This window comes from Dermochelys coriacea, chromosome 5 (genome assembly GCF_009764565.3).
Source record: "Dermochelys coriacea isolate rDerCor1 chromosome 5, rDerCor1.pri.v4, whole genome shotgun sequence".
Classification (NCBI taxonomy): Eukaryota; Metazoa; Chordata; order Testudines; family Dermochelyidae; genus Dermochelys; species Dermochelys coriacea.
In genome coordinates, this window is record NC_050072.1 from 41,430,501 (window position 1) to 41,715,930 (window position 285,430).

Consider the following 285,430-nt stretch of genomic DNA (forward strand, 5'->3'; position numbering starts at 1 on the left):
AACGGATGGTTTAGCAGCTACCACAGATGAACTACTATCTGTAACTGCTTCTCCAATAGTGTTGGACCCTGTCCTAAAACACAGTTCCCGGGAGCAGTGTCTCTGCCAAGGCTTCTCTAGAGACATTCATCTATAGATAGCATAAAGGTAATTGGCTGATTTGTCTCTCTCACACAATGGATTTATATCAGCATAACTCCAATTACTTCAATGTACTTAGTCCTCAATTATACCAGAGTAATAAAAGTCAAGGCCAATGGGTATTGCAGAGCTCAAAGGCAATTTCCACAAGTGTCCCAGTAGCAGAACAGGACTAATAGGCCACAGGCTGCAAATACACAGCCCCTAATGGAACTCTTACAGCCTCTTTAAACCCTCTTCCTAATACAAGTGGCCTGATTTCTGATTTCATACTGATATAAATCCAGAGTAATTCTATTAGAAGTACATTGGTGTAAAGCTGGTATAAATTACATCAGGACCAGGCCCATAATACCCAGCATGCAACTCTCTCCCATCAGTGAGCCAGAAACAGCCCATGCCCTAAGGCTGTGCTGCCACTGCTTCCCTTGAGCAAAGAAGCTGGTTTTATACAGTCCTTGGAGCAATATCAATAACAAGTGTTTCTCATGGAAACTTGTTGGTCCCAATGACAACTTAATTTGTGCATCTTGTTTTCAAAGGAAAACTGACAGGCGCAGAGAGCTGCCAGCTATTTGGAATCTATGATAATAATAATGAAGGGGTGGAGGAGGGTTTGCAAACACCTCATCTTATGTCATCTTATTTTTTGTTGTTAAAGTTTAGAAATAAGGTGGTTGGCACAAACATACAACCTAGATGGAACAGCTATAAGGTGGGTGCATAACTGGTTGGAAAATTGTTCCCAGAGAGTAGTTATCAGTGGGTCACAGTCATGATGGAGGGGCATATGAAGTGGGGTCCTGCAGGGTTCAGTTCTGGGTCTGGTTCTGTTCAATGTCTTCATCAATGACTTAGATAATGGCATAGAGAGTACACTTATAAAATTTGCGGACGATACCAAGCTGGGAGGGGTTGCAAGTGCTTTGGAGGATAGGATTAAAATTCAAAATGATCTGGACAAACTGGAGAAATGGTCTGAAGTAAATAGGATGAAATTCAATAAGGACAAATGCAAATTACTCCACTTAGGAAGGAACAATCAGTTGCACACATACAAAATGGGAAATGACTACCTAGGAAAGGGTACTGCAGAAAGTGAACTGGGGGTCTGTAGCAGGGCAGTCACCCTGCTCCAGTTCTGAAAGGGTTAAAAGCCAGACCTTGGAGAGGGCTGGGACTGAGAGCCAATCAGGAAGAGGTGGGAGGCAGCCAATCAGAGCTGGCCAAGCCAGTATAAAAGAAGGCAGACTAGACGGGGTAATCAGTCTCTCTCCAGCCTTGGAGAGAGAGAGGGGCAGGGGCAGGGGCAGGGGCAGGGGCAGGGGCAGGGGCAGGGGCAGGGGCAGGGGCAGGGGCAGGGGCAGGGGCAGGGGCAGGGGCAGGGGCAGGGGCAAAGAGGTATTGGGGCCCTGGGGATGCAGCCAGAGGAGGAAGAGGCAACAGGTCCAGTCCCCTGGCTAATGATGAGTGGCCACTTCACACTGCAGTTTGCCCTTGAGGGAAAGAGCTAGATGAAGATTGGCAGTGGGTCACTGAGGCAAGGTGGGTTTAGGGGATTAGGATTCTCCGGAGATGGGAGGACCCTGAGTCTGAGGGCACTGCTACAGGGCAGTACCCGTGAGAAGGGGCCCCATGGGCCGGTGAGGTATGCAGGGCCTGAAGTACAGTGGTGGAGATTGACTAGGAAGCAGGTACTGGTAGGGAGACACTGGCCAACAGGAGACACTGCGAGACTGGGATGAGCTAATTCCTGAGGTAACCAACAGGAAGTGCCACAGTGTTACAAGGTCATAGTGGATCACAAGCTAAATATGAGTTAACAGTGTAACGCTGTTGCAAAAAAGGCAAACATAATTCTGGAATGTATTGGCAGGAGTATTGTAAGCAAGACATGAGAAGTAGTTCTTCCTCTCTACTCCGTACTGATTAGGCCTCAGCTGGAGTATTGTGTCCAGTTCTGGGTGCCACATTACAGGAAAGATGTGGACAAAATGGAGAAAGTCCAGAGAAGAGCAACAAAAATTATTAAAGGTCTAGAACAATGGGTCTCAAAGCCGGTCCTCCACTTTTTCAGGGAAAGCCCCTGGCTGGCCAGACCAGCTTGTTTACCTGCCGCATCCACAGGTTCAGCTGATCGCGGCTCCCACTGGCCACGGTTCGCCGCTCCAGGCCAATGGGGGCTGCAGGAAGGGCGGCCAGCACGTCCCTTGGCCCATGCCACTTCCCGCAGCCTCCATTCGCCTGGAGCGGCGAACCGCAGCCGATGGAAGCCGCGATCGGCCAAACCTGCGGACGTGGCAGGTAAACAAATCGGTCCGGCTTTCTCTGAACAAGCGGTGGAGTGGCTTTGAGAACCACTGGTCTAGAAAACATGACCTATGAGGGAAGACTGAAAAAATTGGGTTTCTTTAGTCTGGAAAAGAGAAGACTGAGAGGGGACATGATAACAGTTTTCAAGTAAATAAAAGGTTGTTACAAGGAGGAGGAAGAAAATTGTTCTTCATAACCTCTGAGGACAGGACAAGAAGCAATGGGCTTAAATTGCAGCAAGGGAAGTTTAGGTTGGACATTAGGAAAAACTTTCTAACTGTCAGAGCGGTTAAGCACTGGAATAAATTGCCTCGGGAGGTGGTGGAATCTGCATCATTGGGGATTTTTAAGAGCAGGTTGGATAAACACCAGTCAGGGATGGTCTAGATAATACTTAGTCCTGCCTTGAGTGCGGGGTGCTGGACTAGATGACATCTCGAGGGTCCTTCCAGTTCTATGATTCTCTGACTCTGTTTGCATGCCCAATTCTGAGATTTTTGTATGTGTGAGAATTTGGACGTCAGACAATTATTCATGCACAATTGTACTTGCATCTTTACAAGCTACTGTTTGAAAAGTTGACCCAAACAGTCTGGAAGGAGAAAAACAAGTGGAGCAAGAAACACAGAAGCTTAAAATAAGCGTGGAGACATAAAAAATAACTCTTGCCGCCTAGAATAGGAAGCTGTGGGTGAAATCCTAGCCTCCTGAAATCAATGGGAAAACTTCCTCTTGACTTCAGTGAGGCCAGGATTTCACCCAGGATGTTTTACCAAAAATCCTAATTTGTCCCAGATATCTGTTTAAACTACTGACTCTGTACAGTGGCCAGCAGCTTGTCTAGTCAGGGCTGAAGATGACTACTGTAACTTGGATCAGTCTACATACTTACAATATACCTTTTCTGTTGCAAAGAGATACAAAAAAATTGAGCTGCTGGGATCACTTAGGCAGCCACCAGGAAGAAAAGTTTTTCTTTTTTTAAATGAAAAAAAAGCACTAAATTTATTATGATTGGCAAACAGGAGCTGCCAATCTGATATTTTTAGAAACAATAGTAAGAAAAAGACTTTAGCTGCCCGGATCCCATTGAGAAACCAACTAAAATCTGACATGGGGGGGCAAAGAAACAGGAACTGTAGGGGGCAATTATGGATCCGGCAAGTATTGTCCGGCTGTTTTCAACACCTTTTGTAAAGAGATTACGGCCCAAATTCAGCAAGGCACTTGAGCCCTTCCCTAACTTTGAGCATGTGAATAGAACTAGTGACGTCATTGCTTGCACGCTTCAGGTGAGGCACACGTTCAAGTATCTTGCTGAATGGAGGGCCAAAACAGCAAGTATTTTAGTTCATCATTGTTACTGAATGCAGTATCACACTTGCGTAGAATGTAGGCCCCTAGTCTGTAGTCCTTACTCATTTTGATGGGAGTTTTGCTTGGGTGAGGAGGCTGAATAGGGCCCTTAAATCTTAAAACCGAGTCAATACACTTAGGATTCTTTACTGCACACATATTAGAATTGGTTGAAAAATGAAAAGCCATTTTTGCAAAAATGTTTGACATTTTGAAAATCCAGGAAATTTTGTTGGGATTTAAAAAAAATTGAAGTAGTCTAGTTTATAAATTGAAAAATGACATTCTCCAAAAGACTTATTTGCAAAATCTGGAAAACAAAATGCCGCCCACCATCTCCATTCTTTAACCTAATAGTGTTTTACTGGTAATTTGCTTAGGAAAAATAAAACTCTTAGCCAGACTGTGGTCCACCACTCGTGCTGCACAAAGGAGAGTACAGAAGTTCACTATCGGGGCAATTGGAGTCTCCCCTTCCATAGGAGAATCCAGGGGTGGCATAAGGGCCATTTATTTGGCTCTACCCCACTTTCTTTTGGCCCCACCAATGTAGGGGGTGGGTGTTAGGAGTCAAAGAAGGTGTGGCCAGAGACTGCAGTGCTCCAGTAATCCTGAACTGGTGGAAGAGCCTCTGTTACAAGAGTGTCTGTAACTGTACATACGTAAATAATTAATAGTTCAAATGCTGATAGGCGGCACTCAAGAGCATGTACTATATTTCCTAGATTTCATAGGACCAAAAACATATTGTTGTACAATGTAAATAGCTTCCTCTTTTCAACTATTTCCATGAAGCCTTTAGCAGTCCCTACAGGACATTCCATCTCAAACTAGAATGCCCCTGAGGCTGAACCAGTTCCCAACTGCTCTAAGGTCTGGGGGAGGCAGAAAGGTGGTGGAAAGTCCTAAATGCTGCTCCAGCTACCCTTTCTGTCACTTGGCAGGGCTCAGACACACCTGGAAATGTTGTACAGTCTGTGAAATTGTGGTGGCTTCCTCCTCTCTACCACAAGTTTGGTGAATCTGAGCCAAGGAAGGTATTTGTGCAAGACGTTGTGAGAGCTGCCATGAAAACCACACATTGTCCCAGTTTGAATCCTTCTGGTGATACTAAACATTTGGAAACAACAGTGGAGGTCCAGAAGAATTCTACTTGGAAAACATTTAAAAGTTAACCTACCCCTCAGCCTATTGAGTATGGATGTAAATTAGTCATTCAGATACAGGAGTAACAAGGACGGCTTTCACACTGGAAAAGAAACAAGTGTTCAGTGCCTGGATCAAACAACAAGCCCAGTGATCTGGCTGACTCAAGCTGATAAAACTCAGAGCTGAGTTGCGAAATGGCCAATATTCCTCATGTCGTCTTGTGACTAGTACTTGGAAAAGCTGGGAAAACCAATATAACCAGAAACCTTAGTAATGTAACAAAAAAGGGGGTCAGGAGGACCCTGTCACTAAATAACAAACAGTTAAAGAAAGTGTTAATACCGTGACCATTTGATGTTAAATGTTTCTTAGTTGGAGTTACAAAGAAGTGCAATAAAAAACATTGACTGGAATTTATATAATCCAACAATAATGAAACTGGTAATTTTAAAGAGTAATCTTTCCATTAAAAAGGAAAAGACAGGGATTAATGTAAATGGGTTATAGTACTCACATGGAACATGCATAAGTATGGAAGCCTGGAGGTAAAAAGCAGGAGAATCCATGGCTAATTATCTGGTTCTCAAAATAAATGCTAATGCATCTTCAAAGATGATGATGATTAAGACATTCATGATGAAATTACATCAAGGGAAAACTGTTCCAGTCTATACTCAGTAATCCTGTCCCCTAAGCCCTGCAGGCACAGAGGCACAGGCAGTGGAACTGGTGCAGTTTTGCTGGGTGGAGGGACCAGGATGCAGGAAACCCAGATGGTGCTATGCTTTGCAGGGCCTTCATCTCTCAAACAGTAGGTGGGTTGTGGTGTAAGGCCAGAGTGGGGATGGAAGTTTGTCTGATGGACCTTTAACGATGTGGATACATTGTGCAACCCGCTGTGCGAGTGAGAGGTTCACAGCTGCTGGGGGGGGTGCTGCAGCCATGACAATCTTTTTGTCGGTGCTACACAGTTGACTTCAATGGAAACAGAGTTAGGCCATGGCTGTGTTCTTTTGAAAATCTCATCTCAGTGTTAAGAAAGTACTCACTGGGGAAATGTGAACTTTAGATATTAAATTATTATTCCCACTGTTATTTACAGTGTGAAAAGATTGGTAATATCCAATGGCACCGTGCAATTCTGCAACTGCAAACCTACAAAATAAGGACCAAGAAAGGAGGCCCAAGATCTAGTCACAATTGCACACTTATGTTTTCCTGTGCAATTGCCACATACACACACACAGCTAGCTGATGCCTAAATGGACAATTACACTTGCAATTGACCAGCTTGTCTGCTCACTAGCAGTAACTGCATGGACAAACATGGGTGTATAAACTTGTGTCTCCTTTGTCATGGACTTCAGGCCTTTTTTATCTTGACAATTTGTCCAAAGCAACTCAGCATCTGAAGTTCTCTCTGCTAGAATTAGTGAAGGCCCCATGAATGATTATGATGTTGGACTAGAACTATCATATTCATTGCACTGTTCTATAGCCCCCTGTCAAACTGCTCACAAAGTAGTATCCCCAAGGCATTTATGAATTTACATTAAGAAACATGTTTTATTCAGTTTACTAACTGATAATCTGCAGAAAATGACCTAAATGGAACCTGGCTTGTCATTGACTAGCCTTTTAAACAGTGGTGACTTTAGGCATAGGTTCTAGTCATCCCCCACACTTCCTCATTGCCTGTCCTCATGCCTGTGGCAGAACATCGGTATTATTACTGGCCAGTTGGAAGACATCTTTCACTCCTCCAACCTGAAAGTATAATCTGTTTCTGCCTGCAGAGAGGCACTATGCAATGCTGGGTGGTTCTTGCTCAGCCCTTATGCTACAGACCCAGGCAAGAAGAATTAGGGGCAATGAAGGGGATCTGGAAAAGTGGGAAATGGACAAAAAAACCAGGAAGGAGTCCCTCAGGGTAATGGGGAATCTTGGAAATGTTTGCCTGGTTCTGAGTTTCATCACAAAAATTTTGGGCAGAGCATCTGCAGATTCCCCGGTAACATGCTGCCAAGAGCATATTGGAGGGAGGGTTGCTTTATCTTTCATCTTAACACATAGGATTGACTTTCCATTGGTTATAGGGCTTGGGGGATTTTTATGTTTTGCTTCAACACCTAGAGGGGATTTTTTCCCAAATGACAAAAAAGGAAGTTGATTGAATTTGCTTGACAGTGACACCGAACTTGGCTACAGATTAGAAGCCTTTGGCAGCTTCACTGAAATTAGCAACGTTCACAACATAAAAAAATGTTTGGTAGATGGATATGACAAGACCTCCCCCGTCCCTGTACATATTTGTTGAAGTAGTTTCAATTTGGTTAGTGAAAGAGCATGTTGAGAAGTAGAGAGAAGAGACTTTTTTCATAGAATCGTAGTGTCAGGCCAGATGGGCCCATTGGATCATCCAGTCTGAATTCCTATATCTCACAAACCATTACCCTTTGCCCAGTCCGCATGCATGGAGTCTGTGATGGGGTGTTTATCCCCACTTGCCCTGGAAGGGTTAATGCAGACTGAGAAAGGCGCTAAGTTACCCAACAAGCTGCAGCTGAGGGGAATCAGGTAGCTCAATAATCCCCTGATTGAATGAGAAAGCCCAGATGAGGAGGAACAAGCTGGGTTGGATTTACAAAGGCAGGAAATTAGTAGCAGAAAGGCTGCTGCTGGGAAAATTGACAGTCATGCCCTGGGAGGAGAGTTTGGGGACTGCAGAGATGTGTAGCCTGCAGTTACTTCCTAGGAAGAGGGAGCAGTGAAGCTGGCAAACCCAAAGAGAGAGGGAGTGCCAGATGGTAAGGAAAAGGCTCCAGGAAAGACAGTAAGGTCCAGGAGGGAACAGACCTTGACTTCTGGTGAGAGGGTCCCTGAGCCAGAATCTGGATTAGGTGGTGGGCCTGGGTTCCCCTGCTAGCTCCTGAGGAAGTAGTGTTCTGAGGCAGTGAGTGAAAAGATTGCCTGGGACTGTGGAAGAAACCCTTTGGGACTGCGGAAGGGGAAAACATGAAGAGTGACCTGGCTGGAAGGCTGATTCACAAAGAGGTAGCTCCTGGAGTGAGAGAGAGGCTGCAGTAAGAGAGAAGGATGGAGAAATGGTGTGCAACTGTGGGATGGGTTGTTGACCTTCTGAAGCTAATCCCCAGAATGGCCAGAAGGAGGCACCATCCTAGCAGTGAGTAAAGCACCCTATCACAAAGCCCAGTAACTAGTGTTTTTGACTAAAGCATAATTTATGCCTAGCTAAAGCATCTCTTCTGTAAAAGCACGCAGTCTTGATCTGAAGACTTCAAGAGATACAGGATTCACTACTTCCCTTGGTAGTTTGTTCCAATGGTTAATCACCCTCACTGTTATAAATTTGTCCTTAATTTCTAAACTGACTTTGTCTGGTTTCAACTTCCAGCCATTGCTTCTAATTTATGGGAAATAGAATCTTCTTTATAATTTTCTTCCTTCCAGTGTATGTTCTGGATTTTTAGCTTTAGAATATTTCAAAGGACATAGTCAATGTATTTTAATAACTTCACACCAATATTTTCTCCCTATTTGAATATCTCTTTGGAAGTTTGCAATACATTTCCTCACTATTCTCTCCTCTTCTCTGCCCTTTTATCAGTCATGCACACTGGTTTGTTTTAGGGCTTCTTACAAGCACTGAACTGCTTCCACTGATTTCATTGTTTAGAGTAAAAAGCGGACAATTATTCATTTTTGAAAATAAAAACATTAAAAATGACTCCACTTTTGCAAGGAAGAAAAGGCATATCCCATTTTAAACCTTGACAAAATCCCTTTCAGCTTGTGATGCTATAGTTGCATGAAAATGAATTCCATGTAACTGCATGTTACAGATACATATTTAACCCAAACAACCACAAAACCCTTCACTTTTAAAAAGTATTTTGGCCGTGCTCAATATTAAATTGAGATCACTTTGCAAAGCGATGACTTTGGAATCAGATAGCGGGTATTATTTGCGCTAAGCAACACCAGAGCTGGTGTACAAGGGGTAAAACCAAGGAATGGGTTGACCTAGTACTCAGTGGCGTGTTATAATTCAGCAGTCTCTCCTTGGAGTCTGTTTTTGAAGTTTTTTTTATTGAAGAATTGCCACTTTTAGGTCTGTAATCGAGTGACCAGAGAGATTGAAGTGTTCTCTGACTGGTTTTTGAATATTATAATTCTTGACGTCTGATTTGTGTCCATTTATTCTTTTATGTAGAGACTGTCCAGTTTGACCAATGTACATGGCAGAGGGGCATTGCTGGCACATGATGGCATATATCACATTGGTAGATTTGCAGGTGAACTAGCCTCTAATATTGTGGCTGATGTGATTAGGCCCTATGATGGTGTCCCCTGAATCGATATGTGGACAGAGTTGGCAACGGGCTTTGTTGCAAGGATAGGTTCCTGGGTTAGTGGTTCTGGTGTGTGGTTGCTGGTGAGTATTTGCTTCAGGCTGGGGGGATGTCTGTAAGCAAGGACTGACTCCCAAGATCTGTGAGAGTGATGGGTTGTCCTTCAGGATAGGTTGTAGATCCTTGATGATGCGTTGGAGAGGTTTTAGTTGGGGGCTGAAGGTGATGGTTAGTGGCGTTCTGTTGTTTTCTTTGTTGGGCCTGTCCTGTAGTAGGTAACTTATGGGTACTCTTCTGGTTCTGTCCATCTGTTTCTTCACTTCATGCATCCGATGAAGTGAGCTGTAGGTCATGAAAGCTTACGCTCTAATAAATTATTAGTCTCTAAGGTGCCACAAGTACTCCTTTTCTTTTTACGGATACAGACTAACATGGCCGCTACTCTGAAACCATGCATTGATGAGTCATTCTTGTGCTAGGCTCCAGCCAATCCACAAACCAGGAGCTGGTCTGGTGATTATCAGGGCATGCCTATAAACTTTACAGGAGAAAGAGCCACTCAGTCTGCCCAACATCACTTCATGGCTTGGAACTCTTCCCTGCCTGACAATGGTGACAGACTCCACAGGCCTGTTCCGACTCTAGCCTGGTTCCCAGCCCTGCCCTGGCTCCCAGCCCCATTCTTGCTCTGTTCCAAACCTGCTCTTGACTCCTGATTCTGGATTTGACTTTTGGCTCTGGTTCCTGGCCTGGCTGCCACCGCACCAATCACTAGACCACTAGGTCTGACCCTCCATGTCTGTTTCTTTTAAACTTTATTTTTATATAAAATATAAACACATAATGAAACAAAACCTATAAATCCATGCACAGATGGAAATAGCATATAAATAGCAAATTTCATTTTTTTTTTAAAAACCCTGAGGCGGGACTTCAATCAAAGTGACTGAATAGATAAATGAGAACATAACCTATGAGTATTGGACTAATCTATACTAAATTGCAAAAAGTATCAATAGTTCCACGTGTGACCAGCCACCATCCTTTTTCCCCGGAGTGTCTATTCGGCAGTGATTTTTTTCATTAATATAGCAGTGTACAGCTCACTAAGCCAATCTGGGTATGAGGGAAGAATTGCAGATTCCCAATTTCTCAGAATAACTATTGTAATGGTCAGAAGAATTATTGCCATCTTAATGTTAACTGGCAATACCAACTCATGCAGCACCCCTGAAATACACACGCTTGGAGAAGCAAAAAAACAAGAAACACTCTGTTTTTTACAGCATTGACTATGCATATTTGAGAGCACATGGATTGTTTGACAGATATAGAGGATGTGTGAAAGATTGGCATGTCGCTGTTTTGGAAACACAGTGAATGTTCGAAATGCAATCTAGCCTTAAAAGTTTTGGAGTCCAGTAATCATAGAATCATAGAATCATAGAATATCAGGGTTGGAAGGGACCCCAGAAGGTCATCTAGTCCAACCCCCTGCTCAAAGCAGGACCAAGTCCCAGTTAAATCATCCCAGCCAGGGCTTTGTCAAGCCTGACCTTAAAAACCTCTAAGGAAGGAGATTCTACCACCTCCCTAGGTAACGCATTCCAGTGTTTCACCACCCTCTTAGTGAAAAAGTTTTTCCTAATATCCAATCTAAACCTCCCCCATTGCAACTTGAGACCATTACTCCTCGTTCTGTCATCTGCTACCATTGAGAACAGTCTAGAGCCATCCTCTTTGAAACCCCCTTTCAGGTAGTTGAAAGCAGCTATCAAATCCCCCCTCATTCTTCTCTTCTGCAGACTAAACAATCCCAGCTCCCTCAGCCTCTCCTCATAAGTCATGTGCTCTAGACCCCTAATCATTTTCGTTGCCCTTCGTTGTACTCTTTCCAATTTATCCACATCCTTCCTGTAGTGTGGGGCCCAAAACTGGACACAGTACTCCAGATGAGGCCTCACCAGTGTCGAATAGAGGGGAACGATCACGTCCCTCGATCTGCTCGCTATGCCCCTACTTATACATCCCAAAATGCCATTGGCCTTCTTGGCAACAAGGGCACACTGCTGACTCATATCCAGCTTCTCGTCCACTGTCACCCCTAGGTCCTTTTCCGCAGAACTGCTGCCGAGCCATTCGGTCCCTAGTCTGTAGCGGTGCATTGGATTCTTCCATCCTAAGTGCAGGACCCTGCACTTATCCTTATTGAACCTCATTAGATTTCTTTTGGCCCAATCCTCCAATTTGTCTAGGTCCTTCTGTATCCTATCCCTCCCCTCCAGCGTATCTACCACTCCTCCCAGTTTAGTATCATCCGCAAATTTGCTGAGAGTGCAATCCACACCATCCTCCAGATCATTTATGAAGATATTGAACAAAACGGGCCCCAGGACCGACCCCTGGGGCACTCCACTTGACACCGGCTGCCAACTAGACATGGAGCCATTGATCACTACCCGTTGAGCCCGACAATCTAGCCAGCTTTCTACCCACCTTATAGTGCATTCATCCAGCCCATACTTCCTTAACTTGCTGACAAGAATGCTGTGGGAGACCGTGTCAAAAGCTTTGCTAAAGTCAAGAAACAATACATCCACTGCTTTCCCTTCATCCACAGAACAAGTAATCTCATCATAAAAGGCGATTAGATTAGTCAGGCATGACCTTCCCTTGGTGAATCCATGCTGACTGTTCCTGATCACTTTCCTCTCCTCTAAGTGCTTCAGGATTGATTCTTTGAGGACCTGCTCCATGATTTTTCCAGGGACTGAGGTGAGGCTGACTGGCCTGTAGTTCCCAGGATCCTCCTTCTTCCCTTTTTTAAAGATGGGCACTACATTAGCCTTTTTCCAGTCATCCGGGACTTCCCCCGTTCGCCACGAGTTTTCAAAGATAATGGCCAAGGGCTCTGCAATCACAGCCGCCAATTCCTTCAGCACTCTCGGATGCAATTCGTCCGGCCCCATGGACTTGTGCACGTCCAGCTTTTCTAAATAGTCCCTAACCACCTCTATCTCTACAGAGGGCTGGCCATCTCTTCCCCATTTTGTGTTGCCCAGCACAGCAGTCTGGGAGCTGTTTAAGAACTGGAAATACCTGTTTAAGAACTGGAAATTTCTTTCACGTTAAGCCAGATGTCCTCCCAGCTTTCTGTTGTGATAGTAAGGAAAAGTTATTTTCCCCATTTTGCTTTGAGACTGAGATTGAGGGGGTAATACAGAGCATTAAACCACCTGCAAGTAATTCCTACAAAGTGACTCTTGTTTCCATATTTCTTAACATGTTCCTCTAGAGGTGAAAGAGTTGCAACAGACCAGTTGTCCCCTATCCTTGCATGAATCCTTGAGCATAGCTGCTTAAAGAAGGAACTGTGAGGCAATGGTAGCTAATATTTGTTACACTGGCCTCCTTCGATTACAGGTATATCATCTGGTATTATAGCTTTAATTTTTAATTCTTTTTTCTATTCAAATTGTCTTATGGAGTTGTCCTTGATCGTGAGGCATGGGTTATCCTATAGTGGTGCAAGAAGTAAATTTGTAGAATTGGATGCTGTAATCATTTTAACATGTTGCAGGATGCCCCATGTAGATGCAACAATTGGCTTTTTTCCTTAAGGTTGTGGATAGCCTCTTAAACTTATCGGTTACTGATAATTGCATGTCCGCAATTCCAACAATTGTGAGATTGCACTCAGCTGAATAAGATGATCTCCTTTTGATCCTATCTTCTTGCATCCAAATAATTTACTGACACATTTTCATACAGTGAGGTCCGAAGTCTGTGCGGCTTTCTATGTATGCATTTGTAGGGCTACTTCTCTGTGCATAGGTGAGATATTTACAGGCACAAACGATAGTCAAGCACCTAAATGTCCGTTTGCCACTGTAAATGCAGTACAGGCCCAAGCACAAACAAGCAGGCAAATGCATACTCGAAACGTCATGTTCTTTAGTTCTCACTTTGTCCATAATGTCCGTCCGTTATGTTTAGACAAATGGCCGTTACCTCACTTCTTTCATCTTTTTCTTTAAATGCTGTATGTTTCTATTCCTTTAATTAATTTTATGTATCTGAAACCATCAGTGAATAATACCTTGGCCTTGTAATGCTTTGCAAAGAGATTGAGTGTTGACGGTGGGGTCATCTCACAAGTTCTGTAGTAGAAGGAATTCTTTCCTCCACCCCCGCAAAAAGGAGTGGGGTCAGCTTGTATCCATTAGTCTGTCTCTAGACCCACAGAGAGCCCTCTGCAGGCCTAGTGGCCCACATGTTGGGAGCGAACAGAAGAGGTAGGAACAGGGGATCATTCCCATCTCCAGCAGTCAGCTGGGATTCTGGGCAAAAAAGGAATATAACCCCAGTCTGTTATATTTTGTGGGCCCCCTCTCTATACTGTGAAGTTCAGCTGAATAATAATAGCAAAACTAGGGTGCTGTGATGCGTGGTTTGTCAGGCTGGTATTATTCCTTGCATTTGTGTAACGTGGTCTAAAATCTTAGACTGCTTGTCTGCTTTACCCTCTAAGACCATCTGCCCTTTCTTTATGCTATATAAATCCTACAGAATTAACACAGTGATGCAATATGAAACTACTGTTCTAGTTGGTGCCCAGATACCACAATGATGGGTAGACTAGAAATATATAGATACGGTGTTGTAATCTATCCCTGTTGCATACATAATTCTATAATATAATGTACAAACACGTACTATATGGGCTTTATTGCCCACCACACTGTACTTAGTATATTCATTTACACTTGTACAGAGTGGGTGCTAAAATGATTCTAGATCAGAGTAGTAGCATTTTATGTCCACTCTGTTTAGGAGTAAACCAGCACATTGTGGAAAATCAAGAATCCAGGCCTATATTTTTTCTTTCTTCCTTACCTTCTGGAGTTTTGTAAAAAGTGAGAATTTTCTTCTTTATTGTATTTCAATACCTCTTAAATATGTCTGTAAATCATATCCACCTCAAGGCTGTCAGTCATGCTTGTTATGGAAGATGAAGCACTTACGGGTTGCAAGAGATGTCTTTTGAGACATCACTCTTTCAGAATTGCTACCCCAGTATTTCCTAACTGTAAAAATATCTCACCCTCAAGACCACACTTGCAGATGGTTCACACAACTTTATCAGAGCCTGTCACACAGATTTATTAAGTTATTCCTCTTATGATAGTCTCTGTAATGGAAATAACTTTCAGTAATGAATTGCTTTCATCAGAACCATCAACACTGCATGAAGTTGTTTAAAATAAAATCTAGTTAAGATTGTACAGCAGGCTCCAAAATATTCAGTTTCAACTGAGTGCCCTTGGAGCGAGTATTGTAATATACTGTATATGGAGAAGACGACATCAAAGATCCTGATCAGATTTTACAGTAAACAAAAATAAAAATGAGTTACCAGGCTAATGTCTGTCAAACAGATGAACGCTTACACTTCTCCATGATTTTATATCCCTACACATTACAAAAGAAACGAAATTTCAGTTCTAATCCAGAACAACTACCAAAATCTAGCATAACTGTAATTTGTGGGATAGCAGAAGGAATGAAGGGCCACCATATTCTCTAAAAATCCAACAACCTTTCATAGCACCAGGGCCACACCGCTCACCAAAAGGACTTTTGGTTTCAATTCTGTGCTTCCCCCCAGCCTCTCTCAAACCACAGCCACCAGCAGTCCAGCTACTGAGGGAGGGGAAGCCCATTATATTGTTCCCCCACCACCTGCCCAAGAAACATTCAATCCTGACCACAGTGCACTGTCTGCCCACAAGAGAGGCAGTAGTTAGTTCTATGGTAGGTAGGCCACTTAGGGTACATCTACACTGCAGCTGGGAGCCCATCCTCCCAGCCTGGCTAGACAGACACACACTAGCATGCTAAAAATAGCAGTGTGGACATTTTGACACTGGCAGAGGCTTGGGCTAGCCACCTGAGCTCAAGCCCACCCTGCCCCCAGAGTCTGAGCTCAGGCAGCTAGCCCAAGCCTCCGCTGGTGCTGCAACATCCACACTGCTCACTAGCATGATTCCCCACTACCCCAGGTCTGTCAACCCAGACACAGGGTAGTTCTACCTTTAAAATCCAAGCAACATGGGTGTGTCTTGGGTGGCCAGCAGATCCTTTGGAGTCATCCTGAGGGCTGTGAATTGCTCACTGGGTGTACATTTACCTCACATTGGATTCCTTGAAGCCCTGCTCCATTAACCATTCAGACACAGCTGGTGCCTTACAGAATCCTATTGGCGTTGCAGTGAACTGCGACAAGCCCCCTCCCCCCCCCCCCCCGTGGTAAAGGCAGTTTGCGCACAGAGTGACTCTTCTACCTCAGCTTACCAGCACCGACTCTGGAGACTCAGCCAAGTGAACCACTGGGAGCTACTCATGCCTCCAGCCTACTGTCAGTGCATGGGATTGGGTGCGAATCTTTGTGGGTCACATCATTCAAGTGTCGGTGAATGACACTGAGCCATGTCATGCCATCCTTCTTGCCTGGCAGTACCCTGGGGGATGCCCAGGGACTGCAGGATGGTTCAGTAACTCCTGAAATTGCCATCCAACAAATCTTCTGTTTGGCTTCCTCTCTGTGGAGCAGACGCATGTGACATGGGACTTGCTTAATACGCTAGGTATTACCTGTGCTGATCTCACATTTAACCAGGCTAGGTTGCCCCAAATCATCTGGCTGCTGGGAGAATGCCTCTCAACTCCACAACAACTACTATAAAATCATTCTTTGACCTTGTCAGCTGAGTTACTGCATGCTGATGCATCTCCAATGAGCCTGCCAGAACCCACGTGCCCTTGTTTTGAAATGGGAATCCACTATCAGCAGACAGACATCCCTTCTGACCATTCATCACCAAAATATAAGCAGGTTCTGCAACAGCATGAAACAGCTAATAAGTTAATTTTTATTTGTTTGTTTTTTGTGTTTTAACACAAGCAAAGACTTGCCAAGCAAGGGATTGGGCAGAAACAAGCAAAACTATCAATGTAAAATAAATGGAAGGAAATATTTCCCTAAAGCAGTGAGAGAGTACAGAGAAAATGCAGCATAAAGCACTGAAACTTAGGCAATTAAGCAGAGACAAACTAGAGAACAAAAATTCACTGAGAAGATTTCCCAAGAAATAATGATAGAGGGCTTTTTTCTTTGCAAGCAATTCCCATCAGTGGCTATTAAGAGCTTCCTACTCAAAATAAGTCTCATTTAGAATCCTAGCAATGAAAAGATAGTTGACGTGTTTTCATACATGAACTAGTTTCCATAATTTCTGTATTTTATTCCCTTTAGCTCACAGCTGAGTAAACTTTCATCAGCATAGCATTTTCCTAGTAGAGTAATAGAACTGGTCTAATACATTTTCTTTTGTCAGTTGAAACTCACTTATGAAGTATATGGCTGGATCTCTTTTCCTTCTGTTTTATCCAACCTGACCCTCTCCTGCACTGGTGAATAGCACAGAATCATAAATTTATAAGGTCCATACGGCAGAACTCCCCATTGATTTCAATCTCCTAGACCACTACAAGCTCTGAAAACACATTTCACAGAGGGGAAAGGATCACCTGTTTGTCAACTCGGAGCTGGTCGCCCTACTCAATTACAATTCAGTCAATTATCTCATACCCCTTAAATTACTTGGCCATCATCTTGCTCTTATTTGCCCTTAGAAGCATATTTTTTTGACACAGCTGTGTGTGAAGAGAGATTTCTCTATACCTGAGATCTAGGTACTGAGGCAGTTACTTATTCCATACTCTGCTTCCTTAAAATTGGAGTGCACATTTTAGTCAAATGCAGGGACAACAACTGTCCCAGATCACAGCCAGATACCATTTCAGCTTGGCTTAAAGAAAAGGGACAAATCCTGTCCCTGGTATTCCTGTGCCATAAAGCCTGGCTCCCACAGATTATTTTATCTTGTAACAAAATGTAATTTTTCAAGCTTCAGACATATGTCATGACTCATTCTTGATCCCATGAGGAGCCCAAAGTTGCAAGGAACCCTCTGGGAAAGTCCTATGTGATGTAATAAGGAAGAAAACATATAAATTACTCTCTTGCATTTCATAGAGAATGGTGTCCTTTCTAAAGGGCTTTTAAAAACAATTCTATAGAATTCTGTAGAAGGAATTTATTCTCAAATTCTACAGGGTGGTTTAAAGAAAAAAAGTCCTATGGAAAGATTATATTTTCCCCTTTATGGGACTTTTCCATATAAAACAGTTCTGGGGAAAAGAATAGAATCTGACAGTAGAGTACACTGAATTGTGAAGGATTTTTTTTTAATCTGAAGCAGATGGAGTTCATAGGTAGCTAAGGCAGTGGTCCCCAAACTTTTTCCATCTTGTAGCCCTCTTTCCCCCATAATGTAACCTGTCCACACCTGTGGTCGGGAGCCATGGGACCTGGATGGGAGCTGGGGGTGGGGCCAGAGCAGAGCTGGAGCCAGAGGGGGAGTTGGGTGGCGCTCCCTCTCTGCCCCCCCAAGGGGGCTGGCCCAGACCCTGCTGAGCCCCTCTGAATGTTCCTCTGCATCCCTCTAGGGAGGCACATCCCACAATTTGGGGACCACTGAGCTAAGGCATTTAATACTCAAAAAATTATCGGAAAGTTTAGTCTTATCTATAAAGTTGGGAAATCTAAGAATTCTGTCATCACAGGATTTCACTAAGTTTTCCATAGCCTCAGGCTTACTGTGTACTAAATTCAACATGAGTTCTCAAGTTGGGGGTTTTGAACAGGTCCCCAGAGGTGGCAATCATCCCCCTTTTCTTGATAGCTAGATGAGCGAGAAGATGGGTCCCAAAACCTTTTTTCTGTTGTACTGGGGGAGTCCCAGGACACAAGGACAAAAAACATTATTTTTGGTTGCTGATTCTGTTTGCTGTTCAAGATTTCTCATTTTAGGAGAAACCAAATCTAGTCTTAACCCAAAGGACCTACTTTGCAGTGATTGAATCCAGAAAAATTATTTTCCAGGGAAACTTTTGACAGCAGCTATATGTATGTATGTATGTGTATATATATATATATATATATATATATGTATGTATGTGTATATGTGTGTGTGTGTGTGTGTGTGTGTGTATATAATCTGCCTAGAACTTCAAAACTCCTGTCTAACTTGCCTAGGGGATTGTAGCCTATAGAACTATGAGAGAGACTGGTGCTGACATGGGGCAGGACTATGACACTACCTCCTCCCCATGCTTCTCTATCCCCTTTTTGTTGACATGCACTCCAAAGGGCAGGGAAGCCCTTGTGCAGTTGCTCAAAGGGTCTCTGGTGCACCCCATCACCCTTGTGCAGATTCTCACAATGGCTGCTCACAATCTGGTCCTCAGCTTTTCTTGCATCCATTTGAGAATCGGAACCCATTCTGGTCAACTACACAAAAGATTGTTTGCATGTTGAATTGAGTTGAGACATCCATGTTGTGTCATTTTCTATAACAGGAGCTGTCAACGCCGGAGGCTGGACAGCCAAAGGAAAACAATTCCTTTTATGGTACATATTGCATAAATCTCTCGCCCTTTATCACATTATATTATACTGTGTATTGATTGTATAATTTATAACATAGGGAGACATGATTTATGCACTGTGCATCATACAAAGTTCTTGACTGGTCACCTCACTGTCTAGCCTAGGGCCTCCCTAGCATTATGTTGAATGATGAGAACACATGTGACATGGATGATTTCATCCACTCAGATGCACTGCAATAGACTGCAGAGATGATTAAAGATTACAGTGGTAGTTGCATATATTGTATGCTTCTCAAACAGGCCCCACTGTGTGAAGACAAGCTGAGGCATTCATTACTCTCCAGCAATCTTTTCTTTCCCCCCCCCCCACAACATTGTGCAATCCATTGTAAAGCACCAGCAGCTTGTGGAAATGCTTGGGATTCTGTGGGTCTCCTATTCACTTTCAAATGGGCTATTTACATAGAAGATTCCACTATGACCAACTAACTATCCCATGAACTCCTGCTGCTTTTCAAAGAATTACATTAGTTTAATGTCTGTCTGGTGCTATTCTGACATGCTATGGCATGGCATGTTACACACTACCACTACTGACCTTGCATGAACTATGTAAAAATAATAAGAAAAATGAAGAGAGAATTTTCAAAACAACTTTCATTGTGAAGCAAATTTTTGAAATTTCTCCAAAACTACATTGTTGGAAACAATACTTTTATTTAATTTCAAAGCAATTGTTTTCCATGGGAAATTTTGTCAAAATTTATACGATTTCAGGACAAAAATTGGCTTCTTCAGAATGGTGTTTTCCGAAGGAAAACTGTTCTTATGAAAACTTTCTGAACAGCTCTTACTGTAAATTCAAACCCTACCCTTGGGAGCAATCTGAGAACGATCTGCAGGCAAGTTGTTACTATCTACCTATTTAAGAGGGTTTTTTTAATTTTTGGGAAATGTGCCCTCCTAATTTGTACAACTAAATTAAGAGGGGCTCTCACTCTTTTCGAAAAGATAATTTATACATGCTCTGTGTAGATATTTGAGAATGCTAGCTGAGCATGTTGTTTTCCACCTGTAGGGGGTATTATTACAGCACACAGCCACCATTGATTAGTCAATTAGCAATGATTAACTAGAGGGAAGTTGAAAGACAGGATAATGTAATCATATTTCCAGTGTGCTGAGGATCAAGGAATTCCTGATCTGCAGCCCCTAGCGTGAGCTTATAGCGTTATCAGATTCTCATAACTTTTATGGTGTAGAGCTAGGAAATATGGGAGATTGGAGCAGTGAGGGTGAATGTGGGGACATGTGGGAGCAATGCTGGGGGGGATTGCGAGAGTTCAAGGAAGGGAGGGGATTAGAGGGTGAAATAGATGAGGTGGTTCAGCTGTAGAAAGGGGAGGGAGGATTAGGAGAAGCGGATAAATGGGGATGGGTTGTAGGGGAGAGGTCGAGGGGCTCAGGCCATGGGGAGAGGATTAGGAGAGTAGTGGGACACTGGGTGTGGGGCCGTGGGAGAGGGAGGTGATTGGTTCAGGGGTTCCTGTCAACTCCACATTTTCTCCTCCCATGTGTATGCTGGAAACTGATGGGGCCCTGTCCCTCTGAGCCTCTCTCCCTGCTCTTCCATGTGAGTTGGTGCCCGAGAAAGCCCTGCCCCTCTAGGGGTGGGGTCTGAGCCCCACTTCCTAATCTCTTGTGTGAATACAGCTGGAGTGCATGAGGAGAATTCCAGTGGCTATTGCCAGCTCTACGGGGCAGAATTAAGGTTATGTTAGCATGTACCTTAACTCTGTAATTCCTGGTTCTCATAGGTTTAAGTTTAGCTGAACTGAACATTCACAAAATACCAACAGGCAACCTTAACTCTGCTCTTAAGGTGTTTTTTTGGTGGGGGGGGACTGGTGAAGAGAGTATATATTGTCAAATCTGCCACTTAAAAAGGTTTATATCCTTACTATTACATCAATGTTTAAGTACTCATAAAGCCAACGTTTATTTAGCTAATTAACATATGTATACTAGATGCACTATTATTCTGTCGCTAGCTTGCTGTTTTGTTCTACTTTTGTCATTTCAGCAGAGGAATTGCAGTATACTGTAGTACTGGGGTTCTCTTCTGGAAAAAAAAATGTCCCAGGTGTCCACAATCATGTTAAAGTATCTCAGTGGGATTTCTCTCTCTAGCTAGGTATTGATGCTGTGCTCATCACTTTAATATGTCAGCATCAATGTTTTCATTACATATCCACAAAATGGAGAATGGATTTTAAGGGGGTAAAAATATTGTAGGGAGCATTACTGGATGTTTGCCCATCTCATAGAAGTTTACATTGTGGGATGGGGGTGGGAGGAGAAACTGCATAGATATCAGAATGGTAAGTAATTCTGTAATGCACATGAGTACCAAATTTACAGAAGTCACCTGGTGGTCGTTGCATGTCTTGCAGTGTAACAAATCTTGGGGAAACCACAAGCTGAAGTTACTCAAACACGTACACAAAATTAATCTCTTTTCTGTCCATTTAGATTGAAGTATAGCTGTGGGGGATGGGGAAAATGTTGGTCATATGGAAGGGATAATTTATTTGGTCTTTAGGAAAAAGATGCATGAAATTCATGACTGGGGGACCTGTACTCCTGGGACTAGTGAGGTGATGTCTGCCTTAGCAAAGCATTAAAGGAAACCTGTATCAATTCAGAATCTCATAGCATTTTCTTCAGATAAAGATACAAGCAAACAGACCCAAGATTACTAATCTTGATACAGGTAAACATTTGACCTCTGTGCAATTTAACAGTTAATATTTGTATAGTAAAGTATGATCCAGTGGTTAATGCACAGGACTGGGAGTCAGGAGATTCTATTTCTGGCTGTGCCATAGACTTCCTATGCAACCATGGGCAAGTCACTTAATCTCTCTGTGCCTTTAATTCTCTATTTGAAAACTGAAGATAGGTAATTATCTCACATAAGTGTTGAGAGACTTAATTCATTAAGGTTTTAGAAAGTGCTTTGACATTCTCAGATGAAACTTACTATGAACCTATCATTAACAATTATAATTGTCATTATTGTAAATACACCGATATCCTTCTAGTGCCTTTGGTAAGGAAGCTCATGACAAGCCTGAACAGACTTTAAGAAATCATTATATGCAGACTTGATTGGATTCCTCTGAATCTTGGAGGTTTATATTTCTCACTTCTTGATCATAGAGAAATCTGAAAATTGAAGGCATTTGTATTGCTTATTAATGTTTCAGAGTAGCAGCCGTGTTAGTCTGTATTCGCAAAAAGAAAAGGAGTACTTGTGGCACCTTAGAGACTAACAAATTTATTAGAGCATAAGCTTTCGTGAGTGAGCTGTAGCTCACGAAAGCTTATGCTCTAATAAATTTGTTAGTCTCTAAGATGCCACAAGTACTCCTTTTCTTATTAATGTTGTCACTTTTAAAACTTGTCCCTAATTATTAATGAATTAAATCTTAGAGCTATTGTGTTGCCATGGTACCTGATTTTCAATATTTCTTTTTATGTCTGTCTCGTACTCTTTAGTCGTAAAGTCAAATTAATTTTCTTTCCTAGTATCCGTTAGAACCCCTGTATCCCTATAATCAAAAACGAGTACAGAGATAGCAAATTACCGTATTATGGAGATATTGCTATAATTGTAGAACTATAGGCAGACAGACTGCTACAAGAGGCTGCATTAAGTTTGCTTAAGATATGTTGGGTTTACATCTATTTGAGAATCTTGAAAATATGAATCCTTTAGAAGGCTCTAAATTAGGTGATTTGTGTCGTTTTACCAAAGGAGGTACGCTGGTGTCTTTGCTAGCTAGTACTGTGGTGGGGCATGTTTAGACCAGGATAAAAGATGTTGGGAGAGGTGGAGTTTAGAATGTGTTGGCTAACACTTTCACCAACAATTTTTAAAACCCTGGTGTACACAGGGCAAGTTGTATTTTAACGTGTATTTGCTAGTTAAGGGGACCCATGGGGAATCCGAGGGTTCATCTTGACCAGCTAATACATGTTTAAAATACAACTTGTGCTATCTACATTAGGTTTTCAAAATGTATTAACTAACATGTCTTTTTAAAACACCTTTTATCCTATTTTAGACATACCTGAGCTTCTGTAGGGATATGAAAATAATCTAAAGGCCTGCACTGACAAGAATATTGAAGAAAGTCCCTTTATATGACTGCTTGCTGCAGGTGTTTCACATGAATTGTGCAAAACTCAACTGATAAACTGTAACTGTCAAGAAAATCTGTGACTGATGTCAGCTGGCAGAATCTGATAGGACAATATCAATTTTAAACATAGCCATGTGGTGTTCGGATAGCAGATTGCAAAACAAGATCAACTTTCTGTGGGAAATATTTGACACAAGTGTCAGTCCAAACAGCACTGATCAAATTGTCTTTCCAAAATTCACATTGGCTCTACCATGCTTTCCAGCCTCCCGTGCAAAACCACAGTGAACCTTTAGTATAATTAGGAAAATGATGTAGCTCAGATTTAAGTCTTTGATCATAAAGAACCTGGATGGTTGGGTAGCAAGTTATGGATGTCAAGACTTTGAATCTTAGCTGATATACTATATGCAGTGAAGAAGGCAATTCTTATTTATAAATAGAAATTGGCCAGACTTGTTTGAGTTGGCAAGATGACTATTTATTAACAATAAGCCTGTGACGCTTTGAGGGCCCACCCAGCCCAGTAAGGGGTTCTGTCACCATCTTCCCTGTAAACCTGGGTGCTCCTGTGCTGTGCAGCTTTGGCTCCAAGCCCTGACACCGGCAGCCTGCTTGTACCTCAATGGCCTCACTCTGGTTTGCACCAGCCTGGTTACTCATAAGAATGGCCATACTGGGTCAGACCAAAGGTCCATCCAGCGCAGTACCCTGTCTACTGACAGTGGCCAATGCCAGGTGCCCCAGCGGGAGTGAACCTAACAGATAATGATCAAGTGATCTCTCTTCTGCCATCCATCTCCACCCTCTGACAAATGAAGGCTAAGGACACCATTCCTTACCCATCCTGGCTAATAGCCATTAATGGACTTAACCGCCATGAATTTATCCCGTTCTCTTTTAAACCCTGTTATAGTCCTAGCCTTCACAGCCTCCTTAGGCAAGGAGTTCCACAGGTTAACTGTGTGCTGTGTAAAGAAGAACTTCCGTTTATTTGTTTTAAACCTGCTACCCATTCATTTCATTTGATGGCCCCTAGTTCTTATATTATGGGAACAAGTAAATAACTTTTTCCTTATTCACTTTCTCCACACCACTCATGATTTTATATACTTCTATCATATCCTCCCTTAGTCTCCTCTTTTCCAAGCTGAAAAGTCCTAGCCTCTTTAATCTCTCCTAATATGGAACCTGTTCCAAACCCTTAATCATTTCCCCTTTTCTGAACCTTTTCTGATGCCAGTATATCTTTTTTTGAGATGAGGGGACCAGATCTATATGCAGTATTCAAGATATGGGCATACCATGGATTTATATAAGGGCAATAAAATATTCTCCGTCTTATTCTCTATCCCTTTTTTTAATGATACCTAACATCCCGTTTGCTTTTTTGACTGCCGCTGCACACTGCACTACTCCTTGAGGGTGACCCCAACAGCCCTTCCAGTCCCAAGTCTCCCCCAAACAGTCTCCTCTGCAGTGTCCAGTCCCTCTCACTGGACTCTAACAGAAGTTATCAAGTTTACTGCCTCCAAAGGGAAAGCACACACCAGCCTGTTAGTTTGGCTTGAGGATTTTACCCTTCAGTTTGAAGCAGAGGGCTGAGAAGGTTTTGTAGTAAAACAAGATTAAGTTTATTAACAAAGAACAGATTTAAGTGATAAGTGAGAATAGAAGACAGAAAAGGTTACAAATAAAACAAACTTGCTTTCTAGTGAATAAAACTTTATTCTAGCAATTTACAACCTTTGCCAAAGCAATTTCCTTACTTGCATCCAGTTTTCAGCATCCCTATTCTGCCATCTTTCATAGGCTTGAAGGGTGCTGCATCCTATCATCTCCTCAGTGATGAATACCCCAAAGTCGGTTAGCAGTTCCTTATGTCCCCACAGTTCATCTTTGTTTTCAAAGTCAGCCAGCCCTTCTCCTGTTCTTCCCTTCCTGATTGATTTCCCATCCTCCTGCTGATTTGATATAAATGTGGATTCCATTGTTTGGATTCCACAATGCTTAATTTACACTGGAGACAAGTAGATGGCTACCTTCCCTCCTGCCCGTGAGAGAACCTGTTTTCACCCTTTGTTTAATCACAGACTTTAAAGCATAATATTGAGGAATATCCATAATTCCTTGTGTGTTAATACCCATACATTTCACAATATCATTGATCATCCATGTGTCACCTGCTTAAATAAGACACTTTTTTACAGTAAAGTAATATTGTATAATCTCAGTTGATTCACTTGCATATTCTTTAGGGTTCAGACTCTCTGTTCTCCTGCTGGATGTCTGGATCCTGAAATGCATCCGATGAACTGAGCTGTAGCTCACGAAAGCTTATGCTCAAATAAATTTGTTAGTCTCTAAGGTGCCACAAGTACTCCTTTTCATTTTGCGAATACAGACTAAAACGGCTGCTTCTCTGGATCCTGACTGCCAAAGACTATATTAAGTCCATAGTCTTGTCCCAAAGTCACACTACTTGTAGGGCTGATAGTTCAGTATTCCTTAGTCCACCTCAGATCGAGGAACAGCCCACTTTTTATAGCTTCCAGCTAGAGTGCCCTTCTCTTAAGACTGATATTCCTGGCAGGTACTGAAGTACAGGGCTAACTTCCACTTGTGTCTGCAAGAAATCATAGATCCCTTCCTGCCTTCAACCAATAATGGTGGTGGGTTTTTTCCACCATCCCCATCATTTACATTTTTTGCATGACAATAGTATCCTGTTTCAGAATAGCAGCCGTGTTAGTCTGTATTCGCAAAAAGAAAAGGAGTACTTGTGGCACCTTAGAGACTAACAAATTTATTAGAGCATAAGCTTTCGTGAGCTACAGCTCAATAGTATCCTGATGCAGAAGTTCGGTATGGAGACTACGGCTATCTCCTCCCACATATATATTGTTCCACTTTGCGTTGAGAGATATGATTCTCCAGCATCAGAATTGGGTTCATAGGCAATTGAATAAATCCTTTGGTATTTGTGAGAGAGGTGTATCCCCAAAAACTAAAAACACAGTGAAATATATACATATTTTTACACAACATTCATTACATTTAAATTTAAGAACACAAATCCTCCTATGAAATGTTTACTCATCTGAAAATAAAATAGTTTATAATGAAGGAATAACTATAAACAAATCGCTATGAAAGAAACAAGTGAATATGGAAAGAATACTTTCAACTTGTTGTTTGTTTGTTTTTAAATTCTTTATTTTGGTCTTTGTACTTCTAATTGGCTTTTTGAGTCATCTAATATAACTGACATCCTAGGGCACAAGTGATACAACTTTTCATTTTCTTAACATCAGTTCTTTTTTTTTTTTCTCACTACTTCTTCTCAGATTAGTGTTCTGAAACAAAATTAAAAACATGATGGAAAGGCAATCATGAGGCTGGCAGAAAGGAAGAGACAACACAGACACAGGCCTTGCCTATATACAAAAGTTGCATTCATTTAACTAAATCAATTAAAATTGACAGAATTAAACTGGTGCAAACACAATATAGGTGCACTTAAACCTGGTCAACCCATGTGTATATTTGTTTAGCTTACATAGGTAATTTACTGACTCAAGATAAACTGAGCTAAACTAGTTGAAGTGAACTTACATTAGGATTTTAACATGGTTTAAGTAAATTAATTTTAAACTGTTTCAACTTTCATGTACGGACAAGGCTACGCACACTCAAGCCACAGACAAAAGCTTAATGTAGGCGAATGCTAAAGATTGCAGTGTTAAAATTACACTTATTTTAACATGCACAATGGAGCAAACCCTGCCCTTGCCTTTGTCAGTGTGGAAAGTCTTCTGGTGGTGGAACTGGTGATCTGCTCTGCATGAGTGGGTAAAGTCAGCAGAGGCTGTGCATGCATTTGTGTCCACACAAACCTTTAGCTTCAGGCTCTCTTCCCTAAGTTTACTGGCCCCAAATTCCACTTTAACATTATATGCATTCCCTAATGGCTTCCCTCTTGGGACCTTGCTGCATGCCCATTCAAGAGAAGCGCCCAGTGACAGGACTAGCAGTAGGGTATGGAAGAGGTAGCACAGCAAAGGAGGTTCTTGCATTGGCTGCATCCACCCAATGAGTGTTCAAGTGGCAGCTACAACCAACCACAAGACTGATCACTAACTGCACAGTGACAGGATAAGCCTGTGTCTCTTGCTTTGCAGCCAAAGCTCCTAGTTGTCCAGGGCCTGCTCAAAGTCATATAGGGTGTACTTCTAGGCCCCCGGTGTATTGTATTGAGAGAATGTAAACCTAAAGCAACAAAAGATCATGGGCAACTAGGCTACAATGTGCAATGCAGTGGGACAATCTGACAACTGCTGTTCCACTTGCAGTTGCCAGTGCTTCAGCCTGAGCTCTGGCTAATCCATGGAGTGGGAAATCTTGAGACCTAGGACCTAATATAGCTGTCTGTGCCGCCTCTGGAGGTGGAGCCAGAGTTCTTATGGCCCTGGCCCCTTCCTTTCTTTTCTCACTCCATGTGTGTGAGTGAGAGAGAGAGAGAGTGTGTGCAGAATTTAACCCAGTGATTGGAGTCTATTTTAACTCCAGAGAAGTTGTATAAACTGAAAGGAAATTGTCTAGTACGTAAGGCTAACAGACTCTTGAAAACATCGTTAAGAAAACTCAGCTGAATCCAAAAGAGAAATGCACTGGCCAAGTAAAAATGGAAAGACAGAGCATTGATTTGAGTGATAGAACAAAAAAGCATATCCTTTCAAAACATCAAGTGGAACAGGCTGATAGATTTAAATGGGAAAAAATATTGTGTAAAAACTACTTGAATGGATGACATGACAATCCAATATTTCACCATTGCCTAGACATTTTAGTAGAGAAGACCTGCAATGTTTTTTTTTGTACACTCCCACTTAGTCAAGGAAACACCTGAGGTTAATATTCATCATTGTTTCTAATACCAAGCTAAAGACCTTCACAGTTGCCCTCTTCAATACTTTCCCTCATTTTGAGAGCTCAGCCATGTGGCAGCGTGCCCTGAGCTCACTTGGGGAAAAATGTCTCTTCCCCTAGCTTTTGTTTTTCATTACTGCTAGCGCAGCAGGGCCCAAACTCCCAATGCCAAAACATCAGCTTGGGAAAAGAGGAGACCTTTTGCCATTTAAATGTAAAAATGATACCCCATGAATTTATGGAGCTCAGTACCTGCAAGGAGATTGTGGCCATGAGTGCACTGCCCAGACCTTCTCAGGCACACCTCTAGTTTAGCCAAGCTTTATTCAGCACAATACCAATTTCTGGCCCCTCAGTACTCATTCAGTCAGCATTGGACCAGTCTCCCAGTAAAGCTCATTGCTGCCTGATATCTGCTTTAACCTATCCAGACTGCCAAGAGCCCTCTGGGCTGCTGGCAGCTAGTAATCACAGTCACACCCACAGTCCACCTTCTTTTCAGCAGGGAGGCTGGAGGGGTGTAGTGTAGTAGTCACTATGGCAGCTGAAAATGACCTGGTGATATCCTCCACAGGCTGGATCCTTCCTCTTTAGGGCAGTTTCACACCAGGATGCCAGAACAAACCTATCCTAATTGACTGTCAAATCTGTTCCTTTGCCATTAATTATTGTCTTAATGTGAGTAAGGGAGTACAGCACCCAACGTTTCTGACATGTACAATGCACATTATTAGGTAGTGCAGAGATTACAATAGTGTTAGCGCTAAATTCTGCCCTCATATACATGTCTTACTCTATTGAAGTCTGAGAGAATTTGACATTCAGTGATGCACCAGAGGGGTCTCCTATTCACACAGCAGAGCTAGTTCAGCTATAGAGGAGAGACCAGGCCTCAGTTCAGCCTTGTGCATCATCAGGGGGCTGTATGAACAGAGTCTTTATTGTGCATAGAAAGAAAAGGCCACGGTTTGCCTTTCAGATCCCAGATGAGTATGAAATGTTGGTAGTTACAAGGCAAAAATGCTTTTTTTTTTTTTTTAATGCTGAGCAGATTTTATATGGAAGTCCATTGAGAGCATACTTATGACAATATTTTATAACCACTTATCTTAGTAAAAGCTGACTTTTATAGACTTCATGAAAATAAGCACATGGAACACTAGCAACAAAATTAACTATGGACATTTCCAACTGCTCCAGGCTTTTTGTATAGAAATGTAAATGTAAGAAAAGCAGAGCAGAGGAAAAGAATGTACAACTCTAACCATTTACTTGAATTAGACTCTTAATAGATGGTAATGAAAGTGTGCAAACTGGCTAATGCATAAAATTGCTGTAGCCCAGAGGTTTAGTTAAGCTATAACCTGGTTACCTTGGGACATCAGTAAAATCTCAGATCAGATTTCTTTTAGGGATTTGTTAGTCAAAGTTCAAGGAAGTAGTTGGAAAGAAAAACAAAAAAACAAAACAAAGGATTTAACTGTGGACTGACTTTGCTTTACTTTCTTGTGAACTGCAATTTTTACGCTATAATTATAGGAAAAGGGGGAGTGCTGAATTGTACAGAGTTGCCCATCTGCTTACGTCCATGAAAACAGGTCATATTTGTTTGTATTCCCGTAGCGCATAGGAGCCCTAGCCATGGACCAGGAATCCAAAAGTAGCTTCTAAACAAACACAACTATCATACTACTAGTAATCTGGGGGTGAAAAAAAAGAAAAAAAAAGTTGCAGGCGAGGGCTTTTCCTGGGTGTTCATATTTACAACACAAAAACAAACTACATCCATTTATTCAGAAAGATAATAGAGAAATCCTGCAGCATAGGATTCAAACTAGTCTTCACAAATATGGAGCCCTAGCTCCTGAACAGTTATTTCTCTAGCTTTCTCCTAAATGCTACAAGGGGAGCTGGAGTTAATGCCTTTCTCTGGAGCCTGGGTAGCACCAGTACACCAGAAACATGCTGTATTTTATAGTAATTAAGGGATTTGGGATTAAACTTGTAATTAAAAAGAACAGTTTAGAAAGCAATTAAGATGAATATTGATTTTTGCACCATATTTCTCCAGGATCATAAATATGTAACTGATTGTACAAGCAATTATTGTCCATTAGTAAAATGTAATTTTGATTAACTGAATTTTGCATATTAATGGTATAGTTAGAATAATTACATACAATTATTCTGATACTAAGTGATAGGGGAAAAAAACTACGCAAGTCAGAGCCCAGAATAGAGCTGGGGAAACTAATTAAATTAGAAGGCCAAGAGGCAATGAGGTAGGGTATAGATGACCCAGTTTTTTTGCAACCAAGAATCATATCTATGGCTTGCAAGGCCAAGTAAAATATGTGCACCAGATGCAAGCAGCTCAAAACTCTGGGTGCCCAAGTGGAGTGTCGCAAGTGTGATTGCAGTCAGGGAAGATACACAGTTGTAAAGTGAGGGGATCTGTGGGTATCTTAGAGGAACTCATGGACAGAACTGGCTGCCATTGTTCCTCAGATGAGTGAACCAGAAACTTATTTTATTTAAACAATCGACAAAAATCTTATTGGTTCTTCAAAAGATTTTGTGCAATCTTAAATATAGCAGTTTAGCTAAGGGCCAAATCCTGCTTCCCTTGCTCCTGGAAAGTCTCACTGAAGTCATTTGGACTGTTCGACTGAGCAAATGTGTAAATTTTTTTACACCCATAATTGCTTAGCAGTTAGGTCAAATGATTGTTTCAAATGGAAAGAAACAACATGTGAGAAATACAGTGCCTGAGGTTTTGAGATCAAAATGCAGTGTAAGTAAATGAATATAGAAGATAAACCTGAATGTTTTTAATTATTGAACTATTTTTTTCAATTAGAAACATAAGAGAAATGTATTGATACACTAGAACATTTATAGCTCAATGCCATAAATTGGCAAATCATTGATAATGTTTGTTTATTCTGTGAATGAAGATAGTTTAGTCTCCTGATTTTGTTTCTGGTGTTCTGCCAATTATATTTTGTTTTTCACTGGCCAGTTAAATTCTGTAATATCTCCCTATCTGTTTTATGCCTTCTTTGCCAGAAACTTTGCAGCGAGAGAAGGAATGTTTTCAAAATAGGAATCATAGCAACCCTATGAGCTAACCTTTATAAATAATCTCCTAAACCAATTGAGACAGAAGAAAGATGTTCTAGCTCAAATTGACTGTGGCTGTAAGTAATGAAAAAAAATAAAATTTCATTTTTTATGTCTGTAACTTTATTATTTCAACGGCTCTTCAAAGGATCTGTCAGACAAGTAAACTAGTTCCAGATCAAGAGTGTAATAAAAAACAACCACCCAGGTCTATTATTAAGTAACATGTTATCCCTGGCATATTTTTGTCTGTATCTTTATAGCTCAGCCTGTGCACTGGCTGCAAAGCAAGGCCTTAATCTGACCACTTGACTCCTCCTGTCTGGTGTACCATTTAATTGCAGAGTTATTGGTACATAAAATGCAGTCCTATTACAGCAACTTTGGAAAATATTGCTGTACCTATAGATCTGTATCATTGCCAGTATTGACGCATTAGGAGTGCACAAGACATAGGAGTTTGCTCAACTGGAGATTTTATTGGTTTAAAAGAACAAAAAAAGCTTGGTGGGGGTGGGAGGAAGGTTTGTTGAATTTTACAAATCATTTGCCAAATTCTGTTTCCACCAAAGTCAATGTAGCAAAATTGCCATTCAGTGGCAGCAGAAGCATTAGCATGCATTGAAAATATCTACCGAGCAAATTTGCTAACATTTTATCACAATTTTATCACAATGTCCAATATATAACAATTAACATTCATAATTGCATGCCCCTCCCTACCACCTTTGTCTCTTTTCTGTGTTTGGATTGCAAGCTCTTAGGATGGGGACTCTGACATTTAATACCTACGCCTTTGTAGCACAGTTGCCACTTTCACATGGTAAATTGGTAAATAAGCATCCCAACTTTCACAATAAGCCAAAAATTAAGCTAATCCCATTTCAAAACAAGATAATCTCTAAGAACCCCCACACTCTTTTGTGACTAGATTTCCCCCAGCATGCAGTCTGGGACTGTGGTGGGCCGACTGTGCACAACTGACTCTCTCCCTCTCTCTCTCCTCCTTGCCCCCGCTTGCCGGGAACTGATCTCCTCCCTCCCCCCCACGCAAAAAAAGGCGACAAGCTGAAAACTAGCCAACAAGCAACTCCCAAGCCAATTAAGCCAAAAACAAGCCCAATTTTTGCGTTGTTTTTTTTTTCATGGGTTTGGCATGTCTGCTTTATAGTTAGGACGTTTATTGACGCATCACATCTGTCTGAGCTACATAATATATTTTATATGAAGGGGAGAAGCTGTGGAAATTACCCTTATACTCCAGCTATATGTGGTCTCTTCCATTACTCAAAGGGCTTCCTTCTGCAGCCCATACTCAGGGAAACCTCTGAAATGCATAGGAGTTGTGAGTCAGAAGGCTGCTGGCCTTAAATGTTCATTCAGTTTCCACCCAGAGTCAATCTATTTCTTTCTCTTTCTGAGGTTTGCATTATAGTTTACTGACTACATTGCACGCTATTTACTCAGTATTCTTCTGGTATTTGTGCAGCATTCTCCTCTGTACAAGGGGCCTGAAGAAAGCATAGTCTGATTCAGAAAGGATAAGTAACACAAAGTCTTGCCCAGATAGAATCCCTCTGGGGTGTTTTTTTTTGATTGTTTGTTTTTTTAAACCTCTACTATATTTCTCTTCAGGATTTACTTTTACCTCGTGTTAACAACTCTTAGCTTGATAGCAAGGGAGGACATTCAAAACGTGTTTTTTGAAGCCTTTGATAAAATTTGAAATGACATAAATTTGAACAGTCAGACTTCTTAACACTTAAAGAGAGGAGAAAAATACCTTTTAGATCTTTAAGATGCAGGATAAATCTTTAGCTTCTCTAGCCTGCAGGTTCATCATATTGCTCCTTTTTTCTCTGGCTCCCAGAACATAGACTGGTGTGGCAATCAAAGAAAATCTTGTTCCATCCATGTCTGAAGGTTTTTGCTTCAACCCAGCTCCATTGATTTTTCACCTGCAGCTGGTAGCAGCACGTGACAACTACAATACATTTTCCAGTGATGTAGGCAGATGTGAATATGGTCTATAGGAAAGCCTTAGCAGTTTGAGATACAGAATAGGACACCCAAATGTTCCTCTGTCACTGCTGCATGTGCCATCTAGGACTTGAAGCATAACTAGAGGGATTGGATTGGATTTAAAGAGGGAGTTCCACTTCTGCTAGTGATGGGAGCCTTGCTGGAAGGATGATCAGGTTGAATAACACTTGACTAGGAGTACTTGTGGCATCTTAGAGACTAACAAATTTATTTGAGCATAAGCTTTCGTGAGCTACAGTTCACTCACGAAAGCTTATGCTCAAATAAATGTTAGTCTCTAAGATGCCACAAGCACTCCTTTTTTATTTTTGCGAATATAGACTAACACGGCTGCCCTGCAAGGGACTTGACTGTTCATTTCAGACATATATGGAATATTTTTAATTTAGACTAATGTGATTAACAATTTAATATCTTTAATTTTCCTTCCTTATCTTAAAGTGTTTCCCTGACACCCTTTGTATTTAATCAAGCAGAATATTGTCTCTGAGTTAATCATAGTCTTCTGATTACATCATTGTATTACCAAGTGTTTTTTCAATTAAAGCTAAATTAACTTCTCTCTGGGTGAATTTAAACCAGAGTAAGTGTATTGTTACAGCTGGCAGCCTTTTGACAGAAGTGGTGCAAAATGCCATGGTCCACAGCATCCACAGAAGGCATCCGATTTTGATTGCACACAGTGCAATATGACTTGCACTTGGTTCGAGTCTTGAAAGGCCTGTGGATTTCTGTGCCTATCTTATAATGTCCAACCCAGCTCCCTGCAGTAAGTGTGTGATATGTATGCTATTTAGCATGCACTTGCATTTTTAACTTCATCTGTCTGCCTGGTTTGAACAGTCCTCTCCTGCACATACATTTTAAGAGACAGGGGCCTCCTCACTATTCCAGGTACCATGACTGAGAGTTGGCAGCTTCCTCCATAGCTTGGATCCTATGGTTTTTTTTTTTATAGTGAGCACCACCGCTTTTGGGTGGTGAAGATCAAGAACTTCCTACCTCAGTTACTTTTGGGACATCCCAACAGGTGTTTGTGGGGGGACCAAGGTCAACCGTATGTGATCTCAGCTGCTTTCAGGTAGCCTATTACTGGATCTTCATGGAAACACGTGACAAAGAATGTGCTCTCAGCTGTCATCACTTATGGGTGGCCTTACAGGAGCATGATAGGATTGCAGAGGGAGGGCCAATTGAACCACTGCTACTGCTCTGCCATAACTTGCTGCCTACACTCTACCTGGTGATTAGCCTTGTTGAGCACAGGGGCAATCCAATCAGTGAAGCAAATATTTGTGCACCATATGTGTGACTACTTTGTGTGGGGACATATAGTGTATTACAGGCATGATGGGGGTTCAAACAATAATTAGCATGCATCTTTGATTGGGGTGTCACTCTCAGCTTTGAACCTGGGACCCCTAATGCTCTACTCACAAATCTCTACTTCTTGAGCTAACAGAGCAAGTCTTTTTAAAAAGGACAATATCGGATGACAATAGCTATCCTCTGAATTGGCCGCAGAGGAGGACACAGACACATTGTCTGATGTGTAACATGCTTGCCCTGTCCAAGGAGGTTAGTCTCAAGCTTTTGAAGTCCACAGCAGATCAAATCCCTGTATGTGCTGCTAATTGTAATGGAGTGCACCCACCCCATCCTCACCTCCACTCCCACCTCCACCCCAGGTCAGTTGTCAGCAGGAATTGAATCAGGAATATCTAGTTTGTTTCTGATGCAAGGAGTTTCCCTAGAAAAAGAAGAAAATGGGTAAATCCTTTGCTGGTGTAAAGTGACTTAGATATATCAACTTCAGTGGGGGCTCTGCCGATGTATACCATGTGAGGATTTGGCCCAATGAATTTAGTTTTGAGACAGATGTGGATTCACAGGCACACTGGAGGGGTCTGCTCTAGGCTTTTGGTATGTCTACGCTTACCAAGTTTTTGCACTGTAAGTTTCACCGGTGATAGGGAACCAATGAAAGAAAAGCTCTGGTTTGTGTACTCACTCAATTCCTCCAGCGTCAGAGAGTGTTTACACTACCAGCATTTCTATCGCGGATAAGAGCAGCGCTGTAGGGCAGCTATCTCACAGTGCAGCTCTCTCGATAGGTCTTGTGGGAAGAGGCGGGTGAGCAGAAGGCACTCTGGGTCTACCCCATGCTGCCCTGCTTCATGTCCCAGCAGCCCCATTACTTCGTGGTTTCTTCCTGGCTTTTTTTTTTTTAAACCTCCTGCTGTCTGGCTGCTTTCCCAGCCACAGCTACAAACAAAGGGAACGGAAGCTTCAAACTTCCCGGGGCTTACAGGGTGAGGGGCAGACATCCATGTGTCAGAGCAGTCGAGATGCTGGCCAGAGTGGTCGTTTTTGGAACGTGGGATATCCTCTGGAGGCCAAAGGGTGTTTACACTGCTAGAACGTGTCTTCACTTTCACAGCAGTGCAAAAAGAACAGCGGTAAGAGCTGTATGCCTCTCATGAAGGTGGTTTTCTTTTTGCGGTGAAACTTCTAAATTTCATTTTAAAAAGTCATTGGCAAGTGTAGATGCTCCCACGGTTTTAGTGCAGAAAGGATTTTTTGTGCTTTAAATGGTAAATGTAGACATACCCTTTTGTTGTTCAAAACATTCTGCTTTGTCACTGGTTCAGCTGTATTGGGGTGGACAAAGCACATAAGGCATCTGGCCAAGTATGCATATAACATACATTGTTTATGAGACACACAAGATGGGTGAGGTAATATCCTTTATTGAACCAACATCTTTTAGTGAGAGAGACAAGCTTCTGAACAACACACAACTCTTCTCCTGGGACCGACACAGCTACAACTACACAGCATACATTGTAACTGAGACCTTTGGGGGGAAAAATGATTAATTTGGTACATTCATGAATCATGCCAAGAAACCTATTCCTTCTGCTGTGGTGCAGATAGGCTTGTCAATAACTTTCTGTTGTAGAAGTTTATGGATCAGGGCTGATAAAATTAGAATGGCAGCAAATGACTGGGTTTACAAAGTTTTCTCAGCATGTTAAAAGATCATGACCAGCAGGTTCACTGAGGTCACAAAGAGATGATCGGTTATCTCACAGGGGTGCAGTGTTCCATGTCCCATAGATGAACAAAAGAGAACCCCAGTGAGATACAGGGAAAGGCAATTAGCCTGGAAAGATGGTTTCTTCAAAGGCAGAGCATGATGGCCTCAGCCTATTCTCCTTTTTTGCTTCCCAACTTGGAGTCAGATTCTGCCACCCTTAGGCTATGTTTACACTGGATCTGGAAGATGCCACTTTAAACTCAAAAAGACATACTTGCACTCGTTTTGATTGCACTAGCAGCTAAAATGCCAGTGTCATTGTGGAAGTGAGCGTGGTGGGACGGGCTACTCTCGGTACGTACTAGCCACTCCAACTGCTCGCAGCTACACTTATGTTTTTACTGCACTTGCTCGATCAGCGCTAATGTGGGTATACTCAAGCTGCAAATTAAACCTTCCAGCTCCAATGTACACATACCCAGTGTTGCACTGAATGGTAGCTTACAATGCAATCAGCAGTATAGAAATCAATAAAAGTATCTATGGAACAAGGTGCTACTCAAGGTGAATAGGGAGAGCAGAATTTGGCCCTTAAATATTATTCAGCTTAACATTACTAGTAACAATATGACTTTTCATTTAATATCCTCTGTCGGTTTTTGTTTTGTTTTTAAAGCTAGTCATGTGATATTCAGATAAACAGAATCTCTCCCTCTATTATTTATTCTTGGTATCGTGGTAGCACATAGGAACTCCAGTCATGTACCATGACCCCATAGTGCTAGCGACTGTACAAATACAGAAATAACTGAGAATAATTCAAACTAGTTTCTGTTCAATTTCCCTTTTCGACTACTGATTGAAGACTTGGTTTTCTTTCTTCTGAACTGATCAAAGGGAGCATCTTTATATGCAGATATTCCTGTTGAGAGAATCCATTTGTTACAAAATTAGTGCTTGTGTTTTAAAACAAATATGAGTAGATTTAATACATTGGTTGATCATGTAGAGTGTGCAATATCAGGGGAGTTGACAAAACAATGGCCCTTTTGGGTCATCTCACATTATTTAATAATACATAATAAACAATAGCCCTGGAATGGAGGGAATAGTTATGGCTGCCTCTCTGTTAGTACTAAAGTATTATGGCAGAGAATTCTCAGTCTTCACTGTCTCTCTTCAGAGAGAGAGCTAAGTAAAGATCTTGCTCTTCATTGTTGAAAGTCAGTAGGACAAAAGCTGCTCTCAGTAGTCATCACATTGGGAGGGCAATGGACCTGTTGGCTGTATTTCTCCACCAGAGCAGAAAGACTACAAGGTAATGAATTAATGATGGCTCATTTGATATCACCACCTCTGCCCTCACATAAAAATATTAAAGTGATGAACAATGATGGTGTCACTGTTTTAGTGTTCCCATTTACAGTAATTCAAGGATCAAACACAGTCTTTACCAGACTGACAAACACCTCCGAATTTTTTAAGTCAGACATTTGTAAAGAAGGTACTGAAACAAAACCCCAAACCTGAACAACCCCAGACTGTAGGGAAGTTTAGATCTGATTACAAACTGAAGTTGTCTATAAAAGTCTGTGTTAACGTCTTATAGGAAATTGACAAGATATGCAGCAAGGATCAACAGCAATGAGAAATTCCCATTGACTACAATGGAGATTTTTGTTTTCCCCCTGTAGTCTATCCATTTGTCCAACAGTGCAAGTATTGTTGTACACTGCTGCTGAAGAAGCATAAAAATGAAAAACCTCTTAAGAGGAAGAGCCACTTAGCCAGGTGGACAGATTATTTTTGCATGCCCAATTTCCTTTTTCTAGAGCTGCAGCTCATGAAAGCTTATGTTCAAATAAATTTATTAGTCTCTAAGGTGCCACAAGTCCTCCTTTTTCTTTTTGCAAATACAGACTAACATGGCTGCTACTCTAAAACCTTTTTCTAGAGTATCTTCTGGTTTCACCTGTGCACGAGAGTTCTCATAAAAGGTAAACTGAAACAAATGAGCTTCCCAATTGAAATCGTCAGCGTTCGTTAGGATTTAAACGAACAAAATATTGTCCCAAACAAAACAAAAACAGTGAACATACCCCAAAAGACCCCTTCAGCTTAATAGTCCACATTAACTCACGATCAGTGGGAACAGTATTATCAGCTAGTCTGTGTCATGGAAATTACAAGCTGTTACAGATTTATGATCGTCTGCATTTTTTGTATCTTTAACGTTTTCTCCAGTACTGTATCTAAACTTTTTTTTCAGAGGTGCTGAGCCCCAACAGCATTTATTGGCTTAAAGTAAAGTTCTGGATGCTCAGCCCTTCTGAAAATCAGGCCTTAAGTTGCTAACCTCTACTTGTGAAAATATTGTTTAGATGTGAAACCTGTGTGTCTTCTAATTGAATGGGACTGTGATAGGACATAAGCCCCACAATGGCAAATAAATGGGGAGTCTGAGAGACCAGTTAGCCCATTCTGTGACACCTGGAGGGGAGATTTCTAATTAAGGCTTAGATCCAACTGGGGAGAACCAGACTGGGTGGTTCTTATAAAGGAAAGGACTTCAGGCCCAGTGGGAGAGAACTGAAAGAGGACAGCTGTGGTAGCGATGTTATACCTTGGGGCTGGTCCAGAAGAGATACTACTATACTATAGGGTGCAGCTCACTTGTCTACCGCTGGGGACTCCTGGCCCTGCCACACACAGATTGCAGGCATCAGAAAGAAGAAGGGTAGAGGATGAGGAAATGCAAACTTTTTAGGTGCTGACTCAGATTTCCCCCACTGAGGCAAAGAACAGGGATTCCTCCACATGCTCCCTGGAGCCCCTGAGGTGCATAAAGAAGGGATAGAAATTAAAATTCAACCAGAACATCCCAAGCAAGACAGTATAGATTTCTGTGCACCTGCTCCCCCAGTCTTCCCTTCTACCTCTGCCCCTGATTCTCCAGCCCTCAAAGTAGGGCTTAAACTGGATGTAAGTGGTGCAGAAGAGGTGTGCTGGCCTTCTGTTCAGTGGTGAATTTCAGCCATGCTTTGGGGAAATGTCCTCACAGATTATAATGCTTTTGTAATGGCTCTTGAGTGTTCTGTCAGCTATTTGTAGGATATCATACACCAGGACCAAACTCTAAATCACCTAAGAATACAGTAGAGCATTTCAGATATGCAACTACAAATGAGTAGAGCTGGTAATTATCAGCACAAACTCATAGTATTGCTGTACAGTGGGAAAAATCCTTTTCAGTCTGAACTAACAGGGTAGGTAAACTGACTGTTAATTGTCAAGTAAGTGAAAATGTAGCTTATAAATCCAGTAACCGATGGTAAGTTCATGATAGTCCTGTGGGTTTTTTTAATAGGATTTATTACCAGAGATGCTTCTATCGATTAGCCTTCTGTCAATAATCGCAGCAGATCTTTATTTGAATGTATATAGAGAGGAACTGGGTTTGATGCCCTGCATGCAAATCAGCTCACTGCTGGTTTGGAATATATGACCCTATGTACTTATCCTTAATGCACAGATAGTATTGGACCAAAAGTTGCAATGGTATGAAAATAATACTCATGGAAATGATCTAGCTATCTATTAAGATGTTCATATCTTGCCCATCACAGTGAAGACTTTGCATTTCTATGGAAAGGGTTAAAAGCTGTTACAGGCCTTCCAATACATTAAGTGTTGGATTAATAGCCAACAGTTTAAGCCCCCTTGGGATGGATTGGCAGATATGAAACTTATTATAGTTGCCATTCCACCTTTTTTCTGTCCATTTCTCTCCCACTTCTCCCATCAGCCAGCCAACTAACAGATTAGAGAGACACAAGTGAAAAATAACACTTGCCATAAACATACTCTATTCTGCCAAATAGAGTGCAGTCAAGGCTGCTTTTAATTTCTGGGGAGGAGGAACTTCTCACCACGGTTTGGGACTAGGCTGCAGTCCCTTCCTAACATGGCATCAATTAAGCATCAAAATCAGGACCATAGAAAAGGAGAGTAGGAGGAGTTTTTGTTTTCCTTCTCAAATGAGCAACAATCTGCACCTTAACAGGTTTTGGGACTGAGAGCTCCATTTCTCCTAAAGAAGACTTAAAGCCAGGTAATGTCTGACTTTAAGTGCTGCTGCTGTACTAAATTTTGGAAAGACCTGCAGAACACACAACTTTTCTTCATGCACTAACCTATTTCATGCAGCTAGGTGCTTGTGCAGTTGCTGGAAAAGAGCAGAGCCTATTCTGGGTATCAGAGTAGCAGCTGTTAGTCTGTATCCGCAAAAAGAACAGGAGGACTTGTGGCACCTTACAGATGAACAAATTTACTAGAGCATAAGCTTTCGTGGGCTACAGCCCACTTCATCAGATGCGTAGAATGGAACATATAGTAAGAAGATTATATATACACATACAGATAAGTTGGAAGTTGCCATACAAACTGTGAGAGGCTAATTAGTTAAGATGAGCTATTATCAGCAAGAGAAAAAAAACTTTTGTAGTGATAATCAAGGTGGCCCATTTTAGACAGTTGACAAGAAGGTGTGAGGATACTTAACTTAAGGAAATAGATTCAATATGTGTAATGACCCAGCCACTCCTAGTCTCTATTCAAACCTAAGTTAATGGTATCTAGTTTGCATATTAATTCAAGCTCAGCAGTTTCTCGTTGGAGTCTGTTTTTGAAGCTTTTCTGTTGCAAAATTGCCACCCTTAAATTTTATTGAGGGGCCACAGAGGTTGACGTCTTCTCCTACCGTTTTTGGAATGTTATGATTCCTGATGTCAGATTTGTATCCATTTATTCTTTTGCATAGAGACTGTCCAGTTTGGCCAATATACATGGCAGAGGGGCATTGCTGGCACATGGATGGCATATATCAAATTGGTAGATGTGCAGGTGAATGAGCCCCTGATGGTGTGGCTAATGTGATTAGGTCCTATGATGGTGTCACCTGAATAAATATGTGGATAGAGTTGGCACCAGGGTTTGTTGCAAGGATAGGTTCCTAAATTGCTACATGCCACAAGGAGCCACAACAGTAGTTCCCTTAACCCACTCAACAATAATGTTAATCTTCCCAGCTATACTCTTAGGACAGATTCTTCTGCTGGGCTATCTCGGGGCCTCTCCATCTGCCCCTCCATCCCCACGAACATGATACAGTTCTGTGGTGATCTAGAATCCTACTTTCGACATCTCTGACTCAACACACCTCTGAACAACATACTAACCCACAGAATCCTTCCTACCAACACTACAAAAAGAAGGATTCTGTGTGGACTCCTCTTGAAGGTCAAAACAACAGACTGGACTTCTACATAGAGTGCTTCCATCGACATGCACAGGCTGAAATTGTGGAAAAGCAGCATCACTTGCCCCATAACTTCAGCCATGATGAACACAGCGCCATCAACAGCCTCAGGAACAACTCAGACATCATGATCAGAAAGGCTGACAAAGGAGGTGCTGTTGTCATCATGAATAAGTTGGAATATGAGCAAGAGGCTGCTAGGCAGCTCTCCAACACCCCTTTCTACAAGCCATTACCCTCTGATCCCACTGAGAGTTACCAAAAGAAACTAGTTTCAGAGTAGCAGCCGTGTTAGTCCGTATTCGCAAAAAGAAAAGGAGTACTTGTGGCACCTTAGAGACTAACAAATTTATTAGAGCATAAGCTTTCGTGAGCTACAAGGTGCCACAAGTACTCCTTTTCTTTTTGCAAAAGAAACTACACCTTCTTCTCAAGAAACTCCTTGAAAGAGCACAGCAACAGATCTGTGCAGACACATGCCCAGAACCCCAACCAGGGGTATTCTATCTGCTTCCCAATATCCATAAACCTGGGAATCCTGGACGCCCCATCATCTCAGGCATTGGCACCCTGACAGCAGGATTGTCTGGCTATGTAGACTCCCTCCTCAGGCCCTACGTTACCAGCACTCCCAGCTATCTTCGAGACACCACTGACTTCCTGAGGAAACTACAATCCATCTGTGATCTTCCAGAAAACACCCTCCTGGCCACTATGGATGTAGAAGCCCTCTACACCAACATTTCACACAAAGATGGACTACAAGCCATCAGGAACAGTATCCCCGATAATGTCATGGCAAACCTGGTGGCTGAACTTTGTGACTTTGTCTTCACTCACAACTATTTCACATTTGGGGACAATATATACCTTCAAGTTAGCAGCACTGCTATGGGTACCCGCATGGCCCCACAGTATGCTAACATTTTTATGGCTGACTTAGAACAACGCTTCCTTAGCTCTTGTCTCCTAATGCTCCTACTCTACTTGCGCTACATTGATGATATCTTCATCATCTGGACCCATGGAAAGGAAGCTCTTGAGAAATTCCACTATGATTTCAACAATTTCCATCCCACCATCAACCTCAGCCTAGACCAATCCACACAAGCGATCCATTTCCTGGACACTACTGTGCTAATAAGTGATGGTCACATAAACACCACCCTATACTGTAAACCTACTGACCGCTATACTTACCTACATGCCTCCAGATTCCATCCAGGGCACACCACACGATCCATTATCTCTGTCTGAGGGGTTGGAGCAAATGTGGTTGTATCGTAGAGCTTGCCTGTAGACAAACACCTACAAGATCTCTATCAAGCATTCTTAAAATTACAATACGCACCTGCTGAAGTGAAGATACTGATTGACAGAGCCAGAAGAGTACCCAGAAGCCACCTACTACAGGACAGGCCCAACAAAGAAAGTAACAAAAACCACTAGCTGTCACCTTCAGCCCCCAACTATAACCTCTCCAACGCATCATCAAAGATTTACAACCTATCTTGAAAAATGATCCCTCATTCTCACAGATCTTGGGAGACAGGCCAGTCCTCGCTTACAGACAGCCCCCCAACCTGAAGCAAATACTCACCAGCAACCACACAACAAAAACACGAACCCAGGAACCTATCCTTGCAACAAACCCCGGTACCAACTCTGTCCACATATTTATTCAGGTGACACCATCATAGGACCTAATCACATTAACCACGCCATCAGGAGCTCGTTCACCTGCACATCTATCAATGTGATATATGCCATCCATGTGCCAGCAATGCCCCTCTGCCATGTACATTGGCCAAATTGGACAGTCTCTATGCAAAAGAATAAATGGACACAAATCTGACATCAGAAATCATAACATTCAAACACTGGTAGGAGAACACTTCAATGTCTCTGGCCACTCAGTAAAAGATTTAAGGATGGCAATTTTGCAACAGAAAAGCTTCAAAAACAGACTCCAACGAGAAACTGCTGAGTTTGAATTAATATGCAAACTAGATACTATTAACTTAGGTTTGAATAGAGACTAGGAGTGGCTGGGTCATTGCACATATTGAATCTATTTCCTTAAGTTAAGTATCCTCACACCTTCTTGTCAACTGTCTAAAATGGGCCACCTTGATTGTCACTATAAAAGTTTTTTTTCTCCTGCTAATAGCTCATCTTAACTAATTAGCCTCTCACAGTTTGTATGGCACCTTCCAATTTAGGTGTGTGTGTGTGTGTGTGTGTGTGCGTGTGTGTATGTATGTATATAAAGCTCTTCTTACTATATGTTGCATTCTATGCATCCAATGAAGTGGGCTGTAGCCCACGAAAGCTTATGCTCTAATAAATTTGTTAGTTTGTAAGGTGCCACAAGTACTCCTGTTCTTTTTGTTCTGGGTGTGTTTGGTCTTTGAGTAGGTTCCTAAGACTGGGAAGGGGGTTCTTTTGATCTCCCAGTGCCTAGTGTTCACGTGTGTACTTGCTTGTTCATACAGGGGCTGGCCACCATCTGAATAAACAGTCATGGGATGTGGTGAGAGCCATGTTAATCCTGGCGTTAGTAGTGAGGAGTGGAAGGTGGAGCTGGCCTGCTGAATAGTAGTTCAGAGGGAGAAAAAATAAGTCTTTTAAAGACTAACACAGTATTTTAACAAAATACCTGAAGGAAACAAGTGTGTTCTTCATTATTGGTGTTTCATATTGTACCTCTATCGATTACTTTAAAAAAAAAAGTCTGAGACTACTGGACAGCCATGGATGCTTACAAATCAGAGAAAGCTTTTGTTGTGTTCATTTCTCTGTTGAATTAAACAATAAGTCGTGGGGAGAGACACTTGATAGACTATTACTGACTGACCAAAGCCATATATTCTTTACACACAGAAACAGATATAGCCAGTAAAAACCAATAAATTCTCTCTTCTAGGGGAGGTAAGAGACATTTATTACATTTGGTATTTAAAAGAGCTAATGTCTCCGTCTGTCTCTCTCTCTCTCCCCCATCAGGAAACACAAAAGGCAAGATTATTTACTGGCCAACAGGGCTGCTACTCACACTGAGATGATTAACAACCAAGCAGGGAGAGGGAAGTGAGGTTGTAAATGTGGCAACAGTGGAGTCATACAAGGTGGATCAAAAGAGAAAAACCATGAAATAGAAAGTACTTGGTGTGCCAGTAGCATTATCATACTAAGTACTCGGTAGTCCCCAAAAACTCAGTCAGCAGCACCAAGATGTATAAGGTTTGTTCTTTTTATCTTATGAAATTTCAATAAAGATAGTTTTATAAATTTTACAATTACAGAGGTGGAAGTACTCTTGCTTAGGGGAGACTTGCTATGGTGAAGCTTGAGAAACCCTGTATTAGCTTGTGGAACAGTGCAGTGGTAAAAGGATTTTTATCAAAATAATTAAAATGCCAATGCAGGAGCTACTCAATATATTTACCTTCAGCTCTAAATGCATTTTTTCCATGTTGAAGTTTTCAGAGGGAAACCAGTCTAATGTGTTTTTATGGATTTATTAAAAGGATATGACACTAAGCAAATATCTCATGAACCAATCTACTTATAATTTCTCTAATCCAATATAATGCAATGATCAAATTAGGGTTGTAATTGAAATTAAATCAATAGATCAATGGTTCAATTTATCTGGCTGACCAATTACTACAATGAGTAATGACATCAATTTATTAGGTTAATACAAGAATTACTTCAATGCTTCACATGAAAGGTAAGAGAGAATGCCTTTATTTTAGTCTAATCAATTGGGCTAAGAGTCTGCAAAAAGTAGTTGCCGACTCTCCCCTTTGTTTTAAGGAAGATTTATAGCTTACCTCTTTGGTGTTCCATCTAAGGCTATGTCTACACTGCACACCTTATAACGGCGCAGCTATGCCACTACAGCCGCACCATTGTAAAGTATGCAGTGTAGCCGCTCTTTGTCAGCAGGAGAGAGCTCTCCTGACAAAATAAAATGACCCCCCAATGAGAGGTGGTAGCTTTGGCAGTGGAAAAATCTCCCGCTGATGAAAAACCACCCCGGTGCTTTTCATCATTAAAACTTTTGTCATTCTGGGGGGTGGGTTTTTTTTTCACGCCCCTGAGTGACAAAAGTTTTAACCACGAAAGTGCAGTGTAGATGTAGCCTTAGGAACTAGTCTTGGTCAAGCAGTCTCCATTGTCTATGTGCTCTCTCTGAGAAGCCTTCTGAGATGGCCAGTGGGAGAGTGGATTCCCTTTTTAACGGACCATTAGCACACCTGGTTATTCTGTTGTACCTGAAAGGCTGGTTGTGGGTGTTCCCAACTTCACAACATATTTCAATCTCTCTCTCTCACATTCACACTCACACCGCAAAACTGAATAACTCCACATATGATGATTGCATATACAATCCAATAGGATATTAATGTTTAACAGATTAGACTTTTTTAAAATGATACCTCACAAGGCATAGTTTGTGTTAATAATATATAAAAATATAGAGAGTGGTAAATATGGGTATTCTAGGGTGCTGCTTTGAAGTAGAGAGAGTCACAAAGTTATTAACTGTCTTTACCTTGCAGGTAAACAATAGGTGCACCCCAGTCCTAGAGTGCCTTTTTAAGCATTTCCCTGTGATATCCAGACCCTGACACTGGCTACTCTCAGAAATCCCAGCTCCTCTGCCCCAAAGGAGTAGGGTACCCCAGTTTTACTTTAAATCACTGCTCCTGTACAATGCACAACACCAGAGGCAGATTTACAGTGAAACACAGGGTGCCCTGGCATGGGGACCCCCAATGACATGGGGCCACAGGGCTGGGCAGCTGAGGGGGCAGAAGCTTGGTCCTGCTGGCTCCTGGGGCTCCTGCTACAGGCTCAGCAGCCGAGCTTCCCTGCTTCCCCGCCTCCTCCCCTGACCGTGCCACATTCCCTCCCCTCCTTCCTCCCTGTGCTGCCCCTGCCACAGAACAGCTGTTTGCCAGTGCTCCGTGTGCTACAGGGGGGAGGAGCAGAGCTGCAGTGCACTCCGGGGAGGAGGCAGAGAAGAGCAGGGGTGGGGCCTTGGGGAAGGTGGTGGAATCAGGGTGGAGCAAAGTTGGGGCCCCGCTCTCCCCCTACACATACCCACCCCCCACAGGCATGAGCCACTCAGGGCAGGGGGCTGGGAGCACCCCCATGACCACAGCCCCCTGCCCTAACTCCTGCAACCCTGCCACAAACACCCTGCCCACCCTGACTCCTGCAGCCCCCCCCTCGCACCAAATGGAAGCTCCTGCACCCCCTCCCACACACATTCCCACCTGCACCCCTTGCACCAAATAGGAGCTGCCCCAGGTAAGCGCTCCACACCCCAATCTCCTGCCCCTAACTCCCTCCCAGATCCTGCACCTCCAGCCCTGATTCCTGCACCCCCCCCACACACATACACACATCCCCACCTGTACCCCTCGCACCAAACGGGAGCTGCCCCAGCTAAGCACTCCACACCTCAACCCCCTGTCCCAGCCCTGAGACTACTCCCACACCCTAACTCCTGGCCATGAGCAGAGGGTCCAAAAACCTCCAATTGCCAGAAGCTGGGATTGGACGACAAGGCATGGATCACTTGATTGCCCTGTTCTGTTGATTCCATCTGAAACATCTGACATTGGCTATTGGAAGACAGGATACTGGGCTAGATGGACTGCTGGTCTGACCCAACATGGCGATTCTTGTGTTTAATCCCCAGGAACTGGTTTTGCTCTGAATGCAGTATCAAAAAATTAGAGAAACTACATTTGGAAAGGCCTACTTGGTCATCCAAAAACTATATTCCCTGCCAGTGCTGGATTTTTATATTTTGTACAGAATTTGTACATTTTGTGCTGAACAGAGACACATTGCACTGGCTTGTCACATGGATCTCTGTTAACTTTAGTGTTCTGATGATAATTCTAATGACAAAAATACATTCCCTTTGTGTGCTACCATTGCTGTTTGATCTTGATTTTCTATTTTGTAGGGGGCAAGTTCAAACTCCTTTATCTTTGTAAATGTTTATTTCTTGTCAATCAAAGACATCTTTTTTTATAAGCACATAAATAATTGAATACTTTTTTGTTTGATTTTTAAGGTGCATTTGTTATCTTTCACCCTCTGTTAGACATATTGAATTCTAGAGACCAGTGAGAGTAGTTTCTTAGGATTCTTCTGTGTATCAAATAAGTTGTAATTAATGATTTAATTCAAATCTTTATATATGTGGAGAATGTTATCAAAGAAAATATCAAGGTAAAAATACCCTTTGCCTTTAAACCACCCTGACAGGTACTTTTACCAACAGGTACTGCCACCACACGAACAATGGGGTGTGAAATACAAAGTGCACCAAAGAGTTGCACTGTAACTGCCCCAGGTGGACACTACTGGCGCAAGCTAAAAGCTACCTGGTTTGTGTCAACCTCGTCCTCTTTCAAACAGGACTGAATTAATGTGAACAAAGTACCTAGGTGAATAGAGAAGAGTTGCAGCATGCTCTGAAGATCACCGTAGTTAGGCTTCCTTAGACAAGGGATTGGTGGGGAAACTATTTCTGGACTCAACGGCCATCTGTTGAGAATGCCTTGTGCCCAGTGCCCTGTTGTACAAATCAGCAGCCTGTCCGCTCCTGTTCCCCAACTCTAAACCATTGCATAAGAGGATGGAGATGCACCTACCTCCCTGTAGCAATATAGTCGTATCAAACCATCTATATTTCACATAGAAAAAGTCATTACCCCATTTTATAGTTGGGAAAATGTAGGCAAAGAGAAGTTAAGGTCTATGTTTTGAAACAAGTTTGCTAATTTTGGATGCCCAAATTGAGACATCAAGGAGTCTGATGTTTTTATAAGCACATAAATAATTGAATACTTTTTTGTTTGATTTTTAAGGTGCATTTGTTATCTTTCACCCTCTGTTAGACATATTGAATTCTAGAGACCAGTGAGAGTAGTTTCTTAAGATTCTTCTGTGTATCAAATAAGTTGTAATTAATGATGTTTTTGAGAATGGCTGAGCACCTAAGACATCCATTTGAAAAAAACAGAAGTTGTGAATTCTCAAATCTCTAAAGCTGACTCTAAAGGCTAGACACACAAAAGTACTTAGGTGCCCAGCTGCTGCTTTAGGTGCATAAATTCCAGAATTAGGCAGCACTGGTATTCACAAAACCCCCACTCAGATGCCACCAAATGCTGTAGGCACATAAACTTGCTATGTGCCTAAATTTTTTTTTTTTTTTGCCAAGGCCTCAGTGCCCATGTTTCTACCTCTGAGCAGGTCTACTACTGCCTCACTCTAGGTGTCCAGATACTAAGCCCCAGTGTGATGCACAAACTGGGGATAAGATAGTCATTCCCCTGCCTAACTCATCGGTGGACACCAAGTAAGTATGTGCAGAGCAAGCTCCCACAAAAGGGAGCAGCAGGCCCCCTCATAATTTTTCGCCCAGTGGCTAGGGTACTCACCTGGAATGTGGGAGATCAACAGTTCAAATCCCCCTCCTGCCTCTCTGTCTGAAAGGGGAGAAAGAATTTGAACAGGGAATCTACTACCTGTCAGGTGAGTGCCCCAGCCATTGGGCTATGCGATATTCTGATGTTGGGCTCCTTCAGCCTCTCTCGTAAAAGTTGTTCCACTGTGGATAAATAATTGGAGCAAAGGCACTGGATCGTGGATCTCCTACATTTTGGGTAATTACCAGGCAATAGCATTCTTCTCCTTCTTGTGTGAGCTTTCACTTTTCAGTGTGTGAGCTTTCACTTTTTGTCTAGTCCAATGACTCTTTATGTATTTATCCATATTGGAACAGCTTCAACTGGAGATTGAGGGACTAAAAGGGAGAATGAGGGGCTAAAAATCATGAGAGATCTCTTCCCCTCTCCCCCAGTGTTGCAGTGCCCAAGTTCCTTTGTGAATCTAGCCCTGTCTCAAATCAGGCACCTAAATCAGTGAGTATTCCTGAAAATGTATCTGTAAATTATTTAGGACTCAGTGTGATCTTGTGGCTACCTGTAAAAATGGAAGTCAAGAGGCCTGTGTCCAAATCCTGGTTCTGACAGTGACTTTAGGTGTGACATTGGGCATTTCTGTAAACTTCTCTTAGCTTCAGTTCCCCCATTTGTAAAACAGAAGAAAATATTTACCTCTTTGACACTGGCAATTTGAGGCCCAGTGAGAGAAAGTACTTTGCTCTGATATAGGAATACTAGAGCAATGGCTGAAGAGAGAAGATGGGGGGCGGGGGGTGGGAAAAGAGCTCCGGCCTCTCTGCTTATTCACCTAACACAAAGCTTTTGGGGCAACTCCATCTTTTCCTCCAATTTTTCAAAACTCCTAGGTTCCAACTTTCACACACAAGTAGCTTTTCAACTTTTTTGTATATTTCACTAAAAACCTGAAATGTCATGGGTGAAAAATCAAAAGTGCAATAAAGCATCAAAAAAATTTCATTAGTTTTTTTTTGTTGGTTGGTTTGCCATTTTCACCTGGGTATACTCTTCTGGTATATTTCAAATTATAATGTGTATAGATAATAATTCAAACAATCCTTTATTATTTTTATTCTATACTTTAGTGCTGCATATATAAGCTGAATCTCCCCAACAGATAAAGGATTTGCTTTCTGAGACCTCCAGATCACTCCATAATTTTCTTCTATCTCTTGTGCTTGATTCCAAACAGGGGAGGCAATGGATCACAAAATTTTAGCAATCTACAAATTAATATATTCTCTGAATCATTAATGAGAAATACTGAATAGTACTGTTTATACTACTGATTTTATTGAACCCTATTTCTTTACCTTTCTCCAGTTTGATATACTTTGACCAGTTATTCTTAGTTCATGAAAACCAAGTCAACTGAGCTTGTATCTAAACTGTAGAAGCAAGAGAACATGTTTATGATTTCCCAATTTTCATGTAGATTTTTTAACGAACTTCTGAAAATATGGGAGGAGAGATACCTAGCTGGTGACTGGTAAAAAGCAATCCAAGTTTTAGGCATAGTCAAGGCTTAAGCTGAGGTTCAGGCCCATCTTTACTTTGTCTGAACCAGTTCACCTCTGTCTACCTACTCTTTTTCCTGTTTTTAGTAGAAACTGAAGGAAAGCAGTTATTGAATACTTCACCAACATGAGTGTCCACCACTTTTTGTTTCCACTCATTATTTAACAATTATTTCTTCCTCATAGACACATCCTAAGAGCAGAACCATCATGTTCATCATTGATCCCTACATTTTGCATACAAGTTCAAAGCTTAAACTGATAAAGATTAAAATTACTTAAGCAAAAGCTACTGGGTTGCATGTTCTATCCTGCAGATTAATGACAGGTTGTGAGATGTTGATGGCCCATGGAGAAGTTGAGGGTCATTAACCCTACCCTCTCTATTAATTTCCAGGCAATGTACTTCATGGAAGTCCATTAAAAGTATTAAGAACAAAAGTTCTACACTATCATTTTTGGTGGGCTTTATATTGTTGCTTGCTTACAACATATTGAGCGTTATGGGATGCCTAGTTTTCTGGGCACTATTACAGAATTAATTGTGCACTGCATCAGTCAATCTGCTTGTATGAGTTGTTTGCTGTTTGTTCATAATTTTTTTTTCCAAAACAAGTCATAAAATTAATGTTAACCAATAAATCTTTCTGCACAAAAATATATCATTTCAATCTTCACTCTAATGAACCGACTTGAAAAATTATATATTCCAGTAAGAAAATAAATTGCCCTATTGAAGGCTTAATATCATTCATCAATATTTGATTTGTAGCAACCATCAATAATAAATGTCAGCACAGTCCAGTGATTTAAAATAATTCCTCAGTAATGTCTTATATTTTTACTCAAATAATCATTATTTCCGCATCCTTAGACTCTTTAAACTTCTTTTCTAAGATGAGAAGAATCCCAACCAATGCAAGAAACTGCTTTTCCTCTATATAGTTTTGGGACCTGGTTGTCTTTGACACCCAACCCCAATGCATCATCATCATTGCTTTGTCAGTAGAGGTGCTATTGATTACAGTCTGTTGGTGTGTGTTCTCCTGGGCTTGAGTCAGGGCATTTTTAATGGAGGGTGACTGACAGTGGAACTCATTCCCTCTGCTGGTCTGTTAGCGCCTACGGCGTTTTGCAGTGTGATTGAAAAGTTCATATTTTCAGCCAAGCCTTTGCCAGATGGGTCTAAACTAATGTCTACACATAAACAATAGCGGCACAGCTGCAGCGCTCAGTGCAGACACTACCTATGCCGGTTGAGGGATTCTCCCATTGACATAGGGAATCCACCTCCCCAAGAGGTGGTAGCTATGTTGATGGGCAAATTCTCTTGTTGATCTAGCGCTGTCTACACTAGGGGTTAGGTCAGCAGAGCTATATCTCTCAGGGGTATGGATTTTTCACAGCCTTGAGACACGTAGCTATGCTGATTTAAGTTCCCAGCGTAGACTAGCCCTTAGGCAATGTCTTCTGATCTCTCATCTGCTTGGTGTCTGATTATGTAAAGCAAAGTTAGTACTGACAGCCATTATGTTTGCCTTATGTAAGATACTCCTGGATGCACTGTGGGCCTCAACGTGTTTCCGCTGAATTCAAGTAAGGAAAGGGAAAGAAGATAATAGAAAGAAAGAGATTTAATAGAGAAGGGAGAAGTTTGACAAAGGGCAAAGAAGCAAAAATAAAACAGAGCAAAACACTAAATTGGAAAGGGAGAAAATATGGAACATAAATAAGAAATTAGGAGTGTATAAAAATGGAAGAGAATATCAGAAAGGAAAATAGGACCTTGAAGATACAGGAGATATAAGGAAAGTCTTTGAGGGGGACAAAGAAATTTAGAAAAATGTTAAACAGAGAAAAATTACTGAGGTAAAACAGATGCTAGAGAGGATGGAGGTAAAGATGCACCAAAATATACTGTTAAAATTAAAAAAAATGAAAGAAGGACAAAAAACCCAATGGAAACAGAGCCAAATTCTTTACTTATCTTCGTCTGTGCAATCCTATGGAATGCTATGGATTTATCTAGGTGCAACTGAAAGCAGAATTTGTCCTTCTGAGTTTATTTTATAAATACATTTTATTTATTTATTTTATTTTTATCACAAAATGTTGTCAAAACACACATTGGCTTTTACATACTAGAACATGAGGACATGATCTCACTAGCCCCTCCTCCTCCACCATCAAGTGAGGGGTTGTTGAGGGCACATGGGGACAGGAGTTCAGTCTTCCTTCACTTTAAGTCCGAATAATCAATCTAACTATTTCTATCTATTTAGGTTCTTTTAACGATTTTAAGGCTGATTCCCAAGAGTCCTGGAGGGACAGAATTTTTGATAGTAGGCCTTTACCTCTGGAATTAAGAACTGCAAGAAATTCATTTAGGCCTGAACCTACCTACATTGAGGTAAGTTACTTTCTCCAGGCGTTTAAATAAATCCTCATTTTCCTCATCGTATTGTTTAAAAGGTCTTCCTTTTCATTGTCCTTTTTAAAGTGCTTTAGGAAGTCGTCAGATGTTAATTTTTATATGTAGGAAATGTTTTAAACTTAGTCTAAGCCATATATGGTGTCCCCAGATACTGCCTGGCTTAGTGCTGTATAAAAGCTTGCGATAAATTATTTTTGATTGTAAAGTACAAACAATTCCTACCATTTACCCTCTGATCAGGGCAAGTAAGAAGAATCAAGCATCTTTATCATGGGGTATCTCTGTGGAAATATAGATGTGTTGTGTTACTCAGGGTTCAAATACATGAAGATTCAATTGCTTCACTTTTTCCTCATTAATTACAACATTTAAAATCTGGTGTAGCATGCTAATTTATAACAAAATAGGTAAGTAACATGTGCCTCCCTAGAAAGAATAACAAAGTTAACGCAGAAATCAATAAACCGTTATTTCCTAGAATGTCAGTGATGTTAATAGTTCAATTAAAAGGAAAAAGATTTCCAATGCTTCTTAAAGCAACCTATTGGGACACAGCCAGGGATCTTGGAATTCTGCAGCAAAGAGGAGGAATACTGTGGCCGATTTTTGGTGCAATGATAATGAGAAACCCGAAGATCAACTGTTCGCTGAAGAATGGCAGCTCACCTGAAACAAGTGAGTGCCTACTAATTTATTATTATTATTTATTGTTTGTCTTCTGGTAGCACCCACAAACCCCGTCATGGACCAGGACCCCACTGTACCCCAAAGAGCTTACAATCTAACTAAATTATAGTGGACAAGAGGGTCATGCACACTATCATTAAGACCAAGTGCCAGGGTTCCCTACATTACAAACCCTTTTACACAACCTTAGTTGCATGCACACAGCATACTGAAATTCCTCTTCTATGCACAGTAAAATGTAAATATCACATCATTATAAATTGTCACACTCCTTGTCCTCACTTTAACCCAATCCCACCATGTCTCCCTTTACTTCTGAATGCATAAGGTCACATGTAGATTGTCTTTGTCCGTAAAATGCCATGTACACTTAGGCCCCAATCCTGCAATTTACAATGCTCAGAGTCCCCTTGTCTCCTGCCCATTGTAAATTTCAGGATCAGGACCTTTAGGCACTCTATAAATGAATACATACTAAGATACCTAATGTATTGTATTTTCTTAAAGCATGTTCTTGTATGCATTGCTTAAATCTATCCAGATTTTTCCCTCTATCCCAATTTACACTGCAAACTTTCATATATTTGAAATCCTCACATAGCATTAATCAAATGAAGTGAGCTGTAGCTCACGAAAGCTTATGCTCTAATAAATTTGTTAGTCTCTAAGGTGCCACAAGTACTCCTTTTTCTTTAATCTAAATCAGTGTTTGTCGTCTTAATATAAATCAAGTTAGTCTATCCCTTGGCGTATTCAATAAAGTGGCACAAATACAGCCCAGATTTTTCTCCAATCTTACTCTAGTTCAAACTAGTATCTGCTCCTAGGTTATGTATTGACATGTAAGATTACGATCTCATAGACTTCAAGGTTGGAAAGGACAATCGTGATCTCAATAAAGAATCAATTTAACACTTTAACATAATTAGCTTTCTGTTTACATAATGTCCTTTTCCTGTCTGGCGTTTAGAACAGATACAGAAGATAAACATAATTAAAACTAGCTTTTATACAAGTTTTCGAACAAGCATTCCAAGTGTTTTACAAAAGGGCAAAATCACAGAACCGAGTTGGCCAACTGAAAAGCTTTAGAAAATGAACATCTTCATTACAAGTCTACTTATAAAACAAAAGGTAGTCCAGTGCCATTGAGCAGGGAACTCAAAAATCTTAGTCTAAAAGGTTTAGGCTCTGATAAACTGAAGGTCATATTTAAGAACCATGGAGATGATCAAATATTATGGTCATGGAAGCCATCTAGACAGAGATTGGTAATAGATACATAACTAAGGAGAACAAATCATTCATTGTAGATCTCACTGCGGAACACATTTTAGATGAATATATCACAAAAAGATTACTTTGTATATCTGTGAGATGAAGTCAGAGGCATCATACTATGATTATTCATGGTATACTTGCCATTATTAGACATGAGTGTGGGAGGTTCTTTTGAATGTAAGAGGATATTTGAACACAGCATCATCTTAGAAAAACGAAGCACCAACACGCACTTGTGTTTCTTTTGATATACTGTAAAATTACAAATTCTAAGCTCTTCACAATATTGATAGGATTATGATACTGGAATTCTAGTTTCAGAGCTATAGACTGGAGATAACTGGTTCAACCTCCAAATGATAAATGTTAACATTGTCACTATTTGAAAATCTTTTATTTCCTCAGTTGAAAGCAAGGTGTGATTGGAGATGTCATGCTTTGAGCGTAAAATGAACAAGAGTGCCATCATCAGACATTCCTAATTATTTATTTGATTATTGAAACTGAAAGCATGTACTTAAACATGCTGATTTTAGAGTAACTGCTAAATATCTAAATGACTTTTACTTGCAAATTGATTATTGTTACACATTGAGGGTTATTTAGTTTTATAAAGTACAGTGCCCTTGAACATACTGTACACCATAGAGAGGGAATTCAGAAATATGCTAACGGAGTCCATTGAAAGAATGGGAAACTAATATAATATGCACCTGAGAGTACTCACTAGAAATCCCTGCAAAATAATTATTCATGCAGAAAATTCTTGACCTGCAGTGTGTTCATTTAAATTTTCATTGAGATAAGTACATATATCCATCTTCAAACATCATCTCCTGACTTCTGAATTGTTTGAAAATAATGCAGTTTTTCAAGATGTGCATAGCTGCATTTCTTGTAAACATCCTAACTGGCTAAGATGATTTGTCCTTTTTGTTTTCTAAACAAAACATGTAAAAGGAGAAATTGTGCCTAAACCTGTGTGTTTTTTAAAACAGAAAATAGACTGAATAGTTTTCTTTGTCAGTCAAATGACTTTTTCATTCTCTCTACTTCTTTTTCTATTTATTTGACATTTTGTCAGATACAGGATCAAATTCTTTAGACATATGTATAAACACTGATTAAAAAGTAAATTGATTTAATGATTCTATAAACTCAAAGCAATTTCCAGTTTCACAGGCATCATTCATTTAATTTACATGCATCTCAGCTTAGAAGCAACTGAAACTGATATGACCTGCTCTCCAAGGCTGTTTCTATAATGGAGAAGACGATAGTGGTAAAACCATCGGAATTTACTGGAGTCTTGTATAAATTAAAGCTCCCATAACTAGGAATTTTTGAGCAGAGCTGGTCAGAAAACTTGGGGGTGGGTGGTTAGTGAAAAATCTTCATTCCCATATTTGTCAAAATTTCATTTTTATTAGGAATTTTCCAACATGGTTACAACTAAGTAACAACTGGCAGTCCACAGATGCTTGTGTCTCTTATTGATCAAGAAACTCAATCTATAAAATTTAATGAGGCTCCCCTTTACCAAAGATGATATTACCCTTTAATCCTCTCATTGCAACAAACATATTTAGGTTCTTACAAACAGATGTTTCACAGGAGACAACCTGGACAATTAGATCCAACCATCTTTTAGAATAATCTCTGAGAAAGTTATTCCCTTGCCATCTGCTAATATAACTTCTTCCTTTCTGTTGTCTGCTGTTATCCTTTCCAGTCTTATCTCTAGGGTACCACATGAGGCAGGAGCTCCTCTAGCTCCTGTGTGGGAGAGAGATAGCAAAGCTAGATTTCCCACATAATTCCTGCAGACCCAGCACATAGTCCTAGCAGTCCACCCCCAATTTTGGGGGTACCACCTGGGGCGGGAGCCCTAATCTTAAGGGGGAAAAGAGGGCCAGGCCAGGTCAAGCTCCCCCTAATCACTGTCTGGACTGAAGCCATAGCAGTTGTGGCCCATTTAACATGGGATTACAGCCTTCCCCAGGTGCTAGTGAATTTAGTAGTTCAAATGAAAAATTAGTAGCAAAGTGCTGAAAGTTCAGGGTTCAAACCGTGCTGATGACGCATGATAGAGGTTTGTTACAGTTCTAAATGATATGATTTGTACAACTTTCTTTTTTTTTTAAAAAAAAAGGAAAGGAACCTAGTAAATTACATACAAAAAAATCCTGCATTTAAAAAAACACATTATTTTTGTTGTAAAGACAAGTACTCAAAAGGTAGGAAATGCCAGATTCATAGTTGACCATGCAGCCTTACTTCAGTCCCTGCATGCAGCTACATTATAATACAGTGTTTTAATTCCATGATCCTGTCCTATTTTTGTCCAGTGGACCACTGCTTCATTCAGTGCACAGGTGGACCACAAGGGGGCAGAATAAGGTTACACAGGCAACCATAATTCTGACATTTCCTAACTTTCAAGAGCTTGACTTTACAATCTAAATGTTTTTAACAGTGTTTTTGTATGTCACACAAATAAATTTTATTTTATATATATATATATATATATATATATAATTGCATTCCTTTAAAATGCCTTAAAGAACATTTACTCAATATAGGCAGAGTGCACTCTCATTTGTCTAATGGGATTATCCCAAGGTCTGAGTGTTCTGAAGTCTACCATCTTTTGGAAAGATCCCTACTTCTTGCTGGAGAGTGCATATTGCACTGCTACCTCTGCTCCACAGATCTCTCAATTAGGTCGTACATGGCCTCCATCACCATAGTATCTGAGCACCTCACAATCTTTAATGTATTTATCCTCACAACGTCCCTGTGAGGTAGGGAAGTATTATCCCTGTCCTACAGATGGAGAACTAAAGTACACAGAGACAGATTACACAGGAAGTCTTTGGTGGATAAGGGAATTGGACCTGTGTCTCCTGACTTTCTTGTGAATGCCTTACATGCTGGACCATCCCTCTTTACATGAATCTCTGCCATACACAGCATCTTTTGCAGGGGTTGAGCTCTGGGGTAGAAATGATCCTATTCAGATGGCTCTTTCCACTTTCACGCAGAGTGGGAGATACCCATACACAGGTGGTCTGTTGCCTACATCCAGGTGAAATGATCATGCCCTGGATTACTTACTTCTACATGCTCTTACGCTATAGGACAGAGTGATATACATCAATGATGCAGACACTTGCATGGAGGTTGAGATAGAAGTGGAAGGCAAACCTGCTGAAAGTCTCTAGGAAAGGATAAAAGGGGTAAAAAAATAAGCATGATGTCATGGTAGGTGTTTACTACAGACCACCTAACCAGGAAGAAGAGGTGGATGAGGCTTTTTATAAAATCAACAAAATCATCCAAAACACAGGACTTGGTGGTGATGGGAGAGTTCAACTGTCCAGACGTAACACAGCAGGACACAGATTATCCAAGAGGTTCTTAGTATGCATTGGGGATAAATTTTTATTACAGAAGGTGATAAAGTGACTAGGGGAGAGGCTATTCTGAGAGATATATCCTTGATGAACCTACTATAAATGGGGTGCGCAACTGACTGGAAGACAATACTTAGAGTAATTATCAATGGCTCACAATAGAGCTGAAAGGGCATATCAAATGGGGTCCTGCAGGGATCTGTCTTGGGTCTGGTTCTATTCAATATCTTCATAAATCATTTGTATAATGGCATAGAGAGTGTATACTTATAATGTTTGCAGATGATATCCAGTTAGGAAGGGTTGCAGGAGCTTTGGAGGACAGGATTAGAATTCAAAATGATGTTGACAAACTGGAGAAATGGTCTAAAGTAAATAGGATGGAATTCAATAAGGACAAATGCAAAGTACTACACTTTGGAAGGAATAATCAGTTGCACAAATACAAAATGGGAAATGATTGCCTATGAAGGAGTACAGCAGAAAAAGATCTTGGGGGTGTAGTGGATCACAAACTAAGTATGTGTCAACAATGTAATACTGTTGCAAAAAAAGGAAGCCTCATTCTGGAGAACATCATAACAAGAGAATTGTAAACAAGACAGAAGAACAGGTTTCAGAGTAGCAGCCATGTTAGTATGTATTTGCAAAAAGAAAAGGAGTACTTGTGGCACCTTAGAGACTAACAAATTTATTTGAGCATAAGCTTTCATGAGCTACAGCTCACTTCATCGGATGCATTTGGTGGAAAATACAGAGGGGAGATTGATATACACACACAGAGAACATGAAACAATGGGTTTATCATACACACTGTAAGGAGAGTGATCACTTAAGATAAGCCATCACGAGCAGCAAGGGGGGGAAAGGAGGAAAACCTTTCATGGTGACAAGCAAGGTAGGCTATTTCCAGCAGTTAACAAGAATATCTGAGGAACAGTGGGGGGCGGGGTGGGGGGGAGAAATAACATGGGGAAATAGTTTTACTTTGTGTAATGACTCATCCATTCCCAGTCTCTATTCAAGCCTAAATTAATTGTATCCAGTTTGCAAAGTAATTCCAATTCAGCACACAGTTTGCTTCTCTACAAAAGAAAAAGGACACTAAGCTATCTAAACTACTACATGCCACAAGGGGCCACATCAGTGGTTCCCGTAACCCACCCAGCAATATTGTTAATCTATCCAACTATACTCTTAGCCCAGCAGAAGAATCTGTCCTATCTCGGGGCCTCTCCTTTTGCCCCTCCACCCCCACGAACATGATACAGTTCTGTGGTGACCTAGAATCCTATTTTCGACGTCTCCGACTCAAGGAATATTTCCAACACACCTCTGACCAACATATTAACCCACAGAGACCTTCCTACCAACACTACAAAAAGAAGGATTCTGGGTGGACTCCTCCTGAAGATCGAAACAGCAGACTGGACTTCTACATAGAGTGTTTCCGCCGACGTGTATGAGCTGAAATTGTGGAAAAGCAGCATCACTTGCCCCATAACCTCAGCCGTGCAGAACACAGCGCCATCCACAGCCTCAGAAACAACTCTGACATCATAATCAAAAAGGCTGACAAAGGAGGTGCTGTCGTCATCATGAATAGGTCGGAGTATGAACAAGAGGCTACTAGGCAGCTCTCCAACACCACTTTCTACAAGCCATTATCCTCTAATCCCACTGAGAGTTACCAAAAGAAACTACAGCATTTGCTCAAGAAACTCCCTGAAAAAGCACAAGAACAAATCTGCACAGACACACCCCTAGAACCCCGACCTGGGGTATTCTCTCTGCTACCCAAGATCCATAAACCTGGAAATCCTGGACGCCCCATCATCTCAGGCATTGGCACCCTGACAGCAGCATTGTCTAGCTATGTAGACTCCCTCCTCAGGCCCTACGTTACCAGCACTCCCAGCTATCTTCAAGACACCACTGACTTCCTGAGGAAACTACAATCCATCTGTGATCTTCCTAAAAACACCATCCTAGCCACTATGGATGTAGAAGCCCCCTATACCAACATTCCACACAAAGATGGACTACAAGCCATCAGGAACAGTATCCCCGATAATGTCACAGCTAACCTGGTGTCTGAACTTTGTGACTTTGTCCTCACCCATAACTATTTCACATTTGGGGACAATATATACCTTCAAATCAGCGGCACTGCAATGGGTACCCGCATGGCCCCACAGTATGCTAACATTTTTATGGCTGACTTAGTACAACGCTTCCTTAGCTCTTGTCTCCTAATGCCCCTACTCTACTTGCGCTACATTGATGACATCTTCATCATCTGGACCCATGGAAAAGAAGCCCTTGAGGAATTCCACCATGATTTCAACAATTTCCATCCCACCATCAACCTCAGCCTGGACCAGTCCACACAAGAGATCCACTTCCTGGACACTACGGTGCTAATAAGCGATGGTCACATAAACACCATCCTATATTGGAAACCTACTGACCGCTATTCCTACCTACATGCCTCTAGCTTTCATCCAGATCATACCACACGATCCATTGTCTACAGCCAAGCTCTACGATATAACCGCATTTGCTCCAACCCCTCAGACAGAGACAAACACCTACAAGATCTCTATCATGCATTCCTACAACTACAATATCCACCTGCTGAAGTGAAGAAACAGATTGACAGAGCCAGAAGAGTACCCAGAAGTCACCTACTACAGGACAGGCCCAACAAAGAAAATAACAGAACGCCACTAGCCATCACCTTCAGCCCCCAACTAAAACCTCTCCAACGCATCATCAAGGATCTACAACCTATCCTGAAGGACGACCCATCACTCTCACAGATCTTGGGAGATAGGCCAGTCCTTGCTTACAGACAGCCCCCCAATCTGAAGCAAATACTCACCAGCAACCACACACCACACAACAGAACCACTAACCCAGGAACCTATCCTTGCAACAAAGCCCGTTGCCAACTCTGTCCACATATCTATTCAGGGGACACCATCATAGGGCCTAATCACATCAGCCACACTATCAGAGGCTCGTTCACCTCCGCATCTACCAATGTGATATATGTCATCATGTGCCAGCAATGCCCCTCTGCCATGTACATAGGTCAAACTGGACAGTCTCTACGTAAAAGAATGAATGAACACAAATCAGACGTCAAGAATTATAACATTCAAAAACCAGTTGGAGAACACTTCAATCTCTCTGGTCACTCGATTACAGACCTGAGGGTGGCTATTCTTCAACAAAAAAACTTCAAAAGAGACTCCAATGAGAGACTGCTGAATTGGAATTAATTTGCAAACTGGATACAATTAACTTGGGCTTGAATAGAGACTGGGAATGGATGAGTCATTACACAAAGTAAAACTATTTCCCCATGTTATTTCTCCCCCCCCCCCCACCCCACCCCCCACTGTTCCTCAGATATTCTTGTTAACTGCTGGAAATAGCCTACCTTGCTTGTCACCATGAAAGGTTTTCCTCCTTTTCCCCCCACGCTGCTGGTGATGGCTTATCTTATGTGATCACTCTCCTTACAGTGTGTATGATAAACCCATTGTTTCATGTTCTCTGTGTGTATATATCAATCTCCCCTCTGTATTTTCCACCAAATGCATCCGATGAAGTGAGCTGTAGCTCACGAAAGCTTATACTCAAATTTCTTAGTCTCTAAGGTGCCACAAGTACTCCTTTTCTTTTTGCAAAGACAGAAGAAGTAATTCTTCCATTCTGCTCAGCACTGATAAGGCCTGAACTAGAGTGTTGTGTCCAGCTCTGGGCATCACACTTCAAGAAAGATGCAGACAAATTGAAGAAAGTCCAGAGAAGAGCAATAAAAATGATTAAAGATCTAGATAACATCACCTCTTAGGAAAGATTGTAAAAAATTGGGTTTGTATAGTCTGGAAAAGAGAAGACTGAGAGGGGACATAACAGTCTTCAAGGATGTAAAAGGTTGTTATAAAGAAGAAGGTGACAAATTATTCTCCTTAACCACTGAGGACAGGACAAGAAGTTAAATTCCAGTAAGAGAGATTTAGGTTAGATATTGGGGAAAACTTCCTAAATGTAAGGGTAATTAAGCATTGGAACAAATTATCTAGGGAGGTTGTGGGTGAAATTTCCATCACTGGTGGTTTTGAAGAACACATTAGATTAAACACCTGTCACAGATGGTCTGGCTAATACATAGTTTTATCTCCATGCAGGGGACTGGACTAGATGATTATGGTCCCTCACAGTCTTACATTTCTATGATTCTGTATATAAACTGGATGCAGAAGTTCTGAAAGTACATGTACTTAGCGGGGAACTACAACTATGGCTAAAATAAATGTATGTATTTTCAATATTAAAGACTCAATAATAGTATGTCAGAGGAGGCAGACAGATCCCCCTTTCCTTGAGCATTAAAGTAGTGCAGCCAGGCAAAAATCTTAATCCTAACAAGTTTTGCATTCCTTAGGGAGTAAGAAATATTTAGTAACACACAGAAAAAATAATTACTAGCTATCACCAATTTTCTCTACTGTGCCTCTCTGTAGAGGCAAAAACCAGAGTATGATAACTTTGCACAGTGAAAGCTGTTTTATCTGCATGTTGGGGGAATGGGAGTGCCAGCAAGTGAAAAATGCCAGTTAACTAAGAGGGAGGGAGTTTGGGTGCTGGAGAGGGCTCGGGGTTGCTTCACGGGAGGGGTCTCAGGGTGGCAGATCTGGGGGCACTCACCTCAGGTGGCTCCCTCCAAGCGGCGACCTGTCCTGGCTCCTTCTAGGTGGAGGTATGGCAGGTGGCTCTGCATGTTGGCCCTGCCCTGAGCGCTGGCTCTGCAGCTCCCATTGGCTGGGAAACACAGCCCATGGGAGCTACAGGGGTGGCGCCTGTGGGTGGAGGCAACGCGTGGAGGCACCTGCTGTGCCTCTACTTAGGAGCAGCTGGGACAGGTCGCCACTTATGGGGCACCGCGTAAGGTGAGCACTCCCAGATCTGGCACCCTGAGCCCGCTCCCACGAACCAACCGCCTGCTGGCCCTGTGCCAACCAGACTATAAACCGGACTTTCCATGATGATCAGAAATGCCAGTGTATCGAGCTTTCCGATTGGTTAAAAGAAAATGGGTTAACTTCAAATCATCTAATTAATTAGCAAGTTGATTAAATCATCCAAATAAATCAACCAACACTTTCTTATAAACTCTATGTAGTAATATGCGAAGGCAACAATCTTGTTAGTTAAGAGTCCCAAAAGTAATAGGGTATTACCAATTTAAAAGCACGTTGATATATTTAGGATCCAGCCAAATAGCTGACACAGTTAAGATCAAATCACTCGCAGGTTAAGCTAATTTTGAGATTACAGCTGTGATGCCAATTAAGGCAGCATGTCCAAATAATTGGTGGTTAGAGAATAGCCAATCTCTCCTCCCACAACATAGAGTTCAGTGAAACAGTCCAATACAATTCAAGGTGACACAACTTGTTACAATAATGTGCAAATGAAAAATGTAGGTGAAAATAACATTAAACATACCCATAAAATATATATGTGATCTTTTAGAGAGCAAAGTTGTTTAACTTAGAACTGCTTTAGGTATTTGAAGACTATTTTATAGGTGCCTTTCTAACATAAATCCTGTAGATTCGAGAAACATTCTCTCTCTCTCTCTCTCTCAGCCATCTGCTGGAGTTAAGAACAAATGCAAGAATGCTGGTGTGTATTATTTGCAGCGGTAGGAAGGACCAGCACTGCTGCATATCTACCTACTGGTTTGGCCCCACGGTCCCTTCAGTGAATTGTGATGAAGGGCCTGCTGGAACAAAACTGAGTGAGGGACATTGTAACCCCTACGTGCAGAGGAGGAATGCAGCACCACTCATTTAATTTTGGCCCCATGACCATCAGGACAGATGTGCTTTGGAGGCAAGCCTGAGTGAGCATACTAGACAGTGGGGTGGCAGGGGCCAGTGCTGCTGCTTTTCACTACTGCCATAAAGCTGACTCCTGCCCAGGAACCTGCCTGGCCTTGCCCCACTTCCAGTAGCCCGGGTCCTCTCTTATGGGTGGGGAATGACACTGCATTTGGGCAGGCTGGACTGGAAGGTGGAGGCTGAGCATGCCCTGGACTTGAGGCGCTGGGGCCAGTGACTGCAAGCAGGGATGGCTCTATTGGGATTGATGGTGGGTCTCATTGGAAAAATCCGGGGGGTATCCCTTGTTGATCATGCTTCCATGGCTACCCTACTATTTTTTGCACACTAGTTTGATGAGAGCTAGCATGAGTACTGTATTTCTCCTCGAGTTTAGAATCACATTCCCAGCTCAACCTTAGACATACCCAGAGGGACATCCCTCTTTTACAGACAGATGCTTAAATCTTCCCCTTTATATTTTGCTATTCAGCAGCTCAACTTTGAACAAAACTTTCTCACATACACACACAATCTGGGAGAAAGGCCTGCAATTTTCAGGTTGACCTGATTGTGCATGGAAATGAAATGAAGGCAAATGTTTTGTTAAATAAGCTGAAGACTATCCCTTTTCTGTACAGAAAAGGCTCCAGAATTGCATAGTAATATAATGACCCTACCAAATTAGATTTAGATCTAACTCCAAATATCTGTAAAGCATGATCTCCCATGGAAGGGGAGGAAATTACGTTTTGCTACAATTCACTTTGTAACCAAAATGTTCCTAAACTGATGAGTCAAAAGTGAAAATTAGGTGTATGCTTTTCAAAAGATAGTGAAATGCACACAGATTATCATTGCCACACAGTAAAATATAATATTTATTAACACAGAACATAATTCCTATCTCTCAAGACTAACTGCAATAAGTAACCACTCAACAATAGTTAAAGTGCTTAGATATTGTGAGGAGGCCCTAGAAGTTCCTACCTAATAATAAGAGAATAAGCAAGCATCATTGCCTATTATTATTAAATTTAGTTGGGGTTGGACTAGATAACTTCCTGAGGTCTCTTCCAACCCTAATCGTCTATGATTCTGTGATACCTAGCTCTATGTGGAAAAGAGTAATCAGAAAGATTTAGGCTCGAATTTTCAAAGGGGCCTACATGAGACAGGCACCCAACTTGATCCGAGCCTTATAAATTTAAACCAGTTTAGTTAAACAAGTGCAAACCCCTGTGTGAACACACTAGGATTTCAGGTTTCAGAGTAGCAGGCATGTTAGTCTGTATTCGCAAAAAGAAAAGGAGTACTTGTGGCACCTTAGAGACTAACAAATTTATTTGAGCATAAGCTTTCGTGAGCTAACTAACTAGGATTTCAGTTGGAGAGAGGTGTATTTTGGTTTAGGTTAAATTGATTCGGAATAGATTTAGGCTACACCTAGAGCTAGTTGAAATTTTATTGATGATACTGTTTTCCTGCAGAAAATGCTGACTGTTCAGAATCAAAACATTCCCTGGGATGTGTTAATTATGTTGAAACTTTTGACGGAAACCAGCCTGGATGGCTTCCTGCCTATCTGCCTGGTTTTCCTGCCAGTTCACACAGCACCCCCAGCTACTCTGCAGCTTGCTCGGAAGGCTGTGGGGAGCCCAGACTTCCAGGTTCCCCACCTCCCAGAGTGTCCAGCTCCATAGTTAGTGGGATCCTTGGCTCCACAGCTGTTAGGATCCCAGGGCTCCCCAAACTGCCCTCTTGGCAGACTGCTAGGCTCTCTGAGTGGCCAGCTTTCCCAGCTGGGAAAGCAAATAGTGCATGCATATGCACCCACCATGCAAGTAGCCAGCAAACCAAAAATGTCTGTTTCAGTTATCCCCAATTCAGAACGAAAATCTGTTCAAAATCTTGAATATTTTGTGGAACAGAAAACCCCCCTTTCTGCACAGCTCTAGCTAAACCAAAATAAGCTACTCTGAAACCAAAATAAGAATGTCCACACAGGGGTTTAACTAAATGAGTGCATGCTGTGTGTGTAGACAAGGCCTAGGATACTGTGTGCCTTAGAACAGCACATTGGCTCCCCACAAGATCAAATTTCTGGTGACCTAGTGATCAGACTCATTGAATAAAGTTCACCACCTGGTCTGAATCATTCATTGCAATTAACACCCTTTCCAATGTATTGGCCAAGATTTTGACCAAATCTTATATTTTTATTCTGCTTTGAACAGTGATATGGCATAACTAAACTAGCGTTATGGGAGATTGTTTTCCTTTTCTGTAAATCAAACGGTGACGCTGTTGACCACTTTTAAACAAGGAACTAACTTAAACTCTCCTTTACTAATGTTAAAGATTACTGTTTCCCCCCGGGAACCAAGCATGCTGGGCCACCCACAGTACACTCCTATAGCATCCACCAGCAGCAAATTCTTCCCACCCTGCCCCCGCCCTCTCTCTTTCAAAGCCCTGCACAACTTCACCTCAAGCCTATATCTCAGATCTTTATTTCTTAGCATGTCCTTCCTCACTCCTTCTGCTCCCTCTCTGATGCAAGTCACACAGCCCCCTTCATTTCTTTCTCCCATTGCCATCTGCATGGCTCTTCCCCCAGGGTCATCAAATCCCAGTATTCCATGTATGGCCCCACCCTTTCCTTATTCCTTCTACAATGCCTACAACCACTAACCTATTAATTGTTGCAAGGAAAGGAGAGGGAGATATGAAAACAAAGAAACACACAGACAACTACAAAACAATTAGCAAAATAATAAAATTTCCAAATGCCCTCCACTCCCATTCATCCAGTATCTCACTGGAGTGGGCCCTAAACTAATTACAGAACAGTTGTAGCCTGGTCTTTAATTAACTCCTCCTTTTTCTATTTGAGTTCTTGTTTCTCTCTCCTCTTTAAAGAAACTAGTGAGACCCTCTCCTTAAGTGCCTGTTAACCCACAACAGTTCAGCTCTCATATACTTCTTTTGTATACTGCTTCTTTCAGTTTTACTTTTTAATATATTGTACATTATTTAAAATTATTCCAAAATAATCCTCTCCAGCTTCTATGGACAATGACTATTCAATCATGTCAGAGCCAAAACATCTTTGTTATTTTTGTGAGCAACCAATGTGCTTTACGGAGCAACGCAGAAGCAATTAGCACAGCATCCCAACAGTAATCATCACTCTAGACTCATAAAGGACCCGGATGCTCCCTCTTTTCGGAAATAAAAGAGACAGCTTTTGTGAAAAGGGAGTAATAGCTCGTTGACTAATATGCAACGAAATGGAAAAAATGGTTCATTTCAGAGCTCGCTCATTTTCAAAGAGGTTGCCGTGCTGTTTAATTTCTGTGACATTTGAGTTCACAAACTCAATAATACTGTGATGTCTTTCCTCTAAGCTGCAATAGCTGAAAGCAAGACTATTCTGGTAGATCTACGCTGTGGTGGTGCTCAATATTTAAAGCACAGTAGCGTCCAAAGGCTCTAATCAGGTTTGGGGCCCCATGTCCTAGGAACTAAACAAATACATACAAAACAATGGTCTCTGCCCTAAGAAGCTTCCAGTCTACATAGTTATGTTGTTACCAGAAATCTTGTCAGAATCACAAGGTAGCAGATAGCACTGTCAGTTTTTATCTGTGATTTAAACAATGGTCTTCACACATTGCAGCAGCAGAAATTTCCCCAAAAGTTCAGGAAAGTAAGAACTCAGAAAACTGACATTGTGTACTGTTGTGTAAACTGTGGCTTGTTCCCAGCTGGGAGTATTAACTGTCCAATGTGAGTAAATGTGACCAAAGGCTATCTTGACCTGTCAACACATTATATAAAATTGTTTATAAAAATGAGCACAGGTTATAGTTAAAGAAATTATTTGGAAACAAAAATGAGAGAAATTGTCTAAAAGGTGAAAGTAAGGCAGCCTCTTCCTTCGGCACAGAACCATCACCATGAATGAGGCTGCCAAAGGGCTCTACTCTCATATGAGGAAGGAGCCCTGAGCCTCAGCCCTGCTCCTTCAGCGTTCGCCACCACTTGCTGGTCAGGAGGCCACTTTATAACTCTAACTCAGTCATGATGAAATGGTAAGTGCTATCTCTCTTCTCTCCACCTCTCTTCCAAAGCAGGAAAGGGTGACAGGGCCATCATGACAAGACAGATGACTTATTTGAAAGAAGTGGATGTCTGATGCCACTGATATTTCCTCCTGCTGGACTCAACCCTACCTGTTATTGTTGTCATTGCTGTTACAATTTCCATTGCTGGTATGCCACTCAGCTTCCAGCACACCCATCACTACTGCAAGCGCACACACTGCTCCAACTCTGCCCATTGCCAGGACTCAGCCAGGTTACAGCTCCAAAAGGTATTCAACAGATTTGCCTTTCGCATGGCATCTGGCAAGCCATACAACTGTTCCTCCACTTGGACCGTTCCTTGGCACCATCTACATAATCACCCATTATTCTGTTTAAATTGTGAGGAACTGTCCAAGGAAACAGAAAGGCAGTCATAAGAAACCAGATTTCAGACATCCAATTCCTCTACAATATACAGGACAACTACCTAGGCATGGGTCAGAAGCATACTGCACAAAGTGACATGGATTAAAGTTGATGCTGATCAACACAAGGTCTGCCATTAACAAACACTATACAACCTCATTAGCGATGAAGCACTCAATATAGCCTGCATTACCAAGACTGGGAGGGATGATATCACAAGCCCTGTGCTAGCCCATGTTGTCCCCCCAGGATACTAAGTATATCACACACCCAGATAGGACAAGAAAGTAGGCAACACTGCATGAATCTTGTTTGTAATAATCAAATCCAACTTCATTTGCACTAGAGCCAAAGCTAACACAGATCTTATGCACATCACAGACTAAAGGATTCATAAAAGAGCTCACTGATACTTTGTCAGCAATGGTGGTAAAATACACCAGACTCTTTGTCCTGCAAGATTTCAACAGGCATACTGACTAGGATACAGATGCATATGACCCAAAATTCATGTCCCCCCTTGCCTTGCTAGAACTTTCACAGGGTTTGTCTGGTCCAACCCAGGCAGCTGGTCATACCCTGGACTTGATCTTTGTCCTAAATGTCAAGATCAAGGACATCCGAATCCAGCCACTCTCTTGGACAGACCATCTCCTCATTAAGGTAGTGCTCAGAGACCTTTCACCTCCAGGCATAAGATCAATTCTCCTGATTCAACCACGAAGGCTAATCCATGAAAGCTAATAGATTTCGACAATTTCCAAAGCCTGAGAAAAAAAAAACAGCACTGAACCCACAGGATGAGGAGTCAAGGACCTGGTGAATCATTATTATTGTACTCTACCCTTGACCCATAGACACATTGGCCCCCAAACTGTTCCTCCCTTCCCACTACCCATACAGATCTCCTTGGTTTTCTGACACCTGTGCTGGATGAAAAGAAGAGGGGTGGAAACTTGAGCACCAATGGGCGAATTCCTCAAATCCTGTGAGGAGGCTGTATTATAGGTCAAGAAAACCTTCCTATCAACCTCCATTGATGCTGCCAAATCCCTCCCAAGGAGCCATCCAGGATGATTGACAATTTAATCAATCCTGAGTGCCTATAACCTGCATTCAAATTGGGCACCAAGCACTGTGAAGAACCATCATCCTACTTCACTGAAAAGATCATGCACATTAGATTTGGGAAGGTTTCTCGGACGGCATGGATGTGTTCCACCTATATTCATCAAACAACTGCATTCCCAGAGTTGAGTACATTCAATCCTCAAGAAGTTCTGGACACCCTAAAAGAGTCTTGACCAAGACTTGTAAATCTGACCCATGCCCTTCATTTTTTGTGAAAGAAAATCATGAACAACTAATGCAATTCCTGACTGAAATAGGAAATGCATCTTTCAAAAAAAGAACCTTCCCCTTCTCCTGCAAAGATGCAATAGTCTGACCAATTCTGAAGAAACCTATCCTGGGTACATCAATTCTAGCCATCTACCTCCCTGTGTCAAATCTTCAATTCCTGAGCAAGCTTATAGAAAAGTTGGCCAAAGGCCACATACAAACTCATCTAATTGATGCTAACATTCTAGACCCAGCATAATTTGAATTCAGGCTAGGACATGGAATTTAAACTGTTTTAGTGGCATTGATGGATGATCTCCTGTTGTCCTTTAATAGAGAACAGACATCCATTCTCATCTTTCTGGACCTCTGCAGTGTTCAACATGGTTGACCATGAGACACTTCTGTCTTACCTGAGAGAGGGGGCAGAAGTCCAGGGTAATACACTAAAATGGTTTGAGTTCTTCCAGAAGGGATGCACCCAATGAGTAGTGATAGAAAACTGCATCTCCACCACTAGACCCCGCACTTGTGGAGTCCCACAAGGATCAATTCTCTCTCTCTCTTCAGTCCTATTCAGCATCTACATCCAACCACGAGGTGAATTGGTCAGATGACATGGATTCAAATGTCAGCAATATGCAGATTACACAGTTCTACCTATCCTTCACTACACCACTACAAACAAGATATCCCAGTGCTCGGATGTGGTCAGCTCACAGATGAAGCTGAACCGGAGTAAGAGAAAGGTGATACTTGTGGGCAGAGAAGAGCACACTGAAGAGTTTGCAGCCACAGTACAATCTCCTTTTGGTTGAAGGCACACACCTATGATTGGTCAGTTTAGGATTCCTTTGATTCCTCACTGACACTAAGCTCTCATGTAGCAGCATCCATGAGTAATGCTTTCTACCAACTCAAGCTGGCTAGAAGACCCAATTCCTGTTGGAAGGTGACCTGGCCTCAGTTATTCATGTCTTTGACACTTCTCAGCAAGACTACAGCAATGTGATATAGCTGGGCCTGAAGCCTTTAGAATTTAGCAAACTCCAACTACAGAACTACTGCAGGAAGTCTTCTCAGCAACACTGGCTATGGCAAGCACAGAAGACCTGTCCTCTGCTCTCTACGCTAGCTTCCCATAGAATTTTGAATCAAGTTTAAGGTCTCAATCTTTATCTTCAATATGATCCGTGGGCTGGGCCTAGGATATCTAAAAGACTGTCTAAATCTCCTGGATGAAGATCATGGCCCAATGCAACTCTCTACAGTAAGGGTGAAGCTCATCTGTTCAGGAGACAGAACTTTCTTGGGTGTCAGGCCAAAATTGTGGAATGAATTCCTCCAGGAACTAAAGACCCTCACAAACCTAATACCACCTCCAAATGCAAGGCTCATGTCTTTGACCTTGCCACCTTTTCATAAATACACAGCAATGTGAATTTTGAGACATCACAACCACAAACAAAAAATTCCCCCACCAAACCATACCAAAACAAGACAGTCTACTGCACACACTTCTCCCCTTGGAGAGAGGATATTAAACAAATACATGACAGATGTTTAATCATGTTGCTTAACGCACTACTGGAAATCACTCAGCTACTACAGTGATGAGTGTGGTGGTATAAGAACCTATATAGGATAGAATGTACTCTTGATGGGTTTGAAGTGGAAGACCTGGGATTAGGAGTTTCAAAAGCTCCTGGTAAAGTCACAGAACTGTTATAACAGGCCAAAATGTTATTGAGATGTAGGGAAGTTCCCATATATGGATGTTTGTTTTGGTTGTCTAATTTCAATGAGACAAAGTTGTCCCCACTTATTGAACAGTTTTTTTTTCTCCAGATAGCACTTGGCAACTTGGTTGAGAATGAGGAGAGAAAGAAGAAAAGTGTGACTTTGTAACACCAAGCTTCACCATCATGGTCCTCACTTGCTGAGACCCTAGGCTTTGCCATCTCACCATGTTCCTGATCCTGAGAAATGTCCAGACCACTCTAGGTGAGAAGGGAGCCAGCTGATAGCACCTTCTCCATTGAGTCAAATGAACCTTGAGCGACACCTGGGATGTGAACCTGAAGTTGCTCCTTGTGGATGTCTGGCCATCACTTCAAGCTCAACATGGCTAAAACAAAGCTCTTAAACTTTCCTCTGCCCAAGTCCTCCCTGCTATCTCTTTCCTCAGTCACTGAGGACAACATTACCCTCCTGCCTGTCACTTACCTCGATAATATGGGTATCACTTTCTACTCAGACCTTTCTGTAAGACTTCACATCCAGACTAAATCTTGCCAATTTTGTTTGCATAACATCTCTAAAATATAGCCTTTCCTATACATCCGCATAGCTAAAGCTCTTGCCCAGGCTTTCATCATCTTACCTCTCAGTTACTAGAAAATCTTTTCGCTGGCCTTGACAGATCAGTCTTGCCCCATTGATATCCATTCAGAATGCTGCTGCAAAGATCATTTTCCCAGCCAGTCACTTTGACCCTGTCACCCCTCGTCTGACTTCCCCTACATCCTATTGCATCAGACATAAGCTACTTATATTCATTTTTAAGGCTCTTCACAGCCTATCCCCATCATACCTATCATCGATCATTCACTATCAGGATAGCAGTTCCTGCCTCCAATCGACCCATTTTGCCAGCCTCCATCTCTCACTTGCAATTTTTCAAACAAGCACCTTTGTGCTTTCTCCCAGGCTGTCTCTCATTTTCCTCTTCCAAATCCCTTGTTAAAACTCCCCTGTGCTGTGATGCCTATAAAAAAAAACCTCAGAAATGGTTAGGCTGCTGGTGTGCTGAGATGAATGCCTATCATGCTGACAAATACTCTTTCCTTGTACTCCCCCATTGGTCTGTCTGTCCATCTATTGGTTGTCTCTTGGCTTATACTTAGTCCCTGCCGCAAAGAGCTTACAATCTATCTTTTTATTCTGTTTGTACAGCACCTAACATAATGGGGTCCTGGTATATAATTAGTGCTCCTAGATGCTACAATAGTACAAATAGTATACAATAATCATATTATTTTCTCTCTCATAAGCCTCTTTCTTCTGATGCCTCTCTCCAATCTTTGGCTCCTGGCTGATAAAAGCTTGGCTTAGCCAATCTGGACTAATTCTCCTGCTATGACCAGAAAAGCAAACTAAAAAAATGTCTTAATCACCTGCTTGAGTTTGCCAGGTTCCAGCTTGACTACCGCAGTTGTGCATAGGATTCTGTAGCAGTGTGAGATTGTGAAAATGAATAATAATCTTTTTTGACCTGAGTGACTTGCCAAATTCAGATTCTTGTATTTTTTTCTAGTTTGAAGGAGAGATGATGGAATCTGGTACCTTTGATGCAATCTTGTTTGTTTACAAAGAATGTACAAAGTCTTGTTTTCCTGAGGACAGCTGGAACCAAAATAAAGGGAGATTGTTTCTTTGCTTACTGCCCCAACACACACGCTTACACAAACAATGTCCAGCCAATGTCCTCTGCCTACATGGTTCAAATTCCTGGGTGGTCTCATATATGCCATTTTTTTAGGTGGCAGCTTAATTCTCTCACACAGCTATCTTAAGTGAAGGGTAGCTGCCATACCCACCAGCCTCAAGGATGCTTCACTGAACCCACAACAATACAATTAGTACACTATCTCCTGTTTTACTTATTTAGGCCATGTCTACACTAGTGAGCTTTCAGCAACGCAACTGTAGTGATGCAACTGTGCCGCTGTAAGATCACTCGTGTAGCTGCTCTTTGCCAATGAGAGAGAGAGCTCTCCTGTTGACATAATAAAACCACTTCTATGAGCAGCAGTAGCTACATCAGCGGGAGAAGCTGTCCCACCAACATAGTGCTGTCCATACCTGCACTTCTGTCAGTGTAATTTATGTTGCTCAGGGGTGTGTTTTTTCACACCCCTGGGTGACATAAGTTATACTGACAAAAGTGGTAGTGTAGATGTGGCTTTAGATTTCAAATTCCTCACGAAGAGGGGGGGAGGCAGTTTGCCATTGGGAAAAGCACAAGCTAGATATTTCTTGCTAAAATGATGAGTAGTGAAATAGTTAAATGTTGAGATTTAAAGTGTTTTTAGCTTACAGAGTTGGTAACCTATTGTGATGAATGGGGATAGCTCACACCACTGAACTATAGTTTCAGTGTTTGTGAGATTACAGGAAAATAACAATGCAACAATTTTTCATGTTCATGTTTTCAAGATTTTCTCCACAATCAGAAGGGCCAGGAACATTTTAAAAAACCAGAAGCTTAGCTTCAGGATCAGTCTTCTACAGGGAGGGGATGATTCCATGGCAATTTTACAACTCTAGAATATATTGGCCTCTTTTTATAACTCATTAACCAGCCATAGAATATCTATGGGAGTTTGCAACATCAGAAAGTAGATGCATACTCTCCTCCACTGGAGGAGTCTGTGAGTATTCAGCACCACCCCAAAATGTTAGTGGAATTTTCCAAGGATGAGGGATGTAGCAAGGGCAGCTGATAAACATGCTGGTTGACTGGATCTGCATGACAATCCATCAGTGAGGCTCCTAGTCCCTAGGGAGTCATACAGCCACAATCTCCAAGGGAGGGCAGTGTAGTGATGGAAACCACCTGTTCTTCCTTGGGATGAAGCCCATCTGGAGTGCAAGAAGTAAGACTGGCAGAAGGAGTTGGAAACTGGGTGGTCTTTAGAAATTGGAACTTTCTGGCCTCAGGTCCTATTCTACCTTCTCTTCCTTGCATCAGGGAAAAATGATAGGTCACTATATATTAAAATATTTACTAACAGACCACTCTGTCCTAAAATGGGAAACGGATGACTTCATCTTTAAAAGAGGATTTTTTTACCTAAACCCCTGAGTGGGAGGTGACTTTATCTTATAGCACTGTAAAAATATGCCATGTTTGATCATTAACAAGTTTTTAAAGACAAAAAAATGGAAGTAGCATGCAAAATATCTGTACAGACACTGAATGTATAGTCCAGGATGAATGCAAACTCAGGGAGATTAAAATAATTGAGACAGGGATGGAGTAAGGACTTCTATAAACTCAGGTTCATGATTTAGGACTTAAGCCATAAATATTTTTTGAACAATAGATGATAACAGCTGTTAGGATATAGATATTCAGGCTTGTCTGTAAAGGCCTATACTCTAAGAATTTAGGTGTATTCTTATCACTTGGCTAGTTATAGAGGTATAAAAGAAAGAATCAAAATCACAGTCTGCCGTGTAAGAGCCTTCTTTTACTGTGACAGTCTGAGGCCCTGTTCTTAGCCTAAGGCCTTTGGCTAAGCAGCAGAGGCAGCCATAAGGTGGAAAGTGAATGGTCACATCCTCACTTTCCAAACTAGTCACATTGAAATAACAGGTTTCAGAGTAGCAGCCGTGTTAGTCTGTATTCGCAAAAAGAAAAGGAGTACTTGTGGCACCTTAGAGACTAACAAATTTATTTGAGCATAAGCTTTCGTGAGCTACAGCTCACTTCATCGGATGCATTTGGTGGAAAATACAGAGGAGACATTTATATACACACATAGAGAACATGAAACAATGGGTTTTATCATACACACTGTAAGGAGAGTGATCACTTAAGATGAGCCATCACCAGCAGCGGGTGGGCGGGGGGAGGAGGAAAACCTTTCATGGTGACAAGCAAGGTAGGCTATTTCCAGCAGTTAACAAGAACATCTGAGGAACAGTGGGGGGTGGGGTGGGGAGGAGAAATAACATGGGGAAATAGTTTTACTTTGTGTAATGACTCATCCATTCCCAGTCTCTATTCAAGCCTAAGTTAATTGTATCCAGTTTGCAAATTAATTCCAATTCAGCAGTCTCTCGTTGGAGTCTGTTTTTGAACTTTTTTTGTTGAAGGATAGCCACCCTCAGGTCTGTAATCGAGTGACCGGAGAGATTGAAGTGTTCTCCAACTGGTTTTTGAATGTTATAATTCTTGACGTCTGATTTGTGTCCATTCATTCTTTTACGTAGAGACTGTCCAGTTTGACCAATGTACATGGCAGAGGGGCATTGCTGGCACATGATGGCATATATCACATTGGTAGATGCGGAGGTGAACGAGCCTCTGATAGTGTGGCTGATGTGATTAGGCCCTATGATGGTGTCCCCTGAATAGATATGTGGACAGAGTTGGCAACGGGCTTTGTTGCAAGGATAGGTTCCTGGGTTAGTGGTTCTGTTGTGTGGTGTGTGGTTGCTGGTGAGTATTTGCTTCAGATTGGGGGGCTGTCTGTAAGCAAGGACTGGCCTATCTCCCAAGATCTGTGAGAGTGATGGGTCGTCCTTTAGGATAGGTTGTAGATCCTTGATGATGCGTTGGAGAGGTTTTAGTTGGGGTCTGAAGGTGATGGCTAGTGGCGTTCTGTTATTTTTTTTTGTTGGGCCTGTCCTGAAGTAGGTGACTTCTGGGTACTCTTCTGGCTCTGTCAATCTGTTTCTTCACTTCAGCACGTGGGTATTGTAGTTGTAGGAATGCATGATAGAGATCTTGTAGGTGTTTGTCTCTGTCTGAGGGGTTGGAGCAAATGCGGTTATATCATAGAGCTTGGCTGTAGACAATGTAGACTGTAGACAGATTGACAGAGCCAGAAGAGTACCCAGAAGTCGCCTACTACCACCCCACCCCCCACTGTTCCTCAGATGTTCTTGTTAACTGCTGGAAATAGCCTACTTTGATTGTCACCATGAAAGGTTTTCCTCCTTCCCCCCCCCCCGCCCGCTGCTGGTGATGGCTCATCTTAAGTGATCACTCTCCTTACAGTGTGTATGATAAAACCCATTGTTTCATGTTCTCTGTGTGTGTATATAAATCTCCCCTCTGTATTTTCCACCAAATGCATCCGATGAAGTGAGCTGTAGCTCACGAAAGCTTATGCTCAAATAAATTTGTTAGTCTCTAAGGTGCCACAAGTACTCCTTTTCTTTTTACATTGAAATAAGGTGCTACTGGGCTGTTAAGAATACAATCCTGTCCTGATAATGCCATTGCCTCCAGCAAAAGGGAAGTGCCTAGAATATGTAAAAGGAAACTTAGTTTGCTAGCATCCTGTCTGGCAAGAACTCACTTATCAATAGCTGGGATGTAAAATCCTCATTTCTGTGTTTGTTCTATCACTGTAGTCCCTATTTCCCTATTGTTTGTCTGTATAAACTCTGTCTGGTTCTGTGATTTTCTGTCTGCTGTATAATTAATTTTGCTGGGTGTAAACTAATTAAGATGGTGGGATATAATTGGTTACATAATCATGTTACACTATGTTAGGATTGGTTTGTTAAATTTCAGGAAAATGATTGGTTAAGGTATAGCTAAGCAGAACTCAAGTTTTACTATATAGTCTGCAGTCAATCAAGAAGTCAGTGTGGGTGGGGGAAATGGGAACAGGGAAATTGGAATCGGAATCATGTTTAGCTAAGGGCAGGAATGGGAACAGGGACACAGGTGGGGCTCTATGGTGTCAGAGCTGGGAAGGGGGACACTAAGGAAGGAAACTGGAATCATGCTTGCTGGAAGTTCACCACGATAAACATCGAATTGTTTGCACCTTTGGACTTTGGGTATTGTTGCTCTCTGTTCATGCGAGAAGGACCAGGGAAGTAAGTGGGTGAAGGAATAAGCCCCCTAACATCTTGGTGCCAGTGACTTGAATGCATCGCATCGGATAGGTGAGTGACAGCCTGCAAGTTCCCCTCCACAACAGTCCATGCAGCTGCTTGGAGGGGGTATAGCGAACTCTTGTGATGGTAGTTGCGGGTTCTGGCAAGCCAGGGTAAAGGATTTTTTTGGATAAATGGATAAGGAAGAACCAGGGCCCGTACCAGGTGCAGGGGTCAATCTGGGATGAGATTAAAAAGGAAATGGAGGAAGTGTTAGGGGACCCAGAGACATGGGGAGTGGCTGAGGAGCCCACCCTCCTTTGGTATATGGGTAGTGGAAGAAGATCCTTGCCCATGGGGATTGAATGCCTTCCAGGAAAAGGAGGCACTTCGGTCTACTTGTGAGAGGTTTGAAGTAAGGACAGCATTATGGGAAGCTGCCAGTAATCTTTCAAGTTTGGTGCTGCTTCAGCAAGGGCTGCTGAAGGGTTGTAAATTAGTTAGGGGTAGTTAAAGATGATTTGGCACAATAGGGTTTAAAGTCAAAAGCAGAGTTAACAGACTACCTTTAGAGATGAGCTAGGACTTGGTCCTGTGGGAGTAGAGAGAAAGAAGGGGAAGAAAAAAAAAAAGTTTCAAAATGCAAAATGGTAGAGTTTGCAGGAGCAGGTAACAACCCCCACTCTTCTCCCAGAGCCAGAATGAGAACCTGGGGATAAGGGTTCCCAACTGTTTCAACCCAGGGAACCTACTCTTGGCTCAGAGCTAGCTATGTCCTTTTCTTCTTTTTCTCAGTTTACTTAATTGGCTGCTGGTAGCCTATACTTTAAATTGACCTGACAGGCTTAATTGGTTTCTTTCCACCTCTCCCCCTGCCTTTCCACACTTGTGTTTTTCTGATGTTTTAATGGAGGGTACTTTGGATACTTATGTGAAATGTTTTTGGTTATTTTGGACAAAGTATGATGGAGGTCTGCTGTATTCCACTGGAATTTTTGGAATAAAAGATCCATGGGCATCCGTGGAGACAAATGTTTTACTGCCTCTTTGAACAGTCTCAAGGTAAAGACCGCTCAGGTTAAATCAGCTGTGTGGCAATAATTGTACTTGGTGGTTAAGTTGTTACAGACAAATTGCAATACCTTAAAGAAATAAATGCAGGAGTAAGTGATTTAAAGAAGTGATTGAAAAGTTACAAATAGCATTTGCAAAAATTGATAATACAGGATTTGCAGGAAAGTAAACATTTGGGAGTTGTGGTGAAATGGTAAAAGGTAACAGTTGTGGTGTTACAAGAAGGAAGTTTTTGTTTAATGATCAAACCCAGTTATATAAATGTAACTGTATGTGCAACTCTGTGCAGTCACATTGGATGGAAGCTTGGTAATTAAATCCAAGGGGGTCAGGTCGAGTGGCTACTACCACCACTAGGCTTCTGTCCCCAGAAGCCTTTACAGCTATTCTGAAGGAAAATGGGCCCTTTTCCTACAGAAATGGTCTATAAGGGACTGCTGCAGCAGCAGGCAGAGAGAGAATCTGATCAAAATTATTTGACTATTGGTAATAGAACTTAACTTGGCTGCCCCTGGTTGTGTCTAGTTGTACAAGATGGGAGTGTAATCGGGTACAGTTGTGTAAAAGAGTAATCACAGTGCAAGGGATGTTAGGCAAAAGAGAATTGTGTGTGTGTGTGTGTGTGTGTGTGTGTGTGTGTACAGTGCTAAAATCTGAAGCTGTGTCTCAGCTATTACCTGAAAATAAAATTAAATTAATTGAAATTAAGTGATCACTCTCCTTACAGTGTGTATGAAACACCCATTGTTTCATGTTCTTCTCTGTGTATATAAATCTCCCCACTGTATTTTTCACTGAATGCATCCGATGAAGTGAGCTGTAGCTCTCGAAAGCTTATGCTCAAATAAATTTGTTAGTCTCTAAGGTGTCACAAGTACTCCTTTTCTTTTACAGACTAACACGGCTGCTACTTTGATACAGTAAGAGAAGGCTCTTACACCGGCAGACCGTGATTTTGATTCTTTCTTTTATACCTCTATAACTAGCCAAGTGATAAGAATACACCTACATTCTTAGAGTATAGGCCTTTACAGACAGGCCTGAATATCTATATCCTAACAACAGCAAGTTTGGGTGCAAGATAAAGGCAAATTTGGTATACATTGAGTTGATGTAGACCGAGGAAAGAAATACAGGCACTAGGAATATACTACTGATCACTTTGCCAGGATGGTGACAGTGATTGTGAAATGCCCAGGGAGCTTAGAGAGACTACAAAAAAATAGTTGAAATCCCCCATTATTATTGAATTTTCTATCTCGTATTGAATGGGAACATGAACCTGAGGATGAGAGGCAGAGATAAAATTTCTAGACACTGTTATTGACTGATTTTTGGAGCAGCTAGTCCAGGAACCCACCAGGGGAGAGGCAGTTCTTGATTTAGTCCTAAGTGCCCCTACAGGATCTGGTCCAAGAGGCAAATGTAGCTGAAGTGCTTAGTAACAGAGATCATAATGAAATTAAATGTAACGTCATTGTAGGGGGGAAAATGCCAAAGAAACCTACCACAGTAGTATTTAATTTCAAAAGGGGGAACTACACAAAAATGAGGCTAGTTAAACAGAAATTGGAAAGGAAGAGTTACAAGAGTGAAATGCCTATAAGTTGCATGGAACTTTTTAAAAACACCGTAATAGAGGTTCACACTAATATATATTATATATAAAAAAACACCCCAAATTAAAAAAACAGTAAGAGGACCAAAAAATGCCACCATAGTTAAACAACAGAGTAAAAGAGGTGGTTAAAAACAAAATTTCATATTTTAAAAATTGAAAGCATGAGCAGTGAGAGAAGCCACACTTTGGGGAGGCTAGCCCCCAGCTCCACCCCTACTGCTCACGCCTCCCCCACCTGGAGGAGCTCCAAGTGTGTGTCCCCTGTCTCCGTCCCCCGCTGGAGGAGCCTGAGGCTGGCCAGAGGCCCAAGCTGCCCCGCCCCCGGCCAGAGGTGCCCTGAGCCAGCAACGCTATGCCTCCCCAGACCCCAAGCTGCTGTGGGGAAAAGCATCTTGGACTCTTCTCAGAAGAAGCTTTTGTTATGTCCCAGGCAGGTTTCAGGGCAGCTGAGGAGGCGGTATTTGCTATGCAGCTTCCTGGGTTCATCAGTAATCTCTCTGGAGTCCAGGGAGATAACTGATGAGCCCAGGAAGCTGAATAGCACATACCGCCTCCTCAGTCACCCCAGAACCTGCATGGGGCATAATAAAACAAAAACTTCCCCTGTCAAACCCTGCAACCAGGAGTCAGGCAGCGGCTGCAGTGCTCTGGAGGCAGAGTCTCCCCTGGCCTATTATTGGCCTCCACCACCCATGATTGGAAGTCAAATCCTACTGAGGAAAATAGAAAGGAGCATAAACTCTGGAAAGTCGAGTGTAAAAGGGCAGACAGAGATGATTGGGGTATGGAACAGCTTCCATACAAGGAGAAATTAAAAAGACTGCAACTGTTCAGTTTAGAAAAGAGATGACTCGACTGAGGGTGGCATAGAGGTCTATAAAATCATGAATGATATGGAGAAAGTGAATAATGAAATGTTATTTATCCCTTAACCTGAAAACCAAAGGTCACCCAATGAAATTATTAGGCAGCAGGTTTAAAGCGAACATAAGGAAGTACTTCTTTACACACTGCACAGTCAACCTATGGAAGTTATTGCCAGGGCACGTTGTGAAGGCCAAAAGCATAACTGGATTCAAAAGAATTAGATAAGTTAATGAGGATAGGGCCATCAATGGCTACTAGCCAAGTTGGTCAGGGATGTAACCCCATTGTCTCGGTGTCCCTAAATCTGTGACTGCCACAAAGCAGGACTGGATGACAGGAGATGGATCACTTGCTAATTGTCCTGTTCTGTTCATGCCCTCTGAAGCGTCTGGCATTGGACACTGTGAGAAGACAGGATACTGGGGTAGCTGAATCATTGATCTGACCAGTAGAGCCATTCTTACGTTATATTCTAAATGGATGTGAGACTTGGACAAGCTGAATGAGGAAGACTTGTTTAAAAAGCCTGATGTGAAAATTTAAATGTCCCATTGAAACAGCAGTATTTTTGCTGTAAGTTTATTGTGAATTATTGAGATATTTGGTGTTATACTTAAAACCCCAGCTCCTGGAATCCTGTGATTACATGAGACTCCACTTTCATTAAAAAAGTATCTAGCTCTAGTGGTTTTGGAGAAAAGCTTGGAAACATGACTCTGGTGCACCCTGATGGCTCAAAGACTTGAAGGTAAATAAAATGAACCTAGAAGTTATTACTATTACAAATCTCATGTGTTTTACGCCCATCATTTTTTTTTTTTTTTTTTGGAGCCTGCCTCATGATTGGCAACACAGCTCAGAGCCAGTTTCTAATAGGGGATGTTCATATGGGATGATTCCTACAAAAAACCTGACTGATGGCTAAACTGTTGTTGTGCTGTGATTCCTGCCTGTCACTGATGATGTCTCTTTGTTTTCTTGTACACCCCTCTGCGTTTAGCCATCTGTTGTCTCCTGTGATGAGTAGGGATTGTCTGTTTGTACAGCGCCTAGCCCAATGGGGTCTGGTCCCTGACAGGGGCTCCAGGATACCAGCACTAGAGTGTCTTCATCTGCTCCTCCATCCAAACGGCCATTAAACATGCAGCGGCCCCCAGGGAAAGGATCTAGACCCCAGCCCTAGAACCCATGCCCGCTTCGGCTGAGCGAAGGCGCGTCTTGCGCTGCCCTGTTGTCTCCCCCTCACTCCACGAGGCGCGGGGGGGGGTCACACACTGGAGCCCCCGCCCTCCCCGCTGCAGCAGCCGCTTCCCTCGGCCCCGGCCCCGGCCTGCCCCCATCCCACGTGGGTTGGGGAGCTCCCCGCCGCGCAGCGGTCGCCCCCCGCCCCCGGCCAGGACTCCGACCGGCACGGAGCGCTTTTCGCTGCTGTTTGTCTCCCGTCTCTTCCCGTCGGCAGCTGTTTCGCCTGCCCGGGATCTCCGCCAGTACTCGGCCCCGCGCCTGCTCGAGCGGCCGGACCGACGGACCCCGCCCGGCGAGCAGCGAGCGGTAAGCGGGGGCGCTGCTAACTCCGCCTGGCCTGCTGGCCCCGAGCCGGGGACGCAGCCGCCCGCCGAGTGGGGCTGGGGGGCGGGCCGCTCATGGGGGACGTGCGTTGGGTCCGGGTCCGGGTCCGGCTGCGGCGCTCCGTGGGGTGGGGCGGGGCGGGTTTGGCTGCCAAACCGGCGGAGTTTGCCGAGGCCGCTGCTGCCGCTGGGTCGCCTCCTCCGGCGCCGCCCCCGGGGAGACGAGCCACAGGTTGCTTGTGAAAAGGACAGGAGGACTTGGGGCACCTTAGAGACTAACACATGTATTTGAGCATAAGCTTGCCTGAGCTACAGCCCACTTCATCGGATGCATTCAGTGGAAAATACAGTGGGGAGATTTATATACACAGAGAAGGACATGAAACAATGGGTTTTGCTTGTGTGGTTGGGGAGGGAAAACCCGCCTGTGGCTCCTCTCCCCTTACCCCCCCCCCAGTCTGGTCACCCTACCACCGGGACTGTGCCTGCAGGGAGCTGGTTGGCGTTCCTGATCTCAACGCTTTGTGCAATGAAGAAATGGCTCAGCTGTCAGTGGATCCCCGAGGCCAGTGTGAGCGACCCCCGGGATCCCTCGCCAGCGCTGCTGGTATCAGCAGGTTTGGCGAGCTCTATGGATTTCAGGTTCCCTTTTGACAAAATGCAATTCAAATGTTTTGTGCCTTCCTGCTGCCTAGAAGAAGGGTGGTGAAGACCAGTAAGTTGGGGCTTGTCTAGCGCTACAGCTGCACCACTGCAGTGCTTAAGGACAGGTCTATATTTGCCATTTAAAGCGGAGAAAGTACCTGTTTTGCACAAAAACTGTGGGAGCATCTACACTTGCCAATGACTTTTTGCAGTGAAACTCAGAAGTTTCACCACAAAAAGAAAACCACCTTGTATACCCAAGAGGTGTACAGCTCTTACTGGTGATGCTTTTGCGGTGATGTGCAAGTGAAGACACATTCTTCCTGTTTACACAGCTTTTAGCCTCTGCAGGATATCCCACGGTGCCTAGGTCTCTGCAGGATATCCCACGGTGCCTAGGTGACCACTCTGGCGAGCAGCTCTGCTGCTCTGCACCAGGTAAATAGACATCCGCCCCTCCCCTTGTAAAGCCCCCAAAATTTTGAAACTTCCTGTTGTCTTGGCTAGTGCTCACTTATCATCTGGCCAGGTGACAATGCCTGCTCCAGGGAGCAAAGGATCCCCTCCTTGGAGCAATGCTGAGCTACTGGAGCTGATCAGTGTTTGGGGAGAGGAGGCTGTGGATTTCTCAATTCCACCTATGTAATAGTATTATAATATTTTCAGAGATGTCTTCACTGAGCTGTCCACAATGCTTACATCTCGTTTCAGAGAAATTAAACTAATTCAGAATGCACTCTGGTGTATATTAGTTAACATTATGCTTTCCAATTTGAATTATTTTGCACTTGTCTATGTTGAATTTTATCTTCCATTGTATTGCCCAATTACCTAGTCTTTTCTGGTCCTTCTGAAGGTCCTCGTGGTCACTCCAAGTCTTGACTAACCTAAAAAATGTTACTGGCAAATGTTGTCTCCTTGCTATTCACTCCACCTTCTAGGTTGCTAGTTACCTACGTTGAACAATAGTGCGAACACTGATTCTTGGGGTACCTTACTACTAACCTCCCTGCATATAGGGGTGGCTTGAACTTCAGGTTCCACTCATATTCTGGCTATGATTAGCCTTTTAAGTTCACAGTGCTCTTCAGCTAAAGGTTTCTGAATATATGAGACAATGATTTAAATGTGAAGTTCTCCATCCTGTTGTTGTTTTTAGTCAGTTATTATAGTACAGCACTGTACAATTAAAATTGCTGTGGTACTGCTATGGAAGTACTTAACAAAGGAGCAGTCCCTTTAAACACTACTCATTTTAGTATAGACTCGTTGCAAAAGAACAAAGTAATTTATTGTTAAGACTGTATCTGTTTTTCCCCTTATCATCCACTTCAGTAAGAATTCATATTCTGCTTCTGCAAAATACAAACCCCACAGACACATTTGTGCCAAGTCTAGCACTAATGAAGAAGAGGTCATTATGGGAGATTATATGCAGGCATTTACTTAAAAAAACAAAACAAAACAAAAACAACAACACCTTTTGTTACACAGATCTTTATTTGCAACAAATTGGGCTATAGATTGTCTGTTTCCTCCACAATGAGAACTGAAGAAAAGCACAGGTGTGCAGAACTTCAATATACCTTCAGGAATTTTCTCATTAAAAACAGCTGCTAGGGCAAAATAATACTGCAAACTGCTGTAATTTGTTCCTCCAAGTTATTTATTTCCATTTTTTAAATTATGGTTTGACATAGCTGTACACTAAAGGCATTGCCAGACAGAAAAAGTAGAAAGAAATGAGACAGTTACTGTAAAATACTTGCATGACAGGTTTCAGAGTAGCAGCCGTGTTAGTCTGTATTCGCAAAAAGAAAAGGAGTACTTGTGGCACCTTAGAGACTAACAAATTTATTTGAGCATAAGCTTTTGTGAGCTACAGTTAACTAAAATGTCTTTGCAGATGGACATTAGGCAGATAAGAAAAAATTGTTTTGAAAATGCTCACATTGTGAAGCAACAAAACAAGTGATCGTCTATTTAGCAAAATAAATGATTGAGTGCCTGCCAGATGTTGTTGTTATACGATGGAGTCTTTTAATGGTATGAAAAATGAAATGGAGCATAATGTAATATATAGATAAACAGGCCTTGTTTGAATACAGGTTAATGTTAAGGACTAGAGCTTTTTGGAAACTTCTGAAATACAAATTTGAGCTAGTCAAAGAAACTCAAAACTGTATACAAAGAAATACCCCTTGTAGTCCTTATAAATTTGTTGTACTCTTGAGATCCTCGCTGGTGCGTTGTTGGACTAAATACATAATTATAAATGTATATTATAAAATAGACAGACTATCATCAGTCAAATAGATCAAAACTAATTTTGTAATGCATACTTTGGAATTACATTTTCACAATGTATTTAAGATGTGTTCAAAATTATATTTGCAGCAGCACTCCCTGAGTGGTGGTATTCATTACATTTCAAAACCTGAGTTTGAATTGAATACTTTCTTGAGAGAGACATTTAACACTTGTATACCCTTTGACTGCTGCTTTCAAATATGTCATATGCTGATGGGCTACTAAAATAACTGTGTTGACAGTAACTGTGTAAGCAAAAGTCAAGATACAGGGATGTTCTGTGTGGTTCAAAGCATTTGCATTTTTCAGATTCTTGCCATGTGCAAGACAAGGTCTTGAATGTAAATATTCTGTTTTTGCTTAAATGCATCTACCATGATATTTCATTCAACTAATATTGATCTGAAGCTCCTACTTACTACTAATACTAGTCTATTAGTTTGTTTAGAAATAAAAGAATACTGGAGTTTTAACATAAGTTCATACTTTACCTGTGAATTGAAAGCTGCAGAAAAATATGAAAAGCACTTAAGCGATCTGTCTTATTTCAGTGTCTGAGCATGGGTTGTTTTTTTTAATAGTCTGGTTGTATGATATAATCATAGTTACCATTTAAGTAAACAGAAGATTGTTGTAATTAAAGCTTTGGTAAGAGAGTAGAAGCCTAGTTTACTGTGGAGGAAAAAGCAAAATGAAGAGCAAGTACTTTCTGCTGAAACAAGTACTCAGTTTTTGACATAAATATGTGGATCATTTCAACACTTCTCCTTTAATCAGATGATCTTTCTTCAGAAACCAAGCAGATAGATGACATGCAGCCTAGGCTATTGCTTGTTAGAGAAATGCAAAGGAAGGCAATAGGCTGTTCAAACAGTTTGTTAGGTATCTCCAAGTTTGTATTATTAGTGAAAAGTCAATAGAAATAAGCGTGAAATTGTTGACTCCGTTGCAAATTGATCTTGCAGAAACATGCAAATTGATCTTGCAGAAACACACAGAATCTTTCTGTGATCTTTTGCCAATGATTTTAAATGCCGATTTTAATTACAGTGTAATCTTTCAATGCTTAGAGTAGGGATGGCCAGAGCGCCATGATCCAAGGGACCCTTTAAACATAAATTTTAGGTTTAATTTTCAAGTAGCTGGCCCAGGCCCCTGCTTTTTTGATTTCCTTGGAACAGGAGATTGATTTCTGGGAGGACAGGGGAAAGGGAGAGTTTTATGAGATCCCTGACAGAAAGATTGAAAGAGAAATTGGGATCCGGAAGATTCTTAGGTAAGACCAAAGAAAATTATGGACTACAGTGGTGAGCAAAGACAGAACATCAACTGTCATCTCTTTCTGTTTGGTGGTGTCTTAATTTAAGTCTTTGTCTTGCAAGTGGGCTGACCCTTGGGCCGGGGTGATGTCCCTTTTGACTGTAGTGGTAGACATCCTCTCACATAGAGTAACTTGCAAGATCAGAGCTTTAGATAGTAAACTCAATAAGGAAGGGACCTTGTCTTTTTGGTATTCTAAAAAACCGTGCAGATATATGGTGCTATATAACTGTTTACTCCTGGGGGAAAGCTGCGATACTGCACAATGCAGAATCTTGCAGAAATTAACGTGCATGCTGAATTTCCTTTCCCGCACAGAAATGGGCTGCGGTGCTGCTGGCCCCCACTCGGGGCCTCTGGACCCAGCAGAGCCCACCTCGTATATAGAAGACACTGCCAGGGGGAGGGGGAAGGAGCTAAAGGCAGCTGCAGTTCCCCACATGCCCTGAGGGAAGGAGACAGCGGCATACAGGAAACGCCACACAAGCCTGGGACCAAGCATCAGTCTGTTTCTTCCTCTGGGCTCTGAGGGATAGGGGGGTGGTTGTCTGGGCTGGGGAACCCTGCAGCTGGGCTCTGGCAGGTAGGGGGTTTGCGTGTATTGGCTGGGGGAGAGTCCCATAGCCAGGTTCTGGGAGGGCGGGATTGTGGATTCTCCCCTCCCCCCCGACTGAGCTCTGAGGGCGGGAGGAGGGAAAGATACAGGAACTGGGCTGTCCTAGAGGTGTCTTTAACTCTCTTCTCCGGGGAGAATTTTTGTGAGTGTCTGTATTGTTACAGACATAATTGCTGACAGATATTTTGAAATAAATTACCGAAATAATTGAAACTGGTGTGATTTTTGTAGTGTTATTTTGACAAATGAAATTTGCAGAATTTTTAAATATTGTGCTCAGAATTTTTATGTTTTTGGTGCAGCATTCCCCCAGCAGTAATTAACAAACTGGATGAAGAGTACTATATAAAATCAAATTAGTAGTAGTATTTGTTGCTAGTGTGATTAGGGACTGCTCATGTGACTAAGAATCGCAGGCTGACGCCCTCTGTAATTTGAACAGATTACAGGTGCTTAAACAAATTATACATTTTTATTATCTTTATAGCACTAACAGATAAACAGTTGAAGAACCAGAAGTTAAAATGAATAGCCTAGAAGGTGACATGCTTTGTTGCTGGAAGTGTAGAAAATACATAGCAAATTCTGATTGCCTCATAAAATGTAATGGAAAACAACTATCTGAAGTAAGTATAGCTTCTTTATTTTTCCATTGCCATTGATTTAGTATCTACATATAAAAAGATTCCAGGAATGTCGTTGTGTGTCACTCTGCAGTCAAAATGTCTGTACAGTCAGTGTGAAGCGATGAAAACAGCAACAAGCATGGTTCAGGATTCTTTCTGTTCAGAATATCACCAGGTTGAATCATCACTGGGTTTTGTTGTCTGTTACCATCCAGATTTTACGTTCTTAGCCATTTTGATTTAACAAATTACTCCTGTGTAATGTACAGCTACAGTAAGGCATGTATCTGTGCCATGCCATGAGTCTTGGACCAATGCGATGTCAGAGGCAGCTTAATCACCACCCTTACTCTGCAGCTAATTTGGATACATCAGTTTCATTGGTAATATGAGGGAGACTGCACAGATGGTAGACTACTTGACCCAGCTGCCACCTGCATAAATCAACACAACTCTCCCAGAGCATAACGCCCCCCCCAAGACACAACAACCCAACCCAAACACAACAACACACGCACTAACCCCAAATACACATAGCCCCTCACCAGAGCACACACCCCTCATTTGCGACCTACAGAAATCAATACAATTATCTGTCAACCTGGGCTGGGACGCTCGCTCCTGCAGGTGGTGTAGACATACCTTTTGTAGCTCTGCCCATTTCCTCCACATTTAACTCTTGGCTAGCTTAGGCTGCTCTCCGTTCAGTTTTCTGGCTTCTGAGAATCCCTTTCTAAGGATATGTCTACACTTGCAGAGTTTTTGCACTGTAAGTTTTACCAGTGATAGGGAACCGGTGAATGTAAAGTGCTGGTTTGTGTATTTACAGGGATGGGGTGGATGTCTCTTTACTTTGCATCAGAGCTGCTGGCCAGAATGGTCACCTAGGCACTCTGGGATATCCTCCAGAGGCTAAAAGCTCTGTAAACAGGAAGAACGTGTCTTCACTTGCACATCACCACAAATGCATCACCGGTAAGAGCTGTACGCCTCTTGTGGAGGTGGTTTTTTCTTTTTGCAGTGAAACTTCTGAGTTTCACCGCAAGAAGTCACTGGCAAATATAGACACTCCCATGGTTTTTGCGCAAAAAGGGACTTTTTCCACTTTAAATGGCAAGTGTAGACATGCCCTTAGGCTCCTAACTCTCCCCATATATTGCATGGGGGGTCTGGGCATCTAACTTGGGACTGTGAATTGTATTGGGCAGCAGGAAAACTAGGAGTTAGGTGTTGCAATACATAAGTTCCCTTTATGACTCTAGGCCTTAGTTATTAGCTTTGTTCTGTAGCATGATGAGGGTTGATATGCCTTATTCCAGGGATCGGCAACCTTTCACACGCGGCCCACCAGGATAAGTCCCCTGGAGGGCCGGGACAGTTTACTTATCTGCTGCATCTGCAGGTTTGGCCGATCGCAGCTTCCATTGCCCGCGGTTTGCTGCTCCAGGCCAAGGGGGGCTGTGGGAAGCAGCGGCCAGCACATCCCTCGCCCCGTACCACTTCCCGCAGCCCCATTGACCTGGAGCGGCGAACTTACCTTGGGGAAGTTTTAACCTAAGCTGGTAAAAATAAGTTTAGGGGATTTTTCATGCAGGTCCCCACATCTGTACCCTAGAATTCAGAGTGGGGAAGGAACCTTGACATGAAAACCCCCCTAAGCTTATTTTTACCAGCTTAGGTTAAAACTTCCCCAAGGTACAAACTATTTTACCTTTTGCCCTTGGACTTTATTGCTGCCATCACCAAGCGTCTAACAAATATATAACAGGGAAAGAGCCCACTTGGAAACATCTTTCTCCCCCAAATCCTCCCAAACCCTACACCCCCTTTCCTGGGGAAGGCTTGATAAAAATCCTCACCAATTTGCATAGGTGAACACAGACCCAAACCCTTGGATCTTAAGAACAATGAAAAAGCACTCAGGTTTTTAAAAGAAGAATTTTAATTGAAGAAAAAGTAAAAGGATCACCTCTGTAAAATCAGGATGGTAAATACCTTACAGGATAATCAGATTCAAAACATAGAGAATCCCTCTAGGTAAAACCTTAAGTTACAAAAAGACACAAAAACAGGAATATACATTCCATTCAGCACAACTTATTTTATCAGCCATTTAAACAAAACAGAATCTAACACAGATCTAACTAGATTGCTTATTAGCCCTTTACAGGAGTTCTGACCTACATTCCTGCTCTGGTCCTGGCAAAAGCAACACACAGACAGAGGGAACCTTTGTTTCTCCCCCACCCCCTCCAGCTTTGAAAGTATCTGATCTCCTCATTGGTCATTTTGGTCAGGTGCCAGCGAGGTTATCATAGCTTCTTAACCCTTTACAGGTGAAAGGGCTTTTCCTCTGGCCAGGAGGGATTTAAAGGTGTTTACCCTTCCCTTTATATTTATGACAGTGCGTTTCATACGGACATACACTTTTAGTAAAGTTAAATTATATATGCCAGATACTTCTATGTTTCAGATTGACTGCTGCTATTTACTTTAAAAAGGTGAGGCATAGGAGATGTGATTAAAAAAATATCGTAACTCACCAGAGCTGATGTCTCTTACAACAGAGTGGCCTACACATTTAAAATACTATTTTTTTTTAATTCACAACAGCTTAATTAAAAATAATCATACAGAAAACAATGAATGAGCACCTCCTGCTGCTTTACAACAGCAGTTAATTATCAAGCTGTCTTTCCCAAGATATTCACCATTCCGCTGACATCTTTTATGATGATGAATCAAAGAGAAAAGTAAACAAAATACACTATATTGATTTTCTGATGCACCAGAAACACTCCAAAATGCCAGGCCTTCCAGTGGAGAAGGATGTAATGATTAGGGATTGAAATTAATGTTCATTCTTTTAAGAGAATAATATAAACAGTATAGCATTAAATATTGCTTTATAGCCAGTCAGTGATCAGTGATTTTATACAGTTACAAACTCACAAATGCATATTGATTTCCATAACTACACAATTTAAAGCCCTAGAGCCTATAGGCTATTGTTCTCAGAACTCATCATTCATATGTCCATAAAAATATGGCTGTCTCAATATATTGATTTTTTTTTTCCCAACATTATTTTTATCTCAATTGGTAGGCCCAAGTTCTGGCCTGAGGCATATCTGCAAAATGGAGCCCAAAGACTTCTGCAGCCACAGAATCAAATGTGAATGCTGAGAATGGGTAGGGTTGCTAAGTGTCCAGTTTTGACCGGAACGCCCAGTCGAAAAGGGACCCTAGCAGCTCTGGTCAGCAGAGGTGACTAGGCCATTAAAAGTCCGGTCGGTGGCGCAGCGGGGCTAAGGCAGGCTCTCTGCCAGCCATGGCTCCATGCGGCTCCCGGAAGCTGCAGCATGTCCCCACTCTGGCTCCTTTGCGTAGGGGCAGCCAGGGAGCTCTGCACGCTGCCCCTGCCACAAGCGCCAGCTTCATAGCTTGCATTGGCCAGGAACCACGGCCAATTGGAGCTGCAGGGGCGGTGCCTGCGGACAGGACAGCGTGCAAAGCCGCCTGGCCGTGCCTTTGTGTAGGAGCCGGAAGGGGGACATGGGACATACTACTGCTTCCGGGAGCTGCTTGAGGTAAGCGCTGCCTGGAGCCTGCACTCACTATCCCTGACTATGTCTCAACCCCCTCCCCAGCCCTGATCCCCTCCCACCCTCCAAACCCCTCGATTCCAGCCCGGAGCACCCTCCTACACCCAAAACCTCTCATCCTCAGCCCCACTCCAAAGTATGCACCTGCAGCTGGAGCTCTCCTACCCCCTTGCACTCCAACCCGCTGCCCCAGCTCCGAGCCCCCTCCCACACCCTGAACCCCTCATTTATGCCCCACCCCAGAACCCACACCTTGAGCCCAGAGCCCCCTCCCATACTCCGAATCCCTCGGCTCCTTCCCCAGCACAGAGCCCCTCCTGCACCCCAAACCGCTCATCCCTGGCCCCACCCTGGAGCCCTCACCCCCTTCCGCATACCAACCCACTTCCTCAGCCCAGAGTCCCCTCCAACACCCTGAGCTTCTCATTTCTGACCCCACCCTGGAGCCTGCACCCCTAGCCGGAGCCCTCACCCCGTCCTGCACTCACCCTGCTGAATCAGCCCGGTGAAAATGAGCAAGTGAGTGAGGGTGGGGAAATTGAGCAACGGCGGGGAAATGGAGTGAGTGGAGGGCGGGGCCTCGGGGGGGAGACGGGACAGGAGCGGGACAAGGGTGTTCGGTTTTGTGCAAGTAGAAAGTTGGCAACTCTAAGAAGGGTGAAACCCTCTAAAGGCAGTTAAGTAGCCCCAATAGCAGCCACTCCATACCATGTTCTCTCCTAGGATGGAGTCACAGATTCTGTGTCCACAGTTAAGATACGACAATCAAGGTGATGAGGAATGATGTCATGAGAGACGGGGCTCTCCTGGCTTCCCAGTGTATGAGGCTGGAAATCCTCACCAGTTGACTCACAAATGGGGAAAGTAACCAGGCCTCCACATCCCAAATGTTTCTGGCAAAGTTGATATCCAGTAAGTGAACATGGAGCTATTGGGCCAAGAACTTACCAACTATGGCCATGGGTCCTGGTGGTAGTGGGAAGGCTGAGAACCTGATTTTTCATTCATGATAATGCCACTTTACACACATCTAATCATGTGAAGGGGCCCTAATGTGTGTGTGAATATCGTGTGCTCCCTCTTTAAGGTTTCTTGGCATGGCCAGAGCTGTGTAAAGTGGACTTAGTGTAAATGAAATTCACCCTGACCGTGTTGTTACAGATGTTGGGGGGAAGGGTGGCTTTGGTTGTTGTTTGTTTCTGTTTGATGGCTTTCAAACAAAAGGGGATCCCTCTGATTTAGGATTAGATTAAAATGGATTGTTGGAAGGACTTTAATATAGAAACTTGTCAGAAGAGGGTACACGATTTTTTCAAAAGAAATAGTTTAAAACTACTGTAGCACTAAAGGGATTATTAAGTACAAAACAGCAGTTAGAATCCCTTTTTTTTTTGCTGTAGGATTTTTAATAGCTTTTGAAGCATGCTTAGTTATTGGGTTAGAAATGTAGTATGTGAATTAAACCTGTTCACTGTTTTACAGGAAGATTAGATAAGAATATATTATTTCCTCAACAAATCCATTTAACTCTCATTGAGGAGAATGGATGTTATGATAGGTGGTTACATTAAGAATTTATTCTGCCCTATACTTTATCATTGGGACTACACAAGAACGGCCATACTGGGTCAGACCAAAGGTCCATCAAGCCCAGTATCCTGTCTACCGACAGTGACCAATGCCAGGTGCCCCAGAGGGAGTGAACCTAACGGGGAATGATCAAGTGATCTCTTTCCATGCCATCCATCTCCACCCTTTGACAAACAGAAGCTAGGGACACCATTTCTTAACCGTCCTGGCTAATAGCCATTAATGGACTTAACCTTCATGAATTTATCCAGTTCTCTTTTAAACCCTGTTATAGTCCTAGCCTTCACAACCTCCTCAGGCACGGAGGTTCCACTGGAGTTCCACAGGTTCCACACTTCAATTTATGATAAATGATATGTTCCAAGTTTTCCCAATTAGAAAATCTCTTTCACAGTGCATTAATTACTGCATTTCAGAATGCCACTTTTGTTATTTCTCATGTTCTGAAGACATTTTTGTGTTGCCTTTGTATATTCTGTGTTCTTTAATTCTTTCGTTAAATTATTTTTAAAGTCCTTCCTAATGATTTGGTGAGGATCTATGATCCCTAAAGAGTATAAAGAAATGCACTATATCTAAAATTCCCAAACTACTTTTGTGTGTGTGTATGCATATATAAGTAAAATATAGTGTGGGCTGCAAGACAGATGGCCATATTTTTAAAGGTATGATGCAGATAAGCACCTAGTAGGATTTTCAAAAGTACGTGGGCACCTAACTAATTTCAGTGGGAGATAGATGCTTTTGAAAATCTCAGTAGGTGCTTATCTGCATAATTGGGCAGATCTGACCTGAGGTCTTAGTGGCAACTCTTATTTGGTGAGAACACCTTAAGTAAATTGGCTTTGTTTAGAGAAGGGGTTTCCAACCTTTTTATGCCCAAGATCACTTTTTGAATTGAAGAACAACCCAGGATCTACCCTGCCCCTTCCCTAAAGCCCCACTCCAATCCTCCCTCCATCACTTGTTCTGCCCCACACTCACTCACTTTCACCAGGCTGTGGGAGGGGGTGCAGGCTCTGGGCTGGAGCCGATGGGTTCGCAGTGTGGGAGGGGGCTCTGGGCTGAGCCTGGGGCAGGGTATCGGGGTGCAGGAGGGGTGCGGGGTGTGGGCTCTGGGAGGGAGTTTGGGTGCAGGAGGGGGCTCCAGGCTGGGGCAGAGTGTGGGGTGCAGGAGGGGGTACAGGGTGCTGGCTCTGGGAGGGGGTGAGGGCTGTGGCTTGGGGTGCAGGAAGGATTCGGGGTGCTGGCTCCAGGAGGGGGCTGGGGATTGGGGTGTGGCCTCCATCCGGGAAGCACTTACCTCCGGTGGCTCCCAGTTGGCAGCACAGCAAGGCTAAGGCAGGCTCCCTGCCTATCCTGGCCCCATGCTGCTCCCAGAAGAGGCCAACGTGCCCCTGCGGCCCCTGAGAGAGGACAGGCGGCACATGGCTCCACGCGCTGCCCCTCTCTGCAAGCACTGCTCCTGCAGCTCCCATTGGCCACAGTTCCCCATTCCCGGCCAATGGGAGCTACGGCGGCAGTGTCTGCAGGCAGGAGCAGGGTGCAGAGGGAGACCTGGGGCTGTGAGGCATGCTGGCTGCTTCTGGGAGTAGTGTGGGGCCTGGGCAGCCCCTCTGCACCGCCTGAGATCGCAATCAAATGGGAGATCCTCTAGGATTGACTGATTGTTGACCATTGGTATAGAAAGATGTAGGGGGAAATGAATCCTTAGACCCTAGCTCTGTGCCTCTCCAATGTAGGAATTTTGTCCAGTGCCACTGTTTAGTAGCATATCCACCACCAGGCTCAAAAACTGTCCTCCAAGCTATGGTGGACCAAGGCCCACCCCCAAGACTGTACTCCGATATGTTCTGGGGTCTGTGTCCCTTTCACATACTGCATTCCTCCCTCCTCCAGCTTAGCAGAACTGCACTTGTTCCACTGCATTCCAGTCATTCTGTGATCCTTACTTGGTTGGGAGGCTATGCCTACTATAGCGGTCGAAGGGCTTTGGATTTTTTGGTGTTGGGGGCATTGCTAATAGAGAGTTAATGGCAACCAGTTTTCATGGACTCCGCTTAACCCTCCCAGTCAACCGCTAAACAACTTATTCCATGTTCTTTCTTCATATTTAAATTTAGGTAGCCTCTAATTAGCTTTGAAAACTTATAATTTGAAGGTGAATACATCTCTGAGTAGAAAAGCTTATTGTTAGTTTATAGAAATAGAAAACTCTTCAATGTTCCTTTAACTTTCATTAGAATATTTCTTGCTATGCCTTTAGGCTATAGAGTACATATGTAAAAGATTTACTCTTTGTTAAATCTGTTTTTAAAGATCTTTGTTTTATAGACTAATTTACAGGGGAGAGGGCAAGAGAGGGAGACAGCCTTTTTAATGAAAAATTGTTTCTGGTAGAAGAGTGTGTACAAGGGTAGGAAACTTTTTTTAAACATATTTAGGATTTAGGGCTTTTTTCATTTTTTTTTAACTTGGAAATTCCTACTATCTTTCTTCATGAGTAAGGTAGATTTTTTTCCCCATGTATGGTTTTTGTTGTGAATTTCAGTGATGCTTCATGCCTGACCATGCTGCCATTTGATTTTTCCTTTTTATTTACCAAAAAATCCCCAAATAAAATCTAGTCCTCTGCACAAAATGTGGAGTTTCTCTCCCATAAGGGGAAGCTAAAGTTTTAAAACTGCTTTATAATAATTATATGGCAAAATAAGAATATTTATTTCAGAAAGTTGAAATTCTTTCCAAAGTCAGCAATATTTGAGACTTGAGTTTGAGTCCTTCCAGATGGCAGACATGGGCATCACATAAATACCTAGAGAGATAAAAAATGATAGTATTAGCTGTCAAGAATAACTTTTATATTTTCTTACCAAAGCCTTTTAATCTTTGCAACTATTCTTTTAATGCAATTGTTTGAATTTGTTCTGAAATGCTATAGCATTAGCATTCTCTCAGCTCTCTCTACAGTATAAACCTTTGCAGTAATTTAGGAGATTATGAAAGCTATTTGGTTCCTAATATTTTAATAATAAAGGAATAAAATAAATGAAATATGAATGCTTTCTATTGTTGTCATCTTAGAAAGAAAAATAAAATGCTAACACAGGGAAAATGTACTACAGTTATGTACAGCAGATGTACTTTTTATTTTCTCTGTAGAAAAATTCCACCAGAAAAGTTACTCTGCAGACTGCATAGTTGATAAAATAACTCCTCTAAAAAGAAAGCATTATTGTTATTTTTAAAAATCAACAATTAAACTGCTATTTTAAAAAAATGCTTTAGCTATAGATTTATTTTTCTTTTGAAATATTTCTGGAGCAAACAAAAGCTTGACACAGCTAAAGATAAATAACTATCTAGTAGTGTATCCAGTTACTGGTGTTAAAAAGGAATGTGTATATATAAATTGTAATTACTTAACATTAATCGGTGAGTTAAACAATGTAATTAACTTTTCAAGAGTTACTGAAATGACATAGTAATCTTCTCTGGATGGTGCGCTAAAATCTCCCCCCAAAATAATCAGAACTGTTTTGAGTGAATTTGTTTGAGACATAATGCACATAACTTGTTCAAATATGCCATAATACATTCCTCTATGAACCTTTTTTGCTGTGCACATTTTTGATAGTCATTTAGGAATAATCTTTCTTTATACCAATTTTTCTCAGAACAGTTAGGGCCAAATTCTGCTTTCAGTAAGACTAGAATAAATTCAGAAGTACTCGTTTGAAAACAGTGGAGTTATTCTGGATATGCACAGTTGTAACTGAAATTGGAAGGCTCGATTATCACCCACATGAAAACCAGGAAATTTAATAAGAAAACCTCAGTCATGTTAGACTTCTTCAGTCTGGCCAGCATCCCATCTCTGAGGCCTTACCTGTCTGAGGTATCAGAGTAGCAGCCGTGTTAGTCTGTATTCGCAAAAAGAAAAGGAGTACTTGTGGCACCTTAGAGACTAACAAATTTATTAGAGCATAAGCTTTCGTGAGCTACAGCTCACTTCATCGGATGCATTTGGTGGACATAGCTCCCATTTGCACTTAGTGTGCTATAGAAAGTTTGTTTGGAGCAAAGGAATCCAGACTTTCCCACCATATAGCTATCTTATTTTTGGAATATCTTTCCTTCTGGTATATGTTTTAAGAGATGTGTTCTTTCTTTATCAAAAACATCAATATTTATTGAATGTATTCCTTCACTCAAAAATATTCTGTCTGTCTACTGTTAAGTACATTAACCTTGTTTGCAGTTCCTACTTCCTGTTGCATGTTTTTCTTACATTGATGCCTTGTTTTATAAAGACAGGTTTCAGAGTAGCAGCCGTGTTAGTCTGTATTCGCAAAAAGAAAAGGAGTACTTGTGCTAAGGTGCCATAAGTACTCCTTTTCTTGTTTTATAAAGACATTTTTAGTTTCCAAAGACTAGGGTTATATATCTTCAGAAAAGAGAGACTTAATTATCTATTGCTGTCCTTTAAGTTACTGCATGTTATAAGAGATTACCTCCCTCCCTCCACTACGGAGTTTGAGGTTTTGAAATATTTTTGTTACTTTATAATTCGGGTATTTTTAATATTGTGGGAATAGTTTCACCTCCTCTGGGAAAAGAACTTGTGGTCAGAGCACTAGGGGGCATCACTATTCCATTGGCGCATGCTGGATGCTTTAGAAATTAGTGCTTAGGGAACTCTATTTTCGTCATTCATAGGAATATAGAATTGAAACTAGTGCTCTGCTGTGATACATCAACAGAGGACAATTAAAGGTAAATAATTTTCCCGGGACATTGAAAAGCGAGTACTGCATTGAAATGATAATTCATCAGCTACAGGTTGTCAGCCAAACTGTTCTTTAAGTACCCAGACTAAGAGAAAGCATTCACTTCAAACTCATGGTGGAACACATAATGGCAGCTAAATAATAAGTAAAGAAGACTTGGAGAGGTGGAAACTTTAGGAACAAATGTTGAGACCAGATACCAAATTGATGAACATGATATAAATATTTAGATAGAATCCTGACTCTTGTGCAAAACTGGGGTAAATTGACTTTGTGCAGATCTTCTCAGTGGACCTCAGGAAGAAGACAGAATCTATTCTTTCCAGACAGCCGTGCATTGGCAAAGCAACTTTTGTAGTTTCCGGAGCTCCTCCACTAATGGACAGAGGATCTAAGTGTAAGGAATCCATTTGCCATGTTTGTGGTACATCCTCCCTTCCCCTATTTCCAGCGCAGCAGAACTATACCTGTCCTGCTGAGTTTCATACCTTATACATGCTGCAATGATTTAGTCCTATATCCAGCAACTTCAGAATGAAAGGATGGGTGGATGGTTATAATTACTTAAAGTGCAGTTAGTAAAACTTTAACAGTTTTAAGGCTCAGTTGCTGTCTAGAAATATTCTTAGTTACAAATACTTGTTCATTACAATTTTGTTTCTTCTTTTTGGTTGTTCACATTATTACCATAGTAACACAGTAATATACCTTGGTCTATACTACAATAACCAGCATTTTAGAAAAACAATTTTAAAACTACTTTTAAGATTATGCAGTGGCCTATTCTGGAACAGACGAAAGAAAGAAAGAAAAAGAAAGAAATGTAAATATGTATGACAGAAGTTGCCCTGTTAGAGAAACTATTTTTAAAATCAGTGTCCTAATATGCTTGGTTGTAGCGTAGACAAGGTCAAACATTGTTCTGCCAGATCAAAAAAAGGCAAAACTAACTATTTATATTTTCTCTATGGTACGAAGGAATATGTGTCAGAGAATCTCTCTACTGTCTGCAGAACCAGAAACACACTGTTACTTAAAGCAGTTACCTGATTACAAGTTTAGTGGGTGTACCAGGATCTATGGATTTAGCAGTTTGTTAGTAACTAAATTAATCAGTCCATGAAGTGCTTTATTTTTTTAAACAGTTATTATCTCCCCTACCTAATTTTCTAATTAATTTCCTTTGTATTTGATTCTAAAAGCTCTATTCTCAGAAACAAATACATAGGTGAATGTTGATTAACAATATAATGTGTCTTTATTTAACAGAAATCGCATTATTCAGCTGCTTCTCAGTATATTTGCAATGTATGGCAAATAAACTTGGAAGCTCTTCCAGACTGGGTAAAACGTGCAATAAAAAGGTATGTTCCTGGATTTATAAACATAGCATTTAATATTTTATTTGGAGAATAAAGAGGAGCAGCAGGCATTAGTCAGGGCAGCATTTCTGATGTATCAGATGGATACACTTCTGGTATCTTGTATAAGGGGGCTGGTTCTTGAGTCAATAACGAGCATTAAAGCAGTGGTTCTCAACCAGGGATACATGTATCCCTGGGGGTATGGAGAGGTCTTCCAGGGTAATCAACTCATCTAGATATTTGCCTAGTTTTACAACAGGCTACATAAAAAGCACTAGCAAAGTCAGTAAAAACTAAAATTTCATACAGACAATGACTTGTTTATCCTGCTCTATATACTATACACTGAAATGAAAGTACAATATTTATATTCCAATTTATTTTATAATTAAATGATAAAAATGAGAAAATAAGCAATTTTTCAGTAGTAATGTGCTGTGACACTTTTGCATTTTTATGTCTGATTTTTGTAAGCAAGTAGTTTTTAAGTGAGGTGAAACTTGGGGGTATGCAAGACAAATCAGACTCCTCAGAGGGGTACAGTAGTCTGGAAAGGTTGAGAGCCATCGTGTTAAGGTGCCATTGATGTGTCGTATTTATTATTGTGTTTGTTTATTTGCATATATACTAATATATAGAAACAGGATCTTGGGTTCCTAGTCTGCTAGATATGAATTTTATTTACCTTGGGCCTGATCATCCACAATTATAAAGCAGAGCAGCTCCATTTATTTAAAGAGAGCTATTCCAATTTACATCAGCTAATTATCTGGCCCTTTAGTTTTTGCTGGGATTGATTACTGTGGCTAGTAGTTCTAATGCTGCTGCTAAGAAGTGGTGTTCGTTCCCAGAACTGGATTGAAGAGGGATAGATATAATTTGTGAAAACTCTCTAGCATGGGGTTTTAGTAGAGATTTTGATTTTTTTTAAAATCTTGCCCTGATGCCTGTTTTGGGGAGTGAATAGCAAATAGAAAATAGATCCGTTCCGGCTAATCTAAAGCCTTCTATAAATCTAGTGAAAAGATAGTCTTTGTCTCTTCTGAGTCTTTAACTGTTCATATAATGTCTAGAAATAATCTCTGACAACTTTTATCAAAAGATTACTTCATCCGGGGTATTCTCTTTGAGTTACTACTTTGAGTCTAGTAGCTAATATTGTGGAATTTATTTAATAGATAATTATAAGCAGTGATATTGTCCTATGGTTTTCTTTTTCTGATTATCCTATCTGATTTTGGGACTCAATCAGTATTGACAGCTTCCTTCATTTTGGGGAGAATTTTATTGGATTTTAGCACTTTGTCATAAACAGCTAAGAGTGTTTGATATTACACACACAAAACTATATTAAAAGAAAATTAAAGGTGCAAAGTCAAACACTCAGAGGTTAGGAAATACCAGAATTAAGGTTGCCTGTGCAATCTTAATTTGCCTCCTTTGTTATGAAAGAGTCCTTAATTAGATGATTACACACTATTTTTTTCCACAGGACCCTGACTCATTAGTGCACAGGATGGACTTGTTCTGGGGATGAATCTGCACTGTGAACTGAAGGAGGATAGTGGCTGGAGGACCCCTGCCTCATTTGTTGCAAAAGTCGGAATGTAGTGAATGAGGCAAGGGATTGCAGGAAGAGAAGGGCTGGTCTCATGGGTAAGGTAGTTGAATTGGATTCTATCCCTGTCTCTGCCACAGAGTTCCTATGTGATATTAGGCAAGTCACTTAAACCAGACTTTTCACAGGTGGCCACTGTTTCCTCATTTTCTGGATGCCTGACTTGAGACTCTTGGTCTGATTTGCAGAAGTGCTGAGCACTCACAGCTGCTGTTGGGCTCAATAGAAGCTGTGCTTTGAACATATGAAGTACTGTATCATGCTAAGTACTCTAAAAAAAAAAAAAAAAAAAATCAGGCCATACGTGTCTCAAATTGAGCGTCCAAAATTAGTGGATACTTTTGACCTTAATCTCTGTGTGCCTCAGTCCGCCATCTGTGAAGTGGGGCAATAACCTCTCATCTCACAAAGGTGTTATGACAATAAATTCATTAAAGTTTCTGAAACATTCTGATACCATAGTGCTGCACAGCATAAAGAAACCTGTGAGGAAATTAATAATTCTGTCTTCAGAGCAGGGTTTGGATACTGTTCAGTAAATAAGGCATGAGGCCACACATTGAACAATGAGGAGGAAACAAAATATTAAATAGGTACTTATTAAGTGAGTACCATCCAGTCTGTGCACTGAATGAGACATGGGTCTTATGAAAAAAATAGTATGTGATCATGTAATTAAAGAGTGATCATAATATATGTGCATAAGGGGAACAAATTAAGGTTGCACAGTCATTTCCTAATTTTGAGTGTTTGACTTTGTAACCTTAATGATGATCTTTTAACTGGTGTTTTTGTGTGTGTAATTTCATAGGTTTTAAAAAAAGTAGCCTGAAAAAATAATAATTCCATCATGTGGCATCATACTGACACAAGATTAATCAACGTGGTTGGAACGTTTAGTTCTTCTTCAAGTGCTTGCTTATGTTGATTCCATTCTAGGTGTGTGCACGCCACGTGCACAGTTGTCAGAGACTTTTGTCTTAGCGGTATCAGTAGAGTCAGCTGTGGCACTCCTGTTATCAGATGTTACTTTTGGGGTATGCTCATTTATTAGGGTTACTTTTCGGGGGGGGAGAGGTTCTGTAATTCTATTAATGTACTGCTTATGTCACTTGTGTGTTCATATGGAGCTCTACTCCTTCCTTTTGCAAGTCTCTGCCCAATGGAGCCATCCTGCAGGAACTAGGTTTCCCAGGACTGGGTTCCTCTAGCCCTGGAACTAGATGCAGCAGGCCCGCTCAATGGCCATATTGGTACCCGTGGGGCATGCCAGTAATGCCAATCCTGTGTTCCCACCAGCTCTCCTGGCTGCTTCGCAGAGGGAGGGGGAACCTGCTCCTCCACAGGTGGTGCAGTCGTCGTCCCTGGACAAAGCGGTGGCAGGTCCCTCCCAAACGGACAGTCCTCCTGATGACTTCAAGTGGCACTGGGCCCTCCTTCAAAGGATGCCTGCTAACTTGAAACTACAGACTGAGGAGGTCGCGTAGGAGTCTGACGACCTCTTTAACGTTATATCCTCCTCCACGCTGGCTCCCCCAGGTCGCGCTGCCTGTCCACCCAGGGGTCCTTAAAATTGCCAAATCACTGTGGCAAACCCTCTCTTCCATTCCGCCGACTTCTAAGAAGACGGAAAAGAAGTATTACGTCCCTGCAAAAGGGTTTGAATACTTCTACATGCACCCTCCAGTGGTGTCACTGGTCATGTCCACTGTGAACGAAAGGGACAGGCAGGGCCATGTTAGTGAAACACCAAAGAACAAAGATGCCAAGAGACTTGATTCATTTGTCAGAAAGATTTATTCAACGGCCAGCCTACAATTCAGGGTGTCTAACTGCCAGGCCTTGTTAGGCAGATAGAATTTTAACCTGTGGGACTCCTTTAACAAGTTCAAAGGGGCCCTCCCACAAGATCGAGTCCAGGAGATTGCCGCTTTGGTGGACAAGGGCACAGTGGTGGCGAGGGAGCCCTTCAAATGGCCTGGGATGCTACTGGCTCAGTGGCTAGGGTGGTCACCTCTGTGGTGACCATGAGGTGCAGCTCCTGGTTGCAGTTCTCTGGGTTGTCCCAGGAGATGCAGGCCACTATTCAGGACCTCCCATTTGAGGGGGCGGAGCTCTTCTCCGAGCTTATGGACTCAAGGCTCCATGGCCTTAAAGATTCCCGTGCCTCCCTCCGCTTCTTGGGCCTTCACATTTCTCAGCAGGCCAGGAAGCCATTCCGTCCTCTGCCTCTTCCACCCCCACCGTCTAGGTCCTGGGGAACTCCCTGATTGGGTTCCTACAGGAGAAAGGACAGAGGCAAGGGGTCTATGCGGTAACACCCATCATCTTTCTGCTCAGCCTGACTCTCCTAGAAACTGGGGAGGCCAGATGCAGTCATTTTGAGGGTGCGCTCAAGGACAATGCCCCAGTCACTTCACTGGATCCATCCTCCCTCTCTTTCTTTGACCGCCCCTTCCCTTCCGATCGGCCTGGTCTCGGCTAACCTCGGACCATTGGGTTACACCCTGCAATTTGTAGCCCATCCTCCCTCTCACCCCCCCCGTCCCTCTGGAAGGTCGCATTCCTGGTTGCAGTAACATCTGCCCTCCGGGACTCTCAGATTAGGGCATTCACCTCAGAACTGCCCTATATGGTCTTTTACAAAGACACAGTCCTGCTGAGGCCATATCTGGCTTTCCTGTCCAAGGTGGTCTCTCAGTTTCATAGAAGCCAGGACATTTTCTTACCTGTCTTTTTTCCAAAGCTACATAAGTCAGAGGAGGAGGAGGAGGAGGCGCGTAGTCTGCGTTCCCTAGTTGTCAGGCGGATGTTCGCTTCTACATGGAAAGAACCAAACCATTCTGCAAGTTGACGCAATTGTTTGCTGTGGTGTCTGACAGGATGAAAGGTCGCCCAGTGTCCACTCAAAGAATTTCTTCTTGGATCACCACCTGCATTCGCTACTGCTATGGTCAGGTGAAGGTGCCACCCCCGGCGATTGCAACCACCCACTTGACCAGGGCACAGGCCTTTTCAGCAGCTTTTCTGGCTCAAGTGCCTATCCAGGACATCTTTAGGGTGGCTACCTGGTCGTTTGTCCACACATTCATGTCCCATTACACACCTACCCAGCAGGCCTGGGACAATGCTGGCTTTGGTAGGGCAATACTACAAGCCACTAAGCTGTGAACTACAAGCCCACCTCCGAGGATACTGCTTGTGAGTCATCTAGAATGGAATTGATATGAGCAAGCACTCGAAGAAAAAACGGTTACCTACCTTTTGTAACTGTTGTTCTTCGAGATGTGTTGCTCATGTCCATTCCATTACCTGCCCTCCTATCCCTCTGTTGGAGTTGCCAGCAAGAAGAAACTGAGAGGATGTAGGGTCGGCAGCACCTAATATACCGCCGCATGAGCTCAGCACTCAAGGGAGCACCACAGCTGACTCTACGGATACCACTAAGGCAAAAGTCTCTGACAACTGTGCACGTGTGCATGTACACACCTAGAAAGGAATGGACATAAGCAACACATCTTGAAGAACAACAGTTACAAAAAATAGGTAACCATTTTATCTATTGCACAGACCTCTGTCACTTCAGCTAACCAAAACTCACAGCAGGAGTAGGTTGTCATCATCCACATGGACTGGCACTACAGGGGATGAGTCAAACACTTTGTCACTGATTTTCACAGATATTTGCTGACAGCAGAGAAATGGTGAACTTGGGGATCTTGGGTTCCCTTCCAGGCTCTACAGAGAAGTGTATTCTAGTGGACACAGACCTTTCTGTCTGCTCCCTAAGCTTGACTGCTTTTGCCTGGTCACCACCAACCTGTTTCTGTTCCAGTCCCCTCTTCCTCAGCCCTGATTCCAATCCCATGCTCTTTTGCCTAACCAGTCTCAGTCTCCATTCCTCAGGCTTCTCAATGCTGTTCCAGTCTCTTTGGTCAGCCAGTCCTACTCTCCCCTTGAGTCCCATCTGAGTTCCAGTCTATCCCCACTCTCCCAGCCTGTCACCTTTCCTCCATTCCTGGTTCCAACCTCTCTCCTCTCCCCCCTGGACTCCAGTTGTTTTCCCCTCCCTGACTTCTTTTCTTAGTTTCTTTGTCCAGCTAGTTCCAGTTGTCCCTCTGCAGCCTAGCTCCTTGTCAAAATCTGTCTCCTTTCACCCGCTCCCCAATTCTCAGTCCTAATCTCTTCACTCTCACTACTCTAAAGGATGGGGGCACTAGAGCTTGTTAAAGAAAAGGTCTCCAGAAAATTTTTTAACATTGCAAAACAATTTATTTTTCCTTAACCTCGTTCCCTGAAAGGGCATACCTTTTTGGCTGGAACTTCCCAAAACAATTCAGCCTGAGGAAGACACTGGTTATGGAAACTTTCTGCCCAAAGTTTGTCAAAGTTATAAGCAACAGGCTGAATAATGGGAAGTGTCAGGCAACCTTAATAATAGGCAGTGCTACCAGCTCCTCCTATACTATAACTTTAGGTTCCTAAGTTAGAAATGTCTATTTTACGTCTATAATATTGTCAAATCACTTGGGCCTTAATCCTGCAAACACTAAAACGTATGTTACAAATAGCTCCATTGAATAAATTAATATATTGATTTGAACTACTCCGTTCATAAGTAATGAATGTGCATGAGTGTTTGCAGGATTGGAGCTTTGGTATGTATTTCCCTTAAAAAAGGAAGCAGTAATGTAATAATGATAAAATATTGTTGATAATTTCACTTAATAAGTCCATGTTAAAATTCACAGCTTAGAGAATGTGTTTTAGTACCTACAATGTTCAGCTTACCTTTAGTAATGCCAGTTCTCCTATGGATTTCTCATTTTTAGTGTATTTGCTTGTATCTTACATCGTCACTTAAAGTACAAAATAACTCTCTTGAATTTCTATGATAAGTGCAGCTTTATTCATTTTTGTGGGAAATCTCTTCCCACTGTGTTTGGTACGCAAAAGGTATATCAACACCCAGAAAACTTAACTGTGAAATTATACCTCCTAAGTCACAATTAGCTTTGTGGACTGATTTAATCATTTTAAAGATTCTAATGTTTTATTACAGGTTTCAGAGTAGCAGCCGTGTTAGTCTGTATTCGCAAAAAGAAAAGGAGTACTTGTGGCACCTTAGTCTCTAAGGTGCCACAAGTACTCCTTTTCTTTTAATGTTTTATTAGTGATACAGTACCATCCTCACTCTATCCACAAAATTTCTAGAAATATTTAAGAATATTTTTGAGCAGCTATATTTTGAAATGTGTTGTCTTTCTAGAGGTTTTGTTTCTCATCCCCCCGCCCCCCATTTATAAAGGACAGTTTTCAAAGGTCTAGTTTGATTTATGTTTGGTTTTCTTTTTACTGTGCAGTCTGTTTTTTGTCACTCACAAAACAAAAAGTGGACCCCTTTATTGGAGGAAAAATAATCTATCAGTTTCTTTCTTTTTTATTTACAATGAATTCATTGTTTGTTTTTTATTTCATCTATAGGCAGAGTGGATGATTGGAAAACTGAACTGCCCATTCTGTGGAGCCCGTTTGGGAGGGTTTAACTTCGTCAGCAATACAAAATGTTCTTGTGGCCTGTTTGCAAATATACATCTCTGCAAGAGTCGGATTGATTATCAGCCAGTTTGTTCAGTTAGATTACCAAGATCATCAGTAAAACACATGTCACTTTGCAAATTTCCATCTGGTTCTAATAACAAAATATAGCACTGCGTGACAAGTGAAATTTTGGGACCCAGAAATCAAGGGCTTTCATACATGGCCAAAAACACGAATGGTACTGGAAGCTTAACAGAAGCACTTTGCCTGGAGGTGAGATCAACCAGCTTTGAGATGAACAATAAAAAACTGCACTTCAAAGTGTTTAATAAAAAAAAAAGTTGTTCAGCTTCATGGCCTGTGAATGAGAGATGCACTAGAAAAACTTGTCATAGAAAAACACATAGTTTGGATTTGAATATCAGAGAGAGACTTGTCTTGTTGCCTAGTTTGTATGGAGTTTCCGGTAAGGGACCTATTTACCACAGGCAAAATGAAACACAATCCATTTACCCAAGAGGTAGCTTGCAATTAGAGTCCAGTAGAAATAATAATTCTTTTCAGGGCCTGTATAATTCTGATACTGATGAGCTACCAAAAAAGTTTTCAGTTACTTCCTGCAATACATTAACCTGTAGAGAGACAGAATGTGACTGCAGTTTTGAAGCTTCTGATCAATGTTCTGGGAGTGCCACTGCTGACCAACTGCCTTTCATGATGGACCTCTCTTCATCTGTGAGTGCTGTAGAAGAGGACATTGGACAGCAACACATCACATCTGTTGATTTTCTGCAGCCTGCCAATTTTTCCTTGGTTGCTGTCAATCAAAAGCTAAGCAAAAGAGAGAGAAGCAAGTTGAAGAATTTGAGGAAAAAACAAAGAAAGCGAGAAAGGTGGCTTCAGGAGCAGGTAAGGGTATGAAAAATGACCCATAGCTTTGTTTGTACAATTTGACACACCAAATGCTGAGCACTGCTTTACCGCGTTATATCCGAACTCGCGTAATATCGGACCACATTATATCAGGGTAGAGGTGTGCTGTCCGCAGCCAGGCATCATGAAAACAAGAGTTGTGGAACCTTCATACATACTTGGTTTTTCCAGTTCAGTTTTCTCTCAGGATTGCTTTTTGACTACAGAACCACATTTTCATGAATGGAGATTGCTAGTCTAGTCAGTTTCTGTCACATTTCTTGTAGTTTTATGATGTAAAAACAAATTTGCAGTGGGATTCTAATACCACAAAACTTACTTGATGTGACCAAAGCGAACTTGAACCCAGTTCTTATAAACTGCAAGCACTGACTCTCAGGATTTCCTGGCTGCAAAGTTAGCTTGACCCACTTTTTCACAAAAGTAAAGACCAGACAGGTAAAATTTGTAAAAGCTATGTCAGAAGACTTACATTTAACTATTACTTCTTATAAGATTATATATAACAATAGTAACAGATTATTTTTAATATAAGAGATAACAGCCTTTAAGAATTTTTAAAAATTAAAGGTGTCTGATTCTCTGCTGCCTTGCAGCTTTTGTGATATTTACCCATGTACAAAGGGGGGTGAAATCCTACCATTGATATCTGATAACATTTTACACTTGCTTTGCACAGGTATGAAAGACTACATAATGTGAAAATCAATAGAGAATTAGCCCCAAGAAGTTTGTTTTCATATGTAATCTTTACATTCTAACTATTTTTCCATTGAAAATGTCTGACTGATGAATAAAGTATCCAGCTACACTAAACTCTTTCTAATTAATTTTTTTTTTTAAATTATGTAATAGCAGTGTGAATGCAATTATAGTTTTCCAATTACTGAAACTACAAAAGGAAAGAACAGAATTAAAAGGTGAAACTATTTTTGTTGTGCCAGGGATGGTCATGAGATGTTTTACAAAATGACCAGGAACAAGTATTATAACAAACAACAAAATTATTGCTAGGTCTGAGGAAATGAAGGAATGAGATTAATTATAATCTACTGTGTGATACAAATATTAATAGAATGTCCTCAATGTAAAATTCAGACAGGATTTCTAAAACTTCCAGCAGTAAAATAACACATGCCTGGTAAGAGATAAATATAAGTATTGTTCAGGTCAGAGAAATAGTATCTACTCAAGAAATCACTGCTGTTTTTATGGGGATATGTAATTTTAACAATGCTAGGTAGCGACACCATGCCACTGTATTTCAGCTATGGAATGTAAAGCTACTGTAAACCCAATATTTCAGGAGTTAATAATTGATTGGTTTAAACTTCATAATGCTTAAATTTGGTGCACTATATATACCATAATTTTATACTCAAAACAAACTATTTGAATTGGCAGTACTCTTTTAGTAGTAGATATCAAAACATAATATTAATTTTAGTAATTTCAGATTTTTTTTTGTGTTGATTTTCATTGAAGACAATACTGTACTCTGGAGTGAAATTCACCTGTTTGCCAGATGCCAGGACAAGACCTAAGCACCACTCAGGCCCTACTCGTGGGGACTTAATTGGTATATAGGCCTTGCACTAATCCTCTGCACAAAGTGTATTTCACCCTTTAATATATACCATTGTATAGGCATCATTTCATTCCAGGTGGATTAGGTCCATGAGTCATTTGGACCCATTACAATGCACTGTAAATGAAGCCACTAAAATACCACAAAAACTCATATTAAAATCAATGACTTGATTTCAAAATTGATACACAGTGGAAAAAATCATTCTGGACAAATCACTATCCAGGTGCAGCTGCTGTGTTTCTAAATTAAATACAGTGTTCCAACTTGTATCTTCCGTGGTGGGCCGTGGGACAAATCACACAATTTTGCACTGTCCCATGAGATCTGTCATATTGCGGCTGCAATTTTATATTTCTTGCCATTATGTGGCATTTTAAAATTTTTGTTTTGGCTTTAAAATGCCTCTGTAAAATGAAGAGGGAAAAAAAGCTTTTAAAACTTTGAGTGGGATTTTCAAAGCTAACTGAGGAGATTTGGATGCCCATTTCCCATTAACTTACATGTAGGTTAGGTATCCAAGTCCCTGAGGTAACTTTAAAAATCTCAGCCTTAATTGCTACTGTGGAAGGAGTCCAAAATGGCAGCTACAAGGACATTTTATGTGTGGAATTTCACAGGTTCCAGAGTGCAAAACCACATAAGACCTACACAGCCACCACACTTTTTAAAAGTGATGTCTGTTAAGTTTCTCTCTGCAATGGTTTGTTGTTTTTTTTATACTTTGAGGGCTTAAAGGAGAAATACATTTACAAAATTCTTTCCTTTTTTAACCCTCACCTCCCCAATTCCTCTCTATTTATATATTTGATGCATCAGATGATGTTGTTACACATGCTAAACCTACTTATTGAATGTACAAATTCAGAAGAAGGTATTTAGCAATAAGTTAAAGTAAACATGTTGTTTACACAGAGCTGGTATTAGTCATATATTATGTTTTTTTTTGCATGGCATTGGTCCTCAATTATAGCCAAAACTTGATTTAGTATTTTAATTTTAATCTTAATATTTAACATTTTACAGTGTAATGCAATGAAAACACCAGTTTTTATTTTTAAAGGATCATCTGTATTATGGAAGCCTGACTGAAGCCTAGATTATCACACCTCAGAGGAAAAAATAATGGATGCTTATCACTCACTGGAAGCCCCACCGATCAGTTCCTCCCCCCTCCCTCCCCAGCACCTCCCGCCAGCCAGCGATCAGCTGTTCAGCGATGTGGAGGAGGCACTGGGGGAAGGGGGGGAAGAACGGGGGCTGGAAGAGGCGGAGCAAGGGTGGGGCGTGCTTGGGGGAAGGGATAGAACAGGGTGGGGGCAGAATGGAGGCAGCAAGGGCCTGGGCAGAGCAGAGGTCGAGCACCCACAGGGACACCAGAAAGTCGGGGGTCTGCATCTCATGGTGTCATTGTAGCCACAAAAATGGAAGCAGATTCAGTAAGCATCAGGATAAATATTTAATTGGGAGGTTATGTTCAGTATAATCTGGGAAAAACCTAATTTTGTAATGTCCTTGAATAAATTATTTGTTAGTTACCTGATGTAGGCCTTGCTGGAGCTGCTGACATGACTATAAGTATGAACAAAAGTAGACTGTAAACCAAAGTAGGCCTTGTTAGAATAGTAACACCAGCTGACCAAGCAAACATATTTCTGAGAGGATGTTGCAAGAACACACAGACCCCTCGCAAAGATAAGGCTGGGATGTCAGGATAATGGATGAAGATGTTTTGGTCAAACTATGAGTTACATGGTACAAGGATGGTAACTAATATGGAATGTAATATGTAACTTGTTTGTATCAATATATAAAAGGAGAGCGGAAGAAGAGGCATCTTTGTATTGGTTAGGGGACATTATGTTGAATGAGCTGATACCTTGTCACAGGCATACATGCATTAGTGTGCTTATAACAAGTGAACCGTGGTACTGATACCGTGCTTTGTTGACAATAAACTTGTCCGAGTCTTTGCCACTGAACCAAGCCTGTGATCTTTCTGTATGATTAACATCGAAGTATGCTGAATCAGCAAGTGCAAGCTGCGCTAATGCAGATAATACTGGAGCTCCAGAAATAGCACGGGAGCAACACACAGAGATACAAGAATAACACCAGAAAACAAATTGTTTAGTTTTATATGTACAGTAAGGCTAATTTTCTTATTTAAGCTGGCGCACCTTTTATGTGAGGTTAGCAAGAGAGGCCATTTAAAATGAATACTCTTGATACTTGGGATGAAATTCTGGCCCAATTGAAGTCAATGGCAAAACTCCAGTTGACTTCAGTGGAGCTAGGATTTCACCCTCAGTGCTCTAGTTTTCTCAAAAGATGCAAGCAGCATTCACTTCTGTGTTTTAACATAACAGTTTTGAGAAAGTGATGCCTAGTTTTAGTTTTTAACCTGTATTAATAGAGTTTACCAGCTGGGTCTTCATATCTTTGATGTGAATATGAAAGAAGAGGGATGGAATTATTTTGTTTAAGAAAGAGTGGGAATTATTATTTAAATCTGATCACTAACATCACTGAGGATATTTCTTTTCAGTAACTTGTCTGTAGATACTGTCATTCCACTGAAATCCCTTATCTCAGAAATGCTTCACTTGAACACCCTCACATTTGGGCAACAATCTTCTACTGCCACAGGTTAAACAATCAAAACTTGAAATGGAAATTGCTATTTTTTAGAGATTTTTAGAAGGGGACAAGATTGGGCTAAAAAAGGAATGCCAAATCTGTTTTTTTAGTTGGAGAAGCTATCACCTATCCATAGTTCTATTTTTTTCATTCATTTATAATTAGAATGGTCACAAAGTTTGGCTGAAACAAAAACAAAATTTTGACATTTTCCAAATGAAACATTTTAATTTGAAATGAGTTGACTTTTCTACATTTACACTGATTTCATTAAAATATTAAGACTTTTTTAAGTAGATAAAAAGAAATGTTTCATTTCAAATTGTACACAATGTTTCATTCAACCCCAAATGAAAGGTATATCTGCTGAGTGGGAGAACTAAAAATTAGATTTCAATCTTAGCTCTAAGAATGAGAAGTACTTGTGGCACCTTAACGAGTAACAAATTTATTTGGGCATAAATTTCGTAAGATACATGCAGTGGAAAATACAGTAGGAAGATATATACAGACAACATGAAAAAATGATTTTTTTGTTGTTGTTGAAGAATTGCAGCTTTTAGGTCTGTAATTGAGTGTCTCGGGAGGCTGAAGTGTTCTCAGACTGCTTTTTGAATGTTATAATTCTTGACGTCTGATTTGTGTCCATTCTTTTGTGTAGCGACTGTCGGTTTGGCCAATCTACATGGCAGAGAGGTATTGCTGGCACATGATGGCATATATCACATTGGTAGATGTGCAGGTGAACGAGCCCCTGATAGTGTGGCTGATGTGGTTAGGTCCTATGGTGGTGTCCCTTGAATAGATATGTGGACAGAGTTGGCAATGGGCTTTGTTGGAAGGATAGATTCCTGGGTTAGTGTTTTTGTTGTGTGGTTGCTGGTGAGTATTTGCTTCAGGTTGATGGGCTGTCTGTAAGCGAGGACTGGCCTGTCTCCTAAGGTCTGTGAGAGTAAGGGATCGTCCTTCAGGATAGGTTGTAGATCCTCAATGATGCCCTGGAGAGGTTTTAGTTGGGGAATGAAGATGACGGCTAGTGGCGTTCTGTTATTTTCTTTTGGGGCCTGTCCTGTAGTAGGTGACTTCTGGGTACTCTTCTGGCTCTGTCAATCTGTATCTTCACTTCAGCAAGTGGGTAATGTATTTTTTAAGAATGCTTGATAGAGATCTTGTAGGTGTTTGTCTCTGTCTGAGGGATTGGAGCAAATGCGGCTGTATCTCAGAGCTTGGCTGTAGACAATGGATCGTGTGATGTAGTCTGGATGAAAGCTGGAGGCATGTAGGTAAGTATAGTGGTCAGTAGGTTTCCGGACTAGGGTGGCGTTTATGTGACCATCGCTTATTAGCACTGTAGTGTCCAGGAAGTGGAACTCTTGTGTGGACTGGTCTAGGCTGAGGTTGATGGTGGGATGGAAATTGTTGAAATCTTGGTGGAATTCCTCAAGAGCTTCTTTTCCATGGGTCCAGATGATGAAGATGTCATCAATGTAGCGCAAGTAGAGTAGGGGCGTTAGGGGACGAGAGCTAAGGAAGCGTTGTTCTAAGTCAGTCATAAAAATGTTGGTATACTGTGGGGCCTTGGGGGTACCCATAGCAATGCCGTTGATTTGAAGGTATACATTGTCCCCAAATGTGAAATAGTTGTGGGAGAGGACAAAGTCACAAAGTTCAGCCAACCAGGTTTGCCGTGACAGTATCCCCGATAATGGATCTACCACCTATCCTGAAGGAAACCTATCCTGAAGGACGATCCCTCACTCTCACAGATCTTGGGAGACAGGTCAGTCCTCTCATACAGACAGCCCCCCAACCTGAAGCAAATATTCACTAGCAACCATATACAGGGGCAACCCTAGACTAGCTGCCAGAAACTGGTGCCCTAGGCGAACCGTGCAATCGGCGCTCCCACCCCCAAACCTCAAGGGCAAATCTAGGCTGAGGTTTTTGGTCAACTGGGAAACATTTTGCCCCTTTTTTACTTTTAATGTTTTTTAAGCGTTTTGTTTTGTTTTGTTTTTTTTAAACAGAGGCTTAATTATTCGGTTTGTCCACCCATCTGTCCAACCAATGTTTCCGAGATCAGATAAAATAGAAATACGAAATTTTCAGAATAGATTTGTACACGATAGCTAGATAATATTTTAGTCTGATTTCAAATAAAGATGCATTAAAAATGTTAATTATAATTTTTATTATTACAAATCCAAAATCATCCATTATGTTATCCTGCTTTAACTGACATTACCACCACATCCAATATGGAAAGAAATAAGAAAAAACTCTTCAATGAACTTTAACCTGTATTTACAAAACACTCTGAATAAAAAACACTCTGTGCTCTTAAAACATGACTTTTCTTGCTTTAAGTTTTGAAAATTCAGTCACTAGTTCTTTTAGATCCAGTTTTCGAGTTATTTCATGCTCTGTTGACATTGTGGCAAGTCCAACAAGTCCCTGTTGCACCATTGTTGAATGCAGATACGTTTTTATCAATTTGAACTTTGAGAAGCTATGTTCCCCACTAGCAATGGAAACTGGCAAAGTTAAAAGAATGAGTAGAGCTATAAAAATGTTTGGAAAACTGTCTGAGTTTATTTTCACAAACTTCAGTACTTCTTCAGGAGTGGAATGTTTCTTAAGTCGTCTTGAAAAAGCCTAAAGCTCACTACACAAATCTATAGTAAATGCCGACTCTCCATTTTACATGAATTTCCGGCTATGTGACCTTGATGTATATTCGAGTTAGGTGTCACTAGCATTGCAGCTCTTGCTGCTGGCGGATATGCTTCATTGTGGCTGAGTTATTGCTTATCAAAATTGCAGAGTGGGTCATCATGACCCTATGTCGCAAATTAAAATTTTTTGCTAAAATATTATTATTTTTGCAGTAAATAAAAGATTTTCCATTAATAAATTCTCATAAATGTAGAGAAATGAATTATAATTCATTCCCTCCTTACGCGCATGGGAATTGAAATAATGACGTCTTTGTTACTTTATTTGTATTTTTTCATCTTTTTCATTTTTTTTTCATTTTATTTTTTTTTTAAATTAGATTTTTTCCACGAATTTGGTGCCCCATTTAACTTTGCACCTTACGCGACCGCCTAGTTTGCCTATATGGACGGGCCGCCCCGACCACACAACAAAAACGCTAACCCAGGAACCTATCCTTGCAACAAAGCCCATTGCCAACTCTGTCCACATATCCATTCAAGGGACACCATTATAGGACCTAATCACATCAGCCACATTATCAGAGGCTCATTCACATGCACATCTACCAGTGTGATATATGCCATCATGTGCCAGCAATGCCCCTCTGCCATGTACATTGGCCAAACCAGACAGTCGCTACGCAAAAGAATAAATGGACACAAATCAGACATCAAGAATTATAACCTTTAAAAAAAGCAGTCTGAGAATACTTCAACCTCCCTGGACGCTCAATTACAGACCTAAAAGTCGCAATTCTTCAACAAAAAAACTTCAGAAACAGACTCCAACAAGAAACTGCAGAACTGGAATTAATTTGCAAACTGGAGACCATTAAATTAGGCTTGAATAAAGACTGGGAGTGGATGGGTCATTACACAAACTAAAAAACTATTTTCCCATGCTAATTTTTTCCCTACTGGTACTCACACCTTCTTGTCAACTGTTTGAAATGGGCCATCCTGATTATCACTACAAAAGTTTTTTTTTCTCCTGCTGATAATAGCCCAGCTTAATTGATTCGTCTCATTTAGAGTTGGTATGGCACCCCCCCCCATTTTTCATGGGGTGTGTGTGTGTGTGTGTGTGTGTGTATCTATATCTATATACATATCCTCCTACTGTATTTTCCACAGCATGCATCTGATGAAGTGTGGTTTAGCCCACGAAAGCTTATGTCTAAATAAATTTGTTACTCTCTAAGGTGCCACAAGTACTCCTCATTCTTTTTGCTGATACACACTAACACAGCCACCACTCTGAAATCTTAGTTTTGTATTTTCTGACTTCAGAGTGCTTGACTTCTCAACCTTAATGTTGCATTAAGGCTAGTCTTATGTGTGGAATATTTAAACTGTCATTTATAAAATATGCTTTTCCAGTTCTCTAAGCACATATGGCAAGCTGTGCAGTCATCACACCCCTGCCCCTGTGATATCACCTTCCCATAAGAGTATGGACGCAGAAGTGCAAACCACACTTACAGAAGTACATGACCTAGTCCGACGTGTGTTAAAAGAAAATCCTCCCTCCTTACCACCAGACCTTTTTCCATGGCACCCCTTACAACCAGTTAATCTGGGAACCTGGCCTTTCTTCTTAGGCTTCCTTCACTGACTCTACCATGTCACCCCACTTTGTACCATCCTAGTTAGGACCAGAGGATGTGTGTAGTGTCACAAGCGGACCGGTGTTTTGAACAATGAATTGTTCTGTGGTGTCTCAGTGCCATGATTGTCAGCTTGCTTGTCACCACACACTTAGCAATCAGATGATAAAAATTCACAAAAATGAAAGTGCATAAGCTTATAGGGGGTTGATTGAAAGAGGTTAGATCGGGAACATCTCACTGCAGTGCTCTTTGTGGGAGTCTCTGTGTAGGACTTTTTCCTGATGTGAGGTGAATTTATCCTAATCCTTCTCTATATACAAGTATATTGTGTATTTCATTTTTATTTATTTTTAATTCACCTTTTCCTCCCACTATCAGCTTGAGAGAGAGAGAGAGAGGATATATTTTCAGGACAAATATATTTTTGGACAAATTCATCTGTAAATGCGGAGGTTTATTCTCTGGGTTTAGCCTATTGAAGGCAAGTGAATTTTTCCTGTGGTACACTGTGTCAGTCCCTGTGGAGCCATCCCCACTGCAGCCGCTGGCCCCAGCACCTAGTCTGTCTGATCCTTGCCACACTCAGCCCTTGCCTGCCAGCCCATCCTGCCCAGGTGCTGTGTCCCTCCTCATTCCAGAGGAGGACACAGGTTGCTGAAAGCAGGGCAAGGCTGGGTAGGCCTCCAAGAGCGAGCCCTCATGCAGAAGCTGGCCCCACAGCTGTGGTGAGAAGTAGCAGTGTTGGCTGCCCTACTGCCCAGTGTGCCCACTCGGGTTTAACCCTATGGCTGCAGGGCCAGACCTGAACGGTGCCGACTCCCTTCTTCCCCCTACCCCACAGTGAATACAGGGGTTCCAATGCTACTCACTCAGATTTGGTCCCATGACAGAGGGACTGCAGGGCCAAACCTGAGTGGTACGTAATGTGCATACGGCTTGTAGGTATCACTGTCAGCTATTGTGGTAAGACAGACTATATCAGTACATTTTGCGTGTTATAACAAGGTACATGTTACAGTGTTTATAATTGTGTTAAAATTAATCAGCCTTAAATCATAAGTAGTCTGTATAGAGAGTTCTATAGAGGACTGCATGGAATGAGATTTAATGGCTAAACTGTGTTTTTTATCAGCAGAGGGCACCAAATTTCCTCTAACTACAAAATGATGAAAACTGTTAACGTCTATCAAAGAACAGCATACAGTATAGTTCAGGAAACAGGTTTGGTACAGTACTGTATATTGTTAGAAAAGTGATAGAGTACAACAGTTAGTGTTTATTTCTAACAATCATACGTTTTAAGAATAACGGTGGTGCTTCTTATAGCCAAGAATCTGCCAGCATTTCTATTATAAGATGTCTTTAGTAAGGATCTTGTTACATATGTACTTATACTGAAAGTGTGCCCCGGCCTGAAGCTTGTGATAAAATAGTTAAAATGGCTCAGGCAGGGGAATATCTTTTTGCCTTTCTTTAAATTTGGTTTTATTTGGTTTTACGGTTGTTTAGTTACAGAAAGAATATGTGGCTTGTTTAGAATTTACAGCATCTCATTGGAAAGGATCATTGAAACTCAGGTCATGGAAAAGTGTTGGGCTCTTGGCTTTAATTTATAACTTGACAACTGATATGTGTGTGGGTTTTTTTTTTTGTATCTCTTCGATCATATATAGAAGCTAAAAAGTGTCTGTCTTACAGAGATACATGATGATCAATTTTTAAAAGGTTAATTTTCATTATGCTACTAATGTTCATTTAAACTCAGATTAAACCGGTAGATGAGAAATTATGACAGCTTTTAAAATGCAAACCTCAGTAAAATGGTCTTGTGGTTAAGACGCTGGACTGGGACTCAGGATGACAATCCAAAAATGTGGTCGTTTTGAATGAACCAGAATCACCTCTACTGATGGGTACTGAAAGACTCTTGGTATCGGACTCTCGTTTCTTGCTGGTACTGAACCATTCCCTGACACACACGCTTTCTGGTGCTCACTCAAATGGGTAGACTCCCTGTCCCAAATTCATGATCATCTGTCCTCTCCCTCATCAGATTACAATGAGAGAGCTCCTCTGACTGCCAGATTTCTGCTCAGGAGTCACTCGATTACCAGTCCAGAGCTGCCTCTCCCGACACCCTTTCCATAAGGGAATCCTCAAGGCACAGGCCACCCCTTGCTCCTCCTGGTCTGAGCATTCCTGGGTGGCCCTCCCTTCCCATGTGAACCTCTCCATTTGTCATTCTGGGTTGCATGGGCTATCTGTAGGGAACAGTTCTCCTGAGCTCCTAGCTACACTCACAGAGAGCCTCAGAGGCAACAGATTGCCATTGGTCACCTCCTCAAAAGGAATCTTTTGAGGGTCAGGAGATGTAGCTTTTTATCAGCCCCTGACACTAATCTCTTTCTTTCTCCTTACCTGATGATGCTGTGATGTCACAATCCCACTCAGACATGCATGATTTTAAGCAATATCAAGATCTCATGATATTGCAGATTCTGTCCAGATCTTGTTGGAAGAGATTAATGAGTTTCAGCATAAACTGATTAACATCCTTCGCACTGCCTCCACTGGTAAGATAACTCTGCCTACAAATAAGGTTCTGCTTGAACTTGAAAAGACAATTTGTCCAGCTACCATACCCTCGACTGCAAGAGAGCTAATAAAAACTACTGTGTTTCCCTTAAGGGATCAGAGTTCCTGTATTCAACCTCATGCTCCTTGGTAGTTAATGCAGTCAACGAATGTAATGGGCAACACAACTCTAAGATTCACCTCTCATGATAAGGACCAAAAGAGGTTAGATTTGTTTGGCCACAAAAGTTATTCTTCTGCTTCGCTACAATTTAGAATCACCAAGTACCAACTCCTGATTACAAAATACAACTACACCAACTATGGTAAGTTCAACCTTTATTGACCGTCTGCCACAAGAACAACTAGAGAAATTTTGGGCTATCATCAGTACGGGCCAGTTGTTAGTGAGGACTTCTCTTCCAGCATCCCTGGAAGCAGCTTACATTGCATTATGCTCAGTGTCAACAGCAATTGTTATATGCTGTGTTTCTTGATGTCAGTCATTGGGGATCCTGAGAGAGTCCACAATACTGTTGGGATCTCTCCTTTGACGGATCCAAACTATTCAATGAATCCACTGATGAGTCCTTGCACTCTTAAAAAAGATTCCAGAACTTCCCTCCGATCTCTTGGAATTTGCACTCCTGCAAATATGAGAAAATTTAGCAAGTGACAAAATGCATAGATGTCTCATCCCATTCACTTCCCAGTTGCCATGACCAACATGTCTTGGGCCTGGGCCCATAGGATTCATGGGAGCAGCCACACTACAACCCTCCAGCTGGCAGCCTTCTGACAATTGCTTACCTGGGACCTACAAAGCCCAGCCCCAGGGTGAGGTCTGCCCTTGATATCCAACTGGCAGAGTCCCAGAGCAGCGGATTGGCCGCTGGCTGTACTTAAGCCAGCAGCAAAAACAGGAAGCTGTCTGGACAACTAGGCTACACCCTGCTCTGGACTGTGCTTTTGTGCATCCGGCTCCTGCAGCTTGATTTCCTGGCATCCCGACTGAGCATGAACCCTGGCATCTGACCTGTGGTTCTGATCTCCACTTTCTCCTATGTCAGACTGCCCGGTATCCTGACCCAGCCAGTTCTTGACTGCCGTCTTGTGATTCTGGATTCTGGCTCTACTAGGTCTGGCCGACTGCGACCCAGTGACAGCTTTTTAGGACCACAATAACTCTGCAGGGCTGAGCTGGGTATAAGAAGGATAGACCCAGCAGCACCACTGTGGCCATCAAAAACTTCAGACTCTCCCAAATGGGCCTCCAAGTGGATAATCAAGCACTGCAGGCCCAAGTTGTGCAGCTGACCTCTGACAACCAGCAGCTGCAGGAGAAAATGGGGCAGTTTTGTATTGAAAATACTTTGCTTCAAACACAGCCTGCAGAGTCTTGCCCAAATAGATGGAAGGGAACTGCCAGCAGTTCTGGGTTTCATGAACCAATGTCACTTTCTGTTTCTCATGTGTCCCCAAGGTGGCCTTGGTAATCAGCCTGCCTACAGGAGATGCATTAGACTGGGCCTCCTTCTTGCTGGAAGGCCATATCTCAGCACGGTTGAACTGCGATGATTTTCGTCAGTCAAAGTCAGCCATCTTCGATGACCCACACTGAGCTTGAATGGCCAATGCTGCCCTCACAGCAGGTACGGAGTGGAACCAAGAAGTGCAGGTGTACCTGTTCTGATGGGGCTTTCAGGAAGAAATCAAAGATGAACTGGCCTCGTAGAGATTCCTACAGGCTAGACACCTTTGTGGACCTTACCATCCACATAGATAATCAGCTGCAAAAATGAAGGGAGTTAGCCAGGAGCACTTTCAATATCAATTGCTCCCCCTTTGCACTCTCCACCACCCCCAGCAACTTAACAAAAGGTTTTAGCAGTTGTAACTGCTCAACAATGTCAATGGAGAATAGTTGTCTTCCCCTGTCTTGACAATTGATTTCTCAAGACCCCCTCTCACAGCAAAGTTCACATTGCAGTGAGAAAGGCCATAACTCTATTTGACATGCTGGGACTTCAGCTTTACAGAAAAAAGTCCACTTTGCACCAGTCCAATGTATAGTTTATTGGAGCTGTCATAGACTCCACAATATTCAGGGCTTACTTACCGATGGACTGGTTTATAGCACTAACAGACCTCATTTCTTGGGTTGAAATCAGTCCTCAGACAACAGCCAGAATGTATTTGCCACGCCTAGGTTCATATGGCAGCATGTACCTTTGACACTACACACCAGGTTACACCTTCATCTCTTCCAGGTTTGGCTCAGGACTGTTTACACCCCCAGTAAACACCATCATGGCACATTAGTATTAATTCTACAGTAGGATCTAGGTTCCCTCAGTTAGTAAAAGAACCCAGTCAAAGTATGTTCCAGACTTTCCTTCACTTCCCCCATCTCCCTCTGTGACAAGTGACAGACGTGTCTCTTGTAGGATGGGGAGCTCATCATCAAAGTCCAGATGTCCGCTCAATAATCCATTCTTCACATCAACTTACTGGAACTCAGAGCAGTCAGATAGGTGTGTAAACAGTTCCTACCTGTGATCAAAGACCGATCTGTAAGAATATTGACAGACACCAGAGCCCCCCATATACTATATAAATTGCCAGGGAAAAGCAAGATCAGTTTTTTGCTCAGCATTAGAAAATAATCAACTGGAAAGACATACCTGCAAAAGTGCAAGAGGTTCCATCACTGGTGTTTTTAACACCACCTATCTCCTGTTGACTCTCCCTATCTGATATATTGGATTACATTCTGAATTTTAAGAACTCTGGGCTGTCTCTGAGTTCTGTTAGAGTTCATCCAGCAGCAATTACAGCTTTCCACTCCATAGTCATAGGGCTCTCAGTCTTCGTGTACCCCCTGCCTCTCAATTTATTAAAGGATTATCAAACCTTTTCTTCCATGCTAGACAACCTTAGTCTGTCATGGGATTTACATTTGGTCCTTAATTCCCTGATGAGGCCTCCCTTCAAACCTCTGGTTAAGTGTGTCCACTTCTATGCCTCTCCATGAAAATTGCATTCTTAGAGCCTATCACCTCTGCTAGGAGAATTCGAGAAACAGGAGCTTTAATGGCTGACTCTCCCTACGCCACCTTTTATCATGAAAATGTATCTTTCTGGACATAGCCCTGCCTTTTACCTAGGGTCACTTCAGACTTTCACATTAACCAGGTCGCTAAGCTTCTAGTTTGTACCAGAAACCTCTCCAAATTAGAGAGGAAGCTGCTTGTCCTATCCTAGATGTCAGAAGAATCTTTTATTTAGAAAGGACACAACCCTTTAGGGCCTCCCCCCAAACTGTTCATCTTTCACAAATAGAGTTAGAGGGTAGCATTCTAGTATATTTTATACACGTTGTTTAAAAGTCAAACATGGACCCAGGAAAATTCCCTTTTTCAAACATTGTTTGGGATTAGGCCATGGTATAAAATTTGGCAAAATGTTCTAATCTTACGTGGTGCTGAGCTATTGAAGTAAATGGGGAGTTGGCGCTTCATAGGAGTGGGCTTCAAAAGAAGCAGCTTGATTTTAAAAAGGGACTTGCTAAACTTTAAGAGCACACATTTTTAGTCAGTAATAGTTTTCTCTTTGGCTCTGGGAATAGTTCTTTTTTCTATGACCCTTTATAATTTAGGAGGCACTACACGCTTCTTGCATATAGAACAGAGTTGTTATAAGTGGAGAAAAGAGCTCAACAGATGGTAAAAAGAAAATCTGCAGTACTAAATGAATTTTGTAGAAAGAGTGTTTTTGCAGAAGTACTTGTAATTTGATTGTGTGCCAACTAATGAATGTTACTGTTCTCAGTAAAAAGAAAAGGAGTACTTGTGGCACCTTAGAGACTAACAAATTTATTAGAGCATAAGCTTTCGTGAGCTACAGCTCACTTCATCGGATGCATTTATGAAGTGAGCTGTAGCTCACGAAAGCTTATGCTCTAATAAATTTGTTAGTCTCTAAGGTGCCACAAGTACTCCTTTTCTTTTTGCGAATACAGACTAACACGGCTGCTACTCTGAAAACTGTTCTCAGTAGTATATAATTTATGAGAAATCATTTTGAATAATTTGTCATTGTTTTGAGGCTTGGTTTTCAGATCTGGGCTCTGTTTTTGTATGCATAATTTTGTACACACAATTCGTGTATACTTTCTCCAAGCAAGTCACAAGTGTGTATGCATAATATTTCGTAAACAAAATTTCATCCACAAAAATGAAGCCATGGCTTGAAATCTATGAGGTAAGTGGAACATATCAAGACTGAGATAATATGTCTTTGAATATATACATGTGTAGCTTCTTTCTATCTCTTGTTTTTGTTTTTTTGATGTGATGATTCTGAAGTTAAACTGCATTATTCTCAAGAGTTACTGGTTCAAATGGCGGGCCAAATGAATCCCTGCTGTAATTCCAATGATAGGCTTTGTTATATTTCTTATTTATATATTTTCAGTAGTTGTGCAGGTGGTATGGAGTCTCGCCATTAGAGCAGGAGCTCTGAGAGGCATTTTTGGGTAGTGTATGCTCACCTCTTGGGGGGTTGCATTGTGTGCTCCTCGCCGTGGCAGGTCACATTTGCTGTCTGCAATGGCCCTGTTTCCTTGCTGCCCCTTTCTGGGGTAGTTTAGCATTGCTAACACGCTGCTGCTCTTGTCACCAGAATAGTACAAATATTGCAGTTGTGGCCAGCACTGCACAGGTTGGGTGGAAGACTCCATCATCTACCACCTTTCCCATCCTTGCAGAGCCTGAGATCTTGCTGGACATAAATGAGTCAAGGAAGAAACTAAGATTTTTTGGGGCCTGACCAAAGTTCTTTGATATCGGTATATATTTCATTAATGGCAGTCAGCTTTGAAGTCAGGCAGTTTATGAGTGACATATTTGCTGACTCATTGCTTTAGTCCAAGATAGTGTTGTTGAAGAGTTTAGGACAGTGGCTCTCAACATTTCCAGACTACTGTAGCCCTTTCAGGAGTCTGATTTGTCTTGTGTACCCCAAGTTTCACCTCATTTAAAAACTACTTGCTTACAAACTTAGACATAAAAATACAAAAGTGTCACAGCACACTATTTCTGACAAATTGGTCACTGTCTCATTTTTATCATATAATTTATAAAATAAATCAATTGAACTATACATATTATACTTACATTTCAGTGTATTGTGTATATAGAGCAGTATAAACAAATCATTGTATGAAATTTTAGTTTGTACTGATTTCACTAGTGCTTTTTATGTGGCCTGTTGTTAAAGTAGGCAACCATCTAGATGAGTTGATGTACCCCCTAAAAGACCTCTGCAAACCCTCAGGGGTATGTCTATCCTTGGTTGAGAACCACTGGTTTAGGGTTCAAGAAATGTTTTAAGTGAATATTGTATACCTCTGACTTGTGGAAGCATCAAGTATTGGAAACAATTTTTATGTTTTTAAGCAGAAAATAAGCAATTAATGTATTTTAGAGTTTTAATACTTTTTAGTAACATGGTAGGTACTGAATAAATGTAATGGGGGCCTTCAGAGCTAAAATCTGGACTGCATAGGAGTGTAACAGAGAGCAAGAACTCAGTAGCAATACTGCATGAACATGAAAGAAGTCATTAGAAAATTTGTTGAGATCTTTAATTCTTGTAGTGGTCCTGAGATACCTTCCTCCCTAGCAAAAAACAATTTTGTTTTACGTTTGGAGAGCCAAGTTGAGCTTAGAATGTCCACAGCACTCAGTGATGTGGGGTACGCTGTCTGGCTTGCCAGGGAAATGGGTGTACCTCCTAAAGGGGTAGAGAAGCACAGAGGTTGCTGCACACACTGTGGGTGAATGTGGGGATGGTCACTCATACCCCAGATGACCAGAAGAGAGGGAAGATTATATAGGTGCAAGCTGGGCGGGAGAAGCCCTCTTGGTCTGGGTGAAAGCAGAGCAGCAGCATGGAGCAGCAAGGACTCCAGCTCTGCAGTGTGCATTATGCCGCGTGGGAACAGGACGTTGAGAGTGGGGAAAAGGGGGGGAATTCCCCTCCACTACAGACCATAGAGGGCAAAGCAGGTGGGAACAGAAGGGGAAGAGGAGTCAGTTAGTGAAAGAGCTCAGAGCTGTATCAGATCAGCAGGGACAGGGAAAGGACCTCAACCCAGCCCATGGCAGCTGTAGCAGGCAGGCTGTGGGAGAAGGTGAGAGGGATTGGGTTTCAGGCTTTGCTTCAAGCCAGAGCAGGTGGGCAAGAGCAAGGGGTAGGATGGCTTCCTCCTTCCAGCTAGGCATAGCAGAAGTGCTAGAACAGGGAGCGGAGGGATTTTCAAACCCAGTACAGGATAAACTGAGTAGGGCTAGAGAGGCCATGGAGGACCAGGCGGTGGGACCTCACCGCTTGGGCAAGGGCTAGAGTGGTGTTGGAGGATCTCAGGGTGGTCTGTTGGTTTTTCAAAGGGAGTCCCCTCCAGAAGAAACAAACATGCTTGTAGGAGAGCTGACTGTGTTTGCAGGTGGGACAGGCACCAGAGAATTGATTCAGGTGGTCCAAGCAGTTGCTTTTCAGATCGTTTCCTCAGCACTGCAGGGCTTGCTGGGTGTAGTGGGTTGCCCAAGAGCCAGGACATTCGGTTCAACAAATTGCAGGAGAGACGGGTGCTACTGCTGGCAGAGGCAAGTTTGATCAACACCAGATGGAGCTTGCAGGGGCAGGGTGTGTAGGTGAGCCATTGCCACCCAATACGGCAATGGGTGTCTGTAGGTGGGACCTCAGTGGGGTTCAGGGATCTGGCTCACTTTCCCCCTTGGGGGAATTACATGAGGAAGAGGAGGCTGGACTTAGCAGGGAAATAAATAGGCCTGGGGGAGGATTGGGAATCCTTGGAGCTGTATTACAGCTGTCTGGGGTACACACACCTTTTGTGTATGCTAATGATATTACACAAGTGCTGCAGGCTAACCTGCAGTTATTGCAGCAGCTGGGAGCACCCGTGGGTGTGGGGTCGGGAAGGGGGAGCCCAGCACATTCCTGAGTTTGGGAGACATGTGATAGGTGGCATCGACCCCTCGCCAGAGGATGGGAGCCCCTAGTAGGGGGAGATTTCTGGGCATCTTTCGAATCACCCATTAACAGAGACTGTACATTTGTGAGATAGAGTTGCTGCCCCAAGGGTTACTGCGGGGGGAGGCAACAAGGCCCTGAGGGTGCCCCAAGAGTCAGTCATCTATATGATAGGGTTGCTGACCTAATGGGAGTTCACCTCTTCAGTAGCACTAAGGATAAAATTTTGAGAGGTGATTATGTAGACATATTATCATTGTTGCACAGGGAGGTGCTGACAGACAGTAAGCCAGGACAGAGCAAGCAGGACAGTGAAATGCCTGAGCAGCCAAGGGTAGCTAGAGCATAGGGAAAGTTGGGAGGCTGCCTTCCTGATCTATACAGGAGTTATTGCAGCGGCTTACCCAGACAGATGCCCAGCATTGTTTATATATATAGTTATAATCAGATGATATATTGGGGGCATGTCTTGGTTTAATTATGATGAACAGTTTAGATTGAGGGCGACAACACAAACTGGGATCCGGTGGGACATACCACATCATACGCTGGGGTTGGAATGGATAACACCATGAGGACCCAGAGTCCAGTGGCCTGTTCATTCCACAGCAAGCCCAGCAGAGGCCTGAGGCACATAATGACATTTGCTGGGCATTCAATGAAAGTGGTTGTTTTCATAGCGTCTGCAAATTCAGACATGCTTGCATAATGTGCTTTGGGACTCATATAGCCTGTTTTTGACAGAGCAATAAGGGAAGATCGTAGTGGGGGAACGGGCTGGGAGATAGGTCAGGTGCCACCCACAGGTCCATGGGGGCATTAGCAGAGTATGGGGGACAAAACACAGGGAGGAGTGGGGAGTGAAAGCAGTGAACTGGACAAGGGCACCATCCTCAGTTAAGACTGAGACGTTAAGGGTGCTCCTTTGGGATTACCCTAACAAAGTAGGTGGGGCATATTTGTGGGATGGGTTTATTGCATGATTTAGGATCCTCTTTATGGGGAAAAGGAGTCATGTGATGTCTAAAAATTTGAAGTCCTTGATGGGGATGTGCCATATTGTAAAGAAAAAGATTACACAGGAATTAAATGAGAACAGTGTAGCAGGGCCATTCAATAATTATGTATACAGAATTTATGGGTTTGCCCCCCTTGGCTTGGTCCCTAAGAAGGTTCCAGGTGAATATCAATTAATTCATTACCTGTCATACCCACGGGGATAGCTCAGTTAACAATGGAACAGATCCAGCTTTGTGTTCTATGTGCTATTCCTCTATTGATGAGATCGTGCACATGGTTAGGTCTTGAGGCCCAGGGGCAATGATGGCTAAATGTGATATCAGTTATGCTTTTTGATTGCTGCCAGTGCATCCATCAGACTTCAATCTTTTGGGTTTCTCTTTTAAGGGACAATTTTTATTTTCATAAAGCTATGCCCCCTGTTGGATGTGCAATATCCTGTTTGGCATTTGTCATAAATATAAAGGGAAGGGTAACCACCTTTCTGTATACAGAACTATAAAATCCCTCCTGGCCAGAGGCAAAACCCTTTCACCTGTAAAAGGCTAAGAAGCTAGGATAACCTGGCTGGCACCTGACCAAAATGACCAATGAGGAGACAAGTTATTTTCAGAGCGGGGGGGGGAGAACAAAGGGTCTGTCTGTGTGTGTGATGCTTTTGCCGGGACCAGAGCAGGAATGCAGGTCAGAACTCCTGTAAAGGGTTAGTAAGCAATCTGGTTAAATGTGTTAAATTTCTGTTTTATTTAAATGGCTGGTAAATAAGTTGTGCTAAATGGGATGTATATTCCTGTTTTTGTGTCTTTTTGTAACTTAAGGTTTTGCCTAGAGGGATTCTCTATGTTTTGAACCTGACTACTCTGTAAGGTATTTCCCTTCCTAATTTTACAAAGGTTTTTCTTTTTACTTTTTCTTTAATTAAAATTCTCTTTTAGGAACCGATTGCTTTTTCATTGTTGTTAAAATCCAAGGGTTTGGGTCTGTGTTCACCTATGCAAATTGGTAAGAATTTTTATCAAGCCTCCCCCAGGAAAGAGGGTGTAAGGCTTGGGGGGATATTTTGGGGGGCAGACATCTCCAAGTGGGCTCTTTCCCTGTTCTTTGTTTAACACGCTTGTTTAATACAGCATAAGGTTCAAGAACAAAAGTTAAAAGTTTGTACCTTGGGGAAGTTTTAACCTAAGCTGGTAAGAATAAGCTTAGGGGGTCTTTCATGCAGGTCCCTACATCTGTACCCTAGAGTTCAGAGTGGGGAAGGAACCTTGACAGCATTTGAAAAATTTAGTACATTGCTACTCTTAACAAAAAATGGTCTAAAATGTACTATTTGCTGTACATTTTTTAGACTATATTTTACTCACATGCAGGGCAAAGTTGGACAAGTGTGTTAATCTGTTGGACACCTTTCAGGCCTTTGCTAAAAAATTGGGGGGTATTCCTATCAGAGTTAAAACCAGAGGGACCTTCCACTACACTAACCTACCTGTGAAACGAGATACAAAGGCTGCCATGTTTCATCTCCCTCAGGATAAGCTTCAGGAGCTATTGAGCTTGTTTAGGAGAGGTATAGTGGTCCAAGAAAGTTGGTGAGGTACAATCTATTATTGCACACTTTAACTTAGCCTGCCGGGTGGTGGCCCAGAGCGGACATTCTGTGCCTGGCTGGCAGTGCCCACTACAGGCATAGCAAGATCTCACCATTTTATGAGAGTTATTAGAGAGAGGAAAGAGGATTTGGAGGTGTGGAAACAATTGAGCCATTTTAATGGTGTGTTGTTATGGAGAGAGGAATGGTTACTGGAGGCTGGTTTAAAATCAGCTCGGGTGCTTTGGGAGCTATGCGTTTTGGAGTATTTTACCAAAGCAGGTGGTGCACCTGCCAATGATCCTCCACCTGAACGCAAAAAGAGAGAGTCAGGGCATGATGTTTCTGGATTTTTTTTCCATTTTGGTTGCAGTGGTTATTTGGGGACCAGAGTTTGCTAATAAAGAGTGTGTTTCTGGTATGACAACATGGTGGTGGTATGTTATTAATCGCCAGTCCTCCAGATCACCCAGAGTCATGAGGTTGGTAAGGGCTATAATGTTTCAGCCTTAATATCTGTTCCTTTTACAAGCATGTGCTTAGGGTTGATAACAGCATAGCAGACGTATTGATTCATTTGCAGATGGACAGATTTCGGGAGCTGGCATCAGGAGCCAGCAAGGAACCTGAGTGGATGCTGCTAGCCCTACATAACCTTGGCATCTGATCATCGTCAGTATAGCGACGTTAGCACAGAGGTTAGTGACTCTGCAAGCATTGCAGCACTATGAGAGAAGTTTTAATGAGTTTGTGCAATTTCAGGATCTGGAAGCCCAGTCACCTATTTGGCCTCTGTGTGGCGCATTACAGAGGAACATGTGCTCCAGCACGTACTTAAGAATGCCAGTCTTTGGGTTGTTAACGACACCATCTCCAGTCGCCTGTCAACCCTTATATTTGTCAGTAGATTGAACAGTTACCCAGATCCTTGCAGCAGTTTCTTAGTTTGAAGGTTTCTAGGGGTGGTCACAGAGCACTGGCCCCAGGGAGGATACTATGATATAGTTGATACACTTAGGGATCTGTGTTGATCCTGGAGAACATACGTTGTTGTGGACAGGAGGTGGTGTTGTTCAGGGTAGCATTTCTGGTAGCATTTTAGAGCTTTTTAGGATCAACAAGTTAGTACCGGGTCCCATAGGGATTCTTCTGGAAGGGCCTTGGAAGGAGAGAGAGACACTGGGATGGGCAAGCAGTTATAGTACATTGCAGAAGTCAAATATGGATCAAGGAGGCCAGGGCTAATCCATAATCTTACAGGCAGGATGGTGAGCCCTGTGGAGGCTTTGAGGGCATACATGGCTATAAGACTGGGAAGGGATGGACCCCGCTTCATGCACTGTGACAGGAGGGCCCTCACAACATACCAGTTTGTTCCAGTTTTGAGACAGGGACTGACAAGGCTGTGGCTCCCAACCCAAGAATTTGGTTCCCACCCATTCAGGACTGGGGCAGAAACAGCAGTAGCTCAGATGTATATGGGGGCTAGGGCAATTCAGGCAATTGGACATTGGCATTCAGAAGCATACATAATGTACGTGAGAGCCCAGGTGGGGAATCAGTATTAATTTTCTGTTGTGTTTTCATTCCAGAGGTGGGAGGATGGGCCAGGCAGGCAGTGGTGTGGTTCTGCAGACACAGTATTGCTTACTGAGCCCACAGGCAGGTTGTCTGAGGGTTTGCAGGTGGGGCTCAGTGATGAAGCAGTCCTGAGCTGGCATGGAAGGAGGGCATGTTATGGGACCAGCTGATGCCTCTTCTTTATACTGTGGGAGCCCGTGAGTGGGCAATAGATACAATTGTGGTGTCCCTAGGGGACAATGATCTGGGAATGTGCAAAGGGATAGGTTTAATGCTTAATGCTGAGAGGGACTTGGGGCAGACTCTGGAATGTTTCCCAGGAGTAAAAATTGTGTGGTTGGACATGCTGCAATGCAGGGTGTGTCTGGGAGCTGTAAAGCCTCCTTGGGTCGACAAGGTTAGGAACTGTGTGAATAGGGAGGTGGACAAATTCATGGGAATCATAGCATGTTAATAATTTCACATCCCGACATAGCATAAGGGTCACCATAATTATTAGTCTCTAAGGTGCCACAAGTACTCCTTTTCTTTTTGCATAATTATTTGGGGAGAATGGGGTTCACCTGTCAGACTTAGGGGGCTGACATGTTTTGCCGATATTAAAGGGGACATTAGGACATGTCTGGGAACCCGGCTAAGTGTATGGGGAGGCAGCCAAGCTAATTGCTGGCACCTCCTTATGGCGGATGTCCAGTGAAGGTACTCCATAGGGAAGGGATACAGCGATCAGATAAATAGCTTAGTAAAGGATTTAGAGTGGTTTGTTAAAGAAGTGGATATGGGGGTTTGTGGTGCCTATGACTGGCACAGCAGAGAGTCAACTTCCCCCTCTTTTATAGCCCACCTTTAACCCTCATTCAAAGATGGTGGTGGTTAGGTCCCAGCAGTGGGTTGGCTGGGAAACAGGATGGAAAGGGGGATGCTGAGGAAGCCCCTTGGGTAGATTTTAAAATGATTTGGGAGTTATCTGCACCGTATACTTTTATCTGCCAGGTACTCCCAGACAGCTAGTAATAAAGTTGCAGCCTAATTAAACCACATCCAAACAGTATCTCCTGTTCTCTTTCCATTGTAGCCAGATGATAGTTTTGTAGTAACTAAACTACCTGTGAATTTTATTTAGACTCAGTCATTTTCCTTGGAATCTACACTAACAAACGTCCAGACCTGGGCATTCCACAGTTACATTGAGTGGGAAACTGGTTTTACAAAAGGATCGTACTAATTTTTACATTTCCTTAAAAATTACCATTTTGTGTAAACTGTGAATAATCATTGGGAATTGTAAGAAACTGCAAGCATCAATAGGATGTCAGACAATAAAACAGAAAAATCCTGTAAAAATTAATTGCAACTGTATATTTGATAATATAGCAGAGGTTCTTATAGGAAATGGAATAATTTAAAATAGCAAATTACTGGAGAGGAATTGTTGCATATGCCACTGAAAAAGACTAAAGATATATTGCATGGTAGTCTGCATCTCACAATTAAATATGCTGTCAATAAGCTGGACTAATTAAATTGAGTTTGGGTATGATTAATCTAGTGATCCTGTACAACACAATAATACATTTATCTTATACATCTGGCATTAAACAAATGAAAAAGGTTATTTCTTAGCAATTTATCCATAGTAACTGAGGAGAAATTTTTAAATTAGGCCTTTGACTATAAGATAACTGCAACCCTTTTCCCCTTTCCCATAAAAGATTTGGTACTTTTAATTGAAGCAGTGATGACAGGATAAATTTTTGGCTTGGTGATCTGTTTGAATTCAGTTGTCAAAAATAATTCTTATACATGTTTTTTTTAGTAATAGTCTATCTGCTTTTGGGCAAAACTAATCAAAATATGTTCTAAATATGGATGCAGTAACTGCATTTTTTTCATGAGTTTTTTTTCCTATGTATGCCTTCATTTGTGTTTTTGACTTTACATAAAGAATATGCATTTCTGAGTATGCCATAGTCTGTTTATTTGCTATTTTATATGTTTATTTTCTTTTAGATTTATGAAGTATAGAGAAATCATAGCTCAAAACAAGGAAGGACTTCAGTACTTACTAAGATTCAAAAGCTATACAACAGCAGGGAAAGTTTTCATTTGCAAAACCTTCCAGTGAAAAGTCTTGATTAATAACAGATTTTCACATTTATGTTAAGTTCCAAGTCTCTCAACTACTTGTGAAATACTTTAAAATCACTTACAAGATAGTATGTGTTTCCTCTGGGAAATAGGTAAAATTCAGTCAGAGGTATGTAAGTACCTCTCAGATGACCCTGAGCTGCTATGGGTAAGTCAAACAAATATGCAGTCCAGATACTAAAATTAAGCACCTCATTGTAAGGTACTAAGGCCTGGATCCTCAAGGGGACTTGTAGTTGCAACACCTAACTTTTAGTTGCCTAGAAAATCACAGGAATAACAATGTAATCTACAAAATGTTACTTAGAAGTTGAGAGTCCCTGTACTTTGAATTAGGAGAGTGTGATCCACACAAGTCAGCGCACTGGATAGGCCCTGGTCTACACTACAGGGTTAGGTCGAATTTAGCCACATTAGGTCGATTTTTATAATGAATGTCTACACAAGCAATCCCGTTCTATCGACCTAAAGAGCTTTTAAAATAGACTTCTGTACTCCTTCCCGGCGAGGGGAGTAGCGCTAAAATTGACCTTGCTGGGTCAAATTTGTGGTAGTGTGGACACAAATCGATGTTATTGGCCTCTGGGAGCTATCCTAGAGTGCTCCAGTGTGACCACTCTGGACAGCACTTTCAACTCCGATGCACTAGCCAGGTACTCAGGAAAAGCCCCGGGAACTTTTGAATTTAATTTCCTGTTTGGTCAGCGTGGTGAGCTCTGCAGCACAGGTGACCATGCAGTCTCCCCAGAATTGCAAATGAGCTCCAGTATGGAGTGAATGGGAGACACTGGATCTGATAGATGTATGGGGAGAAGAATCTGTACAGGCAGAACTCTGATTAAAAAGAAGAAATGCTAATATGTATGCCAATATCGCATGGGGGATGATGGACAGAGGCTACAACAGGGACACACAGCAGTGTCGCTTGAAAATCAAGGAGCTCAGGCAAGCCTACCAAAAGACAAAGGAGGCAAACGGTCACTCTGGGTCAGAGCCCCATACATGCCGCTTCTATGATTAGCTGCATGACATTCTAGGGGGGGCCCTACAACTGTCCGTGGACACCTGCTAGGGGGGAGTCTTACGCAACAGGGAGGAGGATTTTGTAGATGAGGAAGAGGAGGAGACCGCACAGCAGGCAAGCGGTGAATCCATTCTCCCAGGCAGCCAGGACCTTTTCATCACCCTGGAGCCAATACCCTCCCACGACGGGATCCCCGACCCTGAAGGCGGAGAAGGCACCTCTGGTGAGTGCACATTTGTAACTATAGTACAGAGTTTAAAAACAATAATGTTTGATTTGCCCTGAAGACTTGGGATGCATTCGCGGCCATTACAGCTACTGGAAAAGTCTGTTAACGTGTCTGGGGATAGAGCGGGAATCCTCCAGGGACATCTCCATGAAGCTCTCCTGGAGGTACTCTGAAAGCATTTGCAGAAGGTTTCTGGGGAGGACTGCCTTATTTCGTCCTCCATAGTAGGACACTTTACCATGCCAAACCAGTAGCAAGTAGTCTGGAATCATTGCAGCACAAAGCATGGCAATGAATGGTCCTGGATTTTGGTTGCATTCAAGCAACATTTGGTCTTTATCTTTCTGTGTTAGCTTCAGGAGAGTGATATCATTCATGGTCACCTGGTTGAAATAGGGGAATTTTTGTAAGGGTACAGTAAAAGGACCCCACTCATGCTGGGCTGCTTGTACTTGGCTAAAAGGGATCATCCCATAGTCAAGCGGCAAAAGGAGGGGTGAAGGGATAATCCCAAATAGCCATGGGGAGGGGTGGGGGGAGATGTGTGTTGCACATCAACCCGAAAACTGCAGCCCCGCCTTTTAAATGGCAAACCCAACCGGCATTCTTGTTATGGGAAAGGAGGACACTGCAGTTTGAAAACATTCCCACATATTTTGAAGGCATTAGAAGCCAAACCCATGTACTCTTTGGCTTACCATGGCTGCCTGGAAACCAGATTCTGTTGCCCAGCCGTGTGTGATGTGTCACCATACCGGCAGATGCTCAATATAAAAGACAAAATGCGACCTTATACCTAAAGCATGTCTGCTGTGAATTGCTTGATTCACTGTGAAAGAGTCTCCCTTTTGTTCTCAGAAATGTATCACCTTAAATTTTACTCTCCCTTTTTATCCCCCTGCAGGTGCAAATGTTTCTATGCTCTCCCTATCATCTCCATCCCTGAGGTTATCGCAGATTAGAAGATGAAAAAAACGCACTCGCGATAACATGTTTTCCGAGCTCGTGCAGTGCTCCCGCACTGATAGGGCACAGCTGAATGCATGGAGGTATTCAGTTGCAGAGTCCAGGAAAGCATTAAGTGAGCACAATGAGAAGAGGCAAGATGCAATGCTGAGGCTAATGGGGGAGCAAACGGACATGCTCAGGCATCTGGTGGAGCTGCAGGAAAGCCAATAAGAGTGCAGACCGCCGCTGCATCCACCTGCCCTCCTCCCCAAGTTCCATATCCTCCTCACCTAGACACCCAAGAATGTGGGGGGGGAGGCTCAGGGCTCCCTGCCTCTCCATTCCAGAGCATGGCACAAGCAACAGAAGGCTGTCATTCAAACAGTTTTGATTTGTAGTGTGGCTACAATAAGCAATATGCCTTTGTCCTACCCTCCTCTCCCACCCAACCCCACCCAGGCTACCTTATCAGTTCTCCCTTTTTTTAATTAATAAAGAATGCATGGTTTCAAAACAATAGTGACTTTGTTTCCTTTTTCAGCTGTGATTGAAGGGGGGAGGGTGGTTGGCTTACAGGGAATTAAAATCAACAAAAGGGGCGGGTTTACATCAAGGAGAAACGCACACAACTGTCACACCGTAGCCTGGTCAGTCATGAAACTGGTTTTCAAAGCCTCTCTGATGCGCAGCACGCCTACCTGTGCTCTTCTAATCGCCCTGGTATCTGACTGTTCAAAATTGGCACCCATGCAATTTGCTTCAACCTCCCACCCCACCATAAACATCTCCTCCTTACTCTCACAGATATTAAGGAGCACACAGCAAGCAGTAATAACACTGGGAAGATTGGTTGCTCTGAGGTCTAACCTAGTCAACAAACAGCATCAGCGAGCTTTTAAACGTCCCAAGGCACATTCTACCAGCATTCTGCACTTGCTCAGCCTATAGTTGAATTGCTCCTTACTACTGTCCAGGCTGCCTGTGTAGGGCTTCAGGAGCCATGGAAACAAGGGGTAGGCTGGGTCCCCAAGAATAACTATTGGCATTTCAACATGCCCAACAGTAATTTTCTGGTCTGGGAAGTAAGTCCCTTTTTGCAGCTGCTCAAACAGCCCGAATTTTCTAAAGATGCGAGCATCATGAACCTTTCCTGGCCATCCCACATTGATGATGGTGAAATGTCCCTTGTGATCCATCAGTGCTTGCAGCACCATTGAGAAGTACTCCTTGCAATTTATATACTGGTTGGCAAGGTGGTCTGGTGCCAAGGTAGGGATATGCGTTCTGTCTATTGCCCCACCACAGTTAGGGAACCCCATTGCAGCAAAACCATCCACTATGACCTGCACATTTCCCAGAGTCGCCACCCTGGATAGCAGAACGTCAGTGATTGCATTGGCTACTTGAATCACAGCAGTCCCCACAGTAGATTTGTCCACTCTAAATTGATTCCCGACTGACTGGTAGCAGTCAGGCATTGCAAGCTTACACAGGGCTATTGCCACTCACTTTTCAACTGTCAGGGCAGCTCTCATGTTGGTATTTCTGTGCTTCAGGGCGGGGGAAAGCAACTCACAGAGTTCCAGGAAAGTGGCCTTACGCATGTGAAAGTTTTGCAGCCACTGAGAATCATCCCATACCCGCAAGACTATGCGGTCCCACCAGTCTGTGCTTATTTGCCAGGCCCAGAATCGGTGTTCCACTGTATCAACCAGCCCCACTGCTGCCATGATGTCCCAATTGCCACATCCCATGCTTTCAGGAACTTCTGTGTCCATGTCCTCCTCACAATCATCCTCGTGCTGCCGTCTCTTAGCCATGTTCTGCGCATACTGCAGTATAATGCATGAGGTGTTTAGAATGCTTGCAACAGCAGCGGTGAGCTGAGCGGGCTCCATGCTTGCCGTGGTATGGCATCTGCACGGGTAACCCAGGAAAAAAGGCGCAAAATGATTGTCTGCAGTTGTTTTCATGGAGGGAGGGGAGACTGACAACATGTACCCAAAACCACCCGCAACAATGTTTTTGCCCCATCAGGCATTGGGAGCTTAATCCAGAATTCCAATGGGCAGCAGAGACTGTGGGAACTGTGGGATAGCTTCCCACAATGCACTGCTCCCTGAGTCAATGCTAGCCACGGTAGTGAGGATGCACTCCGCCGACTTAATGCTCTTGTGTATGTCCCCACTGATCGACTGTATAAAATCAATTTCTAAAAATTGATTTCTATAAAATGGACCTAATTTCATAGTGTAGACATACCGTAGGGAAATAACTAAGCCAATAGGAGATGCTGATGACAGGGGTGTATCTTAAGCCTCAACATTTTCATGGAGTTAGGCACCTATCTCCAGACTGCAAGGAAGTGCTTATCTCTGATTGCAGTTCACAGCCTGAAAAACCTCTCCTGGAGTCAGGAGGCTTAGGGTCCTACATCATTTCTTGTGAGAATGAGTTAGACACCTGCTTCGCTCCATACAGTGTTTCTGTAGGAAGAGGTAGTGGTGATGCCTACCTCATAACTTTTAGCTCAGTCTTTAGAGCGCTTACCTAGGAGATGGGAAACCCAGGTTCAGTTCTGCCTGAGAGGGACAAAAGAGTTCAGAGATGTTTGTTCAGTTCCTTTCTCCCACTCAGGCAGAATTGAACCTGGGTTTCTCACCTCTCAGGAGAGTTCTCTATCCACGGGTTATTCCGATGTGGTGGGGCTCCTTCAGTCTCTCGTGTTGCAGCTGTTCTCCTTTTCAAGAATCATTGGATCAGGGGACAGGATCTTTGAGTCTCCAATCTCCCAGGTGGGTATCCTAACCACAACGCTACAGACTCAGTCTCACTCTCTCACCCTCTGGGCCTTTGGCAGGAGATAGGCATCTGGATACCTAGAGTGAGGAAGCAGAATTTAAACTCAGTTAGCCATTTAGGGCCTGATTATGTGAGGAGCCAAGCACCGTGAACTTCCGTTGACATCACGAGAGATTGAGGGTATTCAGCATTTTACAGGATTGAGCCTTTGGTACTAAACCTAATTCCAAGGGCTACATCCTGAAGTCTTAACGTAATGCAGCACAGAGCAAAAAATGTGCTATGGGCACTGCTGTGAGCCAGGTGCCATTTTGTGCATGCTCCTGCTATGAACTGCATTAGGGCTACTTTGAAGAACGGGAGCCTCTAAGAGCCATAGACTGACCACCTACTTCAGGATTGGCATAGCAGAGTTGTGACCTAGCCACAACCTAACCTAGTTTTCAGTAATCATTTCCCCTCAATATCAACAGTAAGGAGGGCATGTAGTGTCTGAATCCCTGTGAGCAGCATGCCACTGTAGCATCATTCTTGCACATGGTTGATGCTGTCTGGGCCACTTACACTGCTTTTGTGACCAAAATACACAAAGTTTGTGGTGGAAAGCAGGTGCAACACATCCCAGGATCTACCTCTGAATATTTTAACCCATTTAGTTTATAGTATAATACAAAACTTACACTTGTTGTTTGTGCTGACTACAGGTTTTGTGTGTGTGTGTGTGTGTGTGTGTGTGTGTGTGTGTGTGTGTGTATTTAAATCTCTTTGGATTGCAAGAACATCACTGTAACCATGAGAGTATCAGTAAGAGAGAGTTGGTCATTTGCCATTATAGTCTCTCATTGATATGTCTTCAATTGAATCATTTTGTTACTTCCATCTATATGAATCATATTTGTTCTCAGTGGAAATATATAAGACATTATATATAAGACAGTGATTTCCGGTGAATGAGAAATTATGCTGAAGCTTGTTGTACAATCAGTTCATTGATATTTTGCAACATGGGTACAGAAATGTAGTTTATTGATCTGTTGTCTACAGTTTGCTAAAGTGGACTTTTATGTGGTGTTCGGAGCCACTATATTCTTATGTGCTCACGTGTACTTAATGAACCATTAATCCATGGATTATTAGTACATTGTGTATTCCCAGGATATGCTGTATTGGAGCATACTGAAGGAATCTTTATTTTATGGCTCTAGCCATGTGCTGTATTTCTGTATTACTGTAAATATCAGTTATATTTTTAAAGGAAAACCGTGATCAATAGCTGCATTAGAAATCAATTTTTAAAAAATTGTTCAGAAATAAATGCCGTCAAATACAATATATGGAATCTGACAATATTCTGTAGAGGGGAAAAATACAATATATGGAATCTGACAATATTCTGTAGAGGGGGAAAAAAAAGAGACTACTATGGCAAGAAAAATATGCAGAATTCTTTTAATAAATAAGTCCTTGATTAGGTCTGAGTATGTTTAATTCAATGATTGTATGACAGATATTAGTGAAAAAATGTTGGTTTTTTTTATATCTGATGGGACGGATCCTAGCTCCCAGTTCCATTCCCTTTATGCCACTCTGCAATCTCAAAGATGGTGGACAGTTGCCTTAATATACGGGAATCCCCAGCACGTGTAAAACCGCAACAACTACGCCACTCTTTCCCCACAAGCATAGGGTGTGGCAGGGGGCAGAAACGGTTGTAATCAGGGTGGATTGCACATCAGACATCCCCAGCCAATGGAACAGTTCCTAAGGAACTGGTACAACTAGCACAACTGAGGATATGTCTCCACTGCACAGTTAACCTGGGCTCTTACCCAGGTTTTAATCCAATCTCCCCTACTATTCATATAGGAAAAATCTCTGACCCTGGTTAGAGGGCTTTAAAAGCCTGGCCTAACTTACATGGCTGGGTGGGATGGGTTAGAGCCTGAGGTCCACTTTAACTTGGACGGGAGCCCACCCACTTTGCAGTGAGGTCACAGGAAAACCACTTGAGTGCTGATAGTCTTCAGTGCCTTCCCACAGTTCCCTCTTGAAGGACAGACAAGTTCCCCCGCTATTGACACAACTGACTGGGAAAGAATCTTAGACTGTCTCAGCACAAGAACCATGAGATATGACCACAGACATATGGTCAAGTGTAGAAACAATGAGGACACAGTAATGTGGTTTGGACTTTGCTGTGGGAATGCTCTCACCTGAACTATGTGCCAATCACCTGGGCTAACTGTTCAGTGAAGACATACCCTGAGATGAGATTTAATCCTCAATTGTTCCCAGAATTAGGAGACCTGAAAGGCATATTAAGGCACCCTTTCTTCTGTCCCTTCCCTCAAATCCTAGGTCCTCTGCTAAGTGTTGCCTGAGTAGAATTGGAGAACTGACCATAAGAATATAATCAACATTACAAGCCATCAATCTAGGAAAGATTAGTTATAACAGATTTACAAAAATAATCTGAAATTGCAAAAGATATATTTTTATTTTATTGTGACATAAAAATGTCCAAATGTTTTTTGAATAAAATTCAAAAATCACTGATTGAAGTTCACTCTCTGGCAAATTTGTAACACCAAAGTTAGAAACTTCTGAAAATAAGGGTGTGTTTTGGGAATGCTGACACAACCTTAACTACAGCATTGACCCATTAATAAAAATAATATTGCATAATAGTACTGTTCTCTTATTACATCTCAGTGAGTACATTTTTCTTCTGCCATTGTTTTCCTTCAAAATAATGGCTTTTAGAAACATGTGGCCCATTGCAGTCTCTTGAAAAATTGGCAAAGGATGCACAGTTGATACATTTCACCACTGGATAACTGTGATAGTGGGTGCTGCTTTTGTAAGTAATTTAAAATGCTGCCATAATATGCAGTTACAAAAACTCACACAACTGAAGTTAAAAAAAAATGGCAGAAAATCAGATCTAATTTTTGCCACACTATGCCTTGTTTTATTCTTTTCCTTGAAGCTTGTCTGGCTTAGTTTCGCTGTGCAAGATTAGAAATTCCTCTCCTAAACATAAGAAAATGGTTTTGTACTCTTTCTCCAGCTAGAGAAGTAAAGAGTCAAAAGGTTGTGCTATGTCTGAACTGTAGCCCTCTACATGGATCTTATCTAGACCAGAATTTATATTGCCTTCTGAGGTGCATAAGCACCAGAAAGTTGCATAACCTAGATACATTCTAGGTTGACCTATTCAGGAAAAAGAGCAGTGCAACATGGAAGCGCTAAAACAAAATCCTTGGCTGTGTGCTTAGGATCTCACGAGCACGTGTAATTATATAGTGTCCCTGTATGAATAGTAATATAGTTTTTTATTAAAGTTCAAATCCAAAAAGTTCTATTTATAGCCAACATTTATTTAGGTATGTAGCTTTTCCTTAGGAATGATTTATAGCAGCTTATTTTAAGTCTTGAAGAGTTCCAGTATTCTACAGCCTTCATTATTCTTCTATAAAACCCAATAATGTACCTCACCTATAACTAAAATACATGGAGTCTGCTTCAAGGACAGTCTTCAGGGATATACAATCTACTTTCAGAAATGACTCAGTGGAAGTGAGTAACAAAACAGCAGGGAGGAGATAATAGGAGAAGGACATGAGTTGGAGCAATATAATTAAGCAGTTACTCAACAAAGGCTTGTACGTAGTATGGGGCAGCAAAAATAAATAAATAAATAAATAACCCCCAAATCCCCCCAAATAAAATAAATTATTGTTTCTTGTAGTCATTGTGACAGAAGTCAGAGTTAAGGAGAGGATAATAGCTGACCATACCAGGTCAGGAAGGGATATTCAGTGTGTACAAAGCAGTATAGGAGGAAAATATTTTTATACAGTTGTTTGAAAAGCAAACAAACAGTGTAGAGTAGGAGGCATGTGATAAGAGACATAGGCAGGGTGAAGCGATTTAAGTCAACAATTAGGGTTGCCAGTTTTGGTTGGATGTATTCCTGGAGGTTTCATCACACATCATCATCTTTAATTAAAGATTAATCTTTAATTCCTGGAGATTCCAGGACAATCCTGGAACATTGGCAACCCTATCAACAATCAGGAAAGTTTAATTAGCATCATTGATATTAATCATGTTTTACATTTGTACTTTGTAGTGATTTTCCTAAAGAAAGGTTGATTCTTGTTGGTTGGTAATCATTGAAACATGTGATTAGCAAACTAAATATAGTTTTTACACTGAATTTGGTGGTGCTTTTGCTAACCAGGAGGATACACTCGATCTGTACAAAATATAATTGCTGAAATAAATGTGTAACTTACATTTATTTAGATTCTTAATTTTTGCATTTTTATTATGCTAGAAAATGATGCACTTTTTATCTACTAGGTGATGATTTACTTGTGATTTGTGTCAAGCTCTGCTTGGATGAAAATTCAAACAATAATCCCCAAAACAGTATTTTAATTTTTTTATGAAATAAAACTACCTTAAATGTGCTAGATATATAAGAAAAAATGTGTTGTATTTTAAAATGATTTATTAAACAAAGTATTATCTGAAGTTAGTGAATTAAACTGATTGTTTCTGTTTACCATGTCCTTCAATATTTTAGAACTAGTAAATCTCCTCCTCTCACACCTATTTTTTATTCATAGATAGGAAGAAGAAAATAAGCTTTCCTGCTTTTTCACCTTCCAATTGGTTTCTTAACTTCAAATGAACAAGTCTTTGAACTGAACTAGTTTAATAAACTGAAATGAAGAAAATATTCTCTTTGCACCTGTAGAAGAGGCTACTGCTGTCGAAAGTTGGTTTTGCACTTCAACAAACTCTGGTTCAAGGTGCTTAGCCTGTGACTTCCATCAGTTTAGTGATTTGACTTACTTTGCTGCCAAGTTTTAAAAATCTACTAGTTGATATTTTTTGTTTACAATTTAAATGAAATTAAAATATTATAATAAGCTTAGGCCCTAAGGTAGTGCAGTGGGGTGGTTACCCCACTCTAGCGCTGGAAGGGTTAAAAGCAGCCCTGGAGAGGGCTGTGGCTGGGTAAAAGGGATTAAGAACAGGTGGGGAAGCTGACTGAGTAGCTGATCACAGGTGTGGCCAGCTTAATTAGGGCCCAGCTGGCCCTGATAAGAGGGTTGTGGGCCAGAAGCTATAAGAGTCTTCACTCTAGGCCTGGAGTGGGAAGGGCTAGCTGTCTAGGAGCAAGGTACCTGAGGTGGAGTAGGGTTGGGGAAGGGCAGAGGGAGCTGGGGAGTCCAGCTTAGTAAAACCCCAGGCTGCAGGCCTTGGTGAAGGCCTACAAAGGTACTGGGGCTGTAGAGGGGCAGCCCAGAGATAGGAAAGGCAGCAGGTCCTAACCCCTTGCCAGTGATAAGTGGCCATTATACTGCAGTCTGCCCCAGTGGGTGGGGGCTAAATGATGACTGGCAGTAGCCACTGAGACAAGGTGGGTTTAGAGGGCTGGGGGTTCCCTGGGAGGGGAGACCCAGAGTGTGGGGACACTGCCAGGGGGCAGCACCCTATGTTAAAGGGGCACTGGGGGAGGGACACGGGGCTAGTGACAGGTGAGACACCGACCCGCAGAGTGCGCTCCAGGCTGGAAAGAGCTAATTCCCAATATGACCAGCAGGGGGTGCTGCACTGGTGAGTCATCGCTTTGCTGTAGATAGGTTTCCTTTTGAAATCTCATTTTAAATGAGGTTTATTTTTTAAATTCAATGTAAATTAAACTTTTTTTTAAATGAATCATCAATTTTTATCCACCGTGGACCCAGAAACAGAAACACTGTGGGGGAAGAATTATAATGGGCCTTCACATTTAAACTTGATCTGGTGAAAAAGAAAAAACAGGTGTTCTTTTTTAGGCAAAAAACTGCCATTGTGAGCGTGTTGAATATGGAATGCAGAATTAGGCCCACTGGGAGTGGGGGAGAGGTGTGGCAGAATGCATTTAGTGATTTTCACTGACTAGAAATAGGAAAACTTTTCTAAGAGGCATTGTGCATTATAAACGTTCCCTAAAATCATGTGGCTGACTTAATTAGTATATGAGCTACTTATTGCTGCAAAGTATTCACTGAAGTTGGTAATTTCTCATTTTATTTTCTTCTACTTGCTAGTAGCCACAACCGTTTTGTCCTCTAATATATGAGAACTGACTATTTTTGGTGTGTGTGTGGTACAAAGCAGGAATTAACTCCACATCTTATAAGGTATTTTTCTCCAGTTGAGTTAAAAGAAGTTGTATTGATTGTGGTGTTTTGGAGCAGTCTAAATTATTAATTTGGCTTCATTTGGCAGGTAAAAGTTTTCAATCCATGATCTTATGAAAGACTGCCCTTTTTCAAGAGCTGCTGTTTTCATTTTTAAGATATAATAGTATAATATTTTATGTAATGTCTGCATAAATAAGTAACTGGTCAAAAACAAAATATGATCTCAATCTAAAAATGCCTACCTGACAAAAGAACAGCTCCATGGAAAGCAAATCTTTCATTAAATTGCCAAATGCCTAAGATGATGATGAGATAATGGCCTTCAGAGTTAAACAGTTTAAGTTTTGGGTTTTTTTTTTTTTTTGCCAGCTGACTATTCTGCACTATCTAGAATATGTGTTCAGTTCAAACTTTATTTAAATTTAAAAATAAGAGAATTTTCTTCAAGGTGGTCTCTGCAGATGCTTACTTGTGAAATACACCTTCTGGTGCTGCTCAACTTTAGTAGATGTCCAGAGAAGTAATGGCAGTTGGTACTAGATAACAGCCCCTTATGTCACTGAATATTTGCAGCTGAGGTTTATAAGAGGCCGTGTACCCCTTTTTCTCTGTGCATGTAGGAATATTCACTTTTTGTTCTGAAAATTTTCCTTAGAAGAGCTAAGGTTTTTAGGAAGTCAGCGAAACTTCATAACTCTTCTGGATCAGTGTAGAGACTTACTCATTTTCACTCCATGCTTGTCTAAATGGATTAGATCTGCACTGAGACATGTTACGCCTTTAGTAGGGTAACGCTACTTGTAGATCAAGAGATAAGGTGTTCGCTTGCTTCTGTAGCATGTGTGACATATTTAAACAGCACTACTTTTTTATGTGGAATCTAAATCAGATGTTTGGTTTTTTTAGGAGGGTGGTTCTGCAATCTTTGTTTAAATGGGAATCCCAAGTCTGTATTTTTAAGTTGTATTCCCATAGGTGGAAATATGCAGAAACAATCTAAAAGAAGAAAGTGTGACTATGCAGTCAGCAACTGATGTTGATGGCAAATAACCTATCTACCCACCTTCTGCAGCCCAGCACCTCCCACAATTCTGTGATGCTTAGGCTGTTGGTGTCACTGAAGCCAGGCCCGCTTCCCCATTGCCCTCCAGAATTCCTTTGGAAGTCATTTGGAGTAGAGGGCCAAATTTTCTTTTTAATTATAATCCATGGGCTGGAGTATAAATTCAAGACATGGTATTCCGATAATACACAGCACTTAGTACTAGTAAATGAACATTTAGTTAATAAATATTCAGCACCTTAATGTCACATTTATCAGTAAGAATATATTATTTCCTTTAGCCACATTGCTATTTCTGCCCTTTGTTTCTGTTCCTTTCTCATCCTCCATTCTTTTTCTCTCCCTCTTTCCTGGTTTTGTGATGCTTCTGTGTTTGTTTTTTTTTCTCCTTAACCCTGCAGCAACTCCCAGTTCCCAACTGAGGGCAGGTCAATACTTAAAATGCTGCATCAGTACAGCCGCACCAGTGTAGCGCTTTTGTGAAGAAGCTCCTATGCTGACAGAAGAGCTTCTCCGGTTGGTGTGGTTAATCCACCTCCGTGAGAGGCGGTAGCTATGTCAGCCGGAGAAGCTCTCTGGTCGACATAGCACTGTCTACACGGGGGCAGGGATGGGGGAAGGTTAGTGCAGTATAACTACATTGCTGAGGGTGTAGATTTTTCACACCATTGAGCGACATAGTTATACTGATAAAAGTCTGTAGTGTAGACCAAGCCCCAGTCTGCTTCACTCCTATCCTATGCCCATTCCATCCAAAATAGTTAATACTGACACTTAATTGTGATCTGGGCTTTAAAGTTAATACTCCAATCAAGTTAATGGAGAAGAGAAGTTTACACCTCTGAATGATTGTTTCAGGCTGTCTGCATGCTCAGGTTACTGCATCGGTTACCTTTTGGTTCACATTTGAAAGGTTGTCTCAGCTGCTATGAGGGCAAGAAACTTCGTACTTTTTGTAATGACAGCTTGGACTGCAGGAAAATCTGAATGTCATGTGAGCCGCATTAATATTCATGTATGCTAGATCCTGCCCATGGACTTTGTTTCCTGAACTAAGGCCTTAGCTTGAAATCTGAGGATCAAAGCACACTCTAAAACTACTAAGAGTTGGTGTGCCAGTAATACAGGTTCTGTCCCTTGGGGAGTAATTATCACACACTTAACATTAGCCTAGGTACACTTACAAAATAAACTGAAGATGTTTGGAATATTTTTCATAAAACTGTGAAGAGTCCCTGGGAAATTAAACTACAAAAATGACTTCAAATAACATTCTGTATGGATACCATGCTCATCCTGGTGTTCGAGTGCCTTCCAGTAGCCTATTAAACGTGATGTCTGTGCTGGGGCATGGGCGGGCTGGCCTAGGGATTCGTGTCAGGCATAGGTCAAGCTGCCAGGAGCCAGTTACCAGGAATCAGGCTGGGTTGGAATGCTAGAATATCAGAATCGAGACACAAACCAGAGGGCAGGGATCAAGAGTCAGTTACTGTGAGTCAGGCAAAGTCTGGGTACAAGGGGGTCAGGTTTGGGCAACGAAACCAGAGGGCAGAAGCTAGTTACCAAGGTCGGGCCACCTCGGGATATGAAGATATCAGGTTCACGGTAAGAACCAGATGACAGGAAGCAGTATCAAGAGTCAGACCATATCAGTATACCAGGAGGTCAGGAACAGGTAAACACCAGATAAGTGGTCAATGGCAAGATGAAGCTCAGTTGTACAGACAACTTTGTTTCGTTCCCTGGCTTAAATAGGGACTGTGACCCAATCAGGAACCTTGGAACTCTCCCAGTCAGAATGCAGGAGTTGGGCTTGTGCCCCAGTTGGGCTTCATGGATCCCGATCACAAGCTCCTACCTGTGAACTGTTGGTTGGAGGATTGGAGTGAGATGAATCCTAAGACCTGCTTTTGAGACCCATGGGGCCTGGCACGTGACTACAAATCTGTCACGTGTTGGTTTCTCTCATTCTCTTCCCCAAGGGGAGAATTGGGGGGAGGGGGAGTATCTTGTTTTGGTAGTGTTGGTAATTTTAATTTTTTTTTAATTATTGTACCTGCTGCTATGTATTTGTTAGAGAAGGCCAGTTCAAATAAGTGTGGCTTGAACTTGGAGCAGAAAGTGGTGAGGTTTGTGATGGTTCCTAGTTCCAGGGGGAATTCATTCCACCATCTCTTACTGTCCCTGAGAAAGTTCTAGATCCTGCATAGACCATCGTTAATCTTATTATTTAGAGCTCCATTGTGCCAGAGGAGTGTAGTTGTCGACAGTGGTCTCCGTCCTGGTTTTAAACTGTCTTAGATATCTTAGGCCCCAGCCATGGAAAGCTTTGAAGATAAGGACCAAGACCTCTAACGTGATTTGAAATACTATGGGAAGCCAACGTAGAGAGCAATGGACAGGCATGATGTACTCGCAGTAGCCTGTGTTTGCTGAGGAGACATGCCACAGCACCCATAATTAGCTGGCATTTACTAAGAACTGAAGACTTCATGCCCAGGTATGTTGAATAGCTGTAGTCCAGCCCAGGGGTGACAAAGACTTAAAAATACAAGAGCTAAGAAATGGGGTAATATGGTCATGGCTTGTTAGAGATGTTCTTTCATCCTTATCTTTGAATTTTTTTGCTTTCATGGATTTTGTGTTAGACACTTAAAGCTTGGATGTGCCTTGAAAAATCAGGGCTGTGTTGGTGATGGTACAGAGATGGTTCTTCCAGAACTCTACACAGCATGGGGGTGCATGATGACTAGCTCTGCTGGCTGGGAGTTGGCACGGCCGCACTCCTATTGTCTCCAATGGATCTATCCTCAAAGCTCTCACAAGAACTGACTTTTGTCCCTGGATGAGACGCTCCATCAATATATATACACGCTCTCACACACCTTTAAGGGTATGTTTACACTGCACACTCCTTACAGCAGCATGTAGAGTACGTACACTATACATACCCCAGCACAGGTATAAATAGCAGTGTAGATGGTGAGGCACTACCTAGATGAGTAAAGACATGCCTGAACCCTATGGGTATGTATCCTACAGGGCACTCTAAATGCCAAAGAAGTGTCTTCTCCATCCACACTGCTACTTTTAGCAGTGTAGTGTCCCACTGCTTCCCTGTTGCTAGAGCCTTTTCCTGCCTCAGGGAATTGGGAAAAATCTTTCCCTGCTTCCTGTCCACCAACACTTCCCAGAGCCTTTCACTGACATGTAGCTGCACACTGCAATGTGGACGCAGCCTGCTTTTCACTGTGATGTATAGCTACGCATACCTTACATGCCACCACCAGCGGTATGCAGTGTAGATGTACACTAAAACTGCACTTGTTCTGTTAGGTAGTATTCAGTAAAGTGGCAAAAGACACTTGCATTGAAACCACAAGATGAAGAGTGAAGCTTTAGTGCATTTTACTCCTTGAATCCAACAAATATAAGCAAGTCTGTGATTAAAATGTAAAAGTAAACTTCATTGCTATAAACGTGCTCTGTTTTTGATTAAGGAACTGACAAATCACATGGCTGATAATTTCTTTAATAATTTTGTCAGGCAGGCAGCCAGCCAATCAAAAGCTGGCGCACTAATGATGATGCTTTATGGAATTGGGGTATTTGTGTTCCTGGAAGTTGGTTTCTTTTCAGAACAGTTTGTTTTCTCTGTGGAGGAGTGGAATTTGGGGTGCTGCACTCTAGAAATACATTTGCAGAATAAATTTCATTTTTATTTAGAGCATCTATTTTAACACCTTTATGTGTTTGCACAGCTAAACAGTTTGTTTAAAATATACAAAACTAAAGAACACTCTTACCTATTAACCTCAACTGTCAAAATATAATTTACACAGCAAAAGAAAGCCTTCCCTCATTCAGCCACCTGAGACTCTGAGCACATCCACTCGCCAAAAGTCCAAGAGGAAAAATGAGTCTTGCAGCATTCCTCAAGATCACATATCAGAACTCCAGTGGACTAGAGGAGAGGGCCAATTTTAAAGTTGAGATGTTTAAAAAGAGGCTATTAAAGAGATATCCATGGTTGCAAGTGCCGTGATATTTCATGGAGAGGAAAGAAGTAGCTCAACCCCAAATTTCTGCCTCTCAGTAGTCACATCTGAGCAGTGTAGACAGTTTTGATATTAATGTTTATCTCAGGACACAGTTCAGCATTCTGTATATCTATCTAATTTTGGAAAGTTTAAAGGATCTCACTTGGGAGGCCTGAATAATCTGTGAAGTTCTCATGGGAGACCTCTCTTCTGCAGAGTTTAAGAAGGTTATTTTGGATTTTCAGGAAAGATTTTTTTTTTTTGCCTTTTTTCTAGGTGTAAATTTGGGAATAGGGTCCACTTGTACTGTATGTATAAACAGATTAAAAATGAAAATAAACTTTGGTGTCTGGCATGTTCACATATTAGTGGAAACTGCTGATGTTATCTTTTCACATTTATACAAATCTGAAATCTGTTAAATTCTGGTAATCTGAATAGATATTTTTTGTATCAGATTGGTATATAGAGCTTTGACACAAGAAGTAATTTAATTTAATTTTATTTTTCAGGGAATTTGTTTAGAGAAATGGTTCTCTTTTCTATTAAGTCCCTCTCATCATGGAGCATATTTTAAATAACTGTACATAACATTAAAATGTTATATAACAGTTGTGCATTGCAGCTAAACTATTTCCCCATTAAGTCTACAAGTTTCCAAACTTACTTGTATCTTCTTAGTGTCACTTTTGAAAGGGCTTTCAGGCTGGCAGCAGTGAAATTTCTATTCTTCTGTAGCCTTTCATGGCTGAGACTGCAAAAACTGATAAATACTTCTAAATGGAAACGATATTCATAATAGGTTTATGTGAAATATGGTAAATAGCCTTCCATACAAGTCACTAATGTGTGACAGTTCTGACAGTCACTGAAAATATTTTAAACTGTTTTCTCTCTAGTGAAAATACTTACTGTAATTCTAAATAATATTAACATCAATAAGTGTCTGAAACACAATGTTTTTAGTAACACCTTATTTTTGTAAAATATATTAGTTATCCCCAAGCACTCACTCTCTAGCCATAATCAGCCAGCATTGGTTACCAGTGGATTTTTAATGATAGTTAAGGAGTTTGTATAAACTTGTAAATCCTCAAATTGCTGAGGGCCTAACTCACTGAGAGATCACCAAATTCCCCCAGCTGAAATCAGCAAAGGCCTTCAAGCTGAAACCCGATGTTATTGAGGAGGGACTGCTAGCTGGGCATTTTCTCGAAGGGCCCCACTTTTGGAATTTGCTCTCCCAGTTCTGTGTAATACCCCAAATCTTGGCATGCTGCTAAGATTATCTCTTTTCCTCTCCCACCAGGCATTTGGAAATAGGAAGGGAATTAAATTTTTTGAGGTGTCTTGTCTGCTGGTAGTGAGTTGCATTGCATTATGCTGTTGTTTTAGTTATGTTTGGGTATTTATTTTTTGTTTAATGTCAGGGGTGCCTAGAGTTTATGGATAAACCCCATTTTTAACGTTTGTATAAATCCAAATAAGTAAAGCCTTTTGGTGAGTATTTTTTTTTCTTACTATCTCAAGGCTGACATTCTAGACAATGAATTGTTTGGGGGGCGGGGGGAGTAAAACTTCATGATGCCCGTTACAAACTACAAAAAGGTCACTTAGAATTTTCCCTTCCAAAACAACTAATGGAACATTAAGAGGAAAAATCTTGTCCATGCCTAAAACGATCACAAAAACATTTTATAGGAATACATTGTCCCTGTTAAAAGTTAGGGGGTTGTCAAAGCAAGATTGATAATGGACTCCTGGTTACAGCCTAAACTATTTGGCTGTACCTGCATTAGTAGTGATTATAATTAGTAATAAAGTAACTGAAGCAGTAATTAGATACAAGTTGAACTGCTTTAGGTAAACTCATTTCCAGCTTGGTGAATTCCCTATCCACATTGAAATAAATGGCAAAATTCTTACTGACTTCAGTGGGGCCCAGATTTCACCCATGATATCCATTAAAATGTCGAGTAGTTTGGCCTGTAATTTCATTGTTATAATGAGAATTACACATTACAGGAAACTTTATACATTTTGTAAACTTGTATTAGGATATGGAATCAAATTATTTTACTAGGTCATTCAAACCTATTCAAGCTATCTGTGTTAATTACCTGTTTTTATGAATCTTCTGGGGCCTGATCAGTGCCCACTGACATCAATGTGGTCGCTTAGTCGTGGCCCAACTCTGCATCGGTTGCAGCCTCTGCCTACGCTTCATAGTAAACCTGGGCTCTGATTTGGGTTTAAGCCCAACCTCTTCTATCACCCAGGCACAGCCAGTCTGACTCGAGTGAGAGTGTCCTCAGGACTGGTGCCATGGACCCAACCAGGGATATCTGTCCGAGCCTGAATCCCCCTATAATGCGGGTCCAAGCCCAGGCATTTACCAGGGTGAATGCAGATCAAGTCCAGGTTACCAGACTCATCAACTTTATCCCCACAGTCGCCTGAGCCAGCGTTTCAAAGACCTTCCATCCCAAAACTTGATTCCCAGGAGTCTAAAGCAACCCCCGGTTCAAATACAGGTGCTCAACATTTAATGCTTCATTTCCAAATGGATTGTTCAACAGGAAACACAGTTAGCCCTCCTGTGTGTGAGCTATGGCCTGCATCAAATGCATTGCCAGCTTCAGAGGAACGCAGACAGATTCTGGTTAATCTCCAGTGCGAGGCAAGCAAGATGGTTGACTTCAGGAAAAGCACAAGAAATGATCAAGTCTACAAAGCTATATTGGAGCAACTGGTGGCTTTGGAGGGTCGATCAATCCAGAGAATGCAGCAGCTCAAGGCAGCCTACCACAAAGTCAAGGTGTGTGACAGTCTGCAGAGCTGGGATGGCATTGGAGGAGAGAGAGCTGATAGATAAAGGGCAAGAAGTGATTCTCATGCTGAGGTCAGGAAGGCTATTCCTCTGAAGCAGTTGCAGCACATCCTGGGTTGGCATTTGGAGGATGGTGGCTGCCGATCAGCTGTGGCTGGCGGGTGCTGAGCACCCTTTTTTAATATAAAAAAATATATATTTTTTTACATGGGTGCTCCAGCCCCAGAGCATCCACGGAGTCAGCACTTATGAACCCATTGATAAGAAGTTTCATCTTTTGACCTTGAAGAAAAGCAGCTCCTTTAAAAAGTAGAAAATGTAATTTTTTTTATCATGGTCAGACAATGTGCTCTTTCATTTTTTCTTTCGAGGCCCCTTCACCTCCACAGGACAAACATATGGCACCAGGAGCTTGGAAGAGCAGACTCTCCAGCTGTGGGCAAGGAGAAAGTTTTAAATGCATTGATGGGATAGATTCTCAATAAAACCAGTCAGCAGAAAGATCAGACTGAATACCAAAAAGATGAGGATGTAAGAAGGGTGAAAAAGAATGCACAGCATGAGGAAAGATTGGAGACATAGTTCTTGGGGTGTGATTGCAGTTGAGGGAGGAAGACAGTACACAGCAGAAGGAGCTGTTTGAGCAGTAACTTGCATTCCTGGCCACCCAAGTGCAGGCTCTGGACCAGCTACGCTTCCTACACCAGCCCTACTGCCTGAATACCCTCCACACTGTATTCTGCAGACTATTCAGCCTTTGGGCAATCCAGGGTTTGGCTGTCCCATATATTAGTCTGTGACATGGAACAGTTGTGGCTCACACATGCAAAACACACTAGAAAGGCCCAAGGGAACAGAGGGACTGGGCACTCCCAGAAATAGTTGTCCATCTCATTTGAAATTATGCACCTTTCTCTGTTTTTGCACTGTATTTGGTTACTGTGCTGTATGTTTAGATGGCAGCTGGTTTGCATGTCCAGTTTTTACATTGGTATTTTATGTTTCAATGTTTAAAATAAAGTCTTGAATTTGCATGCAAGACTGCATTAGCACTTATTATATGTGATGAAGTGAAACTTCATCACGATGCTCCATAAATTGTGGGTTTAAGTACATGGCCAATCTCAGTAATATAACACAATATGCACAAGTCGTCATGGTAATCTATAAGCATATAAAAATCTCCATACATATCAGCACACTTTGTGTAAAGGTATATTAAAAGTGTTTGCAAAATTCATAATAAAATACATTAAAAATGCTCCCTCAGCTGCCCCACACCCAGAAACCACACAATTACAAATACCATTTCACTTTCCCTCATGCATGGGACCATGTATGCCCATTATGTGGGCACACAAAGCATCCATGAGTCCACATGTGCAACAGAATCCAGCTCCAGTAATGACAGGTGCACTTTCTGGCTGTGTGTACCAGTTCAACAATCTAGCAGTGCCTTAAATCCACTCTTGGCAAAAATTCTCCCTTATCCTCTCGGACATTGTGCAGAACACAGCAGGCCACAATAATGCAGTCAGCACTGACAACACTGGCATCCAAATAGTTCTGAAGGCAGTACCAACAGAGTTCAATCTGCCAAATGCACATTCAGCCATCATCCTGCAGCTACTGAGTGTGTAGTTAAACCTTCTTTTACCTGCTCCTCTGAAATCAGGGTTGGGTTTTGTAATCCATATCAAAAGGCGGTAAGCAGGGGGCCCTAAAATAACAGTGGGACCAGTAACTCAATTTATAGCCATATCATTCAGTGGGAATAATGTACCAGCTTGTCCATAAAGGTAATGTCCCAATTTCTAGAAAACCCTGACATCATACGCCTTGCCAGTGCATCCCACATTAGCATCCATTAATCTGCCTCTGTGGTCTATCAGGGCCTGCATAGCAACGAGGTAATATCTCTTGCAGTTCATGTACTTGTGTCCCTTGTGAAGGGCAAACTATGGCATGAGTCTCGTCATTGGCCCCAGCACAGTTTGGAAAACCCATTCTCTCAAAGCCAGCAATTATTCCAGGAACACTTGTAATGCCCAACACCTGTAGGTAAGCCACTATCTTGGTTGCCTTACAAACCTCTGCCACAACACCCCCCCCCATTGTTTTGTTAAAAACAGCAGTTTCTATATTTTGGATGGAATGGATTTACATAAAACAGACATACTTTCTCAAATGTGTCCCCTTTTCATACTTTCTCATGACCCTTTTCTACCCTGTAGAAATTCAGCAAAATATTCCCATTGTTAATACCAGTGCAATTTCACTTGTGCGGTCACATTGGGGTCCCAGTGTATACAAGGTAATAGCAGTCATTGGCATTTTGAGCTAGTGTCTTCTAAACCTATTCAAGGCATGTTTAATCAAAGTGGTCCTTAAGCTATTGGTAACCCCTCAACACTTGGAGTCCTTGGATTCCGACAATTTCTAACTCCAGTGAAGCTGTATTGGTGTTAGCAATGATGGGAAAACTTTGTGAAATTTCTGTAGTGTAGACAGGCCAATGTTTGCAATGTTGAGTAATGTTCTGGGTGGGGAAGGTCTTAATGCACAGTGTGGCAAGCCTATCTACACTTGGTTTTGGTCTTTTTGGTGGTTGTGTTTTTTTTTTTTCTCCCTGCAAGTTCTGATCCACCAGGAGTACCTGTTTTTGAGTGCCAAACCCCTGTTCACCCACTTCAGCACTAATTATCCTTACTTTGTAGGATCAACCCCTTGCTGAGATCTTAAAAGAATTAATAGAGCCACTTTCAATAAAATGACAGGATTTTAGTTTTTTGTTAAGTTTGGCTTTAAGTACTTTGTACAAGCATTTGTTCTTGATTTTTATTCCATTGTAGAGTTGACTTAACTATTTTTATGACTACTGATTTTATATAACTTATGATTTTTTTATATATATTTTTAACTGACATGAGTTTGTTGAAGTAGCCACATTTTTTCTCTTGTGCTCTGGCATCAGTAATCTGTCTGGTTGCAGCCTGCAGTATGGGCACTTGTGTCAAATTCTGCTCATTCTTTTGCACAGCAGCTGTATTTCCCTGGAATACCAAAAATATGTTTGGTATTTTCTTCTGAGAATCTTTTCAGCCGTTTGAAATTCCCAAAACCTATCACTGGATTCAGTGGTTTGCTGTCTTCTGTTTTTCCGTAATCCAGGAGACAGTGTTCAATTTATGTTCTGGTTGGCCAAGATTTTTTTAAAAATTGAGGCCCTAAATTTAGGGATCTCAATAAGTGGCCTGGGTTTCAGAAGTGCCTACCACCCAGCACCTCCCATTGAGCAGAACTGTTTAGGTACCTACTGATCTGAGCTCTGAAATCAATTCAAGCAGCTGGGTGCTTACAACATTTTCAAAAGGTGGTTATATATACACCTGCCTATCTAGATACAGAAATTGTATAAACGCTGAATTTTACCTTTAAAGGCCGCCCCATCCCATTTTCTATTCTTTTTTTACTTACTGTATGTGGCTTCTTACAATGTCTTCATTTGTATATTTGTTTTTGCTTGTGCAATGCTCTTGGTGGGAGAGGGCCTAAGAAGGGAGCTTTATCACCTCAATTATTTGAGCAAGAAGATACAGGAAATTAGACATCTTTATAGGCAGTTTTCAGAGTAGCAGCCGTATTAGTCTGTATTCACAAAAAAGAAAAGGAGTACTTGTGGCACCTTAGAAACAAATGTATTTGAGCATAAGCTTTTGTGAGCTCATGAAAGCTTATGCTCAAATACATTTGTTAGTCTCTAAGGTGCCACAAGTACTCCTTTTCTTTTTTGCTTATAGGCAGTGTACATATATACATGGCATTAATCACATCACTGATGTTAATACTTTGGTAATTTCACAGCCATCCTTAAAAAGAAGAGTACTTGTGGCACCTTTAGAGACTAACAAATTTATTAGAGCATAAGCTTTCGTGAGCTACAGCTCAATGCATCCGATGAAGTGAGCTGTAGCTCACGAAAGCTTATGCTCTAATAAATTTTAGTCTCTAAGGTGCCACAAGTACTCCTTTTCTTTTTGCGAATACAGACTAACACGGCTGCTACTCTGAAAACAGCCATCCTTGTAATTTTAAACTGCAACAGACTGATGGATATGGTAGCTTCAATTTCTTGAGACTATCCAATTAAAAAACATGTAATAAGGTTTCTATTACAATGCAATTAGTATAAAATGTTCACTGTACAGCTTCCCTCTACAAAGTGATTAGTTTTTCAGATAATTGTAGTTGAAAATAATGAACAGTAGGAGCATCTATATAGGTCCTTTCATTAGTGAAATATGTTGCTGTTTAAAACTCTGCTAAAAATGGAACGATTAGGAGAAATTACAGATTGGCATGCAATATGACTAAGTGTTATAACACAAGAACATGAACACATTAAGAAGAGAACTCGAAAGACAAGAGAACTGTGCTCCATCCCTGCGAACCAGTTCTCCCTACAAAAAGAGCAAGAGTAATTTTGAATCAATTAGTTGCGCCTTGTGATACGAGTATATATTTCTTGTAATGACAGTAGGCTGGCATCACATCATCCTACCTGGTATTTACCAGATTTTGTCTCTGTGACCAGAACTTCTTTGATTATCTCGTCTCTAACCTCTCTGACCTTTGTGTCAAATGGCACACATAAGAGTCAGAGCCTTGCATAATCACAGGTTTCAGAGTAGCAGCCGTGTTAGTCTGTATTCGCAAAAAGAAAAGGAGTACTTGTGGCACCTTAGAGACTAACAAATTTATTAGAGCATAAGCTTTCGTGAGCTACAGCTCACTTCATCGGATGCATTTGGTGGAAAAAACAGAGGAGAGATTTATATACACACACACAGAGAACATGAAACATGGGGAAATAGTTTTACTTTGTGTAATGACTCATCCATTCCCAGTCTCTATTCAAGCCTAAGTTAATTGTATCCAGTACATTGGCCAAACTGGACAGTCTCTACGTAAAAGAATGAATGGGCACAAATCAGACGTCAAGAATTATAACATTCAAAAACCAGTTGGAGAACACTTCAATCTCTCTGGTCACTCGATCACAGACCTAAGAGTGGCTATACTTCAACAAAAAAGCTTCAAAAACAGACTCCAACGAGAGACTGCTGAATTGGAATTAATTTGCAAACTGGATACAATTAACTTAGGCTTGAATAGAGACTGGGAATGGATGAGTCATTACACAAAGTAAAACTATTTCCCCATGGTATTTCTCCCCCCCACCCCACCCCCCACTGTTCCTCTGATATTCTTGTTAACTGCTGGAATTAGCCTACCTGCTTGTCACCATGGAAGGTTTTCCTCCTTTCCCCCCCCTGCTGTGGGTGATGGCTTATCTTAAGTGATCACTCTCCTTACAGTGTGTATGATAAACCCATTGTTTCATGTTCTCTGTGTGTGTGTATATAAATCTCTCCTCTGTATTTTCCACCAAATGCATCCGATGAAGTGAGCTGTAGCTCACGAAAGCTTATGCTCTAATAAATTTGTTAGTCTCTAAGGTGCCACAAGTACTCCTTTTCTTTCTGGAAAAAATGGATGTGAATAAAATTGCATTTTCAGTGCCAGCAAAAATAAAATAGCTATGGGAGCAGATTTTTATTTTTATATTAACTATTAGTAAATGCAAACTCTTATTGCAAATATTGTTTAAATGAAAATGTAGGGCCCAAAAGCACAGAAGTCATTCTAACAAATGAGTACATGTATCCTACATGCAGCTGTGTGCAACTGTTTTATACTGGTTTGTAATGTTGCTGTATATTGTTAAACAGATGCCATGATTGATGCTGCAGTGGCTTCATTTTTAGTGGTGGGTATCTAATCTGTATAAAAGATGGGGCTGCCTACAGGGTCTTTGTTAGAGCTCCTTTTCTTGAGAAGGTGCTCCTCTTAATTATAAAATAGCCCGAATCACTTGGCCATAAGGACATATTGCAAGGCTCATCCTTTTTAAGGGGTTTTTGTGGAATGAGATGCTGTATGACAGCAGAGCTGATAGTTAGGGATGGTATGGTATTTCTTATTTTATCTATCGTGTATAATGTATTTTTCGTTATTTGTATACCGTGGGGTTGCTGCTGGTTCTCTTTTGTTTATATTAACTGTGATTTTAGTTTATTTTCAGGGGGCACCTAGAGGGAGAGACTCTTGTGGTCTTCTAAATCTAAATACAAAATATAGTAACAAATATATGCAGCTTTTCATCTAAGGATCTCAATGTTTTACAAAGAAAATAAACATGAAATCTCCATTTTACAAATGGTGAAACCAAGGAGCTGAGGAGACTTGCCCAAGCTCATATAGCACACCTCAGGCAGAGCTAGGAATAGAATTGATGTCTCCTGAGCTGTAGGCTGGTACCTTAGCCACTGTGCCAAATACGTTGTTTTTAAAGCGGTTTATGATCCTTTGACACAGATACTATGTAAATGTAACGTCGGCTACATATCTTAAAACTGAATTATTTTCAAGACGCAAAAATTATGAAATGATGCCTGAAGATTTGAGTGCCTAGAAACACAAATTTGAATAACCAATTTTGCAACTGTGTACTTGCTGAACACCTGAGTATTGGTTAATCAAAGATTTCTAGTGGGAATATTCGGTTATACATCTTCTCAGCACTTAGGGTTTGCATGTTTACTTCAGAGATTTCTAACATAACTGTAAATTCCTTTCTATAGTGCTCACTATATGAGGATAATTTCTGAAGCTAAATTCTAAATATACTCTAAATTTTGTCATGCTTAATAATGTTTTCAACTAGTCTGCTTTAAAGTTGCTCAAATACACATTTATTTTGATTTGATTATAAAAAATATAGCTCATAAACCAAAAGCATAACATCTCCAATCACATCTACATTTCATGTGTAAGGAAATAAACAATGTAACTGTTTAGACATGTTAGTTTCTTGGAGCTGAACAAATTATCTATATGACTTAACTGTATAGATCATGTAAATAATACAGTGTCCTGAATATCATGCATGGTTTGCTATTGCCATTTGTGAAAGGAAAACAAATTACTCCTTTTGGAATAGTACTTCTGAATTGACAGTGTATTCAACTAGCAAACACGTATTTAAAAAATGGTAAGGCTGTGTCAAGGCTGATTCCCCACTCTGGCACTTCAAGTGCAGATGGTGGGGGGCATGCAAGGATTTTAAAAATTAATACTGGCCCCTCCAGGCTTGTATTAAATTCTGAAGGTTACAGCTTCTCTCTGACCTTGGATGGGTAGATGCTGCCACCACCCAAGTGCAAACACCCCCTTTTTGAAACCCAGGAAGGCGCACTTGGGAATTCCTTCCTGTTGGGTACCCTCAAGCCATTTCACTCCCCCTCTGGGGAAGACCCGAGAGAGAAAAACAAAGGAAATTAGCTGTTGCCACCAACTAATTAAACAATGTGCACAAGCCTCTTTGGGGGACACAAATTCAATCCTGTTCTTAAACGTAAATTTTATAAAAACAATACAAGAATTAAGCATCAAGATAGCTTCTTGAGGTCCAGCTTAAAGGTTACAAGTAAAACAAAAGCATCTGGGGTTAGCACAGAGGAGTCCACAAGCCTTACAGAAAATGAGAGAAACCTAATTGTGTCTTTCTAGACATTCCTCATCTACTTACACATCTGTGGGTTTCCAATAATTAGTTCTAGGTGGTGGTCTGATTTTTTTTTCATGCATGGTTTAAAGCTTCTCGTAGCATAACTGCTGCCCTGTTCCCCTCTCCCTTGGAGAACAGCAGACCCGGGAAGTTTTTTCCTATTTTTAGAAAGTTCTAGCCATCCCATTGGCTCTTTTGGTCCGGTATGCGCGCTCCCTTTCTTTTACTTAGCCAGGGAGACTTTTTTAACCCTTTACAGGTAAAGCAGCAGAGAACAGCCACCAAGAGGGACTTTATAGCTGGCTGGGTGTCCAGAAAAGGGAGCTTACCCCCCCCCCCCGCCTTTCATTTATCAGGCAGGCTGAAAGTGTGTTTCAGGTCTGGTCTACATACGGATGATGCACTAATTCTAATTAAAAGTGTTCCATTAAACTCATGCAGCTTTGTTTGTGGACACTCTTCCAACAGGTTAAATGCAGTTTACACAGGTTTGCTTGCTCCTGTAATTTATAGTTGCAAGCTAACCTAATATAAGCCAAGTTTAAATCTGCTTAAGAGTATCTACCCCCCAGGATGTACAGGTATAAAACCACACCTAGGTTAAACCGGTGAAACTTCTGTGCGTAGGCCCAGGCCTCAGTGAAGTCCAGCTAAAACTCCCAAAACCTAATCACCAAGAGTCCTGCTTTCTTTTTTTTTTTTTTCTTTTTAAGATCTGGAAATTAACCATTAAAGGATCTGGCCTGTTCCTTATACCTAAATAATCTGTCCATGTTCACTGTTGTCTCACTCGGTTTACACTGCACATCAGATGTAACTTTGACCCTCAAAAACTGCAAAAATGCAAGGATATGCCAATGTAAAAACTTGGTAACAAGGAATTTTAAAGTTCTAATGTAGAGCCATTCTCTGAAAGAACTTCCTGGTTTGACCTCTGGGAATCCAAAACCACCTAAGCATAACTACATTTTCCTTTCTTTATACAATCAAGATTTACAGGGAATAAAACTGCTGTTGAAACACCCAGCAGAGCAAATTCATTCTTAAAAACCAACAACTTCTTCCATCATGCTTGCATGGGAAATGCTCCTTTGTCCATTCTCAGGGAATGAGCAGAAGAATATGAATTATCACTATTTTAAGAGGCTATTATAATAACTGGATCATAATAAAAATTGAAAATATTAGTTTTCCTGTGGAACTCATTTATGCACTTTTCCTCTTTGAACCACTCACTAGTGTGAACACATTGTGTGGTTCAGCTTTGGCATATGCTTTAATTTTGAATACTTTTTGTATGCCACCCAGATGCCATCAATTTTCTAAACTCAAACTTTGCTGAGAACAAATTTTTCGGTGCCAATGCAGTGAAGTGCCATGTCACATGAATAATAGATTCATAGAACTTCAACGTATTCGGTCATCAGATCCATCTCTCTGCCAATGCAGATTTATTCTCTACAGTAAGTTTTCTAGTGCGTGGTCCAGTTTGTCTTAAGTCCCAAGAGATGCTTTCATTACTTCTATTAGATTATTCCACAATTGGTTGGCTCTCATTATAAGAAAAGCTCTTCAGCCATTCAGCCTAAACGTTTGTTCTTAATTTCATCTTATTTCTAGCTATATGCCCAGTCTGTTTATTCTCCTTCAAATCCTTTAACACTGTTATGTCCCATTAATTGTCATGTAGCTAAACTATACATAGTAACCCTTTTATAGTAACTGAATCTGTCTATTACAAACCAATCCCTAGACTCCAAATCACTTTTGTTGCTTTTCTTTAGACTTCTCTGTTTTCTGGTAATGAAATGCGCAGGACAGAATGGTGCAACATACGAAGCCAAAATTAAAGATGTTGATGAAAAAGCAGATATTGCACTAATTAAAATAGACACTCAGGCCAGGAAGATCCTAACAGCCTACGGCACAAATACAACTTTAGGACTGAAGACAGTGTTCCATGTTTGGTCTCACCAATGTAACACAGAGGGTCTCATGCAGCTTTGTTTTGAGAGCATTCAAAATTGTCTTGTCTTTTTGTCCATTTCACATTCCAAGATTATATCTAGTTTGCTGTCATCTATCACCTAGATGTCAGGTTTGACATTACTGCTTTCTAGATGTTATCCATCACAGAGAAATTCTGAGTTTAAAGACAAAAACAAGAATCCCACTCCCTGGTGTGAGACTATAGGAGGTGTCTTTGTGTAATGAATGCCTGGGCTTGGAGAGAGAAGTAGCAATTATTCATTCTGTTAGTACCGTCTGGTAATTGATTCACAAAACAACTTTTTGGTGTCTCCATTTTTCTTAGACGGAAGTCACTGCAATGCAAGACATCCAAGAGACGCAATGGTTGAAAGCCCACTGATGGATGCAAACATAGGCAGACTCCATGGGTGCTCCAGGGCAGAGTGCGGGATTGAGCATCCCCCAGGCCCAAAGGAAGCAGTACCAATGCATGCAGACGTTGACCCCAGAATGAATGAGTACAGGAAAGCTACAAACTCTGCCTAGATTGGCCTTCAAGTCAGGGCTGTAGCCTTTTATTTTATGTAATGTTAATTATACTACAGTGGGTTCAGCTCTGTTGGCTACAGTTTCAAATTCAACAGTTATCTCTTTGTTCAGGATGTAGAGCCCATAGGAACCATAGGCAAGTAACACATACATACAATTACAAGAACAAGGTCCACTATCTTTCAGCAGTTTCATTAAGGTTGCCAACAAAGTTATAAATGTCACAGCATATAGAATTCCTAAATATATTCATGTACTAATAACTACAGACATACTCCTCCTCCTAGGTGGTGTTAGTCTGATGGTTCTTTCATGGATTGATCATCAATACGGGGATGGTTTCTGATGGAGGCTTTCCATAGGAAGCTCTGTTTTCCCGCTCTGGGCACCCTTTTTTAATAATGTGATTCTGTCTATGATTACATTCTGCACTTGTACATGAAAGTGTCAACTCTTTCTTATTGGTCTGTGTCTCCCTAGAAACACAAGGAATCCCAAATTCTATAGGCTGGGCAGGTTCTCATTAATGTTGATGGACCTGTATCCTGTGGTTAAGACACATGTTGGAGACAATATTTGCTTTTACAGCATTTTATAATTTAAAATTTAATGTTCCTTCTAGACTTCTGTAATATTACCATTTGGTATCTCTTTTCCCATAAACTTAGAGCATGGGGTTATTTCTGGGTTATTTTCTTATGTCCACATTTCTTGTCTCCAAGGCCTAAAATAGTTAAGCTAAAATCTTGCAGGCCTTCGCCTACGGGTTCTTGTATCTCTTATATCTAATACATGTTTCCTTTAAATACTGATCAATCTTGTACATCTATAATCCTACAAATTAATTCTAACAGACAATGAATATAGATAACATCCCACAATAAGTGAATGATAAACTAAAATCATTGGATACAAGGCCAAGCACCAAAGAGTCATGGCCCAAAAAAAAAACAGCTTAATTTGAGAATCATTCTGATTACTGTATCCACAATCCCTGTATGGAAATATCCTCTTTATAACATGATCAACAATACCGAGTGTGACCTAAAACTGGGGTAACACTGAGCCCCCTGGCCTACCAGTCTTGGCTCCCACTCACCATATAATGCTGTGACAAGCTGCAGACACGCTCCCGGTCTCTCACTTTCACCAGCACAGAGATAGGGGGACACTCAGCTGTAGTAAAATGCAGACAGACTTTCGACCAGTCCCTGCATTGGAAGGCTATACAGCAAGGGCACTTACCAGCTTCTCAGGCACACACCCCCACTGGAGGGTAAACCCAAAATTATAGTCTTGCGTTGCACGGGGAACTGTGCAGCGTAAGCTCATGAAATTCACCTCCCTCCCTCAATGTGGAGGAAAATGTACAACAGCTTTCTGCCCCAAGTTATGATTTCCACACTGATTGATTTTAGACCAAACAAAAACAAGTTTAACTACAAAAGATATCAAACAGTTCAAAGCAAATTGATTCTTTGACCATGGGATGGTGTTCCATGAAGGAGGAGTGCTGGGCAGAGACGGGCTCCATCTTACGAAGAGAGGGAAGAACATCTTTGCCAGCAGGCTGGCTAACCTAGTGAGGAGGGCTTTAAACTAGGTTCACCGGGGGAAGGAGACCAAAGCCCTGAGGTAAGTGGGAAAGCGGGATACCGGGAGGAAGCACAGGCAGGAATGTCTGAGAGGGGAGGGCTCCTGCCTCATACTGGGAAAGAGGGGCGATCAACAGGTTATCTCAAGTGCTTATATACAAATGCACAAAGCCTTGGAAACAAGCAGGGAGAACTGGAGGTCCTGGTGATGTCAAGGAATTATGACGTGATTGGAATAACAGAGACTTGGTGGGATAACTCACATGACTGGAGTACAGTCATGGATGGTTATAAACTGTTCAGGAAGGACAGGCAGGGCAGAAAAGGTGGGGGAGTAGCACTGTATGTAAGGGAGCAGTATGACTGCTCAGAGCTCCGGTACGAAACTGTGGAAAAACCTGAGTGTCTCTGGATTAAGTTTAGAAGTGTGTGCAACAAGAGTGATGTCATGGTGGGAGTCTGCTATAGACCACCGGACCAGGGGGATGAGGTGGATGAGGCTTTCTTCCGGCAACTCACGGAAGCTACTAGATCGCATGCCCTGATTCTCATGGGTGACTTTAATTTTCCTGATATCTGCTGGGAGAGCAATACAGCGGTGCATAGACAATCCAGGAAGTTTTTGGAAAGCGTAGGGGACAATTTCCTGGTGCAAGTGCTAGGGGAGCCAACTAGGGGGAGCGCTTTTCTTGACCTGCTGCTCACAAACCGGGTAGAATTAGTGGGGGAAGCAAAAGTGGATGGGAATCTGGGAGGCAGTGACCATGAGTTGGTTGAGTTCAGGATCCTGACGCAGGGAAGAAAGGTAAGCAGCAGGATACGGACCCTGGACTTCAGGAAAGCAGACTTTGACTCCCTCAGGGAACAGATGGCCAGGATCCCCTGGGGGACTAACATGAAAGGGAAGGGAGTCCAGGAGTGCTGGCTGTATTTCAAGGAATCCCTGTTGAGGTTACAGGGACAAACCATCCCGATGAGTCGAAAGAATAGTAAATATGGCAGGCGACCAGCTTGGCTTAATGGTGAAATCCTAGCGGATCTTAAACATAAAAAAGAAGCTTACAAGAAGTGGAAGGTTGGACATATGACCAGGGAAGAGTATAAAAATATTGCTCGGGCATGTAGGAAAGATATCAGGAGGGCCAAATCGCACCTGGAGCTGCAGCTAGCAAGAGATGTCAAGAGTAACAAGAAGGGTTTCTTCAGGTATGTTGGCAACAAGAAGAAAGCCAAGGAAAGTGTGGGCCCCTTACTGAATGAGGGAGGCAAGCTAGTGACAGAGGATGTGGAAAAAGCTAATGTACTCAATGCTTTTTTTGCCTCTGTTTTCACTAACAAGGTCAGCTCCCAGACTGCTGTGCTGGGCAACACAAAATGGGGAAGAGATGGCCAGCCCTCTGTAGAGATAGAGGTGGTTAGGGACTATTTAGAAAAGCTGGACGTGCACAAGTCCATGGGGCCGGACGAATTGCATCCGAGAGTGCTGAAGGAATTGGCGGCTGTGATTGCAGAGCCCTTGGCCATTATCTTTGAAAACTCGTGGCGAATGGGGGAAGTCCCGGATGACTGGAAAAAGTCTAATGTAGTGCCCATCTTTAAAAAAGGGAAGAAGGAGGATCCTGGGAACTACAGGCCGGTCAGCCTCACCTCAGTCCCTGGAAAAATCATGGAGCAGGTCCTCAAAGAATCAATCCTGAAGCACTTAGAGGAGAGGAAAGTGATCAGGAACAGTCAGCATGGATTCACCAAGGGAAGGTCATGCCTGACTAATCTAATCTCCTTTTATGATGAGATTACTGGTTCTGTGGATGAAGGGAAAGCAGTGGATGTATTGTTTCTTGACTTTAGCAAAGCTTTTGACACGGTCTCCCACAGCATTCTTGTCAGCAAGTTAAGGAAGTACGGGCTGGATGAATGCACTATAAGGTGGGTAGAAAGCTGGCTAGATTGTCGGGCTCAACGGGTAGTGATCAATGGCTCCATGTCTAGTTGGCAGCCGGTGTCAAGTGGAGTGCCCCAGGGGTCGGTCCTGGGGCCCGTTTTGTTCAATATCTTCATAAATGATCTGGAGGATGGTGTGGATTGCACTCTCAGCAAATTTGCGGATGATACTAAACTGGGAGGAGTGGTAGATACGCTGGAGGGGAGGGATAGGATACAGAAGGACCTAGACAAATTGGAGGATTGGGCCAAAAGAAATCTAATGAGGTTCAATAAGGATAAGTGCAGGGTCCTGCACTTAGGATGGAAGAATCCAATGCACCGCTACAGACTAGGGACCGAATGGCTCGGCAGCAGTTCTGCGGAAAAGGACCTACGGGTGACAGTGGACGAGAAGCTGGATATGAGTCAGCAGTGTGCCCTTGTTGCCAAGAAGGCCAATGGCATTTTGGGATGTATAAGTAGGGGCATAGCGAGCAGATCGAGGGACGTGATCGTTCCCCTCTATTCGACACTGGTGAGGCCTCATCTGGAGTACTGTGTCCAGTTTTGGGCCCCACACTACAGGAAGGATGTGAATAAATTGGAAAGAGTACAACGAAGGGCAACGAAAATGATTAGGGGTCTAGAGCACATGACTTATGAGGAGAGGCTGAGGGAGCTGGGATTGTTTAGTCTGCAGAAGAGAAGAATGAGGGGGGATTTGATAGCTGCTTTCAACTACCTGAAAGGGGGTTTCAAAGAGGATGGCTCTAGACTGTTCTCAATGGTAGCAGATGACAGAACGAGGAGTAATGGTCTCAAGTTGCAATGGGGGAGGTTTAGATTGGATATTAGGAAAAACTTTTTCACTAAGAGGGTGGTGAAACACTGGAATGCGTTACCTAGGGAGGTGGTAGAATCTCCTTCCTTAGAGGTTTTTAAGGTCAGGCTTGACAAAGCCCTGGCTGGGATGATTTAACTGGGACTTGGTCCTGCTTTGAGCAGGGGGTTGGACTAGATGACCTTCTGGGGTCCCTTCCAACCCTGATATTCTATGATTCTATGATTCTATGATCTCACAAATAAACAATAATGCAATCTAAGATTAATATACTAAAGAGATTGGATATGAGTAGCAAATTCTCATCCTAATTGTTGATTTAGGCAGCTTGCAGAGATTCTTGAGGGCAAGCTGCACTTACCTGGAGTATTTTAAGCTACAAGCACTCCTTTCACAGGCTAGAAATCCCTCTAGCCTGGGTCCAACACTTCTCGTCCAGTCCTTTTTCCTCGGGTGTTTCAAGCAGTCTTCTTGGGCGGGGAGTCGGTGAAGAACCCCGATGAAGTCACTCCCCTGCATTAAATAGTATTTGAATATGGTGGGAACCCTTTGTCTCTAAGCTTGGTTCCCACACCTTTCAGTGGAAAAACACTGGTATTCCAAAATGGAGCCCAATATCAGGTGACATGACCCCATAGTGTCATAGTAGCCATGAGTCAGAGGCTGTTTGTAGTGTCCCCAGGAAGGTTTCCTGGTGGGAGATTAGCTTCTTCTAAGACCTACTGTTCTCCCTAATGCCCTTTCCCAGCCAGCAGTCTAGGCTGATTCTATTTTGCCTAGTGGGCATTCCCCAGGTATAAACACATTTTGTAATAGATGCATAGACAATATTCCTAATTTCAGATACCAAAATGATACATGCATACAAATAGGATAATCATATTCAGTAAATCATAACCTTTTCAATGATATCTTACATGACTTATCATGCATAACATACATTATAGTTAAACCATAATCACATCTTAATGATATTACTATGAAAAATATGGGGCATAATGCCACAGTGAGTATTCTATACAGGTTCCAACCAGCATTTTATATAGCAATACAATATTTTTTTGCATTATTTTTAAAAATTAACCATGTTTATCTTTTTAAGTAAACTATGTTTACGTTTACAAGGACTTTGAGACATTAATCATTAAATCCTTGTCTTGGTCAAGGATACTGCGCCAAGGTTAAAATGTAATATTTATTCTCTGTTTTTTCCTGAGTCCAGGCCGACAAGTGTAAAATAGCAGATGTTAAACTGCATTTCCCATTTCCTTGCCCTTCTGCTCCAAAAAAAAAAAAAAAAAAGTCTTAAATCCTCTGAATTTGGCTGGAATCGCCTATTTAATTTTTGAGTAGCTTTGCAAGAAAGCTCACAGGATAAAATTCTGCGATATTAAACTATAACTGGGCAGAAAGGCTTGAAATCATTAGGGCTCATTATTCAGTCCCTTAGAGGATTTTGCAAGAAGGCTCTCAAAGAAGGGAAACTTTATCAACCTAAACCCAAAAGGGATGGCATGAAATAAGATGCAATGTGCTAATTATAAGCCATAAATTATATTACATCTTGTTTAAGGTAAGTGACAATATGTCTGTCATAATATTCATAATCATACATCAAATATAGCTTGTGTGAGAAGATGTACAAAGTTGCTCCATATACTAGAAAAACATACATGTATATAGGTGTTTCCTACATCATTACTAAAATGCAGTGGCTTACTTTTTATTTCCTTTTAGTATATTATTCTTTGTATGGTATTTTTTAAAAAAAATTGTAATTGAATAAGAATTTTTTTTAAACATAACTCCTTTTTGGAACAAAATATAGATGACTAGGTTGATTTGGTAGGCTATTCTGGAAGTAGAAGTTAAAATATATTGGGCCTGACTATTGTCACTTATCTCCACTCACTTCACTGAAGTTAATTCTCCTTTACCCCAATGGAAGTGAGGAAATTCAGGCTCAGATACTTTAAAATGTTTGGCCAAATTCATTGGGACTGGCTGCTTGGTAGCTGGCCTCACTCAGGGAGGAGCCACAAAGGACTCTGATCTTCAGCCAGCTGGCTTCCAGTCTGATTTACAAACAGCAATTTAGAACAATCCCAAGGTTCTCTAAATTATCCTGAAAAAAGAAAAGGAGTACTTGTGGCACCTTAGAGACTAACAAATGTATTTGAGCATAAGCTTTCATGAGCTCACAAAAGCTTATGCTCAAATACATTTGTTTCTAAGGTGCCACAAGTACTCCTTTTATTTTTGTGAATACAGACTAACACGGCTGCTACTCTGAAACCTAAATTATCCTGGATGCAACAACCACTAAGGGGGAAGAGAACTCCAGTGATGCCCCTTTTTCTTGACCATATCTTTCTGCCAGAAGGATGGCTGCAATGAGTAGCGGTGTAGTACCACAGTGGGGTGTGAAGTAGAGCCAGCTATCCAGCTTCATGCCACTGGAGAATTCCCCTACACAATGGGAATATTCAAGAAGTCGCTTAAAGTGGCATTTGCATCTGTTTTACACCATCAGAGCAATGGGAAAGAGGGTTGTAGACTTTTCTCTTTGTATTTCACTTTTTACTATTGTTTTAGTATATTTCAGAAATACTGTGGATTACTGGCAAGAACTCAGTGCTCTTTATTCTGTAACCTGCAGAAGCCACTCTTAGCATCTTCAGATTGTCTACCACATATAAAATTCTACATTTTGTTTAATCAGAAAAAAGTACAAACTGCTTACGCTATAGTATCTGTAAACCCCCACAAACAATGAAAGGATACTAAAGGTTTGAAGGGTGTTAACATTTACTATTAACATCCAATTAAATGTTTTAACCCTCTGTATCTTATATTTATTAAAAAAGACGAATCCTTCTGTGTTAAAAGCCAAAATTTTCAAAATTAGGCTAGTGAGTTTGAATGTCTCAATTTAAGTATCAAACTTGAGTTACCTAAAGGGTAAAGACCTAAAGACTTTTTAAAAGTGCTGAGAATCCAACACTGAAAATCCAGACTCCCTTAGGGTATCTGTCCCAAGTTCAGCACTCAAAAATTAAGGTACCCATAGGTTACATTCCATGAAAACAAGTTTTTGCACAGAGTTTGATATCCGTTTGGATCACTTTGAACATCACTGAATAGAACAAGGAATGAAATTAGAGCCAGGTAACTACAGGAAACCTGATATCACTTTGTTGTATATTCAAACTTTCGATGGAACATTGGAAATTGTAGGAACTGAAGAAGACCAGGTAGTCCACCTGAGCACACAGGTGTCATTTCTCAGATTTATCTGTTGGGGCATTTGGACAGCATTTTCTTACTGCTAATCCATCTGGATTTGTAAACCGCAACAAGATCACATTTCAGTGTCACTCTTTCAAGGTGACAGAAAATAACGGAGGGGGGAGGATTTTTGCCTTTTTTATGATATAGGAAGAAACCTGGAAGATTTTTTTTTCTGCCTCCCCTCACCTTGATTTTACACTAGAAAATGTGGTCCTCTTTATCCTAGAAACCTCAAGGAGGAAAATGGACGCATAATCAGTACATGGAAACATCTGAGGGTGGCAGGACAGGCCTGCTGGGTGTGAAAAGGACGTCAATACCATGCTCTTGGGAAGGGACATTAATGGGCTGAAGAACTAGAAGGCTGCTGGTATCAGAAAAAATACACAAGTGAAACTTTATTTAAGTTGAGAAGAGATTTTGATTCAGATGGTTTAAAACTATTTTGGTTTTTTTAACTCCGATTTATCTCAAATACTTGGAAGAAAAGTGACTTAGTTAAGGATTCACCTGGCCCTTCAATTAAGAGCTGATAAATCTCCCAGTAGAAGTGTCAGTTCTCCAACAAGTTTTCTGCCAAACCTGACTCAATATTCCTGATATCTGTAAAGTAACAAACATCCAGAAAAAAAATTCCTTTTTTATTTTAAGGAAAAAATAAACAAAATTCTTTCAGGCCACCTTTAAACAACATAAAAACAAAGCACAAAAGTTTATTAATTTGCAATTGTTTAAAAAATCCAGATAAGTTCGTTTGTTATGGGGGTGTCTATTATTCCATAACCAATAAAGCATCAATATTAATTTATAGTGATAGGCTCTGATCTCATTTCTTCTAAGTTTTTCAAATATATCCTTCTTTATGAATACTTTTCTAGGCTTTATTTTCTTTTGATGTAGGTTAATGTGATATTTGCAAATACTGTTTGTAGGTAAATCTATGCATGAAATTGAATATTTTTTTAAAAACCTCAGCCAAGATTTTTTTTTAAAATGGACACCTGAAATTAGGCTTTTAAATATTGTAGGGGTAACCTCTGAGAGCTTATCCACTCAGGAGTATGTTGGGGCAGCTTCTGAGATCTTATCCGCTCATTAACCTCCAAGACTTTATCCACTCAGTTCCCGAGAACTCAGCTCAACTCTGAATTCATCTTTATTAGCATACAGTCAAATTACACTTGAGCCTAATCAACTCAAGTGTATAGTATCTGGGTACAGGGCTTACCACACATCCAAAGTTACACAAACTCCTTTCCTTTATATATATTTACACATGACATTACGTTCACCATTCATTGTAGCACATATTTTTGGGATTGGCTTGGTGACTTTGCAGGAACCAGTCTCTGTATAAAACTCACTGTCCATATTCGCTTTTACACTTTCTCATCTTTATATTCCCAAATTCTCTTGCCCATTGTTATCTTATTCTTGGGTGCCCTAGGCATTCTCTTCTCTTTTCTTCCCCCCCCCCCCCTTACCTTAGCTAGCTCTGACATTGTCTTTTAGCTTATTGACCCATTTACTTATTTTAGCAGAAGTATTTCATTTTCAGCCTGCTGATTTTGTTACCTCCCTAATCCTGTCTTTCAAGAAATGAGGCCTCCCCTATGTTTAATTACTCATGCTAAGCCAGGCCTATGAATAGGTGGCCTGAATTTTCAAAAGTGAAGATCGCTCAGTAGCTCCCACTAGGTACTCAGAACTTATGAAAATCAGGTCACTTATTTAGGTGCCTAAATATTGGTTTAGGAACTTAATTTTATAGAACTATTTTTGAAAATCTTGATCTCCTATAAATAGTGTTGGTAGATCTATCTCCTGTGAACCTGGTTGGATGAAGTTTCCTACAGTAGCCCCAACAATCTTTACATAGGTTGTATTCCTGTAAAGAACAAAATGAGCTCTACAAGAAACGTTTCATTTAATTTTTTCCCATCTTGTTGGAAAACTGTCTGAATCTTGTCAGTGCCAGTAAATTGTGGATGAATAGCTATAGGTTAATCACTAGTAGTAGTGACTGTGATCAAGACTGCATGTTTTTTAGCAGTAGCCATATAATAAGGTTGAAGTTTACTCTCTTCCTCTCTCACAGCTCCCCAGAAAAAGCCTGTCATCAGGCTTTGGGTAGGGAAATTAAAAACATTAAGGAAAGTAATGGAATCCATGCTAACCTTAAACTATGGACACAGTACGGTACTTCAAAACATCCTTTCTGTGGCTGTTATAGTCTTTTGGCTAGAATAGTGGCAGTTATGCATAGCCAGCAATCACAGCCCCTGCATAAGTGTGAATTCTTTAGCTCTGTAATAGGGTTACTGAGTTCTTCTGTTGACCCATTGTGTTTTCAGGTATTGGAACCCTGCAGGAAGTTGCTGACTCTTTTCTTGCTTGTGCTTGGTAGTCTGTCATCTGAACATACGTAACTGGGATCAAGACTAGAGAAACCCTAGGAACGTGAAGCTTGGGCAGAAGACTAAAATTTACGTTTTTACTTCTAAAGCTAAAACGCAGAAAAAGGGATAAATTTGGACTGCCTTGATGTGTAGATTCTGTTCAGAACAGGCTGGGAACTCTGGTCCCCTTCTCTCTCGGTTTGCTATGTGGAGACCTGTTGTAATAAGAGGAGTTGGTATTCTGCAAAAAATAACCTTCATATGCTGTCTATTAACTGATATTATTCCATGTATGGCGTATAAATGACGGTTGATATTATGGTGGATGACAATAAGATCAGATGCATTGTTTAGAATGCTGTGATTATATTTATACAGAGCTGCCAAAACTGTTCCAGACATCGTTTCACAACCATTTTGTTCTATTTTTCCTGGCAGAATGATATATACACATAGAGATCCAGCATACTGAGAGAATGCCAGAATATATGCAAATACTAAGCTACAGTGCAGCAGATCTATTGATAAATTGCAGATTCCGAGGCCAGGGGGTACCAATGTGATCTAATCTCACATATAATACAGGCCATAGAACCTTACAAAAATAATTCTTAGAGCATATCTTTTTGAAAAACATCCTGTGTCATGACCTTATGATTAATATGCAGGCTATTTTCATAAGTACAGAATTAACATTTCAGCACAAATAGATTGTATTTTATAGTTCTTCATAAAGTGAAATGAATAGAAAGCCTTTTTTATCATATAGCAGTACTTTTTACTAGTAGAGGAAAATATATATTTTTAGACAGAAAGACAGCGATTGCTCAGATGTATCTACTAATCCAGAGATTCTCAAACTGGTCCACGGACCACCAGTGGTCCGCGAGCTCGGATCAGTGGTCCGTGGATAGTTCCCTTTGAGATGCGCGCACCTGGGCGGCCACACACAAGAGAATGAAGGGTCACCACCTAATTAGTAGAGCTGTGCAGGCGTGGCTCTGCTAATTAGGTGCCTGGACCCTGGAGAAGACACAGTGTAAGGAGAGGTGGTGACCTTGTGGGGAATAGGAGGTGGGAGGGGGCAGTGGGGTGAGAAGAGGGGGTGGGGTACTTTGGGACATGCAGGGCTGCAGTGGCCAGAGAAAGAGGCAACTTTCCCCAGCTCCAGGACTGCAGCTGCTGGGGAGAGAGGGCTCTCCTTCCCAGCCTCAACTCTGTGGCTGCTGTTGTGGGGGAGAGAGGGAGAGCCCCACCCTCCTTCCCAGCCCCAGCTCCAGGGCTGCCACAGCAAGGGAGAGGGCACATCCGTCGCATTAGAAAGGTAAGACTACTGATATTGAAATGAGTTGTGTGCTTTTATTTGTAAAACAAAATTTATTAAGGTTTTTTATATAGCGCTTTTATCCAAAGTGCTCTACAATAGTTAGCTAATGGTACAAACAACATTTGGAAAGATCATTAAGTGGTCCACCAAGACACGCAGCAATTTTCAAGTGGTCCGTGAAAAAAAGTTTGAGAACCACTGTACTAGACTCTAGTCCTGTTTGCAGAGTGAATATTACTTCTCTCATTTAATCTTCCTATTTAAATACATCTGCAAATCCCACCAGTATGTTTAATACATATGTAGCTCCCAGCACAGCATCACATCAATTTGTGAAATGAAAAGAAGACATTTAAAACTAATGATGAGGAGCAGTATGCTGCTTCATACTGCAGCTGCTGCCAAAAAACCTTGTGTGTTCTCTTTGGGTGAAATTCTCAGTCCATGCAAGGTTTTAAAGCTTTGATACAGCATTGAAATAGTGCTTAAGTGGAAGATAACAGCTTGTGCAGGATTCTGTTCTGGGATTAATTTCACCCTCTGCATGAAACACTGATTGGGATTAAATTAAATTATTGGTATTAAGTATTTGCTTTACTCCTACATGCAGTGACATTGTCAATGAGTGGCCTTCTCTTGGGCACCCTCTCCTGGCTTCAGGGCAGACCTGTAAGCAGCACTGCACCTCATTTTCCCTTTTTTGGTTCCTCAGTTCACTCAAAAAAGGTTTTGTTTTGTTTTGTTTTGTTTTTTGTTTTTTTTTTTACAAGTTCAGTAGAAGCAACCCTCCTTAGACTCTGGTTTGTTAACTTCCAAATTTAAACATGCATCTTCCCTCCAGCCTTAAGATGGACACAGCCCCAAACTTCCCTGGTTTCTCAGTGTTTTTCTACATTAGCAGTCTACTCCCAGCCCTTCCTAGCTGGGCCTTAGGATCTTGGTCTTAGTATCTTCCCTGGAGGAGCCGCTCACTCACTGCTATCTCTCTCCACAGATCCCCTCTTCTCCCCCAAGTTGCAGCTTCCTATTGCTCATATAGTGGAATACCCTAATCCAACCCAGGTGTGCCTCTAGTAATTTGGGTTAGCTAGCTAGCCCCAGGCCCTCCAGCCATTAAGAGCTGATCCACTGTGACACACGCAACCCTTTGAATTTTGCCCACCCTACGGCAAGTTCTTCCCAACGGAATGTTTTATTTCTTTCATTGGCCTCTGTTGGGCTCACTCTGCAGCCTCTGCCCCTCTCCTCCTTTTATCTGACTGCTTTCAGCCAGAAACTGCCCTCTTTCCAAAGGTGCTTCCATCTCTGCCACCTAAAGATGAAGCCTGTTCCTTTCATCCACCACCAACAACATATCAATTTGCCACTCAAAGCCCTTCTTATCCATGGCTAACTCATCCTTTCCTTCAGGGCCAGCTGCCTGGCTTCTTCAAAAGCCACTTGCTCCTTCTGATATCTCTCCTTCAAGGAGAGCAGCCCATTAATGTCCTTTCCCAAGAGCATGCTATTGACTTCCTTTTCACACCCAGCAGGCCTGTCCTGCCACCCTTAGATGTTTCTATGTACTGATTATGCATCCATTTTCCTCCTTGACAGTGGTGGGGGGTGGGGGTCTTGCAAATCCTGTCGACTTCTACAATGTGAACAAGTGGCCGCCTCCCAGGTCCACCCTTGTGGCATCAGGGTAGCTGTGCAAGCAGCCCCTAACTTCGGTTTCCCTCTTGGTTCCTCAATAAACTTACAAAAAAAAATTCAGTAGCAACTGTTCTTATTAGGTTCTGCTTTATTAACTTAAAGTTCAAATTTAAACACGTCTTCTCTCCATCTTAAACTGGGCACAGCCCCAAACTCCCCTAATCTCTCGGTGCTTTTCTGCTTTAGCAAACTACTGCCAGGCCTTCCTAGCTAGGGCGCCTCCTCTGGTCTTACGGTCTTTCCTGCAAGAGCCTTTCTCACTCACTGCAGTCTTTCTCAATCACCTCCCCCTGGGTTTCAGAGCCTGGGCTCCAGTCCAAGCAGGATCATCAACACAGCTATTTTTCGTGCTGTAGCAGGAGCCACGCAAGCTTAAGCATGTAGACCTGGGCTCTGGGACTCACTGCTACAGGTACATTCACTGAAATGTTTAAAGCCATTTCTGATGTTGGCAACTGAATGGTCACCATAACTCATTTTAAGTTCAAATTAATATTGATTTTATTAGTTTCAAAATCAAGGTCAAAATGATGAGGCTCATAGAATGATAGATACTTCCTATTTTCTTGCTATATGAATGGTAGGCATAAATGCTCACACATTAACAAGTTTCAGAGTAGCAGCCGTGTTAGTCTGTATTCGCAAAAAGAAAAGGAGTACTTGTGGCACCTTAGAGACTAACAAATTTATTAGAGCATAAGCTTTCGTGAGCTACAGCTCAATGCATCCGATGAAGTGAGCTGTAGCTCACGAAAGCTTATGCTCTAATAAATTTGTTAGTCTCTAAGGTGCCACGGGTACTCCTTTTCTTTTAGCTAAATACAAGGTGAAACAGATTTTTTTTCCCTTTTTCCCCTATGACTGGACTGGAGAGGTGTCATCTTGAATGGTCTTTTGAAATGTGTGTTAACTACTAATGCTAAACGATGATCAACATTCCCCACAACACACCTTTTGAGATTCATGTGTCCTACATATGCCTGTCACAACATGTGGCGCACTCAATGGCCCAGAAACAACTATGTGGGTGAAACAAGACATTCACTATGCTCTTAACTGTACTCTCACAGAAAAATGATAAAAGAGGAAAGTACCATATCACATGTAGTTGAACACTTTTTACACAGCAGTCCCTCTATCTGAACTTTCAGTCCTCATCCTCAAAGGAAACCTACACAACATCTTAAAAGACGAACCTGCAAGCCTAAATTCATAACTTTCCAAGATACTAAAAATCATGGACTGAATAGAGACAGGTTTCAGAGTAGCAGCTGTCTTAGTCTGTATCCACAAAAAGAACAGGAGTACTTGTGGCACCTTAGAGGCTAACAAATTTATTAGAGCATAAGCTTTGGTGAGCTACAGCCCACTTTATCAGATGCATAGAATGGAACATATAGTAAGAAGATCTACATATACATACAGAAAAGTTGGAAGTTGCCATACAAACTCTGAGAGGCTAATTAGTTGAGCTATTATCAGCAGGAGGAAAAAAAAACTTCTGTAGTGATGAACAAGATGGCCCATTTAGACAGTTGACAAGAAGGTGTGAGGATACTTAACTTAGGGAAATAGATTCAATATGTGTAATTTATGATTTAGAACAACACTTCCTTAGCTCTCATCCCCTAAAACCCCTAGTCTACTTGAGCTACATTTGATCACATCATCATCATCTGGACCCATGGAAAAGCCCTTAAGGAATTCCACCATGATTTCAACAATTTCCATCCCACCATCAACTTCAGCCTAGACCCCTCCACACAAGCAGTCCATTTCCTGGACACTACTGTGCTAATAAGTGGTGGTCACATAAACACCATCCTATACTGGAAACCTACTGACCGCTATACTTACCTACATGCCTCCAGCTTCCATCCAGGACACACCACACAATCCATTATCTACAGCCAAGCTCTAAGATACAACCTCATTTGCTCCAATCCCTCAGATGGAGACAAACACCTATAAGATCTCTATCAGGCATTCTTACAACTACAGTATCCACCTGCTGAAGTGAAGAAACAGATTGACAGAGCCAGAAGAGTACCCAGAAGTCACCTACAACTGAACAGGCCCAACAAAGGAAATAACAGAACGCCACTAGCTGTCACCTTCAACCCCCAACTAAAACCTTTCCAGCACATCATCAAAGATATACAACCTATCCTGAAAAATGATCCCTCACTCTCACAGATCTTAGGAGACAGACCAGTCCTCACTTACAGACAGCCCCCCAACCTGAAGCAAATACTCACAAGCAACCACACAACAAAAACACTAACCCAGGAACCAATCCTTGCAACAAAGCCCGATACCAAATCTGTCCACATATTTATTCAAGTGACACCGTCGTAGGACGTAATCACATTAGCCACGCTATCAAGGGCTCGTTCACCTCACATCTACCAATGTGATATATGCCATCATGTGCCAGCAATGCCCCTCTGCCATGTTCATTGGCCAAACCAGACAGTCTCTACGCAAAAGAATAAATGGACACATCTGACATCAGGAATTATAACATTCAAAAACCAGTAGGAGAACACTTCAACCTCTGTGGCCACTCAGTAATAGATTTAAGGATGGCAATTTTGCAACAGAAAAGCTTCAAAAACAGACTCCAACGAGAAACTGCTGAGCTTGAATTAATATGCAAACTAGATACTATTAACTTGGGTTTGAATAGAGACTGGGAGTGGCTGGGTCATTACACATATTGAATCTATTTCCATAAGTTAAATATCCTCACATCTTCTTGTCAACTGTCTAAATGGGCCATCTTGATTATCACTACAATGTTTTTTCTCCTGCTGATAATAGCTCATCTTAACTAATTAGCCTCTCACAGTTTGTATGACAACTTCCAATTTAACTGTGTGTGTGTGTTCTTACTTATGTTCCATTCTATGCATCCGATGAAGTGAGCTGTAGCTCACAAAAGCTTATGCTCTAATAAATTTGTTAGTCTCTAAGGTGCCACAAGTACTCCTTTTCTTTTTGCGACTACAGACTAACACGACTGCTACTCTGAATACTTCACACTGAAAGCCATTTGGTATCTCACTTCCTTGCAATAGTTTTAGATAGCTATTTGGGGAATAAAAGAGCTGGAATAAGATACTGACTGTAATCCATCCCACTGTTATCTACTGCTACTGCCACATAGAGGCTCTGTGAACCTTCTGGGCTGCACAGTATGTATGCTATTCCCTCTTCTAAGGAGGAACTTCCACCTAAAATTTATTCATATAATGCTGATTTTGGCCTTATGTAGTTGCCCAAGCATGCCTATATCAGGTCAATTACCTTAACACAGAACTGACAACATGCTCATTATATCTTTGATGTCCTATAACAAAGCAGGTTCTTCTCTGGCTGAGAGAAATGATCTTTAAATGCAGTTTTAGTGTAAGAAATTCATAGATGTTTAAAGCCCAAAGGGGCCATTATGATCTAGTATGAAATCCTATAGGGTGATCATTTTGGAAGCACTTGCAGGACTAGAACGCAGCGCTACAGAGATCTGAGGCAGCCAATGCTTCCATGTGATCATCAGGAACTCAGGCTATATATCTGCTGGGGGATTCTATGAAGCTAGACACTGCATGAAGTAGTGCCCTGCGGGCTTTGAGTGGCAGCCCCCTGCAGCCCACTAATTGACACATGCCATTTGGGGAGTCCATTACAGGCAAGCTGTCTGCTTGCTTCTGCTCCAAACCTTGCCTTTCTGTGAACCTTAGACTCCAGCTCCTGTCCCTGGTTTGTCCCAGATCCTGCTACTACTTGCTTCCTGTCTGTAATCAGGTGCTTGACCCTGACTTCCTGGTATCCTGACCGAGCTCGACCCTGACTCTGCTATATGTCTCCTGACTATAACTTGATAACTGACAAGTACACACAGGCTGTCTGTGGCCTGGCCCTGACATAATATCTCTGCAGTAATCTTGCAGAAGCTTTTGAGTAGGAAGAGGATAGAGCTAGTGTAATGGCCTGTGTTTACAACATGGTCTGACCCATCCCCAACGCTGCAAGGAACATTTTCTCCTTGTCTGTCTGTCTGTACAGTGGCCAGACACAATCTGGTCTACAAGGTTCAAATGAACATTGTAATAACTGGTAGCTCCCAGAACAAACATCTACTAAGAAGGAAAAGCTGTAATAATTGGCCTGTTTATCCAACATACCAATCCTAATCATGATCAGCAGCAAAGAGTTGGAATGTCTTGCTTTGCATTTGTCTTGGTTTCTTACTAACTTCTCATCACACGTAGAATAATACACCACCAAAAAACACAATTTATTTTGACAGACAGTATCCAAATCTCTCCAAAAACTGATTGATTGATTATTTATTTGCCATCAAGTGTACTCTAATGGCTCAAATATTTCCTTACAGCTTATCCTCGTGCAGGGGACTGGAAACACTCTGTGGCTTGCATTCACTTAGCTTCTACTTGATCATTTTATACATGGAGTTTGTTCCCTCACTCAGTTTCATTGGATGAACATCTTCATATCCCATGATACAATCTTGGGAGGTCTGATGGAAGGCCAAGCTAGTTTATGCAGTAGCATACCACCTGCCCTCCAGTCATGGCTTCTATGGCATGGCAATACACTCCATCAGATATAGCCCACGCACTAGAATGCATAAATTTCAATGAATTTGAACTCTCTGAAAAGTTTGAGTTCTATTATTAAATCTTTCAGGACAAAGAAAAGACTGACACTGATCCTAAATTTCTTGAAGGACCCAGTTTTTAACCTGCTTTAATTCAGAAACTAATTAATGGGCTTACTTTTAAATTCTTGGGAAAAATCATTCTGTGCCCAATGAGTTAGTGCTGTAAGTTTGGGGAAGAGATGCTCTATTTTTCATACAAAACAAAGAGGTTTAAGTGGAAGATGGAACTTGACTTTAACTATGGAGCCATGACCGGCCTTTCCATAATTCTGTTTCAGAATTGATGGCACAGTGAGTTCTCTGGGATGTCAGTTTATACATTCCTTGTGAGTGGGACAGAGCTCTGAACAGAGGTAATCATAAATATATGCACTGTACATGGGGTTTGGAGGACGGCTTTTGGTAAATCTCTGTAGAAAACATGGTTTTTTAAATTTTTTTTATTTCAAATTAAAATTTTTGTTCAATTAAGTAATCTGAGCGGTCTTTTAAATGTTGACACATTTTATGTTGATATCTTATTTTAGTTGTTAGCATCTTATCAGTTTTTCAGTTTGAGTGTTTACCCGATGTATTTGTTGCCTTTTTTCTTGCCTTTATAAGAGATTAATCAAGTTTATGCACACTACACATAATTAATCATTGGCTCAGAAACTCTGGTCTGTGAAGTATTTCATCATTATAGATGACCAATCCCATTGCCTACAGCTTCTTCTAAATATGAAAACAAGAAAGAAGATACAGTATCTGCTTTAAACAAAAGTTATCTGTAGAAGAAGGTAGATTTTAGTTTTTCCCCTGAGCAATTTATCCAGCACAAACTGAAGCAGAAAAGCCTGGAAGGAGGACATGGCTCCTGGCAATAGGTAGCTCCTGAGAGCTGCTTAAGCTACTTTGCTCTGCTTTGAAGTTTTTAACGTGTTTTTGGATTTTAGTGAGAGTGGCTGTATAGGGAGAAATTTAGAGTGCAAGTAGCATAGAGTGAATTAACAATTTATGTAGGCCAGAGGCATTGGCCTCTCTGCTCCTCTCTGATCTATAGGTTTTAAGCTTAAGTTTGCCAGAAGCCTGTGGAAAAAGGAGGTCTGCACTTGAATATACTTATCAACCAACATGCAGTGCCTGAAGATACACAAACCTCAAAGGGCCTCTTGGCCTAATTTGGAAGAACTTGAAGAGCTCTGTGTAACTCAAAAAGCTTCTCTCTCTCTCTCCAACAGAAGTTGTTCCAATAAAAGGTATTACCTCACCCACCTTGTTGTTCTGATAAAATGTGTGTTTTATATTTAAGGGTTTGAGTGCTTACATGTTGATGTATCCATTTTGTTGTTATTTTAAAGTGAGACACCCTTTTTACTTGCATAATTAAAAATCCAATTCCAAAATACTAATCTTACATTTAATTAGATAGGAGGGTGCAGTCCACTGCACTCTGTATCAGCTTTTGGTAAATATAAAGTCTACAGACTAGGGCCTAGTAATAAATAAATGGTGCTGACTTTCTCCTCTTGTTATCATTTCAGGACAATTTGACACAAATATCATGAAATAGTAAATTAGCTACCAGTCAGGCTTGGAGCGGTGCTTGCATTGCCCAAAACATATGCAGGTATCTTTATGCTTTTGTGCCTCTGTTTCAAAAGTGACTTATGTGGAACACATTCTCTAATGTTTTTACTCCAAGGCCATTTAAAATATTCTAACTTTGATCATTAATTTTTGCTAGGTTAGTATTTTTCCAAATTTTGCATTTTTCTCCCCTTTTAATTTGGGACAGGTATTTTTGCAAGATTTTAAGTGTAATACTGATTTTTTTTCTCTATTTCCTGCTGAAAATGAACATTTTTTGAATTTACTCAATACATTCTAAGCTGGTCAAATGTGTTATTTTAAAAAAAAAAAAAAAAGTCTCAACGGAGTGATTTTTGGTATCATAAGAAGTGGGACTTATTGCATAGTTTACCTCTTTTTTTTTTTTTATTTCAGTTACTTGGTTGTAAGTACTATCCCTCTACCAATATTTCCTAAATCTGGTACTCTATCTCAGACCTCTCCTTCATTTAGCCCCTCATTTTCAGTGGTCTTTCTAACATTTTTACCTGGATGTCCAGCTGCCAATTCAGACTGAACATAGTGTACACAAAGCTCCTCCACCATCCAGCTGTTCCCACTCCCTTCTGTCACTATATCTATATAGATATAAAGAGAGAGATATAAATTGGTACCATCCTTCCAGTTACCCAGGTTTACAACCTCATTCTCATTCTATACTCCTGTCTCACATGCTTAATCTCCTGGTTTCCCCATCTACAATTTAAATGTATCCCTTCATCTCTGTTTCTGGGGAACGTAGTGGATATAGCACTGGACTGGGACTCAGGAATTCTGAGTTCTGTTACCAGCTTTGCTACTCACCTTTTGGATGATCTTGGAAAAGTCACTTTTTTCTGTGTCTAAGTTTCCCAATCTGTAAAATGGGGCTAATGCTACTTACCTCTTTTTATAAAGTGTCTCTGGATCACAAGTGTTATATAAGGCTTGAGTATTATTATTATTTTATTATTGCTTTGGATACTGTTGCTGGCTGGCCCTTTAAGTCAAACCAGGTTCAGCCTTGCCTATGACCAAACAGCTGAGGGTGATGGAGACCTAATTAAAATGACCAGTTCTAGTTCAGTGGGGACTAGAGCAAGAAACTGAACTGTGAACTCAGTCTAGGGAAGAAGAGACCCAGGAGAGAGGAGCAAGGTGAGAAATATCTCTGGGAAGGACCTGGGGAAGTCCGGTTGGAAGAGATACAAAGAGAGCAGATCAGGCTCCTGTGAGGAAGGACTTGAGATGAGGCCTGTAAGGAGCAGGGAGACCCCTGGTGCAAACTGCTGGAGTCCCAGGGGAAGGGCAGCAGTGGGGGGGATCCTGCTGAGGATACAGCAGTGTAGGAGGAAATTGTTAGGGTCCAGGAGTAAGGGGAAAAACAGAAGACTTTCGAGTAGTTCAAGAGGGGAAGAAGAACTATTAGTTTAGCTATTTATTTGGACTTACAGTTGGATCTTTTGTTACCCAGGAAGGGAGTTGAACTTTTAATTTGCAAGGGCACTGGGAGGACCACAAAAGTGAGGACCTAGGCAAGCAACCAAAATGGTCCAAATCTGAGTGGTGGTGTGACCTTATGTGGCAGGTTGCAATGCAAATCACTCAGCTTTGTCCTGGCATCTCATCTGTCATGATGGAAGGGTGGCAAGGCCAAATCTGAGTTAGTAGCCTTGTGACTTAGTGCAAGGGGCCCCAGTGCCACTCATTCACTTTGGCTTGGACACCCCTTTGTCATGCCAGAAGGGAAGGAACTCTGCTATTATGCCACTCAGCTCCAGTCAGGAGCCAACGAGGTTCTGCCCTCTTTCTTCTCTCCCCGACCTCTTCATTGCTCCCCTGCTGACTTCAGTGCTCAAAAGTGAGAAGTATGGCCCCTCTCATCTCTTTGCCCCCATTGCCCATGCCCGGCCAGAGGGCCGGGCCAGAGAAGACTTGGATAGAGATGTGCCATTGCTGGGCTATGGAAGTGACCACCAGAGAATGCTGGAGCAAAATCCCCCACAATGCTGCATCTGGGCATGAGAAGAGTGCATTAGTGGTGATATGTTCCTACCATTGGCATTCTTATCTTGCCCCTCTTTTACTTCCATAGTATTCTACAAGCAGCTGTCATATTTCATCCCTATTGTAAACTCTTTAAAGCTGGGACAGTCATCTGATTTACCCTTGTAAAGCACTTTGCGCAGTGCTGATCTTGATTGGAGCATCTGGGCATTGCCATATTACAAATAATGAACAACAATAATAGTTCAACTTGAGACTTTGGTTAGGTGATCTTTTAAACTGCTACTTAGCTCTCATTCAGCTTATGTTGCACCAGTTTCTTTACTGTATGTTGGCAATTCCCTGTAAGTAGGCAGGGATTGTAGGCCTTTTACAAAGGGTGTATAAAGCTGGGTTTTTATATACGCTTTTTAAAAAAAAAAATTTTAAACTTGCAGTCCTGATCCACTACAATAAATTACTCCTAAATAGGGTCTCACTGCACATTAGAGTTACTTCCATCTTACTAATTGCAATGGACTCTGGGATTTCTCTGCATGCGCATGTTATAAAGATTCCAAACCTTCCTGTGAACCTCCCATTATTTTGGGATCTTCCAAGTCATTTTGCCTCCAGCTCACTGGACTGCTTAATTGACCCCCACAACATTTCTAACTCTCGGGTAGTCAGACGATCTCTACCTTCTCCCCCAAAATCTCTCCTTTTTCTCCCAAAACTCGTATCCCTTCCTGGGACAGCAGAGGGTTGACTTTTTTCCAGTTCTCTGGGCTTCATAGTAGATTTTGTTCATGGGTTGTCACATGGCTGACTTCTGATTTTTCCTCACTGCCACAGTGCTGCTAAATTCCTGCAGTGCATTTTCTGTCTTCTGCTAAACACCAATTCTACTTCATTGCTTCTGTTTTCCAACTTGTCTTCTAACTTCATAAAGGGGCAACCCTACAGTAAGGGCTCCTTAATCATTAAATTTCCACAGCAGTTCAGAGACGAGGGAAATCCTAATGGATAGGCCCACGTTACCGGGTGGCTGATGTACAGGTCCCATTTCTGAGCAAGAATGAGAGCTTGTCTGAGGCTAGTACTTTGCATAAAGGTGCAAGGCTTTAATGCTCATGGAATCTGCAGAAGGTCCTCTATATAGAAGGACCAGATTCATGGTCCTACAAGTAGATTAGCTTACAAAAATGCATAGCAACTGGTTTTGGCAAAACCATGCACTTGTCAAAATTTGAGTCGTCATCCTCGCTGGAGCATGCCTTCCACAAATGGATAATGTTCTTTCAAAGGCAGAAGAAATGCACATAGTGTGTTTTTTATGGTTACTAAATTTGTGTTTAAACTTAGCAGCACTTTGTTATAAAATTACTGAGAAAATATTTATAGGAAGGGCAGGAATCTGTAAATTGCTGTATTTTTATCCCATTTTTTTTGGTTCCAGATTTCTCTTTACTTTTAGGCTCCCAGGTTCGATGTCTGTACTTGCCTCTTACAACAAGCATATTGAGGGAAACATTTCTGTCACTTGATGATGCTTCATCAACTCTTTGAAAGAATTATGTATTAATCATTGGGAATCATACCTTTATTTCTTAGATATAATAGACCACCTTCCCTCCTACTTGACTGATCTGAAAGTTTTTTAAACTGAGCTCTGAAGAGATTTTTCTTTTCTTTTTCCTTGCAGACTCTGAATGATGACCTGAATACAGATGATGAGCATGAACAAAGAGGAGATAAAGAAAGCTACCTCTGTGCAGTGTGCTTGGATGTTTATTTCAATCCATACATGTGCTATCCATGCCAGCACATCTTTTGTGAACCTTGCTTGCGGATGCTTGCCAAAGACAACCCAACCAACACTCCGTGTCCACTGTGCCGTACTATAATTGCCAGAGTCTTTTTCCAAACAGGTATAAAAATGATTCTTTTTTAAATATAGAAAACGCTTGTAACTTTCCCATTTTTGCTCTGAATAAATATGCAGCTAAAAATATAGCAAGAGCCCTGCTAACAGTATACAGTCAGCTACATTCTGTTATCATATAAATAATAATGTACGTTTTGGTAAATCCAGAATAAGTATATTCAGAGCAGAATTTGGCCCAGTGACGCACACCATTAATGACTCCATAGTTGAGTGCATTGAGATTTGTTTGCATGAAGTGTGACTAAAATCTCTCTATTTCAGACTTTACTGGTTGCATTTAATTTCCAGTTTTGGTGCAATAACTCTTCCTGTGCATTCCTTCTTAAATATTTATTAGCTTTTGCAGAGGAAATACTTTTTTTTAAAAAAAATGTTTCCTTTTTGAAATTTACCCTTGATGTCTTTTGTTTCTTTGGCTCAGTGTAATTTAACAACCACAAACTCCAAACTTTATACTTGCACGTGTTGTCGGAATATGTCCCTAAAAAGGCTACTTTCCAAATTTTTACACTTAATCACAACAATAATTTCTCTATTCATCTTAAACTAATTTCATCATAGACTAAAATAAAACCTGACAACTGTCAAGGTCCACCATCTAATTCTGTTCTTAGACCCAGATTCTCAAAGGTAGTTAGACGCCTAACTCCCATTTTGCATATAAATACCTTGGAGGATCTGAGCCTCAGACACTGGCTAGCCTGCCCCCCAGACTCCTGAGCTCTGCTCTTCTGATTCTGTAGAGCTAGGGAGAAAAGGTGAATGGTAGCTGTTGTTCAAGGTGAACAGGGATGTGGGGAAAGCAAGGGCTGATTATACTATGTAAAACGAGTGAGGTCTTTGGGGAAGAGGTGGGGCAAAATTGTAAGTTCAAATATGTTAAAAGGCACACTCAACAGTAGGTAAAATTCACTTGTGATATGGGGGCAAGGCCCTCTGTCCCACTTTAGCTGTGCATAGAGGATGCACAGATCAGTGTGGCCAGAGAGATCATACAGGCATGCCTGTATATTCCTTGCATGATGCAGAGAGGGTCTCCGCACCAACCCCACATAGGCTGGTAGGGAGGGATGTAACGGCGTCAGGACAGAGATCCAATGCTTATGCAGAATGAGTACCTCTAACACCCTTTGCGTCTGGTGCATAAAGGCTGCAGTCCCTCCATACTCAATATGTATAAAACTTGATAACCTTTTGGCTTTATGAAGATGGAGTGGATTTCATCCACAGTACATAAGTGCTGTTGGCATAAGAAGTTATCTGGGGAAAAGCTTCTCCTCTTTACACAAAGTATGCTATAATAAAATATCATGGAGAAAACCTGAGTAAATGCTAAAATGTAGTTGCAAAAATGTTAAGTTTTTTTGAGGTACAGTATGTATGTAATTTCTTAAAAGTGAAATACTTGCAGCATTTTATTTTTGTAATTGTGTCCTTATTCCAATATGTGGCTTTATAAAAGTCAAAAGTTTGACTTCATGTGTGTGGCCACGCTGTAATACAACCTCAAGAACAGGAAGGCACAACAAGCTTGAGATGTGATTAGTATGAATCATTTTAATGAAGGAATTTTGTAGTCCAGTGTAATTCATATACTGTTACAGTGTAATATCTCTAACCTGCTTACTTGAAAACCAAAAATCTAGTTTGCCTTGTTATAGTATAAAAATACTAAGGAAAATGTGTTTATAGTTGCCAATTCATTATATGTTGAGCAAGTGTTAAATCAACAAAGAAATTGATACAATATTCGTAGGGGAATAATAAATCAATACATATGGGGAAATGAGTGGTGCCAGACTAATCTGAAGGATACATATAGGCTTTCTCATGGAAGATTCCTTAAGACTTTTTAAAGTGCTGTTTAAAAAGTGATTGCTGCTATAAATCTCTGCAGGCTAATGAAGAATTTGCCCTTTTTATATATATTTATATATATAATTTTTACACTAATACTAAGGACTGGAAACCTGATTTCCCCTACTAGGGTATTATATATTCTGAATAATACTTTCTGCAAGTGTCTTTTTAGTATCTCATTTTGTTTTAAAAAGCCCTCTTCGGAAACAGCTAGGGAGTGCTCGAAATTCACTTTTTTTTTTTCCTGTGCAGTTTTGAATACTATCTAAAACCATAACTGAAAGTTGCATGTCACAAGGCAAGAGAGGTGTAGGTAAATGTTCAAATCTACCTTGCTGCATCACTTAGTGTTCCATATCGAGGCACCTAAATAAGTGATTTTTTTCAGAGGTGCAGAGCTCCTGCAGCTGGAGCCAATGGGAATTGTTGGTGCTAATCTCCTCTGAAAATCTGGCAACTTTTACAGAAACCTAAATATGGATTTAGATGCCTAATTTTGATCAAGGTTGAAATGTTTTGACTAATGGTACTCCTGGGGGAATTCTGCATCACTGAGCATATGCAGAATTCATGGCCCCTGCAGATTTCTTTGCTTACCCGCAGAAAAATGACTTCTGACGGGGAAACAAAGGAAAGCGGCAAGAGTGATCATGCATCCACTCCCTGGCAGTACAGACGCGTTGGTTTGGGCACCCAGAGCAGCTGGTAAAGATGTAAATCACTGCCTTGGGAGTGGGGGACCTGGGTAGTCGTGTGTATGAGATACTGTCCCTCTCACTCGCTATTGCCGCATGCCCTGCATGGAAGAGCAGGGCTTTGGGGTATTTCTCAAGAAGTAGGCATGGGGCAGGCTCTGTCCTCTGCCTGAGGGAACAATGTAGCAGCCTGCCTGCTTAGTGAATTGTGTTTAGTGAATTCCCCAGGAGCATAAAACAGGTATAAAAATTGTAAGGCTCCTTTACATTGCCAGAATGGTGTAAAGGACAGGTATGGCCTTATAAATGCTTATGGCGCTTTAGTGATTAGAACTGGTCTAAATTTTTGGACTGGAAAAATTTCCTATCAAAACGTGCTCTGTGAACTGTTCGCTACTGATCTTTTTGGAAATGGTCAGTAGCCAGTATAAACTGTGAGTTGGAGTCCCAGCCCTCACTTGCTCTTCAGTTGCCTGTGATGTAACACTAAGCATATGGCTGCATATATTTGTTGACTAATAATTAGAAGTAAAGGGTCAATACTAGCTACATTACTGTTAGATGGAGGGGGTTTGGGGATTTCCCCCAAAGTTCCCCACACACGTTCTCCATCCACTGTATTGTAGTTTAAATAAATTAAATTACCAGCATAATTGAAATTAGCTAGATTCGATCGCATTTTTTTGTCAAAAAAATGCAGAATTGTTATTTTGTTGGCGCAGAATTCCCCCAGGAGTATAATATGTATTGTCTAGTAGGAGGAAACTAGAACATACTGTGTGGATCCAGTTAGAGTCCAGCAGAATCTCATCTGAGGCTATTTCCTCTTGGTCCTAATAGTACTTTAATCAAAATGTATTCAGTTGGTATGTAAAGCTTTTGCATATATTGAAAATCACCAGTAAAGAAGTATGCAGGTTGTTCACATTATAAATTGTCAATTTATTTAGGGTCAAATCTGGCCCCTTCCTCCTCATTAGTGAAGGTTTCTAGGGATGGTGAAAGGATTTGGGGATTTCTGTACTCTCTCTGGGTGCCATGAAGGTTAGCTCTATGGGACACTGCATCCTTGCACAGTAGAATTTCAAGGGGCAAGCTTGGGGATGACTGGGAACAAGGCCAGTGGATCTTCTGATTACGCAAATCTGCTGACCTTTACCTCCAATAGCAAGGGTTACTGCAGCCCTAGTCTTTTTGGAACCTGTCTACACCAAGCTCGGCTTTCTCTGCTTCAGTACAGAGGAAAAGATTTGGCCTTTAAAAAGTTTATAAAGCATCTATCACTGATGGGGCATCTAGGGCTGTACATAAAACTATATCAAAGTTTATTACTTTAAAAACTGAGCCCAATGACTCGGGTACATAACTCTGTGTGCATCTGGGGTTTGATTTTTCATCTGAGCCTTATGTGGCCTCTGTCTTTTAAAGGCACAGTTTTAAATTGTGGGCACAACAGTTAGTAGTAAATGGGAGCCACGTTGACTTGGCCCTGGAAATGAGTTCTGGTAGCCAGTGCTTGGATTTTAAAAGCCTTTCCTCTTATCTACTGATTCTGCAGACCTATCTCTTGAATCTGAAATCCTGTTCCTTGCTATACTAGGGAAAACATTTTAAAGATTTTTTTTCCTCATTGTTGGTTTCTTTGGGTGTATTAGAATCATAGAATCTCAGGAGGTCATCTAGTCCAACCCCCTGCTCAAAGCAGGACCAATCGCCAACTAAATCATCCCAGCCAGGGCTTTGTCAAGCCTGACCTTAAAAACCTCTAAGGAAGGAGATTCCACCACCTCTCTAGGTAACCCATTCCAGTGCTTCACCACCCTCCTAGTGAAAATATTTTTCCTAATATCCAACCTAAACCTCCCCCACTGCAACTTGAGACCATTACTCCCTGTTCAGTCATCTGGTACCACTGAGAACAGTCTAGTTCCATCCTCTTTGGATCCCCCTTTCAGGTAGTTGAAAGCAGTTATCAAATTCCCCCTCATTCTTCTCTTCTGCAGACTAAACAATCCCAGTTCCCTCAGCCTCTTCTCATAAGTCATGTGTTCTAGTCCCCTAATCATTTTTGTTGTCCTCTGCTGGACGCTCTCCAATTTTTCCACATCCCTCCTGTAGTGTGGGGCCCAAAACTGGACACAGTACTCCAGGTGGGGCCTCACCAATGTCGGATAGAGGGGAACATGTCTAGGTCCCTCTGTATCCTATCCCTACCCTCCAGTGTATCTACCACTCCTCCCATTTTAGTGTCATCTGCAAACTTGCTGAGGGTGCAGTTCACGCCATTCTCCAGATCATTAATGAAGATATTGAACAAAACCAGCCCCAGGACTGACCCTTGGGGCACTCCGCTTGATACCGACTGCCAACTAGACATGGAGCCATTAATCACTACCTGATGAGCCTGACGATCTAGCCAGCTTTCTATCCACTTTATAGTCCATTCATCCAGCCCATACTACTTTAACTTTCTGGCAAGAATACTGTGGGAGACTGTATCAAAAGTTTTGCTAAAGTCAAGGAATAACACATCCACTGCTTTCCCCTCATCCACAGAGCCAGTAATCTCGTCATAGAAGGCAATTAGATTAGTCAGGCATGACTTGCTCTTGGTGAATCCATGCTGACTGTTCCTGATCACTTTCCTCTCCTCAAAGTGCTTCAGAATTGATTCCTTGAGGACCTGCTCCATGATATTTCCAGGGACTGAGGTGAGGCTGACTGGCGTGTAGTTCCCCGGATCCTCCTCCTTCCCTTTTTTAAAGATGGGCACTACATTAGACTTTTTCCAGTTGTCCAGTTGCTATGGGTAGGTTAATGTGGTAAACAAGATCCTGCCCGTGCTGGGCTGTGTTCCTATTTTCAAAACATTTTAGAAGATTTAGGACAAAAGAAATATTTTGGGCGTAATATTATTAAAGTAAGTAATAGCTTCTTGGGATTAATAACTCTTCATCCCAGAGGGTTATTAATCCCATCTTCCAAGAAAATGTCTTTGGTTCAAAACAGCATTGGTTAAATAATTCCTGTTAACTCACAATATGGGTGTGACTATAAATCAGGGGTGGGCAAGCTATAGCCCGTGGGCTGAATTCAACCCACCAGCCGTTTTAATCCGGCCCTCAAGCTCTCGCTGGGGAGTGGGGTCTGAGGCTTGTCACGCTCCAGCCAGGGAGCAGGGTCGGGGACCACTCCATGCAGCTCCTGGAAGCAGCAGCATAGCCCACCTCTGGCTCCTACGCATGGGGTAGCCGGGGGGCTCCGCTCTGCATGATGCCCATGCCCCAAGTGCTGCCCCCACAGCTCCCATTGGTTGGGAACCGCAGCCAATGGGAACTGCAGGGGCAGTGCCTGCGGATGTGGCCATGTGCAGAGCCTCCTGGCCACGCCTCCACATAGGAGCCGGGAAAAGGGATATGCTGATGCTTCCAGGAGCCACTTGAGGTAAGCACCGCCTGGGGCCTGCACCCCGAGCCTCCCCCTGCCCCAGCCCTGATCCCCTTCCTGCCTTCCAAACCCTCGATCCCAGCCCGGAGCACCCTCCTGCACCCCAAACCTCTCCTCTCCAACCCCACCTCAGAACCTGCATCCCAGCTGGAGCCCTCACTCCCCTGTACCCGAACCCCAATTTTGCGAGCATTCATGGCCCGCCATACAATTCTATTCCCAGATGTAGCCCTTGGGACAAAAAGTTTGCTCACCCCTGCTGTAAATAAATGTTCTAGACAATTTTTCAATCCCCAGTCCTGTCTACTAGTCTTGATAACTGATATGGCTTCACTGCATTTAAAAGAAATACCAGAATGTAACCTGAGTAATGGAATCACAATCAGATGTATAGACTCTGTTTAATAAATATAAAAGCATTTTCTTGATGTTTATCAAGGCTATCTAATTGTACATGCTGTACATTGGATCAAATTGTGTATGTCTGTACATTGGATCATCACTACTTTGTAATAGGGATTGTTTGAGTAAGTATGTGGTAGATGCTGCCTGTGGTCACTTACAGCTTGTGTGCATCTATTTTTTTAATGTGTGTTCCTGCTTCATTTTAAAAGTGGAATATTTGTAATAAAAATTTTTTCCTTGGTCTTAGTTTCATTTGTCAGTAGGAAGCTTGGAGATAAGGAGGCTGAAGAATAAATTTTAAGAATTATGCATTCTATATCCGCAAAATTTCATTCTCTTGTGATCTACATAGACTTGAAAAGACCTAAAGACATGTAGTAATTACAGATATGCTATACAATAGATAAGGCATTTTTATTTTTTGTATGATTCGTTTGTCCAAAGACATTTTCTGCATGTATTCATTTTATAATTATATCTTCTTTTCCATTAATTACAGAACTGAACAACTCCACGAAATCTTTCTTCCCAACAGAATATTTAAAATTAAAAGAGAGCTTTCAAAAATCAAGTTCTGCAAAATGCCCCCTGCCCAGCTGCAGGAAACCGTTCAGAGTTTGTGAAGGTAAGAAAATCATTGCAAAAAACATTGTTTCTACAGTATAACAGTGTAGACCTGCAGAGCCTAGTTTTCAAGCATGTTCGTGTGCAGTTACGTCTTAATTTTCATGTGCAATTGTCCTGAAAAATGTAAAATTGTTGTCTTTCAGATTCTAAATAACTAAGAAGAACATGTTCACAGGTTCCTATTTTCTTTACACAGAGATACTCAGTTTTGTAGCTCTTCTATTTCTAGTCCAGCGAACTCCTTGCTAGCTTTTCTTTTCCAAGCATCAGTATAGCACATCTCCGCTGTGATTGTTTTTCTCTTAGAACAGATAAAATATTTATTATACTCTTTATTTTGGAAACCTTTTTGTCAAATGCAACCAATTGCTGCATGAACCATATTTTAAATGGAGTGCATTGTATGTATGGGTGCCCAGATGTCTGGGCTTTCAAAACATTCAGTGTTCAAGAAATGATATATTGTTATAGATGGAGTGTAAATTTTCGTAATAAAACACCCAATCTGAACATATTTTATTTAAGCCTTCTCTTTTTGAAGGTTGTATTAAGTACATAAAACGTTAAAATCTGCAGGGTCATGGAAATAGTAAGAAGGTTTCAAGCAAAGGGAGTTATTCATACAAAGTTCACTCCACCAAATGTGGATCATTCTCCTGGGAGAAAACAGGAAGGGAAACGATGAGTACACGCCACAATTTTGGCAGATGCTTTGATTTTGCTATTATACTCCTCTTCCAATTTGTCATGCTGTGTGATATAAATTTTAACTGGTAGGATCCTAGTTAGAGCTTAGGGACAGCATTTTTGAGGGCCTCCCTTTTATACATAATTCTTTTGAATGTATAACTCATTTGCATGTTTCAGAGTAGCAGCCGTGTTAGTCTGTATTCGCAAAAAGAAAAGGAGTACTTGTGGCACCTTAGAGACTAACAAATTTATTAGAGCATAAGCTTCGTGAGCTACAGCTCACTTCATCGGATGCATTCCACCAAATGCATCCGATGAAGTGAGCTGTAGCTCACGAAAGCTTATGCTCTAATAAATTTGTTAGTCTCTAAGGTGCCACAAGTATTCCTTTTCATTTGCATGTGTTAATCAGTAATTAGATGCCCCGATATTCAGTCTGCTTATGCAAATGCCCATTTGTATTTGCAGATGTGCTAACTGCACATACAAAAGAGGGACTTTAAAATGTGCTGAAATATTTCACAAGAGTGCATAAGTATACAATTATCAAAAAATAAACTCATCAGAAATGTTTTGATGAAAGATCACTTGTTATGTAAGAGCTAAACCAGAAGATTGTATTATTTTCTAGCATTCGTTTTTGGTTTATTTTTGAAGATGAAATTGTAAAGTAACTCTTTCTGGAATTGAAGAGCCTCTGCAAAACCAGAGTTTAAAAAGATTTAAAGAAGGGATTTTTTTTTAATTGTGGTAAGTGGAAGTAAATACATGCCTATCTAGACTTTTATATATTGGACAAAATAAGCCATATTCTGCATTCATTTATATTTATGTAAGCCCCTTAAATTAAATGAGACTGCACAGGTGTAGTCAAGAAGACAACTGAACATACACTATATAAAACACTCATCAAAGCCAGATTTGCTTATATACTATATTAACTGGTATTATAATATTCAATTAAAGCAGGGGTTCTCAAACTTCATTGTAACATAACCCCCTTCTGACAACAAAAATTACTACGTGACCCCAGGAGGGGAGATTGAAGTCTGATTTTATGATATCTCAGTCTACCTGATTGATGAACTAAATGGGTATTTGATCCAGTCAGTACTGACAATGTTGGCAAGAGGTAGTTCGTAATGAGTTAAAAATATCATTATTTCATGCATTACAGAAAACACTTGCAATAACAAATACCTCTTATCAGTCACAGAACATAACTGGATCATAAGTACCCCTTATAAATTATCCAGTCATCTTTATTATAATGTATTTCTAGAGCGGGCAAACTTTTTGGCATGAAGGCCGCATAGGGTTTCTGAAATTGTACGGAGGGCCAGTTAGGGGAGGCTGTGCCTTCCCAAACAGCCAGGCATGGCCCAGCCCCTGCCCCCTATCTGACCCCCCTCTCCTTCCTGACTGGCCCCCCCAGGACTCCTGCCCCCCATCCAATCACCCCTTCTCCCTGTCCCCTGACTGCCCCCCCGGGACCTCTGCCCCCATTCAACCACCCTGTTCCCTGCTCTCTGACTGCCCCAATCCTTATCCACACCCCCGGTCCCTGACCACCCCCTGAACTCCCCTGACCTCTAGCCAACCCACCCTGCTCCCTGCCTCCTTACCACATTGTCTGGAGTACTGGTGGCTGGCGGTGCAGCTGCACCAGGACAGGCTGGTCGGTGCGGCTGCACCTGACCAGCTCTCTTAGTTAGCCTTTGGTTCTGAAAGGGTGCTGAGGGAAAAGAGGAGTATTTCAGAGATGGAGCCTCATGGAAAGTGAAAGGGAGAGGAGAACCAGAGATAGAATTGGACTGAGGAGACAAACAACAGTCGAAGGGTAATTTTTTTTGAGTGTTCAGTGTAAAGATGGTGGTAGAAGCAAGCAGCCTGGAGAGGGGATGAGATAACCCAAAGAAAGGGTGCTAAGGGAAAAGAGGAGTATTTCAGAGATGGAGCCTCATGGAAAGTGAAAGGGAGAGGAGAACCAGCCAAGAAGACATTGAAAGAACAACCAGAACAGAAACAGGAGCTCTCTTAGTTAGCCTTTGGTTCTCACCGATGATAGAGAAAGAGAAGAATGGGAAGGGTTTAGGAACAAAGATGAATTCCATAAAATGCTATATTAAGTTTAAATTGAAAACAATACTTCCAAGAAGAAATGTTAAAGAGGCCCAGAGATAGAATTGGACTGAGGAGACAAACAAGAGTCGAAGGGTAATTTTTTTTGAGTGTTCAGTGTAAAGATGGTGGTAGAAGCAAGCAGCCTTGAGGGGATGAGATAACCCAAAGAAAGGGTGCTGAGGGAAAAGAGGAGTATTTCAGAGATGGAGCCTCATGGAAAGTGAAAGGGAGAGGAGAACCAGCCAAGAAGACATTGAAAGAACAACCAGAACAGAAACAGGAGGACCCAGAGAGGATGGAATCACAAAAGCCAAGTGAGGACAGGATTTCAAGGAGGAGGGTATATTTAAGAGGGTCAAAAGTAGCCAAGAGATTAAAGAAGATGTAGATGCCCTAAGATTTGGCTAGGAATAGGTCATTAGAGACTTCAATGAGAGCAGTGTCAATAAAGTGAATAGGTTAGAAGCTGGTCTGGAGGAGATTAGGGGTGACATGAAAGGGAGAAATTTAGGAATTTAAGGTGGTGGTGCGTTCACTAATTGTGGAAAAGAAAGGAAAAATGGGAGATGAATTCATAGCTGGAGAGGAAGGTTGGGTCAAGATTGAAATTATTTTTTTCAGGATGAGGGAATCGGAGCATTCTTCTCTTCTGTAGAGAAGAAACTAGAAGGAAGGTGAGAAGTTGATGAGGGTGAGGAAGGAAATGATAGTGATTGAAAGGATAGGGGCCCCTGGGTAGCTGGAGGGGTTAGAGGAGGAAAACTGGTGAGAAATTTCAGTGTTGGTGATGGGAAGAGGAGAGGATGTTGAAAGAGAAGGTGTGAGGAATCTTGTTCTTCTCTTCGGAAAAATCGGCAATCTTGCGTGGAAAGGGAGGATGGACAAGAATGGCAAAGGGTTTAGGAAGAAGTCAGAAGGTGAATGGGCTTCTAGAATGGTGAACATGGGAATCAAGGAGGGTAGAGAAATAGTGTACTTCCATCCTCCTGATCGCAAAACTGAAGAAGGGAATGACTTTGTAATGGAAAACGTGAGCATGATTGTGGGTCCTTTCAGAGGAAGTCACTGAGAAGTAAACTGGAGCAGATGAAGTATGTTAGGAGTAATCTGTGTTTTGAGAAACTGACCTTGAGGTAGGAGAGAGGGACACAAGAATAGAGGGTAGTGGAAATCCAGAGAAGAAAGTCAGTGACTATGTCAATGGAAGAGGAGGAGTAGTGTGTGAAGAAGAGATTGAGACTAGAGAAGTCATGGAAGTCCAAATATGTTAAATATTTTCCTAGCATTACTTTACCATGTAAGTCCTTGATGTGTTACCACAGGAAAGCAAAGTGGTTGTGAGATGCAAGAGGGGTGCCCTTTGTGATTGTTAGTTATAGAGGAGATGATCTGTACAATCACAAATGGAGGGATGGTTTCCACAAGAGAGGGTCATTATCAGGATGGGGTCCACTCCATAGAAATGTTTGAGAACCACCTTCTAGAATGAGACTATTTACCTATGGAAATCCAGATAAGTATAACACATATTATACATCTAATAAAGTTGTGGTGAAACATGTTTCTTTAAAATGCAAAATGTTAAGAATGTGTTTATCCTGGGTTAGATTGTGCCCCATCATATTAGACCTGTAACATGGTGCTACAGGGGGAGTAAGCATCTTATCTCCGAGCTGCTTGGATTGTCTTAAGGTGCAGGAGCAACAGCAGGGGCTGTAGATGGGCAGGGAGTAAGAGGAGCCAGGCCCTCGTGATCCCCTCCACGGGGGAATATAAGCTGCACCTTGAAAAGGGGTGAGGCAACTTATTTCCATCCCAGAGTGAGGGGAGCAGGGGAGGAATTGTAACTTTTGGTGCTGCCCCTGGTATGATGCAGCTGTATGCCCCTTAAACAGGGCTAAGACTAAAAGTTCTACCTAGCCCTATGTGTGCAGAGCGACCTATTGTATGACATCCTTACCTGTTCATTTACTTGTTTTAAGTATTTGGATTTTGTAAACTGTGATACATAATTTACATTATTGTTATTTAGCAACCTTAACTGGTAAAGTTTTGTGACTTTAGAAGAAGAAAATAGGATTTGCCATGCAATTAACATCTGGTATGCTGCCTTTAGGGCAGTCAATACCAAATGCTTTAAAAGAAAGGGGGGGAAAAAACAAACCCACCACACAATTCACTTATTGCTAGTTGGACAATCATGTGCCGGGCAAGTGGGTGTCAGAATTCCATCCTGACTCCTTCAATAACTGTTGCATCCTGAAGTGTGAAATTCAGTTACCCCTGTTTTAGTGTGCATTCCAAGATGCAGAGAAGCCAATAAGGTCATGTCTCTCAAAGTATTAATTATAGAATTAGCACAGATGTCTGGATGGAGAAAGTATGGGTATTCCAGCAATTCTAGGCTCATCTCTTTCCCCCCACAACTCTCAGTTGTTCTTTTATGTGCTTATGTCCAAGGGAAGAAAATCTGAGACAGGAAAACAAATTTGTTGCTAGCTTTACATTATGAATGTGGGGAGGGACTTTGCACAGCCACTTTCCAGTATGGGCTAAATATTTTTAATGAAACTGGTCAATGTGGTGCACTGGAAAAATAGCAAACAATTTTTTATTGACATTAATAATGCTAGATTATGGAAGTAAGTGCCTGCATGAGTTTTACATGGTTTTGTAAATTCATGCACTACACAAGGTTCTGTAAGGGCATGCACTATAGAATCTCGGTCGTGCACTATATTCTTTATAAATCTGATCCCTCATTAAGATATACTATTCAGCCTTTTGGCTTGTATTTTAATCCGCGCGAACCAAATTTATTACTCCATAAAACAGCATGTGGTGGTTGCTGTCACTTATTTGTATTTGGTTATCTATTTAATGTTCAGAATATTATTGCTGCTTTGTGTGGAATACAACAAAACAGACAAAAGCATTCTATTGAGGTCCATGGAATTTTAAGTCTATAAACTCAAATTAATGATTGCAAGAGTTAGTGTGCAAATATCTAACTTATAAATAGGAGAATAAACGTCCCTGAATGGCAGTTCATCTTATTTATACAGAAAATATCACCTTCATTTCTGTCCAAACCAAGGCTGCCAGTTTTCTGTGGCAGCTGTAAAAGTTTGTAATTTTGAATTAAATTAAATTAATCTTGAAATATTTCAAAGAGTAAAAGACTTCAAATGAACAATGGTGCAAGGCTATTTTGAAGGCCTATATATTACTTATAAGAGGCGTAAATTCCATAAGAGTTTGGCTGTGCACTTAACAGTGAAAGGCCAAAAAGGATGCTGAACTCAAAGTGGGTTTTTTAATATGTTTTGGCTTTTAGGGTTTAAAACTTGGAAACCTATGCTGGAACTCATTGTAATTTTATATATGTTAAGTACTGTAGGAACACTACAAAAGAAATATTGTTGATCCTTTGTAAAACCTCAAGTATAAGTCTTGGAAGTTACAGCAATGTGAAATAACTATGTATGGGAAATAACTTTAATTATAAGATTTGTATGTGAACGATACATAAGACCCTTAGGGTCCAGGGCCCAGGACTGCAGCACTACCCGGCAACTTGTATCGCCAGGCTGCCACCCAGCAGTAACTGTAACCAGCTCCATTCCCATGACCTGCTGTGGACACAGACACATGGGAAGTTCTACCTCAAGGGTTTGACAGACGACAGTCTCATGGCTCCCTGCCCTATGTAAACCCAAAGAGCATCGAGGAAGTGTTCAGGCAACAGTGTGGATCTCTTGTAGTTACCATAACCGTTCCTGATCCTCAGTTCCTGGCTTTGACCTCAGCTTGATTTGGACTTTACTTTTGGACTTCGTCAATACCCAGGGTCATAGTCTCAGGCCTTGAACCTGACTATGAACTTCTCTGCTAGACTCAGGTTTGCCCGTGCTCTGACCCTTGCTGCTGACTGTTTTAAAAAATAAAAGTTTTTATTTTTAAACATTGAGCATTTTCCAATATAACTATGTAGATTCTAATCTCACAGTTCTGTGGGCTGTATAAAACAGCAAGTGAATACAAGATTGCTTATGGAGGTACCAATAGTTATGATCTTACTTGATGATCAATATTTTTCCTATCAACTGATATCGGGGGACTGAATTTCTCTAAATTGCCTAATTACTACTTTTCTTGTAATGTCCAAAGAATCAAATCTATGTCAATCATTTTAGCAATAGCTTTATGATAAATTTAAGGGTTACACAACAATTTTTACTCTAATTTGATTTTCTTTCCATTATGTTAGTTGCCTTATGACAGTGTCAATGAATGAGCTATAACTATGTAGATCATAGTGGATATTTGGCACTCCTACAGAATCAGAATGATTGGGAAAGCGGGTATAAATGATATAAGCCTAACAGAATGTCCATCATTTGGTATCACTACTGCTCAAATCCTGATGAAACACATGACTAGCAGAAGTCAATTTGGAGATTATTTAAGGATGTCTGGCAATCTACAGGTTAATAGAGCTCAATTGAATTTGCAAATGAGTAATATATATAAACAAAGAAAACAACTTTTTCTGCCCCATCAAAGTTAATCAAATAATGGTAGATGGACACCCAGCATATTGTCTGTGACTATGCCAGACTTCTTGTGGCTGAACTGCTATTGAAGGGGGTGAGTGACAAAGCAGGAACTGGGCGTGGGCAGATTGTAGGAGGGGCAGTGCATCACTGCACAGATCCACCCATCCTCCCATTCCTTTGGGGACTACATAAATCCCCAAGAAGGCTGCTTTACCATTTGCTTTGAGTAGCTTTCATAAAGTGGCTCTTCAGCTGAGCTCTAGCGTGCCAGACTGGGAGGAGGATTCCAGATCTTCATGGCCCCAGGCATCTGTCCAGCTAGTAGGACCAGGTACTGGACTCTGGACTGAGTCAGATCAACTATGGACAGGACTTGATACTGCTGTCAGTGTAAGCAATGGCAAAACACTCATCAGTTTCAAAGGGGTATGGTTGGGCCAATAGTGTTAATATTGACTTTATGGTACAATAATTGATGTGCAAAAGAATTGTCAGAATTTTATTTGACTGATTTTGATTTATAGACATGCTAAAAGGGGTACACATCCATATGGTGTAGGTGTCTTTGTCATAACTTAAAAATATATACTAACTGACAATTTAAGATAACCTGCCACAGGCAATTCACTGCCCTGACAATTACAATTCTCTTTGCCGCCGCCCCCAACCCCCACCCCAGATCCATTTTTAGATGCCTGGGAAGGAGCTCAGTCTTACAATGATCCTTGATGGTTTTCTGATTCAGGCCTTTTCATATTCAAGGGGGAATTGAATTTCAAAATCTTGGATCCTTCAGAACATGCCCTGCCAGCAGCCCCTCTCAATTTCTGTATATCAAAGCATATTCCTGATACTCTGTATTTCAATAAATACATTAATTAAAATAAATTATTCATTTTTTAAACTATGGGTTTAGCTTACAAATTCTCCATTGCTAAGAGTGAATGTGTGTTTTCATTCATATAAGTCACAAAATTGTAATGTAACAAAACAATAAAATGGGTGATATTTTACTGCCAGAAAAACATCAAGTGATATAAAAAGTGCATGCTTTTACAATCATTCTGTATTTCTCTTGATATTTGTTATAAATTTAATTTCATAGTGAAACCAACAGACTATTCTGAGGGATTTCTCCACTTAAAAATTTTTTTTAAAAAGAACAATTATAAAATAGCAATAAATCAGAGTGGTGGTATTACCTAATATCACCACATCGGTGCCTTGCATTTCACACTACTGGTAGGTGTAGTTTTAATTGGGAGAATCACCACATGCTTCCATATTAACTTCATTATTCCAATGTTGCACGAGCATGTCCGATATAAGTATTCTTTTTCAATTGCATATTATTCTGTCAAACTACTTTTTTTAACTGAAATTTTCCTCAGCTCAGAGTGACTTATTTCTTTTAAGCTGGAGCAAAACGGGTTCAGACAAATTAAAGAATGAAGAGTAAAATTTTTTATTGTTTGCAACTTTATTTTGAATACCACTAGCTCTTCAGAATGAGATTATAGAAACTTGAAATTTGGCAGGGATATATGTAACAGATGTGCCTTTTTTTGTGGTGTGTGAAAATCCTTTTTGATTTGTGTGACTTATAAGGGCTAAAAAGCCTACTTTGCACATGGACTTGTTTGTTACACAGGAACAGGTTTTTACTGAATCTGCCAATGTTCCAGTGGCACTGTGCATGCTTATGCTTGTGATTCAGGTAGAAATTCTCATTCCATGTCTGATTGTGCTGGCATATTTATGAAAGTTGAGTAAAATTTGTTTTAATGTACAGGTGCCTGGAGATCATGATTTATAAGGATGTTTATGGCATGAGACAAAGCTCCTTTTGGAGCCCTCCAACTTTCTGCTGCACTCCAAAGAAACCCTGCCTTGTTCCATACAACATGGAAAAATGACGGAGTAAGATCAGGATCACAAATCTGCTTCACTCAATTCATAAAATTGGGCACTCAATGAAGCATGTGTCCACACAGAGGCTCTTCTTGCAAGTCTCCTCATAATATGCAGGACCAAGTTATACTGCTGTCTAACAAATAACAGTTGCTGTGGTATGCTACTAAGAACACATGATAGAAATATTTTTAATTGTTTTAAATATCAGTACTTGAAGGTCAGTCCACCTATTTAGGCATCTAAATATGGACATCAACTTGATTTTTAAGACTCTTACCTAAATATCAAACAGCAGCGTCATTCACTAAAGATCGTTCAGCCTTCACATGAATGAGACAGGGGTTCTGTGGATAAAGTATTATCCCCTTGTTAAAGACTGTATCAAAATGTGTACATACAAGGGAGCAGAGTTAAGATTTCACAGACAACCTTACCTTTGATATTTTCTAATTTAGAGTGATATACTTTGTATTCTTCAAATGTGTATATTTAAATTAGGAAGGTCACTGGTGCCCTACAATGCACCTTCATGAGCTTTAAGAGGAGTTAGATGGGGCGGGATGGGGAACAGGTCTCAGCCATAGTATGGTTCTTTGGACTCCCACGTGAAAACATACAGCACAGTCCCTTCTGCCCCAAATGAACTGACATGGTTTCAGTGGAGACAAAGGCCAGTAGGGATGAAGGTGGCTCCTATAGCCCTCTTAAGGCTTATGGGCATTAGGAGTGGCCCCAAATGAGCTTCCTAAAGATAACTGAAGATGCTTCTCTTTCACACCTTGATAGGCCCACAGGAAGACAGAAGGGAAGGCCATCCTGATCACCATCTCCTGGGCTTTCTGCTCACTCCAGCCATCCCCTAAAGTTTGCAGGATCAGGGCACTAGTCCTACAGACCTCAGGTGACTTGTAGAAAGTGGGGTTGGATGAGAGCAGGAGGCTAGAGGAAGTGATCAGGGAATTTTTCCTCCTTCTTTGGAAATCTTGAAGTCTGCAGGCGGAAAGAACCCACCCCCCCCAACTCATAACCCTTTGGAAAGAGATTTTTTTTTCTCTGTTTGACCAGCCTCCCTCGCAATCACTTATGCTTTGAGTTATATCTGTGCAAGGAAACAAGGGACTTCATTTGTATCTTTTCTTTCAGGTTTAGATCTCCAGCTGTAATCTGACATTTTACACGGAGCTTTTCAAGCTGAAATTGCTGAGCTATGTTCAAAAAATCCAAAGTTATGAACTTTTGAAATTTAGATTTCAGTCAGCTAAATTTTGGACCTGGGCACCAAAAGAAGTTTTCACAAGTACTTAGTGCTTCCGTCCCATTTTCAAAATGACTGGGACACCTGGGAGCCTAATTGTGATTTGAAGGTCAAAAGGATATAGGCTCCTAAGTGCCTGAATCACTTCTGAATATTATACTCTAGATCTTAGCTGGATGAGTCTAGTAAACTAGACTTTTTATAGTCTTTTCACTTCTCTACTTTTCTCGTTTTGGGAGGCTTTTTGAATAGGATGGTTTTGGGAGGGGTAGCTGGTCCAAAGAAGCAAAATCTGTTCAGTGTTTTCGAACACCAGTAAATTCCCCTATTTTTAGGGTGACATAATTCAGGAAGCCTTTTTCATGTCATGAAAATTTAGTAGAGTCTACAAGTTTTGAGACTAATTACTTTAGTAGGTATTTTAGAGGGATTGCCAGAATCAGAGACTTGCACTCAAAACTTATTTGCAACCCTAATTATGTAGTGATTGTCAACATGCTAATTTTTGTAAAATGGCCCAAATGACCACCTCATCAGAAATTATTCACCTAGAATCACTCTTCTAAAAGAGACACCAAGCACAGTGTGGATTAAATGATTTTGCAGTATCATTTTTTCACAATGATGTAGCGTGGAAAAGTGTAGCCCACAATTTCTATGAATTAAACATAGCCAGGTAGGTTTTTGATGTATTTCAGGGCAAAGGAACATTTTTTTCTTTACTAGCGCGTGTTGAGAGCAAGGATTTAGTTTCTAGAGTAGTTGTACTATTGCCACTTTCAACTGACACTTAATTGATTAACAGATGGTAAGTAAGGGTATGTCTACATTGCAGCTGGGAGCGAGTCTCATAGTGGAGGTAGACAACTTGTGCTAGTGTGGCTCAGAATAGCTAGTGGATGTGCTAAAAATAGCAGTATGGATGTTGTGCTTCTGGCAGATACTTGGGCTAGATGCTCAAGATCAGACTCGGAGGATAGGGTGGGTTTGAGAAGCGGAGCTACTACCCAAGTTGCAAAGTCCACACTGCTATTTTAAGTGCACTAGCTTGTAGACTCACCCAAATAATAGGGAATTAAAATCTCTTCCATATGTTGGGTGTCAAATCCTGATTGCTTTACTTATGCTCATGGAAGTCAGTAGGATTACTCATGTGGGCAAAGTGAGTAGGATCTGGTTGTATATATTCTTAATGCAGTATCAGAGGGGCGTTTCTGTGGATTCTACAGCAAGAATAATTGTAGAATAGCAGTAGTTTCCTATATTAAAATTGCTGTTCTTCAATGTAGAATGATTACATTATAAAGTCCAATCCAGGATAAATTTAATGCGGGTTCGCTTAAAGTAAATCACATCGAGATAGAAATAAAGGATTATATTTGTCTAAATCTTTTAGGCTCCAGCAACTACCCAGTCATAACTGTCACTAAATGTTTGCATAATTATACTTTGATTACAAGATGATTCAAAATTGTTGATGCAAAAATAGCCGTCTGGCATTTTGTGTTGTTTACTATAAGAGTGGAAATAAATAAAAGCAAATCACACAACAATCTTAATTGGGACCCTCTGGAGAGGATAATATACACTGAGGATTTATGTATAAAAGCACATAGTTATAACACTGGTGATAGAACTTAATGTCAATTGGAAATTCATTCCAAAAAATGGAAATCGGATCAAATAAATCCAGATTTATACTTGGAAATGTTGAATAAGTGTTATAAAAGAGAAGCAGATAAAAATATGCTTTAAATATCAAAACTAGATTTGAAATATGGGTTTCGTATCAAGATGTGGTTTTTATGTAAATCACATCTTTGTAGTGTCAGGAAAAGTTGTAAACAAGACTCCACTATTTTTCAATAAGTAAAGGTAATGGTTTCAAATGTAAACATAAACCAGGCCCATGTCCTGCAAAAACTTAAGCCCCTGCTTACTTTGAAACATGCGAGTAACCTCATGGATTTCATTAGGGCTACTTACTTTCTAAAATGGATATACATAAGTCTTTGCAGGATTGAGGCCGAAAATAGCTTCCAAGTACAAATCCATAGAATATTTTTTTCTCTTCACAGAAGCTTGGCATTTTTTTTTTTTTAAACTATGGGTTGCAATCGTATCCTTTATGAAGTCAATGGGAGTTTTGACATTCACGGCATTGGAGTCAGAATATCACCCATGATCTCTTAAAATGCATAGGGTTAAACGGTTAGGGTGATTTACAGACTAGTAAGCCTTATCTGTCCATGGTAAATTGGTCAGTTTATACTTCTAGATGTTTTATAATTCTATTTAGATTGTTATAGAAGGTCTAACCAGAACTGAGTCTACAAAGGAAATTTGTGCATCACTAGTAGACTAGCACTTTTTGAATAATGACAGGTTTCAGAGTAGCAGCCGTGTTAGTCTGTATTCACAAAAATAAAAGGAGTACTTGTGACACCTTAGAGACTAACAAATTTATTTGAGCATAAGCTTTCGTGAGCTACAGCTCACTTCAATGGATGCATTCAGTGGAAAATAAAGTGGGGAGATTTATATACACAGAGAACATGAAACAATGGGTGTTATCATACACACTGTAAGGAGAGTGATCTCTTAAGATGAGCTATTACCAGCAGGAGAGTGGGGATTGGGGGGGAAAAACCTTTTGTAGTGATAATCAAGGTGGGCCATTTCCAGCAGTTGACAAGAATGTCTGAGGAACAGTGGGGGAGGGGGGAAATAAACATGGGGAAATAATTTTACTTTGTGTAATGACCCATCCACTCCCAGTCTCTATTCAAGCCTAAGTTAATTGTATCCAGTTTGCAAATTAATTCCAATTTAGCAGTCTCTTGTTGGAGTCTGTTTTTGAAGTATTTGTGTTTGAAGAATTGCCACTCTTAGGTCTGTAATTGAGTGATCAGAGAGATTGGAGTGTTCTCCGACTGGTTTTTGAATGTTATAATTCTTGACGTCCGATTTGTGTCCATTTATTCTTTTACGTAGAGACTGTCCAGTTTGATCAATGTACATGGCAGAGAGGCATTGCTGGCACATGATGGCATATATCGCATTGGTAGATGCGCAAGTGAACGAGCCTCTGATAGTGTGGCTGATGTGATTAGGCCCTATGATGGTGTCCCCTGAATAGATATGTGGATAGAGTTGGCAACGGGCTTTGTTGGAAGGATAGGTTCCTGGGTTAGTGGTTCTGTTGTGTGGTGTGTGGTTGCTGGTGAGTATTTGCTTCAGGTTGGGGGGCTGTCTGTAAGCAAGGACTGGCCTGTCTCCCAAGATCTGTGAGACTGATGGGTCGTCCTTCAGGATAGGTTGTAGATCCTTGATGATGCGTTTGAGAGGTCTTAGTTGGGGGCTGACGGTGATGGCTAGTGGTGTTCTGTTATTTTCTTTGTTGGGCCTGTCCTGTAGTAGGTGACTTCTGGCTCTGTCAATCTGTTTCTTCACTTCAGCAGGTGGGTATTGTAGTTGTAAGAATGCTTGATAGAGATCCTGTAGGTGTTTGTCTGAGGGGTTGGAGCAAATGCGGTTGTATCATAGAGCTTGGCTGTAGACAATGGATCGTGTGGTGTGGTCTGGATGAAAGCTGGGGGCATGTAGGTAGGAATAGCAGTCAGTAGGTTTCTGGTATAGAGTGGTGTTTATGTGACGATCGCTTATTAGCACCGTAGTGTCCAGGAAGTGGATTTCTTGTGTTGACTTGTCCAGGCTGAGGTTGATGGTGGGATGGAAGTTGTTGAAATCATGGTGGAATTCCTCCAGGGCTGCTTTTCCATGGGTCCAGATGATGAAGATGTCATCAATGTAGCGCAAGTAGAGTAGGGGCATTAGGGAATGAGAGCTGAGGAAGCGTTGTTCTAAGTCAGCCATAAAAATGTTGGCATAGTGTGGGGCCATGCGGGTACCTATCGCAGTGCTGCTGATTTGAAGGTATACATTGTCCCCAATGTGAAATATTTATGGGTGAGGACAAAGTCATAATGTGATATATGCCATCATGTGCCAGCAATGCCCCTCTGCCATGTACATTGATCAAACTGGACAGTCTCTACGTAAAAGAATAAATGGACACAAATCGGATGTCAAGAATTATAACATTCAAAAACCAGTCGGAGAACACTTCAATCTCCTTGGTCACTCAATTACAGACCTAAGAGTGGTATTTCTTCAACACAAATACTTAAACAGACTTCAACGAGAGACTGCTAAATTGGAATTAATTTGCAAACTGGATACAATTAACTTAGGCTTGAGTAGAGACTGGGAGTGGATGGGTCATTACATAAAGGAAAATTATTTCCCCATGTTTATTTCCCCCCTCCCCCACTCCCCACTGTTCCTCAGACATTCTTGTCAACTGCTGGAAATGGCCCACCTTGATTATCACTACAAAAGGTTTTCTTCCCGCCTCCCCCTCCCTGCTCTCCTGCTGGTAATAGCTCATCTTAAGCGATCACTCTCCTTACAGTGTGTATGATAACACCCATTGTTTCATGTTCTCTGTGTATATAAATCTCCCCACTGTATTTTCCACTGAATGCATCCGATGAAGTGAGCTGTAGCTCACGAAAGCTTATGCTCAAATAAATTTTAGTCTTTCAGGTGCCACAAGTACTCCTTTTCTTTTCACTTTTTGAATGAATCAATAAAATAGTGGATATCAAAAAATCAGTTGATTTAATGTATTTGGAGTTTAAGAAAGTCCTTTACAAGAGATTACTGAAGAAACTGAGTAGTTTTGTTTTAAGAAGCAAAGTATTCTCATAGATCAAAATCTGGCTAAGAATCAGAGGGAAAAGAATAGGAATAAATAGTCAAGTTTTGCCCGCCTGTGAATAGAGACAAAACTGTTACAGTATAACAGAGTTTAGGGAAAGACATTCTACATCCATTTAATGAGGGGAAAAGCCCTGGCAGAGGGGAGTGCTTTCATAAATGTTTGGCTCCTGGGTCTGCAATGGACTGTACTTTTGGGGGGTAAATCTGCTTTATTGGGTAGGAAAAGTAACTATTGATATGCTTAGATTCAGATTTGTTGTGATTTTTTTTGTATTGTGACCACTTGCTTCCACCACTCTATTTACAGTAAAATTTGTATTCTTTCTTTTAAAAAAAAAATCTTTTTTATTATAAATGCTCATAAGGGCTATGTGGTTTACAGGAGTAGTGGGTTAAGGTAAGACTGCTAAACTGAGATACACTGCACCTTTGGGGATAGAGGATTTGGAATTGCTGTGGGTAGCCAATCTCTCTGGAGCTGGATATCACAGGGGAATGATTCAAAGGGATTCGGGGATTTGGGTGCACCTATTTGTTTACCTGCAAGGCAAAGACAGGGCTGGCCTAAGCCCAGAGGAGAATGCTTAAGTGGCTGAAGGACTGGCAGCATCAGGAATACCCAGCTACCATAAGACAACTCTCATTAGCGACAGTGGGTAAAAGTGACTTGGCGTCCTAGGTGCTCTGAGATCCATCAGTCTTTTCCAGGAAAGAGGGATGTACACTGGTGGTGAGATGTGCTGCTTTTAGTCTGCATTAGCTCTTCAGATAGAGGCTATCCATATCTGATGCTCTCAATCCAGTGCCTTTCATAAGCATTGTCTTTTACTTAAAATATTTTTTTAAAATGAATACGTGGACTGAAGTGACATGATCTGTTTTCCAGCAGGTTTCCAAAGGCATACAGATCCTGTAGCAAGAAGGCACTTCCCACATGCTGCTCACAGGATGGACTATATGGATTTTGAAGATGATAGCCGTGGATGGTGGTTTGACATGGACATGGTGATAATCTACATTTATTCTGTCAACTGGGTCATAGGATTCATTGTTTTCTGTTTTCTTTGTTATTTTTTCTTTCCTTTTTAGGGGACTGCATTGGTTAGTAAAACTGAAGAATCATGCAAACAAAGACAATGTAAATAGAAATGGTTTGAAGTAACGAATGCAGATTTTTCTTTGTGTGGGCTGGAGTGTTTATGATTCCAAATTGTATTAGGCTGTACCAGACATGACATGGGGCTAATGATCTAATTACTGGATGCTTCTGATATAGGTATCAAAGATTTGAGCTTTGCTGAAAACTTAATGTGAAATCCTGGCCTCATTGAAGTCAGTGGGAGTTTTGTCATTGATTTTATTGGGGCTAGGGTTTCCACCCATAATGTGTAAAATCACCAGTATGTAGAAATGGACCATCAAGATTTGTTTTGAGGAGTTACTGCTCAGAGGGATGCAGCCTGGTCTGGTAGACCAGAGTTCAGTTTTTGGCTCTGTACTGATATACTGTGCAACCTTAAGCAAGTCATATCATCTACTGGTGCCTCAATTTCCTCATGTGTAAAAGGGGGGTGATGGAGGGAGGATCCTCCAACACTGACAATGTGTCTCAAAGTTAATTATTAGCACCTTTCATGTGGAAGGATCTCAAAACACTTTAAGCTCTGTCTATATATGGATGCAACCACCATTTAATGCTAGCCACGCTACAAAACATTTTTAAAGTAGAGAAAATGGAAGAACTTCTCCAACTGATGCCACTGGAGGGATTTCTGATACTATAATAAAATGTAAGTACACAAAGATAGGTCACAGTGGCTAAAACTTCTTCTACTTTTGAGAAGTACAAGGGAGTGTTTAATTTCAAGGGACTCAGTCCTGTAAGCTACTGAGAACGCTCACCCTGATCCAGGAAAGCACTTAAGCATGAGTAGTCCCGTTAACTTCAGGATTTGCATTGATAACCTCAGGAGCTGCTGCTGGTTATTCAGTATGTAGCACTCTTTCAGTGTAGCTAATACCATTCCATTAGATTGCTAGGAGATGAAGTGGACTTGAATAACTGTAATGGGACTGCCCAGGAACTTAAAGTTCAGAATGTGCTTAAGTACTTTGCTGGCTCAAGGCCAGAAATAAGCAAGGCCTCAGACTTGTATCTTATCTGAAAGATGGCCCCTCCAGTAGCACATTGGCTCCTAGCTGTTTTCCTCAAGCTGTATAAAATAACTTCTTAGATTAGACTGCCCTTTGAGGATTTTTTTACAGTTAAAATACCTGTACAGCTAAAATTATGTTGACTGAATGGATGTTTACTTTCTTTTAATATTGCTCTAAAGGATACTGGGAAGTGTAGTAATTTCACCATCAACATACTTGTGAGCAAAAGAAAAATTTAGTGTATGCAATTACTTTCCCTCTAATTACAATAGGTTGTCTTGTATTATTGATAGATCATTAGGCATAACTTCTCTTCTCTCCCCCCCTACCCCCCATTAAAACTTCAGAGGTTTTAATAAAACTCACAGCACAATAAAACTCTCTGCAAACTTAAAACATGTTTCTCAGCTATGCCAGAATTCAAGTTATAGCTTTTGGTTTTTTAAAATTTGCAAATCAACTGTTCCTGGCTCAGTGAAGAGAAGGGATGTAAAGCACCTTTTCAGCCAAAATGTACTTGCGCTTCCTGAGGTCAGAAAGCGTTAGACTGAAAGGATGTATCATGAAATAATTGCTTTAGCTAATTGGTGCTATTTTAAAATGTAAAACACGATTTTTTTGGGAAATAATTAAATGAGATTTAAGTAGGGTGTTTCTCAGATGAATATATCAATTAGTTAATATTTCAAAATGTATTCTTATATAAGAAATCTATTCCAGACAACACCAATTAAGTGAAAGTAAACTTTCATAGAAAATTTCTAGTAGCACTGTATCATGGATTTATTCTGAAAGATGAAACAGGAAGGGAGACAGTCAAATGTAGTATTGCCTTCTTCTGTATAATTACAAGAGTTGATAATTGTGGGTGGATACATTGTTCTAATTTAGTATAAACATTTTTATATGACATATATAACATTTCTAAGGCGCATGTACATATTAGTCAAGCTATATATTTTGTCTATACTGTTGTTTTGGTTAGTTAATTTGGCTATGAATTGCAAAGAATAATGAATAATCAGATACTAAAGGGATGGATTTAGTGTTTCAGTTTTTATATAAAGCTGTTTCTCCTTCAGAGAGACCCAGAAGGGGTAGAATAGTTGTAAGCTGCTTTTCTCTATTGCCTCTTTCCAAATGTTTTTAAACTTTGAAAATGTTAGTTCATTATTACTGTCTCAAATGTGCTTCCATTGAAATTTTGTCACAAAAATCCTATTGACTTCAGTGGGAACTGGAGTAGGTCCTTTTGTGAGCAGTTTTATTCTTAAGCACTTGGTCTTGTTCTGGAATGTATTCTAATCTATGAGGTTATTACAGAGTTTGCAATAAAATCTGAAGTTGTTTGACACAGCTGTAAAATATTACAATAGATATTGGGTGGAATCAAATTTGAATATTTTTTTTCAACCCATGTTATGTTTCTCTTTTAATTCTGATTTTGGGAAGGAGTAGAGATTTTGTGGGGAGAGGCGTTATAATGAATACAATTATCTTTTTTCATGCTAGCATTCTTAATTGTGTTTGTACTTTATGTGGAAACCCAAAGGGACTAGAAACTTTAAACTATCAAGTTTGTCATAACCCACAGTGGCACATCAACTCTTTATTCTGGATCTGAATACATTCTATGGATGATTTAGTACTAAATGCCCATGTTGTTCTTCCAAACATATATAACTGCATTAAACAATGGCATAATGCGAGAGACCGAATGAGATTTTAGTGGCTGGTGCACAGTTGCTCATAGATGAGGTTTCATGCTCAGCTTCTGACAAACTTTTCATTAGCAGTTGCACTTTTACCCACCACAGGTCCTCCCCTGCCCCCCCATAGTCCCCTACCTCCTCCCCACCACCACCATTAAATACTTTTAAAAACTAGGAAATAACACACACATTGTTTTATGAAGCACATAGGCTTGCAATGCACAGCATTCACAGAAATATACATGTGAATGTAAGTGACAAACCACAAAAGCAAGAATATGAAAAGTTCACACCTTACCATTGCCAAAACTATCAAGGGCCCCAGACCATACTCCACTCTAGCCCCAGAGATGCCAGATTTCCATCAGCCCCTGTGACCCAGGGAGCCCCTTAGTGCCAACTGGCAGAGGGTACACCATACCATAACTCTCATCTGGCCTTACATACTCATTGCCCCAACTCACCATAATCTGTATCTAAAAGTTGTCATGTAAAGTGTCATATGCAAACTGGTAACATGCTGGTAATTAATCTTCATGTTTGTACATACGTGTGGTATATAAAGAATTCTAGATGTTTGCTGAAAATATGTTTCTCAAATGTGTTTCATGGACAGTGCCAAAGCACAACAAAAGGAATGTTGTTTTGCAGGCTTGGTTGTGTCTCCAACGTAAAGTAAGCAAGGTGTGACCGAAGACTATTAAAAACACATTTACGTGCAAGGTAAACAATGCCATCAAGCAAGCGAATGGGGAGGGAAGATGACCAGTTAACAGTCTTGACAAGAGATGGAGACTACACCCCTAAGAAGCCTTCCTGCCTCTTGAAATAGGGTCAATGAACTTTGGAAGATAAAACAGAGGGCAAGAAGCCATTTTGTCATCCTTCACCCGAGGAGACAAAGAAAAGTGCTTTGGGCTCCATGTTGGATCCTGGCTAAAGATGGGCCAGCTAAGCTGGAAGAATGACACTAGTGAGAGAACTATTTTGAACAAAAGACTCTAGTTTAAATTCAGTTTTAGTTTTAGAATTGCATTTTTACTTTTGTTTGTAACCATTTCTATCCCTACTCCTTCTATTTGGTATCACTTAAATTTAGATTCCATTGTTAATAAACTTGTTTTACATTTACAAAACCACCTCAGTGCTGTGTATTAAATGAAAGGGTAAAACCCTCAGCTTATCTAGCAGGCTTGTGTGTATTCTGTCTCTTTGGAGGTAGCAAGTTTAACTCCTGTGAGGGTCCAGTGAGAGAGACTGGATGCTGATGGGGAGATGGTTTTGGGGAGACTCAGGACAGGAAGGGCTGTTGGGGTCACCCTGCAAGGAGTAACCAGGCTGATGGAAGCCTGGTGCTGTGCTGTGAGCATGCTACTGGCAGCAGGGCTCTCCGCCAAAGTTGCACAGGGCAGGCCATGACACAACCCTCTCCTGAAGCATCATGGGTCCTTACTGTCTGCCTGCACTCATCTCTTTTTAACAAACTACTCTTGCCCAACACAACCAACTCCTACACCACAAGTACTCGTGCTGGGGGAAAGTAACCTGGGTAAGAGGTGTGTAAAAGGGTGAAAGAAGAGCAGAGGTTAGGCTATGTTGTGTGCTCTGTGATAAAAGATAGTTGTGCTAATGGCCAGGTGTTTACTCCAGGGAGCAGGGGGGGGAGAGGAGGAGCAAGTATGGACAGTAAGGGGGCTTACTTGAGCATTTCAGCCTCTTTTGTGAGTGGGGATGTGGCAACCCTAACTGTGTCACAATAAAGCTTTTTCTGTATTAACAAATGAATCCTCACAACTGGACCCACTTTACACAGGGGGAAACGGAGCTGAGAGTTTGATTTTCCCAGTGCCACAGAGGGAGTAATTGTCAGAGCCAGTATTAGAATTGTGACATGTTTGCCTCCCGCTCCTGTCTTCAGGCTAAGTCCATCGTTATGGTTTCTCTTGTAGTAATGGAGAGTATGGGGAAGCGCACGTTACCACTCGCTATCAGGTACGTCTTCTCTGCCTAAATGGAAAAACTGAGTTTCCAGTGCCATCAGCAACTTTTATATTTCGCTTAATTGTTTTTTCAAGCCTGCAAAAGAGCTAAAAATAAAAAAAGCAACTCAGAGCTGAAATGGCTTGTCATAAAAAGCCTTCTGTGAACAATTAATTCATCTTCGGAGTAAAAAGCGAACCTGTTTGAGGCATCAAAAGAGCATTGGCAATAAGAGCAGGAATCTGAAAGAAAGTTTCTGCTCCAAATCCACATGGTCCCTAGTACTTCCTTGGACAACATGGAGTCTTCATACCTAGGCTGTGGAAGTAGGGGAGCAGGGATTGTCTTCTTCATAGTATGCTCCCTCAACCCTATAGAAACCCTTCTGAAGTTCCAACTGCGTAGGTGGAAAGGGGTGCGGGTCACTGTCAAGTGTGGGGTGTAGAAATCTGAGGTCTTTTTCACACCTCACCTCCCACTCACTTTTTTCTGAGGTTTTGGGGTGGGGGTGAGGGGAAGTACTTTGGATTGGGGGGGACATTCTGGGGACTGTCCTGCTTGGGGGGGAGTCCTTGGGCATGCAGGGCCAAAGTGCAGTCTAAAGATAAGGAGCTCTACTTGTGGAGACCCCTTCCCTCCTGTTGTTCACACACAATCCTCTGATTAAGGATTGGAACCCTTAGCTTGTTCCACAGTGGGGAAAATTACTAGGAAACTGGGTAGAACATATTTTCCACTTAGTTGCATCAAGCAAGTACAAGTAGGGGAAATTTGGTCGGGGAAATTTTATTTATTTATTTCTGTTTTAAAATGTCTATACTTCTCTGGTTGAAGCAACACATGGTGCTTTATAAATTTTCTTTTATTGATACCTTGATTAGCTGCATCTAGGCAATACATCCAATTTCATGTCAGATGCCAGTTCAAACTTTAAGAGGCACATTCTATTCTCATACTCATAGTAAAAGCTACAGTTGCTGTATTTCTCCAACTATAGAGTTGAGGAGACCAACAAGGAAAAATGAGGAACCAACAGTTCAAGTTTGATTCATTTCATTGCCAGAAAATAGTTCTTTGGGGCTTACTGTTTTTATGTATTTACTTCTGAAAATCTGAAGTTAGCAATTTAGAAAGATTTAGGTCAAGATTTTCAAAAGTGACTAATGATTTTGGGAGCCTCAACTTTTGGTGCCCAGTTTGAGACACATTAGAGAGGCCTGATTTTCAGAAAGCGCTGAACCCATCCCCCTAAAAATCAGGCCTTTGTAAACTGTTTCATGGAGAACACCCAAAGCACTAGAAGTATCCAATATAAATCCACTTTGAAAATCTTCACTTTAGGGGCTGATCCAGTAGTCATTAGTCAATTGGAGTCTTTCCAGAGTTGTGTAATTACAGCAAGGGTCTAACTCCCCATTTATGCAAGCAACTGGACTTCTGCCTTTACAAACTTTAGCCATTACTGTATAGGATGCTCGAATGGAGGAGGTTTTTTTTCCAACATCTTCTAAAATTAATTTGCTCATATTTCCTGTAGTGCACAGATGGCCAAATTCTGCCTAGGACACTTGTGTAATCCCAACGATTTAAAAAGGGAAAAATCTGATGATCCACTGGATTAGAAACGTACAGGATTCTTTAGCCATTTATTTAACTTTTGTAATTCTGGTAAGCATACATTAACATCCAACTAAAGTAAATAGTGCTCTTTGGAATTACTTTCCTGCATTATGCAGTGAAAGCTTAGCTGTAAACTATCATCTTTAATCTAGGACACTATACTTTTTACTTGATTGTATTTTTACATGGTAAATTATTATCGGGGGAAATTGTTCCTAGAATTGTGCTCAGGGATATCTGAGCCGGTGCTGGGATTTCATTAAGCTTCTTTAATTAAAAATTAACAGTCAAATCTTATGGGACAAACAGCTTCATTTTGTATGCATTCTGGCAAAAAAATGCTGAACAGGCCAACAAAAATGATCCTGGACTTGTTAGTAGACATGTACTTAGTAATAAAAAAACCAGGACTTGCTTGTCAAAGAAATCCTATCAGCAGGACAGAATTAAATTGGAATTCAAAACCACTTTGTATTAGGATCAGATTGTGCCATCTGATGCATGCATGTAATTCCCATTCAAGTCACTGGGAATTGAGACAGGACATTTGAAGGAAGAATTTATTCCTTTGAAGTTCCTTATGCAAAAATTCCTGAACACTGTCAGTGCTTCGAGTGCCCTCTGCAGGCTGCCATTCATGGGATGCACATCTGGTACAGCTCTGACAATGGACCCTTTGATGATAATGCTGCTGGAGCATGCCCATACCCCATCCTGCCCCTTTCCTCCTGTTTGTGAACATTCTGAGGGTGAGGCTATATAAGAGGTGTGGATGCTCTGGCTACTTCAGTTCCTTTCAAAATCCAGCTGGCAGATCAGGAAGCATTCTAGGTCCTTGGCCTGAATTCTTATCCTTAGGTGGTGCCTTTTACGCCTTTATCATTCTCATTAGATTAGGTTTTAGTATAAAGAGTTAGATTTTTAGTGTTAATGATCAGTTTTATTTCCTTTTAAAAAGAAAACATATTTTAAACAGTTGTTTGAATAGTTTGTGGTTAGAACTTTAGTTCTGCTATTAGGATCTGATGGTGGATCTGAAGATTCAGAGGCCAGAATTCAAGAGGCGTGCCTCATGTCCCTTGTTTTCTCTGGCATTGGATGCTCTCACATGATGCCTAACCTGCCTCAGGGAGAGACAGACTCCCTCCAGAAGCTCAATCTGCAGTATTTTCACTCCGACAGTTTGGAATGAATGTCAGAATAGACTTCAAGCAGTGCATCTGCAGGAGGCTCTGGCAACCAAGCCTTTCAGATCTGGCACATCTCTTGGACACATGAGTGAGCATAGACCAGCATCATCTCCTGATGCTCCTAGGGAGAAGAATCTGGAGAAAACTTTGCAGAAGTTTTCAAATTCCAAGAAACCTGTAGAACCCAAGAATGATCTTAAACAATTGGACCCAAAATTGAAAAGCAGAGAAACCACACAGGTGAGAGCCTCTGTCAGCTGAGTCAATACATGGGAGGGACACGATTGGATCCAGTCACTTTGGGTCTGGGAAAAGACAGTGCACAAGAAGGAATCTGTCCGCAGAGCCAAAAAGCACACTCAGTGGATGTTACAGAGCCATTATGGATCCTAGACCATCAGATCTCCTACAGTATAGAAGGATTCTCGTCCTACAATGAAGCAGACAATGAACATTTTGGATATTCTGAATCCAGTTCTCCATTCCAAGCCTCCTCAACAACTGGTCATGATATTTGTGGCTCCTATCCATCCAGATCTGCAATGCAAACATAACTTTAGATCCCCATACTATTGATTCTCCTCCAGAGAAGAGAAGAAGGGTGGAGAAGCTTCATGAATAACCACCTCATGTTTCCATGGGTCTCCTGGTAAGATGCTAAAGACCTATTCTATTCTGTCCCTGAGATCACTGATCTCTCATCTGCTATTGGAGTTGAATCCAAGGTTGAATCCTCCATTAGAAGTGGAGTCTGAGCACCTAGTCAGCCAGATAGGGCTTTTCATAAGGACAGATATTCTGCAAAACAAACATGCAGAGGATCCATACCATGACAGATACCATGAAATGGAACTGGGCATAGATTTCTGGGTGGATTATCATGTACCCCTTGGGATAGATGGCCCTTTCCCAGACATTCCTCAGAAAATCGCTATTCTACTAGAAATCTTCCCCCTCTCTAATAATGCAGGCAAGATTTCCATAATCAGATTTGACACTCCTAGATTTGTCTGGAATATTTAAAGAGAGAGCACTTACCTATCATCATACCAGTCACACTCTCAGAAGGGGGTGGGGGCGCAGAGATGCCTGAGGAATAGCAGCAAATGGATCCTGAACTGAGAATGCATTATTATTTCACAGATTAGTTGACAGGATGGCAGATGCATTGAAGATCCCCTCTGTGACCATTGAGTCTTCTAACCCAATCTTTGGCATCATTGGCTCTCCATCCGAAAACAGAATTATACTTCTGGTAAGTCTGTAGCAACTGCCAAAAGCAGTATAGTCTACTCCTGCTTCTGCTCGGTCAGTGGAAAAAAATGGTGGATAAATTATACCAATTGCCATATGAAAGTTTCTTGTTTTTTCACACTTGCCCAGAGGCTACTGTCCAAATGTTTTAGAGTTGTTCGATTCACTACACACCTTCTGAAAAAACAAGAAGGCTGGATGGGATGGGCAAAAAGTTATTTTCTTCTGCTATACTTGGTATAAGAGTGGCTAATTATCAAGTTGTTGTCACATGAGCGAGCATAGACCAGCATCATCTGCTGTTAATACCATTTCTGGGAAAAGATGGTGGTATTTGTACAATCTTTATGAAGGACAGCTTATTGCAAAACATGGTTTAAGGGGTTTATTTGTTTGCCTCTGACACTTTTGCCAGAGCAGCTGCTTCTACCACCTCTCTCAGATGATATGCATGGCTTAGATCATCAGACTGCCTCCAGAAACAAAGACTAAACAGATGAGGTCCGTGAGAGGATGAAAGATATGAGATCTATAGCCAGCTCTTTTGGGAAGATACCAACAGCCCCAAAGACTTGGTGCACTATTGTTCAGATATCAGAGGAAACAATAACTATCAGTGCACTTACCGAGAAAAGAGATTCATGTATACCTGTTCTTGAAACTGGCTAATCAAAGCATTGTCAGAAAAAAACTGTATTGGGAACTATGGCTTACACATGCACTTATTCAAGAAGTTAGCCCTAAGGATGAACTGAGAGAAATCACTATTGAGACTTGCACAGAGGATTCCTATCATAGGGGCAATACTGGACTCCCACATTGGCAAAGCATTCCTGACAAAAGAAGGACTTGCAAAGATTCAACCAGCTATAGTCCTGCTGCACCAATTCTCAGTCCTCTTTGCAGACTAATGGACCCTATAACCTCAGCCACATCTATAACACCTTACACCTGACTCAAAATGAGATGTCTCCAGCACTCGCTGGCAAAGAATTAGAAACAGAACTTAGACAGTATGTCTGTATCATTGATCATCCTGAAGGCTAAGGTTTTGTAAAACTCAGGGGCAAAAAAGAAAAATGTACAGAAGCCCTGACCTGTCCCTGACTTTTACTAAAAATATCCCTGACAAAATAGGGATTTGCGGGTCCCCACACCACCTGAAGCGGGGCCGCCACTCCAGAGGTCCCCCCTCTGCCTGTGGGTGCCAGGAGCAGTGGGGTGTCCCTGACTCCTGTGTCAGCCAGGAGCTGCAGGGTACCTCCGCCCCACCTCCAGGGGCACACAGCGGCTGGGATCTCGGGGTTCCCCCACAGCCGCGGCAGCCGGGAGCTTGGGGATTCCCCCGCCACCGGGAGCACTGGGGTTTCCAGACGCCTGCAGCAGCCAAGAGCTCGGGGGTTCCCCACCGCCAGCGGCTGCCAGGAGCTTGGGGGTTCCCCCGCCTGTGGGGACCAGGAGTTCAGGGTTTCCCCACCACCAGCAGCTCTGGGGGTTCCCTCACCACCCAGGATGACCAGTAGCTGTGGGGTTCCCCCACCACTGGCAGATCCGGGGCCCCCACTGCCCGCAGCATCCAGGACCTCTGAGGGTTCCCACGGAGGCTGGGAGATGCAAGATACCCTGCTGCCCGCATCAGCTTGGCGCTCCGGGGACCACCAGAAGTGGCAGGGTAACCCGCAACTCCCTGCCCCTGCAGGAGGCGCGGGACCCTGCAGCTCCCAACTACTGCAGGCTGAAGTCACGGACGTTGCTTTGACTCTAAGGGGGTCATGCAGAGGTAGACCTCTTTGAAACCAGCAAAATGTCCCAGATTTTGCTCAAAAACAGGAAAAGAACACCATCTTAGATGCATTCCTGAAAGCTGGAGAGAGGATCTTCTCTTTCCCCCATTTCCCCTCATCCAGAAAGTGATAAGAAAGACAAAACAGTACAGAGCTAAAGTAATTCTGGAGGCGCATGGCCTAGTTCCCAGACCTCCTTCATCTATGTAAGGGGGTTTTGTCAATCTTTCCCTTTTGTTCTAGATCTGTTGATTCAACAGAATGGAAGTCTTGTCACCCAGACCTATATTTGCTACACCTGATGGACTGGGATAGACTGAGAGCAATCTACCTCTCTAGAGGTACATGTCCTTTTTATCTGGAGAAGAGAATCAACATGTGAGTTATAACCTGAAATGGAACAGGTTTATTCTCTGGGCAAAAAGTAATAATGTTGTCCCAGCCACAGTTCCAGATCTGCTACAGCTGAAACTTTTAGGTCTCACTATCATCATTATCATCAGTTAAGGTGCATTTGGCAATCATGTTGATGTACTATACTCTTAATGATAACAAATCTGTATTCATATATGAGTCTGTTAAGTGATTTATGAAAGGGCTAACATCTACCCAAAATCCCTTCTGCAGAATGAGACCTCAGCATGGTTAGCTAATGAATCCTCCAGTTGAACCAATGAGAGAATGTTCTTTATTTCATATCTCAAGTTAAAACTGCTTTCGCTATATCAGTAACACCTGCTAGAAGAGTGAGTGAACTACACACCCTCAGCATCTCACCCACCCCCTCCCATTTTACTGTTTTTCATAAGAGCAAGGTGATGCTAAACCCTCATCCGAAGTTCCTGCCTAGGGTGATATCTGAATATCACATTAACCAGTCAGGTAACCTGCCAGTGTTTTTTCCAAGGCCACATGTACATGCAGGAGAAAACAGGCTTCATACTTCAGATGAAAAAGAACTTGAGCTTATTTTTCTAATCGGACAAACCAATTCAGGAGGTCCTATGCTGACAAGAAAAAAGGTCAAGCAATCACATCTCACTATCAAAATGGGGTAGGATGTGCATTCTCAAGGCTTACACTGTAGCTTCAGTCCCTGTTGCTGAAGGAATTAGGACACATTTCACTAGAGGGCTAAGATGTCTTCAGTGGCATGCCTTAGGCATATACCACTTATAGGCATCTGTAGGGTGTCAACATGGGGTTTGTATATACATTTATAAACCACTGTTTTTTGGACTTAGCAATCAGATTGGATGCTCAGTTTGGCAGGGCAGTACTTCAATCCCCTTTAATTTGTACTCTGTGCCCCATCTTTCACAAAGGGGAGTAAAACTGGTCCAACTATCCCATGAGTGTGAACATGCAGAGGACACTCAAAGAACTCCAGTAACAGGTGAGTAGCCTCCATTTTTTCATAATGTGTTTAGCATGGCCTATGACTGCTAAACTCTGTTGCCAAAGAAAATAGAGAATGATGTGGTGCCATTGTTCTGTGGTGTTTAACCTTTTCCATATTGGAAACCCTCTCCCATTTAGGCATGTAAGCCTGTTGAAACACATTGTATTCCTCTGCAAGTTATGGCTCCAGGGCTGAGCATTCATGACCAAGTTTATTTTACAGTATTTAATGATAGTTAGATTAACCATAAGGAAAAATTCTATGTTGTGTAATTCTGTAAAAATGCCAAACAACCCAAAGTGCCATGTGAAAGGCCAAAGCATCAGAAATAGTGTTTAGGCAATTAGGGTTGCCAACTTTCTACCTGCACAAAACTGAACCCTCTTACCCCACCCCGTGCCTGGCCCCTTCTCTGAGGCCACGCCCACCACTCACTCCATCCCCTCCTCCCTCTGTTGCTCACTCTATCCACCCTCACTCACTCATTTTCACTGTGATGGCTCAGTACGTTGGGGTGCTGGAGGGGGTGAGGACTCAGGCTGGGGGGTACAGGCTCCAGGGTGGGGCCAGAAATGAGGAGTTCAAGGTGTGGAAGGGGGCTCCGGGATGAGGCAGTGGGTTGGGATGCGGGAGGGGTGAGGGCTCCAGCTGGGGCTGCGGTCTCTGGAGTGGGGCTAGGGATGAGGGATTTGGGGTGCAGGAAGGGGCTCCAGTGGTTCGGAGGGTCTGTGGGGGGATCAGAGCTGGGGCAGGGGGTTGGGCCCAGGAGGGGGTCAGAAGTGCAGGCTCTGGGCAGCGCTTACCTCAAGCAGCTCCTGGAAGAAGCGGTATGTCCCCCCTCTGGCTCCTACACGGAGGCACAGCCAGGCAGCTCTGAGTACTGCCCTGTCCGCAAGCACTGCCCCCGCAGCTCCCATTGGCCGTGGTTCCCAGCCAAAGGGAGCTACAGACCCGGTGCTTGGGGCGGGGGCAGCGTGCGGAGCCCCCTGGCTGCCCTATGTGTAGGAGCCAGAGGGGGGACATGCTGCTGCTTCTGGGAGCCACACAAAGCCATGGCAGGCAGGAAGCCTGCCTTAGCCCTGCTGTGCTGCCGACCAGACTTTTAGCAGCCTGGTCAGCAGTGCCGACCGGAGCAGCCAGGGTCCCGTTTCGACCAAGGCAGCAAATAAGCTCTGGGATGCTGTGAAACCACCTGTGTCATGTGGTTTATAATCCTATTACTTACACTGCTTAGGAACCAAGAACCTTAAGATTCTGGGTGAGTCTGCCTGATTTGTGCTAGGGCACTGACACCTAAGCCTAAGTATCCTGCACGATGATGATACCATCAATGGAAAAACTGTTTTTGGCATATTGTTGGTAATAAATGAAAAATTTTACTGTTTAAAAATACACATATGATGCTTTGATATAAGGTTGAATTGTATGACCGGAAGAAATATGGGGGACTGACTAATCTAATCTCTATTACAGCAGTGGTCACTATGTTGTTAATACAAAATCGTGTATTAAAATTTGAATAATATTCTGGTCCCACAACTTATTTCTTTATTTCTGAAAACCACCTAGATTTTTCAGTATGCGGTGACGATGTAGCCAGGTCGGTCCCGAGATATTGGAGACACAAGGTGGGTGAGGTAATAGGTTTTCGTGGACCAACTTCTGGTGGTGAGACCGGAAGAAGAGCTTGAAATCACCACCAGATGCTGGTCCACTAAAAGCTATTACCTCACCCACCTTGTATCTCTAGATTTGTCAGGGACGGCAGTAGCTCCAGATTCCTTCAAAGATGTTTAGTTTGTGCGATGTGTATGACACTCACTTGAGACAATTCTACCATAGATTTAATCTATTCTTCTGTTATTTGGGGATTCTTATATAACTGACTGCTTCACCCTCTCCTGTGGAGATACCTCAGAGGTGTAGCTTGAGCAGGGAAAATGCCGGACAGGTCTCTTTATGGGTTCCCCAAATCATTCTTTAATTAGGCGGAAACTATTCCCAAACACTTAGTGGATCCCAGGGAATCCAAGCTGCCATTTTTGTTTTTGTTAGTGGAAAATAAAAAAGCTAAAAGCTGCAGTCACAGACAGTAAATACCCCATATCCAGGTGCTAGGTTTGCACTTTTTAAATGTCTTTTGAGAGTGTGCTGGGGTGGGCAAAAAGGGCTGGAAGAGAGCCCTTTTTAGGGCTCAATTCTGCCTCTTAGGGGTCTGAGCTGTGCTATGGTGTAGTCAGAGGTGCACCACCACCTGAGCAATGTCAAGGAATGCTGATGCAATGAGAACAACTTTTCGGAATGGTCAGCCAACCAACACCCTTCCTCCTGCACAGGCTGCTTGACGGGAGCCTTGGCCTCTTCTAAACCAAATACCACTCCTCCCCCAGAGCCACCAGCAGTACTAAACTCCTTTTCACAACTTGCACTCCTAATGCTTACACGTTTGCCCCACGCATGAGTACATTGGAATGGGGAAAGGCCTCCTGCACCTTTGTTGCCTCCAACGCGTCCCTGTTCAAGCAGCTGTAATTTAATCCTTAGCATTGATGTTCCTGCTAGATAAAGATGATAATACAAATGGATTGTTTATACTGAGCTGATAAAACTGTTCCATTTTTAAACTGTGGCAATTACACTAGTTACATTATACTTAAAGCTGAGATTTTGCTTTATGCTGAGTGTGCTGTGATAAGTATATTGTGGGACAACACTTTAAGTTAACGGTAATCTGTTCTATTTACAATCAAACTGTTTTGTTTCCAGCAGGAGGCTCTCTGCATGCCTTACTGGAAGTTAAAATGTAAAGCAGGCAATCACTTAAATGTGCTGCACATTTCCTTATTTTCCTCTACCAAGAGGCTGAAGCGGAATGCAGCCAATAAAAGGTGTACCAACTCATTTTGTTTTCCTGTTGAGTTAATGGTATAAAATCCCACTTACTGTGTCATAAACATTTGGAGTTTTAAAATTTTGTTATTTTGCAGCATACTGTAAAATTTCTGAACTACAGGATGGAACTCAGAATCAGTAAAGGGAAGATATATACAGCAGTGTATTTCTGTATAATGAAAGAGGTTGGGTACTTTCTGACATAAAATAGTCTATATAACTGTCTTCATTTGCTGAGGAAGTGAAAAATGGAAAACCTTTCCAAAATCCTAGAATGATCTCTTTCTAGGGATACCAACTCTTCATATAATTTAGTTGCCACTAAAGAAACATTCTTTAGTCAAAATGTGAGACTAAATGCAATTGACTGAAGCCTCACTGTTTTGATCACACAACGCCCTTAAATCCAAGGGGCTGTAGATACTTTCGCTACCAGTCATTGTATGGCATCTGCCAGTGTCTTAAAGACATGTTCTAATTAGAAACACAAACTAAGATTGTGGTTACCTTGCCCGTTGCTTTATCTGCATGCCTTTAATCTTGCAAAAGTTAATTTGGTTCTAGAATGATTTGAATAAAACTGGAGGAGGGAAGAATATGGTAACTTTATATTATATCGTCCCAAGAAGAGATATCTGGATAATGTCTGCAATGAATTAATGTTATAGGCACTCTACAGCCCTGTCTGATTACCTGTCATGAAGGATGTTAAAGCATGGTTTTCTGGTCATCTTGCACTTTCTTTTTTTTTAAAATATTGCTGAATGAATTTAGTGTACATAAAAGTGAGCGATTAGTATAACTGGCTTAAACAGCATAGGCTTCCTCCGTGAAAGCGTTCGCATACAGCTCTGCCAGTGGAGAGTTTCTTGAGCAGAGACAGCCGGCCATGACAAACTGGGTGACAACTGTATGAGCTACACAACTAGGAATTAAAATAACATCATCAAACTCATGTTCATGGTGATCTGGTCAGTGATTGGAATTCAGGACTATAGAGGTGAAAAGCACTAGTCTACCATGTCCCCAGATTTACAGGTTTTGTATGTAATGTTACTTAAAGCTGCTTAAGAAAGAAATGTGGTGTAATGGTTAAAACACAAGAACCAAGTCAGGAAATCTGGGTTCCATTGCTGGCTGTGCCACCATTGATTCACTGGTCATTCCTGCACTCCCTGCTACAATGAATTCTTCAGTATTTCATACAAAGTAGAACCGCTTCAGCAGGAGTGACAGAGATTGAGACATGAGTTAGGCACTGGGCATCAGCACTGAGAGGGCATTACACATGCCCACCAGCAGAAATTTGCAACCTAGGAGCCTTTACCAGGGGAATTGAAGCACCTATGTGGTAGGTGACTGCTGAATAGGGGGTTGAGGGTTTAAATTTTGGATTTAGCCTCCTGGTCTTTTAAGTACCTGCAGCATTAGGCAGAAGCTGAGAGGTAGTTGGTGAATGCCAGCAGTGCCCGTTGGACTTCAGTGCTTACCTGACCCTTTTGGTGCTTAAGTTCCCTTGTGAATTAGCCCTTTAGAGCCTTGTAGCTGCTTAGTTACACCTTTGAGTAATAGCTTAGGGGCTGTTACATTCCCAGAGCACTGTGTACTCTAACTGCATGCACCCCTCCCCGCTAATGCCAGGTACAAAGCGACACTGGTTCTAAGCCATCTGAAGATTCCTGGCCTAGAGGAGGAAGCTTACAGCACTTTTAAATCCATTTTCGCTGCAGTGGCATAGAGCGGTCTGAGCCTAAGCCAGGATCTGGCCCTTGGAGTGGCTAAGAAGGAGGAAAGGCTCTGCCATTAGAACTTAATGGGTGTTTTACTTATCTGAGACCATTACCTTCTGCATTTGGCTAATATTTCTATCACCTACATTCAGAACATTATAGCCTAATTCAGGTACCTGGAATCACCAGCGCCTTTTACTGCTACAATCAGACATCCCAAATTAAATTACCTGTGCTTTAGATGGCCATGTCAGTAATCTAATCAAAGTGCAACAGCACAAGCAAGATATAGGGAGTAACACAGAGAGCGAGAGAAAATCACAGTTAAGTAGTGCAAGGTATAGGACAGCCAAAGGATATGAGATGATAGGAATTTATTTCCTCCAGCATATTTAATAGACTGAATTGGGATTTGCTGAAGGATGGGGGAAAGGCTTGGCACACTGAGGGGCCTATAGAAGGCAGACCACTGAAAGGGGTGAGATAGGATGGGAGATGGGACACTGAGGAGGTGATGTGGTACAGAGTTATAACCAGTTTGGCAAGCACGTGAAGACAGAAAAAAAAATATTCCATGCGAGAGCTCATTTTAAGTTTACAGGAAAATTATTCCTACAAAATAATAAACATGGAAACAGATTGCTGTGGACAAAGCATCTGATCCAACTCTCATTAAAGGCAGGATAAAGTCTCCCACTGACTTAAATGGGAGTTGGACTCAACCTACATGTAGGCTAAAAATTATTCCTAATAGAGTTGGAAGGGCCTTTTTGCATTATCTAGTTCAGCGGTAGCCAATAGGTGAACTGGAACCCAAATCCGGACCACCAGCCGCTTTTGAACAAACCACAAAACTTTTTATTTACTTTTTGTCATTATTGTTACTATTTTTGAATTATTTTCTCTGGAGTCTGGACCTTGGCTATACCTTGGTCAAGAAATTTGGACCTTGACAAAAAAAAAATTGATTACCCTGATATAGTCCATCTAAGCCAGTGTGTTTGGCTAAAGCGTTTCTAATCGTTTATTTATAAGCATTTCTATAGAGTGCATCATCATAGTATTCAAGTGCTTCTGGTTTATTGTCTTGTAAATTCCAACCCCCTGCTACTTTCAAATTTTTATTTATAATTAGACTTTACCTTAAAATAGAATCTGCAAACAATCCTAGAGATCGCTGTAACATCTGACTATTGCTATCTGAGAAAACTGACTGAAGATTAAAATCCTCTCTCACAAATCTATACAGCAACAACGCTCAGAAACAAAATGTTCCTTTCTTGGCCAGGAGCAGCTCTTAAAGATTTGAATATATCAAGCGGGGGCGGGGGAGGGAAGCTCAGGCTTTCACAAAAACCTAGTTCCATTTTATATGTCAGACATCATTTACAGTTACCTGAAACCAGCTACATTTCTTTTCAATTCAGACAAAAGTAAAACCAACAAGATACTTTCAAAAGACTTCATGCTGTGCAAATTTGCTAGAATAAATGTATTAAAGTTAGAGATCAGCTGTGTGCTCACCTAAAGTATATCTTTGCTGCAATTAAACACCTGCAGCTAGTCCATGTCAGCTGACTTGGGCTGGCAGGTTCGTGCTGCAGGGCTGTAAAATTGCAGTGTGGACTGTTGGACGTGGGCTGCAGCCCACACTCTGGGGCTGAGGGTCCCAGAGCTTAGGTTCCAGCCCAAGCCCGAATAATTACACCACGGTTTATAGCCCTGCAGCCTGACCCTGAGTCAGCTGACAGAGGCCAGCCACTGGTGTTTAACTGCGGTGTAGATACCCCATATTGTGCAGGCAGGCTACTCCACATCCTTCTCAGAGGACCCAATAGACTAATGACCTTTAGCTACAATGGAGTGGTGTGTTCCACAAGAAAACACATATGCAGCGAGGCATGGTATATTAGTAAGGAACTGAGACACTCACAGTAGCTTTTAGAGAAGAGGTGGGCAAACTACGGCCCGCAGGCCACATCCGGCCTGTGGGACCGTCCTGCTCGGCCCCTGAGCTCCCAGCTTGGGAGGCTAGTCCCTGGCCCCTGTCCTGCTGCCCCCCTCCCCCGCAGTTACACTGCCGCGTGGCTTGCGCCCACCCACCTCCCTTTCCAACAAGCCTGTCCTGCTGCTCTGAGCAGCCTGATAAGGGGGAGGGGGGTAGCAGGAGGGCCCAGGGGGCAGTCAGATGGGGTGGATGGGGTCCCGGGGGGGTCCAAGTAGGGGGCAGACAGGGAGCAGGGGGGGTTGGATAGGGTGTGCGGTCCTGGGGAGCAGTTTGGGACGGGGGTCCCGGGAGGGAGCAGTCAGGGGACAAGAAGGGGGGATGGATGGGTCGGGGTCCCGGGGGGGCCTGTCAGGGGTCAAGGAGCAGGGGGGTGGGAAGCGGCAGGGTGGGGCCTTGGGGGAAGGGGTGGAGTCGGGGCAGGGCCTGGAGCAGAGCTGCGGATCGAGCATCCCCCGGCAGTTTGAAAAGTTGGCACCTGTGCTAAAGTGCATAGGGCACAGAGCTACAAAGGTATTTAGGTGCCAGTCTTCATCTGCACTGTGCTCCACAAAACACCCACCTCACCCTAGAGGTGCCTAACTTCAGTGGGGGGGGCCCTATGATTTCAAGGTAAAAGTACCCTTTGTGGATTCTGGTCTTGGTGCCTATGTTTCTGCCTTTAAAGACCCTAAGATACCTAAATTTCAGTAGGTGGGGATGGTCCCAGCCACCTCAGCCCTGACATCACCTAGCAGCAGGAGTCACAAATGACAGCTCCCCACATCTTGCCTTTTGGGCCCAATCTGGTAGGTGGTCAGTGCCCCTTTAAAACAGCCAAAGTAGGGGGTGCCATGCTTTCAACTTTTAGCTGACTAGTTAGAGCACTCACCCAGGATGTAGGAGGCCTAGGTTCAATTCCCCCCGCTGCATGCTGTCAAGTTGAACTTAGCTCTTCCAGGGGCGTGCCCAACCACTGCTGGAGCTGCTCAACTGTATCAATAGCTACATTGCATTGGGGCAGAAAGAGTGAGAATTGCTGTATCACCTAGTGGTTAGGGCACAGCCCTTAGTGGGAGAGAGCAGTTCCAGCAGTACTGGATTTACCATGGTGCCACTGGCACCTGTTCGTCTCCGCCTCGGGCCCTCCCCCCAGCTCTCTCCTGTGGGGGCAGAAGCTTGATGCTGCTGGCTCCTGCTGCAGCACGGCAGGCTCTGCCAGCAGCTAAGCTCCTCCCCAGCCTCTTCCCGCACGTTCCCACCCCGCCCCCTTCTCCCTGCCGCCGATCAGTGCACTCGCTGCTCCAGGAAGGAGGAGAAGAGGTGGAGGGCAGGGCCTTGGGGAAAGGGATGGAATCGGGTCATACCCCCTCTGGTCCCCTGCCGTGAGCACCCCCACGACCCCAGCCCACACCCCCAGCCCTCGGTCCTGACCCCGGCACACCCCCCCCGCAACTCTTCACACCTTCCCTACCCTGATTCTTGCACCCCACCCACCCACAGATACCCATCCCCCAACCCCGACTCCTGCACCCACCCCACCCCCCCCACATCCCCACCCCCACAATGGGAGCTCCTGTACACACACCCCCATTCCCACCTGCGCCCCTCGCCCCAAATAGGAGCTGCCCCAGGTAAGTGCTCCGCACCCCAGCCCTGAGCCCCCTCCTTCACCCTAGCTCCTGGCCAGACCCCACACCACAACATTTTTTTAATACAGCGCTCTTATCCAAAGCACTTTACACTAGTTAGCTAACGGGTACAAACCATATTTGGAAAGCTCTTTAAGTGTCTATCGAGACCCTCCATGATTTTCAAGTGGTCTGTGGAAAAATAAGAACAACCAAGGTGCTTTATTTTCATTTCCTTCCTATTACTTATAGGAGGAGGATGAAGAAAAAAAGAATGAAAAACGGGGGTGGGGGGAAGAGAGAATGTTCTTTTTCTTGGCTGGGTCCCAAGGAGGGGGACACGCCCGTGCTCATGGCCCCATGAAGGAGCCGCCAACTGGAAACGAACCGGCTGCAAGTCATGATCCAAGGGGCAGGGGCCTGATAAAAAGATCCGGAAGGCCTGGAGTGGAGAGTGGGCGTGACGTGCCTTCTCGCAGGACTCGGTCGAAGTAGACCCAAGCAGTGGGCTGTAAAGCGGCCCTCACTTCCTGAAGTACATGCTGCAGACTATGACGTCTGGAGAGCCCCATGCACCAAGCGAGTGTCAGGGGAATCCAGCCAGTCTCCCTGGTCGTAGTTCAGGCGTTCTCCGACTCTGGTGACTTCTTCCAGGCCCAACCTGGAGAGGAGCTAGTAGGCAGGGTCATGTCTGCTGTACTGCCCAGGTAGATTGGCGACTGTGGGGATCAGTCAACACAGTGTCCCCAGCCTAGGTGACATGACAGCCAGTGGTGGATTTAGAGTTAGTGGGGGCCCCCCCCGCCCCCAACCCCAGCCTTGCTCAGCTTCATTTTTGGGTTCGTTTCCAGACCGTGCCAAGGAAACATCTATACATGCTCGTGCTCCACACCCTTCACTTCCTCACCCTCACATCCTGCCCTGACACAAAGTGGCAGGATCCCCAACACTTTTAGAGGGTGAGGAACCCCGGTGGGCCAGCCTATACTCTACCCTGATCCTGAGGCCCATGGGGGATATCAGTTGGCGGCTCCTTCATGGGGCCGTGAGCATGGGCGTGTATTTGGCGCGGTATACCCCTGTCCCAGACACCTGCCTCTTCTGTGGTGTGAAGGAGACCCTGAGCATGTTTACTTGGAGTGCGCCAGGTTGCAGCCCCTATTCTGGCTCCTCATAAATATTTTGTTATGTTTCTGGCTATACTTTTCCCCTCACCTCCTTATCTATGCACTCCCTAGCCGTGGCCCCCCACAAAGCCACGAGACCTCCTGGTCATCCTCCTCCTGGCCCTGGCTAAAATGGCCAACTATAAAACCAGGGAGAGGAGGTTGGCCGATGGAGACTCCTGTGACTGTGAGGCCTATTTCCGATCCTCTGTCTGCTCACGCATCCATGCAGAGTGCCTCTGGGCAGCGTCCACTGACTCTCTTGACGCCTTCGAGGAGCAGTGGGCACTGTCTGGGGTTCTCTGCTCGGTGTCCCCGTCAGGTTCCCTTTGTTTGATCATTTGACCACACTCCTGTCCCTGTTATTTTATTAGTTGTCCCCCAAAATCACTTGGCTTCCATGTCCAGTGGATTCCCCCCTTTAGGCTGGGGGGGACCCTTTAGCACTTCCTGGGTCCCAGTAGGAGCTCTTCTCCACTCCCTAGCCCACCCACCACTTGCTTCCCCCCCCCTTCCCCCCACTTAAGGCTTAGCCCGCTCACTTTTAAAAATGATTGCTTGCTCCTCCCCCATCAGGATTTTCTGGCAGTCCTGTTGCCAGGTATCCAGTTTTAGCCTAGAAACTCCAGTAGAAAATGGGACCTGAGTGTCCGGTTAGCACTACTGACTGTAAATTAAAAGTCTGGTTATAGGAGTAACCACATTAGCCTCTGATCCTCCCACTCCCAAAACCCACCCCAGAGGGCTGGAGGAGAACCTGTCCTGCTGCTGCAGGAGGAGGGGCAGCTCAGTGCAGAGAGAGACAAAGAGAATGGGCTAGAACCAGGTAGGTGCCCGCTCTATGTGGGCAGGGGCGGGATCCTGTTTACCCCCTCCCCAGCCCTTCTGCGCTTGCAGTTTACACCTGGCCCCTCCCTTGCTCCAGGGACCAACCCTAGCTCCCGTCCCACTGTGCTTTTGCCCCCAGCCACCTTTATAATCATTCCCCAGGGCGTGGCCTCAAATATGTTTGGCACCAGGCCCACGAAAAGTTAATCCGGCCCTGGGTTCCAGGGCCCTTGGTCCAGTGAGCTAAAAGTTATACATGGGGCTCCTCCTCCCTGTTTATGTATGTGTGAAAAACCACTACCTGGGCTTAAGCGTCTAACTTCAGGGAAGGGTTTGTGGTTGCGAATCCTAAGTGGAGAGAGAGGTGCCGCCTTCCCTCCAGCCCAGCACTATGTGCCTATCTCCCCACTTTGATAGCTGGAGCTTAGGTCACACCCTCTCCACCTTTGCATTTCCTATTTGGATAACTTAGCTGGCTCCCAAGCTCAGCTTCTTGGTTTCTGTGAATTCCATTTTTAGGCGCTTAACTGTTCTTCTGCATTATATGGGGAACTTGGGTGCTTAGGATTCACAAAGGTGTTTAGGCACCTAACTCCCAATGAAGTCAGTCAGAGTTAGGCACCTAAATCCTTTTGTGAATCCCACCCTAGGCACCTCACTTGTGGTTGTGAATGCCACTAAGCAGCAAGGCATTCAAGTTCCAGATACAGAAGATGCTCAAATCCAAAGACCGATCATTTCAATTGTGACCAGCTAGTACAAAAGCCTAGTCTAAAGTTAATTTGGGGAATTCTGGTTTTGTACAGACCAACACATTAGATTTTAGAGATAAGACATAACAAATTCTGCATCTTGGCAGGGGTTAGACTGGATGACCCTTCGGTCCCTTCCAACCCTATGGTTTATGAACACACTACTCCTGAAATTCTTATGAGCTTTCCGCATTGCCAAAATAGAAGGTCAGATCATTAGATGCACTGGAGCAGTGCTCAGTGCACCAGAGAAGTGGGCCCGGGAGAGCTGAATTCTTGCCATCTTGAGGCTAGCAAGGGACAGTTCCACTATGCTGGCTTTATACCACCTTGTTGCTGGCTCTATACCAGCCAAGGATACCCCTTGTTTAGGGAAATCAGAGCTGGCTTATTTAAGCTAACTTTCTGTCCCTTTGGCTCTGTGGGAATGGCCACAGATGGAAGGCAGAAGGGGGTTGAGACTGTGGCAATGGTTTTGGATAACTCCATTTGATATTAAGAAAAGGGTAAAATTGCAACATCTGAGTAAAAGTTATATCTCACCAAAGTTGCATGATCCTCAGCTGGTGTAAATCACCATAGCTGATTGACATCATTAGCTCAGGCTGTGGCCCATTATCTTCGGGAAAGACAAAGGCAGAAATGGCAGTTAGGCACGTAATGGTCCAAGAAAGTCATTGGGAGTTAGGCCTTAACTTCCATTTGTGCCCTTGAAAAGCTCCCCCTTGATTTCATAGCCCTGGTCTACACTAGGAGTTGAGGTCGAATTTAGCAGCATTAACGTCCGATGAAGTGAGCTGTAGCTCACGAAAGCTTATGCGCTAATAAATTTGTTAGTCTCTAAGGTGCCACATGTACTCCTTTTCTTTTTTCAAAAAAGGAGATTAGGTTGCTTTGGCACGATCTATCTTTTGTAAAACCATGTTGTATTTTGTCCCATTTACCATTGACTTCAATGTCCTTAACTAATTTCTCCTTCAAAATTTTTTCCAGGACCTTGCATACTACAGATGTCAAACTAACTGGCCTGTAGTTACCCAGATCACTTTTTTTTCCTTTCTTAAAAATAGGAACTATATTAGCAATTCTCCAATCATTCGGTACTACTCCTGAGTTTACAGATTCATTAAAAATTCTTGCTAATGGGCTTGCAATTTCAGGTGCCATTTCCTTTAATATTCTTGGATGAAGATTATCTGGGCCCCCCAATTTAGTCCCATTAGGCTGTTTGAGTTTTGCTTCTACCTCAGATATGGTAATATCTACCTCCATATCCTCATTCCCATTTGTCATGCTACCATTATCCCTAAGATCCTCTTTAGCCTTATTAAAGACTGAGGCAAAGTATTTGTTTAGATATTGGGACATGCCTAGATTATCCTTAACCTCCACTCCATCCTCAGTGTTTAGCAGCCCCACTTCTTCTTTCTTAGTTTTCTTCTTATTTATATGGCTATAGAACCTTTTACTAGTGGTTTTAATTCCCTTTGCAAGGTCCAACTCTACTCGACTTTTAGCCTCTCTCACTTTATCCCTACATGTTCTGACCTCAATTAGGTAGCTTTCCTTGCTGATCCCTCCCATCTTCCACTCTCTTTATGCTTTCTGCTTCTTCTTAATCACCTCTCTAAGATGCTTGCTCATCCAGCTTGGTCTACAACTCCTTCCTATGAATTTTTTCCCCTTTCTTGGGATACAGGCTTCCGATAGCTTCTGCAGCTTTGATTTAAAGTAATCCCAGGCCTCCTCTACCTTTAGATCCATAAGTTCTTCAGTCCAATCCACTTCCCTAACTATTTCCTTAATTTTTGAAAGTCAGCCCTTTTGAAATCAAAAACTCTAGTTGCAGATTTATTTTTGTTACTCTTTCCATTTAGTTTGAACTGAATTAGCTCATGATCACTTGAGCCAAGATTGTCCCCTACAACCATTTCTTCTATGAGGTCCTCGCTACTCACCAAAATTAAATCTAAAATGGCATCCCCTCTAGTCGATTCAGCAACTACTTGATGAAGGAATCCATCAGCTATTGCATCTAGGAAAATCTGAGCCCTATTATTATTACTAGCACTGGTCCTCCAGTCTATATCTGGGAAGTTAAAGTCTCCCATGATCACGCAGTTTCCATTAGTATTTACTTTATTAAAAACATTAAAAAGGGCTCTATCCATATCCAAATTAGATCCCGGAGGTCTATAGCACACCCCAAGCACTCTCGTAGGAGGGGCTTTACTAGTTATCTTCCCCAATGTAATTTTTGCCCAGACGGACTCCGTCTTATCCATTGCATCACTTCTTATTTCTTTACATTCTACCTCATCATTGATATACAATGCTACTCTACCACCTTTACCTTTGTTTCGGTCTTTCCTAAACAGCACATACCCTTCAATACCTGTAGTCCAGTCATGACTACTATTCCACCATGTTTCTGTTATCCCTATAATATCTGGTTTCACTTCCTGCACCAGTAGCTCTAGTTCCTCCATTTTGTTACCTAGGCTCCTCGCATTGGTGTACAAACATCTTAATTTTTGCTGTTTGGCCTCGCTCACATTTTGTACCCTATTAGGCACAGTCATTCTACAGCCAGTATAACCTATTAGACTAGTATCCACACCACCCTCGCTCCTTATATACATTCTCCTACCCACAGCTGTATCCTTTCTTACTTCGTCTTCTTCCCTCTCAATGCTAAAATCTGGCGTGGTGATTTCCTGGACATCTCCCAACCATCTCCCCCTAATTCCTAGTTTAAAGCTCTCTTTATCAGTTGTGCCAGCCTTGATCCTAGAAGTCTATTTCCTTCCCTACTCAGATGAAGTCCATCCCGAGAGAACTGTCCTCTGTCTGTGAATGCCTCCCAGTGGCCATACATCCCAAAGCCCTCTTTATAGCACCACTGCCTAAACCATCTGTTGACAGTCATAATCTTGTCAAACCTTTGTTGCCCTTCTCTAGGAACAGGAAGGATCCCACTAAAGATCACATGAGCCTCAATTTCCTTAAGCGTCTTCCCCAGCCTAGCATAGTCTCCCTTAATACTTTCCAGCGAGAATCTAGCCGTATCATTTGTTTCCACATGAAGGATAACTAGGGGATTCTTTCCCGCTCCCTTTAGGATCCTTTTTAACCTCACATCTACATCCCCTGTCTTAGCACCCGGAAGACAGCACACCCTTCTATTCTCTGGATCAGCTCTAGTTACAGGCCTGTCTATTCTTCTCAATAAAGAGTCCCCTATCACATAGACCTGCCTTTTCCTGGTGACAGTGCTATTCTCCAGTCTCTCCCCTGTTCCCTCTGGCTGCAAGTTCTTTCCATTCCTATTTTCCCTTATAATCCTCTTCAACCCATCCTGTATCCTCCTGGGGCTCATATTTGGTGTAGTCTCCCTTGACTCTTCAGCTTTTCCTATAGGACTAGCCTCTCTTCTCTTCTTCCTTACCCTTCCACCTTCAACAAGTACCTGCCGAGTCCCTTCTTCATTTTCCAACTCTGCAAACCTGTTTCTAAGCTCTGCATGGTAGAGCAGCCCAGATTTCTCTACTTGGGTCCAGGACAGAGAATCAGGGAGCCATAACCTGATAGGCTCCCTTCTGCTGTAGCAAGCAGAATTTCAATGCATCAGAAAATCTGGCCATTTTTCTTTTTTATTCCCACATATCCAGTCTCTCATTAAACCACATTTCTGTTTAATATTGTCAAAATCGACTCTCTTTACTAAACCCATGGATAAACACAGGTCCATTAGCTTCTCAGCTGCTTACCTTGTGGCAGCCAATCAATTTTGTGTCCAAAATGCAGTGCTGAAGTCATCTTCCTCACCTTCACTCAAACCATGTTATTTGCCCTCTTTGAATTCCATGTTGGCTTCCTATCTCTTACATCACATGCAAACTCTTCTTCCTTATCTACAGGCTCCTATGTACACGGGTCTGTGACGGGTTGGATCACAGAAACCCCCTGGGGGTTGCCACCTGATGTGCCAAGACTACTTCTGCTCCTGCTTTCCTGCTCTGTCAGCTTAGGACTTCAGTGCCCTGCCTGGTTTGAGCCAGACCTGGTAGCCTGCTGCAAACCCAGACCCAGATCTGAACCACATCCCCTAACAGCTGTAGGCTTAACTGAAAGCAGCTTACAGAAGTGTGCCTGTCTGTAACACTCAGATGCCCAACTCCCAATGGGGTCCAAACCCCAAATAAATCCGCTTTACCCCATATAAAGCTTATACAGGGTAAACTCATAAATTGTTCACCCTCTATAACACTGATATGCACAGCTGTTTATCCCCCCCACCCCAAAGTATTAATACATACTCTGGTTAATTAATAAGTAAAAAGTGATTTTATTAAATACAGAAATTAGGATTTAAGTAGTTCTAAGTAGTAACAGACAGAACAAAGTGAATTACCAAGCAAAATAAAATAAAACATGCAAGTCTAAGTCTAATACAATAATAAAAACTGAATACAGATAAAATCTCACCCTTAGAGATGTTTCAATAAGTTTCTTGCACAGACCGGACACCTTTCTAGTCTGGGCACAATCCTTTCCCCTGGTACAGTCCTTGTTGAAGCTCAGGTGGTAGCTAGGGGATTTCTCATGATAGCTGCCTCCTTTGTTCTGTTCCACCCCTTTATATGGCTTTGGTACAAGGCGGGAATCCTTTGTCTCTCTGGGTTCTGTCCCTCCACCCCAATGGAAAAGCACCAGGTTTAAGATGGATTTCAGTACCAGGTGACATGGTCACATTTCCTGTGAGACTCCAAGCCTTCATTCCTCCCAGCCTGACTCACAAGAAAGCCTGCCTGCAAACAGAGCCATTCACAGTCAATTGTCCTGGTTGATGGGAGCCATCAAGATTCCAAACAACCATTAATCGCCCACACTTTGCATAACTACAATAGGCCCTCAGAGTTATATTTCATATTTCTAGTTTCAGATACAAGAGTGATACATTTATACAAATAGGATGACCACACTCAGTAGATTATAAGATTTGTAATGATACCTTACAAGAGACCTTTTGCATGAAGCATATTTTAGTTACATTATATTCACCCTCATCAGCATACTTTTATAAAATCATATAGAGTGTGTCAGAGAGTCCTTTTTCTCTCTACCCTTTCTAATCCTGCTGCTATACTGCTTTTGCTTTGTCTTCTATCAGAATGGTAGTGTGTGATGTCCCTTTTGCACAATGTATGCACTAGCCTTAATTTGAGTGATGGATACATTCAAAATATCTAAAATAAATAAATAGTTCCAACGTTCAATCTCCACCAGTCTGGGTAAGATTTGAACTAGGAACCTAAAAGTGAAAGGCAGTAGGTCATCCCGTTATTAATCCCTTGAACAGTCATTAACCTCAGATTCATATATTTTAAACCTAGAGCGCTACAACAGCAGATTGGCCCACATTCTGCAAAAATTATTTCCTGGATTCTGACATTTTCAACAAGTAAGAGAATGGTGCTTTACCTGATTTGTTGATGTCTGAGCTAACACTATTAAAATATAGCTCTCTGGGTCTGCAAAGGGAGTATTCATGGTAAGCTTTGTGCAACATGAATTTATGAAAGGCCAATCAGAAAATTCCAGTTACTCATAAATAAGGCAGGTTTTTAGTATGTTAATTATTTTAATAGCTTATTCGCAGTATAGTCAGATGCACATTTAGGTTGTTTACATGAAGAGAATTTAGTTTAATTAGCACTAACATTTCATGAATTTACCACAAGCCTTTGAAACAAGAACAGATAAAAGCACATCAGTAGTTGCAGTGCCTGGCATAGAAGGAAGAATCTGTCACATTTCCAAGGAAATGAAGGAACACTTGCAACAACTAAGAATGGCAAGGAAAGAAGGGCTAAACACATTTCCCCCACTTAGCAAAGACTGAGAATTCTGACTCTGACTGAAAGTGATAAATAATATCACCAGTGATATAGTGCCTGAAACCATATGATCTGCTGCTTCATTTGTTATATGTATTCTGCATAATTATTAGAATTATTTAGCTTTTCCTTTCCATTGTATTTAAAGTGTGCCCTTGGTTTTAGTGTTTATTCATTTGAAACAATTTAAAATAGTTCTTGCATTCATCAAATCTCTCTCTAAAAAGATGTAATACAACCATTTTCTTGTATTTAAAATAATATAAGGAACTGTTTGTTCATTTTGGAAATAACTTCTGGTTGCCTTTGTTAAACTGGTGTTTTTCATATTGTTGCCATTTTACATATAGCTCTACTTGTAATTATAATGTCCACTACCCATAAGTACTAGTTTATAGTGAAGCTATATGAGGTTTACAGTATTAATACTGAAAGTTATTTTTGTCTACTGACATAAGCCTAACTAATGCATTCATAGAGAAAATGTTTACACTACATCGGAGTAAAACTCAGATTATAGTAATGGTCAAAGGATGAGGATAGACTGTGCTTGGCTAACTATTGCATGGCCACTAAAATGACACAAAATGCGAAAGTGTCATGTCAAATATTCATTGTTCCCTGTATGATCACCACTTAGAATGAATAGAGAAGAACCTGTGTACCCTCCTTAATGTACTGATGTTTATAACTTGTCTGATATTTTACTATGATTATCCATGCGACCTGTAAAGCCTCTGAAACCAATAAAAACTTATACGAATGGGTGATAAACATATTGAGGTGTTTCTCTAGTGCAGTTTTAATTGTTTTTAATTATAAAAAAGACTTTTTTATTCAGATTCATTTAATGACATTTCCCTTTTAACAGGTTCTGAGAAATCTGTCACACATGCTCCAAGTAGATCACATTCTCATAGCCCTGGTCTACACTAGGAGTTGAGGTCGAATTTAGCAGCGTTAAATCGATTTAACCCTGCACCCGTCCACATGACGAAGCCTTTTTTTTGACTTAAAGGGCTCTTGAAATCGATTTCCTTACTCCACCCCCGACAAGGGGATTAGCGCTGAAATCGGCCTTGCTGGGTCGAATTTGGGATATTGTGGACACAATTAGACGGTATTGGCCTCCATGAGCTATCCCAGAGTGCTCCATTGTGACCGCTCTGGATAGCACTCTCAACTCAGATGCACTGGCCCCAGATAGACAGGAAAGGCCCACAAACTTTTGAATTTCAATTTCCTGTTTGGCCAGCATGGCAAGCTGCAGGTGACCATGCAGAGCTCATCAGCAGAGGTGACCATGATGGAGTCCCAGAATCGCAAAAGAGCTCCAGCATGGACTGAACGGGAGGTACGGGATCTGATCGCTGTATGGGGAGAGGAATCCGTGCTATCAGAACTATGTTCCAGTTTTCAAAGTACCAAAACATTTGTCAAAATCTCCCAGGGCATGAAGGACAGAGGCCATAACAGCGACCCGAAGCAGTGCCACGTGAAACTTAAGGAGCTGAGGCAAGCCTACCAGAAAACCAGAGAGGGAAATGGCCACTCCTGGTCAGAGCCCAGAACATACCGCTTGTATGATGAGCTGCATGCCATTTTAGGGGGTTCAGCCACCACTACCCCAGCCGTGTTGTTTGACTCCTTCAATGGAGATGGAGGCAACACGGAAGCAGGTTTTGGGGATGAGGAAGATGATGATGATGATGAGGTTGTAGATAGCTCACAGCAAGCAAGTGGAGAAACCGGTTTTCCCGACAGCCAGGAACTGTTTCTCACCCTGGACCTGGAGCCAGTACCCCCCGAACCCATCCAAGACTGCCTCCCAGACCTGCCAGGTGGAGAAGGGACCTCTGGTGAGTGTACCTTTTAAAATACTATACATGGTTTAAAAGCAAGCATGTGTAATGATTAATTTGCCCTTGCATTCGCGGCTCTCCTCGATGTACTCCCAAAGCCTTTGCAAAAAGTTTCTGGGGAGGGCAGCCTTATTCCATCCACCATGGTAGGACACTTTACCACTCCAGGCCAGTAGCTCGTACTCGGGAATCATTGCAGAACAAAGCATTGCAGTGTATGTTTGCTGGCGTTCAAACATCATCCGTTCTTTATCTCTCTGTGTTATCCTCAGGAGAGTGATATCATTCATGGTCACCTGGTTGAAATAAGAAAAGGAGTACTTGTGGCACCTTAGAGACTAACAAATTTATTTGAGCATAAGCTTTCGTGAGCTACAGCTAACACAGCTGGTACTCTGAAACCTGTCATTATGCAATGCTTGAAATAGGGTGCTTTTCTTAAGGGGACATTCAGAGGTGCCCTTTCCTGCTGGGCTGTTTGCCTGTGGCTGAACAGAAATGTTCCCCACTGTTAGCTACGGGGATGGGGGAGGGGCTAGCCACGCACTGGGGGGAGGCAAAATGCGACCTTGGAACGAATGTATGTATATAATGCTATGTATGTAATGTTAACTGCAAGGTTTACCGTGAAAGAGTGTACCCATTGTTCTATAAAATGTGTCTTTTTAAATACCACTGTCCCTTTTTTTTCTTCCACCAGCTGCATGTGTTTTAAGGATTACAGGATCTTCTCCTTCCCAGAGGCTAGCGAAGATTAGAAGGCGAAAAAAACACGCTCATGATGAAATGTTCTGAGCTCATGCTGTCCTCCCACACTGACAGAGCACAGATGAATGCGTGGAGGCAGACAATGTCAGAGTGCAGGAAAGCACAAAATGACCGGGAGGAGAGGTGGCGTGCTGAAGAGAGGGCTGAAGCTGAAAGGTGGCGGCAGCGTGATGAAAGGAGGCAGGATTCAATGCTGAGGCTGCTGGAGGATCAAACTAATATGCTCCAGCGTATGGTTGAGCTGCAGGAAAGGCAGCAGGAGCACAGACCGCCGCTACAGCCCCTGTGTAACCAACCGCCCTCCTCCCCAAGTTCCATAGCCTCCTCACCCAGATGCCCACGAACGCGGTGGGGGTCCTCCAGCCACTCCACCCCAGAGGATTGCCCAAGCAACAGAAGGCTGGCATTTAAAAGTTTAAAACTTTAAAACTTATTGAAGTGCTGTGTAGCCTTGTCCTTCCCTCCTCCACCACCCCTCCTGGGCTACCTTGGTAGTTATCCCCCTATTTGTGTGATGAATTAATAAAGAATGCATGAATGTGAAGCAACAATGACTTTATTGCCTCTGCAAGAGGTGATTGAGGGGAGGAGGGAAGGGGAGGGTGGTTAGCCTCCCAAGGTAGCCCAGGAGGGGTGGTGGAGGAGAGAAGCACCAGGAGGGGTGGTGGAGGAGGGAAGGACAAGGCCACACAGCACTTTAAAAGTTTAAAACTTTAAAACTTATTGAATGCCAGCCTTCTGTTGCTTGGGCAATCCTCTGGGGTGGAGTGGCTGGGTGGCCGGAGGCCCCTCTCCTCCCGGTCATTTTGTGCTTTCCTGCCCTCTGACATTGTCTGCCTCCACGCATTCATCTGTGCTGTGTCAGTGTGGGAGGACAGCATGAGCTCAGAGAACATTTCATCACGAGCGCGTTTTTTTCGCCTTCTAATCTTCGCTAGCCTCTGGGAAGGAGAAGAGCCTGTGATCCTTGAAACATGCAGCTGGTGGAGGAAAAAAGGGACAGTGGTATTTAAAAAGACACATTTTATAGAACAATGGGTACACTCTTTCACGGTAAACCTTGCAGTTAACATTACATACATAGCATTATATACATACATTCGTTCCAAGGTCGCATTTTGCCTCTCCCCAGTGCGTGGCTAGCCCCTTCCCCATCCCCGTGGCTAACAGTGGGGAACATTTCTGTTCAGCCACAGGCAAACAGCCCAGCAGGAATGGGCACCTCTGAATGTCCCCTTAAAAAAAGCACCCTATTTCAACCAGGTGACCATGAATGATATCACTCTCCTGAAGATAACACAAAGAGATAAAGAACGGATGATGTTTGAACGCCAGCAAACATACACTGCAATGCTTTGTTCTGCAATGATTCCCGAGTACAAGCTACTGGCCTGGAGTGGTAAAGTGTCCTACCATGGTGGATGGAATAAGGCTGCCCTCCCCAGAAACTTTTTGCAAAGGCTTTGGGAGTACATCGAGGAGAGCCGCGAATGCAAGGGCAAATTAATCATTACACATGCTTGCTTTTAAACCATGTATAGTATTTTAAAAGGTACACTCACCAGAGGTCCCTTCTCCACCTGGCAGGTCTGGGAGGCAGTCTTGGATGGGTTCGGGGGGTACTGGCTCCAGGTCCAGGGTGAGAAACAGTTCCTGGCTGTCGGGAAAACCGGTTTCTCCACTTGCTTGCTGTGAGCTATCTACAACCTCATCATCATCATCATCTTCCTCATCCCCAAAACCTGCTTCCGTGTTGCCTCCATCTCCATTGAAGGAGTCAAACAACACGGCTGGGGTAGTGGTGGCTGAACCCCCTAAAATGGCATGCAGCTCATCATACAAGCGGTATGTTCTGGGCTCTGACCAGGAGTGGCCATTTCCCTCTCTGGTTTTCTGGTAGGCTTGCCTCAGCTCCTTAAGTTTCACGTGGCACTGCTTCGGGTCGCTGTTATGGCCTCTGTCCTTCATGCCCTGGGAGATTTTGACAAATGTTTTGGTACTTTGAAAACTGGAACATAGTTCTGATAGCACGGATTCCTCTCCCCATACAGCGATCAGATCCCGTACCTCCCGTTCAGTCCATGCTGGAGCTCTTTTGCGATTCTGGGACTCCATCATGGTCACCTCTGCTGATGAGCTCTGCATGGTCACCTGCAGCTTGCCATGCTGGCCAAACAGGAAATTGAAATTCAAAAGTTTGTGGGCCTTTTCCTGTCTATCTGGGGCCAGTGCATCTGAGTTGAGAGTGCTATCCAGAGCGGTCACAATGGAGCACTCTGGGATAGCTCATGGAGGCCAATACCGTCTAATTGTGTCCACAATATCCCAAATTCGACCCAGCAAGGCCGATTTCAGCGCTAATCCCCTTGTCGGGGGTGGAGTAAGGAAATCGATTTTAAGAGCCCTTTAAGTCAAAAAAAAGGCTTCGTCATGTGGACGGGTGCAGGGTTAAATCGATTTAACGCTGCTAAATTCGACCTCAACTCCTAGTGTAGACCAGGGCTATGAGAATGTGATCTACTTGGAGCATGTGTGACAGATTTCTCAGAACCTGTTAAAAGGGAAATGTCATTAAATGAATCTGAATAAAAAAGTCTTTTTTATAATTAAAAACAATTAAAACTGCACTAGAGAAACACCTCAATATGTTTATCACCCATTCGTATAAGTTTTTATTGGTTTCAGAGGCTTTACAGGTCGCATGGATAATCATAGTAAAATATCAGACAAGTTATAAACATCAGTACATTAAGGAGGGTACACAGGTTCTTCTCTATTCATTCTAAGTGGTGATCATACAGGGAACAATGAATATTTGACATGACACTTTCGCATTTTGTGTCATTTTAGTGGCCATGCAATAGTTAGCCAAGCACAGTCTATCCTCATCCTTTGACCATTACTATAATCTGAGTTTTACTCCGATGTAGTGTAAACATTTTCTCTATGAATGCATTAGTTAGGCTTATGTCAGTAGACAAAAATAACTTTCAGTATTAATACTGTAAACCTCATATAGCTTCACTATAAACTAGTACTTATGGGTAGTGGACATTATAATTACAAGTAGAGCTATATGTAAAATGGCAACAATATGAAAAACACCAGTTTAACAAAGGCAACCAGAAGTTATTTCCAAAATGAACAAACAGTTCCTTATATTATTTTAAATACAAGAAAATGGTTGTATTACATCTTTTTAGAGAGAGATTTGATGAATGCAAGAACTATTTTAAATTGTTTCAAATGAATAAACACTAAAACCAAGGGCACACTTTAAATACAATGGAAAGGAAAAGCTAAATAATTCTAATAATTATGCAGAATACATATAACAAATGAAGCAGCAGATCATATGGTTTCAGGCACTATATCACTGGTGATATTATTTATCACTTTCAGTCAGAGTCAGAATTCTCACAGTCTTTGCTAAGTGGGGGAAATGTGTTTAGCCCTTCTTTCCTTGCCATTCTTAGTTGTTGCAAGTGTTCCTTCATTTCCTTGGAAATGTGACAGATTCTTCCTTCTATGCCAGGCACTGCAACTACTGATGTGCTTTTATCTGTTCTTGTTTCAAAGGCTTGTGGTAAATTCATGAAATGTTAGTGCTAATTAAACTAAATTCTCTTCATGTAAACAACCTAAATGTGCATCTGACTATACTGCGAATAAGCTATTAAAATAATTAACATACTAAAAACCTGCCTTATTTATGAGTAACTGGAATTTTCTGATTGGCCTTTCATAAATTCATGTTGCACAAAGCTTACCATGAATATTCCCTTTGCAGACCCAGAGAGCTATATTTTAATAGTGTTAGCTCAGACATCAACAAATCAGGTAAAGCACCATTCTCTTACTTGTTGAAAATGTCAGAATCCAGGAAATAATTTTTGCAGAATGTGGGCCAATCTGCTGTTGTAGCGCTCTAGGTTTAAAATATATGAATCTGAGGTTAATGACTGTTCAAGGGATTAATAACGGGATGACCTACTGCCTTTCACTTTTAGGTTCCTAGTTCAAATCTTACCCAGACTGGTGGAGATTGAACGTTGGAACTATTTATTTATTTTAGATATTTTGAATGTATCCATCACTCAAATTAAGGCTAGTGCATACATTGTGCAAAAGGGACATCACACACTACCATTCTGATAGAAGACAAAGCAAAAGCAGTATAGCAGCAGGATTAGAAAGGGTAGAGAGAAAAAGGACTCTCTGACACACTCTATATGATTTTATAAAAGTATGCTGATGAGGGTGAATATAATGTAACTAAAATATGCTTCATGCAAAAGGTCTCTTGTAAGGTATCATTACAAATCTTATAATCTACTGAGTGTGGTCATCCTATTTGTATAAATGTATCACTCTTGTATCTGAAACTAGAAATATGAAATATAACTCTGAGGGCCTATTGTAGTTATGCAAAGTGTGGGCGATTAATGGTTGTTTGGAATCTTGATGGCTCCCATCAACCAGGACAATTGACTGTGAATGGCTCTGTTTGCAGGCAGGCTTTCTTGTGAGTCAGGCTGGGAGGAATGAAGGCTTGGAGTCTCACAGGAAATGTGACCATGTCACCTGGTACTGAAATCCATCTTAAACCTGGTGCTTTTCCATTGGGGTGGAGGGACAGAACCCAGAGAGACAAAGGATTCCCGCCTTGTACCAAAGCCATATAAAGGGGTGGAACAGAACAAAGGAGGCAGCTATCATGAGAAATCCCCTAGCTACCACCTGAGCTTCAACAAGGACTGTACCAGGGGAAAGGATTGTGCCCAGACTAGAAAGGTGTCCGGTCTGTGCAAGAAACTTATTGAAACATCTCTAAGGGTGAGATTTTATCTGTATTCAGTTTTTATTATTGTATTAGACTTAGACTTGCATGTTTTATTTTATTTTGCTTGGTAATTCACTTTGTTCTGTCTGTTACTACTTAGAACTACTTAAATCCTAATTTCTGTATTTAATAAAATCACTTTTTACTTATTAATTAACCAGAGTATGTATTAATACTTTGGGGTGGGGGGGATAAACAGCTGTGCACATCAGTGTTATAGAGGGTGAACAATTTATGAGTTTACCCTGTATAAGCTTTATATGGGGTAAAGCGGATTTATTTGGGGTTTGGACCCCATTGGGAGTTGGGCATCTGAGTGTTACAGACAGGCACACTTCTGTAAGCTGCTTTCAGTTAAGCCTACAGCTGTTAGGGGATGTGGTTCAGATCTGGGTCTGGGTTTGCAGCAGGCTACCAGGTCTGGCTCAAACCAGGCAGGGCACTGAAGTCCTAAGCTGACAGAGCAGGAAAGCAGGAGCAGAAGTAGTCTTGGCACATCAGGTGGCAACCCCCAGGGGGTTTCTGTGATCCAACCCGTCACAGACCCGTGTACATAGGAGCCTGTAGATAAGGAAGAAGAGTTTGCATGTGATGTAAGAGATAGGAAGCCAACATGGAATTCAAAGAGGGCAAATAACATGGTTTGAGTGAAGGTGAGGAAGATGACTTCAGCACTGCATTTTGGACACAAAATTGATTGGCTGCCACAAGGTAAGCAGCTGAGAAGCTAATGGACCTGTGTTTATCCATGGGTTTAGTAAAGAGAGTCGATTTTGACAATATTAAACAGAAATGTGGTTTAATGAGAGACTGGATATGTGGGAATAAAAAAGAAAAATGGCCAGATTTTCTGATGCATTGAAATTCTGCTTGCTACAGCAGAAGGGAGCCTATCAGGTTATGGCTCCCTGATTCTCTGTCCGGGACCCAAGTAGAGAAATCTGGGCTGCTCTACCATGCAGAGCTTAGAAACAGGTTTGCAGAGTTGGAAAATGAAGAAGGGACTCGGCAGGTACTTGTTGAAGGTGGAAGGGTAAGGAAGAAGAGAAGAGAGGCTAGTCCTATAGGAAAAGCTGAAGAGTCAAGGGAGACTACACCAAATATGAGCCCCAGGAGGATACAGGATGGGTTGAAGAGGATTATAAGGGAAAATAGGAATGGAAAGAACTTGCAGCCAGAGGGAACAGGGGAGAGACTGGAGAATAGCACTGTCACCAGGAAAAGGCAGGTCTATGTGATAGGGGACTCTTTATTGAGAAGAATAGACAGGCCTGTAACTAGAGCTGATCCAGAGAATAGAAGGGTGTGCTGTCTTCCGGGTGCTAAGACAGGGGATGTAGATGTGAGGTTAAAAAGGATCCTAAAGGGAGCGGGAAAGAATCCCCTAGTTATCCTTCATGTGGAAACAAATGATACGGCTAGATTCTCGCTGGAAAGTATTAAGGGAGACTATGCTAGGCTGGGGAAGACGCTTAAGGAAATTGAGGCTCATGTGATCTTTAGTGGGATCCTTCCTGTTCCTAGAGAAGGGCAACAAAGGTTTGACAAGATTATGACTGTCAACAGATGGTTTAGGCAGTGGTGCTATAAAGAGGGCTTTGGGATGTATGGCCACTGGGAGGCATTCACAGACAGAGGACAGTTCTCTCGGGATGGACTTCATCTGAGTAGGGAAGGAAATAGACTTCTAGGATCAAGGCTGGCACAACTGATAAAGAGAGCTTTAAACTAGGAATTAGGGGGAGATGGTTGGGAGATGTCCAGGAAATCACCACACCAGATTTTAGCATTGAGAGGGAAGAAGACGAAGTAAGAAAGGATACAGCTGTGGGTAGGAGAATGTATATAAGGAGCGAGGGTGGTGTGGATACTAGTCTAATAGGTTATACTGGCTGTAGAATGACTGTGCCTAATAGGGTACAAAATGTGAGCGAGGCCAAACAGCAAAAATTAAGATGTTTGTACACCAATGCGAGGAGCCTAGGTAACAAAATGGAGGAACTAGAGCTACTGGTGCAGGAAGTGAAACCAGATATTATAGGGATAACAGAAACATGGTGGAATAGTAGTCATGACTGGACTACAGGTATTGAAGGGTATGTGCTGTTTAGGAAAGACCGAAACAAAGGTAAAGGTGGTAGAGTAGCATTGTATATCAATGATGAGGTAGAATGTAAAGAAATAAGAAGTGATGCAATGGATAAGACGGAGTCCGTCTGGGCAAAAATTACATTGGGGAAGATAACTAGTAAAGCCCCTCCTACGAGAGTGCTTGGGGTGTGCTATAGACCTCCGGGATCTAATTTGGATATGGATAGAGCCCTTTTTAATGTTTTTAATAAAGTAAATACTAATGGAAACTGCGTGATCATGGGAGACTTTAACTTCCCAGATATAGACTGGAGGACCAGTGCTAGTAATAATAATAGGGCTCAGATTTTCCTAGATGCAATAGCTGATGGATTCCTTCATCAAGTAGTTGCTGAATCGACTAGAGGGGATGCCATTTTAGATTTAATTTTGGTGAGTAGCGAGGACCTCATAGAAGAAATGGTTGTAGGGGACAATCTTGGCTCAAGTGATCATGAGCTAATTCAGTTCAAACTAAATGGAAAGAGTAACAAAAATAAATCTGCAACTAGAGTTTTTGATTTCAAAAGGGCTGACTTTCAAAAATTAAGGAAATAGTTAGGGAAGTGGATTGGACTGAAGAACTTATGGATCTAAAGGTAGAGGAGGCCTGGGATTACTTTAAATCAAAGCTGCAGAAGCTATCGGAAGCCTGTATCCCAAGAAAGGGGAAAAAATTCATAGGAAGGAGTTGTAGACCAAGCTGGATGAGCAAGCATCTTAGAGAGGTGATTAAGAAGAAGCAGAAAGCATAAAGAGAGTGGAAGATGGGAGGGATCAGCAAGGAAAGCTACCTAACTGAGGTCAGAACATGTAGGGATAAAGTGAGAGAGGCTAAAAGTCGAGTAGAGTTGGACCTTGCAAAGGGAATTAAAACCAATAGTAAAAGGTTCTATAGCCATATAAATAAGAAGAAAACTAAGAAAGAAGAAGTGGGGCTGTTAAACACTGAGGATGGAGTGGAGGTTAAGGATAATCTAGGCATGTCCCAATATCTAAACAAATACTTTGCCTCAGTCTTTAATAAGGCTAAAGAGGATCTTAGGGATAATGGTAGCATGACAAATGGGAATGAGGATATGGAGGTAGATATTACCATATCTGAGGTAGAAGCAAAACTCAAACAGCCTAATGGGACTAAATTGGGGGGCCCAGATAATCTTCATCCAAGAATATTAAAGGAATTGGCACCTGAAATTGCAAGCCCATTAGCAAGAATTTTTAATGAATCTGTAAACTCAGGAGTAGTACCGAATGATTGGAGAATTGCTAATATAGTTCCTATTTTTAAGAAAGGAAAAAAAGTGATCCGGGTAACTACAGGCCAGTTAGTTTGACATCTGTAGTATGCAAGGTCCTGGAAAAAATTTTGAAGGAGAAATTAGTTAAGGACATTGAAGTCAATGGTAAATGGGACAAAATACAACATGGTTTTACAAAAGATAGATCGTGCCAAACCAACCTAATTTCCTTTTTTGAAAAAAGAAAAGGAGTACTTGTGGCACCTTAGAGACTAACAAATTTATTAGAGCGTAAGCTTTCGTGAGCTACAGCTCACTTCATCGGATGCATTTGGCATCCGATGAAGTGAGCTGTAGCTCACGAAAGCTTATGCTCTAATAAATTTGTTAGTCCCTAAGGTGCCACAAGTACTCCTTTCCTTTTTGCGAATACAGAGTAACATGGCTGCTACTCTGAAACCATTTTTTGAAAAAGTAACAGATGTTTTAGATAAAGGAAATGCAGTGGATCTCATTTACCTAGATTTCAGTAAGGCATTTGATACCGTGCCACATGGGGAATTATTAGTTAAATTGGAGAAGATGGGGATCAATATGAACATCAAAAGGTGAATAGGGAATTGGTTAAAGGGGAGACTGCAACGGGTCCTACTGAAAAGCGACCTGTCAGGCTGGAGGGAGGTTACTAGTGGAGTTCTTCAGGGATCAGTTTTGGGACCAATCGTATTTAATCTTTTTATTACTGACCTTGGCACAAAAAGTGGGAGTGTGCTAATAAAGTTTGCAGATAATACAAAGCTGGGAGGTATTGCCAATTCAGAGAAGGATCGGGATATTATACAGGAGGATCTGGATGACCTTGTAAACTGGAGTAATAGTAATAGGATGAAATTTAATGGTGAGAAGTGAAAGGTTATGCATTTAGGGATTAATAACAAGAATTTTAGTTATAAGTTGGGGACACATCAATTAGAAGTAACGGAAGAGGAGAAGGACCTTGGAGTATTGGTTGATCATAGGATGACTATGAGCTGCTAATGTGATATGGCCGTGAAAAAAGCTAATGCGATTTTGGGATGCATCAGGAGAGGCATTTCCAGTAGGGAAAAGGAGGTTTTAGTACCATTATACAAGGAACTGGTGAGACCTCACCTAGAATACTGTGTGCAGTTCTGGTCTCCCATGTTTAAAAAGGATGAATTCAAACTGGAGCAGGTACAGAGAAGGGCTACTAGGATGATCCGAGGAATGGAAAACTTGTCTTATGAAAAGAGACTTAAGGAGCTTGGCTTGTTTAGCCTAACTAAAAGAAGGTTGAAGGGAGATATGATTGCCCTCTATAAATATATCAGAGGGATAAATACAGGAGAGGGAGAGGAATTATTTCAGCTCAGCACCAGTGGACACAAGAACAAATGGGTATAAACTGGCCACCAGGAAGTTTAGACTTGAAATTAGACAAAGGTTTCTAACCATCAGAGAACTGAAGTTTTGGAATGGCCTTCCAAGGGAAGCAGTGGGGGCAAAAGATCTATCTGGTTTTAAGATTCTACTCGATAAGTTTATGGAGGAGATGGTATGATGGGATAATGGGATTTTGGTAAGTAATTGATCTTTAAATATTCAGGGTAAATAGGACTAATCCCCTGAGATGGGATATTAGATGGATGGGATCTGAGTTACCCAGGAAAGAATTTTCTGTAGTATCTGGCTGGTGAATCTTGCCCATATGCTCAGGATTTAGCTGATCGCCATATTTGGGGTCGGGAAGGAATTTTCTTCCAGGGCAGATTAGAGAGGCCCTGGAGGTTTTTCGCCTTCTTCTGTAGCATGGGGCATGGGTGACTTGAGGGAGGCTTCTCTGCTCCTTGAAGTCTTTAAACCATGATTTAAGGACTTCAAGAGCTCAGACATAGATGAGGTTTTTTGTAGGAGTGGGTGGGGGAGATTCTGTAGCCTGCGCTGTGCAGGAGGTCAGACTAGATGATCAGAATGGTCCCTTCTGACCTTAGTATCTATGAATCTATGAATCTATGCACCAGCTGATAATACTTCCCAGTTTTGGATAGCCTGAGTACAGCATGCTGAAGTCATGCCTTTTCTCTGCACCCAATGCAGCTATTGTGACAGGGATGGTGTGGAAAGGTGATTAGGGAGCTAGCTATGCCACCTTTTTCTCCACAGCGAGGACCCCATGCAGGAGGTAGTCCCAATAGGGAGATAAGGCCAGGTTTTTTCCTCTTTGTACCACCAAAATGTGCAAAGGAAAAAGCAGGCCTTCTGAGTCCAGGAGACAATGAAAGACAGGAAATGAAGAAGAGGGAGGGAAAGGGAGGAAAGGGATTAGAAGAAATGATAAGAGGTCAAGTTTTGGAGAGTGAGTCTGAAATGGTAACTGGGCATCCAAGAGGAGACATTAACAAATGCTTTTGTCAAAATGCAGGTTTCTGTTCAAAGTAGTGTTATCTTGATACCTAAATTATTGTTGTTTGCTAACAGTAGTTTTTTAGCTTATGCTCCTGAATAGAGTATACAGTACTTAGGTACTACAGGAGAAGCCAGGTCAAAGCCAGAAACAATATTCCCATTCTAGAGTTTATAGATGCTTTGTGTGATTTGAGGTTAGAAATTAGTTTGGCAGCATTACAAATAGGGCTAATAATCCACGGAGTTTTGAGTCAGACTTTTTAGAAAATTGTTTATAGTTTTTGGCATATAACTCACAGGCACATATGACTGTCTGTCCTGCCCAATTTAGAGCTATGTGGATATTTTAAAGTCTAGTTATCTTCACATTCGACAAAGTTCTCAGGATTAGATGGACTGGACAAAAAAACATATAGCAGACTGCTTAACCACAGAATGTCAAGACCATCTTTTAGAAGAGATTAAAGCATACTTGACATTGTACCTGCTGCAAAGAGCTCTATCTAAAGCATATCCTGATTCACAAAAATGCTCTGAATTTCCTGTCTATGGAACGCTGAAGGTTCTGAATGAAAATCTGCTCTGAAATATAGTGAGGTGAATTATGATGTGCAAATAAGGCAGATTCTGGTTTCTTGGAAATAGGGAAAACTGAAAAAGACTTAAAATAAGAGATTGTTAGAGGATTCCTTAACTTACTCAGTTATGGATAGAGACTTTTTCAGTGCAAGGACGAAATGTACTATGGATAATGCCAATCTTTCTGGAGTCTGCATGTCCTGACTAAAGGGAAAGTATATTTTAATGCACACCTTCCTGGATTACTGACAGGATTTTACTGCCTGGGTGAAATTGCCAGAAGGAAATTATACCTTTTAGGTTTCTCTTCTATACTTCAACTTTATGTCTTTTTTACTGTTATGGAGGTAAGAAGAATTTAATATTTCATCCTAAAACAAAAAAGCTTCAAAAACAGACTCCAACGAGAGACTGCTGAATTGGAATTAATTTGCAAACTGGATACAATTAACTTAGGCTTGAATAGAGACTGGGAATGGATGAGTCATTACACAAAGTAAAACTATTTCCCCATGGTACTTCTCCCCTCCCCCCCCCCCCACTGTTCCTCTGATATTCTTGTTAACTGCTGGAATTAGCCTACCTTGCTTGTCACCATGAAAGGTTTTCCTCCTTCCCCCCCCCTGCTGCTGGTGATGGCTTATCTTAAGTGATCACTCTCCTTACAGTGTGTATGATAAACCCATTGTTTCATGTTCTCTGTGTGTGTGTGTATATAAATCTCTCCTCTGTTTTTTCCACCAAATGCATCCGATGAAGTGAGCTGTAGCTCACGAAAGCTTATGCTCAAATAAATTTGTTAGTCTCTAAGGTGCCACAAGTACTCCTTTTCTTTCATCCTATTGAAGTTGCTGAATAGATGCACAAGTGTCTGGCAGAGAAGGTCTACAAGTTGGAGTGGAATCAATTGAGGATGTCTCAAAAACAGTACCCTCTCCTTCAGACAAGTAATTAATATTCTTAAAGAAGGCAGCTTTTGCCTAATATTCATTTGGAAGAGGCTGACACCAAAATACTGGGGATCATGATTAAGGACTTTAAAGAACAAAATGCTGGGTGGGATTTTCAAAACTACCTAGGTAAATTAGGAGTACAAATCCCAAACTCCTACTTGTTGCTGAAGTATACAACAATGATGACATTCATGTTAGTTTCAAGTGTATCAGTGTGGCCAGTGAGAGCAGCAGATGCCAAAGAGTGCTGAGGTATAAAGTATGCATTTATAATACTGAGTGATAGAGAGATATTCCACTAGTAGTTGATGGTATCAACCCTGGATTAGTTCATGGAGCCAAGATTTGTTGATTGACCCAAAGTCATTTGACTGATACAGTTCCTCACGGAGGAATAAATGAGAGACTCCTGCAAGTTTTGTTGGCCCAACAGTGTAGACTAGTTGAAAAATTACTTTCAAACTATGCAATAAAAAATCCCTGAGCATCACAATAATGAAAAAGCGGTAAGCTTCAAAAAGAGAGGGAGAAGGGAGACCTAAAGAAGGGTCTGCACACTAACATTTGCTATGGAAAAAGGGAATGGAACTTTAACTTTTTACATACAAGAGATAACACTATTAAAATTTAATTTCAACCAATACTTAGTTCTGGGGTGTTGTAGAAGATTATGAAGAGCTGGGAAAGATCGTAAAACAGAACACAAGGCTGTTTTTAAAAGGCTTTCATTTGTCTTACTATTTCAATGCCAGAATGAAAGTATATATTAAGTACAAGAGAATGCTTCTATGAATTTGAATCTACTTGTAGCATAACATCCATATGCTATATGCAAAAATGTGTATGTAGAATCTGTGCAGAATCAAACCAAAAATTCTTATTACTTCCCTGATGCATCTGCTTTTTTCTTAACAGGGAACATCAATTTCCTCAGTAAATGTAAAAAAGTCCTTAACATTTTATCCAGTTTTCAGAGATCATTTAAACCTTTCTAGTTCTATGGAGGATGCACCCTCACCAGGCATTACAAGCAGACCAGATCACCACCCAAAATTGGAAAGAACCAAGTCCCTCTTTCCAACATTTTCCCCTAAATTATTCAGTGATTGTTCTTGGCAAGCCCTCATCCCAACCCATGTTTACACCCTAATGGTTGTTGTCAAAAATTCACCATATTTACAGATACTGTATAAGCCTTCTTCTTAAATCGTTAATACTAAAGAAATAATAGATATTGTAACTTCACTGATACATTGTTAAATCTATCTTACTCCCAAAGGAATCAAATGAAACTATTATTTTTCTCCTATAATCATCACATGTCAAGATCTTGAGGTCAGACAGCTTAGAATTTCCAGTTGTCTTTTTGTAATTTTTCCTTTTATACTACCATATAAATACACTTACTACAGCAATCCTTCAGTCTTCTTCCCCAGGAGGTGCGTGGAGTCATTTAGCCTTAGATCAAATGGGAGATAGCCACCTAAATAGCTTTGAGGATCTAGGCCTTAGTTCACATGGCTTAAAATGAAAGGAGGCAAGTATGGATGACTAGCTCCTTTTTCACTTACTGAGTGATTTATTTCAGGCTAACTGCAACCTGACTCTCTGTGACCATGGAAGACTCTAAAGACAACACAACTTCTGCAATCACTGCATGGAAGAGTTAGGAAGAGAGAGCTACCTACCCTACAGTTCCCTATATGCCATGGATCTGAACTCTAAAGGGTGAGGGATTGTGACAGTAGGCCTACAACCTGCAAAAATTCTCTTGCCACAGATACTGTAGCAGGGGAGGAGAGGTATTAAGTGGGAATACTATGGCTACTGGTACAGACCATGGATTTTGTCCCCCCAAGCTTCATGTTAAGTCCTCTTAATGATGACTAACAAAGGACACCAGAATTTCATGCTAATTTAGGGGTTTAAGCTTTTGAAGTCTGTTATGTTCCTCCTCCATCCTTCCATACCTGTCAAGTTCCCTGTGCAGCCTGCCACCCTTCCCTCTGCAGAAAACAACCTTCTGGAAGAAAGTGGTCAGTCTCATTCCCACACAATGAATCATATGCCCTGAATGCTACCTTTAGCGGATAAAGAGATCATTCTTTGGTAAATCACTAAATGTTGCACAACAAATTTAGAAAGTTAGGAACAAATACACTTAATTATTTGTAATTGCAATGGTGCCCAAAATCCACAGTAAGGATTGTAGCCCATTGTGCCTCAAATGATATATTTTAAATTACCTGTTAATGATGCTGATTTGGACTTGGTAATTAAACCCATTCGGTGACCTGAGATGCACTTTTTGATGCCATGCACAATCTTAATAGATTCAAAGTGATTAACAACAACTGTGGAAAGTGTCTGTGCAGTTTCTGTACCATACATCCTAGGACAATTCTGAAACATTACATAGCCATCCTTTCCCTGAAAAGTAATAATTATATTTAATGAAGAATATCTTTAAAATATGAGCACTTAATTGTCTATTTATAAACCATTATAATTAAAGTATACACATTTGTTAGAATAGTAGCTAAGGTTGATTTGATTAAAAATATTGTATTCAGTAACAGAGTAAGATTGAATGTTAGGAGACAGACTTTCAAATAACTTCCAAATTGAACACACATCCATTTTGAATGTAAGTACAGTAATTGGGTCTACTGGGTGACCTACTACTTGATTTAAATATGCAAAAACAATATTTGCATGTGCAAAATTCACCAGCAGAATTTTAGTGCGTGGTCTGAAAGTTAAAGCACACTCAGAAATCAGGTCTAATATTTTGCAAGGAATGGGAAGAAGGGTGGAGAATTATAGAAATTTGTATAAGAAATAAAGACAAATAGAAACTCTGGGGGTGGAGGGAGTGAACAATATCTAAAATGGAGTCAAATTAAGCCATAAATGTAAGTCAGTATTTCATAAAAACAACACTCCTGGAGCATGAAAATCATTCAAAATATTTAAACACATTAGAGCTTACCTAAGCTAAGTACTCCTTAATGGCAAGTTGATAGACTTTGTTTTTCTTGAGATATTGTCCTTGAATCTTTACAGAGTCTCTTATAATTCGGTGCCCTGGTTCTGCATTTGGATCAAATCCAAATTCCATTCCTGCTACTTGAGGAAACCTGGAAGTTAAAAAAAAAATTTTTTTTTGGTATGAAGAAAGAACTGACCAAAGTACTGACCCTCCCAGAATTCTGAACAAGTATACTTCAGTAAACTGCTATATAAACTCACAATAATTAATTTAGTGTTTGAAATATGTTCGTAATACTGTTTCCAAAGACAGTATTTTCACTGATTACTCTGTAAAATACCACACTGAAAAGGCAGCTTTTACTCTTCTTACCAGTGGCCATTGACCCAGGTAATCATCTGGGCTACCGGATTACGGAGTGGAAGGTCTGAATTCTCCAGTTCTTGCACCATGGTCACAATGGTTTCCAGGTTTCATTTTTAACAGGCAAACTGAACTTTTGGACCAATTGCTAAATCCCAACCTGTCATACTGAACCAATTAATTCATATAACCTGAAAATTCAATTAATCAATCTATTATCTGTGGAATCAAGTTAGTTCCAGAATGTAATACCTATTAACCAGCTGTACACAGGTTTTCTTATTTTTGTTATTTTCACTATAAAAAGTAAGCTCCAAATAAGAAGTATAGGTATAGGTTTTGTATAGGTTTTCATACATTGTGTGTGACAAAGATTTATCTGTATCCAGAGGTTTTATGTTTGTACTTAAATTAGTCATTTGTCTTGCTTAGAGTGGTGTATTAATATGCTCAATACAGTTATTACATAGGCTTGTGAATTCATCATTATCATTACCTAGAGCATTTGAATGTTAGTATTAAAGTAGCTAATCATTGGGACAGTGTGGAGAATTTCCACAAGAGTTCAGAACAATTGGCATTTTCATATAAAAAGAGGTTGGATAAATATTCTATATACCTTCCATCAAGAGCTGGATATCTGTAGACTCCATTTTCGAGAGCTTCCAACAGTTGTCCTCCTGTAATTCTGACTACTAGAAGTGGGTCCGCAATGGGAAGAATAGTTAAAAGATCATGCATAATAAAATCTCCTGCAGGATGTATATGGTTTGAACGAAGGGTACCTACAATCATCATAAAAGAAAATCAAGATACTCCCTGGTCCTTTTTCTACCATGGGTAAATAGCCCGATTATTTAATATAAATGATACAAGTTTTAAGGTTTGTGGTCTGGATGAGAAAGGATTTATATGGTTAATAATGATTATTTAAATAATGCCATGGGACCTGGTACTACAAAGATTTAAATACATGTCTAATTTTATGTGCTGTAAATAATCCTATTGATTTAAAAAAATAAGAAAGTATGCTAATTTTAGTAACTTCAATGGGACTGTTCACACTGCATAAAATTAAGCATATGTGGAAGTCTTTACAGATTGTAGACTTATTTCTCAGGGAAACACAAAGTGCTCTTGCAGCTATATTAGAGTGGATGCTGGATAGCATCTACTATAGTTAAGCTTACCGAACAGTTCCACGAAAATTCCCTGTTTATACATATTCTTAACTTTCCAAAACCTTTTGGCCTGAAAGTTTTAATTTTAGTTCTCTGCCAAAAAGGTGAGTTTTCCTGGAACAATAATTTCAATTTTAAATTAACAAAAACCTTTCTGACAACAAATCTTGCTATTTTAAAAATGAAAAACCATGATAAATCATTTCCTTCTTAAAACAAAAAACAAAACTGACAAAAGGACCCCAGCTAGCACCATCATTTTTTCAGTTTTAAAACATGCAAGCAACAACTCCCTTTTAGAATTAAAAAAAAGGTACATTCAACATTTTCCCTTTAAAACAAACATTCAGCAAGCACCAATCAAAAGTCCAATTCTACACTGAAGAACTATGCTGGCAACATTCTCTTTTTAAAGGAAAATGACAAAAATCAGAATAGAAGTAGGCATATTTTTAGACCCTGATTGTGCAAATACTTACACATATGGGACTACTCACACACATAAGTTCTGCACATGAATGTGCAACGTGTCTGGAGGATCAGTTTTCATTTTTAAACTGAAAAATCATGCTTGTAACAACAAACAATATGTCCAATTTAAAAATAAGACCATGCACCAAGCAAAATTTCTTGTTTTAAAGGGAAACTATTTATAAAAGAATAATTGCTTACAAGGAAAAGAGGAGCAGAGTAAGGGGGATTTTAATCCAACCAAACTAACTTTGTCCATGAAGATTTGTGGAAGGTTTTTTTAAAACAAATTTTGGAATAGGTAATAAAGGGAAGCAAATTGTTCTTTGTACCAATGTGAATTGTGTACATGTGGAAATGGGAGGGTTTTAAAAATGCATTATTATTCTTATTACTTATTATTAGGGAATGAGAGGGGGAAGAATTACAAAATGGCGCCAAGATTTCACCTTAGATATTTAGTCTCACTGAGATACTGTTGTGCTATAACCCCTTTGAGTCTCATTTACTACTATTACTATCATTAGTTTGTTTCTGGCAACAGTACAAACACAATAGGCATGGTTCCTACCTTGGAGAGCATATGCTTTAAGATGGGATGGGCAAACTTTTTAGCCCAAGGGCCACATCTGGATGGGGATACGGCATGCAGGGCCATGAATGTAGGACTGGGGCAGAGGGTTGGGGTGTGGGAGGAAATGCAGAGTGTGGGAGTGGGTGCAGTGTGCAGGAAGGGGCTCAGGGCAAGGGGTTGGGGCAGAGGAGGGGTGCAGGGTGTAAGAGGGGGCTCAAGGAAGGGGTTGGGGTGCAGGAGAGGGTGCGGAGTATGGCAGGGGGTTGAGGTGCAAGCAGGGTGCGGCAGGGGGCTCAGGGCAGGGACTTTGGGTGCAGGGATCAGGAGGGGTTTGGGGTGCGGGCTCTGGCTCAGCACTGCTTACCTGGAGCAGCTCTGGGGTGGCAGTGGAGCACACTGGGGCCAGGGCAGGCTCCCTGCCTGCCCTGGCCGCACGCTGCTCCCGGAAGCAGCTGGCATCACATCCCTACAGCCCCGGGGGGGGGGACAGGGGCAGAGGGCTCTGTGCACTGCCCTCATCTGTGGGTACCTCCCCCAAAGCTCCCATTGGCCGTGGTTCCCCGTTCCCGACCAATGGGAGCTGCATGGGGCGGTGCAGCCTGCAGAGCCCTCTGGCCCCCCAACCTACAGGGGCCATAGGGACGTGGTGCTGGCTGCTTCTGGGAGTGGCAATCTGTGGGCCAGACCCAAAGCCCTGATGGGCCGGATCCAGCCTGCAGACCGTAGTTTGCCCACCCCTGCTTTAAGAGATAAAGGAACTAGACAAAGATAGAGGGTAGAAAAGGGTACAGTTTTCAAACAAGGTGGTAATGGGTCATATCCTGATAATATAATGCTTTAATACCATTTCTATTTGTTTTGGTACGATATATAAACTTATCATGTACTCCAAAACCTTTCCAAAATCAGCCAGTTAGTTTACTTGTTTACTTTTATGACACGTTTATGTAACGTAACTCATTTGACCTTTTCAGATCCCTTGATTTCTTGATGTACTCTGACTCAAATGAGTGGCCGGGACCATTCCTAATTAAGTAATTAAATAATATTTCAAACATTGCTCCATCTTTAACAAGTAAATTAATGTTAAAACATTCCAAACATTTTGGATTACAATAAATGTTTTTTGAAAGGACAATCTGAATTGAGTAATGCTACATCAGCATGAGTAGCTTCTAACATTGCATTAGTTATCAGGTTTCCCAGGTTGTTCTCTGATCTTCTTACAGTAGAAACACGACCATCTAATTCTGTGTCGATTGGACAAAGAACTTCCTCTAAAAGAGGCTAAAAAAAGAGAAGGGTTTATAGCAGACTATTTATTTGAAACAAATATGTCCTGAAAACTACAGAATTACACTGTAAAAATGTTTAAAATTTTGAGCAGAAAAAAATAAAAAAAGCCAAGCTATGGAAGAAGAATATAGTCTCTTCTCAATCCCCTGTGAATCTGAATAGGTGCACAGAAAGTGCTTTATTCTGGCAATGGACAAATAGCAACAATTCCAAATCCACCTGGCTTCCATTATACACCTCTGCTGATGAGAACTTAACATTCCATACAGACCTACAAAAATACATTTATCTTGAGTTTGACTAGGTAGGGGAAATCCCATCCTGTAATTTCTTGTTGTTATAGTGTATACAGGCAGAGTGCAGATAATAGTAATCAGCAAACAACAGCAGAGATCAAGAAACCTGTTCTGAGGTTTTAATCACAGTTTTTGAAACAACTTTCTGAAAAGCAGTTTGTTCTTGGCTACTCTTTCAAATAGCTGTATGCAGCACAAGTTCAAGAGTACTGGTTGACACTCATTGTCAGAAATGGATACTTTTCCTATCATAGAGAAGCTAAAGATAGATTCAGTCATCCTGGGATTACAAACAACTTTAAAGTCAAACTGAATTTAACAGTTTCAAAGTCCACCTATAATGTGTACTAGTTTTTAGTACCCCTGTGGATACAAACTATCCAATTAAAATTTCCTTGTGAGGTTTAGTCCCTTTAGGATTGTAGGATACAGTAGTTCATAGATGCACCCTCCTACACAGACGAAAGACTGCTGAGCAGGAAGCTGCCATGGACTATAAATGGTATCAATATTGCATGTCAGAGGAACTAGCTTATTTGGCATTTTAACATTTTGTCAGAATATTTTATTCTCAGTGAAAATGTCAGTCATAAATGAAATGTCCTTAAATATAAAGCTCTAGGTTCCCAGGGTGCAACAGTAATACAAATAATAGACAATAGCTGTAATAATAAAAAAAGGGAAATTCTTCATTAAGGCCAGTGGCTTTCCATTGAAATGACATCAGCACTCATAGAATGGAGGACTCTATACACTACTTCATTAATTCACACGTATATAGACACTGCAATTCTTCAGATTCACTGACAGAGGGACTTCAATGGTGTTCTTTTTTTTGCCATGAGAGCTTTATACATACTGTAGGGACTATATTTACTGTAGACACAAAATGGATAAAATTGTCTATTGTTATAGTATATCCTTATACTTGATCTCAAAACGAAGTTTGATAAGGTGGTGTCTTTTAATAGCAATTCACTCATGGATTCAGTACTTTAAAGTTTGACTTTCCATTAAAAAAATAAGCTGAAGCCATTAAAATGTAATGGGCCAAATTTTTTCTTGATATAATTTCACTGAAGTCAGTGGAGTTACATCAGGAAGGAATTTTGTCCTCAGTTTCAACCTTAATGGGCCTGTCAATTTTGGTAGGACTGAAATGAAACAAGTTCTTTTATATCTGTTTGCAAAATCAATTTAATTTGTATTTGTACAAGCAGAGTAATTTCACTGACTTCAGTGTAAATATCGTTGAATAGAATAGAGTGGCATTAATCCAGATTTATGTCATAACTGAGATCAGAATTTGGCCCACTGTTATCAGTCTGATCACTTAAAACAACAATTTTTATCTTCTTTTTCTAGAACAAAATATTTAAGGAAGTTGTACCTACCTGCAGGTTTTGAGTATAATCATCCACCACTGATTTTATAAAAGAATCTTCTTCTAGGTTCCTCAAAATGTCAATCTTCTGAAATGTATACTGAAGTGATGCACCAAACTTTCTTATATTTATTTTTGAGAAATTCCTGAAATCAGACCCACTTTTGACAATCCAAGTTCCAATCACCTTTTTGATTCCATAATCATGGTCATGGCCCCCAGAACCAGATCTATTCCTCGGGTGTTATGGGCAAGTCTGATGTCATTAATCCATTTAATGTGTGTCATAGCAATCATAAGTTCTGCTCCCTCTGCTTTAAGTTCTGTAGATATTTTATTAGCTGCTTTGACATAATCTATATAGTTTACGTTTGATTTGTTAATGGTAGGCAAGGTATCCAGCCAGTCTTCTTCTACTAATCCCATTAAACCAATTTTCGTATTTTTCCATTTAACTACTTTTTTTTTAACTGAACCATGGCCTAGTGGTTTAGAGGTAAATCTGTCATATACATTGCTGAGAAACCATGGAAATTTCATTTGTTGTATATAATCTTCCAGAACATCAACACCAAAATCAAATTCATGGTTTCCTAAAAATATAAAAATCCAGAAGCTAGCTTGTTAAGCTTAACAACAAAAAGTGGTCACATGAGATAATTTTAGTTTTTATATGTCATTTAGAATAGCATTAGAGATATGAAAGCTTTTTTTCTTCAAACTAAAGGACCAAATTCCTCTTTTACAGCAGTGAAAACCGTTAGTCATTCCATTTACTTCTGTAGTTAGCCCAGCTTCTGTAGTAAAGGACAACAAAATGCTTTGCCCAAAATATCCACTTTTATGCATCTACTTCTTTTTATACATATATTATCTAAATTTTAGCAAGCCCAATATTTTTGGCTAGAAAGAAAAATAATATGTAATACCCAGAGCAAGATTATTGAGAGAAAAAAAAGATACATCTCTCAGTTTATCATACCATGTCTTTCGTTGACCTTTGAAATGTAATGGGGGAAAGAAAAAGATGCTTTCTGGTACCATGCCAAAAGGTACCAGAGATTACAAAGGTGTGGGTAAATAATTAGGCCTATTTAAGAGAGACTTTTGATACAGCCAGGATTAAACAGGTCAGTGGATCAAGTTCTGGAGCTATTATTGTGGTCTTGTATCTGACTTTCAGGAACCCTATATCTACTGTGTATTATGCCAAACAATTCTGTACACCAAACTGCTTGGGAGGACGGTCCAAATGTTAATGTACAAAAACCCACAGGCCTGGAACAAACTCTATTAATATGCAAAAACGGACAATTTCATGCATAAGTGCCTGTTAATATGCACAAATATGGGTTTTTATAAACGTACACGTCTCTGAAAATATGGTCCTTTATCTAGTGCTATGGTCTATACAGTGCTGTACAAATGTACACTGTATATTTAGAATAGGAAGACTAGGAAAACACAAAGTTGGTGATACAGAAGTTTGTTTTGTTTTTTTTTACACTATCTACTGAGTGGCTTTTGAGCTTTGCAAAGCAGTGACCAAAAAATAGAAAGGAAAAAGAAAGACTAGTTGACCTTACTGTTCCATTTAAATAAGTTTGCATGGGAAAAAGACAGGCATCTAGCCTGCGCTGTTTGAAAAACCAAATATAATAAAGAATATGCATTTCTCTTCCCCCCATTTTGCCCAGGAAGAAAGCCCTGTCACTGGGCAGAATGGCACCTCCAGTGCTACTCTCGCCTTAGCTATACATATACGTCTGATTATATATTTACCTAAGAGCACTCTAGACCCAGCTAGAGTTTGTGTTTGTTTGATCTGTTATGGTTTATAAGAACACATGCTTCTATCTGAAAAGATCAGTTAGCTTAGCTGGTCTACTGGTGCTAACATTATTGGGCCGAGGTTATTTAGAAGAGTGGGCACTTGCTCCCAGGATCAAAAAGAAAGTTGGTTTCATGTGGAGATTATATTAATCTGTTTGCTAAGTGCTGTTCCTTATCACAAGCACATTGAACATGTCCTCTATCTTTCGCACAAGCTGCCTATTGGTTTTCAGGTTATTATAAGACAAAACCCAAAATCTTATAAAGCTCTAAATATCTAGGGACCTCTCTCTCTAAGCGGCCTCCTCTCTCCTGTGACATATGTCATCATACTCATGAATATCAGAGGCATCTGAATTAGAGCCTGATTGGTATATAAAGAAGAAGAGGTGGCTGCTGGCAGGGCATTCTTTGTTATGAGCCCTTGCCTCGGTATTTGCTTTCCCCTTTGGTCGCCTATTTATAAAGGCAAGTCCTGCCACCTCCTCTATAGCTGCAGAGGGCATCCTGCAAAGGAAACCAGTGCAGTTATACTTCACAAGAAAAGGGTGGGGTTTGGAAGGTTCTGCAGTGTGTACCCACCCTTTGTGCATTGTGAAGTCTTGCTCCACAGAAACTCCCTTGTGCCATAACCTGCAGGGGGAAGGCCAAAGGAGCTGCCATTATGCAGAGCCTGTGGTGCTTGCTCCAATGGAAGAAAAGGCACATTGTGGCTGCAGAGCACTATTTCAGCTCTCAGGCTGAGGTATCCTCTGCTGAAAGGCTCCCACTTTCCTGAGGGAGGGGATAATTTCTCTCCCACACACTTCTGCTCATCCATCGAGGCCCCTCCCCCCTCCCCCCCAGCTTTCAGACTAGTTGCTGGGTTGAGGATTTGAGCCACTATGCAGCAAAATAAATAGTGTTTTACAAGATATAAGGACACACAATCTAAGTCTTTTGGTCACTATAGAGTTTATAATCTAACTGTGGGTGCGCCTGTAAAAGGTAGCTATAAATATATTAACATGGCACAGATATTATGAAATTCATCTGTAAATAACATTTACTTACCAAAGACTGCGAAGTGTATTCCCACTGCATTTAGTATAAGAATCATATGTTTTCCTTTTGTTATTGAACTTAAAGTTGATGGATTTAAGCAGTCTCCACTAAATATTATAAGTGGATTCAGGGAACTGAACTTTTTTATAGCTGCAGCAAATCTACAAGAAAAAATACAACTTTCAACTTGCTTTATTAGATGGTTAGTGCGGTTGAACAATCTTTGTAGCTTTTTTTTCTGGGTAGAATTAATTCTGTTTTAAAGTTTGGCAACTGCTTCAAATTAGGAAAAAATGCTTAGACACAAAAGAAAAGTGAGGGAGTGTTCACTCCATTCTTTGAGTTTTTATAGAAAAGAATCTCTGAACAGAAAGGGAGGAAAAGAAACAAGAAGTTGGAAGCAGAAAATAGCAACAGCATTTTCCCCTTGGCACTACGTTAACAAAAATAATAAATAACAACAATAATATCCGTCCTATCTTTTGCATTTCAACTTTCACTCCCCCATGTCCTTCCTCTTCTATTTCCATCTTATCTGTTTTCTTCTTTTCCAAATATTGTCTCATCTTTTAGCCTTCTCTCCTTTCTTTGTTTTAAACACACATTTCTAGCCCTTTCTTTCTTTCTATTATATCATATTACTCTATCTTCCTCATATTTAAAACATGTACAAATTACTGGAATATTTCATCAATGCTGATGTTGCTGCCATTAAATCACTTTACCAGTGCTCTATGTCAATCCTTCTGAGAACAGCACTTCCTGAAGCAGATTGACTATAAAGGTTGCTTTCAGGAATATTGATTCTGCAAAGTGAAAAAAGTGTGGCAGGAATGACAAATGCAGTGGGAGAAAAGGCTCAGTATCCAAGAGTTACATGCTTAGTCATAACTGAAGTGGTGTTACCCTTAAATCTAAAGTTGATTTTAAGATTCTTGGATGCTAAAATAGATAACAATATTCTTCATATTGTGAGTGTTCATTCCACAGTGACTATATTTTGTGTCAATTTCATAGTCATTACATTAAAATACAAAAGAATGTAAAAACAAACCTGCGCAAGTCTGTGTGTAGACAAGTCCTATGTCACAAGGAGAAACCAGAAACCAACTGAAGAGTATGCTTTACAGAGTCAGTATCTCCTTTCCTCTGGTTAGTTGCCTTTGTCCTGAACTAAAATTTTCACATAGGAAAATTTATCGATAGAGTTCTCATGTAGCAGTGAGAGGCCATCTTAAGTGAGGAGAGGGTGTATGATTGGCCAGAATTTATTAGAGGTGGGGCTCAGGAACTATAAAGCCTGCTTCAGTGCAAAGGGGCTCACTCTAGTGTGCTAATCCATTTTAGGTGATCTCAAATCCTAAAGGTATTGTTCCAGTTTGGAAGATTAGTCTAGGTAGAAGCCTGTGGGTTTTAATCTGGTTGGAAGTTGGCTCACGTTTAAGGAGAGCGGGAGACTTTGTGAAAGGATACAATTACAGATCTTTTATGGGAAAAATTTATAAAGGGGTATTTTTTATGAAGCTGTCACGGGAACTTTAGTGATTTGAATTCTTACTTCCTATGGTATCTTAAATTAAAGATATTTTAATGGACTCCTGAGCTTTTCTGTTCCTTTTCCCTTCATTACACTGAAGTCTATGACCCGCATGGAGGTGCACTATTAGTCATAGTTTGCATGCTAAGAACTGATTTGGGCCCAATAACAAAGGTCATATGTTCGTGTAACTCATTGTTTGTTCCTGAAGAAAACAGAATTGGACTGACTCTTCCTGCTGTCCTTTAAATAGGCATCAGATTTGATAACACCAGCACATCCTACTACTATCTTAGGGCATGGCTACACTTGCAGATGTAGAACGCTGTGAGTTAAACCAGTCCTCGGAGAGCAGTGTGTCCACACTGTCAGATTCAAGCGCACCGGCATGGCCACATTAGCAGCTCTTGCAACGCCACAGAGAGCAGTGTATTGTGGTAGCTATCCCAGCATGTACCTGACTGCAAGTGCTTTTCAAATGGCGGGGCGTGGAGTGTGACAGGAAGTGTGTTGTGAGTATGTGGGGGGGGGAGAGAGGGTTTTTGGGGGGCTGAGAACATGTCAGCATGCTGTCTTGTAGGTTGAGACAGCAGCAGACCCCCCACCCCCGGCCTCTCTCTCTCACACTCACAGCAGCAACATTCCACACTAATGGTTGCTTTGTCCTGGAGCAGATAAGCAGCCGGCTGTCAGAAACGGAGCTTTGAAAGGGCATATCCACATTCCCACAGCCAATTCCAAAACAATGACAAGAGTGGCCACTTGACTTAAGGGGATTATGGGACGTTTCCGGAGGCCAATCATAGCGCAGTAATGCAATACCTCGTTCACACTGATGCTGGGGCATTTCAGCCAAGGCACAGCAAGCGTTATGCTTCTCGTGGAGGTGGATTATCAGAAGCGCCCCAGCTGCAGAGTCCAGGCGCTCTAAATGCCTTGCCAATGTGGACAGGTCGTGAGTTAGGGTGCCTGGGGGCTGCTTTAACGCGCTCTAACTTGCAAGTGTAGCCAAGCCCCTACAAAGCACTGTCTCCTAGCTTCAAGTTTCAATCTTACGTCTTTTCAACTAGCTGTCCAATATTCTTTGTACTTCCTTGACAGCTGATTTTTCAGATTTACATATGGAGGCACTCAGAAGGGCATGGATACTTCATGTCTGTATCAGCTTCTTTTTTTTTATCCTGTCCATTTAAACATTCAGACTAAATACTTTATTTAATAGAATCTAACGAAGTATAGTACTTTCCTGGGTAATATTAAACAGATGTCTGCTTAATATGTTCGAACCATCTGAAATACTTCTAGTTAATGAATATAATACCCTGACACACATGTTAACTTTATCAGTACCATGCCTTTCTTACTAAAGTTAGGAGATTTGTTTACATTAGACCTCAGTACATTTAATTTAATCAATCCTGCTTAAATTTCAGTGTGACCTATACTCCAGTTTGCGTATTCCAGTTTGTGTCAGTCATTATAGACTGCCAGTGTGTTAATTCTTTCTCTTCCTACTTTGGGTTAGATCTGCAGGGGCATCAGGCACTTGAGTTCTGCTCAGTGCACCTTGGGGGGCACATAGGTGACTTTCTCCCATATTTCCAATGAGCTTTCTCCTCCCTCCATCCTGGTGCAAGTTTGAACATCTGCAAGCACAAAATCACTCCTGCAACTTTCTCTAGCAATGCCCCCGCCTAGCTCTGGCCTTCCCCTATCCCAGAGCATGTGGAAATAGCTACAGCTATGCATACTATATGCAATCTTGGAATTCCCCACGGTAGGACAGCTCTTTGCATCAGCTCTTCAGCACAAAGGGGCTGGGGCATGGCTAAGAATCTGGCCCTGTATGTCTACCAACAGCATAGATTCTACATCTTCTGATCAAGTTGTCTCCAACCTTTTTTTTTTTTTTCATTTGTATGTACAGATAGTATTTTGGTCAAAATCAGCTCATCATGAATTCTTCAGGATGGTGTTTCATAATATTACCAGCTTTAGCCCCAATGCAAGAAAAAGATGATTGAATTCTATCTTATTTGCACATCAACATCCTAGTTCCAAAACTATCACTCTAATTCTCACTTGGATACACAAGAAAACAAAGCAATTAACACGTCCACTTGGTCTGGAAAAATACAGGAAATATAGATCAGAAAGTGTGTGAAAAAGTGAATGATGAGAAAGGAGGTGGGAAAAGGGCAGGACAAAAAGAAAGAGATGAAAATAGTAAAATTAGAACAGGAAGACAAGAGAAAAATAAAAATAGAGGAACAGTAGTAGTATAGGAAGCAAACAATGAGGAAATGAAAGGAAAGAATAGATGACAGGAGGCCAAAGAGAAGATGAAGAGGGAAAAATGAGGAAGAATATGCAAATGAACAAAACATTTGAAATTAACCATCTTTTCTTTGCTTTTAAACTATAATGCAAATCTACATTTTAAAGGAGAAAATCCTATATTCTAGGAGAAAAAATCACAATTTATAGCTCAACCTAGACAGGGAATAAATAGCAGCAGCTATTGACATCAACAAAATACTTGTGGATTTTAAAAGCTTGTTTTAATACAAGAATGTGCTAGATCTTTTTGAATCTCTACAGAATCTCTCCACCAGCTGTCTTCAATTTCTGAATCCAGTAATCATTAAAAATTGAAACTGCTTTCTTAAAGTGGGGGTGTGATCCCTGGTGAAAAGGTTGATGGAAGGCCAATGTCTATAGGGGGTTGTATTAAGGTTCTGGTGCATTGTCTCCAGTGTATCGTGGTTGTAGGAGTGGTAATAGTAATGTGCCTGCAGATGGAAGAGAAGAAGGTATAAACTGTTAGATGGCTTACTTTCTCATATCTTTGCTTTTGTGTGAGCATGTCAGCTGTGTTATATGTGCAGTAATCATAACTGCTTCACAATGAATTTTCTGTGTATTAATTCCTTGGATTTTATAACATTTAAGTGGGGTTTGGGACTTGGTGTGGGTGAACCTGGCTCAGGGAAGAGGTGAAGCTGCTCACAGTTTAATTTGCCAGCCACAGCACACAAAACCCTTCCTCTGTTATGCATACCAGCACATAAAACCCTTCCACACTGTAGCATAAAAATCTGAACAAAAAAGTATAGCTCCTGATGGAGAAGGTTTTATCTCATAAAGAAAGTTTCATGTATGCACTGGCACACAGGTGTTTATACCAGCACATACACAAAAATTATGCATCTACACTGGCACATTAACATTCAGCTATAACGAATAACAATAAAAATGACCCTAAGTACAAATTTTAAAACACCCAAACAACTACACATTGTGCCACATCTACCCAGGATTTACCTCTGCACCAAATTTAGGCTAGCTAGATAATACTTTTCAAAAGGTATCAGTCAACAATGAAAGGTTGGATTGCCAAGGACAAATTTCAGACAGAACCCAATTTCAAGGACTACTAATGGAAAAATGTATAAAGAGATACCAAACAAAAACTACCAAGAAAACTCAAAAGTCCATAAAAACTAATTTCACCTGCTTTTAGAGAAAAACAGGAATTTATGTTCCTTTTCAGAATACAAACATAACTATGGTGTCACAACCAGATGCCACCATAATGGGTGATATTATACACTATAAGTGTAAGCTTTCTCAAATTCTATACTAGCTTGTGGTGGTTGTTGCTGATTTCTGCATCTGTTTGCCCAACCTGGGAACCATGGGCCAAATCTTGACTCCCCATCCCTTTCCTAGTATAATGGAGACAGTGGTGGAAGGTGTGGAAGGTCAGTTTCCTTGGTTCCGTCCTCTTCCATTATTACAATGGGATTGGAGGGATAAAAGGAGGGAGTGCTTCCCTGTTCTCATACTTTTCCTGCTGGTATCCCAGGTGGGAATTAAAGGGTGAGAGAATTTCCTCAGAACACTCCTTTCCTGCTGTCACAAAAAAGCTTGAAAGAAATGGTGCCTGGTGCCTCCTTTTCTCAGTATCCAAGAATGGGGTGTGACAATATCATGAGGTAGTCCCTTTGGGCCTTAATCAGAACCCACTACCATATTTTATTGCATTTTATATTTACAGTGAATCTATACCTTTCCCATTTGCTTTAGGGGAAGTGTACTGTTGTAGCAGCAGCCAGTCCTACCTATTTCTACCTTCTTTCAGGCTCCCTGCTCTTCCTCCTATATAACCTTCTTGTCTGCTTCTAGAGGCCTAGCTGCTGGGGATACTTCCACCCAACTCAGTTGTTCTAACTCAACTGTTAGCCCCACCCAATTAATTGGCCTCCTCTTCCAATTGCCTGTTTTTCAATCAAAGCTCAATTAATGTACACGGGTAGGGATTGGAGTGGCAGGATGCTGAGTTAGCTCTGGAGTCAGCACACCTTGTTACATACAGATATGGCAATTTTCTGCAATGTACATGGGAAATCCTATTGAATTAGGCTTAAGTATCTTCGGGGTCCATTGTATTAAATGAAGGATTTATGTATTATTGGGGGCCTGGATTGTATATAACCTCTCAAGGGGGAAGATGTGACAGATGTGATACTTGGGGGTTCAAAGGAGTACACCGAACAATGTGTCAGAAAAGAATGGACTCTTAAAACAAAATATGTTAAGTAGTTTTCCTGGGGAATATCTAGGGGAAGTGAATGCAAATTCCCCACCTTTGGTTATGCAAATACCCAGCCTTTTGAAGCTATGCCCTGAGGTGTGAGCCATTGTCTGCTGATCACCTGTTACATGAGGCCAAGATTAAAGGCCCAAGCTATATAAAGGAAAAGATTGAACATTCTTGGAGGTTATGAATCTGACATAGTTATGAATTGATGCATCCGATGAAGTGAGCTGTAGCTCACGAAAGCTTATGCTCAAATAAATGTGTTAGTCTCTAAGGTGCCACAAGTACTCCTTTTCTTTTTTGCGAATACAGACTAACACGGCTGCTACTCTGAAACCAGTTATGAACTTGTAACCACAGAGAAAACCCAGTTGTGGGTTTTGAACAACTGACACCTACCAGAGCCCAAGTTGGAATTGCAGAGAGGGGGTGACCTCTGGTAAGATATTTAGCATATATGTAGGTTCTTTTGTTTAAGATGGTTTCTCTGTAATGCTTTCATCTGAAGACTAAATGTTTGCTTATAAAGAGTTGTGCTATAACTTATAATTGTAGCCATTAACCTGTTCATAGTCTTCAAAGAGAATGCACAGTGCAGACACTGGCCTGTTTAAGCAGTCTGACTTGCTGGGAATACCTTATTTAGGCAGGGAACTGTGCAGCCTGGAGAAACCCCAGCCCAGAGGAAGGGAGAGCGGGGTCTCTACCCAAGAGAGGTGATGGCTGACGAGCTGGTTGCTTAGGCTGGGTGCTGTTGGTGGACCACAGAGGGGGGAGTATAGGTGCAGTTGCCCTGAACTGTGAGAGGGGGTAGGGATGCAGGTACTTTCCCTTACAGTCCACCTCTTCCACAAACATTTTATATCAGCATTTAGGGTGCAAGTAGAGTTACTTCCGTAGCTCCCCATCTTTCCTGGTATAACGGGGAGGGGGAGGTGGGGAGGGAATGGATATTCTTTGCATCTCATATCCCAGAAAGAGAGGGGGGAAGGGAAAGGATATTTCCTGGCTTTTACCCACCCCTCACAGTTGCCAAACTTTGTGTAGTTCTGTGTGTGACATCTTGTGCAAATTATTTAATGAAATTATTTGCAAATAACCATAAGGTTCAGTTTATGGTCCACACTCGGACCAGAAGTTACACATGGAGTAACACAAAACTAGGCAGCTGTGGCTGGGTGGGTTTCTGGATGTGTGGGAAAATGAGGGTACCTAGAGGTGCATGGTGGGTGAGTGGAAGGTGTCTGGGAGTGCTTGGATCAGTGGGTACTTGAGGGTGTTGTTTTGGAATGTCTGAAGGGTGCTGAGATTGCTGTAGTGCATGGGTGCTGGAGTATCTGGGCTGAGGGTAGGAATCCAGGGAGTTTGGATGCTGTCTGGAGGGTAGATGGGGTTATATTGGGAGTGGCTGGGATAGAAGGGTGAGTGGGTAACTACTGTCTGTTTCTCCCACCTACTCTTAGCCTGCTGGGATCTAGCAGAGGAAGCAGCAACAAGAAAGGCAAAGAGGCCACTTGTAGACCTGCTCATCAGGCCCCACAGGAGCCCTGTGTGGCAGAGAGGTGGAACTATAGCCTTATGCCAACTGCCTTCCTTCAGGGGGCGGGAATGCATGGGGCTGTCAAACATGTTTGTTCCCTGTGAGATGGGGCAGCCATGCCTGCCCTCACGCACCCCAGGAGAGACGGGGTGTTTCTCTCCCTCCCTCCCCTGGAGGGGAATGGGGATTGCGATTCCCTCCCACCCACACATCTCAGTATCTGGGCTGGGCCAGGAGTGGCTCCTACCTGGCAGCACCTCCTACGGGCTCCTCCTGCCTGGACTCCACCTCAGACACATTGTTGAAGTGGAGGATGATTAGGTCACTCTGGCTCTCATCTAGGAGCTCTGAGCAGGGGCTGGGGCTGTCCTTATCTCCAGGCCCAGCTGCAGTGGAAAAGGGGGAGCCTCCCTGCTCCTGAGGTAACAAAGGCTCCATCCCCAGCAGGGCAAGATGGTGCTTGAACACCCACTCCCAGAGGGGCAGGGGAGGGGATGGGCCAAGCCCACTAGATTCATGTGGTCTGGTGGGAGGGGGAAGAGAAGCTGCTGTGGCTCTCAGGGGACCTCTGGTATTTTAGCTGGATGGCCATGAACATCTCAGGGTGCTACCCTCATGGTTCCCCCTCATTTCCACACTCAGCCAGGTGCCTATGTGTAGCACCTCACGTGGACGCTATTATCCCTCCCCTGCTTCACACATAATAATAGGGGCCCAGAATTGAAGGCTCCTTCATAATGCTACTCAGAGATCAGAGAAAGTAGGCAATCCTCTCCCAAGCCATGGCAGCTTGACAGGAAGCTAGAGCTGTGTCCTCTCTGAAACACTAGTGTCAGCACTAAAGCAGAGTGAATAGTTAATTTTTCAATTCAGAAGCTGAACAACAACAAAAAAAATCCAAATTGCATTTCAGGTCAACCCAGAATGGAAATTTTTCAGTTTTTCTCCACTGAAATCAAAACAGAAAAGATTTAGTTTTGAGATCAATAAAACATTTCATTCACCCTAGGAAAAGTTGGGTTTCTTGTTTGGTTTTTGGGTGTTTTAACCCCTCTTTTGTTTTTTAAATAAATGGAGCTAACTTTCTAAATGAAACATCATTCTAAACAAAAAGTCAACCCATTTTGTCTCCAAAATGGCAAAGCAAACCAGTTTGACCTTTTCACGTTTATTTTCTCCTTTTTTTCCCAGTCCAAATTTTTAGTTGAATTTGATCCAAACTCACTACTAGTTTCGGTTGACCCAAAACTGCACTTTTCATGGAATGGACTATTCATTGAAAAAATGTGCAGCTTTAGTCAGCACCTGTGTAACCAGATTGTGTAAAATGTCACTGAGATCTCAGCAATGAAACTTGTTGCCTCTGCAGGCTGCTGTTAGTACTAACAGCGAAGGTGGCACAGATTATTTATTTACTTGTGGATGCAAGTTAGATCATGTTAATTTTATTCAGGAGGTATTAAGAATCAGGCATGAATACATGGAACCACTTAAAAATATCCCATTAAATAAGACCTATTAAGTGTGACTGTGATGGGGTGATCCCCCATCACCTGCAAGGCAAGAGAAAGAACCCTGACTAGTCATGCTTCACACCTGGAAGATGACTGAACTAATTGCCACCTGGCCAAAGGAGACTCTATAATGAGCTGAGGGAGCTCAGTTGAGGAGGAGGAGGGGGCTGGCTGGCTGGCTGGGTGAGTGAGTGAGTGAGTGAGTGAGTGAGTGAGTGAGTGAGTGAGTGAGTGAGTGAGTGAGTGGCGTTTTGGCTATTTGGACTGAGCAAGACTACCTGAGTTGGCTAGACTAAGCTGGAAGCTGTTGTGGTAGCTTAGAGAGGCTGCTGGTGACTGGGCTGGCTGCAGCTGACCCCCAGCTGAAAGGAGGCTGATCACTGAAACTGATGGGTAGGGGAAGTTGCCTTGGACTATGAAAGAGAAGAAGCAGGGGATGAGGAATGGTCTCAGACCAGCAAAAAGAAAAAAAGACTTGATATCAGGATTTGAAGAAGTCATGTGTAGGGTTATGAAGAATGAAAATAGGATTAAAGTCAACATTTTATAATTGTCTAGTCTGTGACAGAAGCTATGAAAATAGGAGATGTTAACTCCTGAAAATGGCAGAATGCATAAAGCAATGTGATGGTGACACACAAACAGCTAAAACAATGCAAGGTGGAGATCTACTGATAGAATGTACACATAATGGCTGCTTTTCTCCTCTCTCTTACTAAGAAGCCATTTAACAAACAATACTTTATATTCACCTGTATTCTTTTTTTATATCATCCTCAGACAATCCTAGTAGCACTCCACACATAGCCCCACTTACTTCCATCAGGAATTTAGGCATTTGACAAGTAATTTTTATTTTCCCTAAGGTCTTTCTTGCTGCATTTCCTTAAGGATACTAGATTGAGAGAAAGGACAGAGACGGTGGTGGGGAACTTGCCAAAAATGAATGAACAAAGTGGCAGTCATAGCCTTGTATGGTGAGGCTGCTGCACCAAAAAAAACAAAGATGGAGACAAAGTTGAGGAGAAGAGATAAGCGAGGGAGAGGAAGAGCCAGTATTTTGGGATTGTCTGTGGCCAGAAAGCATTGCTGCAGGAGTAGGGTTAACTCTTGTAGCAGGGCCCTAGAGTGGAGGAGAGGCCTGGGCTAGGGTCTGCGAGGCTCAGGGAATGAGATAAAGCCCACAAGGGGCCGAAGGCCAGTTTGAGTCGACTCTCATCAGGGCAAAGTCGTGGGGTCAGCACACTGACCTGATGAGGTATTGAAGTTGAGCCCCAGAGAGGTGAAAGACCTTTGGTTGAGAGTTGGGCCTCAGTGTGGTGTGAGAGCTTTTTGTTTATGCCAACTGGGACTCTGTTACCCCAAAAGAGGACTGAACTGTTAGGTGACTTATCTGGAGGATTGAGCCACAGAAGACTCACTCCTAGTGAAGGAGTTGGGGGAAGACGCTGCCTGGGACTGGTTATCATGGCCAAGAAAGTGGCCACCAGAGGGAGATAAGAGCAGTGAAGTCCCCTGAAATGCTATGTCTGGGCAGGAGGGGGTACCCTAAAGGTAAAATAACAGGCTGTTTACAGTGACCTATTTTGAAAGGCCTCCTATTTCAAAGATGTCATAAATATAAAGGGAAGGGTAAACACCTTTAAATCTCTCCTGGCCAGAGGAAAAACCCTTTCACCTGTAAAGGGTTAAGAAGCTATGATAACCTCGCTGGCACCTGTCCAAAATGACCAATGAGGAGACAAGATATTTTCAAAGCTGGAGGGATGGGAGAAACAATGGGTTTTGTCTGTGTGATGCTTTTGCCAGTAACAGAACAGGAATGGAGTCTTAGAACTTAATAAGTACTCTAGCTAGATATGTGTTAGATTCTGTTTTGTTTAAATGGCTGATCAAATAAGCTGTGCTGAATGGAATGGATATTCCTGTGTTTGTGTCTTTTTGTAACTTAAGGTTTTGCCTAGAGGGATTCTCTATGTTTTGAATCTGATTACCCTGTAAGGTATTTACCATCCTGATTTTACAGAGATGATTCTTTTACTTTTTTTCTTCAATTAAAATTATTTTTTTAAGAACCTGATTGCTTTTTCATTGTTCTTAAGATCCAAGGGGTTTGGGTCTGTGCTCACCTATGCAAATTGGTGAGGATTTTTATCAAGCCTTCCCCAGGAAAGGGGGTGTAGGGTTTGGGGAGGATTTTGGGGGCGAAAGACATTTCCAAGCGGGCTCTTTCCCAGTTATATATCTGTTAGATGCTTGGTGGTGGCAGCAATAAAGTCCAAGGGCAAAAGGTAAAATAGTTTGTACCTTGGGGAAGTTTTAACCTAAGCTGGTAAAAATAAGCTTAGGGGGTTTTCATGCAGGTCCCCACATCTGTACCCTGGAGCTCAGAGTGGGAAAGGAACCTTGACAAAAGGTCTTACTATCTAGAGTCATGGGAGGATTTCTGCCCTTTCCCCTCCCCCCCCCACCAGTTCCTGCCAACTAGCTTAACAAAAGAACGGTTACATGACTTTCACCATGTCACTCTACAGCATATCCTACAGCAGAATCCTGCAATGATAGCATTCACTTTCTTATGTGGTGTGAATCTAAATAATTTCACTACCGCTCTGAGTTTATGCCTGTAGAAAAAAGGGTTAGACAGAGCTGATTAAAAGAATATTTAAGCCTTCATTAAATGACAGTGATAGTATGCAAATGGCTGTTCAAATGACTTTTTGATGATCCATATGTATTGCTCCCCAATTATATGTATATCAAATTTGCTCAGGTTACAACTGAAACCAGAAGTTGTTTAACTATCAAAATTGCAAACTCATCAAAATAATAAGATAATACTAGCAAGCATTTTATAAATACCTTTGACAATAAATGTAATAAGTAGTGAATATAAATGTTTTTTTTTAAATTTCTCTAGCAAATTACCCCTAACTGAGGACTACCTTTGTTTTGAGCTATCTTAATAATAAAAAAAAATGGTAGTATAATAAGTGCATTACGCACACATACAACTGAAAAATGGCTGAACACAAATGGCACTAATTTTCTCCAGAAAATTAATCTTACAGCAGAGACCAGGCATAGAACACTTTGGTCCAAAAATAATTTTAATAAATATGAATTTGTAGTACCAGTTTTATGGCTTCATTTTGCAGCAATGTTATCACCACACTTGCTAGCCATCTGGGAATGTAAAAAAAAGACAGGTTGGAGTGAGCTGTTGCAGCTTGTTTAACATATTTTACTAGTTATTGCATATATTTTAGAACATAGCCAAAAAAAAAAAGGTTAAATTGTAGATTGTTAATCTCTAGAAATCAGAAAAATCAAGGGATATCTCATTCATTTTCACAATCTGGATACAACTATAAACAGATGATAGTACACAAAGAAATACAGAATATTTAAGTGAAATTTAAATAAATTGCTTCCTCCTTGATCAAAACTTAGTAGGACTTGAGCAAATTTTCTCTCTTGCAGTTTAAAAGTGTGAATTTTTAGTGTCTGTGAAAATGAGTGGGTTGATAGCCCAGAAGCATAAATTCCTCAATTTGTTCTCAGAAAAGGAATTTGGAATTGATCCTCACCAATGGGAAATCTTGGCAAGTGATCATAACAAGTGGTATCATCATCTCTATCGGGCATCAAAATCCATGACAGGAGCTGGCTCCTACAGCTTGAGGAGAAAAGAGTCCATAGGAAGGAAGCAGCTCCCAACCAAGATACATACATTTGCAATAATTGCCAGAGATCATGAAAATCTCAGATTGGACTATTCAGTCACATGAGACATTGGAAACCATCTACATCATAGGCTGCAAGTCTCACCATCTCTCATAGATGAAGGATGCCAGCAGTCCTAAGACACCAGCAGTGCATGATTTCCCAACGTTCACTTTCAGTAAAACTACTCATGGCGGTAAAGTTTAGCATGTGTGTAAGTGTTTGTAGGATGGGGGCCCAAGTCTCTTTATAAGAAGTTCACGGATCCTTGACTCAGCCCACAATACAGTCTCAATGTAGTAATCAGCAATGTTGCCTTTCCCATGTACAAAAGACAGACTGGGCCAGTACTTGTGGTGTGCTATATCGACACTTTTATGAAGGCCACATCAGTTTATGCTGGATTTAAGCTTTTATTTAAAAAATAAAATTCTTTAGCCTTCATGGTTAAGAAAATAACCTTCTAAATGTGAAAAATAATTGAGTCATCAGACTAACAGCCCAAAACAATAACTCTAAGAGGGATATGATCTGTTTCTATTCATCTCAATGGAGTATTAAATCGGAAGCATAATTTATATGTAAACATTAACTCTATCTTATCTGATCATTTTATCAGAAATATACATTGGTATTGTGGGTAAAGCTTGTTTACAGAACCACTCCTCTCCCCCAATGTATAGCTAGCTAGTGTTTTTCACTGACTACATGCAGGAGAGCACAAATTTGATAAAGCCTCAACAGACATATCCACAAAAGCCAAACTCACTTGGCAGGCAGAGAAGGGTTCGGAATGGTTTCCAAAGCTTTGATGATACATGTAGGTGTGAAAGTAAGGCGGTACGGGCTGGTACAGCATACCGGTAAAAAATGGCCACCCGTACCAGCCTGTTCTGCTGACTTTGAAGTGCTGCGCTTTAACGTTGCTGCCCTTTTTGCGCCCCCATTGGTGGTCCTGCTGGGTCCCTACCGGCAGGGTTGCCGATGAGAGGGTGCAAAAGGGGCAGTGATGACCCAGCAGGGCCGCCAATGCGGCGCAAAAGTGCCAGGGATGTTAAAGCGCAGCAAAGGACCCTGTGGCAGCACTTTAATGTCGTTGCCCCTTCCCCCCCACTCCCGGGTGGCCAGAGCCCCGGGCCCTTTAAATCGCTGCTGGAGCCCCGGGTAGCGTGGGCCAGGCAGTGCAGATGGGCTGGCTGGGGGATGCTGACCCCCAGCCCTGCCCCTTCTGCCTGAGGCCCTGCCCCTTCTGGGGGGGCCGGAGCCAGCCCTGTAGCAGTAAGAGCTCAATTTTACTTTCACTCCTGGATTCATGATGACTTAATTAATTTGAGGTGTTCATTCATCTCCTTATCAGGAGAATGTAAAATTTTGTCAAAGCCTTTGCATCTTCTTTCTTGAGTTATTTCCTAGATTACCTCCTGGTCACTACCTTTCAGTTTTCTTTTAAGTCTTCTTTACAGTAGCAGAGGCATATTTGCTTAGCTACACTATACACACACTGTCACATTTCAATGTCCTTGATATACTTTTGAGTCTGCCTTATCCTTTAGCAAACTTTGGCAAGGTTTACTGTAGCTTAGCTTGTTTAAGACACCAATGTACAACTGAAATATTACATGCATTCCCTCTCTAAATTATCATATAACATTCATATATGCATCAATGTTGTGAATGGCAAGTCACAGAGAGGTGTTTTTATCCAGTAATTTGCCATATAACATTCTTAGGAAAACAATTTGTTCATAGGAATCAGCAGTAGGAACTGTAAAACATTTGTCTATTTTGTATAACAAAGTTTAATTACTTTTTTTAGTATATTAGCTTATGTAAGCTGAATACCTTGTATTCAATTGTTAGTAAGGTCCATATCCATACAAGGAATTATGCACCTAAAGCCCAGTTTTTGGCACCCCACAAAATCCCCTCTTGGCTGCTTCGTAACACTGTAGGAGCCTAAATTTTTGTTGTAAAAGTTTCTGAGGCACCATGCTTGCTCACTCTAAGCCCTGTCTCCCACATAAACCCAAGCACAATACACAAACCAGAGAAAGATAGGCGGAGGAACACCTATCGGGCCTGACATGGTGGTTGTGCTCAATCTCTCCTGTTGAAACTGTTCCACTGTGTATAAATAAGAGTCATTGGGCCAGAAAGAGAGAGAAAATGAGTGACTTTGTAGCAGGTTGGTTAGGCCAGCATCTGGGAGGTAGGAGACTCGGGGCTTGTCTACACTTACTGGGGAACCGATGAGCAGCGATCGATGCATCAGCGGTCTATTTAGCAGGTCTAGTGAAGACCTGCTAAATCAACCACAGATTGCTCTCGCATTGACTCCTGTACTCCACCAGATCAAGAAGGGTAGGGGGAGTCGACTTTGTGTAGTGTGGACCCCGTGGTAAGTAGATCTAAGCTACGTCGATTTGAGTTACATTAGTCACGTAATTCAAATTGTGTAGCTTTGATCAAATTTCCCTTGTAGGGTAGACAAGACCTCGGAGTACATTCTCCCAGCTCCAACAACTCTTTAATTATTTATACACAGTGGAGCAGTTTCAACAGGAGAGATGGAAAGAGGCCCACATCAGAATATCCCATAGCTCAGTGGGCAGAACACCTCACCTGAGAGGTGAAAGACCCCTGTGCAACTCCTTTCTTTCCCTCTTCCTAAGGGGTGAATGGAACCTAGGCGAGTGCTCTAATCACTGGGCTAGAACCTCTGTGGTAGACACCAGCACCTCCTCCTCCACTCATTTTGTGTGAGTCGGGGGAAGAGGGGCTGGAGGGCCCTAGCTCATTCTCACAAAAAACTACTTAGGTATCTAGACTGCCTGATTCTAGGAGAGGGTTCCCAGCTGTGGCTCACAAGAAGAGACCTATGCACCCAACTTAGAGGGGGCAGAGCTCAGGACACAGCTCTTTCTTGGGCATCTTCCGTTGGCCAGTTCAGGCACCCTCTGCATAGTGTGCTGGCTTTTGTGAATCCCATTCTTAGGCACCTATCTCTTCCCATGCATTGTATAGGGAATCTAGGTGCCTAACTGAGGTTTTGTGGCTCTATAGTTTTTTCTGTGATTTCCTAGGAACATAAAAGTTAGGCATGGCAATGCTGATTGTTGCCATGCCTCATTCCCTTTGTGGATCTGGTCCTATGTCCATTTGCCTCATGTGAGGAGGTTACATTCCTACATTGCTGTAACCAGTCTTCAATGCTGTATAAGATCACACTTACCCTTTCCTGGATTTCAGGTAATTCATATATTAGCCATATACAAATTTCAGCTTAAGCTTTTCCACAAGCCTGGCTCTTCTGAAGGATTTCTGAAGGATTCTCTTTTTGTAGTTCCCTATGGTCAAGAGGATAATGCCCTCCTCTCATATCCTTGGCAAGTTAACAAGCCACACTTGCCACAATCAGTGACCAGAATTTACTCTGCAATTTTATGCAGAGTTCTACTCCTGCCGACAGAGTGGGTAAACACCAGAAGAGCTCTGAATTGCTCCTGTACCTGCCGATGTATTTTGCTGTCTGTTAGACTTCTCCTTTAAGATTAAATTTGAGGGGGAAAATTAAACCCCAGTTTTAAAAAAAATTTCTAAACGTTTTCTTTCTTTACAAGTTCACTGTTGAAGGGTATGTTCAAAGAGCTCCTTAGAGATCCTTGAGTATCTGGATAGACTTTCTGTCAACAGCACTCATTCAGCAGTTTTGGATTGAGTCTTTTCCCAGCCCATTTCCAAGTGCTATGAGCTTCTCATGGCTTCATTTAGCGTGGCATTTGGCTTCTCTAATCTGCAGATATCAGCAGCACGGTTCCATTGTTTATGTCAGGGCTAATATGTCTTGAATCCTGGTTACTTGAGAGACCACCCCTCTCCATGAGTAGCCACTGTAATAGAAGACATTTGGAGCACTTAAACTAGCAGTTCCTGGATTGTAACATCAAAGGATTGGTACTTGGGTGTTCTCAGTGGAGGGCCTTTGACTCTGGAATTGCTTTCTTAGCTGGTTCAGAGCCTAACCTTGTTTTCCTTTAGGGTATAGTGCAAAGCCCGTATCTTACCCCAGACATTTTTCTGAAAAGAGTAGGTGGGAGAAAGATTGGTTTGGAATTTAGACATTATTCTTTTGCTTCTGAGAAGTGGCAGGCTTGCATATGTTTTTACTAAATTAAGTACATGTACCCTGAACTGTACAGAGGGTGCAATTCATATCTGTAATAAATAAAACTATTTACTCTAGATGGCCACCAAACAATCTGTCAGTATAACACAGCCAAAACACTGCATTCTCTGAGTAGGCTTGCATCAGTATGTTTAAAAAATATTAATTTTACAAACTTTTTTTTTGGGCAAAGCTGTATACGCCCACACTTCTGTCCAACTGCTGTATCATAAAACCACCACTTTTCATACTTGTTTCATTATTTGTTCTATTTTATACAGATTCTTACACTGCTCTTGTTGATTCTGTTATTGCCCCTTTGAAAGTTTTATCATCTCTGCTCTGTAAGCAACATACAGATTTATTGCACTGCCGTATTTCTTTTAATATTTTATTGACAACTGCCCATGATCGTTTAAATGAAATATGTCATTAGCTATATCAGTCATCAGGATCTGAAAGAACCTAAAACTAACCAATTAACTGTTAGCTTTTAAAATGTGTTTAAGTCCTTAAAATGAAAAACTATAGTTTACATGGAAAAACTATAGTTTGAAACCACTGGATTCTGTTTTTGTTCTGTGAATGTTACAAAAGTCTTATATGTAAGGTTTAATTTTTCCAGATTGTGTTATATATATAACATGGAAGTTTATCTGTACTACATTTTTAATTTTTATACACTGTTTTATTTTCTCTTTGATTATTTTTTTATCTTATAAAAGGGGAACTAATGATAAATTCATATTTAATTAATGTAAGCACATGCAGCTCCATTGACTACTGTAGAGTTATACCTTGGGCTAAACTGGGCTTCTATGGTCTACTTTCCTCCCTGCTTATTATTTCATAATAAACTGATCTTGATCTTGTTGTCAGAAATCATTTTCAATTTCTACCTTAAGATTTGCAATGCTGCAACTTTTTTTCCCCCAACACTAGAAACTTCTGAATTTTTCCTTCTTTTGACCTCTCAGTGCACCATAATCAGTAAGTTTTGATGATGATACCTATTTTTGATAAACGAAATGGTCAAATTACATTTACACAGTTTGAAAGTAGAGAATGTGGTTTTATTGCCATTTTCTGGGATTTCACTGATATTATAGAGTCCTATATGGTCAAACTTTCAGAAGCTCACAGACGTGCATACAACTCTCCAATGGGTGTTTATTTTTGGGACACAAGAGAGAAATGGGAGGGTATTTGAGGCTAGGTGTACCCACAGCCTGTGATCACCAAAGGATGGGTGTGCACAAACAGCCTGGCTTGAGGATGGGTCACTAAAATAGACTTCCCCAGCCTATCTTCAGAATAATGTGGGATTTTGTCAAGCCATCTTTGGTGTATGCAGATTGTGGTTCAATTAACTTGGAGGTACAAGACAATATGGTCTTCATTCAGTCCTCTCATGGCTCCTATGCAAAAGTAGTAGCAGCTGCCAGGGAGGGAGTCAAGGAACAAGCAAAAAAGGTGAGATAGTGGATAAGGCAGGAATGAATTGTATGTTACTGTTCCCATCTGTTTTGGATCCAGTGGTTAGTATGCATGTTTAGCTGTGGGCACCCAGACTGCATAATGTGGCCTGCAAGAAAATAGGAAATCCACTCATTTTATGAGTATAGTGACTGGTTACAGTGCCAGAAAGGTTTCTGCTGCTATGTGGACCTATTCCCAAATTCCATTCCTAACGCCTTAGTCCTAGCACACTCGAAACTTTCCAAGGCTCTTTGCTGGTGGAATGATCCTGATAGGTTGGCTGCTTGTTGAGTGCTGCCAAAGGCACGTTATACATAAATCCAAATATATTGATATAATGCTGCAATGTGTAACAAGGGTAAATCCTTTCATTTACAGCTTACCCAGGCACATCATGATCTCTGTAACCCATCCTCTGACTCTAGCAGAGAAGTAGTGTAACAAGATAAGCACCAGAAAGAGTCTTTGGCATCCTCAAGACATGACTGAGGTGTCTTTAACAGAGCCTGGAAAGGGAACGATGACATTTTTGCCAGCCTAAGCATGATGCTGCAAACTATCATGATCTGTACTGGGATGATTTCCATAGTCATTATCAATTTGCATATGCTAATATGACAGGTTAGCCAGCCTAGGTAGTGACCACATTTTGAAAAGATCAGGTGACTACAGTGGTGCATGAATTTCCACTATTGCAGCTTTGCCTACAACAAGCTTGCTATCTTCCACCTGTACTTTCTATCCATTTACCTCTTTGCTCCATCACATGGGCATTAGCTTTGCTGAATACTCTTACTGATGTTAACCTCTGAGGATAGAACAAGAAGCAATGGGCTTAAATTGCAGCAAGGGAGATTTAGGTTGGACATTAGGAAAAAATTCCTAATTGTCAGGGTGGTTAAGCACTGGAATAAATTGCCTAGGGAGGTTGTGGAATCTCTATCATTGGAGATTTTTAAGATCAGGTTAGACAAACACCTATCAGGAAAAGTGTAGATCATACTTAGTCCTGCCATGAGTGCAGGGGACTGGTCTAGTTGGCCTCTTTCAGTCCTATGATTCTATGTTGCTACTGTAGCTTCTCCATTACCGCCATCTAATATCTTTATACCCACTTAATTGGGTCTTGGCTAAAGTTAGTTACAATTTCCATATGATTGTGGCCTGCTGCATCCTGCATAACATGTGCAAGGCTAAAGGTGAGTATTCTCAAATGCAGCGGTCACAAGATATTGCTGATTTGCAGGCCTGGTACAGGCAACCATAAACTGCCTCTAGTATCACTGGGGCTGGGTCCAGGTGGGCATGAGAAATAAAGGATGCCTTATGTGCCTTCATTCTTGGCATTCTGGGTGATGTGCATGAGGAGATGTGATGCTGCAATAGCAGTAATGGTTTGAACTGTTTTAATCAATTTTTACTGATTGTAGCAGGACCCCCACTTCCAAGCAACTCCATGTAGCAGGGATAATGCTGCAGGTGCATACATACTCTTCAGTTCTGTGCCTGAGTCTTCCTGTAATTTCCAAGTCCAAATATTTAAAACATGATTCCCCTTCTGGTGTTCTAATTAGCTGAGTCTTTAGATGATTTCCAGTGACCCTCCAGGACCAAATCCTTCCCTCTTGGCCAAGGGATCACACAGCACCCCTTTCCAAAACTTGTGTTGTGCTTCTGCCTAATCCTTTAAATTGCCCCTCTGCTGGTTCCAGCCAGGCTGGCAACAAAATCTTTCAAGACACAGAACTCAAAACAAAACCTTCATTACAGTAGCCCTTCCTCCAGGGCATCTCTGCTAGGGCGGCAGCCTTCCAGCCTTCCTATGCTTGGAGGCCAGGTCACCTCACATATCACCTCAGTCCTTTCTCCACTAGACTGTCTCCTCTGGTGTCTTAGGGTCTCCTGCAGGAGCCTTTTTGCTCCCTAAAGCTCCTCAGGCTCAGAGCTCTGCTCCACCCTAAGTCTCTCCCGGGCGTTTCTTCCTTATCTACCCCAGAGGCCTGATTGGGTCACATGACCTTCATTTTCCCCATCTGGGTAGGAGAGTTGGCTGTGTCACAGGTGGGGTTCAGAACCCATCTCTCCTTCAAGCACCAGCCACCCTGTGACAAGACTGTAATTATACAACTGTCAGTTTGTATAGGTTTTAATATGACTGTAGGTTTAATGTGATTTTTAGGATTTATGTAATATTGAGATTTTGCAACATTATTAAAAGCTTAGGACACAACTTCCTGACTCTTCATTCCTTTGCAAACTCCCACACAACAATCTATTGTACAACCAAACCAATCTGTTAACAACACCAACAGAACTAAAAGGGAAAAAAACGTTACAAAGCCATTACAGGCATACCAGCTGCTTATTCACAAATAAGAATTAACAAGTGTGTAGCGTGTGTGTGTAAAACACTGAAAACCAGTACAAAACAGTGAAACTATATGAACCTCAATCTTCTGTCTGTCTGTTTCAATGGTAATGGAAGCCGATATCTGAAGTGCTCCTCCTATTCTCCTTCCCCTGGCAGAACATGTTGCCCTGTACAATATGTGCAGGTTGTACTGGGGTGGAGTACACAGAGCACACCGGTCCACTCCAATTCATGGAGATGTCCATTGCCCAGCCAACCCCAGCATTTTCCAGTGCCTGCAGTACTTCAAATGGTCATCACTCCACATTGCCAAATATCTCAACCCTGGCTCTCATCCATTTCCTCCACTGATGAATAGTCCTGACCATAGGAGTCCTGGATGGGGGGGGTAGGTCCATCTAAGATGGAAATGCCTCCAAGACAATGAAAGCAAATATATATAATAATTTTGTCGTGAGGAGAAAAAGGAGAAAAAAAATCCCCCACTTTACATTCTGCATTAACACATGGACATAGTTTGCAATTTTTTATCTTTCTGGAATGCTTTCATTACTCCTTTATGAATTGTTCTGTTCAGAGTCTCCTGCTAACATTGGCACTCCACAGACATACTATGGTAAGAACTATATATTCATTTAATTTAAAAAAATTAACAATTTGGATCTAGCAGAGGGAGGGTGAAGAGAAGCCTTAACAAGGCCGTGTTACTATTGTTTCAGGCGAGAAAAGCCCTAGAAGATATAAATCTCTTGGAAGTACCAGATGGGAAAAGGAAGTAGTTTCCTAGGCCAGTGGTAGAATTCCATCTATCCATGCAAAGGAGAATTTTTTTTGGTGTCTGGTAACTGAACAGCACATCAGTAAGTGGAGAAGATTAGTAAGTTATTAGGGCGGTGCTAGCAAGTTTGCCCTGCCCAGAAATCGGACCGAATAAATAGAGGCCCTGCTGCATGAAAAATTATCAAGCAGCACTTGCCAGAAGTGGATGAAAATTAGAGTGAACATTAA

General features: G+C 41.7%; 2 protein-coding genes and 1 long non-coding RNA gene across 3 annotated transcripts; 2 read left to right on the plus strand and 1 right to left on the minus strand.

Moving 5' to 3' along the window:
• The first annotated feature begins 7,646 nt into the window (after positions 1-7,646).
• LOC122460252 lies at positions 7,647-26,566 on the plus strand. The gene is made up of 4 exons (XR_006281448.1): positions 7,647-8,143; positions 12,628-12,755; positions 21,953-22,042; positions 26,404-26,566. It is a non-coding gene; the product is annotated as an uncharacterized LOC122460252 (long non-coding RNA).
• A 56,113-nt stretch (positions 26,567-82,679) lies between these two features.
• Positions 82,680-211,012, plus strand: RNF180 (ring finger protein 180). The gene is given in 9 exon segments (XM_043514740.1): positions 82,680-82,839; positions 85,408-85,547; positions 88,235-88,373; positions 89,203-89,348; positions 99,628-99,722; positions 106,825-107,790; positions 184,665-184,890; positions 191,814-191,939; positions 208,158-211,012. Coding segments are annotated over 7 exon segments (1,779 nt in total). The 5' UTR covers positions 82,680-82,839; positions 85,408-85,547; positions 88,235-88,353; the 3' UTR covers positions 208,358-211,012.
• Positions 211,013-242,539: 31,527 nt separating this feature from the next.
• Positions 242,540-264,053, minus strand: LOC119855733 (trifunctional nucleotide phosphoesterase protein YfkN-like). Its single transcript, XM_043515055.1, is given in 9 exon segments — positions 242,540-243,460; positions 254,300-254,483; positions 255,046-255,193; positions 256,028-256,193; positions 258,774-258,921; positions 260,621-260,829; positions 260,832-261,203; positions 263,497-263,648; positions 263,950-264,053. Coding segments are annotated over 7 exon segments (1,299 nt in total). The 3' UTR covers positions 242,540-243,460; positions 254,300-254,483.
• Positions 264,054-285,430: the final 21,377 nt, after the last annotated feature.